The following is a 288,358-nucleotide window of genomic DNA, read 5'->3' as shown; positions in this document are numbered from 1 at the left end:
AATAGTTAGTTGAAGCTCTGGTAAGGGATTCATAACGTTATATGTAGGATTTGAGCCTAATGAACTCCAACTGTGAACGTAGATAGGTGACTGTGAAACTCTAGACCAGTGCTGTTCAACCTAGGTGACTGTGAAACTCTAGACCAGTGCTGTTCAACCTAGGTGACTGTGAAACTCTAGACCAGGGCTGTTCAACCTAAGTGACTGTGAAACTCTAGACCAGTGCTTTTCAACACTTTCCTTATAGTGATGTATTATTAGTACACACAATATTACACAGAAGAACCAACTGTTTTTTCTCTAAATATCAAACATTTGGATATAGTACAACCTTCATTGCTAAATCACATGAAACTCACTTTTAGGTATTCATCGTTATTCAGTCTCACCTGCTTATATCATACTTACGTGATTCTTACATTATTAAACACATACATATCTAATAATACGTACCAATGAAAGTTACTCGCGCAAAATTGTAATCATCAACGATCTGGATCACTCACTTAATGCGCTGATCGAAATGAAAGAAAATTTAAAATTACTTTTTCACATGTTGTTACGTTGATTTAATATTCTGAATTAGTAACAAAAATATCTCGTGACTCCCTTAAATCTACCACGTGGTACCCAAGTTAGGACAGCTCTGATCTGGACGAAGTGTGGAGCAGTGTTCATAGTTTGAGGGAAATTTCCCTAATCTAAGGAAATTTTGTAGGTAAATTTAGCAAAAAGGAAATAAAAAGGATGGTCAAAATCAAGGGAAATTGTAGCACTGAATGATTAACCAATATAAATGCTTTCTCTTTGTTCTTCAGAAATAAGTAATAGAATATCAATAGTGTGTGTGTGTGTTGTTTTTGCTAACTAACATAATTTGCACCCATTGTGAGTTGGATAATTTGTATTCTTTTGTGAAAAAAAGCGTTTTTTTAAATAGTAGCAAAGAAACAAAAACAAATGTGATTCACACTTCCTTTAATATAGCTAAATTAATCACGTAACATAATGTCCGCCATAGAAATTGGACACTCAACAAAGGGAAAACTGACAAGGAAAGGGAAAAAATTGTGTCAGTCGAGGGAAATTTTCTTAAGAAAACATACGAACACTCGTGTGGAGTTGCACACTAAACTGACAGCGGTACAGATTTGTTTTGTTAAGAAACAAAATTGTTTCGCAACTTTAAAATAGAGAGAGATTTGAATAATGATGATAGGATGTTGTTTATTGCTCATTTTTGGTAGAAAGACAATACTATTTTAGATGCATTTTGATTATTATTGAAACAAGTTACATAGAGAAAGGTTGCAAAATAATAAATATAGAAATTATAAATTTAACAATTTACGCCTGTCATGGAGGAAGACCTCCATGCACGAACTTCTTATGTGTTGCTTCTTAGCATAATTAATGAAGTATTTACTGGAAGGTTTGATGGTATAGGCTAAGGTCCACACTGCCAAGGTTCCAATACTAGTGGTTGAATATGTTGTTCTGACTGACGGACCGACTGTCAAAATGACTGATCAAATAACTGACCCTTTGTTTACCATTTGTTTAGTTTAAATAATTTGTTTTTTGCCTTTTTACCTGTATACGTTCCTTATTTTGTTTTTGTATTGTGACATTTTCACTTTCATTTTTAGATGACACTTCCTTGAAAGTGCGTTTACGAAATCTCAGCCTGTTTCTTTCTTTTATTTTTAATTTTTAAAAGTTTTCAATATATATCGATGTGTTGAAGTTACATTACAAAACTAACGGTGAATAAAAGTAAATCCTTAACTGGGTACCAAGTGACAGAACCAATCTTAGGAAGCGTTCTCTCACAAGGACGAAACCAAGAAATAGTAGACTAAAGTAAGCAACGTTGCTTATAATTGGATATGAAGAAGAATTGGTGAGATATTTATCCAGCAACCGAGGGAATAAATTGATGATAAAGCCATTTTTATTTTATGTTGTTACTTTTTTATTAGTTATTTTTAAGCCTCAATTTCTTTTGTTTACCTTTTCTTTCAAACAGTATAAAAATAGAAAACAATAAAACGTTGTTATCACAAAACGTTCTGGGTTGTTGAACCAACAACAACTAAGTTTAAACAAAAAAACACAAAGAGTTTCCTGTAACCAATATAAACAAAGTGCACACACAAATACACTCAATTTTTTTCTATTTATATTTCCTTATAGAGTATCAAGAATTTCATTTGCTTTTATTATTTTTTTTATTTCTACCTTTCCTTATTGACAATGCTGAGATTATTGTTTTCATTTGGCATTCAATGAAAGTGCTTTTCTTTTTCTTTTCATTTTTTTTTTGCAAAAACAAAGACAAAATAAACACCTCATCTTGCTTTGTCTTTATATATTTTTTATTTTCATTTTTTTTCGCGAGGTAGTTACCGTCTATTTTATTTTTCCATGGAGATATAAAGAGAAAGGGGGGAAGAAAAGACTTTTCCCTTTGTGTTGTTGCACCGTCGGTTTGATAATACAGTCTGTGTGAGGAAAATATGAAAACCATGCTAGGGAAGTTTAAATCTTTTCTCTCTCTTTTTTTTCTTTCTTTTTACCAGCTCTTTGGAAACATTGCAAGAAAGAAAGAAAACGGAAATGCTCTTTCCAATAAGAGGGAATGAAACTTCATGCAAGGCTTAAAACAAACGAAAATCGATGCCAAGTGAAAACTCGTGGAAGAAATGTTGTGAAAGAAATAAGCGAAGGAAAGAAAGAAAGAAAGAAAGATTCAGTACTGTTGAGAGAGAGCAGAATAAATATCGTTTCTGTTTTATTTTACTTTTTTTAAAAAAAAAAAAGAAAAAGAAAACAAATTTCTTTTGATTTTCTATTTTAGCAAAGAAATTGAACAGTTAAGAGAAATCTTAGTCCTCTGTGTGATACAAAACGCGAAATCCACATCAGAAGAAGTTATTTAAGTACAGGAATATATGTATAGTAATAGTAAAAGAAAAAATAGAGGTTCATCCTATCTTTGCTCTTAACAAGTAAGTTTACTTTATAATCAGGAGTTTCAGTGGATATAGCGAAAGCTCTGATGTGAGGGGTTTCTCATTTGATATTAGGCAATGCCAGTCTGTGATGAGACATCTACGTGTTCACCTTTTCCCCCCTCAATTTTCTCCCGTTTCCTCCCACATTTTGATTTTAGGCAGTTCCTTTATAACAGTGGCGTCCCATAATAATGAGCATGAGGGCCATAATCATCTTTACTAATAAGGTGGAGGGCCGCAGCTAATAATAATAATAATAATAATAATAATAATAATAATAATAATAATAATAATTATTATTATTATTATTATTATTATTATTACAATACAAAAGAAAAATATAAAAAATATATTTGAAATATTACATACCTATTCAATGTGACTAATGAGGGTAATTAGCAGCGTTTACAAGGGCTGGGGTATCTACATCCATTCCTCTTGTTGTAAAAGATGTAACCCGCAGAAGAATCTCCAAGGCAGCTTCTGGAGCGATACTTTACAATTTTCATGGTGGAAAATGCACTTTCACACAGATAAGTACTACCAAACATTGACACTATTTTGCGACACAACTCATAAAAGTTAGGGAAACGTTTGTTAGAAAGTAGTCTGAAAAAATCTACTCCTTTCTTTGTTCTTGTCTGAAAGAATGGGTCAGCCTGAAGGTCACAAAGTTTGAGCTGTAAGTTTGGAGGTTGTTCTTCGATGTCTATTGTCAATGGATTAGTAAATAATGCAATGTCGTTTTTTTTTTTTTTTTTTTTTTTTTTAGTTTGTTAAAATCTGAGAATCTCGCATTAAATCCATTCATGATACTCTCGATGTCTCTACATAACTCAGAAAAATTAAATGCTTCCTTTTCAAAATCTAATGTAAGACGATTGCAACTTGGAAAGTATGCTAAATTGTGTTTATCTCAAGAAGTGGTGTATTTCTTGCGCGCTATGGCTTCTAGGCAAAGTTCGAGGAAGAAAGGGTCTGATTTAAAAAGCTAGATCAAATATATATTCGTTCATTGAAGTAATCGTCCCTTTCAGCAACGATTACATTACCGACCCCAGTGTTGCCGTGGATGTCCGCGCCTTTTTATTGTATAGAAGCGCTAAATGGATGCCTTACTCCGAGAGAAGAGTGGAAACATTAAAAAAATGATTGATAATAAATTAAAGTATTATCAGTTATAACAATCGTAAATCATGAAACCTTTGTGGGCCGCAGAAAATGGTTTGGCGGGCTGCATGCGGCCCTCGAGCCGCCATTTGGACAGCCCTGCTTTGTAATCTTCTCTTCCACTTATCACCCGTCTTCCTTATTCTACAGATGGCAGGCGGGGGACGTACAAATACTACTAGTACGGTACCATTTTTACTATCGGGAAGTTTACTAGTACAAAGCAACGCATTGTTCACAGGGGCTTCATTTAGGGGGGAAGGAGGGGGAAATTGCCCCCCCCCCAAGAGTTTGAGGAAATACATATACTTTAATCGATTGTCTACTAATATACTACTACAAAACGTGAAAATCTTATGTCGGAAGTGCTCTTGCCCCCCTCCCTAAGCGGTCTGAAATGACGCCCCTGAATTTGCTCACAATATTGATGTGATTTTTTTAGACTTCTAAACTGTGTTATGCATAATTGTCGGAAGTAATATAGAACTGCTACGTCGAATATATATATATATATATATATATATATATATATATTTAGAAGCGGTTTTATGCAGTCGATTCACCGTCCGTCAGAGTAGACTTAATCTTCTCGATTAACTCTCTGTTTTAATCGGAAGTGGTTCGAATTACTCCTTTCCGGTTTCACCATTTATCGCCATATAACAAAAAACGATAATAGATTATGACAAACAGTTTCCTGAAACCGATTGAGTATCTCAAGAGAACATATTGTCACAATTTGAAGCACTTCCGAAACCAGAAGTGGTTGAACTTTACTAGTACCACCGGTTTCAATACTGATGATATCTATAAAGCAAAATATCGAGAAGTTCTTGCAATCGATTCTGCGTCTCAAGAATAGTCTCCATTCAATCAAGAAGTGATAGAAATTAACTATTTCCCGTTTCAAAGTTGATCGCCACAGAACAAGATAGTAATATAATAGGTAGCGACAATTGTGTTTTAACAATGGATTCGATGTTTCAAGATAACATAGCATCACCACCCGAAATATTCTGCCAAAACCGAAAATGGCTGAAATTTATTAGCATCTGCGGTTTCAATACTTATTTTTATAGGGAAAAACGGTAAGACATAGCGAAAAGAGATATTGTTATGCACATTCATTGTCCCAGGAATAAGTTTTGCCTCGATTTTTACATATTTGTGTGAAAATCTACGATTCTTTAGGTTACAACATTGATTGCATAATGGATAAAACGGAGATAAATGGCGATAAGTAGTTTCGTGATAAGGATTCAGTCTAAATTCTAATTCCAAGATTCTGATTTCATTTCTCTATTGCAAGAGGAAGTGATGGACATCAATTAGCACCTGATTTCAATACCAATCTTCACAGAACAAAAACTGTAAGGGAGTAGTAGCTTTTTGATATGGATTCAGTGTCCGAAGAACAGTCTTATTGTTCTCTGATCTTATTGTTCTATTTGACTAGTAGTTCTATATTTCCTACTTCAAATTTGAGTATTGCATTCGCGGAAGTTTTTCCTAGTTCCATATTGTGAAACGAAACTCATTTGCTTTAAATTTGAGAATATGTTCACATAGGTTCATATATATCTTTAACTACGGAGGACAACCGAGTCAAGCACGGTATTATACGAAATGTTCACAAATGTATAGTGTAAATGTGTAACGATATCTTTGTATTTTCAGCGTAATTCTAAATAGCTTTTATTATACTTCTGGGCAATGTGTAATTTTAAAATATGCACCAACTAGTTAGAAGAAGAAGATGCGAAAAAAGAAATAGAATCAAAATTGATTCTAATATGTTAGTTTGATGAGTTTTTGTTCTTAGGTTGTCATTACGACGAATAATCAATAAATTATTATTCCAGAGCCATCTTAAGGAAGGGATGTGCACACAATCTTTTGAGTTGTATTTATTTTGGTGATTATATGATATAATAGTTCACGAACCACCATATAAGGTGTGTATGCATAATTAAAAGGTGCATTTTATTTCAAGAAATGTGTGCCACAATAAAGTTAAGAAATCTAAACGCAACTTAAACTGTTTTGAGTGAATTTAGTGATATAATATAGATAAAAAATATGACTGAGGACCTGTATATAACAAGTTATACTGTTATATAAATTTGGTGGTCCTCGCCGCAGGATCATCATTGTTATAAATGACGGTCTATCGTTACTTAGGGACTCTATTGTAACCTGAGTGTCAAGTTGTCAATTTGGATGCTAGAGTTTACTCTGGGTTTTATTTCACTCGGGATCTCATGTCATTGGGGGATTTTGCTATTTCTGGTCTGATATCATCAACCTGAAGTTCTGTGTGATTTCCGTGGTCCTGTGACATTTAGGGGTCTATTATATTTTAGATGTTAAATCTTACTTGGAGTTTAGTATCAGTTGGGATATAGCGTCACTATCACTATAGACTCATCTGAGCCATAGTGGTAGTTGTAGTGTGTTGTAGCTTGTTTCGTTTGGAAATGTAGTGTCATTTGTGGGGAAGTGCAACTTTGCGATCTAGTGTAAATTTCCGTTGTTGAAATCAAGTAACAGTTTCCTGTTTGCAAGTGACATTGTCAAGTGTGATTTAGGACCTATAGTTACATCGGAAGGTTCAAATGCAATTGGGGGTCTACCTACTTGATGATCTGAATCCCAAACTTAAAGCTCTAAGTTACTTCGGGATTCTGGAGACAATTAGAGCTCTAATGTCGCTTAGATATCAGCAGAACTGGCTCTACCAAAAGTACAACACTTGCATTTGCACGGGGCGATAAGTGTCTATAGTTGGCAAAATCTGTCAAATTATATGATTTAAAATAAATATATCTTGTTGAAAAAACTTTACAATGATAGCAGTTAAATTTACTAAGCTGATCTATTTGAACACTACATTCATAAATCATGTTTAGGTCGCATTAGTTTAAGGTCACATTTACAGTGCTAAGGCAAATGAGCAAATAAATTCCAGCATGAATTGCTTGATTGTTACCAAATACAAGAACTTAATTCTCCAACAATAGCGAACACCTGTTCCATTTAGTTAGTTATTACGATTTTGCTACGGAATCAGTCTTGTAATGTGTTGGAACCAGTTTAGTATAGATATTGCATATGTACTCCTTATCTTCGTATGTATGTTCTGTAAAACTTTCCTAAGTGCTGTATTATACTCAATTATCTTCCCCGTGTGTTTATTTCTAGCCAGAAAGAAAATCTACATCGTACACAAGAATGGGATTGTGTAGTTTCTGTACTCAATCAGATAGTGTTTATGCAAGTTTATAACCATGATTTATTGTATTCTGCACGTACCGACGGAGGGCACACGTGATTTCAGTTTATTTGCTTCTATACACATTGGTCCTGGCCAGGGATGTATTCAGGGGGTAGCCCGGGGGGGAATCTCCCCCCCGAAGAAAATTCATTCCCCCCGGAGAAACTCAAAAAATTTCAGTCACAAAATGTAGAAATTACTTCACCCAATTATTTGCTTTTCTTTCCGTACAAGTGCAGACGAAATTCGATCTCTCAATATACATATAAATGACGCAGACCCATTCTGTATAAATATTAAACATGTAACATCTAAGATAGAATACCAAATAGTCAATAAAACTTGTATTTTTAACTCTATGACCGAGTTTGGCAGAACATGAAATTGTTAACTGTTGAAGAAAGGTTTGTATTTTAGTAAGTACTATACTTTCGCCCTATATTATATATTAGCACTAGCACAGATTGAGATAGGAAAGGAAAGATAGGGAAGATCTTTCGATCATTTCATATGATCTCTGATGTCAGCAGATTTCAGTTCTTGAATATGTATAACTCTTGCATTATTTGAAATAGAGCGCCTAAATCCCATTTCTCGCATCGTAAGTAACAGACGTAAATGTGTTTTACGATTGCCAAAGTAAACACACCTTTCTTTAATTAAAAATAAGTCAGTTAAAGGGTGATATTCAGAGCGCATTTAGAGGGATCAGGGAGGAACAGTTATCCCTGCTGGGTTAGAGATTTATATAGAATTTATCAATATAATAGTAGTATATAAGTGAAAGATTGCTATAAGGTGATGAAGATCCTGCTCAGTGCCGTGCCATGTGGGAGGGGCAAGCGGGGCAACGGCCCCGAACGCCGAAGTAAGGGGCGCAAAATTCGAGAGGGAAAAAGAAAAGAAAAGAAAAAAAGAGGAATGAAACACATGTGCACATATATAAAATGAAAGGAAAAAATTAATAAAAAGTGCTCAAAATCAAGGAAAAGCAGGGTTTACTTTTTAAAATTTTCTCGCCTTTCGCGGCTGGTCTGTCGACCTCAATCATATATACGGGGGTGCCCTCGTATACTCTCACGCCAAGCGTAGATTTTCCACGACACGGCACTAATCCTACTGAAGATTTCGTAAACTAAACTATTGTAGTGCAAAAACCAAGGCTAATATGCTTGATTTAGAATCAGAAGTGTGAGAAAGAATGATAACTTTTTGTTAAGACTTTCCTATGTATGTTTGTTTTAGGACAAAATATTTGAGTTAATTTAAATCTTTTTAAAAACTTCTACATTAGTAACAATCATAACTACTGAGTATAAGAAATAATAACAAAAATAGCTACTGTAAATAGCAGTTAAAGTTTAGTCTAAAATATTTTTTCCAGTCTTTATTTAATGTTTTAGATAAAATTATTGTTTTTTAAAATTATAATCTCACATTGAATATTTATCACCAATTAGTCTCAATATTAGGTAAGATGTGCATGTGAATGAAATTGTTAAATATGCTGCTTTCTTGCAAAAAATACAGAAAAACAACTCTCCCCCCCGAGAAGTTGACATTCCCCCCGGGTGAAAATGTCTGAATTCAACACTGGTCCTGGCTAACAAGTAACATACATGTACACTCATGTCCAAAATTATTGTCGCATGTCTATAAATATGTTGTAGGAATATAATTTGATAACGAATTCGCCCGGTATTTCTTATAATGTTAGTATGTGTATAATCGGCAAAGACATGTCTGTAGCAAATTTCATGTCAAAAGAGCAGTAAATAAGAACAATAAAACGAAAATAAAACTTTCTTGTCCATTTAGCAACATTTCGTTTTACTCATTCTAATTTTCGTATTTATAATCCTTTTTCTATGAAATTTACCAGAAATATACATTTTCCGATCAGTGTTAAAAGTGTTCTGCAAAACCATTATCAAATTATATTCTTACAAGAAGACAGTTATAGATATGCGGCAATCATTTTGGACATAAGTGTACTTACCCTCGTAGATAAAATATTGTAATTATGATATGTAAGTCATGTGTATCCGATGTTTTTAGACCCGATTTGAAGGCTTGCTTGAATTGGGATCCCAGAATGTTATGTTAACTCCTCATAATCTAAGATAGTACAAACCCGATACAAGCAAATATTTTTCAAATGAACCAAATAAGTCGCTCATACGATGTGGTGGTGGAAACTACGTAAAAATGATCGTCCACTTTGTTCTCTTTTTAATTTATCAGTCATGCATCAAAGACAGTTTCGTAAACTTAAAACTACGAGACAGTTTGAACTCTTTTTCCTTTAGGTCTACATATTCACATTTGTGTAATCATCTATGTTTCTATGAACCATGAAATAAGTTTAAATCACTTTTAAATAATTATTAAGTCTACATTTTACGTTAATGTTTTATTTATTTTAAACTTGTATGTATTGCTATTGTACACTGTAAATCATCTTATATTTTCTGCAATTAAGTTAAACAATATAAAATTTATCTTAAATTTTTTACAATACTTCATTGTTGAATCTTCGTATTGTGTGATCAAATCTTAAAACGCACACTGAGTAAATACAAAAACACATTATAAGGTTCATGTGGTTCGGATTCCACGTTAATCAGTAGGTTCACGTCTCATATATCCTGGCTGCTGAACGGGACGTTAAACTCAAAATCAACTCAACTCAACATTATAAGGTACATACCTGAACGGGGTACATACGCAGGCCCGAAACTGCGCAGAGCCGAAACGGCATACGACCTAAACGTTATGGTTGCTTTCTTAAGAAAGAAATTTTTGATTTAGTTGATCCTACGCAGTATTGGAGATCGTGCACCGTGTTAGTCGTACGCGAGGCGCTGTTTCGTTTCTATGCCATTTCGATCGTACGCAGTCTATGCATATAACCCTCACATACATAGTGTCGACAGGAGTTTATAGTTTATAGCAGCACAGATTGAACGGATAATAAAAATATTGTTTTTTTAGGCGCATGATTAAAAGTTAAATTATTTCAGGGCAGTGACGTAAGACCTACAGGGAACAGAATCGAAACGACATAGAACAGGAACGACGTATAGCCGAAACAAGTTTTGGCAGTATGACGTTTCGGTCTATGCCGCATTCCCACTTGAACTGAGTATCAATCGGGAAATATGAATTACAGTGGGTTTTTGTATAAAGAGCGTGGAGTTAATGGCGTAGATGGACCAGGAGGGAAGTAATTATAGAGCTCCTACCTATCCGGTTTTTTATTACCCAGCCTGTCTTTCTGCCACATTACGCCGGGTAGTCGTGAGTCTACTGTAACACAATTTGTTTAGATAAAAAAGATATAATTAACTTAACTTCAAGAAGAGGTCAGTAAAACCAAAACATAGTAAATTCCTGTTTATTATATTGAAAAGAGAACAATATGCCCTAATAAATTAATGTGCTATAAAACAAAATATGGGTCTGCTCAACACTTTTAACATAGTTCCTACCTGTTATCATATCCATCGGCTCAAATGTCTTCGTACGCGCCTGTGGCGTGGGAGATCCGGGTTCGATTCCCGGCGGGAGCTCATGTGGTTCGGATTCCACGTTAATCAGTAGGTCCACGTCTCATATAGCCTCGCTGCTGAACGGGACGTTAAACTCAAAATCAATCAATCAATCAATCAAATCTGTGTTCAACATTAGGGGGAGAGCGGGTGAGACCGTTCCCATATTTTTTTTAAACGCGATGTTCAAAAAATTTATAAAGTTACAAAAGAGTGCTGTGGAGGATCAGGGGAGCAGAGTTGTCTTCAACATTAGGAAGCGCGCAAACTTCCGAGGCTTATTCTGGGGAAGGGGGCAGGAGATGAGACTCATATTACGGTAGATGAATCTGATTTCTGAGGTGAACCCATTGTATATTATACAGCAAGGGACATCAATTTCATCTCACTTTCCTTTGTGTCAATTGGACACAATCATCACGCTTCTTCCCAAAAAAACATATTTCAAATCGGATTGTTGGGGGGACAGTAATCCCAGTTCCAAGATTTAGGGGACATGTCCCCCCTCAAATCCCCGAGATTTACGCCACTGATCATATCATAGACTTATAAGATCCTAAGGCTTTAAGTATTTACGTACAGTAATATTGATCACATCGGAAAATTGATGCTCCAATGAAACAAAAGAAACTAACCTACCTCTTTAAGAATATATGCACATCTTGCTTTAACCACATCCAATAATGTAAACTATATAGCCTATCCGTCTCCTCCTACATTCCTTCTATATTTATATATTGCATTGTTTTCTTCCTACTTTGACTTTTCTTTCGTTGTTAATTTATTTGTTTCCTGCTTTTCCGCGATTTTTCTTTCTTTACTTTTCTTTTACATTTCATAATTCACATGTTCTTCCTACGCTCTTGCACTCTTTCCCTCAGTTTCCTTATAGTTTTTTTTTTTAACTTTTCTTTATCAACACGTAAAAATGAAGCCAATTCAGTTTCGTCAAAAAGAACAGACTGAGTAAACCGTGTACCTTCATATTTATGAACATTTTTCGCTTTCCTGAGCGTCTAGTTTCCTCCTTATTTTCCTTCTTCTTTAATATTTCCCCTTGTTCTAGTTTTGTTTTCTTTATTATACTTCCACCATACTTGGTACCTTCTTTTATTTTCTTTCTTCAGTTTCAAGGCGCCCATCCTTTATTTCTAACTTGTTTGGCGAGGACAAGGAAAGGAAAGTCACGCATTTGCCAGACAAGCCGAGCAAACTTGGCTTCCAGAAAACAACCAGGGACAAAATAGGTCGTCAAGTTAACAAGCGAAACGTTGACTTTCTCATCCACGTTGTCACAACTACATAGAAAGGGGGAAGTATGGCTCTTTATTTCTTCTTTCTTTCTTCTGGAGGAAAACAATTCCAACTTTCTTGCAGTTAAGGTGGTTACGTTTAAATTCCTCGTATCATTGTTATATTCGCTAGATACACCTAACCAGGGCCTACTCTACCGTATGTGCAACACATGCATTGTCACAGGCCGGCAATTTTGGAAGGCCAACAAAATCTAGCATAACTATATTATTTAAATTAAGTATTTCTTGTTGGAAACAGACTTCATGATAGTGGTAGTTAAAATTACTAAGCTGACCTTCTATTTGAATACTACGTTAATAAATCATGCTTAGGTCGCATTAGTTTAAGGTTACAAGATACATGGACACTGATGAAACAAATGGTCAAATAAATCCCATCATGAATTGCTTGATTCTTGTCAAATACAAGAACTCAGTTCTCGAAGAGTAGTGAACACCTGTTCCATTTAGTTAGTTGTCACAGTTTTGATATGAAAGCTAGTCTTGTTTTTGTCACAAACAAGTTCTTTATCATTGAAGGTGGAAACAATTTTTTTTTAAAAAAGAAAAATCAAAAATTCAAGATAAAAGAAAAGAGCTAGTTGCACTGGAATTGCAAACTGATATATCGAGACAGAAGCTCTATGAAAATGACTATCATCTTTCCTCTGCAGGTGTGTTTGCTTTATCTTTCAATAACATAATAGATTATTGTTTTTCAAAATAAACACAACGAGATTGTATTTCTAGTGTTTTGGCCTTTCTGAGTGCGAGTGCTATTCCTCATCCCTTCGTTGTTCACAGTGGGGTAGCATACTTAACAGCGTGGCTTTTAAAATTTGTTATTTCCGGAGAAAGGGGGCGGCAAATGGATGCCACTGCACGGAGCGGCAAATTACCTAGGTCCTGCCCAGTGAATCAAGGGATCTCACTCAATCTGAGTTAATGGTGAGAAACATCGTATTCGTGGGGATTTTCTCGGGGATTTTCCGTTTTCATCCGCATTCTTACTCCATAAATTCTTCCATGACGTATGTATGAAATGTAAAACTAGAGATTTCATTTCATTTTTATTAGGTGTACAACTTTACTTCCGCCGTTTTCCAATAGTTGGCTCTAGCCGTAAGTTGTGGTGGAAATAAACACATGTAGAAGTCATACAATAACCTCGGTCATTTTTCAACATAACCCCATCGAAACATTAGTCGATTTGTTTCCACATCGTAAAGTTATTCTCGATTGAAAATGTCAGTTTATGAGCCAAATTCTCGTCATTTGCGGGATGTTCTAATGTTCTACTTCAATATGAAAAAAATCTGTGGCAGAGACTGCTATTCTTATCCGTGCAACAAGAACTGGCCTCTGACAGATCAATATTCCAAGTACTATTATTGTTGTTATTTGGAAACCATGAGCTCCTGTTATATTTTTACGATTATAAAATTATGACGTGTTAAATGTCCTAATTTGTAGCCACAACTGCTGTGTCTGTTGCAGAGATTTTGGCAACAGTACCACCAATACTCCGCGTACTCTACCCAACTGTCAGAAACCAGCTCTGGTTGCATGGATAATATTGAAAGAAAATGTCATTAGTGGTTTCAACGCTTCAAGATCGGTGATTTTGACATCAAAGACCGGTGGAGGAGAGATTTTTTTTTCAAAGATACAAAATTGGAGACATTACTTGTTGAAGATCTGTGTCAAACGAAGAAAAAAATAGCAGGATAATTGAGAGTGACTCAAGAAGTCATTTCGAAACGTCACAAATCCATGGAAATGATTTGGAAACAAGGAAATTGGGTGCTTTACGAGTTGAAGCCGAGAGATGTTGAACAGCGTTTGTTTGCTTGTGAATAGCTGCTTCAAAGGCAAAGAAGGCAGAGATTTCTGCATCGCATTGTAACTGGGGCGAAAAACGGGTTCATTACGATAATCCGAGGTTGGGGTCTTCTCGGCCAAACTTCCATGTCGATGGCTAAACCGAATATTAACAGCTCCAATGCCATGTTCTTCATTTCACAGGCGATCTGTATCGAAAGCTATTAATCCGTTTAAGTCAAGCATTGAAAGAAAAACAGCCGCACGAGAGACACAATAAAGTGATTGTGCATCATGGCAATGCTCGACCCAATGTAGTAAAATCGGTCAAAACATACTCGGAAAAGTTGAAATAGGGGCTCTGCACCAACCACCGTATTCTCCAAACTTGCTCCCTCTCACTTTCACTTGTAACGATCAATGACACACGGCTTGGCTGACCAGCGCTTATGTTCTTACGAAGAAGTCAAAAATTGGATCGATACGTGGCTCGTCTGAAAGGATGAGCAGTTTTTTCGACACGGAATTCGTATGCGACCCGAAAAATGGGAGAAAGTAGTGGCCAGCGATGGGCAATAATTTGAAACGTAAATGAATAGTCATTTTTTTCACAATAAAGCCTCGAATGTCGGGGAAAAAACGGTGGAAGCAAAGTTTTAGACCTTATTACCAAAGTAGAACGGTTACTTATTAAAAAGGTGTAAGATAAAAATAAGTCATTTGTGATTTTCGGGTTGTTAATAATGTATTTAAATTGTAGTAAGTTACTGACATGTTGAAGTAGCTCAAGAATTTTTTTGTGCTAATCTTAGCATTTTCTTCTATTACGCGGGGATTCTTGATTTGATTTCTGGTAGATTTAGAAACAGTTTTGGTCAGATGTACATCAATAATTTCCAGCAAAAATCTCTGTGATGTAATAGGTTGCTGCTCATATTCTCAGCAAAAACTGGTGTACTGCCAACACTTGTTTATTTCATTCCCTATTTTGTCCCCTTTCTTCCCTATGTTCTATTTATTTCTTCATATCGTTTTCCCGATCGTAAAAGTGTGCTCCGTGCACTTTACGTATCGCCAAGTTGGAAATGATTGACGTAAATAAATTATTAGCATTTCTGAAACATACTAATCAGGGGATCATGAATGCAAATATCGCAACCAGTCACTCTAACTTACTTCGTATTTACAGTTCTTCTTAGTTTCATGACGGAATGATATCCTTAATATATAGACTACGCCTATTCAGCCTTTTCCCAATGATTAATTCTTTTACACTAAAAACAATATTTACAGAGTAAAGTGGTAGTTCAGACCAGCGCCGTAACTTAGATTTTTTTCTTGGAAGGGGGGGGGGGCAAGCATAAATATGCGTATTTCGGCCCCTAGAAAAAGTTGTTTTCTAATTCTTGGTCCCTTTTCTTTCCATTTTTCTCTTATTCTTTTCGGGCCAAAGTCTATGGAGCCGTTAGTTACATACATGACAAATTAATTAAGGGGACAATCTTGACAAACCTTAAAGCCATACGAATAAATATTATTTCTAGGGCCCCTAATACTAGACATATTTTACTGAAATGGGGCGGCGACTCATTTTTGTTTTATTTACTTCTTGTGTGCTGTTTTGTTTATGTAATGTAGTGAACCTGTTTGATGCTTCATTTATAATTTCATGTTCGTATCGTATATGCAGTAAGAAAATTTTGTCTTAAAGTGGGCCCCTCTCGATCGGCGTGGAGCTTCCCTGGAGGGTGGAAACTCCTCCCCACAAGTTACGGCCCTGGTTCAGACCATATTTCAGTAAGACAATGTCCAGTCAGATGTTTCGCTATATCATGAAAGTTCTAAATGTCAGGTTATGTATACCCTTCCTTCAGACGAGCCTGGATACTATATTTCAATAAGACAAAATCCAGTCAGATGTTTCAGTACATCAGAAAGTTCTAAAGGCCAGGTTACATCCTTCCATCAGACAACCCTGGACCCTATATTTCAGTAAATCAATATCTGGGCAGATGCTTTGCTGCATCAGGAAAGTTCTAGAGATGGAGTTTATACCTTTCCTTTAGACAACCCTAGATGCCATACTCGTATTTCAATAAGATAACATCCGGTGAGATGTTTCATTACATCAGTAAAGTTCTAGAGGCGTTGCCATACTCTGAACCGATAATTCAGTAAGACAATACCCGGCCATGAGTTACCAGCCATGTTCTCCTTCTCCAATGAACGACGGGTACTGTTGTTTCCCTGTCTTACATATTCGCAGTCCGGGATTTCAGCAATCAATCAGGGATATAGTTTACCGGTACTTTATTCATCACAATCCTCCAGCAATGTCAATCTCTTGTGGGCCCATATATAAACAACGTGTCAGATGATTTCTTAAACTCACCCAACACCTGTTTGATTATATTCCAAAACGTATAGAGGTTGAAATACTTGGAGAATATTAATTTTAATTTTAGGGAAATTGTAGTCAGGTCTGTGAAACCGTGTAAGAAATACGTTCATTTCCAATATTACGAGTTACCGAAATATCCCCTGCTTTTAGTCGAAATTTAATTTATTCGTGAATACGGTTTTGGCCTGTTAATATGGATCCTAGATATTTAAAAGTATCCACTTTTCGAACGAATTATTTGATATTTAACGCAACCACCATCCCGACGAACTTGCATGTACTTAGTTTTCTCTAGATTTACTTCTAAACCCATGTTCATGCAAGCGTTCAAATTAAAATCAGTTTTGTCGCCCTTCTTGTGGAAAAGTATGTGTGTCACTGTTGGAAATATGTGAGTTACTTGAACTTACACACATGAGGTGACCACCGGCTCCGGCACCTCTTCCCCCAAATACTTTGTAACTTGACATACATTTGCACACTTTTTTAAAAAATAAAATTGCACTTGTTTAGCAAAGAAATCATTGATGTGCAATATTATAATCTTACACTTCATCACTACACAAAAATTTAAAATTTGGCAAAAATATGAGGTTTGTGAATCAAGTTAATGTAAAACTCTGAAAACCGAAAATTTTCCACTTGAAAACTACTGGGCAAATGCAAAATTTTGCACTTGCTTAAAAACTTTTAGGATATTTCCAATAGACATAGAAACTTGACATTTGGCCCACATGTACGATTTAGGGCCGCGGTGGCTCAGTGGTAGAGCCTTCACCTCTGGTGCATGGGATCTATGGTTCAAACCCTGCTCCCGCCAAGTGAACTTTGAGATGGACAAACAACGTGTGCGTGTTTCCTCGGTGCTTTCCGTTTCCTACCACTTTCTTCATTCCACTAATTCATTTACCTTTCATCATCACAGTCTCCTTTAGCCTAGCCGGCATAAGCGTGGGACGTAAAACTCAAAGATTTCATTTCAACAAATGTAGGATTTGGGATACAAGTAAGGGAAAAATTCGAAATATGGAAATTTTTCCCTCCAAGGAGAAAAATTACCAGGCAGGGGCAAAACGTCACTTGATTTAAAACCTATAGTGTATTTCCTGTAGATATGGACACTTTAAAAATGGCACAAATGTAGAATTTGTAAAACAAATTAAGGAAGAAAAATGTCCTTCAAGAAGGGAACTTACAGGAATAGGCAAATTATTTTGTTACGTTATTTGATTCAAAATCTATAAACTACTGCCAGTAAAAACGGAAACTTGAAATTTGGCGAAATCGTATGATACAAATAACGGAAAATCCAAAACTTAGAGTTTCCCTCTCTCAGGAAGAAAATTACAGGGTAAGGACAAAATTACTTATAGCTACTTGATTCAAAACCTACAGAGTCATTTCTATAGACGTTGAAGCTTGAAAATTGGCACAAACATAGGATTAGTGATTGACAGACTTTAAAGTTTCTGTGCTAAGTATTAAGTTGCAATTTTCATATTCCGATTTCCGAATTTCAGTAGAACTTGGTATCACTTTAGATGTCTATTCTTTTTATGGTCTAACTAAGTGATATATGTATGAGAATTTGGCTGTATTTTCCACATTTATAATTTTCTTAGGAATATTTTATGTTACTACAAGAGACTTAAACTGCTCATACAGATTGCAGATATATCTTAAACCAACAAAACAAATAGAAATAACACTGTAAATATTATTGTATTGGGGTGTTTAAATAATTTGAAGGACTAATCATCATCATAGTCATCATCGTAGATATTCTGTCATTATTGGCAGGTCTTTTGCCGCAGCTAAGAATCTTCCATGTTCTATGGTCTTCCGGTAACCTCTTCGTCTTCAGGTACGATTTTCCTGTTTTATATCGTTCATTATTTGTAGTCTCTTTCTCTCTCCCTCTCTTTCTTGACACCATACCCTCTAGCATATCCCTTATGATACAGTTCCTTCTTACCCAATGTTCCAACCAGCATTTATTTCTCTTGTTAATAACATATATAAAATTGTTATTTTCTTCCCTCTTATTCGTTTTCTAAAATTGTTATTTTCTTCCCTCTTATTCGTTTTCTAACTCCCTCTCATTCGTTTTCAGCTCGACCCAACTTATTCTCTCGATTCTTCTACACACCCACATTTCGAATGATTCCAACCGTTTTTCATCGTTTTTGCGTAATGTGCATGTTTCTAACCTATACAGCATAATACTGAACATGAAATATTTTATGAGTCTTTTTCTAAACTCTTTATTCAAGGTCCCACAAAATATTGAAGGTATTTTCTCCCTCCTAAATCTTCTTTCACCATACCTGTCCTTGTGATCAATACAACAATAATCTACCGTCGCCTTTATGTTGTTCAATCCTACATAATCCAAGTTATACGTAATTCCAAAGCTAAAATAAGCGGCATTCATATATAAAAGGTTGAAACTAAAAGTTTGTAATTTTTTTATTGTGAGAGTTGAAACAAATTAATGTACTATAATCGCATATTTACTAATATTCTGCGTTCTACTGAATGAATGAAAAGCTTATTCATTATTAAATATCGAACTGAATTTTTAAACAATTTTGTTCTTTGTTATGTTATTCAGTGATTTCACTCACCTATTTGCCCGTGAAAGGCACTGTATTGGATGAATTGGTTGTCGAGCACACAATCTCACAGTCTCTCTCTCTCTCTGTGTGTGTATATATAGGCTATATATATGGAAAGTGATTGCGCCCGTGTGTGTGTGTATGACAGAGTGTAGTAGCTGTACTCACTGGATACTTACTGGTGTGGTCAGTTTAATTAATAGGCAATTAGCCTAACACTGAAGCTGGCGCGGTTTCATCAACCACATATACATAACCAGATTTACGAGATAGTGAAGGGATCATGAATTTCTTGCATGGTCTCCAAATGCCAAGCAACGCTTTCTTCGTATGAACGGTGTTCAGATGTCAGTGCTAAGGTATTTATGCTTAACTTTGAGCTACATAATATAGACAATATATATTAATAATAGAGAAACGGAGTACAAATGAATCACTTAATTTTATCAGTTTTCAACACCTATAACAGTGTTGTCCACGAGACGAGAAAAAACGAGATATAACGTTTCCTCGTGTCGTCTCGTATCAATTCTCGGATAGTCTTTCTGGTCTCGTTTCGCTTTGTAAATTTACACAGAGAAAAAAATGTATGAGGCGTACGTAGAAACGTAGGTTACATGCGTAATTCCTGTAGTTGTTTTGGACTATATGTAACACCGTGCAGCAAATATATAACTGAAAACGTATGTTTTATATTATTATCGGTATAAATGTTCCATCTACACGTACTTTCCATATAAAAGAAAGAACTGGATATACGTGGTAAGGATTTCACATAAAGATGGACATATATAACATATAGCTGACGTATGTAAGATACGTATACATATGTAGCATGTGGAAGACTGTTAGATATCAGACATACTACAGCGGCATGATGTAACATCTAAGCGGGAAAAAAGGCAGTACGTATGTAGCATACGGATAATGTACGCTCCGTACAGATTTCCGTAGTAAATATAAGGAATCCGTATATTTCCGGATAACTGATTTCTTTCAGTGTATGTACATAATTTATGACCTCATGTTTTCTTCATTTCATCTAGAAGTTATCAGTTGCCTTCTGTGTCACGAGAGGTCTAAGAAAAGTGTGATATAACAATATTTAAACCAAAATTATTATTGAACTAAATTCTGTAATGATCTGCTTATCTTTAAACGTTGAGAAATGTTATTCATTCTGTTTGTATGCTTATCTTATCAATTACAGATCCATGATAATAAACCATGTTTAGAGATAACAACGTATAAATATTTCAAACATGGATGTCCTGTGTGTTTAATGTCTCTACATGTGTGCACTTAAGAAAAAAAAGTATACGTTTATTCGTCTTTATAAGAAGAAAGTATCAGTTTGTCCCATTATAACATAAATATGAATGTTTGTAATTAAACGTACGTAGCCCTTCTTACGTAGAAAGAAAGCAAATGGTCCCCGTGTATAGAGTACGTATCTGTACAGTCGTGTGAGGAAAGACATGTAATACCATATCAGGGAACCCAGTGCAAATTAAGGAGGAAAGTAGTCTATATAATATGCAGAAACTGGATGCTGGTTGCACCTACGCATGACAAGCTCTATCGAACATTACCTCGTTCCAAGCAATAACGGCGATCTCTCGACATAACCCCTATGGATTTCTTCCTATGAGGTTATGTCAAAGATAGAGTCTACGCCACACCTCTACGTGATATTCCTGCTCTTTGTCACAGAATTGAAGAAGTCATCAACTCGATCACATCGAACATGCTACATAACACGTGGCGGAAGATTGAATATCGGCTGGACATTCTGAGAGCTACTAACGGGGTCCATATAGAAGTGCATATATAGACAAAAGTTGGTTGAGTTGCTCATTAAGATGCCGCAAACCCTTATTCTCTGGCACTAATAGTTTGATTGCAATTAATACCTGTAATCTGGGAGGTTTCATGTGGACACCCTGTATTTCACTATAACTCCAAATTGCGTTGAAACCAGGAATAAAATAATAGTATCTGCATGTTTTATTTTTGCTCCGGCAGCTTCAGATGTGAAAATGACTTCTTGTACAGGCGTAACAATTCTGTATCTTTCATGTGTAATGAAATCGTATAGGAACGAACATGGGCTACAGGAATCTTTCCCAGATCCAGTATCTAAGATATAATGCGAGCAGCTCGGGGGAACATAACAGTATGTCACATTTTCTAACTTCCAAGTAAACTGAAAAAGAATGTTCAATATTCCCACGCAATTTAATGCAATGACACATATATCAAATATGCTTCTCCTGCCATCTGCAGGCAAATATCCGAAACTAAAATACCTACATAGTGTTCTGTGGTTCGAACCTATCCCATTCCCATTCCATCTAATAGCGGGTCTAATCTAATATATATATATATATATATATATATATATACTTATTTTAATGAAACAAATTATTCGTTTCGTAGAGCAAAACACTATTCTTTTCCATTTCCTTGTACGTCTTTTGCGTCAGTTTTCTTATATCTTTTCTTTCCAGACGTTCTAAAAGACCAGAAGGACGAGACATACAAAGCAACAAATTCTCACACGTACTAACACATACAGTTACATGGAGCCAGTAGAATAAGAGGGGTAAGAAAGACAGAGAACATATTAGGTGGAAAATGTGGTTTTCCTGTGTTTGTTTCTGTAGATTGAAATAACTCACCGTATAGTAGCAACAGAACCTCAAAGTTTGGCTGAGGTTTCAAGTGTTACCAACACGTACAATCTTGGCTGGCCTTCCAAGACCAACTCTCAGTGTGTATCCTTCTTTCTCCTTCTCGAACAGTTAAGACTAGAAGACGGTAAAATACACACACATAAACTTACATTTCACCTTCAAACGTTAGAGCAGCCGTCCGTGCCTTGCTCCGACTTTTCTGTAACTTTTGCGAAGAGAGGTGTAAAAGTTGACACAATCCGTTCCCACATTTCGGGCTCCGAACAACGGTAGCAACAACAAAAACAAAGATACATTCTCTTCTTTCTTAACACCATACCACATGCACACATACATACGTAAAAACACAAACACAGCTAAAACAGGAACAAAAATGATCTGAAGAAACACCACAAGAACACAAACATGGAAAGATTTCTTTCTTTATTTTGTTTCTTTTATTCTTGTTGTTGGCAGTTTCCTTTTGTTCATATAAACTGAAAGCAATGTGGAGTTGTGTGTACCACACTGGAACCGCATTAAACTCCTTAATCTTTGTGTTAAACAAAGCCACCACCGAAGTCAAAAGTTGCACCCAAAAGACAAAGTGGCAAACGGTTTACCAACTATTTCCAAGGCGTAAAGAATCTCCAACAACTCAAAATGTCGCAAACGCATAAATCTATTGTAAGTTTTGTGCTTTAGCGAAACATTACAACTTTGTTTGCAATGCAAAGAATTAGGCAAGTTTTCATACTTAATGTGTTTTATGTATTTGTTCATATACATATATTGGGCACCATTTTTACAACCCCCAATATACGTATATTATTGCATTAGTACCCTATCTTATTTTTGAGTTATGCTTCAGGAAGTAAAAGGAAGTACATTAACACAGAAAAAGATAACTCAAAATTTCATTATTTCTGTATTACAAAAATATGGCCAATACAGATCCTAAAGCCCATCTTTATATTATACTTCCATTATCTCATTGTCCTAACAAAAGGTACCTTTCCCACATTCTCCTAACCAAACTCTATACATTCACTGTACATTTCCCAACCAATGGACGTCTTGGAAAATATGACACATGTTTTGCAAATTTTGTACTGCGTAATTTGTGTCGAGTCTGTCTTCAAAATCTATGTTTCTCGACAGACCAAAGACCAAAACTATGCTTCAGAGGTGTGAAAAGCACGTTTTCGTACGTAGTGAGAGTCGAGCTCAAGTTAAACTGTAGGTTGAATTATCATATATCCTCGGTGATAAGCAAAAATAACAAAATAAAAACTACGTTTATAATATGATGTTTTTATGATGTTCTCGTAACGAATGCAAATTATCTAAAGGCGGTTCAATTTGTGCTTTGCGGTGGACTCTTACGTTCCTTTTTTTTATTACCCATCCAGTTAATTGTTCTGTGCCTTCCTATGAAAAACTTCTTTCGTCTCCCTTCAGTCTATACAGATTGTCAGGTTATCTAATTAGGCCCGTGTGATCCACAAACTGCCCATGGAAAAAGTTAATGAATAAACTGATTCTTAGTCTTGATTGTCTGAAATTGGGATCATGGACGTCATTTAGTGGCAAGCAGGCGGGCCAATGTTAATATATTGTATATGAGTCAATTGTATAGTAATATAGTAATATATTAATAAGCAGCGTGAATCCTAAGGCCTGTGACAAACATCTTGGCATTTCAGCTAAACGATTAAAACGCAAGCTCTGGCGCGACGTTGCCAAGTGGTAAAGGGGTGTGGCTATGGGTAAGCAGACAAACTACAGTGCGATCAGGTGACAGGGGATAGACGTGGTTGTGTGCAAAATAAACGTGGCACTACCGCTGGCCTCTCATTTGCTAGCAGCATTTAAAGGGAACTTGGAGCACCGCCTTCAAATGCCAAGGTGTTTGTCACGCCGTTTAGTTGTATCGGTGAAACATATTGCCTTCCTTCCCTTCTTCACCCATAAATATTCCTGAAATGACGCTCCTTTCCGGTTTCTTGATAATCACATTTTGACTGGGTTTCAGCAGTTTAATTGGAAAGACAAACTTCCAAGGTATTAATGATTTTCACGGGGCAATAAGTAAAATAAGAAGCACATATATTATAGGTAAATAAATAAACTAAAAAGAATGTGTAGAGTATAAAATCAATGACAATTAACACTAAGGAGAACAATATTTACTTCGTTGCAACAACGTAGGAATTGGGTATATGATCACTTCTCATTCCTATGGTAAAAATATGGTACCTTTGGTCATCTCACGATAAATCTTTAATTCAAGTGAAAAGATGCAAGCTTTCTACACTACAAGGTATGTGTCTTGGTCTAACGATTTACTTAAATGTAGTTTGACCGTTTCATCGTAATGAAGTAACACCCAGAACGATACTTTAATTTATTTATATAAATAATTTAAATAGTCTAATATATAAGTGGTTGAGGTTGAAAATTGCGGTAACGGATCGTTAAGCATTTATAAATATATAGTTCTGGAAATCAATCAAACAACTAACTCTATGACCTATGGAACCCGGAGGTTTAATACTGAGTTCACAAAAGCTCTGCATTGACTTCTATCCTTAGCTAACTGGATCCAATTTCTACTTTGTATTACTATTTCTAGGAGATCCATCTGAATATTGTCCTCCCATCTGCGCTTACGTCTTCCTAATGATCGTTTTCCAGTTAAAACTTCCTAAGTGTTCCTACTTTCTTCAATCAACAAATTGAAAATTATTTACAAATTCAGCTGATGGGTGCAGATCCAGAGGAGGACGAGGCATCCGGTAATGTAAAATTTGACTGATATCTTTATTTAGATTTTTTCTTGGATGTCTGCAAAGGAAATACATATACTTGGACTCCTCTCCCTTCTAAAGTTACACAAAAGTCGGTATTGATGAAGGAACTCAGCTTTCTCTCTCTCTCTCTCTCTTCTTAAAAAAAAACTATAAAATCCATACTGTATTATTCTTTAGGTTAATTTGCTAATCATAAAATTGTAAATGAAGACTATTATGTAGCAGGTAATATGATGCTTTTACCTAAAACACTAACAGAAACCACCATATTAAAATTGCCATCTTTTCAGAAGACACAAGCGAAAGAAAATCTCGTAAAGATTTCTCGGGGATGTTGTCTTGTAGCTATACGGATACGAATTTAAGAATTTATGAATACGTTGAGAAGAAAAAGAAAAGGTGGCTAAAAAAAATCCGTATTTCCATCCACATTAAAAACATAGCAGGCAGAACCGAGCACTCGAGGCTGTGTTGTGTAGTGTCGTATCTTTTAAACATTTTCCTCTTCTTGCAGCCGCCCAAGCGAACAGAGAAACAAATCTGCTTTAACACCCCAGTGGATCCTCTACCATCTCAGCCCCAGCGCTCGTACAACACCAATTCCAGGCTCTATGCCACATCTACTAGACTAGAGGTTTTCTGAGAGCAGCTGGAACCAGAAAAGGGGGGCTTATAGGGGAGGAGGCACCCACCACTACTGAAAACAAGAATCTTGTTTCAGCCACGCTCTAGTGTGCAACGTTTGCAAGTTACAAGATCTACTTCGTATTCTCATCACATGAGACAATTGTTTGCAGGCACCCTCATTAATCTGTGTCTCCTATATGTGCGTATGCAAATACAGTTAAGGGTGAGCGGTATATATATATATATATATATATATATATATATATATATATATATATATATATATATATATATATATGCATGTGTAAGGCATAAGGGTGATGAGAGAGGATTAAAAATAGAACAATAGAACAAAGACAAAGACAAAGGTTGAAGTGGAGTGAAGATTGATAGACGCTACGTGACAATATTAAATTACTGACACCCCTTTCTCGTTTTAGGTTTCAAAATTACAGTGTATAAAGCTACATATATATATATATATATATATATATATATATATATATATATATATATATATAATCTAAAATAATAATATAAAAAGGGTAAAAGGATTTTGGATTTAATAATGCAAGTCATGCCTCTTTAAACGATTATATTTTCGTGTCATGTTCACCAAACGCTTCTGCTTTATTACTTAATAGACTAATATAGCATATCTTGTAGAATATAAAATTTAAATGTATTTATATATATTTTTTTAATCTTTAAAAAGTCATATTAGAATTAAGAAAAGCTGAAAGAATTAATAGTCATCTAAATACTATAGTATGTTATTACTTTTTCCGTTTTTTTATGACCCAAGACAATGTTAGAGGATTTTCTGAGACAAAGTTTCAACCTACTACGTGCAAATTTTCTTTTTTCTTTCTTTTTTTCTTTCTTTTTTTTTTTTTAGAAAGTTATATTTTCCTTAGTTTGTAAATTGTAGTATTTCTATACATACTGACAATCAGTGATGATTGCCTGGGGAAAATTAACACCAGAATTACATTATGCCTACCACATCACTACTTTTGGAGAATTTGTATTTTTTAAGATCAGGATAAGTTCGAAAGGAATTGAATAGGATTGGGAGTTATTGAGTTTTCTTAATATAATGTAGGTAAACAGAACAAAACAGGGACATAAAATGTGTCCAAAATTTGGGACGCTCACAGGATATTTTCAAAGGGGGGAGCAAAAGATTAATCTCAATAATTTAATTTTTCGTAACTTTTGTGTTTGTATACCTCTCATGAAGATCTCATTAAATTTCAGTTGAGAAAGAGCTAAAGTTTTATATAAACACACACATACATAAAAAACCAGAAAAAAAAGAGAAAAAAGATTTCAAACAAACTATATATCATAATGAAAGCTCTTGTTAGAAATTAAAAAAAAAGTCCAAATACGAATTAAAATACAGGAAGATGGCATTTGCCAGAGAAGAAGGTCATGTATCAGATAGACCGTTAGCAACTTCAGTGACCGAATCATCGTTCCGTACAAAAGAGTGAGAGACAAGGAAGGAAGAAAAAGAGAGAGAAATAAATATAACTACCTATCTTTCCACGGTATCTCTGTCGCATACAGGTCCCTTTCCTTTCTTTTGCTTTCCTGCACAAGATTCCACCACCGTCTCGCACACTCGTCTCTTCCAAAGGGACCTACCAACTCACAATTTGTCGCAGGGATCCAAATGAAGGCTGTATTCAGGTCGCTCCTTTGAATCTATGTCACAGTTCACTGGTCTAGATCATCTAATAAGATCCCTGTAGGGTGACAGAGAGAGAGAGAGAGAGAGAATGTAAAGAAAAAAAGAAGTTCGTGTGTCTCGTTGTAGGTATGTCCCTCCGAAGCAGTCTCTGTTTCTCTGTGCTATTTGAGAACATTGACTGAGTGACCTGACGTTCGTTTAAATGATCATTCGTCTTTCCGACCTCACAGGAAAGAGAGTCGGAGGAGAACAGAGAGTTACAGAGGGGACATAGTAAGTTTCTCTCCCGTATCTTGTTGAAGACATAAAACAGAGTAAGTTTCTGCCATATCTTGAGGTTTTCAAAGCAGACTATACTGATAACTAGTATGCAAGTGAAATTTCTTCCCCAGTTCTTTTACTTTTCCACTTTTAAGTTCAATTCTCTTTTTCTTTTTCTCCCACATCTCATTTCTTCTCTGTCGGTAGTTTGGGCAGAAAGTAGGGAAAACGAAGTCTCGGTCCCTCTCTCTTAAAACCAGCTGTACTACAAAGCATCCCACAACTTCGCTTTAACGAGTTCCGGAAACTTCCCTTATTAAAAGAGAAACACACACACACACATAAAAGAAACCTCTCTACACATACATACACCAACACACACAAACACAATATTTGTGAATATTACCTACTAATAAATGTTTACGGAACTCCGGGAACTGATTCTTTCCCTCAAAGACCTTTTTTGTGTCTTTCATTTTAATTAATAATCATACGTAGAGAAGAACAAAATTTCAATCGGAAGCTATCATAAAAGAATGCGAAAGGTAATTTTTAGGTAGTATGGGTCGAAATCAATGGCTATCAAAATAGATTCAGAAACTATACACCAGAGTTGGGCACTCTAACTTATTTTTGCCCTCAAAGAGCCGCCCTCACCCTAGCTCACCATCATTTTAGTAGATGAAGTTGAGGGCGAGTGAGTGTGAGTGTGAGGGAGTCGATTGAGTCTGAGTGTCAGTGAGGGTGAGGACATCAGTAGTATTTGAGTGTGAATGAATTGATTGAGAGTGAGTGTCAGTTAGTGTGAGGATATCAATAATGTTTGAGTGAGAGGGCAAGTGAGTGTGAGTGCGAGTGTGAGCGAGTTGATTGAGTGTAAAGGCAAGTGAGTGCGAGTGTGAGCGAATTGATTGAAGGTGTCAGTGAATGTGAGGGTGGGTATAAGTAAAGTTTGAGTGTGAGGGCGAGTGAGGGTGAGTGTGAAGGAAATGATTGAGGATGAGTGTGAGTGAGGGTTAGGAAAAATGCCCATCCCTGCCACACGTTGTTAAAGATAGTAATAAGCATAGGTGAGAAATGCTAACTTGAAGTATTCCACCGAATAATGCTGTATGGTGCATTTTAATATGCTAAGTTACCTGTTAGTTTTAGTGGTCTACTATGCAGCTACAGGCTACAAACTAGCTACTTATAAGGGATATATTGATGAACCACTGATGATGTGCTTGCATACCGGTTTTTTTTGTTTTGTTTTGTTTGTAGTCCAGAGACATACTACAGATTTTTTCCCTTCCTCTAGAATTCATTAAAATATCCTGGGATGCTTTATTCGGCGGAATGTTTAAATTATTTAAACTAATCAAAAAGATGTGCTAGTGCATGTTGTGCTTTCAGAGTGTGAGATTTATAACTAACTAATTCTATGGCCTATGAAACCCTGTGTTTAATGCTACAGTGACAAAAGCTGTTCATTTACTTCTGTTCTTAGCCAACTGGACTCAGTTTCGACTTTATATTCCTATTTTTGCGCGATCCATCCTCCAATCGGTATCTAAGTATTCATAATGGTCCTTTGCCGATTGAGTTCTGAGTGTATAGTAACTGAAGGTAAGCCTATATGTGGTTTGAGAGAAAATTAAATTGCTCCTGCAATATGTTTTATTGAAATTTAGTACTGATGTGATGAGAGATTTCCTTCTATTCAAGTTCATATGTCTTATAAGGTACATTTGTGAAATGCCCCCTTCGGATTCGTGTACAATTGATTCAAATGCAAAGTTATCGGCGGCTCAATGTGTATTGTACTACTTTTAGCGGCCCATACCAGAAGTTTGCTTATTTATGAGGAATATATCCGGAATTTGATCATACATAACTATAACTCGGACACAAAATTGCTTATAGTTTCTTTAGATGGATCTGGATATGAATGTGGGTATATGAAAAACAAATTGGAACAAGTATTGCTTTTCTGACACATGTTACATATCCCGGCCGAGATCTTTTCTTCAACTTTCGGTTTTTCAAACGGTAATACGTGCAACCGATATATCAAGTTCATGTACGATTTCCACAGAAATGCACTGGTGTAGTGAGTTTCACCGTATGTTTTGCATTTAAAAACCCAATTGAAAGACAAGAAGTACGTGGAATATAAAAAAAAGTTTGGCATATTTCAAACGAGATTTTCAGTGTACGATTACAATATAAACAAAGTATAGCTAAATTTTGTTATTTCAGATTCAGCGAGATAGTGAGAAAGCATTAGGAGGAAGCATCACTTTTCCATAATGCAAATAGATAAATGTCTATTGCCATCTACTGAACTACTTGTAAAGCCTGAAACGTTGTTCAATATGCCATTTGTCACATTTTGTGACATATCACGTTGAATTTCAGGTCTTATCAGACGAAATTCAATGGTAGGCTTTATGCCGTTGTTTTCAACACAATTCAATTGTACATATAAAAACATTCATAACATTTCTGTTGCAATTTTCTCCCGCATATATCGTTAAATGTCTGTATTGATATGTGTTTACGTCAATTGTTAGCTTTGTATTGACACTATCTGAATTTATAGTGTTATTTGGACTTCGCCATATATGCAGTCTTGTTCAAAATAACTTGATTACTCATATATGTATCTTTGAAAAGTTCTCAATTCAAAATCATAATTTGCATTAAATGAATCAAATGTTGATTTCCTTTGGACAATTGAAACATTAATTTAGAACCAAATTATTTGATTTTTTTTTTACTTCAAAACATGACCTTTCAAATCGAGATGGGGTGGCCAGAATCTTGTGCACAAGTTTGTGTATATTGCAATGTTCTGTAGATATAGTCTAAATAATAAATACAGAATTTCAACCCTTTACGTTTTTATTATAAAAAGAATGTCTTATAATTTTTTTTACGAAGTTCTTGTAAATTTTGCTCTAAGTCTTTCAATGTTTCCATTGTACAATAAGTGCAAAGTCCCTCGGCACACAAAATGGCCTCGGAATAAAGGATATTTGTCTTAGTCCACAGCGGCCTCAAACGGGATCAGTTTTACTCCGTAGGTGATAGCAACCCCAGGATTATGTATTAAAGGAAGTCTCCTTTGCTCATAGCAACCTCGAGAAATGGTTTTAAAGGATTATACTCCGTCGCTTAGCTATAGCAGTCTCAGGAGTAAGTGTTAAAAGAAGTCACCATAGCCTATGGCGAAGGTTTTGGTAGGTTAGCAATGAACACTGGTCTGATAACCTTTTGGTTCTGTGCTCCTCTTTTATAGTCATCTTCTTGGAGGGAGGACCTATGGAGGGGCTGTCGTAGTTCTCCGAATCCTCTTCGTTTCTTGCTGGAGGTGTAGGCCACTGTTTGCTTATAATTGTAAAAACACGTGTTTGTAGTGAAAACGTGGCTTGCGGTACGTGTGGGTATATAGATCCTCATAATATACATAGAACCTATTGAGGTTTGGTTAAAATGTACACTAAATCGATCAAAGTATAGACTATGTTAGCTGTCACTAATAGTTAGGATGTTTTAATAAAACTAACCGATATCAAGAAATTCGACTTAGGCTTCATCATCATTAAATTATTCCTACACTTAAAATCCAGGATTTATACACACACCATGCCCGCCCATAAGGTGGGTAGGCAACTCTGACAAATATCAGATGCCCTTGAAAACTTATTTGTTTATTTTATTCATGTAATTATAATTGTTCTTCAAGTTTGAAATTTCCACAAAATAATCATAACTTTTTTTTAGAGATTCGATTAAATTAAATTAGATACAAAAATGTAGATGTAGCAACTTTACATGTAAACACCTTTTGGTAACAACAATAAAGTTTAGGCCATTGATAATACGGAAGTTTACGACTTGGGTTTTCTTAAGAAAAAGAAAAACCGGAATAGGCAAGATTGTTGATTGGCTTTGGGGATTAGGATTAGGAATTAGATTTTTGGATTTTGGGCACCTGTTGTCTTGTTAGCCAGTCACATATTAGGGATGACGTACCCAGGCCCGTTTCCAGAGGGTCTAGGGGGCCGCCCCCCTAAATTTTTGCTGCCCCCCTAAAATGTTCGCGGTAGGCTTGGAAATGGATTATAATATGGTGACGAGCTATAATATGGTTGGATCGCCCCCCTAACCCTTCAGCATCCCCTACATTTTTGGGCTGGCTACGGGACTGGACGTACCTCAGCGAGTTAATTGAAATTAGTAGGAGCCACGGTGGCTCAGTGGTAGAGAGTTCACCTCTCGTGCGTATTGTGCCTCTTTCGATCCCAGCTCGCGCTAAGAGGACTTTGTGGTTAGCAAACACCGTGAGTGGGGGTTTCTCGGAGTTCGGCCATTTTCTTCCTTTTTCTTCATTTCACGAATGCACTCATTTCTCATGATCACCGTCTTCTTTAACCTTGCCGGCATAACCGTCGGACGTAGATTTCATTTCATTAAATTTTCAGTTCATTTAATTTTTAATTTTCAATTGAAATTAGTGAGTATAACACTCATTTAGAATGATGAACCTGAGCCTGAAAAACTCAATTGAAAATTGCCATCTCTATGATACACAAGAATACTGTGCACAGTAAAACAAAGAGAACAAACTATTCTGTTCAACAAGTACTTAAAGACGTAAGTTAACTTTAAAATGATGGAAGACTATGACTTAAGAGGCCTCATCCCGGCGAAATTAAAATACCGCTAATTTTACAGTAATTAAGTGATATCTTCAAATAGATAAAATATAATCGAAATGTGGAACAAGAGCGCCCTAGACAATATCATTTTACATGGGATACCGTTATCACAACTCACTTATCTGCTTTCGATTTCGAGCCATTTTGAATATCGGCATTTATTTTCACGTTTCTAAACGGCTGAAAATGGAAAGCCACTAGGTGACTTGTGATAACGGTGCCTCACGAAAAATAATATTGTCTAGAGCGCTCTTGTTCTACATTTGAATTATCTTTTATCTATTTAAAGATATCACATAATTACTGTAAAATTAGCGGTATTTTAATTTCGCAAGGATGAAGCCTCTTAAGTGGGAGGATATGATCGATTACTCTTTCCAACAAGTTTGAAATAAGCCAAAATAACTACCCTGGATAACATTATTGGACTTACTTTATTGTTAGGAAAAAAATAAGTGTAAAATTTAGTAACTCCGTGGCTGGTATACGTGTGTAACCGATACAGAATTGAGGATTTAACTTGTCATAACATAAACATCCGTCTATCACAATTATTTAAGCTTCTATCCATCAATACGTTATGTGCAATAGTGAACGAACTAATCAATAAAAGAATCCGTATGATTAGGAAACTAATCTGTCGAAGATAGTGAGATTTAAAGCACTCATGACAACAAATAGCCCACAAACGGACGTATTTTAGATTACATGCCAGTCCTGTTTCGTTGTTTTCTTTTATTTCCTTTTTCGTCAAAAATTTATTACATGATGAGCGCCCAAGCAATAAATCAATTTTCTCGCATTGGCATGTTCGCCAAATCGGTGGAATTAGCAACGTAACGCTTGTCAAATTACTAGCAACCCAAATTGTCTGTGTACAAATGGGATAACGATGTATGTTTATTTAGGACTAATCATTGCGAAACAACCTAGAAATATTGTGATTAATGCTTTCTCTCTCGGAGAAATATTGAATATGTGTATTGAGACAGTTAAAAAGTTTAACAAATGTGACACCTTTTTTCCATTTTGTGTGAAATTTACGGTTTACTTGTGCACATGAAATTGCTATTATGATAATAGTGTATAGGACAAATATATTTATGAAAAAATAAATTTCTACAACAGTCAGTATTTGTCTAATTATATTGAATGTCACTTACATCCTTTAAACACATAATGGTAAAAAATAGTAGGTCTTTTCTTTGTATACAACCTTGTTATTTACAATGTTCGAAATCTTTGAGCTTTACGTCCCACGCGTTTGCCGGCTAGGCTAAAGGAGACAGTGATGATGAGAAATGAATGAAATGGTAGAATGAAGAAAGTGGGAAGAAACGGGAGAATCCCGAGGAAATCCACACACACTGTGTTTGTCCACCATAAAGTACACTATATCTTCCGTGCGCCAGCTGGCATTGAACCAGCTGGTGAACGTTTTAGCATTGAGCCACCGCGGCCCCTACAATATTCGAATTTGTATTATTTCATTCATTACTTGTATGTGTGTGTGATTAGATGTTTAGTATCAGTTACCGTATTATTATTGCATCTTCATGTAACACCGAGGTTAACATTAACGCCAGCTCCAAACTACGGCTGGGGTTTGAATACGATGAATACAAGCACAGATTATCACACAAGAGCAACCCTTAGGCCATTTCCCTCCAGAGTATCTCGACTTACAGAACTACACCCCCAAATCCAACTGTATATGTATGATCAGGGCTATGCACGAGAATAAAAGATTATACTGTATCGTCCAGAAAATACGAGGATATATCCAAAAGTTTCCAGATAGACTCTGAAATAATTGCGCTACTGGTAATAAGCTGTGAAAGGCTGTGGGTTCTAGAATATGCAGCACCCATCCTACAGCCCAAAATTAGCACTGCACCTTTGACAACAACGTCCGTGTAGATTGGAGTATAGTCGTTGAATACGGGAGCTTAAAGCACAATGAACTGAGTCAAATAACTGACGCAGATAGACAGTTGACAATGATACATTATATCTTCCGTAGATGCCATACATGGTTTATGACCATGGTGCGGTTTTTCAATGTCAAACCGGAAACTTTTTGAAAATGCCTTATTATGTAGTTAAACTGATGCCTCGTTTCCAGAAATATATTTCTATTGGAAGGGCTCTGGGTCCTCTCGAATTTCATCATGAAAACTCTTTTTAAGTCTCGTCACGTGCGCGCCGATATGTATCGTTATCTCGTAATTATGCACACACTGAGAAAAAAATCGTATGTTACATGTGTAAATCCTGTAGTTTTTTTTGGACCTAACGTACAGCAAACGTATAACTGAAAACACATGTTTTATAATACTTTCTTTATAAGTGTTCCATCTGTACGCACTTTCCGTATGAAACAATATAGCAGTCATATTTAACATTTAGGTATAGAACGAAGTCGTATATATATGACTTCGTTCTACACCTAAGTGGCTCCATCGACTAACCATTTCACAGATGGTTAACATGGTATTCAACTCATAATGATCTTGAGCTAACAATGCTTGTAACTGACGTCAAATTGTATTTCGGTTCCCTTCAAAGTAGACCAAATTATGATTTCTGATTTTTTGGTCAAAACCGATACGTATTTCAGTTCTTTTTGCGATGCACGGTAAATTACGATATATATATATATATATATATATATATATATATATATATATATATATATATATATATATATATATATATATAACTTATCCTTTTTACTTTAATTTCGCTTCCACTTTAATATCTGTTTTAATTCAGGGTGCACAAGTAACCTCAGGGAATTTATGTCGATACTAGGTCCGAAACCTTCCTATCATATTTTTTTGTTTGCTTTTTATTTATTTTTGTTCATTTGTTGGTTTGGTTCGTGTCGAAATCGTTTGTTGAGAAAAATGGGGTCCAGTTCCGGAACTGAAACCCAGTAGAACCCATTTATGACTATCGATTTCATCACCTTAATAACCCTGCATTGAATTCATATAAATAAAACACCTCATTAACTCCTATAATTTTGGCAATATGGAAGTAAATATGGAATCCGAAAGTTGCAGCGGGCTTCCATCATTTCTGATTTCAATAAATGATTAGTATCCACGGTGGAATCTACTCTCACAATTGTTAATCCCTATGAAATAAAGATTTTTTAAAATTTTCCTCTTGCTTCCGGTTTCCATAAAAATAGGGGGGGAAGAGATTGAAGCAACCCTTTGTCCTAATCCACATCAACAAGCTGCTTTTCGCGATATATTATCAATTTTGCTCTTTAATGACCGATGTTAAAAACAAAAATGATAGCTTTAAACTCATATGGTTTTAATAGAGGGTCACATGAGAAAATAGATTTTATTCTTGGGTCACTGAAACTAAAGAAAGAATCTATTTTTCCAATGAACAGATGGACGTACACTCATGTCCAAAATTATTGTCGCATGTCTATAAATAAGTTGTTGTAGGAATATAATTTAATAACGAATTCGCCCGGCATTTCTTATAATGTTAGTATGTGTATAATTAGCAAAGACATTATCAAATTATACTTTTACAAGAAGACAGTTATAGATATGCGACAATCATTTTGGACATGAGTGTACATAGTTGCTCTACAAGATCTCAGATAGTTAGCATAGTTGGGAAGTCTAAAGATATTGAAGCCGAAAAAGCTAAAGAAATTCATGGTTAGAGAATTATACAGCATAGAAGAGGAACGAACAGGCTCGTTCAATGACTTACAATACGTATGCAGGTTACTGTATAGTTTAAAATACGGTAAATACTAGTGGAATAAATTATTCGTTTGACGTGACAGCATTTTGTACCGAAACAATAATAAAAGACGTATTTCTGTCATTATTCATATACGTATTTCAAAAGCAGAATCTTTTGATTCGAAATGATGTAGTTGAAGGCGAGAAAACTACATTATAAAAGAAAATTTCCGTTTTATTCTCAACTCGGTGACCCTTTCTGACATCCGCTCTTTCAGAAGTTTTCTCACACAAGAAGGTTTTTCTTTATCTTTTATTTCTTATTTCCTTTTGCAGTATTTTCCGCTTTCCAAAATCTGACTGTTGCTTCTTTTTATCTTGCATTTCCTTTCCTAAGCCTTCCCCTTTTTCCTCTTTCTCCATTTTTTTTCAGTTCTATTTTGTTCTGCGCTAGTTTTTGGTAAACATCTGCTTTCTGAGTTTCTGTCTATCCTACTCTGTCTTATGCTACCCACATGAAAAATATTGATTATTTTTTTTTCTCTTTGATATAAGATTTCTCACAGAAATGTGCAGTTATCTTTACAGATTTTAGGAAAATTTTAGAGAAAGTTTAATTTTCTTTACTTAAAAATATCCCCAACTAATAATAATAATTAAATTTAATTTAATAACGTATTTAAAGCGCTAAAAACAGCGTTAGGCAAGTATATCATTGTACAAAGTAATTTGATATTTTTGTGTATAATACAATTTAAAGGCTTAAAATTCAATGTTATACCATATAAACGTACAATTGTAATATTTAATTGTTTAAAACTGAGCCATATCAAGTAAAATGCAACAAACTAAAACACTAAAATAGCCCCAATCTTAATGATTAGATTGTTTAATAATAAAATATAAATATAACTATTTATAAAAGAAATTTCATGTATGAATTTTTGTTATAAAAAGGATAATACATTATAAAAGTACTAAAAACCTAACACAACAATTATTTCAAAGAGTCCTGTCTTCTGTTATTAAACATAGTAAACAAGGTGCTTATTGTAGCGTTCTCTGTACCGTTTTTATACAATAAAATTGCTTTCCTTACTTTGACAGTTGGTACTCTATATGAGATATTATTTACAAGATACTGACTGTATAATTTATTTTCTAGAATGGGTTCTAAAAATCTTAACATTTGTTATAATAATAATAATAATAATAATAATAATAATAATAATAATAATAATAATAATAATAATAATAATAATTGTGGCCGTAGATCCATGTTAAGAGTCTGCCTTACTAAAAATAATACGAAATTTACCATTTTTCTTTTGCTTGTTTATTCATCAGTGAAAGGAGATAATGAAATGCAAGTCACCACAATCATAGATAATGCTATTCTACAACAGGAAATATGAACCTGGAAGAATGTTCAGTGTTACCATCCATAGAAATTACAGTGTTGCCAGAAAAACAATTTCCCTAAAATCTAAGTTAAGACAGCGAATAGAGGAACAAACACAACTGCATTTGGTTACGTATCATATTGTTTTGGTTTCCTGTGAACTACTTTTTAAATAATAGTTGTATTTAGTTTGTAACAAACAAAATAGTTTTAACATACAGTTATTAAAACTAAATAATAATGTTAATTAAAAAGTAGTTCTCAAGAAACCAAAACAACATGATACGTAATCAAATGCAATTGAGTTCATTCCTCTACTCGCTGTCTTAACTTAGATTTTAGGGAAATTGTTTTTCTGGCAACACTGTTATTTCTATGGATGGCAACACTAAACATTCTTCAGGTTCACATTTTCTGTTGTAGAATAGTATTATCTATGATTGTGGTGACTTGCATTTCATTATCTCCTTTCACTTATGAATAAACAAGCAAAAGAGAAATGGTAAATTTCGTATTATTTTTAGTAAGGCAGGCTCTTAAACACCCACAAAAATATTTTGCCCAAAAGACATATTAGGGTTTAGATAAACACAGATACAAATATGTATTATTTTGAAGTGTTGCCTGCGGGACGAGAAGTAAAGTTTTAAATTCGAATTGTGACGAAAATTTTCTCAAATATCGTGGGCAATATTAGTTTACTCAAGTCTTTGGTCTCAAACATCGTTTTACTCTTACATGATTCGTGGTATGAAACAACGAACTAATTAAAGTCATTATAGTACGAACACAATGAAAAGCATTTACCAACGTTTAAATGAAATATGAAATATTTCAGTTTAACGTCCCACGATTATGCTCTTTAAACCAAGAGAGATGATTAATAGGACAAATGAATGATGCTGTAAGAATTAGTGGAATGAAAAATTGGGAGGAAACCTGAGTTCTCCGAGAAAAACTCAAAGAACACGATGTTGCCCACAATAAGCTTATTTGACCGGGGATTGAACCAGTGACCCCACCCACCAGAGATAAGCGCTCTACCCTGGATTAGCATGCCTCCAACAACTTTTAAAGATACACAGTATATCCCAATAATAAATATGGTTTAAGAGGCCTCATCACTGCGAAATTAAAATACCGCTAATTTTACAGTAATTATGTAATATCTTCAAATAGATAAAAGGTAATCGTTAAGTGGAACAAGATCTCCCTAGACAGTATTATTTTGCGTGAGATACCGTTATCACGACTCATTTATCTGCTTTCGATTTCCAGCCATTTAGAAAATCGGCATTTATTTTCGCGTTTCTAAATAACAGCAAACGAAAAAGCTACTAGGTGACTCGTGGTAACGGTACCTCATGCAAAATCACATCGTCTAGGGAGGTCTTGATCCACTTTTCGATTATCTTTTATCTATTTGAAGATATCACATTATTACTGCAAAATTAGCGGTATTTTAATTTCGCAGTGATACAGACTCTCAAATGTTCTTATATCAAATCATTCGTGGAACTCTTGTTACGCAGAAGGCTTCTGACAACTTCTAAATGAAATTAAGAGGAAACGTTTAAACTAAAAGTACAAATCCGTGAGCAAAGCAACGTGTATGTACAAAATAATAATAATAAATATGTAAAAGTTCCATCAACTAACTGAATATACTGGCTTCATCAGACACTGTCATATGGTCAGTTCATATGAAGTTAATACGTTCAGTTAGTTGTTGAAACACATACTTTTATTAGTTTTACATAAACGTTGATTTGCTCAGCATTTTTAGTTTTTTTTAAGATAGTAAAACTAGTATGAACCAGTTAGGAAGAGAAAAAGCAATCAGAACATAGATTTGGTACATAAATTTACAAAAACGTGAGGAGAAAACCTTATTTTTCGTCTCGTCTTGTCTCGCAGACAATACTAATTTTGTATAAAGTCATGTCTTTCGAGTCCCATTATTAGCTCAGCATATTTTGGGAGTAGGGCTAATTCTTGGAGTAAGGCTTATATGATTAGCAATCTGAACAACTATGCTACAATATATTCTATTTTCAGGAAAGCATGTTATATGTTTATAAACTAACTAACTTTATTTAAAAGCCGTTGCTGATTAAGAAATTGATTGTTTGAGGATTAATTTGGCAACACTGATGTGTTGCCTACATTTCGTCTCGCTATTTGCGGTTAAGTGGGAGATGTTGGTTGGAAAATAGGGAAAGGGAAAAGCTCTTGAGGGAGTAATGTCTGTGTGATCTTGAGACCATGATTCCAAAGTAAATAGATACAACTTGATTACTGTTGATCTACAACTGTTAATGTGGTTGACGACTTGTACTTTAATTTCGTTTTCCCATGCGAATTTTTCAAAAAGCTGTAAATACAACCAGAAGTTGTACAATTGTTACAAATTCCATGGTATATTTCCATAACATTTTCAAAGTACATTGCACTATACGTTTGCTGTAACATATATAAGAATCTGAGGAACATATTTCATCCCTTTGTGTTTGTTTTCTTGCTAACCTTAATAACACCAGTGCGTCATTTAACATATACAAGGTAACTCTTTCTCCATATAATGTTCCAGCACACATACATATTTCTCTGAATATCCATCTTTCTAAATGAATTTCAGTCAGACGAACTCATTTCTCAACCTGTTCTACAAATTGGAAAGGTTAAACTGAGCGGTACGCTATGTGTTGTATACAGAACCATTACTCGTGGCAGTTTGATATACTTCATGGCTGTTTTCCGCAGATGATATGGACCCTTTTTTCTGTCGAAAACACGGAATATGCAGGATAACTGATGCGAAGAATAAAAAAGAACTTTAAATATTCTATTTACTACCAGTCAAAACAAGAAGTAAAGATTTCTTTTCAAGATATACAGACATATATACATATACGAGGACACATACACAAAAACGAATTTAGTTTTAGGTAGCATAGTAAAATTAGTTCACGTACAAAATCGTACATAATACATACGTTACGTGGCCGCGGTGGGTCATTGGTAGAGCGTTTACCTCTGGTGGATGGAGTCCTTGGTTCGATCCCAGCTTGAGCCAAGTGAGTTATGTGGTGGACAAACACTATGTGCTTGGGTTTTCTCAGGGTTCTCCCTTTTTCCCACTTTCTTCATTCCTCATTTCACTCATTTCTCATCATCACTGACTTATTTAGTCTAGCCGGCAAATGCATGGGACGTAAAATTTAAAGATTTCACTTAATTTCAATACGTACATTATATACATACATACATACATACATACATACATACACACAAACTAATAATAAGAAATATTTCTCAAACTAATTTCCGTAAGTGCAAGAACCCAAGTTGAAAACTTATCTTAACATCATTACTCAGATTAAGAAATCTTATAAAAAACCAAAATATTTGGAAATGATGAGAGAGTTTCTTTCGTAAAATGAAAGAAAAGGCAATGAGATTATATATTCTAGAAATGAGGTTGCACTGGAAATTTCCGAAATACATATATATAATAAATGTTATTTTCCTTTTGCTTAATATATATATCCTATGCCCTGAATTTATGTCAAAGGAAATTTACAGAGTGATTAAAAAATGTTGCAGGAATTAAATTTTTCCTGACTTGTAGTTAAAGAAGAACACTATTAAATCACTTTCTCTCCGAAAATATTTCGTAAGAGTTACGGAAAACACTGTTGCTATTTTTTAACACTTCAACACTTTATGACTCTACAGTATATGTCTAATTGACACCCTCACATGTGATGTTTTCTTCTTGAAATGTACCATAAATGCCACTTTTGTTTTCTTTTGCACATAATTCATCTAAAAAATCACAAAGATGTTGAGCTGTATAGTAGTATAGGGATGCAATATGATTTACTATCCTTTATGTTTGTATGTTTCTTTTGTCATTGGTGAGCGTAGTTTAAATGTGACATGTACATACCTCATACATTCTGTTTGGTCACAAACCGGACCTTCCGATGGTCCAATTTCTCTTGTCAGTCCTATCTTCGACCTAATTCCTACGCATTCATATAACTCTCTCTCTCTCTCTCTTCGGAAACTTGTAACCTCAAAAATGGACATATCAGTTACTTAATTTAATAAAAAAGAATATATATAATAATTGCCGAACTATGGACTAAAACCATTAGGGCAGTAATCATGAAATCTCAAAAATGAATCATTCAGCTAAAACACGACGTATTCCTTATATTCATACTACTGAAATTTATAAACAACAAAATGTGCAAATCAAATATCGACAATTACTCACTTTTGTTCTTCACAATAACACAAAATAACAGCACAACTGTCGTGCACATTTGTATCCAGCTTTTAACTGATGTACACAATGTTGTCAACTAAAAAAAATAGTTTTAGATTAATTCTGATATGAGTAATATCTAAAAACCTAGTTCCACCCATATTATTGAACTGCTCATATTACCCAAAACTACCCTAATTGTTATTTCATATTGTTCACAGATAACTACAATGGACACATAAGTAAACATCAGGAGCCGACAATGGTTGGTAATAGAACTGCTGTTCAAAACCGGTGACAAACCAGTCACTTTAGTTCATAGGAAGTTGCTTCCAATTTATAGGAATAACACATTGGATCACTGCAGCATCACACTGGTTCCAAAATACTAGATGTCCTAAATCAGGCCAGAAAATTATGGCCTCCTTTTCCTAGGATCAGTACAGTCTTAGCTTCATAGATTTCTTGAAATATGGTTCTACAATTAACAAAGAGCTTTATGTTTGTCACTGGATAAGGTACCACGTGCTATCCTGATCAAAAGGTAAGGTCATCAAACTCCATCATGCCAAAGGCAAGCCTCAGAGCCTTCATATAGTCCAGACTTGGCTCTTTTGTATTTATTTCTGTTTAGTCTTCTGAAGGCCCACCTGCGAGGCCCATTTGACAGTGAAAAGCTCTCATTTATTGTGTGAAACAAGGGTGTAAAAGTTAGTGACTTGTATTTTACCAAAGTGCAACCAAGGCATGGGAAGAACGGTGGACGAGATGCGTCATAACAGATAGAGGCTACATTGAGTGACGTGGTCTTATAGCTAAGGGATCAAAGTATGTTAACATAAGATTTCATCATCATATTACAACTAATGAAAATACCTATTTGTGCAAAACTTTGAAGGCCCTTTGTATTAATTCAAAAATTATGTGATCGTTGAAAGTATTGTGAAACTTTTAGAATCATCTCATAGGTGTAACATTTAAAATGTAATACTAGAGTATTATAAGTGCAAATCAGAATTACTGGGTTAACTTAAGGGAAGATTTTCTCCATCCCACAGGAGGATTTGAGATTTTGTCCACTGTAGCTGCTCTCTTCTTGACAAGGCACACAAGAGAAAGACACTGTGTTGCGAAGCCTCTTCATCGTACCCAGGGCAATATCATGGGAAAAGTTTTACATCTTCTACTTAAAGGACTTCCAACAGCTTTCGCTTTGCCTCTGAGATTTCTCAGCATCTATGTCTCTTCTTCCTCTGTACATGTATGTGTGTGTGTGTGTGTGTGTGTGTGTGTGTGACTGCTTGTCTCTCTGTCTTCTCCTTGCTATCTCTTTGCGTCGTTTGTACATCTCCCACTCATCCTTGGAGTTGCTATCGTTGTCTCTGCAAAGCCTTTTCCGTAGCCTTAAGGAAATTGCTTTAATTACAACAACGTTTTGTCTATAGCGAAGTCAGCTACGGAATTTTCGAATTTCTCCAACATTCCATCCCTCAAGGAATACAGACGAAATATGCCCGTCCTCTTTTCAAAGACGTACTACACGAAATATTCCTCTGACTATAGATATATATACACACACACAACCTGATATACTTGTATAAAGTATTTATACCATATGTGTGCATTTAATATGTACCTGATGCTTGGAAGACTATTGTTAAAGACAGTCGCATCTGTTTATGACAAGACAATAAGCTGTAATTTCGGAAACTGCTGCGTTGAACACAACTTTTTTTTTTTTTTTAACTTCAGCCCTTATTATTAACATAGTACTACTCTTATCCGTTCTGTGTTGTAAATGCCTTGAAGGATTTATAACGTAGGTATACCTGTAGTCGGATAATTCTGGAAATTCGTGTAAACCAATTCGTTTACTATATTTTTATTGAATTCTTTTGCACAGTACAGCTAAAGTAGGTACGAAACGCTTTGTGCAAAACTATATTACAGCAGAATTTTAGTTTATATTGTGAACTTTGTTAGGCAACAACTGGGTTTGAAACTTCAATACATACTACATTGCTCAAATCTCCATATCAAATAAAATTAAGAAAACTACAATCATAAGCTTTGAGAGTTTTAGAAGATCAATACATCCTTGACGAATGTAAAAATCCTGCAAATAATATTAATAGTATCTAATACTAAAACGAAAAAAATATATGGATATCTATGAGAAGAATATCTGCATAACATTAAATAGCAGCGTGTCAAATGTTCTGTATGACATAATGCTTAAACTTGAGATCAGTAGGTTTTTAGTTATTTATTCTGATAAAGCCTTTCAAATTTATTGACGGAGATTATTTAATTTCTTCGAAAATGTAATAATGAAACAGAAAATTATTTTTTTTTTTACGTCGCGGCATTTTTAGATCTACATATTAAATCTATTCCAACTGCGTGAGTCTCCTTATCAGATCTAAACAGTTTTGCATATACTGACATATATATATATATATATATATATATATATATATATATATATATATATATATATATATATATATATATATATATAGATAGATAGATAGATAGATAGATAGATAGATATAGATATAGATATAGATATAGATATATATGTTATCCCCGATTCAAGGTTCAAAAGAAATGAAATGAAATGAAATCTTTGAGTTTTACGTCCCACGGTTATGCCGGTTAGGCTAAAGGAGACGGTGATTATGAGAGATGAGTGAAATGATGGAATGAAGAAAGTGGGAGGAAACGGGAGAACCCCGAAAAAACCCACGAGCGCGGTGTTTGTCCACCACAAAGTTCACTTGGTGGGGGCTGGGATCGAACCCGGGACCCCAAGCACCAGAGGTGAACGCTCTACCACTGAGCCATCGTGCCCCCCCCCTAGTAAGAAAAGAATAGATATTCAAAAAGAAAAAACGCGTGTTAGTAGTATGGCATCATAACACTTTGACAAAAAAAAATAACATTAATAATAAACTAATTACTCGAAAATAAAACCATACGATAGTAATGAACTAACATTTGAAAAAGAACAACACATGAAGACAAACTTCCACTTTTGTTTCTTTATGTATTTGAGAGTTGAGTCGAAACATTCATTAATTATAAATACCCCAAATTCTAATCAAGATATGATTTTGTATTATGAAATAACCTAAACAAATTGGTAGTTGTTTATATTGAATATTTATTGTTTATATTCAATTGCCGTTGAACATTTATTAACTTAGATCACTAATCCACCTAAACTTTAATAACTGACTACAAGGGTTTGTTGATTTGAAACAGCCCTCAGCGCTCTTTATTCTTGTAAATTTCTTGTCTTTTACCTGACTATAACTAACATATTCAAGTGGTTGATCTTCAAAACTAAAAATGATATTTTATAAACAAAAAATGATAAACAGAAAATAGATCAGAGTCTTAAGAAATTACTGACTGACAGCAGTTATTGGTTGCGTTACTTTAAAAAAAGTTACTGGTTTATGGTTAAGTAACTTGTAACTTCATTCATCTTGACTCTGGAAATATTACTTAAATAATGTATATAATGGATAATGTATACGTATCAGAGTAAATACTTATTAAAAATAAAATAAATCGTAACAGTTTCAATTACGTAACATTATCTTCATCAGACGTTAACTGGCAGAAATGTTTTCATAATATTAAATTAATATTGTTGTATAATTTTAATTGTTTCATTTTATAATTTTTAATTTTTAATATGTAACAATCAGATATTGTTAAAATTTAATGTTTCATTTTGAGTTTTTAGCATAAATTATAATATAACTTTATATTATTTGTTAAGAGAAATAATAAAAATAATATTTAATTGAGAGGAAACCTCAAAATTAACTGATATTTGGGATAACTTATTAAAATAATAATGATAATTTAAGAGAAAAGTGAAAAAATAATGATTATAAAAAAAAAACAGTTACACTAATGATTTAAAATGAAAAACTAAATTATAACAATGCATGACTGTTATATAATAAAATTTTAGAATTATAAAATGAAAAAAATAAAATTATACAACAATATCAATTTAATGTTATTGATATATTTCTGCCAGTCAACGTCTGATGAAGATAACTGTTACGACTTATTTTAATTTTAATTAATAAGTACCGGTATATATCCTGCTCAGAAAAGTATTAATTATTTAAGAGTTACGTCGATGATTATTTTTGTGCAATAAATCAATTTAAAAGAACAAAATAATTTTGAAGGAAATTTTTATTTCTTAAGTTTTGTAATGTTTATATCTTCTTCAATCGATTCGCTCAATCAATAAATTGTATCGGTTCTGAGGAAGGTAATGGCAGAAATAAATAAGATATTACTTTATCTAACTTCGATCTACCAGTTAACGCAAAGTAAATAAAACTCAATTTCATGAAACTCCTTTTACTGGATTATTCAACTTCGTTGCCTCTTGACTAACAAACGATGTTTATTTCTTTTTTCCCCCTCCCCTTCCTTCAACCTAGAAAGTTGTTGAGCGTAGTTATTTTCCCGTCTTAACACTTTCCCCAAAACGTTTGCTTTGGAAAACCCTATTTTTCCAACCTATTTAACCTCAATAACTTCCAATTTCCAGTTTTCAAACACCAACAACAACTTCTCAAGAACTTAACTCAATTCGTTGACATTTGAGTTAAACTTTGACAAATAAAGTTTAACAGGATAAAAGTGGAGTTATCATTTTAATAATATAATAAACTAAATTGTCAGCCTGTCTGCTTTCAAGTCAAGAATGCTTATTGCCTTAATAGTATTGAAGGTCCAAATATAAATAAAATATGTATTGCTGTGTATTATATGAATATAAGTTATCGTAAATTCTACGAACACGTTACATTTGGTAAACATTTGGTAAAATTTCATTTCTACAAATATTGAACATGACGCGTTCATTGTATACGAAAATCAAGTTCACCTTTAGTCATTTTGGGCACATGTACACGGTGGTCCATAGTTATGTATGCGTTCCTTCGTTGCTACGCGGTTAGCGTACGCGCCTCTGGTGTGGGAGGCCCGGATTCGATTCCCGGCGGGAGCTCAAATTCCAATTTAATCAGTAGATCCATGTCTTATATAGCCTCGCTGCTGAAAGGAACGTTAAACTCAAAGTCAAATCAACTCAACTCATAATTATGTATATGATGTTTTACTGACTGTAGTATTTATAATTCTGGACAAAAAAGTCGATATGACAACACTGTGTAGCCTCAAAGTGGAGATAACCGTCACTGGATTTAGAACCGTTAGTGTATGCCAGACAGGGTGGCGAAACGATTGTCTCTTGGAACAACGTGTGAGTTGTACGATCGATCAGTCGACGTGTGTTTGTAGTGTGGCCAGCTCGATCTCCCGATTTGCCACCAGCTGACTTTTCCTTATGGGGTGTTTCAAGTTCAAAGTGTATCAACATTACGTACTTAATTTGGCAGGATACCAGTAACGATTTATCAAGCTGCTTATGACAACGTTGCTCTTCGTCTCCAGGAATGTATCGATTTAAGTTTAAAGTGTATCAACATTACATACTTAATTTGGCAGGATACCAGTAACGATTTATCAAGCTGCTTATGACAACGTTGCTCTTCGTCTCCAGGAATGTATCGATTTAAGTTTAAAGTGTATCAATATTACATACTTAATTTGGCAGGATACCAGTAACGATTTATCAAGCTGCTTATGACAACGTTGCTCTTCGTCTCCAGGAATGTATCGATTTAAGTTTAAAGTGTATCAACATTACATACTTAATTTGGCAGGATACCAGTAACGATTTATCAAGCTGCTTATGACAACGTTGCTCTTCGTCTTCAGGAATGTATCGATTTGGATGATGCATCGGTGGATCATGTCATGGACAACAGAGACTAAAATTCTTGTAACGAAAGATATGAGAATAATCTGTCTTTTATGTTCAAATTATGTTGCTAGTTTCTTTACCACAGTCTTTGAAACAAATGTACATAATTATGGGTCACCTTCTATCTGAAACTCCTTTCAGAGCTTAAACAATTCGTGTTACATGAAGTAAATAACTCTTATTATGTGAAAGAAGGAAGAGAAACAAAAACACTGTTAACTTTTCTGCGTAATTAAGTGTACAATACAAACTTTATGTTTCTTTGTCTCACAAATTTGATGATTGGACTTGACTCTCTTGTGTTCTGAACGCCCCATATAAAACCAATTATCTTGTTAAACATAAATATTATCATAATTGCAGTATTTCGTGATGGTATAGTAGTTTCGAAATATTCACAAAATCCGAATCAGATTGTATTAATAATCAAGTTACCAAAACAACGAATAAACAATAATACTTTCTTAAACTCAGTCACATTTATTTATATTATTTTTGCCTTCGTTTCACGTTATTCATTACTAAATTTCAGATATTAATTAAGGTATTTACACACAAACACATACACAAGTAGATATCAAACACAGAGACTCAATTGACTCCTGATCCATTAAATGATGCTCCTGGTGACATACAGTTATTATCTAAACGCATTTAATACCTCTAAGAAGGGTTGATGTATAGGACTAGGGTGGGTCGTTTTGCCACTTTTTCTTCGGAACGAAATGTAATACCTGGCAAAAGTGGCCCACCTACATGGACATTACAGGTATAGATTTTTTTTTTCAAATCAGATAATATCTTCTGTGAGAACTATTGCCTCAAAGTTTCAAAATTTCACTGAAAATTACAAAAAATACCCAAATTGTTCATTATTTTTATTTATGTTAAACTAAACATATTTTTGGATTTATATATGTCAGATGCTATGAAAACTGACATTCAAGTCTCAAAATACCAGTTATGTGCCCCTGAGGTGGAATGGGGGTGCCTCCTCTGGGGCCCGCAAAGGGGGCAAATTCAGTACAATTAAGCGTTTCTACAGCTATTTTCGTCCTTGCCTTTTCCTTCTACTGGTGGTTCATAGTGGTAGCAGAGCATTGTTATTTTTCACCATGACACTCACACCCCTCCACCTCACAATACTGCAACGCCCTTCTGTCCCGATCTGCGTAACTCAGCGTCACTATCAGCAACGAGCCGGATACGCTTCAAATTGGGCGCCATTTCTCAAGCGCTATATTTGGTTACTGTTGCCTTCAGCTTATATGAATTGGCCGTTACAGATAATAGTTTGCTAAACACTATTTTCACAGAAAATTCTGTATTTCTTTTTTAAAAAAGTCAATATTATTTATTATATCACAAAAATGACTTCAGTGACAATGAAGCAGATCTTGAAGAGAAAGCAGAGGAAAGCTCTTCTGAGGAAGAGACGAAACCCAGAGACAGAACATCTAAACCGAAGCTAGATTTGACTGAAACTGCTATGATTGCTCAGAGATACAATGTAAGCGAAAAGGCTGCGGCAGATATAACATCAACTGTGCTTCAGGCAGCTTTAAAGGCTGGAATTATAACCTCTCAACAATCTATTAACATAACTCTGCTTTTATTGTGGACAGGAGCAAAATAAGGTATGCGAAACTTAAAGTTGCTCGAAATTTAAAAGAAAGTTCTAGAAATGATGATCCCATTGAAAGCCTATACTTTGAGGTCAAAGGGAAGACACTAAAACACACGCAAGCATCGTTAGAGAAGAGCACTTATCACTTGTGGCTGAACCTAACTCTCAATACGTTGGTGACATGACACCATCCTCTGGCTCTGGCCATGACGAGACCACGGCTATTTTCGAGTACATCATGAACCAAATCGAAGGTGGCTTTGATAAAGTTGAGGTTCTTGGATGTGATGGAACAAACACTAACACTGGTTGGAAGGGAGGTATTCGTCAAAAATTAAAGGAACTAACAGGCTATTTGTCTCTTGTATTTTAATGAGCTGTCTTTTCGAGCTCTCTTCACGAATATTGGCGCTAATTCAAGCCCTATTCTTACACAGGTCCCATAGGTTCAAAACTATCTGACTGTGAAAAGCTTTCAATGGTGTCATTCAAACCAATAAATGTGACTTACCTCATCATAGTCAGAAGAGCTCAGAAAACTCAGTAAAGACGTTCGATACTTTTTTAAGTCTTCCATTGGTCCTTGTCACGTCTTTGAGAACATTCACAGGTCTAGATACTTACCAAATGAATACCAGGCTGTAATCCATTCAGACGAATGCATTTCTCGCACTCCCCGAGAATGTTCTTTTCGCCATGATGACTGATGGTCTACTTGCTGTCCGACAAGATGCATTACATAAGATTCTTAGTGCTTAAAAACACGAAGCAGAGAATCTTCATAACACTATCAGATATAAGATCATTCCCAGACTGAATTTTGAGGTGAAAGATTACACTGAAATGATCTTTTGGGAAAGCACTGATGTTTCAATAACTGTACCACCAGTTCTAAGGACGGTATCAAACAAATAGCTCATGGACAAACTTTCACTTTCTGACATCACTGTGCCAGAACAGTCTTCCATTGTCTATCCATGCGACACGATGTCAGTGAAATTAGTCACTGAAGCAGCCTCTCGAGTATGTGGCAGTGATGCTAGGGACGGGGTGGTCAGGTCAACCTTACTTTCTAGGCAAGCTGCGTCTAAATTGCAATCAAAGTCCCGATTTGTGACATTTTTTCCTGACAGTGACGAATTGGATTAGTTCATCCGGCCCTACCTATGGTTGGTTGCTTGGGTAGGGCTGGCGCAGGAGCCCTAGGTGCAGCCACTTCCATGGGGTAGACTCTGGAACACTTGGACAGGCTATATGACCAGGTGAGTGAGGACCTGCACAACCACTTAAATATACTGAATTTGCCCCCTTTGCGGGCCCCAGAGGAGGCACCCCTATTCCACCTCAGGGGCATATAACTGGCATTTTGAGACTTGAATGTCAGTTTTCATAGCATCTGGCATATATAAATCCAAAAATATGTTTAGTTTAACATAAATAAAAATAATGCACAATTTGGGTATTTTTTGTAATTTTCAGTGAAATTTTGAAACTTTGAGGCAATAGTTCTCACAGAAGATATTATCTGATTTGAAAAAAAAATCTATACCTGTAATGTCCATGTGGGTGGGCCACTTTTGCCAGGTATTACATTTCGTTCCGAAAAAAAAGTGGTAAAACGCTGCACCCTAGTATAGGACCTCAGATCTTTCCCCAACTTGCCATCACTTTGTCCTGCTTGCTAGCGTAAGCGCCTTTGATCTGTGGAATGTTCTCTCACTGAGGATCGAACCCAGGACCACATGAGTGGGAAGCCTTGCAATCTGAATACATTTCTTTGATTCGAACTACCCTTTAAACTGTAGGTCAATGTCTCATATAGCCTCAGTGCTGATTAGGGAATTAAAAACATCAGTCAATCAACCAACCTTGTCCACCAATCTGGACATCGTAATATCTCAAATAAACAGTATAAAAAGTCATATTATCATTAAGCACATAATAAACACTTACATCGTTAAAATAACATTCGCAGTAGTTCCGTGGTAGATTGTTCACTTGTGGTGCGTAGGGTCAGTGATAGGATCGCAGTTCGAGCCAGGTGGGTTTGGTGGTAGACAAATCCATGTGCGTGTGTTTTCTCGGGGTTCTCCAGTTCTACTTTACTTCCTTCATTCCACCATTTCATTCATTCTCTTCATCTTCAGCCTGCATGGCATAATCGTAGACCATAAAACTAATAGAGTTAATTTAGCTTCATATTATATTAACTCCTACTCTTTGGAGAAGAACAGAAAAGTGAACTTTCTTCATTGAGGATATCATCACAATTCATTGGAGTGTTGAATTAAGGCATGTTTAAGTGGGGCTCAGCCCCCTATAATATATATGCGCTCTCTACAATATCTATACATATGCGTTGAAATGTTTGCATTTTTCTGTTTATTTTTTTTTCGGAAATAATAGCCTTAAAAGCAAAGATTTTTTTTTAAAGAAAATTACTTTCTTCTCTTGCAAAATGTAATTGTTCTAATTAACAAACCGCGTTCTCGTGTAAAGTTGAAATTAAATTGAAGCTTGGAAATTAGATACAGATGCACACAAACGCTTTATAACGTTAATGGCAATATGTTGGTTATTGGAACCGACCAGACAATAACATGTCGTGATTTTTGTTGCGACAGATTCCTGCTGCTCTATACAAAAGTCTGTCCTCCTTATACAAAAGTTGAATTCAATACGGATTCAATGGAAACATATTCAAAGTGTTGCAAATGTATGTTTTATAAATTCAATAACGTAGCAATAGGATAGTTATTTTAGTAGTTTGATGTGATCACCATCAAAATGTTCTGTTATACAGTAGAAATAAGGCTTCGAGATACAGGTTGTTTCTATAATTATAGAAATATATACTTATATTATAAAAATACACAGGGTTTCTTCCTTTCACTTTAAGGTTTGTTTTCGAATCTATGGATAGTTACATAAAATAAGCATCATTCCTATTTGACAAATAGGAACGTTTATTTCAAGCATGTAAGAGTACGAAAACTTACTTGTACGTGTATGCGGTTGCGTGGATATGTTCTTTAATAATGAAGTGAGTATCTAATTTTTTTAAAACAACATTTTACCTTTATTCTATCAACAAAAATCGACACCCATCATCCTTACCTTTGAAGGATATTTTAGTGCATACACTTGCAAATATACTTCTTTGTTTGCTTAGGTATGGATAGACCAAGTTTCCAAAAATAAAGCGGATTTCCCAAAATTTGGAATAATCACTCATCCTACGGTCAGCATCAGGATTTGACCAGTAGGATGGAACGAAAATAACTCTCTTTATGGATCAACATCGAAATCTTAAGTTCCTGAGAATTATCACTTCTTCGCATAATTAAGTAATAAAATAGAAGATGAAACCTACACTTGGGACACTGGACTCATACTGATAAAATGTTTCTCGTTATCTCATAAGTCTCTGCTTTGATATCTGTCAAGAGATGGACAGACAAAGTGGTACTATAAAACTAATCATACATATACACAGCAACTTTTAGAAGTCTAAAGACGAAAAGAAAGTTGGTGAATATATGAAACAATGAATAGAATATAAGAGAAAATACGTATCGACATAGGGATAACACAGATTTCGACCGAAGCATCTTGTATGTAGCAATTTACATTGAAACCTCTCAATGATGTTCATACGTAAAATATGACCACTCGATTTGAATGCTAGTGAAAACTAGTATGAAACAATGCGGAACGTAATGTTATTAGAAGCAGTCAAAGATGTAAAAGTATATTATTAAATATATGTATTAACATAGCAATTATATTAGAGAGATGCAAATGCAACACTTAGATGTTAACTTGTCGAACTTGAAGAAAAAGGGTAGTTTTACGTATTCGCCGTTTGACTTTCTCATATTTTTATTAAAATATATGGCAAAGACTTCTCTTGCGTGCAATTTGGGCAGATTACATGAGGGCTAAGGCGTGGGAGGAAGTAATACAGCATAATTGCAAACGTAGTATATACACAGGAGGAGACGTAATCACTACCACGATCCAGCTGCCTTAAGCCCCAGGTTTTCCCAGGCATCCATTTGACAGAACTAGGTAAAATCCTAAGCCTCATTGGAATGACGGCAGAACAAAAAAGAATAATTTTCGCCTCTTTCTGGTATCGAACAAGAGCGGTTCACTTTGTAGGTGGACGTCTTACGAATAAATCACCAATGTTGTCACATTGTTCTTATTTCTTTCACGTTACGGACTCATCGCAGTCAATAAGTAGTGTACACAATAGAAATTTATAATTTGTACATATGGACGATATGGTGGGCGGTAATTTTATCATCGGAAATTTTGGACCGATAATTTCGTCATTGGTAATTTTGTCACCAAAACATTAGTATGTAGGTAATTTCACAAAGGAAATTTTGTAATGGTAATTTCGTCATCGGTAATCCGGATGACAAAATTACCTAAGTTCATGGTGGACATGGTGGCTTAATAGTAGAACACCACCTCAATGTTAGATGTTCCTGGTTCGATGCCAGATCAAATGATGTTTCTAGTGGACAACATCGTATTTATAAGTTATCTCGGGGTTTGCCATTTCCTTCCACATTTCATTCCATCAATTATTTCACTATCGCTCACGCGCATTACTTATCCGTCTCCTTTAGCCTAAGGGCATGGTCAACTAGAATTTCACGTCACTTCATTCCATACGGACCACATGGTGTTGTCGTAATTGAATCAAAGATTACAGTGAAGGAATGATCGTCATAGTACTAGAGATCATGAGCTTGAATTCGAATATATTTGCTTAAGGTTAGAATAAAGGATTAGACAAGCACTGAAAGGATTTCACTATGAATATAGAGGAAGGTTACCAAAGAGCACGCACTTAATATTCATTTTCAAATAGCTCCGAAAGTAATGAAGCAAAAATTATATAAATAGTACAAAATTTTAATTGAAGTTTAGGCTACATTGTAAGAAATAGAAAAGTTTACTACTACATGTAGAAATGAAGATATACGTTAAAAAGTTGAAAAACTCAAATGCGTACTCTTAAGGACCAGTGTCCCAAAGAGTGCGTTTTGCGGTCCCTAAGATTGCGCACTCAACACCTATCATACTTGAAACCTAAACCCCTTCGTAAATTTTAATTTACCTTAAGGTTTGCTTCCAATTGTTCGTATACAGGCGATTCTAAACTATTTTGCTTTTGCTTCCAACAATTTCTTCATTACACGTCCATGTGGTTTTAAAGAATTTATTATGAACGTACACGAAATTTAAAACATTAAAGAAAATCTTCGTTTAGTTTCACCCACAAATTATGATTTTATTTGAGTAAAATTAATGATGATTTTTTAAATTCTTAGTTCGTGGTTTCATTACAATCGTAATCGAAGCCATATTTCGCTCAGCATCTTCCTCCAGAATCTTTATTTTGATCATTTCCTCACTTCTTGGGACGACGACATCATACCATGAAAGGCAATGGCAAACTACCATGGACCAAAGGCCTACCTTCGGGCAGAACACCACATCATCATTGTAATTTAAGAAATTTTGTGAATTTAAAATACTTCTTATATATGATTTACAGTTGGTGCTTGAATCGAAGACAAACAATTACAAATAATTCTACAATCCATTCAAACAAATTATTACACTCCGAGAGTAACTGATGAGAATAACCACAGTCTGTAATATGAATGCCGCTACCCACACACACTATCAAAGAAATTCTCCCAAAGAGTACGTGCGCGTTCTTTGGTAACTCACTAACGCGCACTCTTTGGGAAACAGCAGTCAACTCGAGTAAAATTCATCCATGTGGCTGCACATGCAAGACCCCCGAAACAAAGCCATGGTAAACAATTCTATCTGTATTAATGTTTCCTACCATGCAACAAGGGTACTGTAGTTAGCTGCTATATCAGAATAATTTCTTAACTAAGAGTATTAAAATATTACATCAAGAATTCAAAAAAGTTATTTTTAGCTGTATTTTCTGTTTGCAGCGATCCGTTAACATACCGGTACCTTTTCTTCGTATCATCTCTCACACAAAGACGCATCAAACAGCGTAGCAATAACAATTCTGTGTGTTACCACTTCAGCGTAATTGGCACTGCGCGCTCTTAGGGCGTGCATACTCTTTGGTAACCCTCTTCTATATGTCTATCAGACACACGCAAAAACAGCTAAATTTCTCACATTCTTCTACCTCGTAGTAATTAATCCTTTTCATAAGATTGGAAAAATTAATACATCAAAAGTAGGTTCTTCTTTTGATTTAGTTTCTTTTTTTGTACTGTATGGGTTAGTTGAGATTTTCCTCGAATGACATTGTGAACCTTATGTAAGACCGCATTTGGTTACATTTGAGAACTTAGCATGGTTAATTATCTTGTATTATTGCTTGAAATGTGTGATATTTGAATGTTTTTTGTGCACAATGCAAAGCATCACACACAGCGACATTTAGAAGCATGTTTAAATTATGTTTAGTGTTTACGTCTGACAAATTCATTGGTTTCATGTCCTATATTTACTTGTGTCGGTACTTAACTAAAACTGCTCTTAGTGTACAACAATCACGCTAACCTCGATTTCAACTTGTCAACCTGTAATAAAGAAATTCCAGCATAGTACTGAAAATAGTAAATGACAAAAGAGTATACTCAACAAATAAAACAGAGGCGAAATTTTGAGACGAAATAGTAGATGATATATTATATGTGTTGTTTTTAATAAAACTAACCAAGAAAGTTCTGTTGCTTTTAGTGGAGGCCTGTGTTCAATTGGCCGTCACACCGTGAGTTGAATGCGAATGAAGATAAGGCGAAGGTCAGTTGTTGGTGTGGGTATATGCAACATATTACTTGGTTCTGGCAGTTCAGTTACACAATGAACTTGGATAAGGACAGCCTGAACATGAGACCTCCACATAGCGTCATAAGAGTGTGTATGCTGTACGAGTTCAAACTGGGGTCAAACGCCGATGCAGCGGAGCGGAAGATATGCCAGGCCTTTGGCGAGGATGTAGTGACTACGCGGACAGTGCAGCAGTGGTTTAACAAGTTTAAGAACGGTGACGAAATACTCCAAGACGCACCACGTTCCGAAAGACCAACACATGTACAAAATAAAGATCTTCAGGTAGCAATTGAGGCGAATAGTGGTCAGACGTGAGGAACTAGGATTACAATTCAGTGTAAGTGGAGAAATGATTCAGCAGCACCTCCATCAACTTCGGAAGCACTACAAGTTGGGTCGATGAGTCCCTAGCCAGAAGGGAACGCGAGCAGACACATGCGTTTCTTCGCTGTCTCGTCTGAGAAACTAGCCATTTCGGGACAGAGTGTTGTCAGATGATGAGAAGTGGATTCAGTACGAAGCTCTACAGTGGCGTCATCATTGATTAGAATCCCACGAACCGGCTCCAACACAGCCAAAACCAACACAGCACCAGAAGAAAGTCCTTCTGTGTGTTCGGTGGACTGTTTGCGGCGTCGTGCATCGAAAATTGCTACCAGTTGGTCAGAGCATCAACGCGGCTGTTAGCAGTTGAGCAGTATTCCAGAAAAACTCAAAACTCTGGAGCCAGCTCTTCTGAATCGCAAAGGGGTCCTCCTGTTACAGAACAACGCTAAGCCTCACCTACTAGGATGTTCTGGGACACCATTCTACGCTTTGGATGGGAATCACTATTGTAACCGCCATACTCCCTGGACATTGATCCATCAGAGTATTACCTGCTCCTTTCGTTGCACAATCACCTTACAACGCCAAGTAATCAGATAACGCCAGTTCAAATCCCTAGTAGAGGTGCAAAATGCACTTGATACCTTCTTCGCTTCACGGCCCACCAAATTCTACCGCGATGAAAGCTATGGCCTTCCAGATCGTAGGCAGAAGATCGTCGATGCCGATGGGGACTAGTTTTGATCTTCCAGGTAGCTCTTAGATGACATATCGATTTTCGAAGGCGGTGGTTGAAAAACGACAGGACTTTCTTGGTTATCTTTATAAGATCTGAGAGTTATTCTTATTACTGTAGTTGGGGTTGAATCTAGTGAAAACCTTAGTTCAACTTGTTTTTGTAATAAAAAAATATGGTAAGTTTTCTAAGACTTTCTAAATTAGGTTCGCTGGAGTTTAATATCTTTTTCCAGTGCCTAGGCTATATGAGACATGGAAATACAATATTTTGTTCAAATTTCAAGACATTCACCTGGAATCAAACAGAGAACTACGCGATAAAAACGCGCGCGCTCTAGTAATTAGACCAGCAAGGAGAGTTAAAAATTTCCAGTTTCAGAAACATGACATGTGCTTACCTAAAATAAAACATGTCTCCTTGGAGGTTTTCGAATCGGCTTTCATGGATAATTAAAAATACTATATACCAAATTGTAGAAGAAATATTGAATCAGGTTTACAGAAAAACAATTAATTAATCAATTAATTAATAAAATCACCATACATGATGCGCTTTTCCTTTGATTCTTAAAAATCAGCCCTGTACGAAAAGGCTGAAATCAGCAAAGATTAGATAGTTCTTTTCTACAACTTAAATTTTAAAAAAGAGAATTTTGAAATAACTATGAACCGACTAACAATTTGATAATCTTTAAATGCGTAGTTATTAGTGATCTACTCTCCATCTTGGGACACTTTATAGAAAAAGGAGTCTTTTCCCTGATTTTTCTCTGATTTTAGGATTCATTAGAAGAAAATACCGGTACACAACAAAAGATACAAACTTCTGTTTAATTGTGTATTTTACATATAAATTAAATAAATGAATAAATAAATAACAATCAATTCAAGCAGAATAACAAGTAGGTTTCGTTTCACAGAGTGAGACCCGAATTATGTGGATTCAGTATTTAAGTTGAAGTTGTACATCTATAACTTCTTGAATAGAGGAATAAGGTCAAACATAGAACCTGTTCCTCGGACTCTGAATACATATCAAAAAGCTACTGCTCGCCGTTTCTTACTGTTTTCCCTGTATGAACATCAGGGAAGGATCCAGGACGGACTTCTGGGGGGGGGGGGGTTGTGATATTGCTACTTAGAGCTACTTTTAAGTGCTCCAAACTCTGAGATGGGTTGTATTCATATATTCATTTTCTGGGGGGGAGCGATCACCCCCTGAATCCTCCTCTGATGAACATCAATATTGAAACCGGAAGTGTTAATTGATATCTATCAGTTTAGGCTTCAATAGAGGAATAAAATCAGAGGTAAAATATATTCTTGCGATACTGAATTCATATATAAAATGCTGCTTGTCCCTATTTCTTTCCGTTTTATCCATTATTCAATAAGTGTTGTAACTGAACAATCGTAGATTTTCACCATTTTTGGTTCGAACAGATAGAGAAAATAAGAGACAAAACTCGTTCATTGGGACACTGAATCAATTTTAAAAGACCAGTTTTCAATATATCTTACTATTTTTTCTCCACAAAAATAGAGGAAAGTGGGGCAAAGCGAACCAGTTAGCTTCAACAGCCTCAAGTGACAACTAAAATTAGGACAAGGAAACTAAAACTTGGAGGAAATATTTTATGATATTACGTAATAACTGAACTATTGAAATTTATTCGCTTTGCCCCAATGATCGGGCAAAGCGGATCATGATAGTGGGGTAAAGTGAATAATAATAATAGAAAAACTACCACCAAAACGAACTGCTTGACATACTAGAATATTGAAGTGCCTAACATTTTGTGTGTTAGTCTACGGATACAATTAAATACGGAATTGTATCTTTACTAGACTTGCATACACACTAGATCTAAACATATTTAAAGAGCTTAAGTCCATATAGGTTTACTTTCTTATCAAATAAGCACTGTTCTCTGTGTCTAGTTTCTTTTAATCTAAAGTAGCCTTGATGACAACAACCTGCGTAACAGCAAACAAACTGAAGGAAACAAATTAGGGCTTAGAACATCATATCACATGCTTGATTTGCACAGATCACAAACGTAAATGTCTTGACCCTCATTATCAGTGCAATTTTCGTGAAACCATGACAGACAAGTAGAGCATTGTATCCAGTCTTCAGTAGGTAGGTGTGCATAATGTTCATGGCAAAACTTGCACTGGTAACGACAGCCTTCTTATGGAGATTTTGGAAGTAATTTCAGATATACTTGGTATATCTATAGCAGCAGCAAAAATATTTCTTCTTGCGAAAATTTCTTGATCGATATATTTCCTTCTTTTTTTCTGGTAATTCCTTCAAGGAAAGTACACTAGTACTTGCTTCAGTAGACTTAGTGGACTTGCTTTACTTCTTCGCGCACTTGTGTTGTAGAGATTGCTTGACAGTGAATCGCTATTCTCTTTGCCCCACACTGCCACATGGAAAAGAATACCTACAGCATTTGGACTGCGTAATTACGATTATTTCCAAACATGATAATAAGGGTAAGACCCAACAATATTCATGCATGCTGTGTTCGCAAACATTCCACGGAATAGTAGGGAAAGATTTTGAAAACCTTACCCTGTGATTTTTTTAGTAAAATGCGTATTTTCTTTTCTTCTTCTCTCGTGGAAGGAACAACACGTAGACATTAGACATTAACGTTCTTTTCTTCTTCCAGTTGTGACGTCATAAGCTTGTTAAATTATTTCCTGCCACCTATACTCAATTGACCGCAAATTACGTTATTCGCTTTGCCTCATATATTCACTTTGCCTCCCCTTCCTCTAAGTATTGACATCGGAAGTAAGTATTAGTAAAATTTCAATCACTTCTGTTTTGGTAGACTGTTTTTCAGTAGTAGTAGTAGTTTCTCTTGATACGCTGAATCTGTTGCAAAAAAAAAAAAAAAATAAAAAATAAATAAATAAATAAAATAAGCTTTTCGACACGCCCCTCCGGAAGACTTCTGACTTCCACGCAATGCATTTACAAACTTTTAGGCATTACATGAATTTGTTTTCATCTATTTTCTAGAAGATTATACAAAGGAATTTAGCCTCAAACATCTGATTATGTTCAGCTGAATTAGATCTATCAGTTCTATGCTTGGATCTAGAAAGTATCGCAGAAAGTATCGGCTAGTAGGTAACATTCTGATTAAACAAAAATTAAAGTCTAAGTTACTTACAATTTTCGGCTATATCTCATTAACCGTATTACGCATTGTCATGTTGGTATTGTCATGGTATACAGAGTGAACCTGAAAGATATGTACAAACTCCGGGAGGTGATTCGTGACATCAAAGAAGACAAAAAGTTATCTTGCATGTTGTCGAATTACGCGTCGAATACGAGTGATAGGGGTGCCAACTTGGAATCAACAATCGAGTTTTGACTTTTACGTCCCACGTTTATGCCGGCTAGGCTAAAGGAGGAAATCAACAATCAAATCATGACAATTGGAACAGAACAGAAAGATATACAAAAACTATCTCTCTCTGCACAACTGCTTAATGTACCATTTTACTTATGTTCATAGCCACATGTGGCGAATCACTTCCCGCAGTTTGTGCACCCTTCCTGTTCCATTCCAATTGTCAGGATTGGATTGTCGATTCCAAGTTAGCATCTCTGTAACGCCGAAATCGACAATATGCAAGAGGACCTTTTGTCTTCTTTAGATGCCACGAATCATTTTCTGGAGTTTGTGTATATCTTTGAGGTTTACCTTGTATAGTTTTAAGGTTGGTTTAAAGGGACAAGTTTTGCCGATAGATGGCACTACAGTCTTCGTATCTTTCTCATGTATTTTTTACCTTTCACGAAAATTTACAATTTCTCTTACAAATTTTAACCTAGAGACTTCAAATTTTTAGAAAAGGAACTTCATAACCTATTAAAGGAAACAATCCGTGTCGATTTTTTATTTAGAATTTTCTTCATTGTTGAAATGGCTTGATTGTTGAAATGGATACACAAACCTTTAACAATGGAACTGTTTCAACTGTGAAGAAAATTCTAAATAAAAAATCCGCACGGATTGCTCCCTTTAATAGGTTATGAAGTTCCTTCTCTAGAAATTTGAAGTCTCTAGGTTGAAATTTGTAAGAGAAATTGTAAATTTTCGTGAAAGGTAAAAAATACATAGGAGAGATACGAAGACTGTAGTGACATCTATCGGCAAAATTTGTCCCTTTACACTAACCTTAAAAGAGGATACTAAAGTATCAGTTGAATATTAATTGACAATGGTTATCTTAGAGTATCAATTACGAAATGAAATAGGTTTCCTGAAAAATCGTTTTGTTTTCCCTTCTCTGAAACTACGCATGAACATTTTTATTGACCCAAATCACTATGTTTAACTTCATGAGACATATCGAATGATATAGGATACGTTAAATGCTGATAATATTATAGAATTAGGATTAGTATGAGTATTAAGATTAGATTTCTGGGCTTTCGGCATCTGTTTCCATGTTAGCCCGTCATGTATGAGGGATGACGTCCCCCAGCTATCACACTATCCGAGAAAAGAGGTGGCTGGCCTTAAAAGCTCTCATTCCTTTGCGACGGAGTGTCCTCACCGGGAATCGAACCGGAGACTGCTCCTACCAAATGCGAGAATGCTAGCGATTCCACTACACGGGACTAATACTATTGTAGAATTGCATAGTAGTATCTTACATAGTAGATTCTATAGTAGATTCTATAGTAGTATCTTACTAAACCTAATATTCAATGAGAAATTCATTAATTTTGACAAAGAATAGGAAACGGTTCATAGCTATATTGAGAAAATGAAATGATATTTTAGACAATTCGTCAAACTGTAATAAAAGATTTTATTTTTCAAAAAAGAAAAGTATAGACATTTTCTACCACTGCTTGTAAGAACTAACGCGTCTTTCAGTATTCTGTCTTTCTCGAAAGAAATAACATTTTTGAGCTCCTACAGTTCTAAACGACATCCATTTGTTTAAACCATTTTGAAAATTGTTAAGTCCATTTGTTAGTAATGGCCTAACATTTGTAATGGAGGTAACGTATGTCAATATAAGACCAACGTTCACCTAAATTTTCTTTTCTCGTTTGCAAATTTTCTTTTATTCTCTCTAGTCGCATGTGGGTAGAAACAAGGAGACAGAAAGAAGGCAAGAAAGAAAATGGAAAGAAATGAGTGAGACAAAGCACCTATGAACAAAGCTATTGACGACATTCGAAATGGCAAGAAAAAGTACCTAGGCTTTGCTCTGGAAGCTTATGTTCTTTCTGAAACAGGCCTCTGGAGGAGAATTTGGAGTAAATTGAGAACCATAGAAGGGAAAAAGGGTAAAAGAAATACATCCTCTTCCAATGTTCTACGTACTTTGTCGACAGCTTGCTACTGGTCAAAATGAACCATTCCAGCGTAGAAAAATTTGGAAACCTATGAATTTCTATACCTTTATCCATGTCTATTCACACGTGTTCCTATATTCTTCATGGACCGCTGTTATGCAAAATTAAGTTTTTGTCTATTATATTGATAATAGTAACATCTGCACTAATACTAAACATAAAAAAGAATGGTACAATTTTGATTCCAAAAATTTTTTCATTCTCATCAGAAGCATATAACTGAGAAGTTTGAGCAATATCGGTGGAACGTACGTTTAGAAAATATGATTTAACATTCTCCCCTTGATTCTTTTCCACATTGAAACAACAGTTTTTATATGGACAAAAAGAAAAAAATACTTATATATATATATATATATATATATATATATATATATATATATATATATATATATATATAGTAAAACTCTGTTCCATATAAGTTGTAGATAGAGCAAAGTAATAAAATGAGTGTCCGGAATCGACTTCCACTACCGCCTTTAATTATAAAATTCACTAAATAACAGTATTTACAGAAATACTACAAAGTTATTCTCCTCTAAATTTGTTAGGTTAGAAATAATTAGTCCTTGACCGTGAAGTAGCGAACAGGATCTCCACAGAGCCCCATGGTAAGCAGTGAGGAGGTTAGTAGTCACACAGCCCCGTAGCAGTCTAAGCAACTGGGGTAGGATTCCTAACATAACCCCCTAGCAGGCTAGGCCAGGATGAGAGGAATAGCAAGAGTCCCGTAGCAGACTAGAGACTTGGGGTTAGGTTACTCCTAATGTTCCGTGGCAAGGAGTAGGAGGAACAGCAGAGAACTGGTAATGGTCCGCTGGTTGTTGCCGAATTTATAGGCCTCCAGGCGGTGGTAGCACTGCTGCTCAGATGTCATCGTCTGCTTCGTAGGAGGAGCCAGAAATCCGTCGTCTGCTCTTTGTAGTGAATCCACGTGGTGTGTAGTATCCTGACGCAAAAGCATGTAATGGTGTTTGTAAACACAAGCGTAAAGTATTGTTTGCATACAGTACCACGTGGGATTATACAATATTATAGGTATCCCATTTTTAATTTTTCCTACAGTGTTAATTTTTAAATAATATTGTCATACTTTGTTCTAAATTTCATCTATTAATAATATTTATTTAATATTTTCAATGTTTCGTTTACATCAATTAGATAGTCATGTCTTGATTTGACTACCTTATATGTGGGCATACTTTTATTACCCATTCAAATACATATATTTAGGAAAATTCTTCTAAATTATGTGAATTTACATCATATTAGTATTATCGTATTCTAGATATTTGATTTCTTTAATTGGGATAAATCATTTCAAAATTATTCAATCAATGATTATTAAAAGTAGGCGGATTATATTCATAGTCTTGGATATGTTTACATTTCCATATGTTTTAGTGTAAATGTTGCCATTGAAATAGGCGTGTGAATCCCTGATTTGAGGAATGTCTTATTGAATGAGATCAGTTAGTTCCGATGGTTTGCAAATTGTTGTCCATTATGGAATAACAATTTTGCGAATTTAACAATTTTGCGAATCTCACCGAAAGTAAAGTACGTTTGACAACTGCAATGTAATTAATAAATGCTCAAAATGGAGTATAACATCTTAAGGAAGAAATGTTCCTTTTATTTCGTTAGTGATTTAACGTGTGTAATTTGCTTGCTGATTGTTAAATCTTGTAATTTGCATTATCGTAAGCTGAGCAAATTATTTCGGCTTAGAGAATTCTTTAATCTTACGTTAAAACTAAAAATAACGTTTTGGTAGTTTTAACATTACAGTTGAAATTATTTTACTGGCAGAAGAAGTTGAAATTTTCAAAGCGAAGCAAAGACAACTAACATAGTTTATGCTCCCTCCTTTCGCAAAGTAAATTGGCTGCATTTTCGAGCTCTGCACAATATTTTACTACTTATTTAAATTTATTAATATTTTGTTAGAGTGAAAGAATCTTGGGGGACAAAAATGCGATTCTGATTTCTTAATTCAATGACATTAAATTCATAGTAAAGACAAAATTCTTTAAACCAGTTTCGTTTTATGGAATACCTTTTATTATTCCATATATAATCACAGCAAATAATTATCAATGGAACAGGTAAAGTTCAATGGATACTTTTGTTTGAAACGATTCTTTACTGGTGCTCACAGAATTAATTCGCACGCCCTCCTATTTTGATCCTAGTACGTTTAAATGCACGCCTAGTGGCCAAGATTAAATTATGTCTTCATAATATTAATATTGATAATTATATCTGGAAATACTAAGTAATTTCCAGTTATGTAGGGGCAAGGGCGCCGATTTCTCTGTAAATTTGGGGGGGGGTCATTCAGATGCAGAAGGCATATAAGACAAATTGCATTCAAATTATGCCAAATATTGTATATTCACAAATACAATTAGGGATCCCACATGAGCTTTGGGGGGCTCCTGGCCCCCCAGGATCGGCGCCCTTGTATAGGGTAAGATAGTGATATAATTTATAAAAAGTGTACGAAGCATGAAAGGCTATTATCTTAAATTGGATTTCGTATGTTTCTTGAGATTCCATTTACAGAAAACACCAATTTCGTATTTTGTAACTCATGCATGTGAACACCTAAGCATACTCTTGTTAGAACATGTGAAATTTGTTTTATTAGAAATTTGATAACTATTGAAAATCGATTTCAGCGACACTTATTAAGAAAATTGTGAATTAATTCAGATCAGCTGTAACTAGATTATCATTGCAGGTTTTTCCTTTCTTGTTTAAAACGCTCATATATATAATTTGCTGTGAATAAAAATTAATCTAATCCATATACAATTTAATTTCAGTATTTAGCTAGAATTCTGATTATTTCCAATTATTAGAAATTATGTTTTAACGAACGTAGAATACAGCTTCTGAATTATAATTTTCACTTTTTGTGATAAGTCAGATTGCCATTGCCAAATAATGATAAATATTAAATTTTTAATTCAAGTAAAATTTCGTTTATAGCATTTGTAGGAATATGCCTAACAGCTGCTAAAACAGCGGCCCAATATAACAAAATGTTCAACTTTATTATTATTATTATTATTATTATTATTATTATTATTATTATTATTATTATTATTATTATTATTATTATTAACACACACGTACATTTTTAAGTAGCAAGTAAAACAAGGGTTTTATCATATTCTTCCAAGGGAATCCTTAAGTTAGAATATGCTATTTAAATATATGTCGTAAATTCTTGGTAATATGATTGCCTTGGAGAAGTGGAGATTGGAAATTTAGCTCTAAGGAAAATTATGCATGTCAATATGGTTTCTTATTGTTTACCCTATTATTAATACTAAGAACAGTTGTTTATGTTTTTATCATTGTTTTGTATGCTGCAAACTGTTGTTCATCTTTTATTTTTATACGGAGATTTTTTTTAACTCATGTCTTATATTAAGAACAATTTGTCATTATAGGTTTCCTGAAAAATGTTGTTCTTAGTTTTTCTTGTGTTTCTTATGCTCATAACATATATTGCTGGTTTATTCTCTTATTTATTGTATTTAAATAGTTTTTGATAGTTTCCATTTTATTTCATATACTACAAATAGTTTTTATTGGGGTTTTCCACATGTATCTTGAACTGAGAACAAGTATTTCTGATTTTCTCTTGTTTCGTGCACAATATTTTATACTGGGGATAGTTATAAATGGGTTTTACCTTGTTCTTCATGCTGGTAATAGCTGTTCATAGGTTTTCCCCTTGCTTTGTATATTAGGAAAAACTGTTCTCTGATTTCCATTGTTATTTATACTGAGAAAACTCCTTTGCGTGTTGTTCATCTCCGTTCATACACTAAAAACAATTTGCTTTCTCCTTGTTTCTAATGCCGTGAAAAGATATTACTTGTTTTCTTCGTTGTTTCTCGCACTGAGAAAAGACAGTTAACACCTTGTTTCATATACTACAAACATTTATCAGTGGGTTTTCCCTTCTTTCTTATACTGAGAACTGTTGATAGATTCGTCTTGTTTTGAGATTTCCTCTGCATTCTTACAATAAGTACAGCTGTGCATGACCATTCCCTTGTTTCTTGTATCGAGAATAATGGTTCACGGGATTTCCCTTATTTCTTATTCCGGGAAAATTTGTTATTGTTCATCCTGAGAACCGTTATTGATGGTTTTATTCTTATTTCTTACGATAATAACTTATGTCCTAGTTTTACCCTTTCCTATAGTTGTTGGCAGAACAGTTATTAGTAGGTTTCCCTTATTCTTCATATTTTTAAAACTTATCTTCCTTCCATTTTGTTAAGCAGAGAACAATCACTTCTAACTTTCTCATACTGAGAAAAACTGTTAATGATTCTTCCTACCATATGATAGTTTTCTATACTATTGATACCCAGAGTCCAGCATATCAAAATTCCCGATTTTATATTATACAACATAATCTATGATGGATTCAGAACTTTCCGACGCCGTTAATCATAAAGGATAAGCAAAATCATTTCCAAATTGTTACCTTAAACCAGGAAATGGTTAATTTATTCCACTGTATGGTGGTTATTAGACAATCTATAGAATTAAATGAAATCAAATAATATACATAAAAGAAACTTGCTGCATTATTATCAAGAGTTGTTCCAGTACACAGTATGTGTCGTTGTATTAAGGTTCTCTGCTTTCCTCTCACTTACTTCGTTTCACGAATTCGATGTTATTATAATCAATATCCCCTTTAGCATTTATGCATAGTTGTTGAAGGCAAAATTAAAAATAAATTAGTTGTTCCAACGGTTGCAATATCGGTAAGTTTCATACAATCTAAGTGTGCGATTGTTCTGAGATTTTCATTACAAGTGAACTATTAGTAAAGATTTTATTAAATTGGTTTATTGCTTTTTTAGTTAAGTATATACATATGTATATACATGCATCACTCTCTTTTATTTTAAGGTATACAGATTATTATGTAGTCAGCTATACCAATTGGCCAGTGCAACCCGAAACAGACAATAACGATGTTTGGGGTAACGCACTCACCTTTGGCGTAGGAATCTCAGGTTCGACTCCCGATGGAAGCTTACGTGATTTGGATCCAACGTTAAGCTCTAATTAGTTCCACGTCTTATATAGCCTCAGTTCTGAATGGAGCGCTAATCTACAAATCAAACATTCACATTCCTGTTTCGGGGACAAGATATGTTGTTGCTTCTTCCGTTTGATCTGCTACTAGTCAAGATATTTTACAAGAGTTATTGTATGGATACCGGGAATAGAACCTGGGAGCTGGTGTACTGAAAGCACACACTAGACACTAGATCAGCGAACAGAATTGCATATCTCTTCGAGAAAGGGAGTTTAAAGAGCAAGATGTGTTATATTGTAAAGACATGGATGTGTCTTTTCCTATGATCATTATTCCTTGGTATCCCTCATTTTGACGTATTTATGTTATTTTAGTTTATATTTTACTATAATTATATTATTTTTGAGACAGGAACAGGGACTATAACACCATATTGCTGTTCTGGATTCGAGTTGCATATGTCTCGTCTCTAATATTGATTTTACTTTTCTGTCCATTCTTATATAAAATCAGCTTCAGTTTGTACCGGTATTTATTTAGCTACGTTGTAGTGTAAAAGACCTCTTTTAGGTTAGTGAGTTAGGTAATAAATATAGGTAATCTTATTCCTCTTTAGCACCGAGACTACATGAAACGTAGATCCAACGTTTAAGATGGAATCTGAACCACCGTGTTGCGTTCAAAGTTTAGTATTCTTCTACGGGAAACATATGCACCAAAGGCATACATGCTAGCAACTAGACTAGTGACAAATGCTAATGTCTTATGTATCTCTAGTATAATATTTTTCTTTGCATTGTTCATTTTCAATATTTGGTTCCTTATTTGACGATATCCTAATTTATAGTTTTAATTCGAGTTTGGTCAGAAAATCACCATCCAATTCTTTGGCTGTAAGAAAGTACTTACTATTGTTCTTATTCATTAGTTACACCACCGGTGCAAGAATAAATTGCAAACATGCAACATGTATTTATGTCTTAGTTGCATTGTAATTAATTGTGTCAAATTGCATCAAATAGTCTCAACCGTTGCAGCTAACACGGCAAACAAAATGGCATGGACATGAATCCGAAATTGCTTGTTTTAAGTTGAAATGTTTAAACTATTGAACTGTTATAAATAAATCTCAATACTGGATGATTTATTTTAACTACAGTGTTATAAAATTACATCAAAATACAAAAGTGTTTAAAGTAAAAATTATATATATATATATATATATATATATATATATATATATATATATATATATATATATATATATATATATATATATATATATATATATATATCAAAAACTTAGAAGCTCAGGATTCGAAGGAGTGTCTACCGTCGCAAAAGAAAAGACGAATTACTAAATTTGAGCAGCCTATTGAGTAACCAGAATGTGGTGTCATCAGGAAACACAATAAATGTAATCAAGTTTTCATGTTTAACAAAAAAAAATCTCTTTTCATTGCAAACCCAGTAGGTATTCATCGTGAACGTAAGTTACATCTTAGTACAGTGATCAAAGGCTAGTTTGAAAAGAATGTGCATATTTCAAACTACTTTCAGTAGTACGGTAAACTGTAGACTGCAGCACATAAATAATTTCTTAAAGTATTACCTTCAAATGTCAGTATTTATTTACTCATCACTTTGTATTTATGGAATATTTAAGTACATGATTATGGTGTCTGTGTACGATCATGACCGAAACATCGACCCCAGCTAACTGGAATAAAGGCGAAGAAGAAGAAGAAGAAGAATGAGTTGATGTTAATATCCCTTTTCAGCAACGAGACTATATGAGACGTGGACCTACTGACTAACGTGAGTCCGAGCCACATGAGCTCCAGCCGGGAATCGAACGCGAGTCTCCCGCGCCAAAGGCGCGTACCCTAACCGCTTAGCCACGGAGGAGCTAAGAAGAAGAAGAAGAAGAAGACTATGATGTCTGTGTAAGTGAAAATATCCTCTTCTCGATCAGAGAAGCCCTACTATGATCTGTTCAATGGCTAACTGTATTCGAGTTTATTCATGTTTAAATTGGTGCCACAAAATAGTAAAAGATACTTTTTTTTTTATGTAGTCAGTCTTTAAGTTGAAAGATTCATAGTGTTGTACTGCATGGGGCGGAAACGTGGACATTACGGAAAAGTGATGAAAAACGACTGGAAGCCTTCGAAATATGGGTGTGGAGAAGAATGGAAAGAATTAGTTGGATCGATCGGAAATTAAATGAGAGGGTGTTAGAAATGGTGCTGGAGGAAAGAACACTTTTAGATATTATTAAGAAGAGGAAGAGAAACTGTTTGAGGCAATGCCTAAGAAAAAATTGTATCATGAGGGACGTCCTAGAGGGTATGGAGTTGAGAAAGAGAGGGAGGGATCGAAGGAGACTACAATTAATGGATTTTATACAAACAGAAAGTTCATACGTGAAGACGAAGAGGTTAGCGGAGGACCGTGGAGCATGGAAGCTTCTCAGCTGCTGCAAGTGACCTGCCAGTAAGGGCAGAATACTTAGGATGATGCTTTAAGTCCGTATCCAACGAGAATTCTTTAGTCTTTTCATTTTTCCGTAACTTTTGAAATTGCTTTGCATAATTTGAATTTGAATTAGTTACTTTTTTAAAATTTATAACAACTATATGATCCGTGTTAATAATTTCGCTTAGAGTTGTGACTAGGTTTACCATATTACCTCTTTTTAGGAGTTACCATTTGCTTTTGGGGCTCTCTTTTCTGCGTTTAAGTATTACTAAATCGGTTTTAAAAATCACAATTTTCTTTTGTCTGCAGGAAAAAGCTTGCTTTCCTTCAGCTCTAAGAAACAGAAGAAAAACAATAGGCAACTTTGTCACAATTTCGTTGTTATGTACAGTTCGTATGAAATGCTTTGAGTTTCTGTTTATTTTTCCTTTCAGACATTGCCAAGTGTATTTGTGAGATCAGTATATGGTTAAGAAATTCAGTTTATCAAACTCATTTATATATTTACACCGTATCCCATGTGTTCATCCAACCGGGGTCAAGAAAATCTCAACACCTACTTGATGGGTCACGTCGATGTAGAGCGTCGAAGTTACGATTCAAACCGAAAGTGGTGAAAATCAACAATTTTTTGTTTTAACGTAAATCATACAGGACAAGAACAGTAATAGATGGCGAGAAAGGTTTTCCACAATCGGTTAAGCGTCTCAAGAATATGTTTCACCTTCATCCTTAACTTTCTATTAAAATCCGAGTGATAGAAATTCACTAGAACTTCTGGTTTCAACATTAATCTGTCCAGAGCAAAAGAGGTAAGGAGTACTATCGAGAATCAATTCTCTTTAATCGTTCTTAGAATAGGGAGCATATTATAATATTTTTTAAATATGACAAAGGCCCACATGCTCAAGAGCAACAGTAACATTCAGCAAATTACATGTATTTTTTATATTAAAAACCGTTATCAGTACCCAAAATTTAAAAACTCATAAAGTATATAAGATGCCGCAACATCTTCAAAGGTATCAGTCTGCATCACTTTATCACTGGTTACGTTATCTACCTTCTCTAAGCTGGACTGGAGATTAAAAACTACCTTTCCTTCTCTTGGCCCTAAAATTTACTTACCACACTTTCTTGGCTGCGTCTGAGCCCTAAATACTCTTTACCACAAACTCTTGACTGTGTCTGGTCCGTAAGAGCTTCTTACTACCATATCTTGGCTGCGTCTGAGCCCTAAAAACTCTTTACCACAAAATATTGACTGCGTCTTGTCCGTAACAGCTTCTTACTACCATTTCTTGGCTGCGTCTGTGCCCTAAAATTACCTAGCACTGTCTTGGATGCATCTAGGCAATAAATATTAGCCTGTCCTTTTCTCTCAGCTACATCTGGCTTTTCAAATTCGTACCACTCTCTTAACTGTATCTGGCCCTAAAATATTCCTACCACTCTGTTAGCTGCATGTGGGTCCTGAAAACACCATACATCCAATTCTTGGCTGCAACTAGGCTCTAAAGTTTTCCCAAACTAGTCTCTTGGTTGTAAGTAAGCTCTGAAACATTCCAAATCACTAAATTTAAAAGAAACTCTAATAGTCTTGAAACCCCTTATTAAAATTGTACCAAAATAGTATATCATAGTAAAGTTTTTATATGATAATAAATAGTTGCAGGAAAAAGTCAAATTCCATATATTATAATTGTTTCAACCAATCTGCTGTCTGTAGACGTTTACAATATTCTTTTTCAAACCGCTATTCAAACCGTAAGTGGCAGAAGACAACCTTTTTTGGTTCTAAGAATAATCGCTGTGGAGTAGAGACAGTAATAGTGAGCGAGAATGAGTGTCCTGACTAGGGGTGTTCGATAAGGCTGAGGACCTATCGAACTTCGGGAGTGAAAATTTATCGAGTTGCCATCGGTTACTCGAAACCGTTCGAGTATTTGAAATTATCGAAGTTTCGGGTATTATCGAAATTTCGAGTATTATCGAAGTTTCGGGTACTATCGACATTTCGAGTATTATCGAAGTTTCGGGTATTATCAACATTTCAAGTATTATCGAAGTTTCGGGTATTATCGACATTTCGAGTATTATCGAAGTTTCGGGTATTATCAAAAGTAGTGATGGACAGTTCGGTTCCTTCACCTCTCCAATGATTCCTTCTTGCAGCCAAACTAGTCAAACAACTTTTTTCATCTGATAATTTATTGCAAAGTTGTATTTGTCGAAATCATATGTAAAATTATTTTTCTGCCTGCTCCGTTATTGGCGCAATCGACAAAGTGACTATTAGTAGCCTAATGGTGTCTTGAATTCCAATTCCATTCCGGTGATGCATGTTTTCTCTTCCTCTTTCTGTCTTCTGACAGACTGCTTAAACCTTGTACAGATCTGTGAGGGAAAAACTTTTCCTTCATTTCATTGCTAAGGAGAGAAGTTTTAAAATGAACACCCTGCATATATGTAATACATATTATATACAACTATGATAACCTCGAATACATTGTTTCTTCCGAACACTCCGATAATCCCGAGCTTTTCAAAATATTCAAGCGACTTGACAAATGCGATCATATTGATATATTTCTGTATTTGCTGCTTTCAAACAATTCGAGACTCTCGAACAGTTCGAGTGTCTCGAAGATGTCTAATGTTTCTTACATTTCGAGTGCGTCGAACATTTCGGGTGTCTCGATCATTTCGAGAGTCTCGAACATTTCGGGAATCTCGATCATTTTGAGAGTCTCGAACATTTCGAGAGTCTCAAACATTTCGGGAGTCTCGAAAGTTCGATAATTCGATAAAATTAAAATTCTTTATCGATGAAGCGGTTTTAAAATTTTATCGAATTGTTATCGATTACTCGATTATCGGAACAGCCCTAGTCCTGACAAGAATTTTCTAGATTCCATTCTAAGCGTTCTGTATTGTAATGGAAGTAATTTCCATATATGTTATAGTAGAAAGTCCAATAATTTCACAAAGAGACTAGAAAATTCAAGAAAACTCTCACTTTCAGAATTGTAAAAAAAAGGTTTGGTTGATAACAATGTAAAGAAAATCGGAAACAACGTTTGCTACTTGATTTTAGTCTGACGCGATTTTCCAGCATAAGACCTGGACTAACAACTTAATGCCCCGTCTAAACTTCAGACAAAATTCACCTACAGGGATAGAACACGAAACTATTTGGATCAAAGTAGAGAACACTATTTGGTCACGAGACATGAAAAATAAACTTTTCACTTTTGTACATATTCTATTAACTGCTGCAAGTGTTATGACACTACTTCACGTTGTGGAATTTTTATTTGCATGCGCGAAGAAACAATTAGCTGCGTAGTATTAACACCCATATTGAATATTTATATCTACCAGTGAAATGCTGTCAAGTAAAATCAATATATTGTGATCCACATAAATCAAATTAGTAAAGGGTTATTATTTCGGTCTCTCGAAATTACCTGGACGTTGTGTTAGAACATTGAAAATGTTTTTTCTTGCAGTGAGATTGATATACCTTGTAATGGGTTTGACTATGCTTATCATTAGGTGGATACCTCACGACATTCGTTGAATTTTGCACATAGAACATTGTTGCGTTTTCACTCAAAATCATTTCAAAGCTAAATATATACAGAAAACAGTGTTTTCTGATCGATAATCGGTTTGTTGGAAGTTAACATTTTAGAGTTAATTGTCCACACTTGTTTTTGTTTTGAACGCCCCTTTTCACCAGGACCCAGTTCTTAACGTAGAATTTGAATAACATGGACCTCTATACGGAATCGAACCCAGGTTTCCAGCGTCGAAGACATGTATGTTAACCTCTCTGCTATGAGAGATAGCTCTTTTTGATCAACTATCTTATTAGGAGTGCCGAGAAGAATATTTGCCAATAACTGAAGTATCAGTCGCTACTAATAAGTTTGGAAGCGTCCATCTTGACTATTTGGTTAGTGTACGCATCATGGATGCTACTGATTCGGAATCAATTCCTAGCGAAAGCTCATTTCGTTCGGATCCCACATTAAGCTAGAAGTCTACTTCTTACATAACCTCGTTGTTAAAAGAGTATTAAAACACAAATCCAATCCAAGTAGCTTTGGTACAGGAATACATTTTATACGTATTTGTCATATGTATAAAGTGAAATTGGTTCACAGACTAAAACGCAACAAAATCAATACGCAGCTCCATACCAACGAGCACCTGCGAAACGAACCAACAAGAAAAAGACCAAAAAAGACAAAATATGCGCAGGTGAAATCAGAGCTAAAACCTTTAAATATGATTCTTACGTATATAAACATTTACGATTCATTTATGTTTCAATTTTATATTTTCCTTTCACCTGAAAAAAATAATGTATAAAATTATAAAAGCAGAAACAAAAAAAAAAAAAAGAAAAAGGTTATGAAAATATCAGTGAGAAGTTAATTATCATAGATTTCTCTAGGATATTAAGCTGTATACTGTGAGTTTTGTGTAAACTGTGTTTTACCTGGTATCCTAAAGAAAATAAAACAAAAAAAAAACATGTAAAATAATCAGATACCGTCTAATGGTTAGCGCTTATTTTCTCTAATAACATATTTACTTTTCTATCGTAGGAAAAGAAAACATATATGATGGAGGAAGGTAATTATAGCAGAATATTGAAGCTAAAGAAAAAAATTAAAATACAGATACTCACTTTAATATTCGGCCACCACATTGTATTGGCGCTTTATCTTATTTTATGAACTATAGTAAAGTTGAGTAACAATATTATTTATGCTATGTGAAACCCCTATATTTTCTGCAATTTCTTTTTTTACAAAAACTAAACCATAAAATTTTTAACTCAAACGTACAAAAATCAGAACATTTCTTCTCAAACACAAAGATTATAATCACTTTAATATTCGGCCACCACATAATATGTAACTTCCTTCTTGTCTTCTTCAATGCGAGATAAACAATCTAATACTTAGTTGGTTACCTTTTATTGCGTATTATCTCCTTCAAACGACTTTGCATTTTTTTCAGTTATTTTTGCAGTATATTCAGGTGCAATATTGGTCCATACTTCTTTCAACCTTCTCTTCAATTCCTTCTTTGATGTTACCGACACCTTACCCTTATTTGCTCCACATGTTACCTAGGCCCCTTCCCTAATCGTATGTGTGTTTTCCTTCGTCATGCCTACTGCCAGTTGGAAATTACTGTTACAATTAAAAACTAGTGTTGAAACAAGACGAGAAGTACATTTTTAAATTTGAGACCAGAGAAGACACATAAGAATCCGTGTCTCGATTTTGAGAGGATAATCGAGGTCAAAAAATAAATTTCAAGGATTTCTTGGGTAAAACTAGTTTACCCATGTCTTGGATCTCACACACTGTTTCACTGTTACATAATCCATAGTATAAGAATTATAAATTGATAAAATGACTATAGAAACACCAAGAAGATGATTTGTCAATGTTTAAAGATACACAAATCATTATATAACACACTTTAATAAAACAAAGTATGATTAAAATGTTGTTATCTCCTATCCCTTGTGGACTTTTCGTGACACGAAAGCCTTCTGATAACTTCCAGATGAAGTTAAGAAAAATTCAGGGTATGTATATTGTACGTACATTTATAAAGGAAGATAAGGAACATTTCAAGACAAGATGAGGAGTAGTTCCTAAGGAATCGAAACGATACTACACTTCTACCAAATTTACGAGACGAGACGAGACTGACAAATCGTATTTCTCGTCTCATCTTGTCTCGTGGAAAACACTATTAAAGTCTAGCGGTTGTAACCGAAACTGACTCAGAACTGCCATTGATGAAGCCACAGGTAGGGTAGTACTCGCATCATTTGTTAAGTCTCTACAGCGCAGCACACGCCTGTTATCACTAGATTGCCACGTTAGCCAAACTTCCATTTGCTACTTGTTACAGACATAAGTGATATCATTGCAAGCTGCAGCTGCAGAAACATCTTTCTGAGAATAACGCAGCTTGACGCAGGATGACCAAGTGTGAGCGAACGATGGAGCAGTTACGGCAGAACCTAAATTTGCAATGCAAATGTTACACCCCGATGAAGCATATTTTTATGTTACAGGGAAGGTAAACAAACAAAATCTACGCTACTGGACTCCAGAAAACCTCTTGGAGAGGGATCTGGGAGATATGAATAATTGACCTATTTTTTATCCCTATAGCACTTTAACTTCAGAACGTTATATGGACATCTTAAAACAATTCAGTTTTCTCTCAGTGTAGGTCCCGGAAGGCAGCTTTCCCTTATTTTACCAACATGATGGAGCGCCACCTCATTATGGACTGCACTTTCGTTAATATTTGCATAAACCATTTTCCGTTCGATGGATTGGTCTATATATGCTAGTCGAATGGCCTGACAGATCGTCTGATTTATCTTCATTGGACTTTCACCTGTGGAATCATCTAAAGGCAACGGTATACGGCAAATAGATCAGGGAACTGGATCATTTGGAGCAATGGATACAAGGTTTGTGTACACAAATCACACCCGAGACATTATTTTGTGTTCATACAGCTTGAGAGACACGCCTACATAGAGACTAGCACAACACCTCCAGCACATTCAACACATTTTGTAAAAAATAGTATCAGTTGCATGACCTTATAACTTCAAAGTTAGTACAATTATGTTAAATCTGATTACGCCATTGAGTTTCTCTTAAAATTCTAGCCATGTATCATATATCACATGACCCCTTCCCATATAAACTTTTTGACTGAGATTCAAAATGGCTGCTGTTCACCTGACATGCGCCACGAGGATTTCTCCTCGCCCCAACGTGTCCCTACATATTATCAATTCCGGCTATTTACCCTAGCTTGCATTTTCTAAGACGTCGTAGGGGTCTTTTGACTCACCCTGTATATTAAGATTTTAAACAGCATTAGAATTAATTAGTGTGATTTTGAAAATATCAATAACCAGAACACATCAAATCGAAGAAGAAGAAAGAAAATTACATACCCTTGAATATTCGTACCATAAACATAAAATTATGCTAATGAATATCGTGACAAAACCACATCAAAAAACTCGATTCACTTACTTCTAATAATTGGCAATCTACTATGCCATATAATATAGTTCACTAGTTATTACATGATAGCATATGCGTTGTCCATACATAAGTTATGTTGCCTGTTTATTAAAATGAGCTTGAGATCTGAAAACGACCATTTAACTTTTATCGATTCGACAGAAACATGCTTCAAGAACATCTAAACCTTAGAATGAATTGCAATATCAATGTTGCTTTGTATTATTTGATTTTCTACAATCATACATTCCCTCGGGTACGGAGCATTAAACTCCATTCTCTTTCTTTCTTTTTTCTTTTCTTTCTTTCTTTATTTTTTTTTTCCGGTGAGCTGCATTCAACGATAACAAATATCAATGCTATTTACATTTTCAAAAGAAACGAATTTGAACGTGTCATCTGGACATCCGAATCAAACCTGAGAGGGAAAATTGGGAGAATGTCGGGAAAATTCCCTCCTGAAATTGAATTGAATTGAAAAAATCTTTATTCATGAGGCGAGGTTCAGACGTAGGCAGCTCTACTACCAACCTAACAAAAGTACAATTACAAATGTCACATGGGAATATATATAAAGATATTATACATATATAACGACAATAGACATATAGCATTTAGTTAACTACAAACTAATATTTTATATATATATATATATATATATATATATATATATATATATATATATATATATATATATATATATATATATATATATATATATATATATGAAGAAAACCAATATGAAGTAAGAATATAATATTTGTTCAGATACAGTAGGCCTAATACTTGTCCTCTATACTACAATATGCATACAAAATTGGTTTATTTGCTGCAATCTAAAGAGTAGGTACTCAAGCTAAGTTGCTGTTGATGTAAAAGATAATCCTTTACCCTGAAGGTCAAGAATCCTTTGCACTCGATTATATCGGAAGGTAATGAATTCTCTCCCATCAACTTTGGCCCCGTCTGTAGTGTTCCCGGGCAAAAACAAACAATCCAAATGTATCTCGGAAAATACTATAGGGGATAAGGAATGTGTGTACCAAGTTCTGTGCTGATAGATTGAACAGATATGAGGGAAAAGCTTGTATATCAATGCACGCTTTCCCCTCATACCTATTTTGTCTATCAATACAAAACTTGGTACACACGTTCATGTCCGTTTCTTGTCAATAGAAAAGTGTGCAATATTTAAGAAGCAACCGTAAAATTGCAAACATTGCCAATGATAACAGTAAGAAAAATTTACTGTATTCAAAATTTCTGCAGAGCTCCTCCATGGCTAAGCGGTTAGCGTACGTGCCTTTGGCGTGGGAGGCCCGGGTTCGATTCCCGGCGGAGCTCATGTGGTTCGGATTCCACGTTAATCAATAGGTCCACGTCTCATATAGCCTCGCTGCTGAACGGGACGTTAAACACAATATCAACTCAACTCAAAATTTCTGCAAAAGAGGCAAAATATGGTATTTTATCCCAACTACCGATCTTTGGTTATAATATTGCTGTATTATGTCAAAGAATAGGATATATCTCTTAAGATTGAAAATTAAAGATATGGGCTTATAGTAATAAATATCGAAAGTTTTTTTTTTCATATGTGTGTAATCCAAAAAACTACTACTACGCACTGGTTATTATCTGTATATAAAGTTTAGTAATGTCTTTAAGTTATTAGCCTTAATGTAGCTTTTTCTAAAAGAAAAAATAAAATATAACTAATTGGAATCATTATATCTAAGTCATGTTTATACGTGACACAATGTATGAGTAACTAGTTGTTGTAAAGATATATTTTTCATATAGGGGGAGTTAGGAAAATGTTTTTACGCCTAAGTCTATATTTTCTATAGTATGGTATTGGTTTCCGATTGTTTTATTGTAGTATTGATATTCGATAGTAACGCTAGGAGTATGTTGTTTTGTCAATTTATGTACGGTCTTGCTTTCAAGAAATCGTGACCACACAGCTTGCTTTAGATGACCATACCGTATGATTACAACTGAAAGTACGAAATTCTAATACTTCTAATACCAAATGAAGACCTCAGTTTTACAAAGAAAATGAGAATTTATTTCATTTAATTCTAACTACAAATAAAGGTGCAAGGCGTTTCAAGTAGAGGTGGCGGGCCATATTTTTGTAACAAGGCTGTACATTTAAAAATATATTTTGTTTACTTTTCATGCTTTCTTAAATTATGCTGTACGTCTTACAAAGTACATTCGCGAAGTGTCCCCTCGGGATTCGTCTAAATTTAATTTAAATGCAAAGTTCTCCGCGGCTCAAAGCATATTGCACTAATTTTAGTAGCCCATACGGGTAATTTGCATATTTATGGGCCTTCATATATCCGGAATTCATACACTCCTATAACGCTTGGTCACAAAATTGTTTTTAGTTTCTTTAGATGTAACTGAACATGAATGTGGGCATATGCAAAACAAATTGGATCAAGTACTGCTTCTCTGACACGTGTTATCCACACCGGCAGCCATCTTGGATCCGCCATATTGGGTTCAACTTTCGGTTTTTCAAATGGGAAAAGCTGCATGTGATACATAAAATTCATACAAAATTTCCTCGAAAATTCATTGGTGTAGTGAGTTTTACGGTAGCTTGTAAAACCGCCAATCGGCCCTTCTGGATCCGATAGTGTGTTCTATTATCCTAAATATCTGAAACGAAGACAAAGATAACTTGAACAGTTATCCACAAGTGGAAGTTATCAAGTTAGTATATTATTCATGGATAGAGCTATAGTTCTTTTAGGATTTATAGTAACTTTTGCTACCAGACGTAGTATCGTTTTTGATACAGTACAACCCCTCAAATCCGAACTAATTGGGGCTGAAGCCTGTTCGGATTTCGGGGTGTTCGGATTACTCGGGAAATAATATTACGTACTTATTTCGTCACTGAATTGGCGGTAAAACAACGACTGAGGTTAGACAGGGTGGCCCAGTGGTCGAAAGTGCAGTGACCTTGACTGGCGGGTGTACACTCATGTCCAAAATGATTGTCGCATATCTATAACTGTCTTCTTGTAAGAATATAATTAGATAATGATTTTGAATAAGCATTAAATCTAAAAATGTTAAAACCTTTAAATAAACTAAATTTGTGTGATTAAATCTATTTTTTTTTAATTTCCCAGCTGTAGTTATTTTTTTTTCTCCTGAGAACGTGTTCGGATTTGCCGGATTTTCGGATTTCCGGGGTTCGGATTTGAGGGGTTGTACTGTAGCTTAGTTAGGTCCTATAACAGATATTTAAGCAGGTTATTTTTATTTGTCAAGTCAAAGAGAGACCAAAGAACACCCCAGATGCATTTTGGAACCGGATTGTCACCTTTGTGGCGCCAAGTGAAGCGGAGGGGGGTGACGAAATTTCTTCTTAAGGCAAATTCAAAATTTTTACACGCCTTTAGCTTTTAAGATGATATATCGAAACTTTGCATACGGATTGTGTGGTATTTCAATTTTTTTGAGTGGGCGAGTGGTTATTTGCATCCCTGATATATATATATATATATATATATATATATATATATATATATATAGAGAGAGAGAGAGAGAGATACCGGTATATATATATGATAAAGTGGATCACCTTCAGACATTCAACGATTTCTCCGGCCCTAGTTTTCAAGATACAAGATGGAACTTTTGCATACGTATTATATACATAACAACGTTTTTTTAAAAAATTCAGATCCGTACGTGAAGCCAAATCCGGGACAGAGGGGCGCAAAAATTTTAAATTTTTTTCAAAAAATTTTCTGTCTTTTTTTGGGGGGGGTTCGATTTATCCGGTTCAGGTGTGTAATACGAGCATGCAAATGGTATTGTTGAAAAGTATTCTCTATCGTGAAAAAAACGAGGTAAGAACCATTATCCTACGCTAAATAGTAAGGAAGCAGTAGCTGTTTGAGTGAAAGTCTAAAATTTACTTCAAAAAGTGGTGTAAACATGACGGTACTAGTGACAATATGCTTAAGAGAGCAGCAATCCTCCATTCACCGAGTTCAGTTCGTAAAGTCTTAGTCCATTCGTATATTGCTTGTAATGACAGACATAAATAGCTATACTATGCCTTTTATTATTCTTTAAATACGGGTAGAGCATGGCGGCTTAGTGGTAGAATGCTTACCTCTGGTGCATGAAGTCCCTGCTTTGATCCCTGGTCAATTAAGTTTGTAGTGAGGAACATTGTGGCCATGGGTTTTCTCGGGGTACTTCCGTTTCTCCTCACACTCTCATTTCACCAATGCTTCCATCATCATTCATGTGTCTTGATCATCGCCTCCTTTAGCCTAAAGCTCATAATCGTGGACATTATATTGAAAGAAAAATTAGTTTATTAAATATGAATGGATTACATCTTTTCCTACTCAAGAAACGAATAACAGAATAATATTCCTTCCTGGTAGATGCCGTCCCTGATATAGTCATTTTTGCACTACCACATTGTCCTCGTGTAGCACCCATACTTTGCTTCTGCCTTATGTTGGTCTCACTTCAAGTTATATTTATGATTGTTGCAAACTTTTATGATAATCATAAATTGTTTCAGAATTTACATGAACCTTCCAAATTTCCATTTGAGTTTCCAATGATACAAAAGCATGAATTTCAATACACTCTTAATGGTTTCGTTTGACCCTACTTCGTACAGAAGTATACTGTCAGAGTTTTAATGTTTTTATTTGACTCTCTCTTGTGTAAAAGCATTTTTACCTTCAATGTTATCATTTCTCTCTTTTTCGTGTAAAAGCACAATTTTAAAGCTCTTCACATGTTTCTGACCCATCTCATATAAAAGCATAATTTTAGAACATTATATTATGGTTTCATTTGTCTCTCTCGTGTAAAAGCATATTTTTAGCGGTCTTTTAATGTTTTCATTTGACTTTGATTCACAGTATTCAATCACTGTGATATTCATATAAACCTGTGACATATGAATACTGGTTAGCCTTATCTGAAGGAAACTTAAGGAAAACACCATGAAGTAAACTGTTACAATCCATGTGATCTGATCACGTGATCTAACTAGCGTGATCCAGTGGGAAACAAATATTCTAGTACATTATGTATACAGTAGCTAAACACTGAAGTGTAAACTTTGGAGTGGCAATTCTTTTAGTTTTAAAAATGGAAAAAGGTTCATTCATATCCACCAACCGCCGAATTAGAAACTGTTACACAGTTTGAATTGAATTATTCCAGATAGTACTTATTCAGTTTAAGTTAGGTGTTTTCATATAGGATTTTTTTTAAATGTCAAAGAACGAGACGGAAGTGTGTTCTACCTAATCACCCTTACGTGTGTGTGAAATTAATTTACATTCAGAAACGTCTGCAGGATTTTTCAAGAACCGATAGATTAGCAAGTATTAACTACAACAAATATAGTACGTGAGTAAGCAAATCTAATATACTCTTACATATCGTCCCTCTCTAGACAAAAGGGCGTATCTCATTTCCTTAACTTTTCCAAGAAACAAATTTAAACCTTTTCTTATTATTTGATTCATTGTCTTCTTCGAAAATTTAGTTTGATATCCTTCGTGTCAGGTATGTAACTTAACATCCTTAAACTTGTCTCCTTGAAAAGTTGAAAAATGAGATAAACCTCTTTGTCTCGAGAGGGACAATATATTTCGAAGAGCCGAACCCCATTCAAAAATCCAGAAGAAGATAATTGCTTCCTCTTGGCCCTCCCCAACCCGGAGCGGGCACTCATGTTTATATTGCATGTAGAAATTATGGTTTATGAAGACGTACGGTATAAAACATAGATTTCTTTGTATACAATAAGTGTTGGTTGCACTATGTAATTTCTTTACAAAAATATACATCGTGTACTCTGGTATAGAGATATTAATCTAACGAAAAACATAAAAACAAGAATTCACTGCAAGTGCTAAGTGCAAAACGTGTAAAAAGTACTAATTATCTAATATTATAGACAGTGATTTGAAATTTGCTATTTACACTTTTGGTTCACCGTCCGCAGACACACATACATGTGAATGTAATTTACTTTTCCTATTACAGGGCGATTATCAGTGTGGTCAAACACTGGCCGAAGATTCACCTGACTGACTCCATTTTACTGTATGTAACATACATGCACACAAACACACACACACACACACACACACACACACACATACGTACGTACATACATATGAAACGCAAACATAACCGGCACTAAGGATGAGTATGACAACAGCGCCATAACACTGCGGTGAAGCTACTGTAGACGCACGTGACGCAACCATATAATAGGGATTTTCATCCTCCTCATATGTGAATACTAGACCTTTCTGCCGCAGATTGTACCTCTATGTGTATGTGCCTACATGAGTCGCTATTCGTGTTATAACGATATCCATGTGTGCTTGAGTGTGTAACTTTCGAAATGTGTTTGTACGGTACGAAGAGATGATAGGGAAATGAGCGAAGGGCACAACCAGAAAGATTTTTTCCCCCTACAAACAGAACCCAAAATGCGAACGGGAAATAAGGGATATGTTGGTGTTTGTGAACATATGGAAGGGCGGGAAATGGGGAGTACATGTGGACATTTTTCCTCTGTAATTACCAAAGGCCCAGAAGCTTTCAACGGTATTTAATGAACACGCTTTATTACTGTAACCCATTAATTTGCACCTGGTCTGCGAATATGTAATGTTTCTATGTAATTCATAGATTTTTAAACACAGACACAGAACAGTTGTTTACATTGTGCAAATTATATATATATATATATATATATATATATATATATATATATATATATATATATATATATATATATATATATATATATGCTATCTAACAAAGGTGAGAGAAAACATTCGTAAATATTTATAATCCATGTAACATTATTAATAAAACATATTAATATACTAATTGCAAAACAGAATATTATTTTATGTCCGAAGAGGATTTAAATGTAAAATATGTTTTTATTATTATTTTCAATTTGAGATATTAAATTGTTTTACTATTGCTACTACCAATAATCAAATTAATAACAAAAAATAAATTTAAAAATTAGAAATTAAAATTTAATGATGCAATATCTTTAAAAATATAAAATTTACTATTGATACAGTACATACACACATGGCTAGAAAAAGAAACATAAAAATAATGTTCATATTTTTAATGAAATTTTATTGTTGTTTTAGTTGATACAAAAGAAATCCTGGGTAATAAATACGTTTACTCGAAAACAGATGTTGTTCTGTTACCTTCTTTAGGAACAAATGAAACGTTTTATCCCATACATCATTTAAATAGTAAGCATACTTCTTCCACCTGAGTCAAAAAAGTTTCCGAAATGTTGTAGATTTTGGCATTTATAATGCAATCACAATGAATGCTGTGCAATACAATCCTTAGGTTGCTAATTATGAATTTGACAAGTGTGAATAGGTGATAATAGGCAGTGTACGAGAAGTGTAGCTGGACGGAGGAATATGTGGTAATCATATGGTGCAATGTCGCAGTTCAAACAACGCGCAAACATAAAATGCATGTGCAAATTGGGGAAATCCGCTTTGAAAGAGTTTGATAACCTTAAGGTGGATCATTAGGTGTTCTCGGTGCTATGATAAACACTGCTTGAATAGTGCGGCGTTGCCAGGTAGTGTCGAGTGTTTACTGGTGCCAGATAATAAAGGAAGTAATCATGGGATTCTGCTTGGATACTTACTGGAGAAATTAGTTTTTGACCCTTATCGCAACTCACAGCTAAGTTTCGCTTCTCGAACTACAATGCTAGAATCTAGGAATTAAACATACAAATTTGGCAACAACGGATTATGGCGTTCTGCGCAAGTTTCTTCTTAAAATCTATTTCCTTAAATGTAAATTAATATTTAAATAAAATGTGAAACATAACACGAAAAACGGTCAAACAATGTATCTATTTTGTAATAAGATCGTTACTTTAAAGTACTTTACACATTCAAATAAATATTTCATAAAATTGAGCACTTCTTGTAAGATCTAACATCAAGTGCCATCTTGCGTGCTCATTGTAAAACGTATCAAATATTTTTCTTTTATTTGTTATCTTTTTCGATGTCAGAAGACACAACCAAATGAATCAGTGTCTTGTGTTGTAGCTGAAATATAACTTTATCTTATAGCACAATATTTAAAATATGTAACGTTTCATTGCGCAGTAGTTAAGGGAACGAGCTGAAATATGTACTGACTTCCGGGTGGTGATCCACCTTAAAACAGTTTATGGATACGGTGATAATGCTTTAAGGGAAAAACTTGCCTTCAACGGTGCCCGTTTCGGCAATCAAAACCGTAGAAGACAATCATAACCAACGTGACAACTGAACTTCGGAATATCACAAAAAAGGACTTTTGTCTATATTTCCAGCAATGGCAGGAGCAGTGATGTATGTGTGTTCCGAAGATGCGTACATTGAAGGCAATTAAATAAATGTGTACTTATATTGTGGGAATAAAGAGCTGCAACAAAAATTCTGCTCTGGTAATTATGAAGGTAAAAGATGGTTAGTATTGCGTAAAAATTTATCACATGAAGAAAAACGGAATGTAATTTAATTAAAAAAAAAAACAAGTTCATTTTCACATTATGGAACTACCGTAGACTTCAAAAGTACGCAAATTCAATAATGAAATTGTAACTCGTAAATCTATGTCCTTATGTTATAATACAGAGGTAAAGTCATGGACGAAACTTCTTAAAATGTCGAAGCTATTTCTTCGTGTTTGTAACTGTTGTTGTCCTATCCAACAGCCAAATTAAAACTGAAACCGAAAGAGGTATATTTGTACTACTCCCGATTTTATTAGAGAGATTAGGATAAAGATATAATCTATTCGTGGAACTCTTAGTCGAATGCAGAAAACCAGTTAATTAATTATTAATTATTATTAATTTTTTATCTACACAAAAAATAGAAATGATCGATTTTTATCACTTCCGGTTAAGAGAAAATAAAAAAATATTCTGAGAATGCGAAATGGATTCCAAGAAACTACTATTATCGTTTTTGCTCTATGTACGAGATCCGTTCGGAAGGTAACCTCCGATTGGTTAAAAAAGAAACACCAAAGTAAACAAAAAGAATGTATTTTCTACATCTAAAAACTATTTCTTTGCTCTATTTTTAACATAGTTTCCATAAACATGCAAGGACTTATCATATTTTTGCACTAGCTTAGAAATTCTATCAACATAAACATCTCTCGCCTATGCTTTGTGCTAGCCTGTGACCGCATCTTTCAGATCCTCATTATCACCAAAGTGCTGAGATTCAAGCCAAGACTTCATATGCATGAAGAGATTATAATCGTCGATGTGAAACGTTGATTTTTACGAACTTTCTTATCAATTTGCTGGATGAATTCATCAGTGGCCTCTGGTGGTCTGCCACTCCTCTTTTTGTCATGAATGTTTGTTCCTCCACTTTTCAATGAACGAATCCATTCGTGAACAACACCATCACTCATAACACTTGGTCCATACACGGCACAAAGTTCCCAATGAATAGCTGTTGCCAAGTACTGTTTTGCCATAAAGGAACTTAAAGCAGCTCGCACTTCGCATTTGACGAGTTTTTCTATTGCAGCACACATTTTAAGACGCTACATAAGATGGTGGCTGTGGCGCTACCATTTCACGCTCAGTGACCAATCGGAGGTTACTTTCCGAACGTAGATAAATATTGAAGCTCTTATTTGTAGAAGGTTTTTGAACATTAAAGATGAATATGAAAGTTGTCGATCCCTTAATAGAGAAAGGAAGGGTTTGAGATATGTTTTTGAGATGCTTAATCGATCGCAGAATGCCACGTTCAGCCATTATTTCAATGTGTGATCTATAGTGATTTATGTTTAGACTAGAAGTGGTTCATTTCCAGCACTTTCGGTTGGAATAGATGCTTGAGGAAGCAGATAGAACCTATTCCTGGGACACTTGATTTACTCCAAGAAACCAATTCTCGCTTCTTTTCTTTAGAAGTTTTGGTCTAATGTAGATGAATATTGAAAGTGGAGGTTGTATTGAATTTCTGGATGTTAAGGATAGACATTCAGTTATTACAAGTCATCGATATCATAGTAGAGTTAACAGTTTAAATTTGTTAAGCATCGTTGTACTGTCCACTCACTTGTAATAATTCTATTGAATATCTAATTTGTTTGACTTCGTTTACCTCAGTACAGTTTACAGTACAACCCCTCAAATCCGAACTAATTGGGGCTGAAGCCTGTTCGGATTTCGGGGGGTTCGGATTACCCGGGAAATAATGTTACGTACTTATTTCGTCACTGAAGTGGCGGTAAAACAACGACTGAGGTTAGACAGGGTGGCCCAGTGGTCGAAAGGGCAGTGACCTTGACTGGCGGATGTACGTCCGGTGAGCTGTCATTGTTGCTAGGCGAGCGTGTGCTAAAAATAGCTTATTATCACTCTGCCCCTACCACTTCCTCTTACTGTATTTATTGATGTAATTATTGCGTCTATCTAGTGAGCGTTCACCTGCTGAATAGTGCGGATCGTGAGTATAAATAAGGCGTTAGTTAAGTGTTAAGTGCTTCAGCGTTTGTGCGGTTAATATTTGTTTACGTATTCTAATAAACAGCTTGAATTGACGTTTTAAAAGTACGTACTGTAATGGCTGAGTCGAGTAAGCTGAAACACAGTTCGTGTACCGTGGAACAAAAGTTAAAAGCCTTAAAACGTTTAGACGACGGCGAAAGTTTGACCAAGTTAGCGGCGGAGTACGGAGTTGGAAAAGCAACAATAAGTGACTGGAAAAAAATCGTGCTAAAATCGAACAGTGTGCTGCAACCACAAGTGAAAAGGCATTAAAACAACGCCATCACTGAATCGTAATCCAGTTAACCAAAAATGATTTCATTGTTTTGGATTTTTTGAAATACGTATGTAGACGTAAACTATTTCCTATTTTATTTAAACTTAATTGTATTTTAGAACGTTTTGAATACGCATTAAGTCTAAAAATGTTAAAACCTTAAAAAAACTAAATTTGTGTGATTAAATTTGTTTTTCATTTTCCAGCTGAAGTTAATTTTTTCCCCTGAGAACGTGTTCGGATTTGCCGGGTTTTTGGATTTCCGGGGTTCGGATTTGAGGGGTTGTACTGTATTAACAGTTTAAACTTGTAAAACATAAATGCTTGTATGAAGCTTGTTGCGGTTCCCACGTTTGATCTACTCTCATTGGCGTCCTTTTCGTATATCTTTTATAACAATCGTAACCAAAAGCAAAGAAGAGAAAATGTTCAGTACGTCATTACCAAATTCTGTTTTGGTTCACCTTGAAGAACAGCAGATGTAAAAAGCGCATGCAGTAACACCACACAAAGTCTGACAGAATAAATTTCAAGCTTCGTTAAAGAAGACTTACTGCTACACATGAAAGTTTTCATAGAACCACTACAAAAGCAACATTTTTGCAATGCTTCTAATGCCAAAGATTTGGGTACTCGCAAGCAACTTGCCAAGCTCTGCTTGGTGCGTTAAGTGTACTGGCTCTTATTGGACGCACCAATGTGAAAAGATCAGAGACACACCAGTGAAATGTGTTAACAGTAAAGGCTCTCATCCTGCTATCTATTCAGGATGTCCGCCAATAGAACAAATTCTACAAACAAAAGGAAAACAACACCAACAAACATAAGTTTACGTTTAGCTCCTCTTCAGGACACTACTGCTCCATCCGATTAAAGACCTGAGCCTGCAATGTCACGCACTACTAAAGCTTCAATATCGAAGTCGTCTCCTGATGATAACTCATCCTATGAAGACATCATCCAAAACATTAAAGAACTTCTTCAACTTCAGAAGAATTTGAACCTGACCAACATAGTACATACGCTGCACGCCTATATGCCAAAGCTCAAAGGCGCCCCAGGTCTGCTCAGTAAATTCACCATCTTCGTGGATTTCCTTTCTGAACCATTACTGTGTAGTCAAGAAGCCTTTTTGCACTACAGCACTTCAGATAAATAAATACAAATAAATAAATAAATACTCATGGTCCAAGAGAAGGCGTTACCTTCTCTGGCCCGCCCATCTTCAGATGGGAATGAAATTGTAGAATTATTACAATTAGTAGAATATACAGAAAAACACACACTGTAATTTAACATTGAAGAAGGCAAGCATTGAGGAACCTACATTTTTGTGCGATTAGGCTTTCATTCCAGTTGGAATGTCGCATTTGTTTCGCTTTAGTGTTTCCACAATCGTAAGTCGCTGTTGTAGCACATACTTAGCCAGATCGATACTAGCAAAGAAATTATCCATGGTAATATTTTGTGAAGTTCCAACAACGGTTTTGCAGAAATTATTGACCATATTCCTTTCAAGATTTCTTTTAACTGATCCATTTGGTTTTCTTCCTGTGTATACGAAACCATCAACGCCATGTGATGATTCAGCGTCGCATAATCAAAATATTTTTTTCCGTACTTTGAAGACCTTTTTTGGCATATATTGAACTAACCCATTCCTAGCTGTCCATATACAGTCGATTCTTCACTCGGAACAATCACTTTTCTGCTGTTTCCAGGAAATACATTCCACACAAAACGAATAGATGACAGTTTGTGATTTTCAAGACGGATTTGCCTTTTACGTTTATCGTCAAATTGTAAGGCTCTCTTTATGTCTTGAAACCTATTGACAGACATAATAGCTTTGAAATTGGGTTTCACTTCATAGAGAGAACTGTTCCCTGATTGGTACATCCCAACATCCCAACTCCTGGTAGTAACAAAATTCCAAGATCGTTCGTTTTGTCCAGAGTAACATTTTCCCACTTTTTTCGTTTCTGCGTGGCTAGCCTTCTTCCCTCGAAGTTTGTACAGTGTAAAATTTGGAAATGAAACAATCAAATGCATATTTTGGACGTGTTATTTTCACTTCCTTTGAAACACCTGGGTAACACTTCATTATATTATGTGCTGGAGTCCGTGATGGAGGACGGGATTCCTTGCTCCAAATTGTGCCGTTTGGACTAACATATGTATCGGAATCACTAATAGTTGAATCTTGATTAGCATCATTATCACTGTTGCTTTCAGAGCCTGACGACGTATCGAAATATTCATCAGTTATACTCCCTTCCTGAACTGTATGATTGGATTCTTCTTCCTCAGATCTCTCGCTACTACCGTTCGACAGTACACTATCATCAAGGCATTCATTTACAATACGGGCAAAATCTTCACATACTCTCTTCGTAGTTGATCTTCCAATAGACGTAGATGCCATTTTGCGCTGGAACTAAGAGCTAACAGAAATTGCACACCAAAATAACGGGCATTGAAGATTACACCTTGTCACAGTAAAGTATGAAAGCAAAGGTTGAACATATATTGCTTTACTATTCGAACAAAGGAAATAAGTTAGCAGAAAAATGCTAAATAAATGACTGGTAGATTATATAAAAACCGTACGGTATAATATAAACGATTGACGGAAGCTTGCACATGTATTGCAGAGCCATTTTGCATAAAATATGCAAATATAAATAAGACTAATTGCAAAAAAGCATAATAATAGCACTAATAAGTAGTGAAGCTATATAATATCTTCATTTAGAAACAATTTTATTTACAAAATTGTCAAATAATTGGCATATCATTAATTATTAGAGCCTCCCAGGCCCTGCATATGCATTTATGGCGTTACTACGTTAAATCAAATTTTACTGATTTATAAATAACGTAAAAGATATTCTAAAGCTATTAATGAATGCATAAAAGAATGTTGGAAGAATACTCAATTAACAAGACTTTTTGATTGAATAGATCTACAATAGCTTTGAAAATAAAATCCCCCAGGGCCTGCGAGCTCCTGCATATGCATACAAGGGTTAAAGGAATAAGCAGAGAACACACGAAACACGTAGTGAAAGCAAGTCCCAAAGTGGTCGAAACTTTCTGCTCCGTTTACCAAAGGGTGAACAAATTTTAAATGACAAATCCTTTTCCCTGCTTCTTCTATTACAAATTCACAATTGAATCATGTTGATTTGGACTATGTGTAAATTCACAATTGAAGTTTCTGGTATTTGATGTTTTAACAAAATCCTTTTCTTTAAAATGAGGCCAGGAAATTATATCCATAAGCAATCATAATGATCTCAAAGGAAGGCAGAGAAGAAACTATTTTAGAATTTTTAAGGCTATCTCGACTTTAATCCCGAAAAAATAATATAATGGATAAATAAGTACCCTATCTATGTATACCAAAACTAGGTTAAACGTGACTAGATTTTTTCTTCTTTCTTACCATATAACCATAGATATCTGGTTCCTGTAGTTCTGCCTCGGAGTTTTTCCTCCATATTATAAAATCAATTATACTAGGCTGCAAATATCACAAAATTAAATGTATAACAGAGAACGAAAACAAGATTACTCTTACGCACACGGCGGTTTAAGACGACAATAGCATAGTAGCAGAGTTGCCAACCTCAGAGAACAAAAATTATCGATTGTTGTCTCTAAAAGTGTCGTGTGTTAAAAAATAAATTATCGTATATTCGTTATGCACGTGATAATTGTGAAAACAAGTATATTACTACTACTAATAGCAGTAATATATAATAAACATAGCTAGTAATCTTCAAATTGGAACTGTTCTTACCATTTTAAACTCCTTATTAACAGTACTCTGAAGAACGACAATATTTTCTCTCCTCTTAAACATAATGGTATTCAAAGAATGGATTCAAGTTTGCCACTTGCCAATTCTCAAATCGTTAATTTTTTTTATTTTAGCGGGAATGACTGTTTAAAATCTCAGTATATATGTTTTACATCTATTTAATGCATATCTACCATTTAGTTGCGCATTCAAACTTGCAAAAAGTGTGCGTTCGGAAATTATCGTATATTCATCTATTATCGCAATGATATGATCGTGTATAGCATTAATGCTTAAATTATAGTATATCACGATATACGATCGTATGGTGGGGCAATCCTGCATCATAGCTATCTTTGAGGAAGGTCGCTTTTAGACACCATAAGTGCCATCTGGTGAAGGATTTCAAAAATCGGAAGATTTTTCACCAATATCTATTGGGAATCAAAAGATCGGTGCACACTAAAGTATATATATATATATATATATATATATATATATATATATATATATATATATATATATATATATATATATATATATATATATATATCCAGTAAAGTATATAAATCCATCTTTTCACTACGATATTAGCAATATGATAGTATATATAGTATGTTTAATAAGTTATAGCTTCAAATTATATAACTCTTAAACTTTAATATTTCTATAAGAAATATAACAATTCCAAGGATAGAACATAGTACATTCGATATATTACGTTGTGTAAGGAAAATGACGTGCTTGATTAAAGGTGAAGTTCCAAGTGAGTGTGTTATGAAAAGCCCGAAAATGTTTTTTTTTTTTCAATGGCGTCATAAAGTATGTCGTTCATCGCCAAACTGATAGAATTGATCATTTATGTTCTGCTACAGTAAATTGTTTCTTTACTTATTTATTTATTAATTTACAGCTTATGAATAAACTACACAGTTAAGCATCAAATTCTACCTATAGTTGTTTGATTTTTTCTAAGAGCGAAACATGCATTCCTATCAATAACTCCGATAATCCTAACAGTGACACAACATACTGCTACTAGTAATTTTACTGGAATATTTCTTATTGATCAAAAGAGATATATTCACAACAACATGGCAGATAAAGGAATGTGTGTTGCATAAGTATGCATTTTGTCTGTCAAATTCTAAATGAAGTACGAAATGAGTTTTGCCGAATAAAGGTTAATTATTATCATTATGCTATATATATATATATATATATATATATATATATATATATATATATATATATATATATATATATATATATATATATATATATATATAGATATATACAGTTTGCAAAGAAAAAACAACACACCTTTGAGCGATGTTAATGGTAGAACTGACACATTAATGTATTACGGAGAAACTTTCGGGAGATTATAAAAAAAGGTAAAGCTTATCAAATTCATGTTTTCCCCCTTGTATACATAAGAATTGACTCTTGTCCGCTTTTTGTAAAGGGAATCGGCTACATATTTCTCTGCCAGCAGAACCCATGAATAACTTCGAAATCAACGCACAAGATTGAACGAAGAAGAGCATGTAGAATCGAGAAAGTTAAGAGCGCAGGAAGGGGAAAGGGAGAAGAGAACGAATGAACAGGGAGATTGTGGGAGCAGTTGTGTTCCTCGAGGGAGATAGAGAAAGGGAAGCTAAAGACGAATAGTAGGGCGGAGTCTGCCAAGATAAGTTACGAAATTTCGGTAAGAAAACTTGCAATAAAGGAGATAGAGAGAAAGATGTAACATTGAGTAGATTTTGAAAGGCGACGTATAACATAATGTTCTCAGACACACCAACTAAAGAATGTTGCTTCCAGAGAGGAGCAACTCTGATGGATATGAAACTTTCAGAGGTTATTTCGGAAGCAAGCGGTATGGAGGGAGGCTAGATTCAAAAGTGGAAGGAGAAAGTTTTGATGCCTGTAAAATGAAGAAGTATCTATATATATAAATATGAAGAAAATCTTCGGAAAGCACAACTTCAAACTTCCACTACATTCTTTTTTTCTTACTACACACACACACACACCTATATATATTAGAGAGAGAGAGAGCATAAAATTATGTATATTATTTCATTACTCTTCAGGAAGAATGTAGTGAAGAGACCTAGTCTATTATGAATCATCCAGTCGTGATTCGAATGGATTTCAGAAATGCGTAAATAATACTTTTAGCAGAAGTGTTTTTTTTTTGGGTGGGGGTGGGGGGCAATTCAGACACAAAATATTCGACTAGTTACCAATATGCAAGAGCTTCAAATTTTAAAGAACAAAACAATCAGCTTTAAGTTATTTTTCTTTCGAGTTACATAACCTTCTGACCACAGAAGATCTAAATAGAAACTATATAGATCGTCTGCAGGCTGTTTAGACAAGATAGTGATTAATGCACGTGCATTAGACAAACAATTTTTACTGTTAAATTGTCTAAAATGTACAGAACTATTTCGTTTAGTATTTGGGGTTATTTATTATTTCTCCACTCCTTCTCCAAGAAAATGATTACTTAGATTATAACTTTTTCCTAACTAAGAACTGTGGCACCAACATGGGGTTAAAATTTTCACTTACAGTTAGTACTACCTGTTTGCCTCGCATAACGAACCTAGTTACATTATAGTCGGTCGTATTTACCAGGACAGCTCTAATGAAACTTATAACACCTGGGTTATATGCAATCCTGTAAAATACGGGTAGCAGATGGGTTGCCTACCAGTTAAGGCTTTATCCATTTTTCAAAAATTGTAGAATACAGATGTTAAAAAGAAGATTTTTGTACTCACGACTCACTGGTACTTTGATAGGTCCATTCTATCTGCATTGTTAAGATTACTCTTGATTAGGTTATGCATGATGATTCTATTTGAGTGGTACTCACCTGTAATAAAGACAAAAACACAATCACAATACCTATATTTAGATTCAGTTTAAATAAGTATAAAATATTAGTATATAATTCGATTGCGACATAAATTATTTCACATAATAATATTTCTAGTTTGAAATACATATATACATATCTATGTAATTACATTTTTAATCGAATTTACCAGTACTGCATGACTTCATTAGGACATCCGTTCCGTTGATGCTGTAAGAAGACAGACCGCTATGTTAGAATAATGCTACTTGATGTGTTCAAGTGAATGTGCTTAATGACACTATATATATAAGTTCTTGTATATATGATATCGTTAGTGTTAATTCTTGATATACTGCTTCAGTATTTTCGCTACCCTACTAACTGCATAACCAATTAGATCACAGATAAATTAAACTGGTCGCTCTACTCCTGTTCTATGACCATAATGGCTCTGTCAACTACGGTTAGATAAATAGATAGGAACCTGCCTTGGAACAGAATGTTTAAGTATTGATTAATATTTAATTATTGATATAATTACTACCATTCTCACTATAAAAAGGAATAAAATCAGTTAAATATTTAAATATCCTACAAGGATACATTCTCCTTTAAATATTCAATGTGTGGTCTCTAGAGGGGCCGCGGTGGCTCAGTAGTAGAGCATTCAATTCTGGTGCATGGGGTCCCTGGTTCGATCCCAGGTCGCGTCAAGTGAGCTTTGTGATGGACAAACATCGTGTGCGTGGTTTTCACGGGGTTCTCCCGTTTCCTCCCACTTTCTTCATTCCACCATTTCACTCATCTCTCACCATCACCGTCTACTTTAGCATAGCCGGCATAATCGTGGGACGTAAAACTTAAAAATTACATTTCATTTTCATATTTCAAAACGATTCCTTAATGCAATACTACTACCCTATGTAGGCTGTTATACATATCAAATACTGGAAATAAACTAATTGCACACTACAAAAGTCCACGTAAAGTAGGACATAACCTTATTCATTCCAAATTCATTCGACATAGACACTCAACCACCTCATTAGCAAAGGCCACATGCATAAAAATCGTATTCATAACTACGGGACATCACACACTCGCACGACAACACGCCTGTCATTCAAATATAACCTAATGTTCGTGATATGTAAAACGAACGAGATAGTTTTATTACCTATTACATTTAATATAAACAAATTATATTCTACACGAATAGAAAAGTGTGATTGTTCTCATACTGCTCCAATGCAAAAAATTAAAGTGAACAAATCACAAATTAAATTAAAATAGCCAAAACTTTAAAGAAGAGATAGTCATTAGTGTCACGTACCCGCCAGGAAGGACAAACAAAATCTTTTTCTTTGTTATCTCTAAGTATTAAAAACAGTTCAAGATATGGAAATGACTGAAAACAATGGAAACCAGTATGCAACCGAATAGAACCTGACCCCGCACGCTAACACCCAGCTTTCAGATAAATGACTGTTAAAGTGGTTTTTAGTAACTAAATAAAATGGAAAAACAAAGATAAAATTCCAAATAAAAAGGTGGGTGGGAGCAGCGGGGGAATCTCACACTCACTCTCACTCTCATCGCCGTTCTTCACAGTAAACCTTCTCGTCAAAGTGATTAAAGATCTAACCTTCCTGGAGTATGGGACTGAAACCTGCAGTGTAAGTCATTTTCTTTCCTCTCTCTGATTTATAAGCTGTAAATTTGGGTAACAAAGTCGGTATCCCGTAAGGGGATAACTTACTGTAACCCACTATACTATCTATAGTACAATAGCCAACAGTAGAACTCCTCTCGTCCGCCCTCGGCTGGTCCGCCACACCGATTGATCCGACCGTGCTCGAACCGAACTTGTTTCCGACTCGTCGATGACTCACAAGGCCCATTGTCGTTTACTGGCGTCGCGGCATTGTTGTTTACTTGCTGTTACCACTGTTTGCTTTAGTGCTCCGTCATTTCTTGTATTGTTTATTTCGTTGCGCGTGTTTTCTGTACTGTACTGTGCAGCAATTGAGTGCTTACTGTTCGTTTACATTTACTGTAGAAAACAATACAGTCATTGTTGAGTTCAGAGATTATTTATTTTACTGTAAATCGGTGTTTTTTCTTTATTTTATGATAATCCGATTTTTTTTTGCGTTCCGACTATATCCCCAGTCTCAAAAGTGACGGAGTAGAGGCGTTCTACTATATTGCAAGCTATGGGAAGTGGTATAAAGTTTATCTGTGAAGTCTAAAGGTGATATTATTTATGAGACATGGCTATCTATAATAAGACCTATTCATCGTTATTAAAGATAACGACATTTGTCTTTTTCACCTTTATCTGGAGATAAAGGAGCTCTTAAAGAACTAAAACTGTTATTGAACTGCACTGAAATCTATCACATATCTCTCGGAATGATAGATAACCTGTGAATACCGTAAATATGCAAAAAGTTACTCGTTAACTAACCTGAAGAATGAAAGCTCAATGACGCAAGAACAAACCGAAGTATAGATAAGTATTCAGATGCTTTCCAAAAGTTAGGGCCGCGGTGGCTCAGTGGTAGAGCGTTCACCTCTGGTGCTTGGGGTCCCGGGTTCGATCCCAGCCCCCGCCATGTGAACTTTGTGGTGGACAAACACCGTGTGCGTGGCTTCTCTCGGGGTTCTCCCGTTTCCTCCCACTTTCTTCATTCCACCATTTCATTCATTACTCATCATCACCGTCTTCTTTAGCCTAACCGGCATAACCGTGGGACGTAAAACTCAAAGATTTCATTTCATTTTTTTGCTTTCCGAAAATTGAGGTTTCAGAACTGAGAAAATTTCCTCAGATAAAGATGATAACTGTACCCCTGATTTTTTATTCCCGTAAAGATCGGCTGGATTTCTGGATTTACTCTGTTTACTCGAACAGCTACCGAGCAGTCAAATAGTAAACTCCTATATAACTTTCTATGTATGCTAGAATTTGGCGCCCAGAAGATACGTTGTGCAGACTTCGATTCAACGAATTTCTTCTCTGATTCGTAAGCTAATGTTTTGTATATTACTGGTCTAAAATTACTTAGTTATCAAAAAAGTGTTTATTCCTGTAATGGCTCTTAAACGGATCAATTTGTATTTGGATCAACATGCTGATTGAATACAAGCCTATACGATAATTCGGTGATACTTCTCATTTTCAACTGACTTCTCGAGATATTTCGCAGTCCGCCTAGTACGACTTATTACTTCTAAAAAAGGTCAGCAAAGGATGCTAACTTCATAATAAACATTGCGCGTTGCAAAACCTTTGAATAACATATAGAAGTACACTTTATAGACAAGGTGTAGGACGTTATATCTACCTATAACCAGGGAAGTAAAAGTGAGGGGAACGCGGCGGACGCCGTCCCCTCACCTCCAAAAATATGTACGTCGTTTCCCCAGTTCCTAAAAAATTACAATGGGCAAAAGTAGGCAGGGGGACAGCGTGACGCCATGCCGCTATCTACCGTCCCCCTATCTTTTCAGATTTATTTTTTCCCCTGCCTATAACTATGTCGAAACAAAAACTAAGACAACTTCATCCAAAATAAGATGACCTCATTAGTGGATCTCTTCTCAATTTACACAAATCGAAATATATTTATATTAGGTATTATAAGTTGTTTTACTATGAGAATAACTAATTTAGTGGAACGATCAATGATGGGTAATCTCGGCACTATTTGCCCCGATGAATATTGCACAAATTTGCCGACTTGCCTATACAGAGAAAAGAGATATTGAATCAAATACGGCCCAGTGAAGAAACTTATCACTACTGTTAAATTAGACTGTCAGTTGTCAAGTGATCTCAAGCGTTTGTTGACAATACGAGAAGATACATGTTATGTAGGTAAAGTATACTTTTTTCGTGTTATGAGGTAGAAATTACTTCTATATACTCAATGTTTTGGATGTGGTTTCAGCGTTTATCCACCGTAAAAGTAAACCACTTTTTCTCTTTCGTTTGTTTTACTGGAAATGAATTCTTAATTGACGCATTAATATGAACTTGTCCTAAAGAGCAAATGTTTATTAAAATCATGCTAGCCTTTGTTAGGCCTTATAAAATTGTAACGAACGTCTGTCCGTTATCCCACAAGATAATTCTTGAATGAAAGCATACATTTGAAGAGGCCCGTATCCAAGACGGTCTAGGGGGCCGGGCCCTCCCTAAAAGTTTCACAGTAAGTTTTGCAAATGAAGTATAATATGGTGAACTATAATATGGTTGGATCGCCCCTCCCTAACTTCTACCGGACACCCTTACATTTTTGGGCTGGCTACCGGCCTGTTTTTGAATAGCTTTCTTTTTTTTCCAATAGACAGCTACAGCCAATATTTCGGCAGGTCTCGCTTATGGACTCAATCCAGGGCCGGCCTTAGATGGCATGGGGAACGATTGAAAAAACATTGCCCGTTTACAACTAACTTGCACCGTCTGTAGAACTAATATATATATATATATATATATATATATATATATATATATATATATATATTGCGCTCATCCTGTTGAGCTAGTGGTTAGCGCTTGCGCCTCTGCTGTACATATGTCATAATAATTATAAATACCACACTTTCTTTGTCAATTTGGCCTTACACGAATTGACTTTCAAAAGTCATTTTGCAATTTTAAGTTAAAATAATAGGCCTACTTACACTGGGTGTTGTTATGACTGAATAAACATAACACATGTGTATAATTTCTTATGAAATGACACCCGTTACTAAAGACATACTTGAAAATGAATGAATGACTAAGAAAATGAATTCATCTTCGTTGTTTCAGTCACACTCAATAATACGAAAATCTTTTACCTAATGTTTAATTGACATTTTCTGCTACTCCTTATGATATTCGTTCTAAAATCAGTGTCTTTATATTTGAGATACATTGTTTATACACTGATCACTAAAACTTACCTCAATTATATTTCAATGATGTAACAATCGTGAATCCCAATCAACTGTGCTCACAGCTCAAGAACGAAGATGAGTCACACTCTTTTATTCTGTGAAACAAAAATGTAAATCTGTCGACGTATCGGGTGCATATCAGATTTCTCCCTCACATAGGTTACACTAGTGTCATCTTTCAATTATTTTTGTTGGTTACTAAGGTTAGTGAAAAAGCAAGAAATGAAAGGCGAAATCTACTGCACCTTAATGTAAAACTATCGATGACGTAAGTAATAGCAGTCACGTATTAAATTTATATACCGTATTTATTTCTACATATAGTTTCAGTAATAAGCTTTGTAGTGCTGATAACACATACTGTATCTCAAATTTCAACTTGTAAAAATATGCAGAGAGAAAACAATGCAATCCTTACACATTAAACGTCCTGAAAACGAAAATGCAGTCAGTTTTTTTTTTTTCGTATCACCCTCATGTCAAATCTTCTGCTATGACAATGATGATGATTAACTGATGACAGGAGTAAACGTAATTTGAAGTATAAAATAAAAGGTGTTTATGAAGATAAATTCTGAGTTTTAATGAAAGAAATGCATGTATGTGATGCTAAACATTGCAAACACATCATTTACAAACTTACGTGTGTATGGTTATTACGTACTCATATGCAGGGTGTTCCGGGAAAAGCCGACAAACTTAGCATATGTATTCAGAACCTCAATACAAGAAAAAAATCTGCAACTTTGATAAAAAACGCTTAATTACGAACAGAGCAGTCGCGTGGGTTCTAAACGCCCAGGGCGAAAATTCCAAGTGTGTTATGAGAAAATATCAGTTTATTCTGTACCCTAGATTTAAATATGGAATGTAAGATCATAATGTAAGATAAAAGAAGTTGGTATAATGTCAATTTTTTAAAGTACATGGCTTTAGTAATTAAAACAAACGTCAATGAAAAGATGGTTTTGAATTATTGAAATCGAGTGTTATTCTTCTTTATTTTTAACTTGATACACATCAACATAGTAATAGCATAAAATATAACAATACAAATATTAAAGCCCAATGTGTAAGTGATAAAACATTTTTTTGACTAATAAAAAAACAAGAAATAAAATTTTCTTTCCTTACGATTAACATATTTTTTCAGTAAATTTATCATAGCATTAGAATACTAAAGTAACTTTTTCAGGTGACATCTGTAATTATTTGTATTTGCTTCAATTCAATCCTACAATTGTAATTTATGTTCAAAATCAAAATGTACGGTTTGGTAATGTTTGTTCTGCAAGACGATGTTAACGATACGTTGTTCCAAAACATGTAGGGTAATGATCATATAATGATAACATACATAGGCGCCGACTTTGGGGAGGCAGGGCACTTTTGGCCTCCCAATATTTAAAGGTGGGGTCCTCGCCCCCCCAATATAATCCAGTTGAGGAAGAATTACCAAAGAGGAGCAAGTGCAAGAATTTCTGTCCTAAATTACGTCGTGCCTTTAATTCAATATCAGCAACAGCCTTCTTATTCGATAAAAAGCACCGTTTTCAAATCGGCGTTTAACCTTTTTAGGATTTCCACTTTTTGAGGTAAATTTTAGACTTTCACTCAAACAGCTACTGCTTCCTTACAATTTATCGCAGGATCGTGGTTCATACCTCGTTTTTCTCAGGATAGATCATACTTTCCAACGGTGCCACTCTCTTGCCCGTATTATACACCAGAAATAAGAAAATTAAAAAAAACATGAGATTTTTTGAAAAAAATCGGAATTTTTGTGCCCCTCTGGCCGGGAATGGGTTCACGTAGGGATCTGAATCTTTATAAAAATCTTGTTATATACATAATACGTGCGCAAAATTTCGTTCTTGTATCTTGAAAACTGAGGTCGACAGAAATTTTTGAAAGTCTGAAGGTGACCCATCTTTTCATATAGGCTATGTATATAAATAGAGGAAGTTCGGGTATTATGGAATAGTCGGATAATATGGAATACCTCATTAGCTCGCCTGTGATGTGTTGCTTCCAAGCGGAGAGGAAAGAAACTACTACCTTACGTCCCCATGATGCTCTACAGTCAGTCTTCATGTGATTGTGACATTCGTTGTGTTGGTAGACGTGAAAATCTGATTTCTTATTCAGGAATACTTTTACAGATAAGTGGTTTACAACCTGTATTTTCCTATTGAAATGTAATAGAACAACAATTCTTTATTTACTATGACGTTGGATATACAGAGTGGTAGTTTGATAAGCGCCATTATCCTATACTCCTTCGAATGCGTTTAACAGCTCTTTCATTTCCAAGCTGGCGTGGAGGGCAATATGGAATACCCACAAGAAAAACATGGTATTCCGTATTCCGTATGGTATTCCGATTACAAAAATATCTATCGGTATTGGGCAATTAAACATACATTTATGATGACAAAAATGCTAAGTGTATTTATTATTACAGCAAATTGTCTGATGATACAAGGGTCCAGCGTTCATCATGTTTAATGTGAGACACAATGACTGTGCCGATCCTAAAGCAGAGTATTATATTTATGACTTTTGCAAGTAATCACAATCAGTTATGGCCTGGCATTCAGAATTTTCATATATTGTCACTATATTCATTGTACGTTCAACAGAAAACTTTTTTCTTTTCTATATAACATTTGTATTCCATATTACCCGACTATTTCATATTACCCTCCAAAGTGGTTTCTTTACAAATTATAAATTTTACCCACCCCTGTAACGAAACTTCTTTATCAAGATATACATAAATAAAGCCAAATATGTAAGGCGTATACTTGTTTTCCTTTTTGTTTCAATGTGCAGTTATTAACTGAGTTAGAAGCGAAACAAAAATGGTATTCCATAATATCCGAACTTCCTCTATATATACCTAGGTATAAAATATGTTTTAAAAAATGTACTGCGTCATTCCTATTTAGCCTAGAGTCGTGGTTAAACGCCATTTTCTTCAGTATAATAAGCCCTTTCCGACGGTATCACTCACATGTCCGTATCATACACCTCAACCAGATAATTAGGGAAAAACTCGGAAGTATTTTTGCAAATTCAACCAAAATATTTTGCCCCTCTGGCCTAGGCCTGGGTTGACATAGGGATCTGATTTTTTTTTCTAAAAATACATTGTTATGTACATAATTCGTGTGCAAAATTCCAATCTTGTATCTTAAAAAGAAAGAGCAGAAAAATTGTTGAGTCTGAATTTAGGCTCTCTCTTTATACACACACATACGTATATACTTATTACAAAAATTTACTGCGTCGTTACTATTTAGGCTAGAGTCATGGCTTAAACGTTATTTTCTTTAGTATAACAAGCCCTTTCCAACGGTGCCACACACATGTACGTATCGTATTCCTGAACCGGAAAAATCGGGAAAACTAATTTCTAAAAAAAAAAAAACTCAGCCCCTAGGAACATTTGCGGCCCTCGTGCCCGGACTCGGCTTCACGTAAAGATCTCAGAAAAATTTGAGAAATATCCAAAAGTACATAAATTCCAATCTGATATCGTGAAAACTACAGGCGTGAAAAATTTTTGAAATTTGCCTTAAGAAAAAGTAAAAAGTCACGCCCTTCCGCACCCACTTGGCGCAGCCAAGTTGACCATCTGGTTCCAAAACGCATCTGGGGTGTTCTTTGGTCCATCCTTGACTTGACTATTAAAAAAAAACCATAGTACGTCATGGTAACAAAAGTTACCAAAAATCCTAAAAGAGTTAATAGAGCACTAAAGCTTCAATCAACACTATGGTAACACTGATATGAGAAGTGAAGATCAATGTGGTGCAGTGAAGTTCCCATAATTTGAACTTGAATTTATTTTAATGCGTTCACACAAATTTGACTTAGGTCATGAATTTAGCAACGAAGCGGATGCAGCAGACCGAGATCTGGACGGAAGGGGGCCTTTATCCAGCAGTTCGTAGGAAACGGCTGAATATGATTATATATTTATTCATTGTTTTGGCCCCCCCAATATTTTCTTCAAGTCGGCGCCTATGATAACATAGAAATACTAATAAATTAAAATAGATGTGAACAAAATTAACATACTTTATTCAAACACTAAATGACATTCTAATGTCTTTTCTTTGAGCAAATATGGACAATATCTCCTTGAAATATAACTTTCTGGCTTCATCATTTTCAAAAGCTACTATGGCCAATAAAGTCTTTCCTGGGCCATTGTTGAGCGTAAATACGTCTTTATCAGCTTTAACTTACTAAATTTTCAATGGGACAAGCATTCTTACATAAATATAAAATAAATAGAAAATTATTTTTAAAAAGTAAATGTTTGTTGGACACGAAAACGATTTCTGTTGTTGAAATTGTAATGGCTAGTAGGGACTCAGCCAGGATTTCGATTCGGGGACACCAGAAAAGAATGTCTGGGAATACCGTCCCCCCTAGTACACGAGGTGCGGCAGTACCCTTCAAAAAGTTTTGTAAAACTTAAGCCTTAAAATTGCACTGTAATGTCTTTTTAAAAAAACTGTTTTCAGTTTAAACCAGGGATGCAAATAACCACTCGCACACTCGTACGGGGCGAGTGGTTTATCCGTGCTGGCGAATATTTAATATCATACCGAAGGTAAGTAAATTATTTCTATTGTGGGATTTCGGCTAGCAGCTTTTTAATTGCATTAGTGAAATTTTGTTGCTTATTTGCATCTCTGGTTTAAACCAATATAAGATTGGTTTTGAATTTTGTTACGATTTCTACCTAAATTTCATTTTATTACGATTTCTTTTTCTATTTTAGTCGGGGAACCCTTGAGAACCATCCATGGCTACATCTTTGATGGTTAATAAACACAGTTGTATGAGGTTACAACAGAATTGAAGGACAATTGGAAAGATATTTATTCTGTTATTGATTGGAAAGTACTTGCGAAGTTGTATTTGTGATGCTAACCGGTTATCATCAAGTTGTGTCGAACTAAGAAGATAATTGTTAGTATTGCAATTACTGTAGTACTGCAGTTATTGTGGTATTATTTGACCATTTCTTGGACGAAATGGGAATAAAGAAACGTTATTGAAATCCGACCGAAGTTTCTTCAGTTTGTACCAAACTGTCATACGGTTGAGAAGTGAGTAATAGCATATCTCGGTCAGTTTTCCACGATAAAATCTCTTCTCACAGAGGGCTGGAGAGAGTTCCCATTGAATAATCCTAGACGATGTTTTACATTAGCGTTGGTTTTACTTAGCCGTGGCCTGGTCATTATTAAAAAATCTTAATTAACATTAATTTTAAAAAAGATTCATTTACCAACATAATCTGAATTCCTTCAATTTTGTTGATTTGTCGTCCTTGTGCCCCCTGGTCGCGACGCCCGGAGCGATCTTCCCGGTCACCCCACCCACGCGATGGCCCTGATTACGGAGATAGGTACAAGAGCGCCGATTTCTCTGCAAATTTGGGGGGGGGGGGCATTCAGATGCAGAAGGCATATATGAGGATTTTTAAGACAAATTGCATTCAAATTATGTCAAATAGTGTATTGTATATTCGTAAATACAATGCGGGGGCTCACATGAGCTTTGGGGGGCCCTGGCCCCCCTGGGATCGGCACCCTTGCATAGGATATAATAAAAGGGTAAGAGAAATGACCAATTCCAGTAATTACTTATAATTAGCTCTCTCTCCGTACTTAAGCATTTCAGACCAAAGTCGTAGAAAAACATTTTTCTTGTATTGAGATCCTGAACACATATGATAAGTTTGTCAGTTTATCATCGGAACACCCTGCATGTTTACTTATAAGCTTGATTAAGAAAAATGATTAACAGTAAAACAGTTATAAAAAAAACATCCCGTTTCTGTGTTTTCGAGTTCTCTTTCAGGAGGAACGAATAGTAATCCCTCATCATGGACGAACTCCATCTCCGTTTATAACGTTTTTCTATCTGCAAAATGATCTTGTGAAAACGCTCACCCTGTTCATTGCTTACAGCAGCTAATTTTTCAGAGAAATAACTCAAATGGAAATGCCGACAGTGAATGAATTTTAAAATACATATTTCGCCTCGCCCTGTGCCTCGCAATTTTTCAAGAAGGTTCTGTACCAGTATTGCATAGTTTTCTTCTCTTACAAGTAAACCTATCGATGTCGAAATCTAGTTTCTTGACAAAACTTGGCAGAGAAGTGTGGAATATCAAGAAACAAGCGTAAGCAAAATATAAAGTGCTCCGTTCATAAAGAAGCCCGCAGTGGCCATAAACCTGATTTATCCGAATAGATAAGCCATAACAATGTGTTTCAAGTTTGAAAAGAAGGGATAAAAAACAAAAACACATTAACTGGCATCGGGATGAAGTAGACATCTATTTAATGGTATGCTTATCATGGCCGCCATTTTGTATCTCGCTCGACTGTTTTAAACAAGGAAGGAGTCATGAAATATATCAAATTGGGCTAGAATGTTACAGAAAATACACTGGTGAAATCTACGTACACATAAGTTTATAGTTGTAAGACAATGAAATGCACATTAACATGTGAGCTCCTCCGTGGCTAAGCGGTTAGCGTACGCGCCTTTGGCGTGGAAGACCCGGGTTCGATTCCCGGCGGGAGCTCATGTGGTTCGGATTCCACTTAATCAGTAGGTCCACGTCTCATATAGCCTCGCTGCTGAACGGGACGCTAAACTAAAATCAACTCAACTCAACATTAACATGAATTCGTTGGTTCAAAGATTTCTTAAGAGTTCTATCTTTTTTTTTTAAATAATTCAAGTCAGTAAAACCTAAGTACGCTGGTGAGAACATCGTAGGGAGTTACTAATGAAATCATTATCGACCGCAGACAAAATGAAATGGTGATGATACGATCACTAACCTTAAGGAACTGATGCAAGATAGATGACATATTTTCCATTGGATTTTTTGAATTTGAACACAAATCTTCATAAGCAGCCACCTATTCAGTACTCACTAGTACTCATTCGGTTTTCCTGACTTGATTTGTTTAAAAAATTGTACATCCATAGGATTTTTTGCAGGAGAGGGCAAATTTTGTTCTCTGGTTTTGTATTTTTAATATAGCTACAATAAAAGAAAGGATATGCAAAGAAGCGCGCACTGAGGCCGATTTATTTGATGCCATTTCAGTATTCACGGAAGTATCACATGACATAATAAGTAAGAACGCTAGGAACTCTTAGTTAGTGGGTGTTCAAAATAATAGAGGTTGTGCACCCAGAAAAACGATATACATTTTTACACAAACTCAAAGAAAAATGAAATGAAATTGTTGAGTTTTACGTCCCACGGTTATGCCGGTTAGGCTAAAGGAGACGGTGATAATGAGTAATGAATGAAATGGTGGAATGAAGAAAGTGGGAGGAAACGGGAGAACCCCGAGAAAACCCACGCACACGGTGTTTGTCCACCACAAAGTTCACTTGACGGGGGCTGGGATCGAACCCGGGACCCCTAGCCCCAGAGGTGAACACAAACTCAAAGAAAACCATATATTTACGCCCAGGGGTATGTGTAAGGAAATTTGGGGGAGTGTTAGGGGTGTTGGGTTGTGCAGAATACTCTCTGGACATAATATATATTTTTACAACAGAAGTTGTAAACGTAAAAAAATATAAAGAAATTACTGCAGCATTAAAATCAGAAAATATTTGCTTCTGGCCGGAAACTTAATACAAACTATTCATTTAGTTATTAGGGAGAGGCCATATCCTCACTTGTGGAGTCCATGGATGTACCTCTATTGCAATATGTTATTGTGTATACTTGACAACCGAGAGTAGCAGATACATCTTAACGGTACCATACGATTGGAGAGTAAGTAGGCGACACTAGCGCGGGGCTTCCTTAGGCGGGGGGCCGATCCTTAACATCTTAACGGACGTTGAAATATGTAATAAGGTTAGGGGTTTTTGCGGTTAAAGGCCAAAATATTTTTTTAAGGTTAAGAGTGCTTCTAAGGTTAAAAGATTTTTTAGGTGAAACCTAAAAACATATAGTCGAACTTAAAAAATTCACATACTTCGAAAATGGAAGGTTTTATAAATTTTAGAATAATGTTGTTTAAATTGATGCTTACTAGATGTGCCTCTTAAAAGTTAATAGATGAGTGTTTTACTATACCTCAAAAACTATTGGCGAGATTAAAATCTCACATACTTGGTGAATGTAAGGATATATAAAGACTGGAGTGCTTTTGTTGCTACGCATCAGTTTAATCTCGAAAATAAGTGTAGTCTCCCACATATGTATCTGGGCCCCAAGTAATGAAATTATAACGGTCAGGAGTCCAGGTACTTATATGGCTGACTGTACACCTATTATTTGGAATTTACATAAATAATTAGTTTTTCTGGCCACAAATGTTACGCTTCTCACAAATTAGCGTAAGCGTTGTCTTCATCAGCAGCCAATGAAAAACACATCTGAGGAACACAAATATTATATACATACCCAAAAGTAAAGGGCTAACGCCCGCTTATTTGTTTGAAAAACACCTGTTCCTTTTCTGTTCCTGGTTAATACCTGCCAAAGCGGCCACTTGCCTGGATTCTGTTACCAGTCCACCTGTTGTTTATCTTTTTCAGATTTTTAGTGTATATAACCTTGAATGTTAAAAAATATACGTAGTATAACTAATTATAAATGTACTAACACGTTAAGGAAACAGGTCATAATCAAGGGCAGCGATTTCTCTGCAAATTTGGGGGGCACATTCGGATGCAGAAGGCATATATGATTTTAAAGACAAATTGCATTCGAATTATGCCAAATATTGTATATTCATAAACAGGCCCGTATCCAGTGGTGTCTAAGGGGGCCGGACCCCCCCAAATTTTTGCAGACCCCTAAAATTTTCACGTTAGCCTTGCAGATGAACTATAATATGGTTGGATCGGGCAACCCTAACTTCAGCCGGCCCCCCTACATTTTTGGGCTGGCTACCGGCCTGTTCATAAATACAATGCGGGGAAACAAAGCTAATATTCATGATTTGGGTGATTTCTTTCAGCGTAATACGCCTGTTTTCCTTTACAAACCGTTCCGTTAACCCAATAGTTTCGTCGGTTAATATGCGATGAGGCTGCCCCGTCGAGAAGCATCCTCTACAGATGTTATGCAACTTTTAAGCTTCCTACACCACTAGTATACTTGCTGCAGGGACAAACACGAATCACCATACTCTGCTGAAATCCTGCGATGAACTTCAATTGGTATCACAGTTTCACTGCTCAAAAACCGGATCACGGAATGTTGTTCTAACGCTGTACATGCGGACAATGGGGTGGCTATACTGACACTGCTACCTTGGTCGCTCTTCCAGCAACACTTTACCACCTGCCGATCATTAAGTGCAACTCAAAGCATATTACTGCCACGTATCCAAGCAATCGTCCAACTTTACAGCATTTGATTGCATTTTTAAGGTTTTCATTTTCTCTCGCATATTTTTATTCCTAAGGAATGTTTCTCTGATGAAGGCAACGCAATGTTGTTGAAACTGTAATATTTTATTTAAATTTTAATAAATAAGTGTATCAAGTTCCTGGTCAGAAAGGATAGTTATTTATTAACCTCAAATAGATGTTTTGGTTCAACTTCAAAAAATATTAGTGAAGTTGAAACCTCACATATACCTACTTAAAGTAAGAGCGGTTATATAATATTAATCTCCCTAACTACCGGCATAATTTCAAAAATATAATTACGTTTCACATGCAGTGACGGGTCTAGTCCGGGCCTAGAAGTCTTAGGCGCCCCAGTTTTTTGAGTAACAAAAATAATTTAAGATGTTATTTATCTATTTTTGAAAGTTTATAGTAAACTCATGATATACCTATCATAGTATGGGTTCTGGTTGCCCCCACTCTCTAGTTTTTACTTTCTAGATACGCCTCTGTTCGCGTGATCCTTTTTACTGTCTTTACGTGAGTCTTTTCACTCAAACACTACTTTAACACATCAAAAGAATTTTTGAACTCACTGGCTTTGCAACTATGCTATCTAAAACACCAGTTGTGCCTGCTATCTTTCCTGGAAAGTATTTTATAATTACCTATAAACAATAGAAAATAAATAAAAAGTACTCAGCTTCAAAGAATTGACTCCGGAAAAGATTTTGTTACTATCCTCGGGCAACTTACAGAAAAGCAGACAGAAGATTGATTAATTTTATAGCTTAACATAGACCCTTTATATTTATTATTATCGGGATGAATAGTTAATGACTTTGGGTTACCCGTTATATTGTTGAATGCGCAACTATCACAACTAGAATAACACGTATTTATGTCACAAACTCTGGTTGAAATTTATATATGTATATTGTAAAACACGTGTAGAAGATTATGCTTGTATCGAATCAAGTTGTGATATGCCGGAAAATGTTTTGGGGAAAAGAGTTACTATTTTTTTTTTCCTTTTTAAATTGTACACAAAAAGACCTAAAACATAAATCAAGCCCCGCCATTTCTCAGTTCCTGTCATATTATACATACATAGACTAAACAAATCTTCAGAGCAGGAGGTTTTTAAAGGTTTATCTCGAAATACTTTACGACTTGCAATATATATAGCAAAACGTACCAACCGTATATAGAAACTAATTTACTGAGCCATTATAGTCGAAGTTGAACTTCCAAGATCTTGCGTTTCTATTTTGTGGCAATGGGGCAGATAAAATTACTCGAGTTCTGGAACTATATCCTGCAACATTTGGGGTCCTCTCAAGATAATGAGTGGGGGGACATTTGTGGGTAACGAATCGCAATGTTGTTAAAGGGGAGCGAACACTCTGTTAAACATTATCGTTTTAAAGAACTACAAAGTAAAAGAGCCTATATTTTTAACACATACTCGACGCACACATTTAGAGAATACCGAGACATTTGTGCTGCAGAGAACATTTTAGAAGGAGAGAAGATAATGACGGAATTTTCATTTAAGCTGATAGCTTGCAAACTTTAGTATGCTTATATAAAATTAAAGAAAAATCGTACACGTTTTTGACTTGTCTTTAACAAATATCATTGCAGCTGTATTTTCTTTTTAAATAATAATAATAATAATAATAATAATAATAATCTCAACAACCAGAGCTTATAAAGGGTTTATACTACATGTTTATCATGGTGGTATTCCAATAGCATACGTCAATAATTCTGAAGGTTTAAAACATTCTTATCAACAAACAAACTTTTAAATGGTACAAATACGGTATGTTTTACTAGAATTTTATGTTTTAAGGTATAGGTTCCAATCATTTTTGTAATACATTCTAATACTGGAGAGTAAGTTATATTTTAAATTGGAACTGTTAGTGTATAGTAAAAGACTGATTGATCAAGATCAGTAGGTCTATATTGAACAACATTATTTTGGAACTTTGAAATATGCGTTCAGCAATTTTTAGTGGGAAGTATGCATTCAGCAAATTTTAATGAGAAGTTTATATGTCATAGATTCATAACAACAGGTATTCGTGGGATACAGTATTCTCGACAAACAAAATGGAACCCCCTTTCACCCCTTTACGATATGTATTTCAAACAATTCTTCCTCATTTTTTGCTTTCGTAAGGACATGAACTGTCCATCCAAATATTCCCATTCTACCTTTAGTAGTATGGCTTGGGAGATTATGTTTACATCACTTTCACATTTTATAAAATCGAGTAGAGTATATTTATTATTATTATTATTATTATTATTATTATTATTATTATTATTATTATTATTATTATTATTATTATTATTATTATTATTCATGTTATTGAAGAACATCGTTTGATTTTGCTTCGGATAACATTTTCGTATTGGAAGTTCCTGTCTGCTTTCAAGTTATTTATCTTCTGTGCAAGAGACCAAGATTCAACGATTGTCTGTGAACCATACATTAAACACACTACACCTTACGTCTCATCAGGACACTTAAACTTGAAAACAACCAATCATTTGCTGTATTATCACCCAATTTTTCACCCATATAATTTCCAGTAGTAAATTATCCTCTTCCGTAAGAATTTTGTTTATGTTTTGAATATTAATTATAACAAGGAATATTACTTCAGTAGCAGGAATTATATGGTAGTTATGGTAGTTTATATTGAATATTATATATGTTTCTTTAAAAAAGAAATATATATAATGTTCTAACATCCTAAAAAAAATATTACATAGGTTAATGAAAACTGAAATATTTCAGTCTAACGTCCCATGTTATGCCCTTTTGGGTATGGGAGACAATAACCATGGCACATGAATGATGATGGAAAAATTGGTGGAATGAGAATGTGGGCGAAAACTGGAGTACCCTGAGACAACCCACGGACCCATGTTTGCACCACAAATTTACTTGTCCGGGGATCGAACCATTGACCCCACACACCGGAGGTAAGCGTTCTACCACTTAACCACCATGTCCACCATTACATAGATTAATATTTATTCATTTTTGTAACAAGATGAAGTGTAATAATCTGGTCATTTTTGAATTTTGAAAAAAAGAAAGATATTTTCGTTCACTGATGCTGCGGGTCAATCACATGAGTTCTCGTCAACAAGGAAACACAAACATATAATTTCTTCGTATACAACACATTCCATGAAGAAGAAAGCAAGCCGCAATATCCAGATATTTTCAAATCAGTGCAACAAAGCTATCTTCCCACATAACTGGAAAATAGGAAATAGAGCTACGTATTTAGGCCCAAGAAGATAAATGGGTCATCAATATGGAATATTTTTGGACGAACTTTAGAGAGAGAGAGAGCAAGTGCAGCTGAATTGAGATTATGCATGAGACAACGTGAAAAGCATAGAGTAATAACACCTCTAAATGCCATGGTGACTGCAAGACTCCATTGATTTGATTATGATACATTAAAACTAGCAAACATACCTCATATCGCAGATCCGTTTTATGTAGACCCATGCCATATTGTTGTTTCTTACATTCAAATCTCTACTAACTAAAATACTATTACAGAGGAAGCGCAGCAACAGTTTTGGAATGGCTGCTAATCGAATATGATTTCTCATGTTTAATTCTGGGGGCGGCCGTGGTTTTCTCAGCAAGTGGATATTTTATAGTGCTATTCAAAAACCAGTAGAAAAGAAATTCATTTAAATTGTAAAGGTATTTCTGAAAACTACGAAGCTTGCTCTCTGACAAATAATATTGTTCTTACCTAGGTATACTTGCAATCATGGTTGTTACATTTGTAAATCTTCTGCGTTAAGTACATCAGGCTGAGCTCACAGTCTATGTGGTACGTGTAAAAACCAGAACTGTAAGTCTTATATAAACAAATGGGGAGTGTAGTCTGCAACTCTCATAAGTTAACGGATTAAGTACCAAGATATGGGCTACGCGTGACCACGCGGCAATACTAATAGTTGATTGTAATAATTATGTTCCTAAACCTTGTGTTTGTGGCCTTGAAGAAGCAAGGCTATGTATAAACGGTATTTAAGTAGAGTAAGTTTGTTTTTTCTTGGCACGCTTCTCGCCGAAAGAATGGCTCTGTCTGCAACGCGTTAACTTGCAAGTTACAATACGTTAGAAAACACCAAAACAATACACCACTCACAAATCACTGTATCACACTTGTTCGTGTGTGGCAACTAAGCACTTCAGATACCCGTCAAATAGCAATGACCTCATTTGATGGGCTGACTGACAACTAATGTCACCTACACGACAAAGCCAATAGTATGTCTATTGGATTAAAAAGTTCACGTGAGTGCTAGCAGAAAATACTTTAAAAGAAAAGCAAGTGCACTGGCAGGAAGTGTGCCAAGATAACACAAATATTTCCAGATAAAATGTCCTTTTTAATTAAAGGTACTCGTTGAGTTGAATTGAGTTTAATGTCCCGTTTAGCAGCGAGGCTATATGAGACGTGGACCTACTGGTTAACGTGGAATCCGAACCTCATGAGCTCCCGCCGGGAATCAAACCCGGGTCTCCCACGCAAAAGGCGCGTACGCTAACCACTTAGCCAACTCTAATGCCAGAATAATAAAATATTTCTGCTCTTTCATTCTTCATTTCTAATGTTATTAATCTAATATACAAGTATGTTTTGTCGTATATTAATAGAATTTTCACAAAATTTAGTTTAGGACATTGATACTAGCAGTGTAACGTTATTTCTTCTGCCACGTTACATTTCCTGATTTCAAATGTATATATTGAGTATTTATACAATTCACGAGATTATCATGAATCACACAACACAGTTATGCCCTTTTGAATATATATATATATATATATATATATATATATATATATATATATATTCGCTTTTAACATATATCGTGTTTGCCACATTAAGATGGGCCTTCGTTCTATCTATCTTTCTTGGTTAACGTAACAACGACATCAAACAGATAAACAAGTCGTCATAGCAACGAAATTAAGAAACATTTTGATATGATACAAATGTTTCAATTATTTCTTTATAATTTTCTTCTTCTTCTTCTTCTTCTTCTTAATTGCTTGTGCCTTTACAATAGCACTTTTGCCCGTAAATATAAACAATACTTAGAAAGTACATACAAAAAATATACATTATCGTTGTAGCAGTACTACTTCTATTACTGATATTATTATTATTATTATTATTATTATTATTATTATTATTATTATTATTAATAATAATAATAATAATAATAATAATAATAATAATAATAATAATAATAATAATACTTGTAATAATAAAATAATTGCATAATTGCATAATTGGATGACATAAGAGAGCAAGGATATTGGACAACTGTTTTTAAACGATTCTTCAAACACTTCGAACGTGTATGAATATTTGAAGAGGCACATTTTACATAATACAGAATTAAAAAAAACAAAAAAAAAAACAGATCTCTCACTATTAAAGTGCATGATTTTCTGATATGCAACACTATATATTTAATCAGGAACTACTTCTAGTGTGTATATTAGTTTCAAAATGTACGTACAGGATGTTATTGCTCTCTTGAGCTCCATAAATACGCATAGTTTATGAAGATTCGCAACAGTTGAAAGATGAGTTTTTCAACATATGCGACCTACATACGTAGACAACAGGTACGGAATGATTTATACAATATTTCTAAATTATCTTGAGGATTATATTAGTTTTAAAGGGGAAAATATTATGCTGGGGAAAGGGGAAAATGTTTCTGGTATTTTAAAGGGAAAAATGTTATGCTCTAACATTTCCTTAAGAGCCTATATCATAGAACAAAATATTATCAGGTGTGAAATCACGAGAGGTGTTGTAGAAGAATTTTTCATTTTCAAAAACTCTTGTAAATTTGGAGTAATTATAGTACTAAAAATGTGAAATGATGTACATTATATTAATCAAAATTTATGAAATTAAGAAATTTTCTTACGCAGATAAGGTGAGAAACGACCATACTACTATAGTCCTATTACCACATTGTTTCTATTGTTACTATGTCGGCATACACCATATTTATGTTACGGATTGCTATTACCGGCTAGTAGCCTCGCATGGCGTAATCGCAAACGCAATCGCCTTTGATGCGAGCTGTCCCGGATTCGATTCCCGGTGGAGACACTTGGTCGAAAATGTGTAACAGCTTTTTCAGACCAGCCATATTGAGTGAGGTTTTTCCTAAATTTCCCTCATTCACACCCAGGCAAATGCCATGATGGGGTAACTAACATAATGGTTCCAGCCAATTCCTTCCTTCCCTTTCATTGGATAATGTGCTCTCCAAGGGACGTCATCCCTTATGTAGATGACGAGATAAATGGCCTTAGATGCTGACAGACCAGAAATGTAATTCCTAATCCTAATGCTTTCGAAACTATGACTTTTGAAAGTATGTATAATCTGTTAGCACCAAATTATAACATGTTAGTTAATTTAAGTTCTATGTTGAATTGTTGGTTCTATCAATATTGTGCCATGTTTGCATATGAATACTATCGCTATTTCCTATTTCAGCATCTGGCTTAGTATTCTTTAATAATAATGTAAGTTTAGAGTAGTGGTAGCATAACCGATAAGATTGTAATACTATCTGAGAGGTCTAGATTTGATTCCCATTGGAACGAAAATTTTGTTCTAGTTCTGCTCTTGTTGTATATAATGTGGCTGAGGGATTTATTTAGTCTCCGTAAAATGGGTATCTGAGTGAACTATGAAGGTAAAGGCAAGTAAATCATGCTGGTGACAGTTACACTTTCTTCGTATGTCGAACTCTAACAAGTTTGGAACCTTACTTTCTTACTTACAGTCACTACTTTTGATCTTACATGTCTCAATATTTCGTTTGATATATTCCCTACCGGCTATCGAGTCAGGAAACCGGCTATCGAGCCAGGAAACCTGCTATCGAGTCAAGAAACCGGCTATCGAGTCAGGAAACCGGCTATCAAACTTACTTGGCCGGGGTCGAACTAGGGACCCCACGCACCAGGGATAAGTGCTGTACCACTGAGTTACCCTGCCCCCGCGGCTAAAAAAGAGTAGTGAGTATGACAAGTATCGTTATTATGTCTACGACACTTAAAGGAGTTCATGTTTGTATGGCGTGAAATTTAGTCAATAAATAGTGAAATCAGAATTAGTAGTAGATTTCTGCACTCCCCTTTTTACTACAAGCAGCAGATAGGTAAGAATAGCTGAAATATATATTCTTGGAATATATATATATATATATATATATATATATATATATATATATATATATATATATATATATATATATATATATATATATATGATTGCAGAAGGCTACTTCTCGTTATGCATTATCATTTTATATGCTACCGGTAAACACATTAAAATGGAAAGTGGTTCATTTTTGACACTTTTTATTTGAATAGAGTCCTATGATAGAAAACTGTATCTATCCTGCGAACGCTAAAACGAATCCTTTTTAAAGAAAATTCTTGTTTCTATCTCTTGTTATTACTGCATGCAAATTCATATTGAAATTGGTAGTTATTCGGTAGTGGATTTCTATTGTTTCCGATTATAGTTGGGAGTTAAGGGAAAGAAAGAATATACTCTTGAAACATTTAATTGATTGCAGGAAAACACTTTTCGCTATATATTACCGTTTTCGCTCAGAAACATTTAATTGATTGCAGGAAAACACTTTTCACTATCTATTACCGTTTTTGCTCACAAACATTTAATTGATTGCAGGAAAACACTTTTCGCTATCTATTACCGTTTTTGCTCAGAAACATTTAATTGATTGCAGGAAAACACTTTTCGCTATCTATTACCGTTTTTGCTCAGAAACATTTAATTGATTGCAGGAAAACACTTGTCGCTATATATTACCGTTTTTGCTCACAAACATTTAATTGATTGCAGGAAAACACTTTTCGCTATCTATTACCGTTTTTGCTCAGAAACATTTAATTGATTGCAGGAAAGCACTTTTCGCTATCTATTTCCGTTTTTGCTCAGTTATCACCAGAAAGTCATTGAATGTTAAAGACAGGAATAACTGATTTCTATCACTTCCGGTAAATCGATCATCATCATCATCAATGAACTAGATTTCTTACTTTTGACTCTCTACGTCCTGGTTACAATCAGGCCCGTATCCAGGGGGGATCTAGGGGAGACCGGCCCCTCCTAAAGTTTTACTGCCACACCCTAAAATTTACACTGTATGCTTGCAAATGAACTATAATATAGTGATAAACTATATAATATGGTTGAATCGGGCCCCTCCTAACCTCACCGGGCCCCCCTTAATTTTTAGGCTGGCTACCGGCCTGGTTACAATTGATGGTGATCCACCATCTAGTTTTTGATATCATTTTTTTTGTCTCCAGAACAAACAAACAAACACACACACACACACACACAACACACACACACACACGGGATGACAGGATAAATAAAGGAGTTTTGATAAACCAAACTCTTTTAAACCGTATAATATCAGCCATAGGCGCCGACTTGAAGAAAATATTGGGGGGGGGGGCAAAACAATGAATAAATATATTATAATATTCAGCCGTTTTCTATCAACTGCTTGATGACCCTTCCCTCCCCCCCCCCAGTTCTTGGTAAGCTGCATCCACTCCGCTGCATCCAAATTCACGACCTAATGCAAATTTGCCTAAAGGCTTTAAAACAAATTCAAGTTCAAAATTTGGGAACTTCACTGCAAGTTTGCGCTGACATTGATCTTCACTTGTCATATCAATGGCGTTTCCTATCGAATAAAAAGGTTCTTCCTATATTGAATTAAAAGCACGACGAAGTCTTCGACAAAAATTCTTGCTCCTCTTTGTTAATTCTTCCTCGACTGGATTATATTGGAGGGGCGAGGACCCCACCTATAAACATTGGGGGGGCCAAAAGTGTCTTGCCCCCCAAAAGTCGGCTCCTATGATATCAGCAACAATATCTCTAAAGCGCTTTTAAACGAACTTCTAGTTGTTTAAGCCTGTTCGTATAATGCTGATATTTGTGTCGGAAGAAGGAAATCTTTCAAATTTATCATCCCATGATTATGCCCGTTAGGCTGAGGGAAGCGATGATTAAAGCAAGAAAATGATGGTAGAAGAATGGGTGGAATGAGAAAGTGGGAGGAAACCCACGGACATGATGTTGTCCACCACAAACTTACTTGGTCGGGGATCGAACCAGAGATCCCACTCGCTAGAGGTAAGCGCTCTACCACTGAGTCACCGTGGCCCCTTGTGTCGGGAGAATAGGGATGCACGCGAGACGAGACGAGACGAGAAATGGAAAAGTCTCGTCTCGTCTCGCAGCCTCAAATGTTGGCCTCGTCTCGCGTCTCGTCTCGTCTCGCAAATGTAAAGTCTCGTCTCGCGTCTCGCATGAAATTTTGAGTCTCGTCTCGGGTCTCGCGCGAGACTTTCTCGCATGGTCTCGCAGTCTCGCATATATTCTGGGTCAAAATTTTGCAATGTGTTATTCTATGGCTGTTAATGAATGATGATATGATATTCTGTCCGAAGGCAGGTATTTGACCTAAAAGTCCCTTGCCAAGGTAAATCCACGGTGGTTTGCCATTGCTTTCCATTGGATGAATGTTCATAACATCCTAAGGAGACGGAACCTAGAGTTCAACATGTTATCCGAACTTGTGTCCTCTCCGCTCCAAATTAAAAGAAATGTTGTGCTGGAATTTGATTGCTGGACCATTAATTTTCGTCAAATTAATAGCATAATTTACAGCAAAACCAGCATAAATGGTTTCTGGATCCAACATTGTTTTCCAGCTTAGAGATCTCCAGCAATATTTTCCAGTATGCCATTCGGGCACATTTTTGCCCCGAAAGAAAGTCGCCAATGTAATTAGGATATAAAGAATATAACGTTTCCGTATATGTTTTTCTGAACTCATTGAACCAAACCCGGATCCTTTTACTATATCTATATGTAAATTTCTTCGTCTTTATTTAACCGGATTTCAACCATGTCTTTGCTTGCTTCTGGTCTGAGGAATGCTCTAACGTCACAATATCCAAAATTGACACGGATGTTCCCTTAGAATAGGTTTGAACTTTCTTTTCAGAAAGTTTAAACTCTCTAACATTAAATTTGTGGAAGCAGCAGAGAAAATATAAAAATACGTTACTTGTGTAGGAGAAGAGTACTGCCATCTATTGTCGACACCAACCACCAAGGAATAACATTACTTGTGTCAACGGACTTGTGGATAACGCAATATGTTAACAATTGCGAGAATCCAAATATCCAACAAATTATACTTGATACGAAAAAAGCTGGGGGCCGCGGTGGCTCAGTGGTAGAGCGTTCACCTCTGGTGCTTGGGGTCCTGGGTTCGATTCCAACCCCGCCATGTGAACTCTGTGGTGGACAAACACCGTGTGCGTGGGTTTCCTCGGGGTTCTCCCGTTTCCTCTCACTTTCTTCATTCCACCATTTCAATCATTACTCATCATCACCGTCTCCTCTAGCCTAACCGGCATAACCGCGGGACGTAAAACTCAAAGATTTCATTTCATTTCATTTACCAAAAAAGCTTTCTGGATCAATTTTCAGATCATACAGTTGAACTGACTGCAGTGTTGCCAGAATTCTCATTTTATCAACTTTCGCTTTCAACTTACATAGTGTTGCCAGATCTAGAAAATAAATTTACTGACAGATATAGGGCCATTCCTACCATCTCCCACCAAACCTATAGGGCCATCCTACCAAACCAGGGTTTGAATTAAACTTCCGAACTAGAGGGGGATGTTTTGATAAATATACGGAAAGAAAATACTTATTTCATGTAAAAATATCATGTTATTTCTGCGAGCCGGGTCGGGGATAAACTTTGACGAAAGGGGATTTCCCCGCCATCCCCCAACATTAATCGGTAGTAGTAATGGGAAAAAGACAGAAACAACAGAAATATCACATTTCGAAGCAATAGGGAGTCTTATTCGCTTTTCAGACCAAAAACAGAAGTTCATGTATTCGTGCGCGCCCGCGTGTATGTGTTTGTGTCGCAAAATAAAGTCCTAAATCGATGCTGTAATAAATTTCCAATTTACAAAGTTTTTCTTTCTTAACCTTCTTACGTGCCTCGGGTCCATTTTGACCCAAAGTGATTTTTCAACTTGATTATCTCGGACAGTATGTGAGCTGTGATCATTATACTTTGTGACTTTTAGTTGTTTTACCAAATATGTGTTTTGTAAAAATTTCGATTCAAAACTCCATCCTGTTACGTCACAGTAGAAAAAGTAACACATAAGTTCCTCGGGTCCATTTAGACCCATTAGTTCAAAGAATATTTAAGTGACTGAAAAATCATAATTGAATGGATTTTTGATGATAATACCTCCACAAAAAATGCAAAATTATTATTATTATTATTATTATTATTATTATTATTATTATTATTATTATTATTATTATTATTATTATTATTATTATTATTATTATTATTAGTTATTGCACTCTCCGAAAACAATTTAGTTTCTTCCAGTATACTGTACCAGATGCCTTGTACTGGCAACATTGCTCACGTTCATTTTGGATTAGTTTTTATTCGTAGCATTGCTTTGTCCTCGTTTTGCAGTAATTACAGTCTATTTTGGTGTCTAAAATGACTGCTTTGACACCAAACGAATTCAAATCTTTTTTTATTTTTTCTGACTACGAAGTGACATCTGAAACGGAGGATCAATTATCAGTGCAGGATTCTTTGTCTTCCCTGTCTGATGAAGATTCTTGGGAAAGCTCTGATTGAAAACTACATCAAGATCTCCCTCTTGGCTAAGTGATGAGCGTATGCGCCTTTGGCGTGGGAGACCCGGGTTCGATTCCTGGCGGGAGCTCATGTGGCTCGGATTCCACGTTAATCAGTAGGTCCACGTATCATATAGCCTCGCTGCTGAAAGGGACGATAAACTAAAATCAACTCAACTGAAAATTACTCAAACACAAAAAGATGCTAAGAACAAGTGCAGTCCAAGAAATTGTACGATCGCTCCGTGGAGAGACACCGGAGGAGTGTGTTCATCAAACGACGAGTAACCCTGATGTTCCGAGGAAAATTGGTATATGCCACATATGAAAGGGAACAGACAACTGAAGTACGATCAAATACAGTTTGTGAAACCAATTTATCTGTAAAAGACATTCCAATCACTTTTGTGAGCAATGTCAAAAGCAGTAAAATGAATGTTCACATGTTTCAAGTAGCATAAAAGAAAACAATCACTTACGCGAATTTTGTTCTCAGAGGTTTTCAATAAAAGTTAACAAGAATGTATGACCTAACCTAACCAAAAGTAACTTAAATAAAAACTGCTTGCAGCAGAACATTGTAAGTCAAAATGTATTATATATATATATATATATATATATATATATATATATATATATATATATATATATATATATATATATATATATATATATATGTGTGTGTGTGATGTTTCAGTGTTCTAGATGCAAGGGCGTCTCTGGCATGCTAAATTTCGGTGAATAATAAAACAATTGTACAATTATTTCTAAATATTTGAGAACGACAGGAAAATGCATCATGTATTTTAAAAATATTGGGAGCCGAGGACATCCGCCACCAGTTACTCTTGTCTAGATTTGACCCATCTTTTGTTATATTTGACACAAACCAGTCACAACACTATTGCAACATTAAACTACACATTGAAACATAAAAAAATGGATGGGTCCATTTTGACCCAGAGGAACTAATGTGTATGCAAAAATCGAGGGACGTACAAAGACATGTTTAGAAATTAAAGAAGGCTTTAATTCTGAAAATCAACCTTGAATAATAATAAATCTCATAAAATGTCTATTGCCCCAATCAATTTTTTGTTTCTGGAGGCATTAACGCTCAACCTAGAAAAGTCAATAAATATAAAATCACTAAATATGCAATTAAATGTAATTCATAAATGTTGCGAGACTGCGAGAAGTCTCGCGAGACTTCTCGTGCGAGACTTAACCGAATCTCGTCTCGCGTCTCGTCTCGCATGGTTTAGTCTCGTCTCGCGTCTCGCATAAAATTTTCGGTCTCGTCTCGTGTCTCGTCTCGCAAATGCGAGACGAGACGCGAGACGAGACGAGACTTCTCGCGTCTCGCGTGCATCCCTACGGGAGATGGAACCCAATAATTATGAAATCTTACCATGATTTCTGGTCTATAAGAATAGTTCGGTAAGTACTTATTATTATTTTATCTTAACAGTATTTATTAGATAGTATCTGGTTCACTTCTTTAACACATCATATTCTTGATAGTTTTTTTTTCGATTGTTCCCGAAATTTTTAAAAGTACGAGAAGTTTAGTGAAGACTCTTAAGACAAAACAAAGAACTCGTTCATCGTCGCTAGTGTAATAACGGACATATAGGTACTTTTAATATTTCCATTCCATTTCCTTTTAATGTACAGACAGGGACAAAATTTCTTTCCGTTTGGTAAAATTTATTTTGGGAATAAAGATGGGTATATTTTGGGTATGGTTGGAAAATACAACCGTGGTATGCCTATAACGTATACAAAATTACATTTCTTTATAATTTACTGAAAACTGTACTCAAATTGTCCTTCCACTTTAAAGTTATTTACGAAACTAATTCCATCAAACAGGAAAATTTTTTGTCGCTGACTATACATACTTTTTTTTAAATAAGGAGCAATGTCAACTACGTTCATTTTTAACACAAAGATTAAGAATAAGATAATGCTAATACAATAATAGTAACGGTGTGCATAAGCACTGGCGCAAATATCGGGGTGGATGAGCGGGATTGGACCCCCAATAATCCGATTTGAAGTGTGTTTTTGAAAAAGAAATGTGATGATTTGTGTCCGATTGTCATAAAGGAAAGTGAGATGAAATTGATGTCCCCCTAGAATAAGTCTCAAATTTGCCCGCCTCCCAAAGTTGAAGACACTCTGCTCCTTGATCCTCCAGGATGTGTTTGAATTTCACAAATATTTTGAGCATCGCTTAACCAAAAAAAAAAAAAAAAAAAAAAAAGACTCGTCCCCCACAATTTTAAAGACAAATTTGCGCCGATATGCATAAGTATGGCAATAAGAAATGAAAATTACAAACATATATGCTTGAAAATTTATCATATTTCACCTTTAGAATGTCGTATTCCCAACGACAAAATTAGATTTGATATATGAGGATGTATAGATTCGTAGCACTACTACTTTACGTTACAGTATTTATAATTGTTAATTGAACTTCTCGTTCCAAAAGCATCCTTGAGAGTTCCGCTGCTCACATCTATCTGAAATATTGATTTTACTCTCGAATATTTAACAGTTCCAACTGTCTCTCTCTGTCTGCTCCATAAACACTGTATATATATATATATATATATATATATATATATATATATATATATATATATATATATATATATATAGGTACATTTGTTTATTTGTTTGTTTGTTCGGATCAATGTTTAAAATGAAAAAAAAAAAAGCTTTTGGCTACGCTAGAGGTACTGCTTCCAGTTCTGTAAACAAATACATTTATATTCTGAATATTCAACATAGAAACAATGCTTTTACTATTCAATAACATCTATCTTTCATTCAAAACCAAAAGCGGTGGACTTCAAAGAGATTTGTATAATATTTCATTTTTTTTTTACTTAGTATTTTAAAAACAGCGCTTGCTTGCTATATGTGCATATTTTTCCCCCTCTGATTTTAATATGTCTTTTCACGTTATTTGGAAACATTACTTAAATATTCTGGTTATCTAATATCGTTTAAAAATCTCTTTCTAACGTATTCTGTACATGTTTATTTTTGGAAACATGGATGCTTAAGTTATTCCCTTATACATTTAATTATTAGATTTACTAGTGTTACAAAATAGGAGTTGTGTACAAGCTTCAAATTTTGCACAAAAGTTCTCCTTGCAACCCAGGCTGTAGATTACACGGAATTTTGTGAAATAGGAAGAAAAGGGAATTTTTTCACCGTTCTCTAGAGCTATTAGAGCCTTGAGTTTTATACAATGTATAATCACATGATCGCCTAGGTTGTGTGTAAGATGGAATGTTGAAATAATAACACTAACTGGGAAAGGAATCTTGATTTTTTTTATCTGGTCTTCAGATCTCCGAAACTGTTAAGTGCAGAAAAGGACGCCGATTTCTCTGTAACTTTATGGTGGTCACATTCAGATGTGGGTTTGTATATTCATAAAAAGAAAATACATATAAAAATTCACATTCATAAAAATATGTGGGCCCAAATGAGCTTTCGGAGGGCCGGCCTCTCTCCTCCCTTGAGTGCAGAACTCTGAAATGTTGTTAAAACGTACATATACCCAAAGTTAGCTGGATCGAACAGGAACGGAATAAGGCGTTAGAAATATTGAAGAAGAAAGAATCAATTTTAGATGTTACCAGAAAGAGGAACAGAAACAGTTTAGAGCATTAGCTGTGAGGGAACTGGATCATTAGGTAGATGCTAGAAGGTGCAGTGGAAGGGAAAACAAGGAGAGAAGAAAAAGTTTAAATATGGACGGTATGAAACCATAATTTCTACATGAAGACGAATAGGTTAGCTGAAGACCGTGGTGAACGTGGAAGCTTCTCAATTTGACGAAATGTTCTGACAATAATGGCAAAATGATGAAGATAATGATGATGTACCTTAGCCTATAGATGAAACTTGTTTTGGCAGATGGGACCCTAAACAGAGAATAAGGTACTTCTTCATTTAATGCTGTTTTCTTCAAAACTACCAGGCATTGTCTTGGACATTTTCTATAAATATTCCTCACATTTTCTGGTGTGACGGTAAAATGGAGTTGTATATGAATCCTAAAGAGGACAGTTAAAGATAGGAAAATGCTACTGCAACGACAAGGCACGAATGAATGAATGAATATACACTTATAGAAGGATGCGTTAACGTGTATCCAGTATCACATAGCAAGTTATTAGTATGATCAAAGTGTAGACGGGAAATACACAAAATTACTAAACCAAAACTGCAATAACTTATTTCTTTCATTATCCTAGCAATTGAACTCAAAGAACGTAATACTTTTCCTTCATTAGAAAGCCATGAAAGTGTTGTGTAGATTCTTTCTATCCTTTCTTTTTTCACTCTCTTTACCACTCTCCAACATCATAATATGTTTCTATTCGGAAAGTGTTAAATTTCATTTTGTAAAGAAACCCAAGTCACGATCCTGTTGACTTTTGCTCTAACATTTTCGTTTACAGAATTCAGAGATGGGTTTGTCCCCCCATCCCTAAACTATTAATTTTGAATCTCCAAACTATTAATTTTCTCTTTGTTTTAACGAGCTACAAGGTCTGGAAAGACAATGCTGCACAACACTGGTAGTGCCGGTAGTACGTGTGGAGAGCATAATGCAGGCTCCTAGTTATCTGCAGGTCATTGCATATCACGTACACCCATTTCAGGTCGGCTATATTTCCAACTAGAAATGGCTCCTTTCAGCAGGAGAACGCCCCTTGTCACAAGGCCAACGATGTACTGCAGTGTTTCGAGAAATACATTTGTGAATTTCAGTTTCCTCAGTGGCCCCCAATACTCATCTGACCTTAACCCAATTGAAGAGACTTCACATGTCGTTGAACGTCAGATTCGAGGTCATATAACCCCTCCGCGGAATTTATATGAATTGATTTGTGTATGCATATATGGTGAGTAATGCGTCCAACACCCTACCAAGATGTTATTGCTTCCATGCCAAACCACGTTGCTGCTGTCCTGCTAGTCAAAGGTCGATTTATTAAGTAGGTGGTCATTATGTTCTTGTTGGTCAGTGTAAAATTGTTTAAAAAAATAGTATAATACATTATCTACTAGAAGAGAAATCCAAGAGCAAATTGTACTGTATACACTATCAATGTGAACAAAATTATTTTGCAGCGTTTCTAATTTCACCTCTCACTGTGACACGCTATAGTCTTTCGCTATGGAGTCATAGTATGTCTATCACTTTCTGAGAAGTGGAAAAATCTGCTTTCATTGGAGAATACATTGCTTCTAAAGTGTTACGACTTGAGGAATTATAAATGAAATAATTCGTGAAATGATGGTAAATCCCATTATTACAGGAGGGAATCGAATTGATTCCATCCATATGATTACCTACCGAACGCTGTTACTTAGCATCATTTCTTACTTCATATCTAAATATGAGATTAACAATTCAAAGTTTACTGTTCAAAGAATGATTACAATGGTTAAAATACTGTAGGTATAGCACTTGATAGGGAAGGAAATTAAACTGCACTTACGCTGTTTTCTGATAAAAGTATTTCTCTCAATAAATTTTTAGTTATTTCAAGATTGAAAATATCAGGTTCGAGGTAAATAGAAAGAATAACCCGCACATAAAACACTAATTCTGTATGGCACATTTCCCAGCACATGAAAGAATTTGTCAAAATGTTCAGACGTGAGTAGTTCAACCTACCTAAAACTCTTGATACAGTAGAGTTTCGAAAACTCGACCTAATGTGCATCGAAGGGTGGCTAAGTTTGTGAAAATCCTGATGATCGGAGTTAAAAAAGAAACAATACCAGAGCTTCCTCAGAAAATACAGTACTGTACTTGTATATATTAGTTGCTTGAGAATAGAACAGAGAATAAACTGCCCAATTCCCCTTAAACAAATGAAAAGAATGCAATTTATGAAGTCATAGAGCCTTTACTATATATGAAAATGAAAATTAATTAATACACATTGTACAGTAATTTACCTGATAAGACAGACCTCAGAAAAATACTTTATGAAGGCATAAAGCTGTCTATAATAAAAAATTTACAACCCGACTTTGCAAAAATAGGTACTTTTTTTTTGCTTCCAGGCGGGCAATGACCTTGAACGGGTCTGTGCGGTTTTTTTTTCGCCCTGCAAGGGTGTAGCCGAGTAATCCTGAATGCCGGGTTATCGAATTTCGAGTTTTAGAAACTCTATTGTATTATGAAAGAAAATATCTTCTACCTCAGTTGAAATCCAAGAAAGTACGCTTCATCCACTCTTGACTTCACTCTAAATATGAACTGGCGTCAACGACCGCTCCTGTGATCTCATGCCAAAAATTTCCGAATGTTAAATAGTTGTTCGGGCTTCATATGAGGTCGTTTTATGCAGGAGAGCTACATAAAATAAGTATATTCAAAACAACAGTTAAAGTTTGTGTATTATTTTTTTGTTAAGATAGTCATTTCCATCTTACTACTAAGCGATAGTTCGTGAATTCTAAAATACTAGTAACAGTGTGCAAATATCTCATCTCACTTTAGGAAATTATATTATAGAGATCTGTGAAATCTTCGTAGCTCCAATGACGCAATAGACAATGTTATTGCTGTTGGTAATGAATTCCAATTTTCAGCCGGAATGGAAACAGAGATAAAATGTTTAATAGCTGCAATAAGAGAAAATCCCGTCCATTAGCATTTTTGTTTTGTTTCGTTTCTATCATATATGCGTGCTTCATTGCTTACATGCATATTTCATTAATTCTGTGTTTTGCGCAGACGTTAACACACATACACATACACACACACACACACATATATATATATATATATATATATATATATATATATATATATATATATAATCTAATCAGACACATCCAGATGCGCAGTGAAGATATAGCTAAATGTTTGTGATATTAAAATTGTAAATTGGGAAGACATAATATAGAAGCAAGTACATTATGGAAACGTATCGCTATCTATTGATCATTTTTGCTAAAAACTGAGGGAGAAAGTCAGTAATACAATTTTAAAATTAAAGATTGTTGGCTTAAAATACAAATATCAAAACCTTAGGTATCGGTATATGGTTATTATGGGGTTCTAACTTGTGAAGTGCATAAAGAAAATAAGTGCAAACAACTTGAATGTATCCTAGACTTTGATGTGAGTATTAATGATTTGTAAATACAAGGATGATGCTGTATTTTTTTTTAAATATTAGGATTGATTTGTTGTGAAGCTTATTTTCAGCATTTCTTTATTTTACATTGGTCAAAGTATTGCTTGTCAAATTGATACGCTACCAATAGTTAATATATATATAAAGGCTAAAGTGCGCACTTTCGAAACGCGAAAAATTGATTTATAGAAAAACTAACAATATTATTAACATATAATAAACAAAATTCGACTAAAGATGAAAGATCGTATATTGTTCGATGGATTTTATCGAGATGAACAAAGAAACGTGTTTCACTGTACAGGGCTATTATAAAGTCCTTGCTATAAAACAAATACTTATAACCTTTCTAAAACTAATGATGTTGCAGTGAAATACATTTTAAATTTTTGCAATGAATTGTAAATTTTTGGTTAGCAACACTATCACTGACAGAAGACTGACATTAACTGACAGAAGAAGATCTGTGAACTGATGTTGAAATGACTGGACAATGACAGGGAACTTCTGCAGTTACTCATATTCTCAGATGAGGTAACTTTCTATGTTTCATGGAGGGTAAGCAGGCACAACTATCTTGTTTGGGGAACTGAAAACTCTCATGAATATGATACGAAGGAAAGAAATAGTCCGAAAGTGAATATGTTGTGTGCTGTAACAATGGGTCACCTCATAGTCCCGTTTTTCGTCGACGTAAACATTGTGACAGGGGAGACACATCTTCAAATGATTGCAAATTTCCTTATGCTCAAAGTGGTTAGGTTAGGAACCAAGGATCGCATTCACTACCAGCAAGCTGGAGCCTCCCTACGCTTTCCACAAGTCGTCAGAGGCTACCTTGACCGTGAGCTACCTGGCAGATGGATTGGATGCAGAGTGCCCACCCCTTGGTCCCCAGGTCCCCAGGTCCCCCGATTTGTCACCCTGTGATTTTTAGTTATGATGTCACGTGAAGGCACGGTGTATGCGAGAAAACCAAAGAACTTGCGGGACCTGAAAGCTAAGATTAGCGAGATGATCCATGACATTTCTGACTACGCCAGACGGAATAGCATTCACGGATTTCGCCGGAGGTTGCAGGAATGTATGGATTTCAACGGAGCCCAGTTGGATGTGTAGCGATGATGGCGACGGTATATCTATGGATAATGATACAAAATGTAAGTTTTAATGAACACCTTAACATTTATTTCACTGCAATATCATTATTTTTAAAAAAAAGAAAGTTATAAGCATTTGTTTTATAGCATGGAATTTATAAAAGTCCTGTATATTCGCATGCGTATCTTTCGAGAAAATTGACAAAATTTAATATTTTATTGTGTTAAAATGTACGTCATTCATGGCCAACCAAATCAGGTTCAAGGAGATCAGCTCATGTGGTCCGAGTTCAAAGTTAACCTGTAAACTGTCTCATATAGCCTGGGTGCTTAAAGTGACGCAAAACTTCAATTCAACCAACTTTCCAAATCAGACTCGAAAACACGCCACCTTTTAAAATGAAACTAATACTTCCATCAACACTTTTAAGATGGCATTTTACATTATGCTTAATGAAATTTAATAACGTAAAGCTCTTAAATTTTAATTTTAAATATCATTCAATTAATGATTTTTAGAGTTGTAGATGCATCATGTAAAACTAAAATTCAAGAGAATTATTGTAATTCGTTAAACAAACACGAAATATACAGTATTAGATCACATGGAATAAAAAGAAAGTGTATGCATATAGTACAGTGTTTACATTTTTTTGAATATGCATTCTCTACTTCAAAATTTAATGATTCATATATTATTTGCTAGTAGCTTAATAATATACAGTAATTTAAGATTGGACATTTGATGCTGAAACATTGTTCCCAAATGAGCACATGACTCTTGGGGTTCCAAACACGAAAAATATGTTCAAAAAATTCCACCGAAAGATGCCTTCTCCACCCAATCGAGAAAATCTCACCAAATAAGCATCAAATGTTAACTTTTGATTCGTTATCTGTACATAGGGACTATTGTACAGATGTAGATCGTAATTTTTCTCTTTTCTCACTAGTATTTAACATTGAGTTATTGTATTCTTACATTATCTACAACTCTCTATGGCATGGCATTATCTACAACTCTCTATTAGGAACCAGGACAATCAATGTCACATCGGCAAGAGCTTTCCATTAACTTCTATGCTTAGCCAACTAGATCCACTTCCTACTTGTATTCCTATTTCTTCGAAATCCATCTTACTATTGTCTTCCCATTTGCTCCTAGGACTTCCTAATGGTACTTTTCCGATTGGGTTTCCAGAAAAAATTTTAAGAGTGCTTGTATTTGCTTTCATTCTGACTACATGACCTGCCCACCTGAGACTCCTAGACTTAATAACCTTAACAATGTAAGGTGAACGGTATAAGTTATGCAGTTCCTTGCTATGCAGTTAATGCAGGTTACCACCATACCCGTCCGTCTTGGGTCCGAATATTCGCCTTAGGAAGATTTTAATTTCAAATAATTTCAGTCTGCGTTCCTCTTTTAAAGTATGCGACCATGATTCGCAGCCATACATTACAACAGACGTAATTATCGTTTTATATATTTTAAGCTTCACATCCTTCGACAAGTTTCACGAAGACAAAAGATTTTGGGATGAATAATAACACGAGTTGCCTACTTTGAGCCGAAATTTAATGTCTTTGTGGATATGGTTTTGGTCTCTTAATGTTGATTATATATATTTGAAAGTATCTGTTTTGTCGAGAGTGTTATTTGATATTTTAAAGTTTCCATAATTTATAGCATTATGCTCTGCATTTACTTCTAACAAGGGAACATCTTATATTGATAGTAGCATTTCCCAATCAAACAATGCGCAATCGATAGAGAAGTGAAGAAATACGAGAAATCCAAAGTTTTATCTGCCGACACCCAGAAACACAGGAGATGCAGAGGAAAGAAGGATCTAGAATCATTTGAAGATAGCAATACAAAAGATACATTGACACAGAAAGAACTTCAATATGATTAAAGTAATCAAAATGATATTTACACAACAGTATAGTAAGCAAACATTGTACTCACACACATGCTCAATAACATCATGTGTAATGCAGTGTTGCAAACTGATTGTGAGCATAAAATGAAGTTTCGTTAATTGGCACGGAACACAAATTATAACATCCAGCAAATCTAATTATGAGTAGAATCATACCTGTGAAGTCGTGATGTACAGTGTTGCCCACGTTTGAAGTTAGGCCTATATGAATTAATACATGAATCTCGGATGTAGAAGAGTACATGCAGTACACGATTCGAACTAGTTGAAACAAAAATATGAGACCACAAACAATAATATAATCGCCGAAGTACAAAAATAACGGACGAAGTACAGTGTCGAAGCAGTTTTCGCCAAGCGTGAAATCAGAATAGTATCAAACACAACACACAAAATTGAAATGATGCATGCGCTTGGATTGACAATTGATCAGCAGGCTTACTTTTATGGTGTATGTAATATTGTATCACCTCACACATTATTGGTAGTCAGTTTTGAAGTGTTGCAAAGACGTATATCTGCCCCTCTTACTCACAATTTTGCATAGATGAACAGCTGCTCCCATGAGCAAATGCCTCAAATTGATTCCCACTAGATTTGACCCTGCATCTAGCTTAATGTAGCATTCCAACTACTACTATATTGCAGAACTCTAGAATCGGAAATCGAACATGTGCACCAGCAGCGAGCCTTCGGACCACTTGGTCACCCAAAACCGTGGATTATTTCAGCTTGTTGTGCTGTGTTTTGGTACTACTGATATTTTCCTTTCGCAAAAATGCTTCGACACAGTGCTTCATCCGTTATGTTTGTATTTCAGCGATTATATTCTTGTTCGTGGTCTCATATTTCGGTTTCAACTAGTTCGAATCGTGTATTATATGTATTCTTCTACATCCGAGATTCATGTAGGAATTCATATAGGCCTAACTTCAAACGTGGGCCACACTGTACATCACAACTTTACAGGTATGGTTCTACTCATAATTAGATTTGCTAGATGTTATAATTTGTGTTCCGTGCCATTTAACAAAACTTCATTTTGTTATTAGTTGGCAACATTGCATTACATATTATGTTATTGAGCGTGTCTGTGGGTACACTGTTTGCTTACTATACTGTTGTGTAAATGTCATTTTGATTAGTTTAATCATTTTGAAGTTCTTTTTGTTCAGTGTATATTTTGCATGTTATCTTTTATTGATTCTAGATCCTTCTTTCCTCTGTATCTGATGTGTTTTTGTGATTCGGCCTGTAAAACTTTGGATCTCTTAGTTTTCTTCACTCCTCTGTCCAATGCGCATAGCTTTATCAGCAATGCTACTATTAATATAAGATGTCCTCTTGTGAGCCCATCTTCCTGCAAAAGTTCAATAAGATCTCTGCATTTCCCCTTTTGTAATAATATCATCCACTATCAGAGTTACATCATCAGCATACACCATAACCTTCTGAGTGCCATTCAGTTCAAGGCCCTGGTTACTATTTTTCATTTTCCTTATAGTGTATTCTAGAACAGAATTGAATAATAATGAAGAGAGTGTGTCTCCTTTTTCAGACCATTCTGACGTGAAATTTCGTGGACAAGGTTTTTTCAACTTGGACTTTACTTTGGGATTCATTTAAACACATCATAATTATTCTATCTAGCTTTCCAAGTTTAGTAAGAATGTTACAATGTTTATTTTCTAACAAAGTCGTAGATCCTTCTGAAAATAATAAATAAATTGATGTACCACAGTATCGTATTCCAATTTCTTTTCGGGTATTTGGCTAATAGTAAATATCCAGCCGATAATTGATCAATTTCGCCTATATCTGCACTGATAATCTCCAATAATTTTATCTGCATATGGGATCAATCTTGCTAATATTTTCGAATGGATTTTTACAGAATTTAACAAAAGAGAGATGCCACGATAATTATTACAACTAGTTTTGTTACATTTCTTATGAATTGGGAGAGTGATTGATTCTTTCGACTCTTGTGGTAATTCCTCCTTGTTCCAGATACGGAGAATTAGTTCGTATAACCTTTCCATAACTTTTCCCTTGCAGTTAAAGTCAGCTCTGAGGAAATTTCGTCTACACTTGGAGAATTGTTTCTTTAATTATTTAAACTAATTTCAATTTTTCACCGGATAGGGTCTGGAATATATGGTTCTCATGTATATATATATTTTACTTTCTCCTCGTCCTTTATTTTTTGTTTGGCATATGTTGAGCAAACTGTCAGATAATTTTTCCACATATTCAAAATACTATTCGCATCACTGGAAAATAAAAAAAAATCATTTATGTGCGCAAATTTAATACTATATCTTATATTCATTGATGGCTTTACCATGTTCAGAGTATTTTCGTTTATACTTATCTTTAAGTAAACAATTTTAGATTTTAAAATAAATTACATTTCATTATTGTAAATATTTTTGAAGTTTTCCACCACAAATCAATGAAATGTCGTGCATTTCTATCGTTCTGATTTGTTGCTAACGCAGTTTTACTAGTTTTCTTTTCTCTAGTAGTTTAGTGAATTTCTAGTCGAACCATGTTGTTGTTTTTTTTTTTTCGTATGTATTTCCGCGCCTTAAGGTTTCTTTTGCAGAAAGTTGAATGATATCCTTAATTTTAACCCACGAAACTTGAGCACAAGTGCATTCCAAATTTTCTAAAACTAACAATACATTCGACACTTTAATCTGGTATTCTTTTCTTGCCTGACCCCTCCTCTAATTTCTTTAAATTGAACCTCTCCGTTTTGAAGTACTGAAAATTTCCGTTCTTCAACGGTGATCTTCCTGTTCTAATCCCTTTCTCTCAATTACAGTACTACCTGCATTACAAAGACACGATGGCTCCTTGTTCAGAGTATTCATACTTCTGGTGCCAAGAATTCCTGGTTCGACCACCTGCCACGATAGTTTGTGATGAACAATATATTTCTCCATGGGTTTTCTCCAGATTCTCCGATTTTCTCCCAAATTCTCATTTTAACAATTACGTATGTCATGATCATTCACTTTCATTAATCATGCTTTCTCTTTAGCTTACAGGTCTTAATTTTAATATCTTAAATTCGAAATATAATGCGTTTTTTTTTCATTTACTGTGTGATAGTGAAGAATGTATCGTGTGCTGAGAATTCTGCACGTTCTAAGAGAAAATTTAGGATTAGCTAATAGTCAGGTCTTAGGCAATAACCTACTATTCGTGACCGTATTTTCGCTTTTGTTTGAGAAATTTATATAGTTAATCTTAACTAAAGCTTTGTTTTATCCCTGAAATTCTTTTAGACTCCTTTCATGTTATATGGGTTATGTTTTATTAATTATTTTAGAGCTTTCGCAAGGAGCATTTTGGTACTTTTTTAAGTAGATTTTATGGAATTTTGTTATTTGAACGAGCTTGATGAGTTTATACGTTACGGATGTCAGGATGTTTACATTTTGGTATCGGTTTTTACAAGGCGTGTTAAAAAACCGAATTTTTGCTGTTCTTCGTTCATTGCTCATAATACAAGTTTCAATTCCTATGTTTCCCTATCCCTATGTCTCCTATCCCTATCTCTATGCAAAGTACTCCTCTCTATTGTTAATACACCATTGCCGTTGTTTCCTCCAATTTTAGAAGGCCGGCTAAAAAAAATCACTGTTTTGATAGCATGCAGTGCTGTCGTCGCATTTTCCTGAATTTCTTCTTTGAACTGACTACTACGTTAAAAATAGTTCTAAGTTTGGAACATTGTAAACAAAAGCCTGCTGGAGCGAAGTCCGGAGAATGCTGACGAGAGTGCAATATTTTATAAAATAATTTGCAAGTTTTTCAATCAGCGTTTGATGCCAAGGTTCTATACATATACCAACGTCTTCAACAACCTGATAAACAGTTACACTACAATTTTCACTAATTACAGTGCATACATTGTTGGTCGTTTATTCATTTGTCTTTGGACCTTCGGCAACTTAACTTCAGCCTTCGTAAAATTCTTAAACCAAGCAATGATAGCACCGTGCTCTTTTTACTATGCAGTCATTCGTCTATGCTTGGTTAAGGATTTCGAATGATTCCGTGAAAGTTTTCCCAAACTTTACGCAAAAATTCAACATACACACTGTTTCTCCAACTCCTTTGTTGTTGCTTTCTCACTATTTCGAAAACCAGCTTATTCACGGCGTCATTGAATCGGTAATTAGTTGACAACAAAAACGTGAGTCGGAACTAAGTAAAAGGTTATATTTTACTACGATATGCCACTATGTGCGTATGGTAGCCGGAGAACGCCAACTACAGCCATTGTCCCGTTTTTTAAATAATCTAGTATTGTTTGAACGCACTTCGTATTTTAAGTATGGTTTTATGAGAAAGATGTGTTGCCAATCGTTTTTTTTCATGAAGAGAAATAGCATCGGAGCTGCTAATATCCCCATTAAGACATCAATTAATGAATTGAATTCCATTATTCGTAATTTGTAACTTCTTCCTATTCTTCCGTTCTCGTTTTATTCCGTTAAAGGAGTTGACAGGGTTAAATTAACACAACCTAGAAAAGTTTTCTTAAGGTTGTTGTCGAAAGATAATTTCAGCAGTTCTTTGAATACGCTTTACGTCTCTTTTGGATAGTGTCCAAGTTTCGTTCTTAGTTTCTAAAACTCTAATGGTTCTTTTCTCTCGCACCATCAAGTCCAAGATAAGTACATTGTGTGTGTGTATATATATACATACTGCAGCTTATCGCTTGATAAAATCTCTTTAGATGTTACTAAGTGACTGCCATAGTGCTGTTTGCTTTTATCACTTTTATTCTGTTTCGTTTTCAACAGTCTTTAAGAAATTATGTATATCCTCTTCTTTTTCTTTTCTTATCGCTAAACGTTTCTGCGTGATAAGAAAACATGGAAGTTATCCCTATATCTTTAATTCTTTGAGCAATACTTTTAGATAACATAAACGAAATTAGTGTTTTGTGCTTCCGTTTAATCTTTTGAGGCCAAACCTCGCAGGACTGCAAAGTATAATTATAATGCTCTGATATGTTATGACAATTTATAGTTACTTACCTGATATACAAGGCAAATGACTCGTATTCCTCTTTAGTGCCCTACAAAATCCTTGAATTAGCATTAGATCCATGGTAAACTTGTTGTTATTTTCTTGGTTCTTTAATGTACCAAATTAAATTATGTGAGAGTTTTAACATATAAATATCTTTAACTCGTTGAGGCATATTGACCGATATATGATCTCTCATTTTAAGGTAAATTTATATAATACTAGCAGAATACCCGTTCTTCGCATGGGGAGAATACGTTTCATTTCCAATATAAAGATGTGAATTTGAATTTAAACGGCACCGGAAGTGTCATTGTTCGTCTTAATGATCCAGAAAACTACGGATTCAACACTAATATCGGTCATTTGCGATCATTGTTAATCAATGGTGCTACTCTAATTTTTTTAACAACCGGTTCCCTCCCTTCCCCCTCTCTCTCTCTCTCTTTATATATATATTAAGAATGAGAATTGGAATCACATTAGTGTAGTGGTGGGAGTTATTCATATTTGAAACGCATACCTACCATTATCAACAATAGTCGAACCATTGCTGGATTAAGGTTTTTCCAATACTTTTTGACAACCATCTATCTTGGATAATCTGTTTCGAAGATATATATAAAATGTTCACATCTATTAAGTATACTTCAATAAACCTCGGCAAATACATAGCTTAATGACATGCAGTTTTGGAGTTACCTTTCTACATACTGTGCTGGTACCAACACCTGGGGTTCCAGGACTATAAGGAAGGCAAAACAAAGTAATCCATGATTGTCATCGGTCTGTCGTATGTTGATTCATACCTATCTGATTATTATTAAGATCATATTATAATAAATAATTTCGAAAAAACGACTGAAGCCTATGTTAAGTTTAACTTAAAATATTATGTTCTATGCAAACTTTATAAGTTTTGCAGAGCAATTGTCACTGTGATGCTAATTTATTTTTGTCACACACTCGCTGGGTAAGTAAATTTGTTTACGTTAAATCAATTTTCCATTTTTATCTGGATTGATAAGTCTTTTTTCCTATCTTACTTCAATCGTTTTTTTCCTATATCAGGCGTTGGTTCTCATGAATTTTGTAGAACGTCTGGCGCATTCTAGTGGGAATATTATAATATCACTGTCTCACGACTTTTAATTTTACAGGTACAATAGCTCAAATTTCCGTTTTTCGCGTGATAAAAATATAACATTTATGAAAATGATTTGTTCTGTGTTTAGCAGAAGGGGTCCGAATTAGTTAAAAAAAATACAGGATTTATCAGGAGTCTGTATACTATAAAGGCAACCAAAAAAGTTCTGTCGCTTTTTTACTCACTACCTTCGAACATCGATATGTCACCTAAGACGTGCCTGGAAGATTAAAAATAGTCCCCATAATCATCGACAACCTTCTGCCAAGTTCTGGAAGGCCATGGATTCTAACGCGGTAGTACTTGGTGGGCCGTGAAGCGAAGAAGGTATCAAATATATTTTGTACCTCTATTAGGAATTTGAACTGGCGTTCCCTAAAATGATTGTCCGAGAAATGGAACAGGTAATAATCGGACAGTCCAATGGCCGGGGAGTATGACCAATGCAATAGTGTTCCCCTTCAAGGCATAGAATGGTGTCCCGGGTCATTCTAGCCTCGAGAGGGTTAGCATTGTACCGTAACAGTAGGACCAAATTGCGATTCAAAAGTGCAGGCTCCAGAGTTTTGAGTTTTTCTTGAACACGGCTCAACTGCTAACAGTACACAATTGCATTGATGCTCTGACCAGCTAGTAGCGATTCATGATGCATGATGCCGCGAGCAGTCCACCAAACACACAGGATGATCTTCTTCTAATGCAGTGCTGGTTTCGGCTGTTCTGGAAGCGGTTCATATGATGCTAACCAATGATGACGGCTCCGTGAAGCTTTGTACAGGACCCACTTCTCATCACATGTCAACATCCTGTCCAGGAATGACTCTTTCCTCAGACAAGTCAGCAAAGAAACACAAATGCCTGCTAGCGTTGCTTCTGGCCCGAAGTCAAATTATGGGGGACCCCATTGTATTTAAACTTGTTAAACCACCGTTGCACTGTCCGCGTAGTCACGACACCCTCACCGAAGACCTGGCATATCTCTCGCTCCGCTGCAGCAACGTTTGACCCCAGTTTGAACTCATACAGCTCCTATGAAGCTCTGTGAAGGTTCCATGTTCACTTTGACCTTACGGTGTAACTGAACTGCCACAACGAAGCAGTATGTTGGATATACCCACACCAACAACTGACCTTCGCCTTATCTCCATTGGCATTCAAATCACAGTGTCAGGGGCAATTGAACATAGACCTCCTTAATAAGAAACAGAACGTTCTTACTTACCTTTATAATTACAGTTGAACTAAAATTTACTGCACCTAGAATTGAGGAGATTCCGGCTAAGAGTCGAAGTAAGGCAAACATAATTGAAATATGTCTCTTAAGGAATGTAATAAAAGTAGATTTTATATGTACTTACAGGTAGAAGACAAAGAAATATGAATACAACGATTCAAGTAGTTGTTCTGAGATATGATGGGCTCGTGTGCCGGATGTGACATTTGCATTTTCAATTTTGTACGTACATGTTGGTAATAAAGATGAAATATTAAGGTCTGTACAAAGACACGGGTTATTGAAGTTGAGGACTGAGTATGGAAAATGCAAAAGAGATTTGACAATAAAGAAATAAGGGAATACTTACACATTTCTCTGTGAACATTGTGTAAACGGATTGAAGTGTCACTGGAAGAAATCTGCTATGAAGGGTACGTTCTTGAAAGAAATTGTGGAAACTTTTTATAAAAAACTGTGAAGGTAAGTGTTAATTAAAAATATCTAAACGAACGTAAACTGCTGTAGAAACTATCTCTATTTACCGGAAGCGCACATAAGGGATTATAAATATAATGATATAATCTAACGTAACCTAACCAAGCCCAACCTAACCTAACTTAACCGAAACTAACCTAATATGAAAAGAAATCAAGGAAATTTTAACATTTTCAAAACTGATGTAATCTAACCTAACCTATACTGTAATTGATACTACTTGTCCCTTCTGACAGCTCGTTGCGCGCACGTGGTGCTCAATGCTGTGTTGCCAGCTTTTGCGTCTGATGTTGAAACACGAAATTTTTCATTGTAAGTAAATCTGTTTTATAAAATTAAATGACACAAAAGATAACTAAAAAGAATTACCTTAATAACCAGCAGGTCCGCTAGTCAAGTTGACATTCGACTGAAACAATGTGCATTTGTTTATATTTAAATTGGCAACGTGCGGAAAGGGTAGAATGTTTACCATTGCAGAGTGAGAGAAATAAACCACCACAATTGGCTGAACGTGCTGTTGCCATAGAAACAGTTATTCTTGTCTTATTGTTGTGACCACGTGCAGGAAGGAAAAAAGAGAGGAAAGCAACTGTCACAAGGGACAAGTTGTATCAAATGGACTGTAATGTAAACAGAAATTACGAAATTGTGACTTTTTAAAAAAAAAAATGGCTAGACCCCTTCTGATAAACATAGGCCAGCTTTTTCCCCTCATAGGATACAGATCCAGATCAAAATGACACGGTAAACAGACAACTCAACCAAAGTTCTAATTATGTTCACAAAATCATTTCAAATAGGTCATTGACTTCTTTGGGCATTTTATGAACACAAATATAAAAATTAAAATATCATAGAAGTTACTCTCTCTCGCTCCTTTAGAACTGGCATTTTTGAAAACGCTGAAACAAAAGTTCACTTATTTCTAATCAGGGTTTCACATATCAAATTTAATCTCCCTAACTCGAGGAATACTCGATTTCTTGGATATCACTTGGACCCTCATTATCCCTCTTAGAGTGCATATCCCAATTCAATTCCCGGAAGGAGCTCTGTGGTTCGGATCTCACGTTCATGTGTTGGTCCATATCTCTCATAATTTCGATTATCGTTACCCATAACACGAGAGAGACGAGAAATAGGGTGGTCTCCTCTCATTCTCTAATTGTTTTAGAAGTCTTGTATCGTTTCGATTCTCGGAAAGCTTATCTCGCTCTGTTTTGTAACTTCATGCGTAAAATTTATCTTGATTTTTTTGGCTTAATTTCATCTAAATGTTACCAAAATTATCACGCGTTACGAAGGATTCACGAAAATTGTAATATAACAACACTTAAACCATATTTATTATTTATATACGTATATTGTTTAATGACTTGCATATCTTTAAGGTGATAATGAATGCTTCGTTGTGTAAACACAATCATTATCAATTTATAGTTTTTATACTATGAACCAAATACCACTAAAACGTTGTTTAAGATCTAAGTTTGGGCTGACAAATTTTGTTCACGTGCACTGAGAAAAAATTGTAGGTGGCATACTTAAAAAGGTAGATTACATTCGTAATTCCTGTAGTTTTTGGACTTAACGTATAGCAGACGTATAACTGAAAACGCATGTTTTATAATATTTTCCGTATAAGTGTTCCATCTATACGTACTTGCCGTATTAAACAATATAGGCGGTGAGGATCTCACATACAAATGGACGTATATAACATATAACTGAGAAATGTAACATAAGTATATGCACGTGATCTACCTACGGAAAACTTAGATGTCGGACATTCTGCCACGGCATGATAAAACATCTAAGGGCAATGCGTATGTAGCATATGGATAACGTATGATATATATACTGATTTCTGTAGTGAGCAAGAGGATTCCGTATATTTGTATAATATACCGCTGTCCGAAGAACGGATTTTTCTCAGTGTGAGTTGAGAAATGTTTAGTCTCGTCTCGAACTTCAAAAGTGTGTGTTTACTTCTTGTGTTGTTTTTGAGACGATACGAAAAATATCTCGTCTTGTGAGTGCTGAAGTGGAAGCTAGACTACAAATAAATCAACCAAATATGTCAATCAAGGTGAAATAATAAAATTCCAGCTTGAGAATATTCTGTTCATTATGTTGGAATCATTCATTCAAACTGTTCAGTCATTTTCTCGCGAAAGTTACATGCACAACGTTCATTGCGTTTTTATTGATTGAATTTCTCAATGGGTTTAAGAATACTCTACAAGAGCTGGCCTCTGACATCAATATTCCAAGTTCTATTACTGTTACCGTATTTGGAGACCATACGCTCCTGTTAGTTTTTACGATGGATAAAGTAATGACTTGTTAAATGTTCTAATTTGTCGCCAGAATTGCTGTGTCTGATGCAGAGCCACCAATACTCCGCGTACTCTACCCAACTGTCAGAAACCAGTTCTTGTTGCACCGATAATAGGCTCTCGCTAATCCGGCCATTTCTTGCAAGGACGAGTGCTGGAATAGCGAAAGTACCGAATTTTTGAAAGTGTATGAAATTGAATTTAACACATTCAACACTATACTTTACTAAATATAAGGTTGGATACATTATAAGAGAAAAAATAGGGAAACTTAAAGCTTGAGATTGTACTAGATTATCAGTCACTATGAAACATGTTCCCACTTTTCAGTTCAACATGAATTAGCACGCATCCACTTTACAAGTTACAATAAAAGGAAGCCCCAATAGTACCTAGGTAATGCATATATTTTTTCGCTACTACCGTATAAACAAATACAATCGTTGATAGATTGTTGCAACGTTATGCGGCAGATCCCAGATGTTGGGACCAGATAATGGAGATAACGCACTACTGAGGTTCGGATTAGCAAGAGTCTACTGTATTAACTCACTGAAGTCTCAGTTTTATACAACAAATCAGGTATGCGTTTATTAAGCAACCTTCTTATATTTTGGTTTAGTACTGTAAACATACATATTTTTAAAATTATTTATTTTCTCTCTTTCTTATTATATAAATGTATTCAAATGTCCAGTATGAAATTATGCCATTTTTTTTACATATAATATACGGAAAATTTTCATGGATTTGGAAACTATGGTAGTCATATCGTTGAGTCACAAATGTTCTGCTTTAACTAAACGTAACTCATAACAGCAGTTTTTCGAAAACATATCTTATCTTGATTTTAAACAAAATTTATTTCATATATTGATAGGCTGATATCAGTCCATATAACCAATAAACATTCTTTCTTCGTGACATTTATAACAGTGAGCTCGTGTTCTCTTATTTTTTTCTCTTTTCTTTTGTGCATCATACAATGATTTTTTTCTTTAACGTCAAATATCATGCACGTACTTAACGAAGAAGCTTTCATTGGGTATAAATTTAGATAATGGCTACATTTCTCGGAGCATTATGTCACATATATTGAAAAAGAGCCTACAATTCCCTTCTTCTAGTTGCCTTTATCTTTGTACGATTATCTCTTCCGTCGTAACCAGTAAGTTTCGGTTCTCTATTTTTCTAAGAAACCAAGAGTTTTTTTTTCTTTCTTACAAAAGTAGTTCCAAGTGGAGAGGAAAGTCTCCTTCCAATTAGGCTGGAAGCAGAACTCTTAAGACGGGAAGTGGAAGATATTATGTTTCGGAGGTCTAATTAAAGTTCACACAATAATCTTGACTACTTATGGTTTGAACATATTACAAATATCTAGACCAGTAATCGCCAAACTATCGATCGCGAGCTACTAGTTAGATCGCGTTAACGCTCCGGTTGGCTAACCTTGATTCCTCCACTGAGCTGACGCTAACGACAGGGAGTGATGACGTCAATTGCTTGTTTCTCATGCGCAACTGCCATTGTCAGCCTTATCTCACAGTTGATTGTATACGCGTGGGGTTGTGCACGTTATGTTTCTCGTGTGCATATTAGACATTTGCTATGTTTCTCGTGTGCATATTAGACATTTGCTATGTTTCTCGTGTGCATATTAGACATTTGCTAGGTTTTTCGTGTGCATAATAGACATTTGCTATGTTTTCCGTGTGTATATTAGACATTTGCTAACTTGGATAGTTTGATTACATATTTACTGGAAATGTAAGTTTATAGGTAATTAACAAATGTATTTTTTTTAAAAAAAAGTTGGTAGTGCTTTTGGTTGTTAGCTCACAGTAGAATTTAAAAACGGCAGAACTCATAAGCTTTATAAGTTCGGCGACCACTGATCTAGACAAATAACTAAAAAGTTTCAGGGAATAGTGAAACTGGTCGTAGAGGGAGGATAGTCTATGAGTAAGGCATTACATCACATCTCAACATGACGTTGGTTTTGTTCTTACAGTTTCTAAAAGTAATTTAATGCTAAAGCATCAGGTACAATCAATGGCGTGTGGGCTAGGCAAATGACACGACAGTGTAACGCGACGTTGCTGTGTGACTAAGCAGATGAACTACTGCGCAAACATACACAGAGAAAAATCCGTCTCCGGACAGCGGTATATTGTACAAATATACGGTATCCTCTAGCTTACTATAGAAATCAGTACGGAGCATACGTTATCCGTATGCTACATAGGCACTGCCCTTAGATGTTACATCATGCCGTTGTAGGATGCCTGACATCTAACAGTTTTCCGTATATCACATGCATATACTTATGTTACCTTCGTCCGCTATAAGTAATATACGTCCATTTGTGTGTGAGATCCTGACTGCCTATATTGTTTTATACGGAAAGAACGTATAGATGGAACATTTATACGGAAAGTATTATAAAATACGAGTTTTCAGTTATACGTCTGCTGTACATTAAGTCCAAAAACTACAGGAATTACGCATGTAACCTGTCTTTTTAAGTACGCCATCTACATTTTTTTCTCAGTGTACGAGCATGGGACAGATGAATCGGCACACGTGAATCGGTACAAAGACGTAACAATATAGCAGCCCTCTCATTTGGTAACAACATTTATACCAAACTTTTAATGCTGGCTGGCTTCAAATGTAATAAAAAAACGGTTCCTAAATAGATGCTCAATAGAGATTGAATTAAATAATTGAGTGTATACCTACAAGTGGATAGCTGCCCAGAGTCCTAATCTGAAGAAGCGCGAGCTCTAATGTCGTTTATTAGCGCAAAAACGACCAACTGAGAGGTCCAGAATTATGATTAATGAGTCCGATTTCTTTACTGAGCGAGAGTCCAGTTAAGTTAGTGAGCCGAAAACCAAACAAACGCAAGCCTCGATGAGAATTGTGATCCAGAGGATCGAGCGAATGAAAGACTGAGATATCCGTAGCTTCAGTAATATTACTGAGCACAAGCCCTCACTGAGAATTGTGATCCTAAGCCAACGTAAGTGTAAGTGAGCCCTATTTGCAAAATAGCGATCTTGAATAATGAAAACATGGAACTGTTCCTCTACCATGGAAGTGTTTTTGCAATTGTTCGACTCACCTTGGCCACTGTTCACCGGAGGCAGTAAATCTTAAACGTAGATGTATAAAGCTCAAACAGAATTTGAACACAGTTCACAAAAAAAAGGAGAAAGAAAAAGAAATTTACATTTTTCTGTAACAAATTTAAAAACCTTTTTATACTAAGCACTATTCCATGTTTAATTGTGTGCAATTGCACGGGGGTCAATCCATCTGAAGTGGTCCAATGATTATGAAAATGGTTGCTCGACCCTCTCCGAAATCTATAAAAAATTGAATGTGACGAACCTTGTGTATGAGAAGGTCAGTAACATCATTCACGTTTTCATATGTGCAAGTGTTCCTAAATGGCGGCTATCTTTGTTGTCGGTGCAGTGCTATTTTTTTCATTTGCAAGCGTTTATGAAAACTACAGTTGCTAAAGACGTACTAATCAGACGAACACCAAACAAAAGGGAATGTTTAGAGGAGAGACTGAGGTATACGGAGAATATAAACTTTTGCTTTTAAATAAATATGCAGGATTTCAAACCAATACATGAAATCACTAGAAAAAGTACAAAAGTTACACTTTTAAAGTTACACTGTATTTTGGCATGAGGGATTCATAAGTGCGGAGTTCAATAGTTTTATACTGAATACTATTGCATGTAAAGAGTCTACATAAAGATCTACACCTAGGATACTACTGGCTACGTAGATTTATGGGAGTCCGAAAGTTGAAGTTTGTAATTTTGATATCATTTTTGGGCGCAATATCTCAGGAGGGCAAAGTGCTAAATATTGCTGCTTAGGCCACAAAGTAATTCTGTATGTGAATAAACTATTGCAAAACAATCATGACTGATACTACATGGAGAAAAAAAGTGAGGACATGGTAAAAATGCGAAGAAAGCACGTGCATGACGATGGTCGTAGCCCGGAAAAATTTAAATGTTTGGATATGTTTCATGGTAGATCTCAAGAACTACCCATTGTGCAGCAATTAGGCACACTTTTGTTTGTGTGTAGTTGTGCAAAAGCTTGCGAATGGCGTTTGTTCCATCTATCTAGCGTATGGATTGACCCATGGATGGATCGTGATCAACATACAGGACGGTTACCTAAACAGTCTCTCCACTCATAGAATATGTTGTTGCTGGGAAGGTGGTATATTGCGGGACTGAATAATGACATTTTCCTTAGGTGACATGAACCGTCAATGTAGATCATTACAGTATTGAACTCTATTACCTGTACGGCCATCTTATCCTGCAATATCCAGCAATGGTCAACAGATATGATATGCTCATGTTTGCAGACAATGGTCGCACGCAAGATATGGTAAAGGCTCTAAATGACTTGTAGTCTTTATCCCTTCCTCATCTATCGTATTCCCTCTATATCACTCTCTCTAACTTCTTCCTTTTTCAGCAGATCTATAATTTCTTGGAAGAAAACACCTTTTTTTATGATCGGGTGAGTTAATAGACAGTTGAGTAATCCTAAGCATAGCAGAGCCCAGACATCCTTCTCTACGAAATGCGATGCTTGGGTGAGCAATGGCAAACGTGTGGGGTTGGAAACAGAGAACATATTGATTAGTTAATTATTGTTGTTTTGATCTTTTTAAGGCGTTTAGTTTTCCAATACTCCTTTATACAAGTGTATATACCATGTCCAAATACCCTGTCCATCCATAAGATGAAAACATCTCAACAACTACTTGAAGGATCACCTTCAAATTTGGTCAGAATGTAAAGTGTTGAAAGTTAAAAACCGGGTTCGTTTTCGAAGGGGGTATTCCAACTGAAAATGGTACAAATCTATCATTTCCGTTTCGTAGTTTGATCACTATAGAAGAAAAACGGTAGTAGATAGATGAAAACTGTTTTCTTCAATCCATTAAGCATACGAAGAATATACACTACACTATCTTTAAGTTAATTTCTCTTACCAATCCGAAAGCAACAGAAATGAATTTCTTCCAACTTAAACGTTGATAAAATATCAGCAATGGATAGAATTAATGGTTTCCTAAAAACGATTAAGCATCTCAAAAATATATTCCTCTCTAATCTAATATTTCTATCAAAACCGGAAGTGGCAGAAAATCAACAATCCCCGGTTTTAATGGTGTTTGCTATACGTAGAGTAAGACAGTAATAGAGAGAAATTGATATCTGCAATTGATTAAGTTCCCCAAAATACATTTCATTCTCCTCCTTAACGTTGTACTAAACTAGAAGTGGTAGAAATGCGCTGGAACTTCCGGTTTAAATGTGAATCTACATAGAGAAAAAAGGTTAAGAGATGGTGAAAAGCGGTTTTTCTCTCTCCCAGAATTGGAAGAAATCAACCACTTCAGATTTCATCGCTATAGAGCAAAAACGGTAACAGGTAGGGAGAGATTTTTTCAGCAATGAATCAAGCATTCCAAGAATATATTCCGTCTCCACTCTAATATCCCCAATGTAAGACGAAATTGGTATTAATCTCTACCACTCGTGGTTTCAATATTAAATAAGAAAATATCACACCATACAAACGTAAATCCTTCACATAGTAACACGTGACGATGCTACTTGTTTTAACCTTTTTTGACGCATCTGAGGTAGACATGTCAATCGCACCAACTTAATAGACAAATAACAACATCATAGAGTAATCTATAATATCTTTTCAGGACTGAATTAATTAGTGACAGTATCCTATTGCCAATGTTGAGACTTTCCTAGAAGCATTATACGGCAATATACACATAGGAATAATGGCTATGAAGATTTTTACATATCTTCAAAATCATTAATATTATGGAACGAAATTAAATGTATCTCTAGTTCGTCTCCAGTTATGACCTTTAGACTAAGTAAAATGGGTCTTTAATGAATGTGAATAATTACAGAAGCATTGCTTAAGTAGAATGTAGGACAAAACGGGGGAACATCAATAAAACCCATGAACACTGTGATGTCCACAAACTCATTATGGCCAAGGATCGACACATGAGATCCCCTTACACTAGAGTTGACAACTCTACCATAGATCCACCATGCCCTCTATCTATATTATATCTGCTTAGCCATGTATTAAACAGAGTAAAATCCATACGCTTCTATGTATTAAGACTTTGTAAACAAATTATAATGATTTAATCACTTCTTTAACATTTAACCATCCTTTTGTCAAATCTTTCTCCTCAAAACGAAAAGCAGCGACATATGAAACTAAAACACCGGTGTTTCAATATTTTAGTGTGCACATGTATGGCAAGCATTAATTCATAATAGTTTTGAACCCGTTACAAATTTTGAGTCTCTTTCAGCAGCCAGGCTATATGGGAGGTGACCTACTATTTACCGTGGAATCTGACCCACATGAGCTCCCGTCAGGAATCGAACCCGGGTCTTCCACGCCAAACGCGCGTGTGCTAACCACTTAGCCACGAAGGAGCTCAATATACAAATTTTGACTAGTATACTAAACAATCCTACAGTACATCAAGACAGTTACCATAAAGCTGCTGTTTATGATCATAGCCTTAACCCATGACAAATTGGTTTAAAAGTACAATTATTACTGATACTACCCAAATGAATTAATTTTCTAATAAGGTTATATATGCATATCTAAATCCAGTGGCGTATTTAAGGGGCTGGCTATCGGGCTCAATCCCCCCTCCCGAAATAAATTTGTTATATGCAAAACTTCATTTTTATTTTTTATCACCCAAAAGGAAAAATATAAGTGCTTATTCACATGTTGTGCATAAGCTCCCCCCCCAGAAACACAATCCTAAATACGCCACTGTCTAAATCTAATGCCACTTTCGCTACTTTATACCAAAATAGAATAACTCGGATCAGAAGAAGCGTTCTTTAATTTCAACTTCTTGGATAATAGAGAGAAAATAAAAATTTTATAAAAGTGGGCTAGAGAAAGAAAGATACAGAGAAAATTCGATGTCTCCTTCCTGAAAATGACACTTGTCATTGAGATTAAACATGAAGTTCTATCCATTGGGGTCGATGCAGGATGACATTAAGCCCTTTTTCTGCCACACGCACACCCTGACACACACACACGAATTTCAGATACCGGGATAAAAGGTTCAGTCAGGCATCGTTCCTCTTTCTTCCTCTCTCTCTCTCTCTCTCTCTTTTCTCTCCCTCTCTCTTTGGGAGAAATAATACCAAAGCCTCCTCATTAATGGAGAGGAATCACTCGACCTTAGTTCACGACAAAAGACAGGCAGGAAGATAATTGAAAAGAATAAGAAAATGAGAGAAAAAGAAACCACAGATGATGAGAGGAATTTCAGAACAAGACAATTGGCTGTCATTTACTTCATAGAAGTGTAAAACCGCGAAGTAGAAACCTTGTTTAACTCTATTATTATTATTATTATTATTATTATTATTATTATTATTATTATTATTATTATTATTATTATTATTATTATTATTATTATTATTATTATTATTAGAGTAAATTATTTCCGATTAACAGTTCGCAGAGTTAACTAATTTTGTTTAAGCATAAGAAAAATATTTTAAATATTCTTTGTTTTCTTGTAATTATTTTGCATGTTCAAAATAATCTACTTTGAACGGACGAAAGATTGAAAACCGAAGCTTTTCTTTAGAGTCCCAAATTTATCTTCTGTAGATGAAAGGAAAAGTAAAATTAATGAAACGGAAACAAGTTGGCCATTACAGACTTACATGACCTAGGATCAAAAATGGGACTTCTCACTCTAGAGGTAAGCTCCTTCGTGGCTAAGCGGTTAATATACGCGCCTTTGGCGTGGGACACCCGGGTTCGATTCCCGGCGGGAGCTCATGTGGTTCGGATTCCACGTTAATCAGTAGGTCCACGTCTCATATAGCCTCGCTGCTGAACGGGACGCTAAACCCAAAATCAATCAACCAATCAATCACTCTAGAGGTAGGTACCGGTACTCTGACACTAACCGATTAATCCTCTATTGAACATTATTTAATGCACACATTCGTTTCTAACATATTGTAACTCATTCGTGGCGAAATCATTAGAGTTTCACTGATGAAGGATGCTTGGATTCAATTCCTGGCTGGTTCAGATTCCACTGTATTATTCATCTTTGATGCTGAACTGAGATTTCTATTTTAGAAGAATTGTGCAATTATTCTTATTATGTATATATAGAAAATAAGAGTACTATTAAGATTGTTTCTGTTTGTAAACCATATTCTCTTGAGCACAGAGCTCAATTGATACTCAAGGGGCCGCAGTGGGTTAGTGGTAGAGCGTTCACCTCTGGTGCTTGGGGACTCGGGTTCGATCCCAGCTCCCCGCCAAGTGAACTTTGTGGTGTACAAACACCGTGTGCGTGGGTTTTCTCTGGGTTCTCCCGTCTCCTCCCACTTTCTTCATTCCACCATTTCATTCATTTCACATCATCACCGTCTCCTTTAGCCTAACCGGCATAACCGTTGGACGTAAAACTCAAAGATTTCACTTCATTTTTTTTTTCATTTCAATTGATACTCAAGATACTTTACAACTCATTTTTGAATTATTGTATACAATATTGTTCCATATTGCATGAAATACAAGGTGCGACCCAAAGTCTTCGGGCGGCAAAGTAATAAACAAACTACTTGGAGTAACAGCTCAGTTTGTGGATCTAAGCATACTCCAGCGCCATCTGCTAGCGACCGGCTAAACTACTTCGAGCTTAGTGGCAAGCATATGGTCACCAGGCTGCGACGCCCTGTCCCTAACAGGTGCAGCAGGAGCTTTCTAGACCTAGGGGCCGTCATGTCTTGTTTTCACGTGATTCCCCAGTTTGCCTCACTACGCTGAATGGACGCCGAGAAATTGGGGAAACCGGCCGGGAATCAAAGCCGGGATCACCAGTGGCGGATCTAGAAGGGAAAAACTGGAGGGCCTGCGAGACCGTAGACTATGAGAAGTATATCATGAGTTAACTATAAAGTTTCAATAATATCCGCCAGATCCGCCACTGGAATCACTCGGACTTTAGTCCAACGCTCTAACCACTACACTAAGGTGTCCCCTGAGGCAGTTCTCTGATATTGACCTAATTTATTTATATTCTCCAAAAATACATTCCTTCTTGATCGATGTACTTGTTTACGCGTTTCTTCAAGTTCTTTATGGCCTGCTTGAAAACCTTTTTTTGGGATGTTACGAAGGTTCTCTGTGTTGAAGGCAGAAACTGCTATGGTTCCAGGGCCGGATTTAGCATTTTGGCGCCCCTAGGCCCAATAATTTTTTCCGCCCCCTAGTCTGGTTAGTTACTTTCCTAAAAACCTTTATTAAAAAAAATTATATCAAGCCTATATGTTAATTGCTTAAACACCACTCCACGATGCAATTTTATCCAGTTCTCCCGTGTTTCAGATCAATGTTGTAACGAAGTTGATGCATAATGTTGAAAAATAGTTTAAACTTTACCAACAATTATTTGTTCCAATGAACTTCAAAATTAGAATGCTTTATTAGCCTGATTTTTTAAAATCAATTCAAAAAATATGTTAAGTTATGGCTATTTATTTTTATTTCTAGATATTTTTTTAATTTTTTTTCTCTCGGCCGTGCGCCCCCTGGGAGCTTGCGCTAATAGGCCCGGGCCTACCGGGCCTATTGGGAAATCCGGCCCTGTATGGTTCAATACACATGCCTTCGAGAAAAAGAAGAAAGAGAAGTCATGTTGTTTCGGGATGTTTCTGGATATATATCTTGCTTTGGGTAGATTATAATTGAAAAGGATTTTTGTTAGTAAGTTGTAAATATGCAAGGAAAAAGTTAAATACATAGATATTATTCTACGGTAAGCTGATTTTATATTTTAATAACAAAAATGTGGTAAATAGAATAAATAGAAAGATAAATATTAACACTCTGCAACGCCGATCTGGAAGTGTTGAGATGGCTTTTTTTCTCTTTTTAGCAAAACAGAGATAAACGTGGCACGTACGTAGTGGTTGACGTTAAAACTATTTAGCTCAATACTTCGTGTTACATGTGACATGATTTCAACCGTTTTCGTTCATTATGAACACAAACGCATTGTGCAAGTGAAGAATTTCAGATTGTCATCATTGTGCATGGATGACCAAAGAATGTCAATTTAAATTTGTGTTAAATCGGGGAAAAGTATAGTGAAAACTTGGAAGTGGACTACTGAAACAAATTCCGCGAGTGAGAAATACTGTAACCGTTTTAATTCGAGGTCTCTATTTGGGTGAACATTTATTTGTAATCACTCCGTGTAATCTGGTCGCTGTTCGTGGTTCGTGGTCCTACCAATAAGTATCTTCTTGATACTGGAACTTACCTGGACAGGACGATGAGGGACCTCTCCAAGAAGAGTTACAAACTGTTCCAAAATCGCTCGTCGGTCTCAATGATGAGATGAGCATTAGGCGCCGAGAGGGTCGGGTGTCTCGTCTCGAAAACCTCACGGACGATCAGACGGTCATCCAGACCATAACGCACACAAACATCATTCATACAAACAACGAAAACACACTGGATTAAATAACATCATACTTATTTATTAGAACACTACTATATGAAAAAAAAAGTGAAGAGGAATGAACACAACACTGAACACTGAATATGTATAATAATATTCGCCGCTGAAATCACACTTTGCCCTTTTCAGGCAATATAGCCTTTTATATATATATAAGATTATAATTCGGATTTCGCTGTAAATGCTTCTCTCACACCATTGACACACTTGGGGTATTAACACTGGGGAAAAGTTGTCTGGATCGTCCCATGATGAATCCAATTGCTGCGCCGACAATTCTGCAGCGTAAAGATGAATCTTCAGCAAATTAAACAAGAAATTCTCCAAAGTAGAATGCTGACGTTGGAGGGCGCGTATATAACTTTTTAGCGCATTAGGTTTGTTAACCTGGGACTTCACTAGTTGGGGCTAGCCGTAAGGAAACGTCCTTCACCGGCTAATAGCTTGTGCCCCTTATCAAAAAGTCAGACTTGAAGCTCGACGCGAGATGCGTGGTTACGGCTTCCAGACCTGGAGTCAAACTCCCCGAGCATCCAAACTCAAGGTACGGGTTGCAATGATCAACTAAAAGTGTTGGCAGTTCATTTCAAAAATCACTCAGTTAACTCACCTGTATGCACATACAAACAGAATACGGAAAACAATTTATGTTAATTTTAGTCAACTGCCCATAATGCACTAGACACGGCGATAACTTTGGCGTGAGAAAGTACAGATAACGAGTACGAAACAACGCAGTTGGTGCCACTTTGGTTGCTGAACATCTAGCCAGCCCGTATTTCTCTAATCTATTATAATGTTTCCATAAGCGATTAAAGAAAGCACTTAATTCAGTTCCCAATAACTATAGAATATACACTGTGTATATAATGAGTCAGGGAGAAACACTGAAATGGTTAATCACTAACTAAAATGTTCTCACCAAAAGCAATGTTTTAAATATATATATGAGAAAACGATGAAAGACTTCTTTGTCCAATTGTGTGGGAAAGAAGCAATTCCCACCAAAGAAAGAACTTACCCACCCACCGACCAAAGTATAAATCGAAAATAATGATCACTGTCTTTACGAAATATACAGAGTGTCCACAAAAAAATCCTTCTATAACCTGGTAGCGGTTATAATACCAAATTTCAAGCGGGTGAGTGGTACCATCTATCTAACTAACACTCAACATACTGAATAGATATTGCTTATTCTGGTTGCCTTTCTTCCCGAAATTGAAATTTGTCGTTTCCAATAATACGTAAAGATATTCAGAGCATCTTGACAAAGGAGCTTGCCAACATCTCATAAACTTCTTTTCTACAGGTCATGAAGAAATTGGATTAACGTATAAAGAAGTGAATCAATCAAGTTGGATTCCGCTTTGGAAAATAAAAATAAATTGTATCCATATCAGAATTTACCTATGTTTTGTTACATTTGTTTCAATATTTTGAATCGTGCCTTTTTGTCCGGGTTATTAGATGTTATTCCAAAAAAAAAAAAAATGTATAACGAAGTTGAGATGAACCTTTTGCCTACAAGATGATAATGCATTATACTGTCTCATACAGTGGCGTATTTAAGGGGGGCTTTCAGACTTAAGTCCACCCCCGAAATTTTATTTTCTCTTCTAAATTAAATGAAATATCTTGCAGAATATTCACATTTCCACGAATCAAGTTAGCAAAGCCCCTCCTGAAACAAAATCGTAAATATGCCACTGGTCTCATAGAAGATATCATAGTATATGACAGAAGTTTTAACTCATATTCGCATAGTATTCACTAAGATATAGGCCTACATATATTTGGTGCTCACCTGATTAACGTCAAATGACAGGATATCTATACATCATTATGAGTAATCTTACGCTTTCAGAAAAAAGTGTACGCTCTCGGGAATTCACTTAACAACAGCCCGTATACATAATCTTATTCAAACGACGCAAAAGTTTCTGGTCTGGGCACTGGATATACGTCATTCATGGCGTATAGTGCCACCTATGGAAGAAATCGTATATTAATTTCAACTACCTAGTCCAGGGCGCAAAATTTCAAAGTCAGACGCACTCGTTAATCTACAAATGATGGTCGTCAATATCTCTCACGTACAAATTATGAGATTCTCCCCCCCCCCCTCCGCAACGGCATTTGGTTTGACAAAGAAAGAGATTACATCAATGTATAACATTTTAAAACCAGACAATTAGATTAAAGATAATCAATTTTCAATTAGACAATTCATATACATGTGAAAAAATAGCTTACCTCAAGACTTTATGTTTGAGTAACGCTCTCTCTTTCTGCATTGATGTACCACTTGTTCATTGCAATGATAAAGGTATCTTATACAAACATTTATTTTATAAAATATTTTATATATTTACTTATTTTGATAGTTATTTATGTATCACTGATATCATGACGTCATTGGTTGATCTATTCTAGGCATTGAACAATCCCCTCTAGCTTTTCTAGCTTTAAACAATGGGGAAAACGATCTCTCGCTTTGACCCGTCCGGAGGCAAACAAATTCGATTGAGGGTGGGAAAGGAGGTGCGAATCACAACTTGTGAAGACTTTGCTTCCCATGTCCGTTGTGAAGACTTCACACTCCGTGTTTTCTCCCACTTAGTGACAATTATTTTTGTGCGAAACATAAACTGCGCAGCCAAATGAGTTTAGGCAGAAATCATTCCTACCGAACACTAGTCGCCAGCACTAAATTTCTAGTCGTCAATGGAGACAGTTATTTGAATTAATCGGTTGCGGCGTTGTTCTCGCATAACTTACTACATATCAATGCTGTAATCCATATTGCCAAGGCCACAGCGAAAGACTCTGACGTCAGAGGAAATTAAACATTCACCTTACAGCCTAGACTTACTACTGACACGAACATTGCCAATCAGTATGCAAGCTCAGCAGACACTAATTTAAACGAGTGATTCCAACAAATTGACGCAGTTGCATAATTGAAACCGATCCAATACATTATTTCTTGCATTCTTGCATTGGATATTCCAGGAACATTTTACTACCAGTAGCGCTACATTCCAGTATCGGGCCAAAAACTTTTCGAAATATTCTCGTGTATTTGGTGTTTAACTCATTAACGTCATGTGACATGATAATTAGACATTATTACAAATAATCTTATGCTTTCAGAGATCATTTATACTCTCGGAAACGCATTAACAACACCCTGTATATATACACACCTACTCAAACGGCATATGGTATAGGTTCCTAATACTGGTATGAAATTCGTTTCATATATTTTAAAACTTATGAAATGGAATGTTAAATCTGCCAGACACCAATTAGTTGAAATTGCCGATTTACCTAAGAGAAGAAGCAAGTTTTGGAAATATGATTTGTGAAACGTATAAATGCCCTTCCCCGAATAGGATGCACAGTTCAGTCAAATCAAAGTGATGGAGCCTTATGTCAAAGTGATGGGGCCTTCAAGGGTTATATTAAAAATTCATTTTAAACAGTTAAATCGTTTCCTAATTTTGACTGCATAAATCGGCCATTTTATGACTGCAAAATGGGAGATTGGGATATTGTAGCAACTACACCCTTTCACCCACAGAGACAGAATTTTCGAAGGCGGTGTAGCATGTGCGACACGTTTTTGATAATGAGTTTGTATGGTGATGTTCATAATCACCTTCTGCATATCTGTTGCGCATAATTTCATTCTTGCACTCTCTTGTTCTCACTAACAGAGCTTCCATTGTCTCAATCTGCCCTGAGTAGTTCCAGAGCAGATAATTCTTGGTACCTTCTCCTAATGCTATTTTACTACACATACATTAATGTCATTACCCTAAGAGAATGCGTTACCTTCTGAGACCCGCCCATCTATTGATGGGAATGACACTGCACTTTAAAAAAACTGCAGATCTCAGAATGCAGGACACCATTGAAAATGTGCTGATTGTGATAGCTGAGTAGGGAATGCTAATTGTAGTTTGTAGATCGTGTGTAGTTGTGCTCGTTTATCTGTTGTATATGGATTACAGCCCATGTCCATACTGCTAGAACAATCCCAGTGGTAGCATAGTGTGTAATTAAATGATTTTGGGCGACCTCCTAGGCTAGCCACATATTGACCAGAGAGCAGTACTCCGAAGTCCAGGGGCAATAAAGGCTGGAAAATTTGAACAATGGAACAAAGGCACGTACTGCATGCTCATCAAGCACAAAAAGGCCTCTCCAACTTTGTGATTGAGACACACCGTCAATGCTCTCTCTCAAGTCTCTCCCCATCCTGTCCTGCCTCCCTTTGATTCAGCTTGCCTGACTTGTTCTCTGGTCAACATGTGGCTAACCTTATAGTGGAACTTCATTAGGTCGTTCCAAAGAAATTTTGTTCTCGTAGGTGGTGACATGTCAATAATACATTGGAGTTGTACACGATAGGAAGCACTGAGTTTTCCCATAGCAGAGGTTTCCTCGCGAAACGCACTGACAGAAGGATTGTTCGGGTTATGTCAACTGACAAGATGACGATCCGACCGCTAATGCTGTCAGATCCATCGTAATACACGAACACTATTGTTGTAAGCAGGTCATTTTCCTCGAGTTCTTTTCCTGTGATTACATCAAATATGTGCTCAACACGAGAAATAGCTTTGGTGGTGTCTGGAAAGACATAATCTGCTTATGTTAATTGTAAGTCGTCACATAATGGCTGGAACGTGATCAACGTCCAAGACCGTTTCCAAAACCTCAGAACATTTTGGCTCTGATACGGTGGTCTATAATAAGAGTGATTCTTAACGTCTTTCTCTATCGACACGATAACATCACTACAGAATGTTATAGTGCTGAACTTCATGACGCGCATCAAAAAATCCAGAAATGATCAAGACACATTGTATCCGGACTTGATCAAGAGACATGGTAACCGGACTTGATCAAGAGACATGGTATCCGGACTTGATCAAGAGACATTGTATCCGGACTTGATCAAGAGACATTGTATCCAATCTTGATCAAGAGACATTGTATCCAATCTTGATAAAGAGACATGGTATCCGGACTTAATCAAGAGAAATTGAATCCGGACTTGATCAAGAGACATGGTATACGGACTTGTCGCGCAAACAACCGTGCAAACTCTGTATGAGTTGAGTTACAGTATGAAACACCGTTACCCTCCGTATTTCCCCAATATCCATCCAACAGATTACCACTTCTTCCAAGTTCTTGACCACTTCTTTGGAGGGAGATCTCTGATTATTGAGCGGTGCAACGTGCGGTTGAGAATTTCTTCGTATCGCACAAAAGACTTCTTTCGTCACGGAAGTCAGTCGTCATCTGAGTATTAGCGAAAGTATATGGTTGCAGACTACGACTATTTTGACTATTCGGGTTTTCTTTTCCTTTCCTTTAACCTTTTGGAATTGACTCCACTAGGGCGGACAATTCATTCGCACTAACCTCCTGATAATACGTAGGTAATGTATCAGATAACAAACCGAAGAAGAAAATCTCGTAATTACTATCGTATATACATATATGAATAGACTTTTTGGTAGGTGTGTCCTCGACCGTTTTCAAAACTAAAGAGCATATCCACACCAGTATACTGCTTCTCGTTGTTTATTACAATTTTAATTCTGTAGTGATCAACGTTAAAGCTGGAAGTGATTGATTTCTGCCACTTCCGGTTTCGGTATAGATATTAAAGTAAAATGGAATATATTACCGGGACACTTAATTGATTAAAGGAAATCGCTTCTCGCTATCTGTTAGTCTTTCTCTTCTACACTGTAAAAAAATTCAAAAAAAAAAAATTACAAAAAACGGCGGCAATGTGTTTGCCAAGCCTCTATTTAAATCAACTTACACCTATATAGTAAAATTACTAATATGAAATGGTGTAAAATTACATTAATCATATTTTCTTATAAATGTACTGTAAATTTGTAAAAAAACAGCAAATTTTGTAATTTAATCTAAGGGCAATGTATATCAACTTACAAAATGAAGGCTAAATAATTTTACATTGATATTTGGTAATTTAAATACAGACTTTTTCCAGTTTACGACGATCAACACTAAATCTGGAAGTGATTGATTTCTGTTTTCTTTGGTTTGAATTGAGGGATAGGAGACAAGATGGTATCTATTCTTAGAACACTAAGCCGATTCTGAAAAACAATATCTTCTTACCTGATATTATTTTTGCTCTATGTACAACAATATTGAAACTGGAAGTTAAAAACGCGTTTCTGTTACTTGCAGTCTTAGTGGAGTATTAAGGTGGGGCAGATAGTGTATTGCTGTATCGATGTATTAATCGATTTCAGGAAAACTACATCCTTTCTCTATGCTGTATTACGATTATTGCTCTATGACGATCAAAGTTAAACCCTGAAATGGCTAATTTCTACCACTTGTGGTTTGATTATCGGTCCTAATATGAATCCGATTTCTAGCTGTTGATACTCTACAGTTTCAATCAATTTCATGATGATTCACCAGTAGTTCTTGAGATCTTTGTCTCTGTATATACGAGGTGCTATCCAAAATATCCTAGAACCAGTAGCAGTACGATATTCTGCTGCTAGATGTCTCGAGATAAATGTATTGCCTACTTCACCACAAAGTTGTGTCATCTTTGGCACATTCGGTTGCGAATTGTAGTTGTACGTGCTAGGACGTGTTTCAGTGCTTCTGCGATTTGTCAAATGGCTGACGTTACGGAGCAACGGATTTGCATCAAGTTCTGTGTAAAGTTGAAGAAAACTGCCACCGAAGAAAACTGCATGCTGAAAGAGGCACTTGATGAGAGCGTACTGAGTCAAGCAAGAACATTTGAGAGGTTCAAGCGTTTTAAAGAAGGCCGCGAATCTGTGTAAGATGACAAACATTCTGGTCGACCGTCAACATGCATATCACCAGAAATAATCATGAAAATGTGTGATGTGATTCGCGAAGACAGAAAATTTACGATGTTCGTATCAGACTTCGACTGTTGTACGGTACATGTCGACGAATTCTATCCGATGAACTCAATATGAGACGAATTGCAACGAAGTTTGTCCCTTTCTTTTTCAGTATCGACCCAAAAAAGAAAAAAAAAGAAAACTGAGAATTCAGACGTGCACTGAGCTGCAACAAAGAGTTTGAGAGTGTCCAAACTTCTTATCCAGAGTCATTACAAGTAATGAATCTTGGTTTAGGGTTATGACCCGGAAACGAAGCAGCAATCATCACAATGGAAGAGCCATCTTCTCCAAGGCTGAAAAAAGCTCTATAAGTTTGCAGCTACATAAAGTCGATGCTAATATATATTTAGACATTTGAGGAATTGTGCGTAAAGAGTTTGTTCCACCTCGCCAGAATGTCAACGGAAAGTTTTACTGCGAAACTTCGAAGAGATTGAGGGGAAGATGATCGCCGCAAACGCCCAGAGCTGTGGTAAACAAAAGACTGGTTGTTGCACCATGACAACACACCCCCGCATACACATCGCTCGTTGTGAGAGAATTCCTGGCCAAAAGCAACATGTCAACGGTCTCCAGCCTCTCTACTCCCACACTTTTCCTACTCACAGGAATGTCAAAACATTTAAAAAAAAATATTTGGCATTTAAACGTAGTTCAACGGAATATACTATTATATTTACGTCAAATGTGCATCATATCCTTTGTAATTGAAATACATATCAGTTCATAATCAAATCATGACTTTTTTCAATTGTTTTCTTTAACCCTTTTAAGATATATCGTATGCTTTACTACGAAATAATAGTGTCTTCAAAATTCGATTAAAAGAGAACTAAGAAAGCTATTTAGTTCCTTTTTTTGTATTTTACAAAAGAGGAGGCATTGAAGAAAGCCTTGGAAGGGTCTATACGCTTCCGAGCATCGGGACATAGAGGGGTATAACGTCATCACTTTACAAATTTCATTTTTTTAAAGTGAGGTCTAACTTCAACATTTTTTTTTTGGTGAGCTTCTCTTTAGCCCTAGATTTCTGAAGTTTTACACAATCAGTGAGACCTTTAGCTTTTATCTGATTTTTTTCGGATCTTTTCGTCAACAGAGAAGGGGGATTCAGAGGGACTAAAGGGTAAAAAAGGGATATTTCTTGACCAAAAATCCCACTTTCGCGATTATTGCTCTGCTCGGGTACATGATAGGGACATCTAAGTGATACTTTCTGAAAGCCTACTTAATTCTGAACAAAACGAAGTATGAATCCTTATTCTACAATAATTAGCGACGTGTCAGAAATTTTTTTACATAATATCCTTTTTGTTACTACTGTAATTTGAAGCGCTTTGCGCGCTTTCCCACATGGGAAATATTTTTCTCGCCCTTAGTATACAATATAGGAGATTGGTATTTACCTCAAGTAATTAGTACCACAAGTGCTTTTTTGCAAGTGATTTCCAGATCTGTATGTTTACGCCGGGTAGCCCCAGAGGGCCCCAAAATTGGAAAAAGGGATTCACAAAAATCTCTATTTTCCTCAATTTTTCCCTCCTTAAGGATGTCCAACGGACATGTGAGTGGTGCTGTCTTAAAGCCTACTGTATGCTGAAGAGAACGGCGTATGAATAGTGATTCTATGATAATTAAGGACGTGTCAGGAAATTTTTAAATTTTGTAGGGTGCATTTTAGGGAAATTTTGGTAGTTTCTTGATTCTCTCCCAACATGGGTAAAAAATTTTCCCGCCTTTACTATTGAAGACAGGAAATTCTAATTTGTCACAAGTAATAGGTACACTACGTAGTATTTTTCAAGATTTTTTCAGGATTGTGCGCAGACCCGGGGGAGCTCTGGGGGCCCCAAACTTTGAAAAAGTTTTTTTTTGTAAAAAAAATTCCCTTAAAATACCCTCAGGTACATGATAGGGACATGGGAGTAATTCTGTTTGAAAGCCCACTTGATTCTGAACAAAATGACGTATGAATCATAATCCTACGATAATTAGAGATGATGCTGTACCTTCTTGACTGAAAGTTAACCAAACACTTAAAAAAATCCATATCATAAAAGGGTTAAATGTAGTTAATTAAATATAATTAATAATGTCCCGTAAGTGGGCCGCGGTGGCTCAGTGGTAGAGCGTTCACCTCTGGTGCTTGGGGTCCCGGGTTCAATCCCAGCCCCCACCAAGTAAACTTTGTGGTGGACAAACACCGTGTGCGTGGGTTTCCTCGGGGTTCTCCCGTTTCCTACCACTTTCTTCATTCCACCATTTCATTCATTACTCATCATCACCGTCTCCTTTAGCCTAACCGGCATAATCGTGGGACGTAAAACTCAAAGATTTTAATGTCCCGTAAAATGTGTTTGATATTCTCTGAAATTAACTGTATATTAAATTATATTCACAACACCATAATTTGTTTCCACAGCACTTTCAATTAGCTAACAAACGCTTACATACAATCACAAAATCTAAATTAGTATGTTTCGTGTTACATCATTTACATATTTTCCTTAGTTACTATATTATAATGTCAAAGGTATTGTCAATATCAACAATAATTATGTACATTTCCCAAAACGCGACAGTTGCGTCAACATTCCCAAATTAGCTTCACATAATTAGTTTGTGATAATTAGTTAACGCTTCTATATATATACACATACACTGTGAATTATTGCAGTACTACCAGCATGACAATTACGCATTATTGACTATATAGGATCATTTTTGCCTATAATTAAATTAATCACCTCATGTGAAAATAAAAATTTTAACATTAAATATTTTATAACATGAAATTACCATAGTTTGGTATCAAGAGATATGTTTAATTAACATAATTTTTAAAAATATATAATTAATTTATTTAAAATAATACACGGTGTACATAACCCTATCATATTTTTGGCTAAAAAGATGCAATATGTTTCAATCAAAATTTTTCTTGCACACCTCATATCGGGAGAACTCCATATATTGTAGCCAAACCCAAACTATGTAACTCAGTATGATGTGCTTATTCTGTTAAAAAACAAAATCGATTTACAGACCGTTTTTAAAAATTTTGTGCCTTTGATCCAAGATGGCAATCTTTTGATCCATATTTTTGGATCATTCCTAAAGTTCTTGGCCAATATAGCAATATTTTGATCCATTTTTTGAATTATTCCTAAGATTCTTGTAAAACTAATATATTTACAATGCATATAGGTTATTCGACTTTTAACGATATAAGATCTTTTCTAAAAGTCTACATTTTCATTAACATCTAACAAAAAAAGCTCCTAATATAAGGCATATTCCATTTAATAGACATGTTGAGATAAAGAAAATCTCAGTTTCGTTTCCCGACCAGAAAAAATGTAAAAGATTTTCCAAAGACAATCGTTTCCCTCATCCACACCAACCAAATGCCAGGTTGGTATCACAGATTTGATATATGGTTTAAAATAGCGTATTTGTGGGAACTTTTTAATATTTGTTATCATTTACACTGCTTCTACAACAAAATTACAACAATACGTTTTGGTAGGTTTAATCCAAGTAGGATCTAGGAATTACATAATTTTAAGCAGTATAGCGAATATTTCCTGTGTTTACCATGTGTACACAACGGAGTTAGATATCAAATTGCTGTAAACGGCATTGTGATTTTCGCATCTAGTGAAAACCATCTACTCAGTTGGATGAGATACTCATCGATTTTTTTTCTCAATAAAGGTTGTTGAATAAAAGTCAAATTTTCAATTCATTGTAACTTGTTCGTATTCATTCGAAATCAGTTACATCATGATCGTAGTATTAGATACTAAAGCGCTTTGGATGTGCATTGCCATATCTGTCTCACTTGCGTTATTACTGCTGTAGAAACCTCTAAAAAAATTGGATATTTGTGATACTGACGTGCCCTCAGTTGTAACACTGAACAACAAATGTGGTACTGTAAATTTCCCTTTAATATGTATATTTGAAATGTGTACTTATTTGATGTTGCGTTATTTGAAACAATGCAAGTTTAGTGGGTTGGTAACATTCCTCTCTTAGATTGCTAGACCGATTACCTGACTTGACCTATGCGAACATGGATTTCTAACATATTACTTTGATTAAAATGCCTATCCTAAGTGAAGACCATGGATGTCAAAATTTCTGCGAACAATTTAGTATCTGAACCCTCTCTAAATTTAGGAATATAAAACTTATAAAAAAAAGCCTTCATTTAAAACAAACGGACCTGTAACTCAGAGCTCATTACAATGTCCGTTTGAATTGGGGGAGGTTAGGGGGCATGTTGAATGTATATAAAATGAATTTAACTATGTGTTTGCCCGTGGATTGCATCTAGAGTGCTGCAATGAATTTGATGGTTCAATACATGACTGGAACGTAGGCCTTAGTTTTTTTTAAACTTTTACTTTCATGTTACTTTGATTATGTGTATCCCAAGACCGGACCGGATTTCAAAATTTATACGAAAAATTGATGATAGTACGTGCCAAGTCTCATGATCCTGTCGAATTAGAAAGATGAAACTTGACTTATAAACTATTAATTTGAAAAGAGTGTAACCTGGTTTAACTTAAACTTTATAGCACACTTTCGTAAGCGATATAACACTTAAAAATATGTTTGATGGCTGACTGGCCCTAGACCAGTGCTCCGATTTTGATGGTTTTTCACTATATTAGTAGATTATGGCTTACTTTAATATTTTATCACATCCGGCAACATTGCTATTCATCACGAACTGAATTGTCAGTTCTACGGCAGATTCTGGAAGTGCCCCCGTTTTGATTCAATGAATAGCAGTGTTGCTGGGTGCATGTAAGTAAAAGTTTTAGCACGATAATTTCAAAGTTTCTTTTTCATTGTTTTCAGGAATCGCATAGTGTAGACAGATCCTTAATACACCTTTTGATGCACTGAAACATCAGCACTGTTGCCAATTCAGAACGTTAATTTATGAAAACCACGTTTTCCCCAGTAACCCTTTTACAGAGGCCTCATCCGATTAGTTATAGGTGGAAATGAAAAATTCTTTTTTCTGCTCCATAGTTTCCAAGCTACCCCAACTGAACCACTGATTGGAAAAAGGGAATAAGTACATTTTTTGCGATTTTAACCTGAGATAGCAGAAGTGTTCCCTTAAGATAGTTGCATCGTTGAGTAGAAAATAGGAATGTTTGGGCAACTCTATATGACCAATGTAGAAGACAAAATCTCTCGCTGATTGGAAAAAGGGAATAACTACGTTTCTTATTTCCTTCTTCCAGTCACTACAGGACACCACCACAACTGTGAGACTGTGTGTAAGTAGACAACCACCAGAGCCCTCTGCTGTCGTTACGATACTTCGCCTTCTTTTCGCATTGCACAATCTATAGAGAACTTTTTGCCCCAATCAGTTACACATTTATATGTTTTCAGTGATATAAATGGTGGTCAAAACTGCAATCATTCAATGACATGAATGCTTTTCAGACTGACCGTGTCATAACAGTTCACCACTATACACCACCCAGACAGCACAATGCACGTACAGTATCCGTATAGTACATGTACAATGGCACGGATGCAACATGTGCATCATCTGTATAAATGCACGCCTGTACATGTGATGCACATATACATGCCAGGTCCTATTCAACATCTTCACGTGCACAGAACATGTGCAACGTACACGTCCTGCACAAGTGATTTACACCTACCGCGCAGGTGATTTACAAATAGCACGTATTCGATTTATATGTAGTTCACAGGCGATTTACATGTAGGACAGCGGTGATTTACACGTAGCACACAGGTGATTTACACGCAGTAACCAGGTGATTTACATGTAGGACAGAGATGATTTACACGTAACACACAGGTGATTTACATGTAGGACAGAGGTGATTTACACGCAGTACCCAGATGATTTACATGTAGGACAGAGATGATTTACACGTAACACACAGGGGATTTACATGTAGGACAGAGGTGATTTACAAGCAGTACCCAGATGATTTACATGTACGATAGAGGTGATTTGAAACAGTACCCAGATGACTTACATGTAGTGCACAGGTGATTTCCTCGTAGTACAGAGGTGATGTAAAAACAAATTCCGAGATGCAACGAAGAAAAACGAAGAAAGTTTATATATTTAGTGTCTTACGCAGTAACACAATCTATAACTGCGATTTTTTTTTTGTCCGTCATCCCGGTTAAAGGGTTGCGCCCTTTCTTCGGGTAAGTGCTTCAATTTGATGTATTGATTTGAAGGAAATATAGGTGGTCTAAGAGGTTTCATATTTATTATTTCTTTATTCATTCATTCATCATATTAAACATGGATTAAGTGGTTATTCAGTAAATGAAACACACATACATGAACAGCAATATTTTAAGTGCTACAAATGAACATGTTAACATTGCCAGGCATTACATTAACACAAAGCATGGAATAAAAGGTAAATTGGACTCAATAATAATAATAATAATAATAATAATAATAATAATAATAATAATAATAATAATAATAAAGGTGCAAATGGAGTTGATGAAATAGATTAAATGAAGTGCTCTAGACGTCACATCACTAGGTTATGTTAGTTTAGACGAATGAAGTTATCTTCTGTTCCTGGGGCGATTCAGGAACTGATGATTGACAGAGGAGGCCCTTGTTAATAGGTTCTTACGGTGTGTATGATGGATAGATATGAGATGAAAATTCATGCGGGCGATAAATTGCAAAGATTTCGGGGTCCAGCATAGCGTTATCTAACTGTAAATGATATAGTGTCATGAAATGCTGAAGAGGAGTATCAACGTAATTGGGCGGTGCATCGTTATCACGGTCGTAGCGAAGGATTTCAAGCGTCAGGGGATGGTGCTGAGCAAATCGTTTGCAGATATAACGTATACGAAGTTGTTCAAGATGATTTAGTAATGGCGGAAAGTCGATCATCTCATAAAGTAATCTCGTTGGATGCGGCAGTCTTATACGATATGCTAGGCGTATAGCATGACGCTCGAGGATAGCAAGTTTTTGGTAGAATTTTAACGGTGCAGATATCCAAGCTGTATGTCCATATGTTAACGTACTCCGCATGAATGTTTTATATGTATTGATTACGGTACGTGCTCGAAGCCCCCAGGTTGTGCCAACTAGTCGTTTCAGGAGATTAAGTCGGTTTTGTGCTTGGCCTACGAGTTTGGTAAGATGTGGAATCCATGTAAGATGAGTGTCAAAAATGACACCGAGATACGTAATAGTGGTTGATACGGGGACAGGCGTAAGATCAACCTGAAGACGAAGTAGATTCGGATTTCGATGTATTCGAGAGCGGCGTCTACGTGGCAAGAAAACTATGGCTTGTGTTTTTGAAGAGTTAATGTTCAACCTCCATATATGACACCAACGCACGAATGCGTCAATAGCTACTTGCATGGTTTTATTAAGAGATCGTACAGTACGGGCAGTTGTGAAAAATGCAGTGTCGTCCGCAAACTGAAATATTGTGGTAGAATTAGGAACGACTAGGTCCGCGACGTACAATAAGTATAATAAAGGAGACAAAGATGAGCCTTGCGGTACCCCAGATTGTAAGAAGATGGGATGAGATAACGTTCCATTGATCGAGATATAAGCTATTCGCCCTATTAAGAAGGAATGTACGAATCGGATGTAGGAGGTTGGTAGAAGGTAGTTACGAAGTTTGTATAGTAAACCAGGGTGCCATACCTTGTCGAAAGCTTTTTCTAAATCAAAGGTTACAAGGCAGGAAGGATATCCTGTATTAAACTGATTATAAATTGCTGTGGGAGACGGAATAATTGATCGAGAGTGCTAAAATGTGGCCTAAATCCAGCTTGATGAATTGGAATAAGGTTATGTGAATTGAGATGGTCGTGCATGCGACGTACAAGAATTCGTTCCAAGATCTTGCAGAGACAACTTGTGAGGTGAATAGGACGGTACGATGTGACTTCTGATGGAGGTTTCTTTGGTTTAGGGAAAAGAAGAACTTTGGAGTACTTCCAGTCGATCGGAAAAAATCCAGTTCGTATTATAAAGTTATAAATGCTGCTAAGAAAGAGGAGGAAAGAATGAGACGCCTGTCTGACGAGAACATATGTAACAGAGTCAAAGCCTGGTGCAGTATTCCGTTTGCCTGTAAGTGCATTACTAATAGTTTCGGGTTGAATTTCCATGGTCAGAGGATTATTTGGTTCTAAAGTATGATCAGCAGATGGTCGAAAGGAAGCAGATGTTGCATCAGTACGTCGGTTGATAGCTGACTGTAGGCGGTCGGGTGTATACCAACCAGGTAGTGGTGTAAAAATGCCTTGAAAATAAGAAGCAAATATATTGGCCTTGTCCGTATCCGTAAGGACTGCTTGATGGTTATGAACAATGGAGTATGGCGTACGAGAAACTCTACCAGTTAGTTGATGAAATTTGCGCCAGTATTTCGTAGGATGGGCTTCGTTAGCAAGTGTGTTGCAAGTTTCGATCCAATGACGTTTCTTAAACGCAACAATATAGTTATGAGTGATCCGTAAATATTGGCGATGAAGTCGCAGCGCTTCAAGGTTGCCCGTAGTTATGTATTCACGGAAAGCTCTGCGTGAGGCTGTGATAAATGGTAAATATTGTGGAGGTAGCTTGGGTTTATGTAACTGAACTTCGATTGTTGGAATGGAACGTTGTGCTGCGTCCTGTATGGCTGTAGTTAGAGCAGTTATTGTTCTATCAAGTTCGTATTGTGAACTAGGCATAGTGAGCGAAGTTACGGCAGCGTCTAAGTCAGAACGATATTGGCCCCAATTTGCCCTTTGGTAGCAGTAGACCTTCTGAGGAGAAGGCCTAAGCTGAGTGCTAGAAGAACAGTGAAGTTCGACTTTGATGGGAACATGGTCGCTACCTATGGAGTCTAGTACAGATATATGGATGGACTGGGAGAGAGAAGATGAGGTTATGACTACATCAGGAGTAGTGCCACTGATAGGACGTGTAGGTTTCGGTAAATTATGGAATTCAGCTCCTGTTTCATTCTGAACAAAATCTAAAAAATTGTCCTTGTCGCGTTGTGAGCGACTATGAAAATTTAGGTCGGCCATGATAATATAATGCCGGAAATTAGAATCAATATGGCGGAAGAAATCATAGTTGATAGCTCGTCCTGGACGATAGTAAATTGTGACAAGGGTAACTGTGCGGCCTCGAAAATAGATCGTCGTGATGTTATGTTCGGGAAGGTGAAGTGTAGGTGGAACCGTAACTGCACGATAAGGAAGATTGTGCCGGATACCAATAGCTGTGCCTCCGTAGAGACGTGGACCTGTTGGAGCATCGTGACGAAGTAGATGATACTTTGGTATATAACACGTTAAATATGGTGCAAGGTAAGTTTCATTCAGTGCAAATGCGGCAATTTGTTCTTCCTGGAGAAGCTGTGTGAAGAGCACTTGGTGCGTCAACAGAGATCGTATGTTAAGAAACAGTATGTTGTAACTCATAATGTATAACTGCGAAGACATCACCTTCAAAGTATATAACAAGTAACTAATAATTGTTAGTGAGAATTTTAGTTTTGGAGTTTATTATTTGCAACGAACAAAGCTTTAGGTAGTATCTTTGACATGTTTGCCAAGTAACAAATAACGCAACATATTCTACTGTAATCAGTCACGAAAATAATTTTGTAAACCTATGAACTGTCTGAGAGTAGTTACATCAGTACAATGCTGCCACCTGTTGATATTGTATCCTAGCTCAGTGGACGTTATGGAGTTTTTACAATCATTCAGCTGTTATTCGTCGAAAAGTCTCCATAACACCGCCTGCAGGAAAAACGACACCTACCAAAAATGGAGGTTACTTTCTGTTGATGAGAATGAGAGTAAAAGAATGAAAGTAAAAGTATACACTTGCACGGTATTATGGACATCTCATACACACGAGCAGTAGCCGTGCAAATACCCATGTGCACACAACGGCTTAAGCACCTGTAATTTAAATGTGCTTCATCCACGCAAATGCACATGTGCCCATCCACTGCTCAAGCATGGGTTATGCACATGTGCTGCATCCACGCAAAAGCACATGTGTACATAACGGCTACAGCACGGGTTATATAAATGTGTGCTTCATCCGTGCAAATGCACATGTGCACATAACGGCTTAAGCACGGGTTACGTACGTGCGTTGCATCCATGCAAATGCACATGCGTACATAACGGATTAGACACGGGTTATATAAATATGTGCTTCATCCATGCAAATGCACATGTGCACATAACGGCTTAAATACGGGTTCCGTACGTGCGCTGCATCCACGCAAATGCACATGTGTACATAACGGCTACAGCACGGGTTATATAAATGTGTGCTTCATCCATGCAAATGCACATGTGCACACAACGGCTTAAGTACGGGTTACGTACGTGCGTTGCATCCATGCAAATGCACATGCGTACATAACGGCTTAGGCACGGGTTATATAAATATGTGCTTCATCCATGCAAATGCACATGTGCACATAACGGCTTAAGTACTGGTTCCGTACGTGCGCTGCATCCACGCAAATGCACATGTGTACATAACGGCTTAAGCACGAGTTACGTGCGTGCGCTGCATCCACACAAATGCACATGTGTATATAACGGCTACAGCACGGGTTATATAAATGTGTACTTCATCCATGCAAATGCACATGTGCACATAGCGGCTTTAAGCACGGGTTCTGTACTTGTGCTTCATCCACGCAAATGCACATGTGTATGTAACGGCTTAGGCACGGGTTATGTAAATGTGTACTTTATCCATGCAAATGCACATGTGCACATGCACGACTTAATCACTGGTTATGTACGTGTGCATAACCCACGTAAATGCACATGTGCACATACACGGGTTATGTATGTGTGCTTCATCCACGCAAATTCACGTGTACGGCTTATGCACGGGTTATGTATGTGTTCATCATCCACACAAATGCACATGTGCAAATGTACGGCTTATGCATGGATAGTGCACATGTGTCGCACACGTACGTGTTGTCTGGGCTAATATTTGCCTGTCAGAGGTCACAGTTTTTACCATGTGAACGAAATTTTGCTGTAATAAAACGAGAACTGAAACGACACAATCGCATTTATTTACCAGCACAGTATAACCACATGATTGCAAATGCAAGAAATACTGATACTCCATTTCAGGTTTACGAAGTTGTCAATGAAGAAATCTTAGATTTTAAACATTGGTGGCCATCGTTTTACAAGAAATCTTCAGGTAGCATTGTGGACAAAACAGTGAAATTCCAAGTAAGTAAATAGAGACACTGTTTAAAAAGCAGAATCTCCAGGTTATGTGCAAGCTCATAAGTTTATCAATGGACTAAGAACTGATATTTTTCGATTACTCAAAAGTAATGTCACAAACGTTCCACTGCCAACGTCAAAGGCATACGATTGGCAAGTCTCGATCAATCAGAAAAAGATCAACGATTCTTCACAAATCATCAAATACATACCTGACCAATACAGACAGTTTTATAGGATGATTTGTTCATGGAAAACCACTGACCAAGAAACTGTAGAAGACGAAGATGCAGACGGATAGGACCCCATGTAAACCCATTCTACTGTGACAACGTATTTTGCTACGTATTTTGTTCAGTTGTCTATTGCATTACTTTTCTTACTCTACGAATAACATGTGCTGTACAGAAAAACGAACGGTGACAATAAAAGTGTTAGAAACCTAATATGCGTGATAGTTCGAATACATATATCCAAGATTAACATACAACATTGCATTCAACATGTACATTTTCATAGCTTTCTATCATAAACTGCACATTACATACCCTACACACAATTAGAATTGCGTCCAACTTTAATTGATTGGAAAAATGGAATATTTTTTCCATTTTTAAACTTTCCTAACCAATTGCAGTGCTGCAATACAAGATTCTTCTTGTTGTCTTAGTGTTTGTTACTTGTCTTGCTACAAGTAATCAATTATACACTTTTTGCAACAAATACAAACAACGCCTCGAGAAGGTTTTTTAGCGTTATTGAAAATTTAGGTCTAATGCACTTATTCCCTTTTTCCAATCAGTGATTCAACTATAAAAACTGAAAATTAACGACAGAACATCTATACGTATGAGTTATGAGTCAATTTACGTATCTTGTAAAAAAAAACATTGATTTACACCTTCGGTTACATCTGGCAAAAAAAAAATATTTATGAACATGATAGGTGACTCGTGTAAAATCAACAAAATATACTCAGACACCGAGTGTCTTTCTGACCATCTACGGACCCGCATAATTTGCATTAAATTCAACGATAAATATAACTATTGCCAAATGGTCATCTCCAGAAATCATAACATCTTACAGGAAATTATAGAATGAACTTGACCATAGGGAAGAAACATCTCAATAAAAGAAACTAGATTCTATCCTGTAGAACTTAGGGTGGTAATCAACTCCAACAAACCATTAACAAAATTTCTAATTTTCTAAACTTCGTCCTATATAGGATAATAAATAATCAACCGCGATAATCATAGAGAAAAATACATTTCCCAGAGCATAAAACTAGAAAATTCATTACACGGAACTATAGGAATAATGCCGTTGCGTAATATTGTACGATGTGAATTGTGTATGAAACCATCTTCATTTGAACTTTATCTTGACTTTCAATGCTGCATCATATAGTGTAATAATTTTACTACTGGACAAAGGAAAGGGAGACAGGGAGAGAGACATATCTCTAGAACCCACCCTGCCCAAATGCATACATACATCTCTTTTCCCAGTTGTCGTAAACTGAATACAGAGGCAATCTCTCATCCCCCGTTACCCCACTTGTCCATGGCATGAGCAGTGTTATCAACGCGAACCGAGTGGAGTTTGGACAAACAAACACCGCAATGGCTAAGTACGGGCAAAACAAGGGACGATGTATGTTCTGCGCGCGAATTTAGGCGTTGTGATACATTTAGTGGTGGCATATACTCAGTACGAAATTTTCGTTTCCATGGTCTCTGTATGGTATATATATATATACTACATGCGGAAAGGGTTGGAAAGGGAGAGAGAGAGAGAGAGATGTGGACAGACTAGATTAGCTACCAATTGTTTCGGCTTTATCAACCCATCAAAGTAATTGACCACGGACTCGCCTATTGCGGAGGTGGTAAACTGGAACATATACTAAAACCCTCCTGGGACAACCCGTTGCAAGCAGATAAGCGCGATGGGATATATCACCATTGCTACTTCATCACATAACATCTCTTTCTCCTCTCCCTTCTGTACTCCAAAAACTTAAAACAAAGACCGAAAGAGCCTATTTTTTGAGAGGATGGGATGAGGTAATGCGGGGGAGAAGCCGTGGACCACACGATTACCGATCATGTATCTAACTTTTATTTCTTTTGTTTCTGTCTAGATCGCCCACGGAAAGAAGAGTATATTGTTCATACTAACATGATCTACTTTTCCCCACCTAGCTTCATCAAATATCAGGATAACAATCAACATCAATCTAAGTATTGTGGAAATGATGTTCATGTGCCACCACATTGTAAATATCTACCTTTTCTTCTTAAAAATCGCAATATTTGTATAATACAGATTTTATTTTTGCAATGTACGTAATAAATTTCCCAAGTCAAAACATTGATTTCTTGTGTACGTTCCACAAAACACAAATTTCACTCTATTTGCAATTTCCACAGTTATATCTGGATGATACATGCCTACATCAAATAATATGAAAGAACATTCTAAACAGGAATAAGCCATACATACCTTCAGGACCCCTCGTTTAACTTGAAATGAATATCACATTCAGCAGCATAGGTTTATTTATTCGTGAAAAGCTTTTAACACGAAATACTATCTAAATAGAGAATTGGCTCGTTCGAACGGAAATCGTATCAAAAGTGATAGAAATAGTTGAGAAGAAATGATGAACTTTAGGCGTAATTGAAAAGGGAATTAATAACTGTTTGTCACATTGAATGAGATGAAACTGTATCACTTTGCACTAAATGGTATGGATGTAGAAAGTGGTAAAAGTGGATCTGAAAAGGTAGGCGGATGGATGACGTCACAGCATCACTCGTGCCTATCTTTCCCATTGTAATATTATTAGAAAGTGTCGGGACTCTATCGATATTTTTTTCGGAAGCGGGGGGACGTCGTTCCCCTCGTTGCTCCTCACTTTTGACTCTGGTTATAGGGAAAAGAGAGATGATGCGAATAGGGCTACAACTGATAGAGAATATCGAAACTGAATATTTCTACGTGGAGACCAAAATATTCTCACTTTGTGGTAAGTGTCCCATGAGCAATGGCAGAATACTTGTAGTGATAATAATGGCTACAATAAAACAAAGAAATATAAGCATGTCTTGATCCGAAGATATTTTTTTTTTTATCACTAAGACCATTTCTACTTCCCATTTACAAATATTTCATAAATTATACTGTAAAATTGAAATAATTGAGTAAACATTGAAACTTTGTTAGCAAATACTTAATCAATTTTATTAAAAATCGATACACTTTCAGAAATGCATGTTCGTAAACTTCTCATCTTTTATTTACTATAACACACAAATTTGATACCTTTGCTATGAAAGTATTTAGTTCATTAAGTTTTGCCAAAAATTAATTCTCGCAAAACGATTAACGTTTTCTAGAGACCTCAAAGAATCAAGTAGCCTAGTTTTAATAAATATTGTAGGAAAAACTGCTAGAAATTTAGAGAAGTATGAAATCTATTAAAATACAATGTTATTGTATCACTAACTAGAAACTGGAATTTATCAACGAGTAAACAATTTCTAGATTTTTGTTTGAGTTTAATTCCAATTTTTTTCTCCTTTAGTACCGGTAAATTGGTTCATGTAGTCTTAGTGCAAAAATAGATCGTTGAATTTCCCACTCAAGATAATTTGAAGTACATATTAGTACTGTCATTTTAACTCCTATTGTCTGTTTACCTAAATCAGATTTATTCATTTCTACTTATGCTACATAAATATGTTTTGAAACTTGTGTATTGAGACGTATGTCTGGGGTTAGAGGAGCAAACTCTCTATCACAGCAATTTCAGACCAAAAAGACAGGTTTGTTTATTGTGTGCTATTTGAAATTTATTTTGAATTTCCATTTTATCAATGTGATGCTAATAATGAGATTGTTTCTATCATTAGATGTATTGATTAAATCCTAAGATATCACGATTTATCTATTACCCTAGGAAGTAATGCTTTCGCTAAAGCCTTGAAAAGATTGATGTTTCTTTGATGCTCAGTGGCTCAAGATACATTCTTTTATTGTATGCTACTTGAAACTTATTTTAGATTTCTATCTTCAGAGCGGCGATAATAATGAAACTGTTTCTATTATCTAGATGGAGATATAGTGATTAAATCCTAGAAGGTAGTGGTTTCTATGACCTAGAAAGCGGTACATTTATCTATTACCCTAGGAAGTGATGCTTTCTCTAAACCCTTGAAAAGATTCATGTTTTCTTTGATGCACACTGGCTCAAGATACATTCTTTTATTGTATGCTACTTGAAACTTATTTTAGATTTCCATCTTCAGAGCGATGATAATAATGAAACTATTTCTATTATCTAGATAGAAATATATTGATTAAATCCTAGGATGTGGTGGTTTGTCTATTACCTAGAAAGCGGTACATTTGTCTATTACCCTAGGAAGTGATGCTTTCTCTAAACCCTTGAAAAGATTGATGTTTTCTTTGATGCTCAGTGGCTCAAGATACATTTTTTATTGTATGGTACTTGAAACTTATTTTAGTTTTCCATCCTCAGAGCGATGATAATAATGAAACTGTTTATATTATCTAGATAGAAATATATATTGAGTAAATCCCAGCATGTTGTGGTTTGTCTATTACCTAGAAAGAGCTACATTTAACTATTATTCTAGGAAGTGATGTTTTCTCTAAACTCTTGAAAAGATTGATTTCTTTGATGTTCAGTAGGTCACGATATAAAAAGTGAAAAATTTCAGTTTCACTCCCCCCAGGTATTCCGGCTAGACTAAAGGAGACGGTGATGATAAGAAATAAATGGAAGCGTGGAATGAAGAAAGTGGGAGGAAACGGAAGAACCTCGAGGAAACTCACACACATGTAGTTTGTTTACTATAAAGTTCACTTGGCGCGAGTTGGGATCGAATCACGGACCCTACGCACCAGCAGTAAACGCTCTATTACTGAGTCCTTACGGCTCCCGCTCAAGATTTAGCGTACACCTCTGATACTTGGGTGTCCATGCTTCAATCCAAGTCATATAGATGGACAATGTCGTTTCCGTGAGCCGTCTCGGGATTTTTCCGTTTCCTTTCCTATGCTCAGCCCACAAATTACTTTATAATTATTCACTTTAATTAATCGGTTTTCTTGTTAAGCCTAAATAATAAAAGAGTCAGACATTTTATTAAAGCATTTTGCTTTTTTTCTCTTTCTTATCATGCAAAAGATATTCGGTGACAAATGGATTAATAGTATATAAGTAATAACCAATAAGATGTCTCTCTTTATGACATCGCCTTTAGGAACAATTAAAATCCGCATAAGTCACTTTGATGTAAGTGAGTTAAAAAGAGAAAAAAAGAGGCTTCTGCCGGCTCATTGTACTGGCAACTATTGTTGAAGCCAACTCCAACCTTTGAACGCAAAGTTAATGAGGTGTCATTATACCCATTGTACGCGGGATAATTTTCGAATTCCGATAGCAGAAAAATAACGTAGAAAAGGAGGGTTCTAGTTTGCAAAAATAATAAAAAAAAGAGTTCTTTTTCTAGTCCCTTACACTAATTAGTTTAATCAAGTTCAAAAAATGGTATACTCCCCTTTTACCTAATGACGTAGTAGCCCAGATTTTTGTTATATAACCGCCTAATTATTCCAAGTTACCTTTTTTATATATGAAAAGGTCATGGAAGGTATTAGATTTCAAGATTAAAGGATGGTAGTTGGAATAACGGAGAATTTCCACACATAAACCTGAAGATTTTTCATACCAGTTTTGAACTTTGCTAATAATCTTCAGATTTATAACGTAATAATAATAATAATAATAATAATAATAATAATAATAATAATAATAATAATAATAATAATAATAATAATAATAATAATAATAATAGTAGTAGTAGTAGTAGTAGTAGTAGTAGTAGTAGTTCCACAATATTAATTATTTAATGCTTATTTTTTTATTTCGTCTTAAATTAATAGGGACGTTAAGTCTAACCGTGAAATATCTACTACTTAAGCTTGCTAATGTATGGTGTAAACTTTACAGTTACAAAGATAATAATTGAAATAACACACAATTACAGCTACACAATTAGAATTATATACAGTATGATCAAATACCACATAGAATAGTAATAATGGATACGAATAACATGTATCACACTCACAATCACTTACGCACACACACACACACACTACATATATAACAATAAATATGTATATACTGTAATCAAAACAAAAGATGAAGGAAATATAAAAGCAAATCACAAGAAAGGAAAGCATAAATCACCATTTTTGTCATAAGGTTCCAATAAAACAAGACTAAATCACGAAGATTTTGCTCAACTGACTTTTTAGATACATGACTTGATTGTAATTGTCGTGTGTTAAGTGCAAGGTCATTCCATGAGCGGATAGTTGTTGCAAAGAAATATTTAGGATAATGGTTCAACTAATGGAGAGGAAAAGAAATAAGTTTATTTACACCTGATCTTTTATTGTAAGCATGGTGAGCTTTTAGTGATTGTAATTGTTAAAGGAAATACGAAGGTTATTTAAGGCAGAAAGCATTGAAAAGATATGTGAATCTGTGTCAATACCTTCTATCAGAACGATATATGTAGCAAAAGTTACTTTTAGTAGAACAAGCTTTCTGTAGTGTGGAGTTAAATGATCTGACCATTTCAAATGGTAAACAAATCGAATACAATCATTATGTGTATGTTACAAACTTTGCTCTAATTCTTCTTTCAAGTTTGATATATTTACATCACAATATTAGAGGTAAGAAAGTGTTAGAGATTTTACAAATCCCAACTTTGTTTCTGCAGGTAGAATTTGCTTTAGTCTCGTGAAGAAATGCAAAGAACCGAAACCTTTCTTACATACAGTGTTAATGTTAGGTTACTAATAATGAAATTGATATAATAGTATCCAAAGATTTGTAACTGTTTCATGAAATAAAATAATTGTTCCATTAACCTATACTGCGGTTAAATTTTTTAAAGAATACTTTTTATTTGTCGTTTAAAGGAGACAAGAATGCACTTATATCTCTGCGGATTTATGGCTAACTCTTTTCTTCTAGCCACAAGTAAATGCGATGTAAATTATTATACATTTGTTGGATTGAATTTTTCAAGTTTTGAGGTTAATTTAACATATAGATTTAAAAAAACATATGCATATAGGTGATAGTTTCAACATTGTAAGACAAAAGAATATACAGACAGAAAAATATATTACCATGAACGCTTCCTTGAGTGACACTGTAACGGTATTGTGTAATTTTATTGTAATTTTATATAATAACTTGTATTTACGGGCAAAATGTGTTTTTAAAATATGCACAAGCTGTTCAAAAGGAAGAAGAAGAAAATATAAAGAGAAATAGATGTATTTTTTTCTGTTATTATGATTGATGTTCTGTTGTGATAGTGATATGACATGTTTTGTAAGTAGTCATACCAACGGAAAACATATAATATATAGAGAATCCATCTTGTGATATATACATGTACAATAGTTAATAGTGTGTAAATGTTTAATTTATTACGTACTACAAAAAAAGGTAATACCTAAATGAAGTGTTTAGATACGTTTTGATAAAAACAGTAACCTAGATTATATAAGTATACTGACTGAGGGCTATAACGACATATGGAATATGCAAAACAAGCATTAAGCTAATTACAAATTGGTGTTTATTCATAGTAATATACATTTAGTGGTTGTTATAACCCCAAGGGTGAAATAGCGTAGTAAAATGGAGGCGGTCACAAAATGCTGTCCATTTAAATAATTTCTTTATCCATTTCTCAACATCAGCAGACAAGTTAAATTTTGCAGTTAGTTTATGGAAGATGATTTTATGTTATACAATGGTGAAAAGCTTTAGAGAAATCTAATAGAGCAAGAATAGTTACTTGGTTCTTGTTTTCTATCCATTCCTAGTCTGACCCCGTCAGTAACATGAGTAAAAGCTGTGGCAGTACTTCGGTTTAAGGGAAGCCTGATTAAACTAGACCAACATATTTGTGTTTCACCAGATAAGTTTGAACTTGATCACTAACAATATATTCTAATCCGTTTGAAAGAGTAAGTAAAATACTAGTAGGCCGAAAATCATTAACACTTACGACATTATGTTCTTTTGGAAACGTCAGAACTCTCTCTGTTGTCCAAACAAATGGAAAAGTACCTCCACCCGGACAGGCACGTAGCCAAGGGGGGATCCGGGGAGTCCGGACCTCCCTTCGAGACAAGAAATGAAAAACATTAAGGAAGAATGAAACAAAATGAAATGAGAAAAAGAAGGATCAGCGTTAAAAAAAACTACAGGAAGCTTTTGATTACTCTTTCTTATGAGGATATTGTATTACTTGCAATACATGGTGGCGAGGTGAGCGAGATATACTGGAAGAGTCAGGGAGTTTGAATTTTCTAGACAAGTTACGGAATTCTCAGAATTTCTGCCACTAGTCAGGGAGATTTCAAGCTTCCGAAAATAGTGCCGTTGTTTAACAGCGTGGACATTTTTTATCATATTTTTTTTGTCATCGCGCCCTTGCAGCAACAAACATGTTATTTCAAAAACAATTTTCTACTGCTCCTTTAACCAGTGATTTGGAACAAACAGTCATTGAAGGAATAATAATAAAAAAGAAATGTGTGGAAAGAAAGTTCTGTTGACATTAGATTCAATAGAGAAAGGTACGCAGATATTGTAAAATATTTTACAAGACATTATTGAGAATGTACTTTTTATGATAGTGGATATATTTTTTATAATAGTTGAGGTAATAATGAAAGGAAAATTGTTATATTTGAATGAACAGAGAAAGGACGTAAATATTATAAAATCTTTTTCAATACTTGCTCTAACAAACCGATATATGTTGATAGTAAAGTAGTTTAGATTGATCGAGCTCCTGGGCTTTCAGAATTTCTTGTTACCCCCCACCCCCCGTTACGAAATCCTGGCTAAACGAACCAATATATGTTTCAGTAAAATAGTTTAGAATGATCGAGTCCCTGGTGTGATGAGCACAGTATTTCACGTCACGGACCCTCCCCTCCCTTCACGAAGTGACCCAGAGGACTTTCTTTTTCGAAATTTCAAAAACAAAAGAAAAAGTTATTTCCTAAGCTAGTATGATCTACTAATCCTCATACATATAATTTAGATTATTTTAAACCGATAGATTTCATAAAAAGTGGCCCTGCACAATTGACCTTTCCTTGACCACCTGTGACCTTTCGGCCAACATTGTGAATATTGGTGGTTCTATCCAACCAGCACAAATGATGTAGATCTGGGCTGAAAGGGATAAAAGAAAGAGTGAATGTATTAGTTATAGGACTTTATATATATACAGGAAGTGGATTTATAAGTGAATTATAAGTGGATTTATAAGTGAATTATAAGTGAATTATAAGTGGATTTATAAGTGAATTATAAGTGGATTTATAAGTGAATTATACGTGGATTTATAAGTGGATATAAAGTGAATTATAAGTGGATTTATAAGTGGATATAAAGTGAATTATAAGTGGATTTATAAGTGGATAGAAAGTGAATTATAAGTGGATTTCTAAGTGACTTATAAGTGGATTTGTAAGTGAATTATACGTTGATTTATAAGTGAATTATAAGTGGATTTATAAGTCGATATAAAGTGAATTATAAGTGGATTTATAAGTGACTTATAAGTGGATTTGTAAGTGAATTTATAATTGGATTATAAGTGGATTTATAAGTGGATATATAAGTGAATTATAAGTGGATTTGTAAGTGAATTTACAACTGGATTATAAGTAGATTTATAAGTGAATTATAAGTGGATTTATAAGTGAATTATAAGTGGATTTATAAGTGAATTATAAGTGGATTTATAAGTGAATTATAAGTGGATTTATAAGTGAATTATAAGTGGATTTTTAAGTGGATTTATAAGTGGATATAAAGTGAATTATAAGTGGATTTATAAGTAACTTATAAGTGGATTTGCAAGTGAATTATAAGTGGATTTGTAAGTGAATTTATAATTGGATTATAAGTGGATTTATAAGTGAATTATAAGTGGATTTATAAGTGGACTTTCAAGTGGATTATAACTGGATTATAAGTGAATTTATAAGTTATTAATCATATATTATTACACTTCAACTTATTATCAAAGTACGTAAACTATAAATGTCTTACTAGTTCACTGTGCCACTATTCAATATTATATAGAAAAATACATTTTTGTATTATATGTAATCCTCCTATGCGAGTGGTGTTAATATATTTATCCAAATAACCTCACTCACTATTCGAATAACCCCGCTCTATTTCAATTATTGTCATTCGAGAGTATAAATTGAATAACTGCATAACATAAATAATTTTTAACCTAACACATCCATCTTCCAAAGAAAGAGAGAGTTTAACAATTATAATGTTACTGCATACCTGAAAGTATAATACGGTTAATGTTCTTCAGACAATTTTGCATAAAAAATTCAATAGCCTTGTTTTACACTAAATGTATAAAGAAGTTTCGGTAATGAAAATTTCAGAAATGAATCCTAAATAAGAACATACAGTAGAGAGAAAGTTTTAAGAAATTGAGATAAGTAAAAGGACTAAGAAATGAGGAAAAAAAGATTAAGAAAATCGATATAAAGAAATGAAGTCTATCATAGTGTATGAATACTTTTTCAACTGCAGCGTCACTGGTACCACACTTAAGAACCTCATTATCTGAATGACGGTAAAGATACTTTATCATGAAGTGCGGAGGAAGTCTTCCTTAGTTCTCAACAGGGACAGAGAAAGGAAGAACAGTAAATGACTGGTTAAGTTGAAAAGAGATTAAAGAGAAAAAGGAAAGAAGAAGAAAACGAAAGAGAAGGAGGTGAGGGGGAGTATCAGAAACAGGAAACGTTTTTAATTTTATCTGTAGGATGAGTAATTAGTGGAAGTTCCTTCTTACTTCTAACGTTATTTGATTCATTTCAGACACACGCACACACACATACAGGTCTATATATGTATAGTCCTTCACACAGTAATAGATATTCGTACTAGATAGCTAACATAAAATGGACATTTCAAACATCTAGCAAGAATTTGTCAATTTGACTTAATTGAAATTGAGCAAAATTAAATTTTGTCTTAATGACTGCGCTCTGCAAACTTACCAAGGAAACACGACTGGTTAACTATTTATGACGTTAGATAGAATTGATAGAGTAAAGAAACTGAAGGGAAAGAAATATCCACTCTACCTACCCTTAAATAAAAATAATCCTGGATATGATATTGTTTATCTTAAACTCATATATCCTTTAGGGTGGAATTCATTGCTTTTATTTAATTATTTATAAGTAACATCTGCGTAAAGAGTAATATGTAAGTCATAGTTAAGAAATAATAAACAACAATCTGCTAGTTAACAGTACATTAAAATTAAACCTCTAAGTAACAAATTATCTAAGCACTTGCCATGATAGCTGTTTTGCTTCTGAGTCACTCCAACGCCATCTGTTAGGGACTGGCTGAAGCACGTCTACCCTAGCGCTGCACATGTGGTCAGCTCACTTCGTCGCCCTGTATCAACAAGCGTAGACCTAGTGGTTGTCACGTCTTTTATGCACGTGACTCCCCAGTTCGGCTCATGACACTGTGTGGACCCCGAAACCTGGGAGAAACACCGGTCGGGAATCGAACCTGGGATCAAACCACTTAAGTACGGTGTTCGTGCGTAGCCACAAGGGAGCTCTTTCAAAAGCTTGAGTAGTGTATACTTACTTACACCATCTGTTTCATCTTAAAACGGTTGAAACAGAACGTAAAGTATCAATCTTTTTGATTTATAATATAATATCAATTTTCTTTCTCGATTTTCAAAATAAATGTATGCTTGAATATCTATACTCACCCATTACCGCTTTATTTTGCTCAGCTCAAAGAGTTATTTTGATTGGCATGTGTACTATTTTTGGACATTTTTTTTCTTTTTTGAACAGAAAAAGTCATTGCTATTGAGTTCCAGATGAACCTACCACAGGTACGAAACGCATGGCTATGAAACATATTCAGTTAAATGTCTATTGTGAAATGTGCAGTAAGCAGTGTACCAGAAGTTATATTGTGTGTAACTGGACGCATATTGTCCAACAGTATGGCAGGTAGATGCTTACCAATCAATCTGGCTCAGACACTGGACAAATTTAACTAAATACATTTAAATAAATATGTTCAGTTGACATCGCCATACGTTTGGCAGGTTCATCTGGAACTCAATAGCAGTTATATTTTTCTCGGTGTAAACCGCTAGTAATATAATAGATTTTTTTGGTAAAAGAAATGAGAATCCTTAAATAAACCATCGTAGTTTACAATCCTAGAAAGGTATATAGCGATTTTTTTTATTATTAAGACGAAATTATTTTGTTTTAAAAAAAGTAGGAAAAAGAAAAGAAATTCATTAGAAGTGATACTAAAGAAAGTGCCTTTTTACTTTTTCTAACTGGACAGAAGTGAAATCTTTCTCTTCTACGTCCAGGCTAAAGGATACGGTGATGAGAGAAATGGATGAAATGTTGGAATGAGGAAAGTGTGAGAAAACTGGAGAATCTCGAGAAAAACCACACACACGACGTTTGTCCACAACAAAGTTCATTTGGCGCGAGCTGAGATCCAACTAAAGATCCCACGCACCAGAGGTAAACGCTTACACGAGTAAATAGCGTATAATTCCAGTGCCATGCAAGTGTTCCAAAGTCTTCCATTGGAAAATCACAAAGAGAAGGAAAAATGAAAGAATATTTCATTAAAATCTGGTAACTTTAGGAAACTTATCACTAAACTATTCTTTCGGTTTGCTTTGTTTGAAAGTTCTTCATGGAATCAGTTCCACTTACGTAGGTGGCGCCACAAATCTAATAGAGTAGGGGAAAAGTGGTTAGTTGCTTTGGTCTCTAAACGATTAGAAATCCATGTCTGGGTGAACCTTTGAGATGAAAAATAAATTCCATCTCTAAATCGGTTAGTAGGTGGAGTACTAACTAACCAACTACGCCACCACGAATCTTTTACAGAGCTATTAGTACGCTATACAAACAAATGCATGTGTTACGTAGGTGGACTATGTAGGCTGTTAGTGGTAAAAAGTCAACGAAGAGCGAGTTAACGTAGGTGGTAGAATACGTTACTTTACCTTGTATAACTTTACAGTCCATCTACAATAAATTTATGTAAATAATTTCTTATGTTACAATGAATTTCCTCCTTTCTCGTTTTACTTTACGAGAGTTGCAAAGAGGTCCTAATATAATACAAACTGAAATGAAATTTTTAAATTTTGCATCCCACTGTTATACCGGATAGTAGGGCTGTTCCGATAATCGAGTAATCGATAACAATTCGATAAAATTTCAAAACCGTTTCATCGGTAAAGAATTTTAATTTTATCGAATTATCGAACTTTCGAGACTCCCGAAATGTTTGAGACTCTCGACATGATCGAGACTTACGAAATGTTCGGGACTCTCGAAATGTTCGAGGCACTCGAAATGTAAGAAACATTAGACAACTTCGAGACACTCGAACTGTTCGAGATTCTCGAATTGTCTGAAAGCAGCAAATACAGAAATATATCAATATGATCGCATTTGTCAAGTCGCTTGAATATTTAGAGAAGTTCAGGATTATCGGAGTGTTCGAAAGAAACAATGCATTCGAGGTTATCATAGTTGTATATAATATGTGTTACATATATGCAGAGTGTTCATTTTAAAACTTCTCTCCTTAGCAATGAAGTGAAGGAAAAGTTTTTTCCCCACAAATCAGTAGAAGGTTTAAGCAGTCTGTCAAAAGAGAGAAAGAGGAAGAGAAAACATGCATCACACGAATGGAACTGGAATCCAAGACAACATTAGTCTACTAATAGTCACTTTGCCGATTGCGCCAATACGCCAATAACGGGACAGGCAGAAAAATAATTTTACATATGATTTCGACAAATACAACTTTGCAATAACTTATCAGATGAAAAAAGTTGTTAGGCTAGTTTGGCTGCAAGAAGAAATCATTGGAGAGGTGAAGGAACCGAACTGCTCATCACTACTTTTGATAATACCCGAAACTTCGATAATACTCGAAATGTCGATAATACCCGAAACTTCGATAATACTCGAAATGTCGATAATACCCAAAACTTCGATAATACCCGAAACTTCGATAATTTCAAATACTCGAACGGTTTCGAGTAACCGATGACAACTCGATAAATTTTCACTCCCGAAGTTCGATAGGTCTTCAGCCTTATCGAACACCCCTACCGGATAGTCTAAAGGAGAAGGTGATGATGAGAAATAAATAAAATAGTGAAGTGAACAAAGTGGAAGGAAACGGGAGAACCCCAATAAAAAAAACCTACGTACACGATGTTTGTCCACCACGAAGCTTACTTGGTGCGAGCTGGGATGGAGCCAAGGACCCCAGAGGTGAACACTCTACCACTGAGCCACCGCGGCCCTTAATATAATAAAATTACAATCGTTGTTGCATATCTTAATTTTTTTGAGCAATATGATTTTGTTGTTCGTGGGGTAGAGAACATTTCCGAATCGTTTATTAAAGCGATGTTTGGATGTGATTATTTATTCCAGTTCCGGATCAAAGGTTATCCAACAGCATACTCTAGTTGATATAAATATATGTATCGTTCGGTTTAATATTTCGGTGATATATGGAAATGTAGTTTTGTGGATGTCTGAAAATCTTCCGGTAAAGCTATTGCTGTCAAGTGTCAAGTAATACAGGTGACGAACTGTTATATGACTGTTTTGATGGTTTTTGATAAGCAGTAGAATTTGTTGAAGATTTACTTCTACTTTCAGATGTTCTAGTTCTGTGGATGGATCTACTATCCCTTTTCTTGTGAGCTGCTTTGGTATGGCTTCTTGTACGAGATGTAAATAAAATAGCTTCACCGTTCTTAGTTTCTACATCTATATGAACAGTTTCTGAATCTTTGCTCTTTAAAGGCCCAATTTCGTTTTGAGCATTTGTGACAAATTTATGAATCTGTTAATAATCTCGAGGTCGTGCAAGTTAGCTATGGAACAGGTGTTGTAGGCATAGGATTTCTCCAATGCGATGTGCATCTTATTCACAGTTCTAACAGAAAATCTTATTGAGTGGCTTTCAGCAAAAGGAAATCATGAATTTCTCTGCATCTGTATCACTTTGGTTTCTTGTCAAATCAGTATGATGTAGGTCTAGCAGCCCTCTGCACTAGATAAGTACATTAGAAGTGAGATTTCGTATTTGTTTTGGATCTAGCTTTCATTAGTCCCACAGTGTTTACATCATATGTGCTTCATTTTGTTGTGTTCTGCTTTCTTCTTAGTTGTAGGGTAATTATTCTTTTGTTTCGTTTTCTTCTTTCTTCTTTACCTTGGCTTTCTTAGGTGTTACAATCTTATTTTCCATTTTCTTCCCTCAACGTTTTGAACTGGCTGAATAAATGTGTTTGTAATTGGTTATAGAAAATAATTTAGATTTGGTTCTTCAAATTTGGTGATTGGAACAAAGTTTCGTTACCAAAATTAGAAGTAAAAGAGAAGAAAATAAAGAGGTGACTAGTTTTCGATACCTTGGTAGTATTATTAGTGAGGATATGAAGTGTGAACCTGAAGTAAATACAAGGATAGGAATGGCCTTTAGGAGGAAGAAAAGATTATTTTGTGGGACCTTGAATAAAGAGTTGAGAAAAAGACTCATAAAATGCTTAGGCGGGAGTATTATTCAATATGAGTCAGAAACAAGGAAATTACGTGAAAATGATGAAAAACGACTGGAAGGTTTTGAAACGTGGGTGTGAAGAAGAATGGAACGAATTAGTTGGGTCGAGGGAAAACGGATGAGAGGGTGTTAGAAATGGTGGGGGAGAAATGAACAATTTTAGATATTATTAAGAAGAAGAAGAGAAACTGGTTAGGATATTGACTAAGAAGGAACTGTATCATGAGGGACGTTTTAGAGAATATGCTGTCAGGAAATAGGGGGAGGGGCGAAGAATACTACAATTAATGGACGATATCAAAATAGAGAAATTGTACGCGTGAAAGTGAAGAGGTGAGCGGAAAATAGTAGAGAACGGAAGTTTGTCAGTTACAGTAAGTGACCTGCCAGTAATGGCAGAATGCCTATGATAATAGTTCTTTCTATATCAGTACTATTAACAAGTAATTTTTTTATCGATGTAGAAATAATTTTAATTATGTGTTAATTTACTGTAAACAATCTAAAAGGTAACTTTTTAATTAATATAAATGTAATTAAAATCTACCACGTGTTTCTTAGGAATCATCCACCACATTTTTGTTAACCAACTCATCGTTTTCAGTAACAGTAATCTCTCTTGAGTAATAGAATCAATATTAACTAACCATCAAAAGAGAGCGAGCGAGCGAGGGAGAGAGAGAGAGAGAGAGAGAGAGAGAGAGAGAGAAATACAAAGAGTGAGATAGAGACTAGCGCTGTGGGAGTGGAGGAGGAAAAAGTAGTTCGAATACTGGTAGTGGAGAAATGGAAATAGAGAGAACAAAAAAGAAAAAAAAAGAAAAGAAAAAAGAAAGAAAAAAGAATTTGAATGATTGTATTAATTAGTGGAATCAAATTAATCTGACCGGTTCTCAAAAGGAATCAAAGGAAAGACCTTTAATTGAGCACTCATAATGCTTGGGTAAGTAAGCTGCTTGAAGCTTTAACTAACTTAGTTCTAGTGGTTTAGCTTGATTGTGGAACGGAATTTAGTCTCGCAAAGATAGTGTGGTATTCCTTTAACCACTAACTCTTTACGTTTATCTAATTACATTTGTCTATAATTGGTTTTAATATTTGCTAATTAGTTACGGTTGAGTTACTTTCTCATCAGTTTCCATAAGTATTGATACGAAAAGTCCAACAAATGAAAACATGATTGTGGAATTTCTTGAAGTAATATAGATGGTTGTCGAAGGCTGACTGTAAGCAACGATATGGCATAATTCTGATTACGTATCTTAGTTTTCAGGCATTAAGATTCCGGTATACCGTCGCGGATAATTTTATTTGTATAACTTGATTATCTAAATAGTTCAAATGAATGACAAACACAGGTTGTCGGAAAAGTAACGGAACTTTTTTTTTCTCAACAGGTAACCACTAGCTCCATCTATTGAAGCAACAAAACATCGGAAAGCTGGATATCTGCTGAAAAAACGAGACCACAATCATGAGAACCGATTATGGAGTGGCAAGTTATAGCAAGAAAACTGTGTGTATCTGGTGTAACCTCATCACAAAATCACAATGGAGGAAAAAGCCCATATTAAATTTTGCTTCACGCTAGGTAAAACATTTACATAAACGTCGGAAATGATAAAACGTCGTAAAGTGTATGGTGGTGAATGCTTATCTTGTACATGTGTTCGATAGGCGATTCCAGGACAGTAGTGGGTCCTTGGAAGACGACCCAAAGCCAGGAAGAACTAAAAAAAATATCCCGATGATTTGGTGGAACAACGGAGTGAAATGATCGCCCATGATGCGAATTCAACTGTAAGATGGATGATGGAGGAATTAAATACGACTAAAGACATGATTCACGAAATTTGCACAAAGAATTTAAAGAAACGGAAAGTTTGTGCTTGATTTGTTCCACACACCTTAACTGACGAGAAAAATTTGCTCGCGTTGAATATTGCAAGAACCTGATTAAAAAAGCCAGACGCGACAGAACATTCCTGGAATCGATTGTAACTGGTGATGAGAGTTAGTGCTTTAAGTACGACCTGCAAAAAAGCAAATGCCAAAGTGGTATTTGGAACTCCCAAGGTTTTTCGAAAAAGAAAAATATTTCATTTTCAAAAGTCACGTGAGAAGACAATACTGATTTGTATTTACGATTCCAGAGGCATTATACTTCGGGAATTAGTTTCACAGGGTCAAACTGTTAATGGTGAATATTATCTGGGTGTTAGAGCGTTTGTGGAAGCGAATCGTTCATGTAAGGCCCGAGTATCGAGCGCCAGGTAGTTGGTCTTTATTGCCCGACAATGCACCATGTCACAGAACTGTCGCAGTTCGTGACTTTTTGGCTAGAAAACAAATCTGTGTGTTTCCACATCTCCGTATTCGCCTGATTTATCACCGTGTGACTATTTTTTATTCTCAAAATTATAATTGACCATGAAAGGAACATTTTACGACGATGTTACACACATCCAGTCTGGCGTGACGAGGGTCATTGAGGCGATTTCGAAAAAAGGACATTAAAAACTCTATGATAACATTGGTTGAACATACCCAGTGGTGTATTGACTCGGAAAGGATGTATTTTGAATAGAAAGAACAACAGTTCGTTATCTAATTCGTTTTGTTTAATTTTAAAAAGTTCTGTTATTTTTCCGACATACTGTGTATTAAAATGATAATGCCTTCCTGAATTGATGATCTATTGAATGTAAGTTTTGTTTGAGTAGTTAACAAAACTTTATAATTATCGCCATCTTTAAAAATCTTTTGCACTTTTTTGTGGAAGTGCATGAAATATTTGGATTCCTAGTATAGAAATCTTCAACATATAGGTAATAGAAACTTTTTTGGATGTAGCACAGGACTTTTTTTCTGAGATTTGTAGCGTGGAGTGGAGTATTATTCGCTGCAGTGATAGCAAAGTTTGTTTCGGCATTGTTTTGGTATTGTTTCGGTGGAGCAGGCATGGCATGTTCCGCGGTACTTCTTCTTAGATGTTTGTAGCTGATGATGACTCCATTTTGAGTCAATTTGGATAACTTCTTGAGAAACGCGAAGGAAGATTCGTACGAATCGATCAAACTACGATTGTTCATCTGAGATGGTCCAAGTAAACTATTAAGGTGTTATGCGAGTGCCATGAAAATGTTTTCTTTTAGGCTTGAAAATTCTGATATGCATTAGAATGGGAAGTCTTATATACATTGATCATATCTGTCAGTGGCGGATCTTGCCCCGGGACCGGGAGGGCCTAGGGCACCTAGTTTTTTTGAGTGACAAAAATAATTTAAGCTATTATTTATATATATTTTTGAAAGTTTATAGTAACCGCATGATATACCTATCATAGTCTGGGTTCTGCCCCCCCCTCCAGTTTTCACCTTCAAGATCCGCCTCTGATGTTGATCCTTCCGTTTGTCCGTCTGTCAAAAGGATTCAGAGCAAAGACTATAAGAGATAACGAGGAATGGTTTTCTGATTTGGATTTAGTATCTCAAGAAAATGCCATATTTCTCTCCTTAACCTTTATTCAAACTAAAAGTGGCTCAATGATGATTACAGAAACGGTCATAAACAGGGCCGGATTTCCCAATAGGCCCGGGCCTATGGGCGCAAGCTCCCAGGGAGCGCACGGCCGAGAGAAAAAATAAAAAAATATCTAGAAATAAAAATAAATAGCCATAACTTAACATATTTTTTGAATTGATTAAAAAAAACAGGTTAATAAAGCATTCTGATTTTGAAGTTCATTGGAACAAATAATTGTTGGTAAAGTTAAAGATAAAATTGCATCGTGGAGTGGTGTTTAAGCAATTAACATATAGGCCTAGGCCTAGGCCTGATATAATTTTTTAATGAAGGTTTTTAAGAAAGTAACTTTAACCAGACTAGGGGGTGGAAAAAATTAGGCCTATTGGGCCTAGGGGCGCCAAAATGCTAAATCCGGCCCTGGTCATAAACAGCGATAAATGCTTTCCCGGGATAGATTAACCGCTTTGCGAATAGATTTTAAGTTTACTCTTATTCATGAACTAAAACCGGAAGTGGTAGACACCCACTTTATTTCCGGTTTCAATATTAGTCTCCATAGATCATAAACGGTAAGCGATATAATGATACGGGTTTTTGATGTGATTTTCAGCTTTCCAAGAATAAATTTAATCCTCAACATATCGGTCTGATTAAGGTGGATCACCACCCGGAAGTCAGTACATATTTCAGCTCGTTCCCTTAACTACTGTGCAATGAAACGTTACATATTTTAAATATTGTGCTATAAGATAAAGTTATGTTTAAGCTACAACACAAGACACTGATTCATTTGGTTGTGTCTTCTGATATCGAAAAGGATAACAAATAAAAGAAAAATATTTGATCCGTTTTACAATGAGCACACAAGATGGCACTTGGTGGTAAGATCTTACAAGAAGTGCTCAATTTTATGAAATATTTATTTGAATGAGTAAAGTACTTTAAAGTAACGATGTTATTACAAAATAGATATATTGTTTGACTGTTTTTCATGTTATGTTTCACATTTTATTTAAATATTAATTTACATTTAAGGAAATAGATTTTGAGAAGAAACTTGCGCAGAACGCCATAATGCATTGTTGCCAAATTTGTACGTTTAATTCCTGGATTCTTGCGTTGCAGTTCGAGAAGCGGAACTTAGCTGTGAATTGCGGTAAGGATCAAAAACTAATTTCTCCAGTAAGTACCCAAACAGAATCCCATGATTACTTCCTTTATTATCTGACACCAGTAAACACTTGACACTACCTGGCAACGCCGCACTATTCAAGCAGTTTTTATCATAGCACCGGGAACACCTAGTGATCCACCTTAAACTGGAAGTGGTAAAAACCGTGAATTTCCGATTTTAACACTGGTCGCACACACGCACACATACATCCATACACAAAAAAGCGGTAAGAGAAAGCGAGAACTGATTTATTTATTTATTTATTTATTTATTGAACAAATTCTCACAAGGGAACATCTTGTATTCATAGTAGCATTGCCCAACCAAACGATGTGCAGTCGATAGAGGAGTGAAGAAAATTGAGAAATCCAAAGTTTTACGGGCTGACACCCAAAAAGACAGGAGATACAGAGGAAAGAAGAATCTAGAATCATGTGAAGATAGCAATGCAAAAAATGCGCTGACACAGAAAGAACTTCAAAATGATTAAAGTAATCAAAATTACATTTACACAACAATATAGTAAGCAAACGTTGTACTCACAAACATGCTCAACAATATCATATGTAATGCAGTGTTGCCAAATGAGCATAAAATGAGGTTTTGTTAAATGGCACGGAACACAAATTATAACATCTAGAAAATCTAATTAGGAGTAGAATCATACCTGTGATGTACAGTGTTGCCAACATTTAAGGATAGGGCTATATGAATTCCTGTATGAATCTTGGATGTAGAAGAGTACATACAGTACACGATTCGAATTAGTTAAAACTAAAATATAAGACCTCAAACAAGAATATAATCACTGAAATACGAAAATAAGGGACGAAGCACAGTGTCGAAGCAGTTTTGCCCTGCATCTAGCTTTATGTATGATTCCAACTACTACTATGTTGCAGAACTCTCCAATCGGATCGAACATGTGCACTGGCAGCGAACCTGCGGACCACTTGGTCATCCAAGGGAATGGATCATTTCAGCTTATGTGCTGTATTTTGGTACTATTCTGACATTTTCCTTTGGCAACAATGCTTCGACACTGTGCTTCGTCCCTTTTTTTCTGTACTTCAGTGATTATATTGTTGTTTGTGGTCTCATATTTTGGTTTCAACTAGTTCCAATCGTGTACTGTATGTACTCTTCTACATCCAAGATTCATATAGACCTGTCCTCAAACGTTGGCAACAATGTACAACAAGACTTCACAGGCATGATTATACTCCTAATTAGATTTTCTAGATATTATAATTTGTATTATTTAACATTTAACAAAACCTTCATTTGTGCTCAGTTAGCAACACTACATTACATATGATGTTATTGAGGATGTCTGTGGGTACAATGTTTGCTTACTATACTGTTGTGTAAATGTCATTTTGATTACTTTAATCATTTTGAAGTTCTTTCTGTGTCAGTGTATCTTTTCCATTGAAAATAAAGGACATTTGTGTAATTGCCAACCTTAGGTGAGCAACACGTAAGGATAGTTCTTGAAATAGGGTTTCCGATTTTAAGTTCCCATTAATTATCTTATGAAGAAATTTCAGGTCAGAGAGATTTCTGCGTACTTCCAGAGACTGGATATTAAGATACAGCAGGAGTTTGTAATATTCGAGAACACCTTGGGTAATATTCGAGAACACGTAAGCGTACTTTAGCAATAAAGAAATTGAGAATAGAATCAAGTCTAGAGAGATGTGTAGGTGCGGCCATGGGCCATTTTGGTTATGAACTCAACGTCCCAAGAATTTTATTCTGTCTCTGGCCTTATCTTTCTAAAGAAACCGTGAAGTATAGATATTTGCTATAACTTCCGGTTTCAATTCTGACCTTCTTAGGACAACAATAATAATAGGTAGAGACCCAACCTTTGCCTTCTATTGTAATCATTAGTCAAGATGTAATACTTAAGGTTTCAACATTAAATCCTCATAGTTTTTTTTTTTTTAATTTACTGTAGTTCTACAATCTGAAACAAATCTCACTTGTTAAACATTATTACTTCCCAAACCTTTAAAGCTGACACTAATAACTAAATATTCTTATTTAAGCATAAAAGGATAGTTTAGTTACATCTTCTCTTTGGGACTTCCCGTATGAATCTGTATTTGTGTCTGTGAAATCGAGAGAGAGAGAAAGAGAGAAAGAGAGAAATGAATCATAGTACGAAAGAGAGAGAGAGAGATGTAGCTGGAGAATTTTACTGAGGAGATAAACGTCACGGAGATGACAAGATAGAAGATTATCTGGAAGTCAACATTTTCTCTTGGCTTAGCGTGTGATCTATTACATTTACTTTTGCCACAACTCTGCGTCACACACACACACACAATGACAAATCTAGTCATTTGTCACGCTGCATTTAGATCGTTTCTAATCAACAGAATACAATGTGTCACGCTTCTCTTTAAATAACTCACACTATGCGTATATATATATATATATATATATATATATATATATATATATATATATATATATATATATATATATGTGTGTGTGTGTGTGTGTGTGTGTATGTGTGTTCAACGCTTAACCCTCTACAAAATTTTTCTTTTTCAAATAAATAAATAAATAAATAAATAAATAAATAAATTGTAGTAATCTTTTAAATTCAACTTAATATGAACTCTCTCGTCGCTATAGGCTAACGCACACGTCTTCGGCGAGGAAGACCCGGGTGCGATTCCTGGCGGGATGCACATGTGGTTCGGTCTTAACTTCAGCTGTAGGTCCACGTTCCATATAGCCTTACGGTTTAACGCAACATTGAACCCAAAACTCAGCTCATCTTAAGGCAAATAAACTTAATATGGGTATAATTCTTGCGAAATGTCTTCATATTTATTTATTGAAGTGACAAATTTCCTCACTATTTTAATATTTTATTTTCATAATTATAAGAGCATCCGTAGTTACCAGTTGCTAATATAGCTTAAAAACGAATTCCCGATTAATTAAAAGTAAAAAGTTAAGTACTTGTGACTGTTGTAATCCAAACATTATAATATCCGATTTCAATACTAATTTACATATCATTAAGAATATCAGTCTATAAAAAAAAATGTGTGAATGGTTGTGTGCTTGATCATTTGTATTTCAAAGGCTCTGAATTCGAAATCCAGTCATTTTTTTAAAATATAATTTTGTAACATCTAGCGATTAAATGTCTAAATAGTACTACCTAGTCTCTGGCCAATTGTCTGTTCATATATTGTATTTTCTCCATTTTCTTTTGTCATTAATAAAATTTTACTTATTAAAATAATGAATCTAGTATTAAATAAATGAAATTTTCTGTTACTTACGTGTTATGAAAAAAACTGAGGATGAGATTGAGGGAATTCCCCTAGTTAGTATCTTTTAGAAGAAATTCCTCCACTAACATTTAGTGGGAGTGTATGAATGATGTGACATTATTGTCAAAAGTTTGCTAATCAATTATGCTAAATCATATCTAAATCACACCTATTTCATACGTAATTAATAGGTGAACTAGAGGCTAGTAATATATCTGATGTTACATATTTTAACAATTGTGGATGTTCAAATATGTGAATCGTGTAAGACTGATTCTAGTGGGAAGAGTTTCGTTTTCAGTCCGGTCTTCCCTACTCAATTATCGACTTTGCCACCACATATATACACAAAATAAAAAATAAAAACTTAGAATTGTCTTGACTAATGTCTTATACCGTACCGGCAATTACTTTGATTGAAAAAGTGATAATATATTTTTTTCCGTACAAATGTTTGTGTATAATAAAAAAAGTCCAAATTGAATAAATTCAGATGCTTGAATGCGCTACTGTCCTCCACCTAGTGGTCTGCAGGGGCCGGAATTTTTAGCCCGAGCCCGGCCAGGCTCGTGAATTTACAATATGAGGCCCGACTCGAGTCCGAAATATGTTTTAGCATTTAGGACCGAGCCCGTCCCGAGCACGCGTGATAATCAAATGAGACCGAAATAAGCCCGAATTACAGAAACTTAATAATTAACGCAAAATTGTATTTTTATTGACAGCAATTAGAGGTTTAATTTTACAGTTGTGCTTTAAAAGTTCTCCAGAAAGAACGGTGCAATATATATTGTTGTACAGTATATTTACAAAGTGAGGCCCAAAAAGGCCCGAGAAATATGGTTGTATATTTAAAAGTCTAGTACCCTCCGAGGGACCGTGGGGTAACTTCGTTTCCCTCAGTTCGTGGTACTTTTGAAATGATGAAATACGTGTTTTCTCGTTTTGACATATATTTAATCGTTTCCGAGTTTTAGGGGTGGTAAAGGACTTTATGGACACCCTGTATATATATAAACAATCTTTCTTGCATGAACAAAATCTAGAGAAGGAGAGAATCCCGAGAAACTTTACGTAAATGGTGTTTGTCCACCATAAAATCCACTTACCACGAGCTGGGATTTAGCCAGGTGCCAAAGTTACATGAAGTGTGCCATCACTGGCAGAAATGATGATGAAATCGATGAAATGTAAAGTGATAAATTTTCTCCATCTAAATAAGATGCATCCGTGATAGAGTCCTCATTTCATGTATGTGGGGTACCTAGTTAATTCCAGCTTGTACCAAGTGCACTTGGTAGTGGAGAAACACAATTCTTCGGCTTCCCTCCTTCCACCACAATTTCTTCGCTCCAATCTTCATCATCTTCTTTAGCATCTTTGCATAAGGTTGGGACGTTAAATTTGAAATTTCATATCACTTCTTCAGCATCTTACAAGAATAATTCTTAAGCCCCGAAAAACAAACCTTCATGCAAATGGTTTCATTGCTAAGCCTCAAAGAAAATGAGAGAACGAAACAATACTTTATTAAATTCGTGCTAGTTTTCGAAAAGTTATCATTAAACATTTCATTTCCAGAAAGGTACTATGAATACACCTTCTAGAGTCTGACAAATTTCAAACCTAAAAAAAGATTAACGTGGAATCCGAACTGAAGGGAATATAACCCGGGTCTCCCACACCCAAAGACACGTACGCTAACCGCTTAGCCACGAGGGAGCTCAAAGAAACATTAACTTATTAACTCTTGCTTATTTTTGATTTTAGTGAGTTAGTTAAAGAGAGTAAAGATTATAAATTATTTAGAAAAATAAGCAATACATTATCTATAAAATAGTATTTAATGAACCAATAATTGATTTCAAGATTTTTCTTGTAATTTGAGTCCTCATTAATTACGATACCATAGCTGCATACAAAGATGACTGGCCTATAAGGAAGGTCTCTTAACAGCTATTCGTTAACGTAAGAGCACTTTGTGGTTATTATCTACTTGGCTACGTTTATCTAAGTAATTCACTGATATTCGAATCAAGTAGTCATGTCAAAGAGTACACTATGTGGAGTTTGGTTTCGGTTTTGGTAACTCAAACTCCTTAAGAAGTTAAATTCCACCAAATCCTAAGCTTAATTTGAGCATTTTACCTCTGACTCAATGAAGTATTTTTTATAAAATGAGTGAATAGTTGAAAAAACAACTTTTTTAAAAAAGAAAAGCAATATTAACCGACTTTAACACAGGCATTAAAAAACAGAAAATGGCTAAATAGGGAAAATGGAAAAATAGGGAGGCTAAAAGCTGAAAATAATTCATTCCTATTGTTTATAATAGAATTTGTAGTCTATGCTAACAAATTAGTGCGTCATAAAAGACAATAAAAATAATTTTATAATAAGCATTGATTTGTTTCGTTTGTCAAGTACTCCATAAAAAATATAAATTTGTTTCGTCTATAAAACAAAGTTTTTGTACATAATAGAAATTCATTATTTTCTGCTTTTGAGCGCTTTAGTATTAATATTTTCAGCTTTGAAACGTTTTTATTATTTTCTGTTTTCAAATGCTTTATTATTAATATTTTACGCTTTTAAGCCCTTTTCTTATTTTCAGCTTTTTTAACGCTTTTGTTCAAATCTGTTGTGCTTTAGAAGGCTGTTATTTTCCCTTTTTCAGATTTTTTTCCCAATTTTTCTTTGCCTCATTAGTTTAGTTAGATACCTTAGAGGTGGTACACTATCTTAGTATAAAATGGATCGGCCTATGAAATGCCATGCCTGAATTAATATACAGTAGAGCGTCGATTATCCGAACGTCGGTCAACCGAACGACCGCTTAACCGAACTGTGTACTCGCTCGCTTAAAGGATTTTTTTAAACGTTAATTTTGTGTACTGTGTGTATTGTTCATGCAAAATGCGTATGTAATATGTACATATTTTTGTTTAATAAACTGTACCACATACTATATATTCCTACTAAAGTTGCCTTTGTACGTTACTTTGTAATACTTAAAGAGATGCCTGTTTTTATGAATAAATTTACTGCACAGTACTTCTTTTTGGCAAATAAATATGTACAGTTCGATTATCCGAACAAACCAGTTTTCCGAACACCCATGTCCCCCAATTACTTCGGATAATGGACGCTCTACTGTACTTTTAAATTGTTGTAAGAATTACAAAATTGTACGTGAGCACACATACAGTACTATAGCACGGCCAACAAGAGATGGTCTCTGACGTTTCTTACCACATACGGTGGAACATTGCAGCCCATACTTTGATACAGTGTTACCAACCACGATCACTCTGTCTTATACCATTAACTAAATTGCCACTACAGTTGCACCGAAAAAAACCTTGACACGCGAGTAGTGGCAATGTCACTGCGAGCTGTCAGAGACGTTCTCTTATTGGACGCACTATAACTATCAACTGTTGAGACATTTCATGCCCTAGCTCTAAAGGCAGTGATCATATCCTGACAAACTTTATAGTAACTCTGTGAGAAAATGTATTTCTTGAAACTAAAGAAGATTAATCAAACTCGGTACATTTATGTTCAAGTTATGTGTGAATACGAACACAATCCAGTCAGTACGTTACGTCATTATCACTGTCACCCGTTGAGTAGTTTCATGTTCTAGCTCTCAAGACTATCATCAGATCCTGGTGAAGTTTATAAGGGACCACCGGAAAAGTACGCTCTTTAAAACAAAAAAGCAGCCTAAAACATAAAAATTGGAGCACATATGTTGAACATACGCGTGATCATACACACAATTATGGTATTAACACTGTTAGTCATTGGGAATCTTCATGGTCTAGCTCCGAAAACTATTGCTAAATTGTTATGAAATTCATGTGGAACGACCGGGACAGTAAATTCTTTCGAAGTTATATATACAGGGTGTCCCAGGAGGCAATATTTTGAGAAATGTTAGTATGGGTGATTCTAAGCAAAAATCTTCATATGAACATGGGTCCTAATCTCAACGGTTTGAGAGCTGCAGGTTGTCAACCATTTTGGACTTCATGTTGCTTATTGCTTACCGTGTATTTATTCAACAGTGGTGAGACATAACGGATTTGAAAGGTGATGGAATGGCCTTTCCAACGGTATGTAAGATATAGCAGTGGAGTCTTTGGAAAAGAAATTATTGAGGAAAATTTCGGAATCAGTGTTGCCATCCAATATCCTTAAACGACCTTAACTTTCCCAAATTTCCCTCAATAGCTTCCCTTCCAAAGACATCACTGCTGCATGCTGCATACCGTTTGGAGCTAGACCATGGAATATCTCAACGAGCACTTTGTGAAAACAGGAGTTCAATATCTGTATGTTTCTGTATAACCTTGGTTGAAATGAATTCGATTTTTTTTTAATTCCTTGAAAGGCTATAGTTTTCCGACAACCCCATATAAATTCCATGATGATACATATAAATAGGTCGAATTTAGAACCTTTTTATGAAGCTAGTTAAAAGAAGAAGATAGTATTTTGCATCCTGAGCATTATACTAAGCCGCTAACCTCAACAGCACGACGGATAGTCTAACATGTAAGGATAATATCAACAATTATTCCCATACGAATACATGGGTAACATAGTTTTGAATGTGCATATCTTGGGATCAACTAGGTGTATCATGTTAATCGATAAACTAAATTCCTAATGTTTAGCTCTCTATACCCTAGCCAAACTTGATGGTAATCAATGAAGTGGCTCTTGCGATGTTGTCTCCCAAACAGACAGACCATTATAACGGTAAAGACAGACAGATAAATCCGAATGCATACTGAGTAGAATTGGAAGATCTCTCTTACGCTTGCTTCAACAATAGTAGTTTTGTTTCTGTTTAAAACTCATTCATGCGAATAGAACACAGAATTATATCCAGCAAACTGATGGAACAGAACTTGGTGTTTATTCAGTATAAGACTTAGATGTGTGTGTGTGAGAGAGAGAGATCCTTTTGTCATTCGTTTGCACTGTAGGTAGGAGCTGGTAACGTAGGTGTTGAAATGGGATTGCGCTTGACACAAAGCATTCCCATTGTTACCGACAGACATAAGCATTAATGGGTAATGAAATTCTCACCTCCTAATTTGATTCTGACTCTCCGGGGGTAAATACGAACTGGAAAATGCATCAAATAATAATTTAGACTCAACACGGTGGTAACATAGGTTTCAATATGGTTAATTATTGTAGTACAAAAAAGGTATGTCTTCGTGGGAAATAGTTGTTAAGTATCTAGTAGTATTTTCATATTATAGTAGGCAAATATATAAAATATTGCTATACAATAATTAGTCTTGTTCAAAAAACTTTCCCACCCATCTTCTTTTGAAACGCCATATTGTGGCAACCGTACTTAGAAGATTACAATATTGTAACACTATAAAAATATATTATTTTAATCGGCAAAATAAAATTCATACTTGTTTGATTTATTTTCCACTGTGGGTTACAGTACAGAGTTTTTAAAAGAGAAACAGGTGACCCATAACTTCAATGCAGGTCCGTGCCCAGTTTTACTTAATCATTCGAATAATTGGCAAATTGATACAATATTAACCAGATTTAGTTTCCAACATTAGATAGATTGATAAAAATAATAATACAAAATCCTATTGTTATTTTTTATACTATGTATATATTTAGAATTGGAATCTGCTAAATGTATTTCAAAACTCAGGCGTGTGAGATCCTTTTGCACAGCAACCCACAAATTTTCGAAACCATTTCGACGGGAAAAAATAATATATTAACTACTATTGCATTCCTATAAAGAAAACCACAGGACATGTATTTATTAATTTCTTTGTCAAAAATAGCTAATGTATGTGACGAATCAATATTATGGATACATAATATTATATTATTCTTTTTCTCGCTGTTATATATCGAAATTTTCGAAAATTTACTTTGAATTCAAGGGAAAATGGCAAATATTTTTCTTGGGGGTCAGAAAAGGAGAAGTACAAACTTTTCTTAGGTCGAGTGGCATGAAATACCTAAATACGGGCCTGGTCAGAAGTAATAGCCGACATTGACTCAAAACATATCGTATATTCTGAAAACTCCTTCGGCTCCTGGTGCTAAGAAAATTTAGGGCCTCTTCTCATTTGTTCGTATTCAGCCAAGAGCCACAGATTATATGACCGCGTCCAAGTACATTAAAATTCCCATAGCGGTACTGAGTGTACAGTCATATGCACGAATTACGCTAGCAGCCCATAAGCAATAGCGTCGTAACTAGAACATTCGGTCGTGTTGTTTTGACATTATTTCCAGTATAGATCCATTTTCCACATACCATTATTCAATCCCGATTTCTTTTGTATCATGCTTCTGGAAATTTTGCCCTCCTTCAGTCTGATGATTAACAGGGCTTATGTATGAGTCTCAGTTCTGCGGAAATTTCCGGGTTTTCACCTAAAAGAACACATTATTTATTTCGCATCTAGAGACGAAATTGTAAAAATTTTGTTTTCTTCGTGTTGTTGTCAGATTTGTTAATGAACCAAGGCAATTTTTTCTGCTAAAAAGCGTTTTTACATTTTTTCTTGTAGTAATACATGAAGGAATATAAACAAATGAAGAGCAAATAGCAATAGCCTGTGTAATAGCCTGAAAAAGCAAGTGATCTTACACCTTTCCAATCGAATGTCCCCACCGGGAATCGAACCAGGGACTGCTCGTAGCGAAAGCGAGAATATTAACGACTACGTAACGCGGGGCTATTTACATTAGGATTTTGTTGTTTCTCCCTGCAAGTGTAAGATCACTTGTTTGAACTAACATTGTAGCAATTACACCTAACAATACCAATAAATATTGTGTTCATCTTTAAACAGAATGTTTTAAATATTTATTTGTCATGTATTACCCATGCCGACCACATTTGCTGCTACTACTCGATATATATCTTCCAAATATGCACTAAACTGCCACGAAACTGAATTTGCATAGCTATAATATGCCTGGAAGAGAAAGTAATAATAGTATATCTATCAGGCAATGCCTGTATTCTACAAAACTTCCAAACAATTGTGTTAAAACACTATAAGATTTTATTTAAAGTATTAAGATCTTTTTCGGAGGAAATTCAATACACAGGAAATTAAAACAATAGAACAAAAATAGTGGTAAGCGTTTCCGAATACAATAGAAAATGATGCATTTGCACACTACCCTGCCGAATACTACTGAAACTATCACTATTAGCAGATTTTGAGAAACTTAATATAAAGAATATTTAATAGATAAATTGTGATGCTTTAAGAGCTAATAATGATAGAAATATAAATAGATTACTTTCCTGCAATGTTTTTGTAAAAGATGCATTAAGTTTTTACGTTTTTATTACCACAAATTACCATGGCGTGTGACATACTAGAAAAGATCAAATTCTTAGTAATTACTTGGAGACACTATTCCATGGCCATCTATTCTGCACATTGGAAACCACAACTATCACAAATAAGTGAAAAATATTTAATTCTCCCAACAGGCGATTCAAGTCACACTTATATGGTTCGGAATTTTACGGAATAATTAGTAATCAAAAGAATGTTAGGTAGGAGCACTCCCCTAAGCAAGGTGGGCTACAAAAGTTTGCCTCCCCCCTAAATGTCTTGTGCTTCTGAGATATAATAATACATCATTATGTGCTATATTGGTACAAAATACAAATTAGATACCTGTAGGAAATGATTTATTTCAAATTCAAGTTGGTTCCGTTAAGAAAATACAAGATTAAGAAATGTTGAAAAATTTTACTATTAACCTACTTCCCGTTTCAATAACGGTTTATCGTCATACAACGAAAATAGTAACAGATAGCTGGAAACGGTCTTTTGTAAACGATTCAGCATCTCACAACGTATCATGACTGTCTACAACAGTACCGAAACCAGAAGTGATTCAAATTTACTATTACTTATGGTTTCAATATTGATTTCCGTAGAGCATAAACGGTAAATACTATTAATAAATATAATTCTTTTGCGACCGATTCAGTGTCTCAAGAGCAGGTTCCATCTGCTCTTTTAACCCCCTATCCAAACCGGAAATTTGTAAAATTAGTCATTTCCGGTTTCAATATTTATCGTCATTGAATAAAAACGATAACAGTCAGCGAGGTTTCTTTTGTGTGTGTGTGTGTGTGTGTGTGTGTATGATTCAACGTAGGACTAGCTTGGGAGAGTAATACTTCTGGAAGTAGGAACTAAGTGCACGGTTCTGATTTGTTACCGTTGTCTGTGTCTTTGCCACGAAGCATACATACAGCAGAAATCAAACGCTTGTTGCTGCCGAGCGTGCTAGCACAATATGCTAGCAATGGAAATTGCTTTCGGCGTGGATTCAAACCCGATCCAAGGAAAGTTTTCTTTTTAATTTTCATAATTTTTCATTAAAATAAGATGAAAATAATACTCAAAAAGTGATTTATTTACTTTTGTGCAGATTAGTAGTACTAATAATAATAATAATAGTAGTAGTAGTAGTAGTAGTAGTAATAGTAGTAGTACTAATAGTAGTAGTAGTAGTAGCAGTACTAGTAATACTAGTATTAGTAGTAATAGTAGTAGTAGGAGGAGGAGGATGAGGAGGAGTACTAGTAGGAGTAGGAGTAGGATTAGGAGTAGTAGTAGTAGTAGTACGAACTGGTTAGAAGCCCCGCAAAACTCGTTTTGTTCTACCTTGACTCCCATGATATAAATTTTGTAACAAACTTAAAACATCTAGCTAGGGTAGCGCGTAAAACAGCTGGCTAGGATAGCGCACGAAAAAACCGTACTTCCGGGAGTATTACTCTTCCAAGCGGGTCGTTTCAGCGTCTCAAGAGAACATATCTAGACTTTCATAATACTCTACCGAAACCAGAGGAGGTTCAAATTTAATATTACTTCCGATCTTAATACTGATTTCCGTAGAGCAAAAACGTTACTTGTTATTACGATATGGATATTAGCAATCGATTCAGCGGTCCAAGAAAGTGTCATATCCTCTCTTAGCCATCTATTCAAAGAGGAAGTGGTGGAAATAAACGATTTTTGATTTCAACCTTTATCAGCATGTGAGAAAAACAGTAAGGCATGTTGAGTAATGTTTTCTTTTTTTTATATGGATACTGCTTCCGACGAACAGATTATCTTTATGATCTTAATACTCTATTTAAACAAGTACTGTGGGAGCATGGTTCAGTGATAGAACGCTTGCGTGAGGTCCATGGTTCGATCGCCGGCCAATTAAATTTATGCTGGGCAACACCATGTCCGTGAGTTTTCTCGGGATACTTCCGTGTCCTCCCACATTCTCATTCCACCAATGCTTCCACCATCATTCACTTGCTTTAATCATCGTCTCCCTTAGCTTAAGGACATAAATATTGAACGCTAAAAAAATATTTATTTCATTTTCATTTTTAAACCAGTACTTCACTACTTCAAATATGAACATAGAATTAGCATAGTTTGGAAGTCTTAGTTTCATACTATGAAACGATATTATTATTATTATTATTATTATTATTATTATTATTATTATTATTATTATTATTATTATTATTATTATTATTATTATTATTATATGTGGGGAGCTAGAATGAAGGAATATAAGAATAATTATCTTTGCCTCGCATTCACGCTGAGTATTTTTTAATAGATGTACAGTAGTTTAGCATGTTCTACTTATGACCTACCTAACATGTTTTGTCCCCCCACCCAAGTAGCTGCGGCCCTGGGTAAGAAGATGGACCTAATTACCTGAGGATCAGGCCGACTGTAATAGCTAGAACGTAAAGACAGTGGAGCTTATAACGACCCACAGTTCGTATATTTATATATAACTAAGGCTACTGATTTTCATTTTAAAAAAATACCCACAGTATCATGATATTACCTTTCATTGTAAGATGTGACACATTAAACTTTTTACACACCTTAAAAATGGTACATATAGTGTTCACAAGATGGACCTGCAATTATGCGTTATTTATTTATTTATTTGTTTATTTTTTGTTGCTATGACAACCAATTTCACATCGTCGAATTACAATATGAACAAAATAGCAACGCATAACAACTGAAAGAGAAATTACATCCTTTTTCTCATATTCTTCTTCTTCCTTTCTTAAACAGCTTGTGCATAATTTAAAAGTGAATTCTGCCCACAAATACAAGTAAGGAAGGATTGAAATACAAGTATAAATACCGGTACAAATCATTGTAAGCTGAGATAGTTTTTGGGGACTAATTTGAGTTAATCTTATATTCATAGATAGATACCAGCAGATGTGTGGGAATTCCAACCAGAATTGATGATGATCGCACCGGATTCAGTCTCCTAGCCACTCATAAGCTACGGGCTTAATAGTGATACGAATCTGACTATAGGGTTAACATTACTGAGCTCCGAGACGCAACTAAATTTACAGTTTGCAACCTACATCGATTCTGTTACATTTGTTAAGTTTTGTTAATAAATTTATTGGTAATACTAGTTGATATGCCCGTTCTTCGCGCGGGGAGAATAGATATATCAGAAAAATTTGAACCTTCTTTCCTCCTCGATACCTATTTGACTGAAAAATTAAGTATTAAAAAATATAAGATTCTCTACTCCTAGAGTACATTTTGAACTCCCATATCCCCTTAGGATATGTCCATCGATTAACGAGACATAATAAAAACCTTGAGACAGGAACCACGTTTCAAGTTTCATTTAAAACCAGTAAGCAGTTTCCTGTGATGCGATCACAACCAACAAGCAACATCAATTCCAATGTGATGAAAAATATAGAAATTACAACGTTACTCACTCCTTTAAACTGGAAGTTTTGAAAATGTTGGGACACGTGCCCGATTATTTGTAATGAGGAGTTTATATTATAAAGTTCTGCTAATGTAGGTATACTTAGAGCATAGGTAGAGGCAATTTATAAACGTAACATTTCTCCCACTGCCTTTTTTTTATTATAAGGTTATTATAAATGATGCAATACAAAAGTAAATCTAAACAGTTCACTGATACTTCGTAAAGAAAGGTATCCCAAGACACAAGCAGCTTAGGGAAGGATCTCCATAGAACTCCGAGCAAGCTAGGTGGATTAGATTTAAGATCCCCAATGGTCCACACAAGCAGAGGTGGAATAGAAAGCGTGGATTACAAATCTCCACGCAAGCTTGTAGGCTGATTTCCGAGCAAACTAAGTGGGCAGGAAAAGGGGGCCTGGAACGCCGAGCAAGCTAAAGACTTTGGGTTAGGTAGGTCTTAGAGCTCCAAGCAAGCTAAAGTAGTGTAGACGACCAGCCGTAGACTGATAGTAGTTGCTGGGATCCTATTGGTTTTATAGCTGCTCCAGTGTAGCGGTGACGCTGGTAGTCCTTTGTCACGTGACCAGTGGTGTCCCTGTCGCCTGTTACTGTAATAAATCATAGTAGAAAGCACATGGTTGATGTTTATAAATATGATCACGTGTCGGTTATTATTAAACAGAGCCATCTGCAGAATATTACAATATACATATTTTTGTCTTCCTAACTTGAGGGATTCATGAGATACTCTATTTTTCGAATTAATTTTGAATCCCATATTCCTTTAAGATATGCCCTTTAGTCAAAGTGGTGATTGAAATAGAACTCGAGGTAGGTACTAAGAAAGTTCCAGGATTAATTTTGAAAATTATCCCAGTGAGGAAGAAAATAATGGAAAAATCCCCCTTTTCTCTTTACGCGGGATTTGCTTAAATTGCTGGGACACTTGTTCACATATTAGGCGTCTACGTGCCAAATATCATCTCCATAACTTCAGGGATTTATATGGTACTCTATTCTGGGCAAGCCATTTGAAACCCCTTTATCCCCTTAGTATACACATTTTTAATGAATCCTTTCACACTCATTGCTCTCGTAGCGAAAGGAGTTTTCAGTCCAAATCTCATATTTTCAGATGTTACCTAGGCATATTTATGACCTAAATTTTCTGTAACTTACTTTCACTCTTCCATATAACCACATATATTTCTCCTCTTTCCCATTCCAGGAGCGAAATATTCAGAAACGCTTAGATACATGTTTTCTTCCTTTTTAAAATTAAGAGTTTATGTACCGAATATTTATTCCTAATTTTAGTAAATATAAAACGATTATGAAACGATAATCATGTTAGTTATTCTATATTGTTGCGAAACATAGTCGCTTACTTTGAGGGAAGAACGGAGACTGAAAGTACTCGAAAACAAGAACCTAAGACGAATATTCCGACCCAAGAGGAACAGGAATGGGGAATGGCGGAAACTTCATAACGAATAACTACATAATTTATACCATTTACCAAACATTGTTAGGGTCATCAAATCTAGGAGGCTCAGATCGGCAGGTAATGTAGCCAGAATGGAAGAAAGTAGGAATGCTTTCAAAGTTTTAACTGGGTGTCCAATCGGAAAACGGTCATTAGGAAGACCTAGTCGCAGAAATAAGAATACAAAAATAGAAACTGGATCCAGTTGGCTAAGAACAGAAGTCAGTGGAAAGCTCTTGTGAATGCGGCATTGAACCTCCAGGTTCTATAAGCCATAGAGTTAGTAAGTTAGTTAACTTAAACCAACCTGCACATATGGTATTTTGTGAATAAATAAAGGGAAATTTTAATATTATAAAAATATCCCCTTTTTGCCCTTAGGAGAGGAATTTTCAAAACTTCTTAAATATGTATTATCTTACTTTTAGATAAGAGTTTACTTATAAATCAAATTTCATATCTTCTACTTAACCGAGTCCTTATTTGTTAAGGCGACAGACTGCTAAATATTTTTGAAAAACTAATATTTTTTCTTTTGCCCGTTTTTCGTGAGTAGAAAGAGGTAATAAAATGTAACTTACCACAATAATAGATAATGTTATTCTACACCCAAAAATATGAATCTTAAGAATTTCCAGTGTTGCCATCCATAGAAATTACAGTGTGACCAGAATTTGAATTACTCAAAAATCTAGGTTAAGGCAGCGACTAGAAAAATGAACTCAACGGTAATAGATGACTTATCACGCTGTCTACTTTTTAAATAATGTTTCTATTTATTTTATAAAACTTACATAAATTATTACAATCATTTTATTATAAAAGTTACGTTTCATTTTAAAATATATCCCTCTCTACTGGAATTGTGTTTTAAGCGTATCCTTATTTTTAATTTTATAAAGTTGAAGCAAAGGATATTATTATTTTTTTTCTTTCTAAGTCGCGAAATAATTCTTTTCGTTAAATTGATAATAATAATTAGACAACACTAAATTAATCAATACACGTAGATGTCGTCAAATTTCAATATAAAAAATGTTTGTGTTTGAAGTTAGATGGAGATATCAAATCCCAATAGTGTTACCAACTGCGCCTGTGTCTACATTGAATTTCTATACATGATTTTATTTTATTTGTGTCCACTGAGAGTAGGTTGGAAAATATTTTATTTATAGATGGTTTGTTTATCATGTTATATATATATTGAATGTGAATTTGCTTGTTTGTCGTTTAAAAAAAGTTTTAATACTGCATAACTACATTGCGTCCCACTTTATAAGTAGAAATACAACTAAATTTTAAAACAAAGATATGCACGGAGGGGTCAAAAAGTTCCCGAAATTTTGTTATAGCTCTTTATTACCACAATAACAGTACATATGTACTTGATCGCCTTCACAGTTAGCATCTTCGGTAAACACACACACACATTTGTTCCATCGCTCCTGTGATTGGTGGAAGCACCAACGAAAGTCTTCTTTTGGTGTCTCCCGAAATTGAGGCGTCGCGTTGGTTTTGATCTCTTCTGCGTTGGCGAAAAGAAAAAAGCCCATTTTTAGCTTTGGGAAGAGCTAAACTTCCGATAGTGCTAAACTGTTTTTAAGACTATCAAAATCTCTGAAGCAGTTTTTTTTCTAATTCGCAGATGAACTTGATGTTTACGCGTTGCTCAATCTGTGAAATTACATCAGCTGGTTACCACACACTCCTTCGTTCAGCTACATTACTCGTACAATGTCTGTTATGATGTGTTAATGCTTGTCAAATTCATAATTAGGCACCATAAAGACTATAATGTACAAGATTCATTGTGATTGCATCAGAAATGCGAAAATAGAACAATATTCCGGGAAATTTTTTGACTGTCCCGCGTACTTCCAATATTCAGTGTCCTAAATCCATAACTTCCGTAAATTCGCTATACTTTCTTCAGAAACATTTTTCTAGTGTAATAGTGCTATCTAAAATGAATGGGTGGTTGATAATTTAGGAAGCACGTAGTATTCTATATTGGGAAGCACCCATTATCGAGAACAAACGTCAAGTACCTAGCACTACAATAGAATAATAAGTAATTATTTTATTTGTTCATTCGGTAGTATTTTCCCCTCCCTGCAAATTAACATATTATTCTAAAATAAACTTCAATTGGAACCCACACGACCACAAATGAAATAAACGAAAATAACTTTTCCAGTATTAACAAAACATATTCGCATGCACAACATTATTAATCAAAACCATTGTGTTGTTATATTTTTTAAACACGCACACACACAAATTAGAATTTTCGCTATTCATACGAAGACCGACTATGGAGAATATTCAATTTCAATGTTATTTGAATGGATTGGCAATCAACCTTACTTTATGAAATATTTGGAGAATCATTTGATGTGGTGTTTGGAGTAGTATGTTATTGGATGTGATCTGCTATTCTGAGGTATGTATATTCTGTTACCAGTCAGTCATTTTCTGGTTTTTCCGTTCTGCAATCTAATTGCCTAATTATGATATATTATTAAATCTCCCGTTGACTGCTTTCCCTGTATTATATGCGTTTGCACAATGAGATAATAATGGAAATGAAACCCTAGTTCACCGCATGGTTAATGATTTTGTTTATTATTCTCTCTATAATCAACATGTTTTTGGGTTTTGCTATCACAAACAAGTGATGTTTATTTGTTATTCGATAACTGATTAGTAAGGTTTTAAGACCTGTGCGATCTCTACAGGCTATTTTGCAGCTGCACGTTTTATATATATACTTTTTTAATTCGTGGCAAATGACCCACGGGATAATGCAATATTGGAAACATACATACTTAATTTCCTGATTACTTTCAAACTATCAGGTAGTTTCACGACTTTTTTTTTAACCTCACCGGGAAGAGATTGAGATGGTACCTTTATATAAATAACCCCCTCTCTCTTCCAACTACTTCCGTATTGTATTTCTAAGTTAATTCTAACGTAAAATGAGTTCACAAATATGTCTCGAAATAGAAAGATAAATAACAATGTTGCAATAATAAGCAGTTTGGAAGTAGGGCGTTATTTGGAGAGGGAATGAGGAGACAGTCCCCCACCCTGAGTTTGAGTTATGCATATGCTTTAATCAACTATATACTAATAAACATCGTGAAACTCTTTTATAAGCGGAGAACTTTGGACCCTTCTAGAGAATTCTAAACTAACATTGCTGCTGATTTGGAAAGCAGTGCCGTAGATATTTACGAATTTATTTATAATACTGTTTAACAATAAACTCAGAAGAATAGTGTGGGCAAATTAGACACAAATAATGAAGATGGGGGGAAAAACTCATAAAGAGATAAAATTTGGCAGGGATGTGTGGAATACTTATGCAATCATCATACTAAAAGTCCCGGGAAATCCGAGTAGAGCTTCAGCCGCCATATCGGTAAATGGCCGCCGCCGATGCCGTAAAACTACTTTTTTCGTTATTCCGTACACAAAACGTTCGTTATTCCATCACAGAGAAATAAAAGTCGGTACAGGTGTGTGGAATAGTAGTGCAGTCAACACATTAAAATTTCTGGGTAATCCGAGTGGAGCTTCGGCCATTATCTTGGAAAATGGATGCCCACTTATGCTGTAAAATGACATTTTTCGTTATTCCTCACACAAAATGCCAGAAAATAGTCAGAGAGAGAGAGAGATAGAAGTCGGTACAGACGTGTGGAATAGGGTCCAATCAATATACTAAAAGTCCTAAGAAATCCGAGTGGATCTTCGGCCACCATCTTGGAAAATGGCTGCCGCCAGTAACGTGAAACTTTTTTCGAAACGAGTATGGCAGATTTTGTTCTAGTCAGGTAATTAAGATCTAGTCAATTAACCTTAACAGATGTATGCGTTGTATCCTCAGTTAACATTTTACACTACAAAGTTTTGAACCAGCAGCAATGTGCGGAAAGGAACAACAATTTTATAACATATAATTATTTATTGGTTTTAAAAATGTTAATACAAATATTTGAAAATGGGTAGTGATTTCGTCTGTCTAAAAAGATAAATGGACCTTTCTCACTGATATATTCAAATTACAACTTTCGTCTTTTTGCTATCCATATATAGATACATTCATGTTCGAAATCATGAGGTTCAGCCACATGCCCGAATTCTTCAGTACCAAACAATAGTACCAACATTCTTCAGTACCAAACAACTTACACAATCCTTGTCTTTATATAAACTTTTAAAAATGTTAATACAAATTACTGCAGTAGTACCGCACCGCACCAGTATCCACGTAGGGCAGAACACGAGCTGCCCAAATTTCTGCAGTTGCAGCCTTTCTCGCAAACAGATTTGCAGGTGCAGAAAATGAGCTCCAGCTGGCGGTTAGGAGCTGGAGGCTTTTCGATCATTACTAGCACTACATTATTTCCAAGTATCTGTCATCCTCATTCTATTGTCAGGAGGTCATTGCCCAGACGTTGTCGTACTTGGTCGTATACTCACAAAGAATGATGGGTGGCAGCCGCACTTGTTGGTGGTAAAAATTCCAGCTTTATTCTTACATGGATAGAAGTCTTCGCAATAGCTTCCATGAAGTTGTGATATCGCAGAGCATCCAGAGTGGAAACAGAATTCGGCGCCTCATACAAAGAAAGCAGATACTTTTCTCCAGCTGCAGCAACCGAAGATTTAGATTCATTATGGCTTGCAAATTATGGGCTCTCATTTAACCTAGGCTGGCTGTAGTCTTTTAGTTCTGTCTACTTTGTTCTCAATTTTTACAGAAGCTTGTTTCAGGAATGGAATATCCACATGTTAACCAGCAAATCTCAGAAAAAGGACAAGTAAGTCAACATCGTGTTCGACAACAAATACGTACTCAGATCTGGAAACGGACAATTCAACAGCAGTCTTCACTATAAAGCGTGTCTGCGTTAGCGAGTGTTTTCAGTACAGAGAATCCAGTTGTGGAAAGATGACGTGAAAACTGGACAATGAAGTGACTCTTCTTGCAATTGTTAGCAAGGAACTTTTCTTGAGGCGTTACCACTGGCGTTGAAGCTGTGGATATGACATTTGCTGACGGAATGGATCGCGATCGTCGTTTTTATTCAATTTCTTTGGTGCTTAGTTGACTATAGCCGTCAAATACGATAGTTGCTTGGCGCTCATAATGTCGATTGAGGTAAGCACTGTAATAATCAAAAACATCACCAAACGTTCCTTGTTGAGGGCATAGAACTTGATGCAAAAGATATCCACCATCTATGACAGTGACACTGCGTTCGGGATGATTATCATTTTCTGGATTTGCCTCGCCGATGAAATCAAAAACTTCTAACAATACCGACCTCTTCGTTTTTCTTTAAAAGAAATATAATCAGAGACAATGGTCTTGGTGCTAGTTCGTAGGAGAAGAAGCACTCTTTCAAATCTTCGTCACATTTAACGTCTCCAACCATTCGATAAAATAGTAGTGTAGTGTTTACAGGTACAGGCACATCATGTGTCCGCACACCACTTGTCAAAGAACATACCTTATCGCGTCGCTTTAGTTTTACATCCTTGAAATTGCTTCCAATATTACTTCGTACTGCTACAATCTCAATCTCAAAAGCACATCACAGTTGATTGTATCATCACCTGTGTTGCCGGTAATGATCAACACAGGTTCGTTGTGTTCAGAAAAAGGATTGTAGTAACGAAGCCAGCCGACCAACTTCTTGACATGGACATTGTCACGAGCTTTCTTTGAATGTTTAAGTTCTACGTGTGACTCACCTGATTTGTATGTAACATTACAAAAGTTTTTGAGGCTGCCGATAATTCCAGTTGTGGCTGGGATACTGAAAATCCATTTAATTACAACACTGTCTGACATTCCGCGATCGTGAGATAGAGCTCCAATACTCTTAACTGGCAGAATGAGACATTGTTCTATAGTCAAATCGGCCCACAAACCACTCCAGAACTTATCAGTTCTTCTAATGATAAAATACTCACTATCACAGTATTTTCCGTACTCTTCTGTTGATATTTTGCTTTGGAGAGTACACATTTCCTGAAGATACAAGTCGGAAAACTTCGAATAATTTAAATTTCCTGCAGCGTAGAAGTATGGAAGCATGCCATTAACACACTGAAGATGAAATTAGGTGTTGCTAGACCTCCGGCTTTTAGCCGGACCGTATGAATTTTGGACATAAAAATTGATGTCCGGCTTTGTACCCAAGCCGGACGCGCTTTTGTCCTCCTTTCCGAGTTTGGAGACTAATTAATAAAACAAGTCAACAACGTTTCAAGGTTGCCAGAATGAAGGTTGAATAAGTTATTATTATCATGACTTAACAAACAAAATTCCTTCGTTTGACTCTTTGCTGTCTGCTGTTAGAAAGCTAAAAATTGATGATGTTAACATGGATGAATTGTATGATGAATATTGTTTACTGAAGGAAATAATTTCGTCTGGAAATCTTCAGAAACTTGTATCTGATGAAGAAAAGTATGCACGAATTTTTAAGGAGTGTTCGTCGTAGCATCTTACATTTTCTCTATATCGAATTGTAATGCAGAATGTGAAAGAATGGTCTCAAGAATGCAATTACTTTGGACGGATGTTAGAAATAGAGTTAGTGTTGATACTGTAAAGGCTGAACTTCAAATCTATGTTAATTATAGTAGTGATGATGATTCTGAAACATGTTTGTGTGCCACAATGTATAATAGGTTCTAAAGTGACAAATCATTGATAGAAGCAGCTCAAACGGACAAAAAGAATCATTAGTATTGCTGCCTGTTAGTGAGTCATCATTTTGTAGTTGTACTATTTGTATTAGTTTACTTTAATCATGTATTAGTTTCGATATTATGTTTTTCTTTTTCTTTAAAATGTGCTGTTCGATATACGTAATCTGGAAGGATACTTAAGTTTCGATAAAAGCATTTTTTTAGTGATTTTTTAAAGTCAAAATGTCCTCCTTTCTGATTTTACAAATCTGGCAACCCTAGGTGAAATGCCCAGTTTCCACTTCTTTCAGCAGGTATGAATACTCGCAGGAGTTGACAAAAATACTGAACAGTAAGTATTGCCGTTCGCTAGTTTTTCTGTACTGAATCTAGGAACTGAATGAATCGTACAGCGTCATCCGGTGATGGTTCATATTCAATATCCTTGCTTGTTGTGCCGACTGTGAGTAGTTCGTCTTGGTGATAGCTGAATCCGAGTCTGAGTCCAACAGTGTGAACTGGTTTTGCTCTTGAAAGATGTAATTGGATAATGCTAGTTGTGTCAGCAATAAGCCCGCACTGCTCGTGAATATGAACAATAAAAAGACGAAGGTTGTAATTTGAATATATCAGTGAGTGTTTTTATCTTTTTAGACTTTTCCCATTTTTCAAATTTTTATATGAACATTTTCAAAATCAATAAGTATGTTATAAAAATGTTGTTCCTTTCCATACAATGCTGCTGGTTCACAATTTTGTAGTGTAAAACTGAACATGTTGTAGTAATTGAGGGTACATCGCACACGTCTGTTAAAGTTTAATTGACTAGGTCTTTATTACCTGAGTTGGAATAAATTATATCATAGTCGTTTCGAAAAAGGTCGTTTCACGATACTGGCGGTGTCCATTTTCCAAGATGGTGGCCAAAGATCCACTCGGATTTCTCACGACTTTTACTATGTTGGCTGGACCACTATTTCACACACCTGTACCGACTTCTATCTCTCTCTGACGATTTTTTGGAGTTTTGTGTGCGGAATAACGAAAACGTCGTTTTACGACATCGGCGGCGGCCATTTTCCAATATGGTGGCTGAAGCTCCACTCAGATTTCCCGGGACTTTTAGTATGTAGATTGGAATACTATCCCACACATCTCTGCCAATTTTTATGTCTTTATGAATTCTTTCCATCTTTCTGTCTAATTTGCCTACACTAGAAGCAAATGTTAAAAATATATATATATCCATCTGAAGATTTCATTTCACTGAAGAAAAACATTTATTGGTGCTGATGGAAACGAAGTTTCAGCTTGTTCTGCATGCATGCAAGTGACTCATGCTACCAATTTACATAAAAGTACGTATGATTTCGAAAATAATTTCAGCTTTACAAAAATGGTGCTGGCTGCTAAGTTCTCATTAAAAATATCCAATGCATGAGTGAACTCCAAAGCGCTATTATTATTATTATTATAATAATAATAATAATAATAATAATAATAATAATAATAATAATAATAATAATAATAATAATAATAATAATAATAATAACAAAAATTCCCTTTTTTTTTCGATTTTCCCGCTCAGATTCTCGATTCCTGCTCAGAGACATGCGAATTGTACCGCTTCAAAGGTTGTTTTATTCTGAAGAGAATCAGGCACGAACCATAATCCTAGTATAAATAAGGATGTCTCAGGAAATTTTTACCTGATATCTTGTTTTAAACGGAAATTTATGGTACTGTGGGTATATTATTTTTTGGCGGGCTTACTTTTGCACCTAGAAGATTGATAATTTGCACATACATTCAGTGTACTCCTTAGTATTTTGCAGATATATTCGAGATCTCTGCTTTTCCACAAGTTGTGTAAAAAGGTTTTTAAAAAGGGATATTTTAATAAATCTCTTTTTCGAGATTTTCCCGCTTCAGATACATGATGAAGACATGTGAATGGTAATGTTAGAAAATACTTTCCATTCTGAAGAGAATAAGGTACGAACCATGATCCTAGAGTAAATAGGGATGTCTTAGAAAATTTCCCGTTTTATGCGGGAATTTGGGGTATTGTGGGGATATTCTTAGCACATATGTTAATATTTTTTTTACCTTACTTTTCTAAATAGAAGCTTAAAATTTTGTAGACATATTCACTATGGCCTTAACATTTTTCAGTTGATTTTGAGATCTGAGATAAGAATAAAAGAGATTTTTTAACAAAAAAATCCCATTTTTTGCGATTTTTCCAGCCTCAGATACATGACGGAAACATATGAATGGTACCGTTTGAAAGACTGTTCTTTTCTGAAGAGAATAAAGTATAAAACATGACCATAGAATGTCTCATAAAATTTTTATATTAAATCCGAATCTTTTTGAGTCATCTGAGCCACTGTGGGGATGTTCTTAGATGATTGGTAATTTCTTTTCTCCCATCCTTACTATTCAAGATAGAAGCTTGAAATTTTGTACACACGTTTCGTACACCATTTAGTATTTTTCAGTTGATTTTGAGATCTGTGTGTTAACACAGGGTGTTCCGGAGGGTCCCAAAATAATAAAAAGGGATTTTTTCTACCAAAAACCTTATTTTTCCTCAAACTTTCCGTTTCAGGGACACGATAGGGAAATGTGAATAGTACCGTTTGAACACATCGTATAATAAGAAAAGGAAATTTCAAATATAATTTCTGGCAACACTATCAGGTTAACTTTTCTCAGATTAACATGATTTTCCAACCAGTGTTCTTCCAATGTTCTTCCAATGAATTAAATTTGATTATGAGATTTAAACTGACTGTTACTTCTTTTTAATTAAAATTCAGAGTTTCATGAATAGGGAATGAAAGAAACATGACTTAGCATGTCAGAAGACTACTGATGATGTGTAAGTAGAGACAAGAAACACACCCACTACAAAACATGCTACAGGCTAAACCAGTAACGTCTTAGTACTGTTCCATTCTGTTTTTTTTTTTTTTTTTTTTTCAGAACATGCGTCGTGTACTTACTTAACATCCTATATTACTGAGAAAGTAACCCTGACAGCGAAATTCTGATTTCAGATTTCCCAGAAATATAACTTTTTTTTTTCAACATTGTAATTATACATCACAAAAACAGTTTTCATATTTTTGTACCTAATTCGAAACGTCCATGTATTTTTCCGTTTGCAAAATATATCTTTAATAATTAAACACAGGAAAATGTAAGTGAACAATTCTTTCAGATGATTTTAAAGTGAAACTTTGGGTGTCTTCCCGTTTGGCCTTTTCTAGTTTCACCTTGTGCCTGTTTTCATTACTTCAGGCTATGATGGTAAGATAGTATATGCTACTTTGATTGTAAGGCGAAACAGGAATTCCCGTTTGCCCTATCCATTTCGCCTTACACCAGCGAAAGGAATTTTCAAATTATTATAGGGAATTTAGTGTCATTTTGGAAAACATTTGTAATGCTAGTAGTATTTACGTTTGAACGGAGAGAACAGCGTATAATCAAAGCAAGTATTCATAATACGGTGTTATTTGCGTAACTGTTTAAAAAATTGCTCATGTAGCCTTTATTTGTACCTCACACATTAAGACGAGAGCGGCGGAAGAACGAATATCAACAATTACTAAGACATATAGGTATGTATATATAATAGTTGTAATAAAGTATAAGTAATTTTGACATTGAAGCTTCTCTGCATGTTTCTAATATTTATTCTTGCAACTTCTCCAAAAGTTATTTTAGAACCTTAGATGTGGAACTTTTCTTAAATGGCATTCTAGCTAGTACACAAATACATAGTCCATTTTTTTTAATTTATAGTGTAACACAATTAACCGGTCGTAGTTAAGCAATATTCCGTCTGTCTTTGCTTTCTCGAGGGAAAGTATGACATTTTTTTTCTGTTGATGTTTAAAATTAATTTATTTTCTTCTCTCCAGGAAGAAGATTGCTAAGGGACATTACTGTAGTGAAACTGCATCTGTTGTCCCTATTTGTGGTGCCGTCAAACATTCTCTATATAACGAACGAGCATGAACCGGGCACCACTATCGCAAAGATTGAGTAAATTGAAGGTGGCAGATCGTGGAGTGAAACGCACGATGGCAAAAACTTTTATTGGTGGATGAAGGCGTTGACACCAGTAGAATTATTGTGAGTTATATTTTAGTAATCAAGAAAATAGTTTATCTTTTCCTACTTTCTTCTTGCGTTTTTTTTTTTTTTTTTTTTGAAATCGTGAAAAAATGATATGACAATACTAATAGAAGTAAGAATATTAATATTAAAGCATTTTCTTTAGAATTTCTGTGTTATTTCTATCTTCAATAGGGTTTCGGCACTGTTGGAACTTTGGAGAGTCTTTGTCAGTGCGACAGGATTGTAATGGATGGGACATTTAAGACTGTACCTTGCCTTTTCTCCCAAATGTACACCCTGCATGGAAAATATTTCGGCCAGGTATTTGTTCTCCTCTTCTGCATATTTCCCAGTAAAAAGCAAGACACATGTAAGATTACAGGAGGTAATCAGTGAAGAAGCTGAGAAATTTGGACTGCGTTTCAAATTGAAAGAAGTTTCTATTGATCCTGAGAAGGTAGCAATCAATGCTGTAAATAAAGTATTTCCTGGTTAAAATCAGAGGATGTTCCTTTCACTTCTCTCAGTCTGTTGGAGGAAGGTTCAGCCGTTAGGACTTTCTCAATTGTACAAAGAAAGCACTGAAGTGGAAAGATGGATTCGACATGCAGCAGCACTACCTCTGGTACCAACTTCCCATTTAGATGTAGTGTTTTTACGTTTGCAAGAACATGCGCCTGACGTTCTATGTAAGAAGGAGTTCCATGATTATCTGGTAGACAATTGGCTGGATGATGGTGATTTTCTCTGTAAGTATGTTTTCTTTCCTACATAAATAGATGGTGTTTAGTGCAAGTTTTTTTTCTTTTTTTTAAGTATTAAATCATTAATTAAGCTATTCCGAGCACTCTACAGTATAGCATTTTCCCCATTAACACCTCATGTAAAGTGTAATATAGGTTTTCTTGCGACGTGCATGTATTGAAGATTCTGCATACACTGATTTGTAAATTATCAAAAGAACACTTTCTTTTGATTTACAAAAGAAATAAATTAGGTTCACCCAAAATTTTGCTTCGACTTTCTAACGTAGATTCTCCTGCAATCCTTTGAATTTTTAATGTGCTAATGATGTATTTTTACCTATTTGTAGTGACTTGTGGAATCACTTGGAAAACGATCAAGAACGAACGACTAACAATGCAGGACAGTGGCACGTCAAATTACGAAGAAAGGCATCAGGGGATCGCTTAGATACACATTCTTTCATTGAATTAATGAAAGACAAGCAACGTGAAAATGAAAGATTGCGAGTACTTTTTTTAAGTGGATTATCAGGAAACACTTAGAAAGCTAAAGTAGAGACGGTTTGACGACAGGATTCACCGCCTAAAAGATAGACTTAAGAACAGTGAAATTGATGTAATTTCAAATACTGATGCTGTTTCATATTATATCGACATAGAAACTTGATATGCTATTTCGGGTGTGATAATAAAATTTATGTTCTTCTAAGATATTTGAGTTTAATTTGTCTGGAATAGAAGAGACGTTGCAGTTGAGAATAAGATAAATTCCTCTTTGTTACAGAAACAGAGTGAAAATTCCCTTCTATGTTATAAGGTCAAGCAGGAAAAGGCCAAACGTGAATTCCCTTTCCACCTTAAGATAACATCCTTATCGGTTGTATGGCAAAATGTTTTGAGGGCATAAGGCGAAACGGAAAAAGCCTAAACGGGCATAAATTAGTATACTAAAATATATTATAAAAAGCGATAGAAAGATTCAGAGAACATAGACATACAAAGTTTGATTTATAATCTGAGTTGGTAGTTTCCACTTTTTTTTTTTTTAATTCTGTAAAGTTTTGTCTTTCCCATCGCTATATTTGCTATCGGTACGATTTTTCTAACATTGACCCATGTTCTTTTATTTTACCAAAGATAATTTGGGGTTTTAGCTTTAGTGAAAATGGCAAAACTGCTCTTGTAGAGCAACCTGTAAAAAAAAAAAAAAAAAGCTATGTACCTAGGTATAATAAATTGAGTTCTTTTCCTTTTTTGACTTGTAAGATATACTATTTGAAGGCCTTATGTTTGTAACTATTTTCTCATAATGGTTGTGACATAGTTTAGATGGGTCTCATAAATTGAGTGGCCTAAATTGTATATTGCACATCTGATATACAGGGTTGTCAAGGGTGTGAAAACGGTGGAATAAATTTAGAACACTACCAAAAATATGAAATCGAGGTTTATTGGTGTGATGCATGACAGAGTGAAAATATTCCACTTTGCATGAGAGCCTCTGCGACCATTTTGGAAGGTATCATACTGGATTTTAATTAATTCAGTGAAATGGGTACTTTACGTTCCGATACTATTGTTGAAATAAGGTGTGATTTCGTAACGATAGTATAGTAATTTCCTCTCTGCTTGTTTGCATCCTGAACAAAATTATGATCATAAATTTACAATGACAAGTTTTTGTATATGTTCTAGACCTATGTGATCAAAATTTCATTAACAAAGAATATAGAAAACAATCTTGTTAATGTCTTTAAAAATCACACTTTATTTCAAAAATAGTAGTGTATAGTAAAGTCTATATTTCACTTAATTAACTCAAATCCAGTATGTCAACTTCCGAAATGGCCGTAAAGGCTCTCATGTAATATGGAATATTTGCATTCTGTTTTGCATCACCCAAAAAGCCTCGATTACATATTTTTAGTAGTGTTCTAAATTTCTTTAATCGTTTCCACACCCTTGGAAATCCTGTATATGTAGGGAATATACAACCAGCGACACAAACCACTGTTTCAATTAATGCATGTAAATGCTTCAGTAGGAGACAAAAAAATGCATAACATTTTGTGATTTCAGCAAAACGTTTACCTGCATAATGAATTTTATGCACACAAGTGCATCAATTAACATAGTTTTCATTATGCATTTAGTTGCATCCTTAAAAATTATGCATCTAAACGTTTTGCTGGAGTCACAAAAGTTATGCATTTTTTTGTGTCAACTAACGCGTCTGTGGTTCTGTGTGTATTCGAATTAAGAGTTGGCAAAACCTTGTGTAGAGAACCTCTAGAAAAAGAAGGGTTAAACGCTGATATGCTAACCAATTTTAACAGAGCAAAAATAAATTTGATCATTAATAGATTAGTTTCAATACTACTAATAATAAATTGAAGACAACTATCCAGTAAATAGAGGTATTTTATAAATTGCTGTCGTGGTTTAGTGGTACTACGGTGATTTTTTTATGTGTAACATTCTTCTTTCGATTCCGACATCTAAAAGCAAATGGACTTTGTGGTGATGCGCGAGGATTTTTTGGCGGTTCTTTGTTTCCTTTTATTTCCTTCACTCAATTTTTTGTACATTATAATCATCACAGTCTTTCTTAAGTTTAGAGAATAGACATGTGTCAGATTGGTTTCCAAACTATGCCAACTTCACAGTTCGTCGAAATTGAAACGACAATTTGAAATGCCATTGGCTTTGCTCTTGTTTCGTACATGTATGAAAAAAGAGTGCTGCATTCTAATGAATGGTAGATTTAGAGAGTACATACGATGATTTTTTTTCTTTTCAAAAAGCAATCATTTTACCATTTGTGTTTGCATTGCTTTCTCGTCTTTTTTTTTCTGTGATGATGTCAAGATTCTTTCAGAAATGAATACCGCGTGTGTGTCAACGTCACTGAGGATACTGAAGAAAAAGAGACAAGGAATTGAGAAAGAAAAGACAATGAAAGAGAAAGGATAGATAGAAAAGAGAAAGCAGTATGAGGTTTCACTTCACGGCTAATCCTGACGTGCATCCTCCGAGGAATTTTCTCTGTTGGTGAAGACGCTGAATGAATTTCCAATGACATCTTCACAAAGGAAAAGACAATGGTGACTCCATATATAAGAGTGACTTCTTTCTTTCTCTTTCTATCTAGAACCTCTATCACTTTCTTTTTATTTTCTTTTGCCTGTATCTTCTTCCTCTTCAGCTATACGTCTCTTTTTGTTTTTTTATTTCTTTTCTTTTCGTCTTTCGATCCTGAGTTTCTGCAGAACTGCATTTCGGTTGATGCAGAAGGAAGCCCTGCAGTTGAATACAATTGTATTCTTTTAAGTTGTGTGCAGTATCCATTGATTATGCAGAATGGTGTATGCTATTAAGAAGAACGTCTCTGCTCTGAAATTCTAGATGCTTTGGCATTCATTTAACTAAGGTTATAAGCAGTGGCGTATTTAGGGGAAAGCTATTGGGCTCAATCCCACCCCCCGAAATAAATTTGTTATGTGCAGAACTTCATTAAAATTTGTCAGCACCTAAAAGGAAAAACGCGTTGTGCATAGCCACCTCTGAAACAAAATTCTAAGTACGCCACTGGTTATAAGTGAAGGAATCTACCCTAGGAAACTTTCTTCAACATTTTATTTAGGGAAAATAGTGATGAAGAGGTTAATTATGAAAACAATTATTTGGTGGGCTGTGAAGGATGGAGTATATTCGCGTTTAGATCAGTCGCAGTTCCAAAAGAAAGTCATATAAATAAATAAAGAAAGAAAATAAGTAAACACATTTTATAAGAGAAGAAAATCCATGTAACATTTTCATTCTTGTATACAGTTCTTTGAAGAGTACAAAGGGTGTTCAATACGTTTTGCACAAAGCAATATAATATTTTTGATAGTTGCAATATGATAATGAAATGTTATATGAAGATACTTTGAACCTCTGGTTTGAAAATGATAATAACTGTAGTTTCCTATTGTTCACATGTAAACCACAACGGACACAGAAGTAGACATCAAGACTCGACAAGAATCGGTATGGAAATTCCTGTTCAAAACCTGTGATGAAAAAAAAACTTCAATTCAGAATAAAGTTGCTTCCGGTTTATAGGGATTACACATTAGACCCCACTAGTATCCAACGATGGTTGCAGCGGTCTGAAAAACTTAGACTTTACAGATCAGGCCCGAAAATGATGGCTGCTTTTTCTGAGATCAGTACGGTGTCAATTTCATAGAATTCCTGGAACATGCTCCAAAATTGACAAGAAACGCCACTGGATAAGGTATGACATGCTCTCCAGACCAAGACACCGAAGCTGCAAGGTAAGATCAGCAAACTCCAAGTCTCACACAACCATGATCACATAGTAGATAAATATGAAAATAGGATAGCAAGCCGTTGGTCATTCTCCGTACAGTCTGAACTTGGCTTCTTCGGGTTCATTACTGTTTGGTCGTATGAAGGCTTACCTGCGAAAAAAACAAACATTCGACAGAGACAAGAGTTTCATTACTTGCGTGAAACAATATGTAAATGTCAGCCACCTGAATTTTACTAAAATGCACTCAAAGCATGAAAAGAACGTTGGACGAGATGCGTCGCAGCAGATGAAGGCTTCAATGCGTGGCATAGTCTTGTAGCCAAACGATCAAAACATATTCATCTAAACTTTCATCATCATATTGCAACTAATAACAGCATTATAACCATCTGTGCAACATTTCTTGTAGAAAGCTTTCTTCTCTTATTATTTAGCGATAAAAGGTTATTTTTCTTTTACAATTGTGTCCTTCACCAAAACAAGCTACTGTCCCAAATTATATGGTTCTTATAGTGCGATCTAGATCTAAAATGAACTTCATAAGAAGAAATCTTGTTGAAAAAACATGTGATAATACAAAGATAAATGTGAATGAACAATGCTAATTACAACAAGTGGTACTCAGAAAACAAGGAATGTCACAATATTATATTATACTACAAGCCATCACAGAAACGAGTCGTTATACTCCGAAAGCTGCCCACAAGGCAAGGCTTGCCTGAATTTTGGTCTTCTATCACAGGATTACCATATTCAACTCTGTAATTTGACACTACCCCATTAATGGTGTTTCAGTGATATAGCTAATTAAAATGTCTTTTAGATGCCTTCTTTCCGCAATTGTGTATGCCTTTGATGTTTCCTATGCCTTTGATGTGTACCTATACATACAAAATACACCACCAATACAATTTCACTATCAGCTGGCCTTGTAGTCAGGGGCGGATCTGGGGGGGGGGCGATCGGAGCAATCGCCTCCCAGAAGATGAAACTTTTTATTTTACATATATAAATAAAACCCATCCCAAAGTTTAGAGCCCTTAAAAGTAGCAGTATGATAACCCACCCGCCATCGGTCCTGGATCTGCCCCTGCTTGTAGTATATATCATCCGTCTATAACTGTAGAGAGAACATGTGTCGCTCATGTGACTATAATTTACGTCATTTTGTGTATAATTTACGGCATCAGGGGGTATTTCTCATATCAACAAAATAACAAAATCAAATCTTGCCTCTTTCATATCTGTAGTCGTAACTACCATATTCATACGCCTTATGTTTAGAATCGTAGCTAAGTAACACTAAAACACATCGTCAAGAGGATGTGTCGCTGCAGAGGTAATAAAATTGATGTAGGAATTCGACGCAAGCAATCTGTTTATTGCATCGCAATTCCAGAAAGTGAAGTACGCGTAATATAATAATAATATTGTTTAACGATCATTTTCAAAAATGACGCCCACAGACTACACAGAACTATTCTGCAAGTCAAAATAAAGCGGAAAAAATTATGTAATTGTATACCGTTCTGATTCTCGTCTAGATTGGTAAATTAAACTATGCAACAACATAGCAAATAAATAACCATAGAGTCTATCAAATGGTTACTTCCATTCTTTCCAGATGGCAGTTAATGTCGATAGACGTTGGCACTAGCACCCTTTAAAGTATTAACGTAACAAATGAATTAGCTGCTTGATAGATTGATTCTTAGAGCAGCGCTAATGGTAATTACGACGTTGCCACATAGTGAACATTTTGATTTCCCAAAATTTTAAGGCATAGACCTATATTTAATTCACGTTCGTCCCTAGCCATAGGAGCTAAATACACGGATGTGGTTGGTTGCAGTTATCCGTTTGTTGCCACGTAGCATGCATATAGCACATCTCAAACGCTAGTTGCTGTCGTAGCCGAACGTGCCAGCGAGCGAGCTAGTAATGAAAATTGCTTTTGACATGGGTTCAAATCCGGCCCAAGGGAACTTTCTATTTTTTTTTAATTTTCATAACATATTTAACCATGTATGTAATATATAATACATAATGAAATGAAATGAAATCTTAAAGTTTTACGTCCCACGATTATGCCGGTTAGGCTAAAGGAGACAATGATGATGATGAGAGATGAATGAAATGGTGGAATGAAGAAAGTGGGAGGAAACAAAAGAACCCCGAGAAAACCCACGAGCACGGTGTTTGCCCACCACAAAGTCCACGCGGAGCGAGCTGGGATCGAACCAGGAATTCCAAGAACCGGAGGTGAACGCTCTACCACTGAGCCACCGCGCCCCCTATAATACATACATAAATTGCTTCCCTCTTGGGATGTAGTTAAATTTACATTGAAGTTACACCATCGATAATGTCACGTGGTAATTAGTCTACTTTGAACACACAACTTTATTGATTAAAAAAAAAATGATTTACTCACATTACGAAACATAGATGAGCGACCGTCAGTGAGCGGGGCTCGTTTTGTTCCACTTTTGCCCCCATGATAATACCACGTGACATTATGTCACATTCGGCTCCTATAACTTGGGTGTAAATCTAACCTCACCCGCTTCCTTATGACCAACTGGAAAACAGTGGCTAGGGCTAGCGCGTGAAAAAATATATCCGCAGCGGAGGGTATACCATTATAAAACATTTTCACTTTATTTTCAGATGAAGAATAACGCTCTGTTATCCATTGGAGCTATTTCTAGAACACCTTATACATAAACACACACACACAGAGAGAGAGATATATAAAGTGACTACATACCGTAAAATGTGTAAAGGAAGTCGCTAAGGAGCTTATATCTTTTCGTCAAAGATACATAACACATTTAGAAAAAAAAACAGCTTTCTTTCTTCATTTCTCTTTTTCTCTCTTTTATCATATTATGTTATTCCCTGAAGTTTCCACTAGGTAGTTTTGCTATTAGGTACTATTGAGCACAACATCAATACAAAGTAAAACCGACTCCAGAGGAAAATGACACATACACAAAATACGTAACAGGAGAAAGGAAAAAAGGATACGTATGAAAAAAAAAAGTTCCAAGAGAAGACGAAGAGTTAACAAAAAAATAGCACAAAAGTGAAGAAGAAGGAGAAGAAGAATAAGAGAAATAATGCGGAAGGAAAGAATACGAGAAAAAAATATATATATAAGATGTCAACGAAAAGTTTCGATATTGGGAAAATGAAACGAAGAAAAAGTCCAAAATAGTCCATTTTCAGGCAGGTCACATAGCAAGGTAGGAGGTGAATTGGGGAGGGGGTTTAAGGGAAGGAGGAGGCAACAGAGTCTCAAACCATTTCATTTTTTTTTCTATTTTTTTCTTTTTACGATTATCTCTTCTCTTTCTTTCGTTACCAAAATCTTGATTCCACCTCTTGCTTTTTTTGTTCCTATACATTTTTTCTTTTAGGGACTGGAATTCCTATTAAATATCCTGATTATTCAGAAGGGAAAGGGCGCTTGGACCAATTCTTCCGTTTTCTGACAACTTTTATTGAATCTTGTGCCTTTAAGCCAGCCCGGAAGAAGACCAAAATGTGAGTGCAGATAAGGGATGGGGTTAGTGAAAGTATAGGTTAGAACGGATACGCTACACTTCCCCAAAAGGAAGTAGGTAAAAAGAAATGATATTTTTTTTTCAGTTTCCTTACTAGGCTTGTACTTAAACTTGGATGTAACAAAAATAAAAATAAATAAATCCATAAATAAAAAAATAAGACATCCAAACGATAAAATTCCGGAACGAAAGAAAATAGATTGAAAATGAAGAAAAAAGAAAATAATTTGACAGAATAACGTATAGACTCTATATGTTACAAGAATCCAACTGAGAACTAAACAAAAATATAAGAATACAAAAAGCAAACACGCAGGAGTTTTATTGTTCACGGTTGCTTCTGATCAACATTTTACCTTGGTTCTGAATATGAAGCATTATCTACTTTGTATTTACGAAACATTCAGTGGTTGTCGGCAGAATAGTCAGTTGTTTTAAGATATGATGGGTGAATCTACATCCCTTTCATTTTAAACAGGACCGCAAGCAACGTGGAACTAAGAAGGTCATTCATAAATTTTCTGTGTACCAAGATCACAATGCGTCAATTTGGTTCTATATTAATACAAAAATACGCTTTAGGTATTTGTAAGATATGTTTTATTTTAAATTTAATTTCTTTAATAGAATACACTCTACGATAAATAGAATCTTTGTGAAAATACTTTTACGTCGGGTGGAGAGGATTACGTACTACAGTGAAATTTAGAGCAATGTCGGTGGTAGTACACTCCCAGACTCCTACCGAATTGGTCTAAATGGAATAGCCAAATGGAGTGTTCCGGGAGAAGCCAGCAGTTCTCCAGTAGCCAAATTGGGAGAAATCATACTGATTGGTACGGCAATTTTAACATTGGTAACAGGCTTGATCAGAGTGACTTTAACGGCTGGGATACTGCGGAATTGAAGTCAACGGTAAATCATCACTATTTTCTTCCCTAGTTTACTGACATCACACCAAAAAGAGAACATATGTACAACGGTCTTTCACAGGTCAAAATATAGTTCCGGAGATGAAATATTACCCCATTTAGATCCCCGGGAGGAAAATGTCTTGGAAAAGCACTATTGGAAGAGAAAGTAACGATGTGGGAGAAAATAGGCAGAGAATGAAAGACTAGCAAGAACAAATGGTTTGGGATAGAGACAGGGAACGTACATATCATGTTACAAGGAGGGAAATAAGAAAATCTTAAAGAGGAAGTGAGACAAAATAATCTAGATTTGAAAGGAGTTTGTGTAGTTAGATTGGAAGATAATGGGAAATTGAACAGCGAAAATCATAGATTGTTTTACTCAGGTACTAAGAAGAGCGTCAAAATGGTATAGGAAAAATTCTTGGTAAGCGCTTAAAAGGGAAGGCAGTGAAAGTAGAATATTTTGATGATAGAGTTAAGATGTTAAGACTTAAAGAAAAAAAAGATCTGGTAGTAATAGAGACATATGCACTGAAGACTTCGCATATTACAATTGAAGAAATAGAGGAAAATTATATGAAAATAGAAGCAATTATAGACACGAAGAAGTGGAATGCATGCATAATTGTAACGGGAGATTTCAATGCAATTTTGGGATAAGATCAGGAAGGTAGTGTCGTACACAAATATAGTTAGGCGAAAGAAATGACTGAGAGAGGGACTGAAAAATTTCTGTAGACATAATCCACTAGTAATTCGGAATACTTGGTTCAATCAGCACAAGAGAAGAAGATATGCATGGAAATGATCAATAGATGGCCGAAGATATTAGATAGACTATGTTATAGTTTAGGACAGGTATAGCTTGAAAAATGCCAAGGCCCCTCTCTGGAGCCGACATTATCTCTGATAATAACATTGTGGATGTTAAGCGGATACTCAATTGAAAAATGATGGCAGAAGCAAAGTAGGGAACAAGATGTGGAATGCTGAAAAATTGGAAAACGATGAAGTAATAAATATTTTCGTTGAAAAATTCAAAGAAAAACACTCAAACCAAAAAAGGGTAGGTGCAGGTTGTAACAAGCGATGGGAGCATGTTGAACTTCTTATACAACAGGCTGTAGTAGGAGTAGAAGGTTGCCGCGAACCAAAACTCCTATGGAACTGTGGGTTACAGAATAGATCTCACAGAAAATGAGGGAAAGGAGGACGTGGAAACAAGTTGGTACAGAAGAGAGCAGAAAAATGTACAGAAAGTTAAACAACTAGTTACGAAAAGAAACAGATAGAGCAAGACAAGAGTTTTATAAAAGAATAGTGCAAGGATATAGAAGATTTAGAAAGGGTTCACAAATATGAGGAAATGTACAAAGAAGTAAAATCTATGAACCTAGATGGAAATAAGAACCTATTACTACTGCAGTAGAAAATAAAAATGGAAAAGTAATTAGCGAGAGAAGTGAAGTCTTAGGAGAATGGAAAGAATATGTTGAGGACCTATATGAGAGTAAAAATAGATCGTGCAGCCTAGATGTTGAAGCAGAAAAGGAAATACGCGAGGATGATAAAGGGTTAAGTATTATTCGAGATGAGTTTACAAAACAATATCTGAAATTAGGAACGGAAAGGCAAATGGGATAGATAATATACCAATCGAATTCATTAAGAATGTGGAAAAGGAAGACAAGAGCAAGAAAGAATTGTTGCGACTATGCAATGAAATATATAAAACAGGAGAGTGGCCAAACGACTTTCTGAAGACGATCATGATTGGCTAAGAAATCAAACTCAGAGAAATGTGAGAATTATAGAACTATTAGTTTCATATTGCATGCAGCAAAACATTTGGTTCGAATACTGAGCAGTAGATTGTATGGGAGAACAAATGAAAAAGATAACAAAAAACAGTTCGTATTCAGGAGAGGTAAGGGCACAAGAGATGCAATTGGAGTTTAATAGCGATTGATAAAAGATTTACAGAAAAAGGAAATGAGGTGTATGAGGTACTTATTAATGAAGGAAAGGCTTTTGACCTAGTGAATTGCAGAAGTTGCTAGGGGTTGTGAAGAACGTTGGGTTGGAATGGAAAGATGGCAAACTCATAAGAAAGTTACAAATGAACCAAAAAGTAAGTGTTAGAATACGGGAGAAAATGACAGAGAATGTGCAATTGCTCGGAATTTTCGAATAAACGAGTACTCACCCGCCTGCGCGTTACCGGGTACATCCAGATCGAATGTGAGTTCAGGACCGTTTGACCCCTTTAAACCGCATATCCTATTTGGTTCGTTCAAGCCGATAGACCCTTTGGACGAGTTAGATTCGAGACCTGTTAAATCTGTTAAACTCACTAGACTCATTAAATTCAACATATACAAAATACATCAATTTGTGTTATAATAATCACAGACAATAGCAATTTTTTTTCTTATTGGCAATATTTCTTCGTACAAATATTTGCTTTTTCTGCCTAAAAAAGAAAAACAATTAAAAAAAACATACATAAAAAGAAATCTTACTCCTCGTCAAATATCAGTCACACATTCTCCTGACATACTGCTGACATATACTACTTGCAAAATTAATCAATTTTCCACAACTGACCTGCCAGTGACAACATAAAAATAACTTTTTCTTTATGATGATAGTAGCAAATAATAATGTTATAACTAGACAATATTATACATATGTACACAAATTCATATATATAACCACATGCGTTTATGAGTAAGGTATATACTGGTAGCGACCCTTACAATAATCAACATTGCCCTATTTTATTATTTATTGTCTGATATAGTATGCATTCAACAACATTCACAGGTACAAAATATATAGCGCTATGAAATATATACGGGCAATGGGCAACCTCAGAGAAATGGTCGTGATACGTATATATATGCATATGTATACAAAGAGAGAGAGAGCGAGAGAGAGAATGAAAAAATTGACAAAAAAGAGGGATCAGCTGTTCGTCCATAGAATGTCATGTCGAATTCCATCAACCTGTCACATTCCAACCTTAAACGACATCACGTTTTAGTTGGTTGTTTACAGGTAACGATGCAACATCATGTTCAGAATGTGTAATGGTGATTGCATTGGGTAATTAGTATTCGGGCTTTGTTATGCTTTCTTTTTTTGAATCCCGCCTCTTCATTACACATACACACACACATTTGCACACAGAATATATATATATATATATATATATATATATATATATATATATATATATATATATATATATATATGGTTCACCCTTTATATTTCACTAGAATATATATGTATCATGTAGGATAGAGCGTGTGATGGTGATCAAGAGGGTTGAAAACTACAAACGAATGTAACAGAAAAAAAGACGGTAACGAGATATGAACCTCACGTATGACTAATTTTAAGCAGGAGAGTGAAAAACAAAAGTTTTTGCATAAACAGTGAGATTAATAATCAATCATAAATGTAAACAAAGCTAAAACATTTATGTAAACAATCTACAGTTACGAGAGGGAAGGAGTCAAACTGTTGAATCTACAATGAGATTTATGTATGTGTGTTTTATGTATATTTCAACAATTTTTTTTTTTAAAAAGTGCAAATTCTAGAATGGAAGAGTGAGTTTTTGTTTACAATGTTTTCCCAAATTATATTTGCTTTATTAATTAATTTTCTTTTTTAAATTAATACAAATTACAATTACGTAGCCAATATCTCTATTTTTAATAACCACTTGTTTCATCCCAAATCATATCCAGGAATAAATTAAATGTCTACTAAAAGCAGGGAACTCGTGTTATTATTCAGTTCAATATCTTCTGTCGTCGCGAATTCTGTCGAGAAATGTGAAGCTTAAAATACGTAAAATGATAATCACGCCTATTATGTTGTATGGTTGTGAAACATGGTCGCTTATTCTGAGGGAAGAACGCAGACTGAAAGTTTTTGAAAGTAAAATCCTGAGACGAATGTTCGTGCCCAAGAGGAACGGTAATGGGAAATGGGGGTAACTTCATAACTAAGAACTGAACAATTTATACAATTTACCAAACATTGTTAGGGTCATCAAGTCTAGGAGGCTCAGGTGGACAGATCATGTAAAGCGAGTGGAAGAAAGTACACTAGTTCCATAATTCTGAAAACTTTTCAAAAATCATACATTGTTTCTTTCAAATGCATTATTTTAAATAATATTCTAGCATGTTCTATGAGTACATTTACTTTTTTACCTTGTTGTTTTGTATTTCTACTTTACTTTAGATGTGTTTCTAAAATAAATACTTGATATATATATATATATATATATATATATATATATATATATATATATATATATATATATATATATATATTCATTTTATTTAAGTATATTGAATATCTAACTTTAAAAAACGATTATGCGCTCTAAAAGCCACATTTAAAAATGCATGTACAATTTGACATTCTACTACAAGGATGGCGCGATTCGTTCCTGTTGGTCAGCAAGTAGATCGTATGATATGTTTAGACCAATCAGCAGCAGTTTTTCTAAACCTTTTGTGTATCTGATTAAAAGTTTGAGTGCATTTTTTTTTCAATGGTAAAGACGTAATTAGTGCTTTTAACTTTTACGACCGTGTAAGAATGCCTTCAAAAAAAACCAAAAAGTATGGACTGGTCTCCAGCAAAACGAGCTAAAGCTGTTATCCTTCGTGAAGAAAGTTATACCTATCAAGAAATAGCCAATAGGTTAGGTGATGGTAATACAAAATCAGGAATGATGAAAGTGTGTAAGCGTTATCATGACACAGGATCAACAAATTCGGCTAACAGAATTAGCAGATATCGAAAAATTTCTTAATATAATGTACGCAGGGTTTGTCACGTGTAGTTGCAAGATCGTCGGTGGACAGCAAAAGATATTTAAAACATTATTAAATCATCAGGTTTGAAAATATCTGACTAATCCGTTCGAAGAAAGTTGTGTCGAAGAAAAAAAGTCATATCTCAACAAATAACAGATACAAACGTATTGAATATTCTTTAGCACACAGAGAATGGGCTGATAAACAGTGGAATAATGTTATTTGGAGTGACGAACTAAGAATCAACATCCTTGGAAGTGATTGTGTAAAGTTTGTTTGTAGGTGTCCTGGCGAAGACCTTTTACCCCAATGTACTACAGTCACAATGAAGTACCTTGTGAGTTTAATGGTGTGGTCTTGCATGACTACATATGGGGTCGGGCGCCTGGCTATAATAGAAAGCAGAATTAACGCAGCAAAGCATCAAAATAATGTGCTGGAAGACAACCTTCTGCCAACTATAGGAGATTTGTTTGGTGGTGATCCTCGGAAATTCATTTTTCAGCAGGATGAGGCACTCTCTCATACTGCCAAAAATGCATGAAATGGTTCCGTGACGATCAAATTAGCGTTTTGTCATATCCTGAAAACGTTTTGGATTGTTTGAAGGCATTATTACACGGTCATAAAAGTTAAAAGTACTAATCATGTCCTTATCATTGAAAAAAAAACAAAAAAACAAATGTGCACTGAAACTTGTAATCGAAAAAACTGCTGCTGATTGGTCTAAAAATAACACACGATCTACTTACTGACCAACAAGAATGAATCACGCCACCCCCTGGTACAATGCCACATTGTACTTGAATTTTTAAATGGAGCGCATAATCGTTTCTTTAGGTTATAAGCACTTATTTTAAAAAACACATCTGAAGTAAAGTAGAAATACTAAACAATAAGGTTAAAAAAGTAAATGTAGTCATAGACCATGCTAGAATAATGCATTTGAAAGAGAAAATGTATGAATTTTGAAGTTTTCAGAATTATGGCTACTAGTGTAGGAACGATTCCGAAGTTGTTACTGGAAATCCAATCGGTAAACGTCCATTAGGAAGACCCGGGCACAGATGGGAGGACAATATTAAGATGAATCTCGCAGAAATAAGAGTACAAGGTAGAAAGTTAGAAGTCAGTGGAGAACTTTTGTGAACGCGGCATTGAACCTCCTGATTTCTTAGATCATATAGTTATTTAGTTAGTTAATTTGTTCCACCCAATCCTTTGGCCCTTTTGCAACTACATCGCCACAATAGTTTAAATTGGAAAACTTATTCACAATTTAATAGTTGAATAAAATGTAAAATCGTAGATTTACCTACTTTTCAAAGAAATTTTACAAAATTATAATAAATCAAAATCATAAGTATGAAGGTAAATGGTTTATCAAACACACAATAACATACAGTCGTGTCAAGCAGGCAAGTGATAGCGCAAGCAATGACATTCATTAACGACATCGAAGCAGATACGCAATAGTGTAGGTATCGCGCTAGTAGATGTCGCCACTGATTATTATATTGGTGTGACGCACTGAAAGAACTGTGACGATTATGGTTTATTATAAAGATAAATTTAGAAGAAAAAAATTATACTTACAACAAGTGATCAACAACAAAAATATGGATGACAGTGACAATATGTAACATTCTTAGACCACATTAAACATATCACTAGGACAACAACGCAATTTTGGCATATGGAATTTTAACATTTCATATGTTTGAAACTTTATAAACTTATTCATTCATTATTTGTTTGTTATTTATAAAACATAATCTCTTAACAGTAATACACGTTGATGACGTAGTATTGTATTTCTGTTGTGGTGTAGTGACATGCAAACTCGTGTCATTTCTGTGATAGTAATTATGGAACATTTCCTATTTTTTGCAGAAATAAGGTTTGAATCATAACATTCACCATCCCAAATACGCTCAAGTCAGATCAGCAAGCACTCATTTAGTTTCTGGGTGCAGAGGGATTTCAATCAGCTGAGGTGTTTCGTGGGATGAAGGAGGTTTATGAAGATGCATGTGTACCGAAAACGACTGTTATGGGTTGGACACGATTGTTTCGCACAGGTCGAGTAATAACAAGCGATCTTCCCTGTTCCGGCATAGTGCATGTTTCTATCATTGATCACAATCGTATTACGGTGGATATTTGTTCGCAGCTGTAGACGTGTGAGTATTTGAAAGCTAGCCATAGAACTGAATACGAACTATGGAACAGTACAAACAATAGTTAAGAGTATAGAGTGTGTGTACAGTGAGTGCTACGGATGCACACAGAGGCACAAGAGCACGAGTACGTGGATGTGTCTTACCTAATTTGATGTATTACCACACAGAGAGGTTTGATTTCGTTTTGCGGATTATGGCAGTGTTTAAATCATGGTATCCCCACTGAAATAAATTCTAAATCCGATTGTATGCAATGGAAATAAACATCGTCGTCTTGCCCCAAGGAGTTCAATTCCCAGGTATCAGGTGGTTAAGTTATGATGTTCATGATTTATTTATTTATTTTCACAGCAGACGACAACTACTCCTCGATTTCAAGCCACAAACAGAGTCTATCAATACCACCCGCTACTATGCTACCTTGCCGTCTTCGGGAGTCCATCAAACATCTTGCCGGACAAGTGTAAGTTTTGTTTCAACTGTTCAAATCAGAGATACTGCGTCACCCATTGTACAGCCTGGACTTGTCACTCTGCAATTTCCACGTATTCGGTCAACTGAAGAAAGGGTCGTCGATTCCACAATTATCCTGCAGTTCAGGATGTAGTCAGTGAGTTGTTTGTCCAATAAAAGACTGATTTCAACTTGGATAGACTTCATCTGCTAGTGGCACAATGGGACAAGTCCCTCAATGCCTATGGAGACTTCTTGTGAACTGTAACCACATAACACAGTCATCATGTATACATGTTTCTTCTCTATGAGTTTTTTTTTACATCTATTGACAGTAGATATAAGAGCTACTGAAGAATTAATTTTATGCCCACTTTTAGTAATATAACGAACTCTTGCACAACTTGTACATAGTCATTTAAAGAGTTAATGTGTACTGTGAACAGGAAAAAAAGTATTTGAACACCTCCCAAATAATGTTTTACTTATTTACGCGTTTCTGACATTCGCACTTGTAAAACACATAAACAACTGGAATTACATACTCTGCTCTTTGTATTTTATAAGAAAAACAGTTGCTTGAAAGTAAATAATTTTATGGAGGACATGAAGCAAAAACCTGATATATTTTCCTTGATTATCTTTTATAGTTTGTGACTCATTTTTAATTCATATAAAAATACAATTCATGAAATCAAAAATACAAATTATGAATTAGCTCTGTAGTCAATACCGTATATTTCTCAGTAAAACCTGACAATCTGTGAAGACCTCCGAGCAAAGTAATTGTTCTTCGTATCTGCAGAAGGAATAAAATTTAAGAAGCGTACAATGTTCCGTTGTCGATTGAATTTGCGATGATAGATTAATAACTAAAAAAGTAAAATTTTCTATCTATAATTCCGAGTAAAAAGTTCTTTAAAAAAAGATGTGATGTTCAAGTTAGGAACACGACTTTAAACTACCTTATAAAAAGAAACTAGTATTATAAGGTAAGCTTTCTAACGATACTAAATTTCAACTGAATATGCATAGACGAAATATTTATAATTAACTAGCAGCAACTATATTTCTAAAGGAGACTGCACTGGCTGTTGATCCTGGAATTCGGCTCTATTGGAGATGAGATAGTGTGGTAAGGAACGGCACTATGAGGGTTAGTATTGTGTTATTGTGTGTACACTCTCCAACTGCCCAGGATTCAATTTACGATTTTGAACTAATTAGAGTCCTAGTTAATCGTAGGTCACATTATCCATAATAATTGTCTTGCATTATAAAGATGCAAATAATAATAGAAAAAACTGAACTTAACTATGTTTAAATAGTAAAAATGATTCATGTAACTTAGAAAAGTTTCAGATTCCCAAAAACTAAACCGCAAAAACGTACTCCGTACAGAAAAATACTATTTTATAGATAAACGCCCTTGGAGAAGGGGACAGGGGTTTGATACCCGACAGGAGCTCCTGTGGTTTTGATCCTACGTTAAGCTCTCAGCCATGTGTAATACTCGACCCACTGAAGCCTTTCGTCTTGCCCACTTGACGCGGTATTTAAAATGGATTTCTTACGTGACCTCTTCAACTAAATTCAAAATTTTTCCAATTCTCGACGGCATAATATGAGATATTTCTTGCGATTATGCAACTATGAGAAAACAGCACAACAATCAACGTTTCCCTGCATCTCTCCCTTTCCCCTGATCTTTGGGCTTTGAACCTCGTCCAAAGTGAGAATTAGATTTTTCGTTTTTTCTCTAGTCAAATATCGTGTTACTGTTCTTGTTTTCCTGTGATGTTAGTGCATGATGAACGAGATTATTCATTGCATATGGCTATTCAATTCTTGTAAAATTATTATACATTGTCTCATTGGCCCTCGATGCCAGTAAGTCTTCTATGATTGGCCCAAATTCTGTACCAACTTGCACATGCCTTCTCTATATTCACATCTCCTTTAGCTCCACTGCTGAAAGGCATACTAAACTCAAAAATCTATAGGGTGGTAAGGAAGTGGGCGTACCTCTCCCCCTTTATTTTAAACAGTAGAGTGCTATTTATGGTAGAATGTCTGTACACAGTTATCTTGAAGTCTTAAGAGTCTTAAGAGTCATAAACATCGGTATGATCACCATCCATGTCATAACACAGCTGAATTTTGCGCCAAGTTCTCGCAGATGTTTTGTGAATATACTCCGGAGTCACGAGGATGAAGGCGTGTTCCACAGCTGCTCGTAATTCCTGCGTTGTGTGATATCGAGTGTTTCTTACTTGTTGCTTTATGAGCATTGTCTGGTGTCGGCAGATCGGGACTTTTGGAGGCCAGGAAAAGGAGCTGCTGAAGATGCACAACCTTTTCCAATCCAGCGGCCAGGAAACGTCTGATTCCGGTAATTGCAGAAAACAGTAGAAAACAAATGAACATGGATAGCAATATTGCCAGACAATGCCGAGCAATGTAACCAGATAATGCTAAGTAATGTTATCAAACAAATGTGGGTAAAATAAACCGCCAGAAAACAATTAGTGATGCGCCCACTTCCGGACCACGCTGTAAGTCTAAAGCTTTGTACTTTTCATACCCGTTTGATTTTTTGAAAGGAAAGTCAATCAGACGCACATATATCGAACGAGTTCAACCGAACTCGCTCGATTTAGATTAAACTTGGCATGGCAGTAGATCCAGAAAAAATGTAATGGAAGTATGGAATAATATGGTATGCAGACATTTTGTTTCCGAGCTATGGGACAGCAAGGTTGGGTTTTTGACTTAGTCAAATTCTCACTGACACACAATCCTAGTCATGCGTCTTGCGAATAAAATCAGAAAAGTAAACACACTGCTGAACAAGACTGTACTTATTTAATATAAAAACACATTTACACGTGACGTTTCGATCTTCTAGCCAAGATCATCATCAGACGTACATTAGAGTGTACGTCTGATGAGGATCTTGGCTAGAAGATCGAAACGTCACGTGTAAATGTGTTTTTATATTAAATAAGTACAGTCTTGTTCAGCAGTGTATCAAATTCTCACAACTAAATTTTCTAATTGCTTTATAGAACAAATTTATATGAAACAAAATGTCTTATTAAATATTAATTTGAGCCAAAAAATAGTAAATAATTAGATGGTTGTTAGGCTTGTTGTAAGTGGAGTCTATGGTGATAAGTTTTAGTTAGTAGCTAAAATACGGACGATTGATTTGTTTTTATGTTGATTCCAGGTTTAGTGTCCCTTTTAAGAGCGATGCAATGGGAGACGTGGACCTACAGCTAGAATATGAGCTTCTGCAAAAAACTAGAACTAGGGTCTTCCACACCGAAGTCGTTTACACTTAGCATACAGCCACAAAGAAGTTTTAGGACAGGTTTTAGGAACGTAATAGTTCAATTACCCTATCACATTAACACCTGAAAATAAACTGAAAAACAATCGAAATTTAAATATGTAATGGAAAACTAATTTGTTACATTTAACTGAGTTGTTCAATGTTAATCAAAAATGTACTTACTGTTAAGGTGGATTAAATAAGAGAAGTGTTGTCTCTTACCTGAAAAAAAAGTAAAGTAGCTAATGTAATTTATGTACAACAATATATTAAATATATATCTAATTGCATTATAAAACGAACACAGAACACACTTCATTAAATCATATATATATATATATATATATATATATATATACTCGTATATATATATATATATGCCTATTTAGATAGAGAAATAGATATTGATATACAGTGAACACTGTACAATAGACTTTGTAAGATCTAATGGTACTAAATTTTAAGCGGATATCTACTCTGGAATTAGGGTTCCTAACGTGAGTAAGATTGAATCTTTTTTTCAGCCCGAAAAAGTGTCTTAACTATGAAACTTCGTCTCTGACATTGTAACCATTTCTTAAAAGAGCTTTCTAACATACACTTAATTAAGAAAAAAATCACATACTCACACTCATATCATAGACATTGCAAATATCTAAGAGGATTAAGTTAAAAATATGAAAATATGTATAACATTATAAACATTTTCTTATAAAAACAAGTCTTCCATTCCAAACTTTAAAATATTTTAGGAAAATAAACATTGCTATTGTAATACAGTATACTACAGTTTTTCCTCTTGAAATTGAATTCAAGAGTAGTTTAAAGAAACATGAAAGATTTTTTTTCTTTTTTCTTAACATCAAGTATTCTTAACAATATATTACTACTTTGCCTTTCTGCTGCCGGCGATAAAGAAAAGTGTTTCGCAACACCTAGAGTCGAATTTCTTTTCCTTTACATTTCGAGCACCACTTCAGCTTCAGTGTCGAGAGCACACACGAATAAAGCAAGTTCGATACCACAGCTCAAAGGAACAGAGAACACGAAACGTTGTTCAAAACTTGGTATTTAAGTGAATTTAAAGACCATGAATAGAAATGAAATTGCAACACATTTTGTACTTTTTTCCTAATTTTTAATTTGCACATCAAATTTAAATTTCAATCTGAATATCAAAATATAATGTCAAAGTGTAACATACACAACACAGAGGATATTAACTATTAATATGATGGAAATTTCTATAAGTGATTCTATATCGTTTATCTGTTGATAAGTATCCGAGCGAAAATGGTAAGAGATAACAAGGAAAGTTTGTTTCATGATATGTATTTAGAATCCCAAGGGTAGGTTCGTTCTCTTCTCCTATTAAAACCAGACAATATAAAAGCTCACCACTACCCTGGTTTTAACCCTAGAAAGACCAAGGGGAGTCAATTTTGTCCGCGAGTTCTTTTTTATTTAGTATATATGGATTAATATATATTGAGTATTCTCTGTTTTTTTGTTATTGTTCCTTTTGATCATGGGCTCGTTTTTGTTTTTCTTCAGCTGGTATATACTGCATTATTCTTTTTTTTCTTTTTGTAAAAACAAATATGTTGTGCGGGCCAATTTGACCCTCACTTTGTCATAGATGTTGTCCATCTTTGTATTCCCTAAAATTACTTTCATTTGTTTTTATTTCTAAAACTTGTATTACTTTTTCAAAAAGTTACTCTTGTCCTTTATATAAACACTTAGCCTTTCATAGAACTTGTCTAGTGTTAGTTATAATGCTGCTATTCTGCATAGTAAGATATTTGGTATAATATATAACAGTGGCGTATTTAGGGGGGTGGCTTCTGGGCTTAAGCCCCCCCCCCCGAAATCTTACTTAGTATAGTAAAGCAAATGAAATATCTTGCAGAATGTTCACATTTCCAGGCAAAGCCCCTCCCGAAACAAAATCGTAAATACGCCACTGATATATAAGCAGTTTTACGCGCTGTATTTAGTCCTTTTTTATTTGCAAATAAAAAGAACAATTCTTTGAAAAGTTTCTGTTTTTGAAATTTAGTTCAACACGTGAACTCAAATTGAACAAATATACTCTGAAAGCTACTTAAAACCTGTGCCGTCAAATTTGACCTCCCCTTGGTCCTTCACGTAGCAGTTGCGAGTACGGACTTTCTTGGGTTAATACAATAATGATAATATCTACAAAGCTAAAACGAGAAAAGATTTTGATAATTTTTATATTTATTCAGCGTCCAAAACTACATTTCGCTTACATCCTTTTTCTGTACAGACAGTCAGAAGTGGTATATTTAACACTTTCGGTTACAATATTGGATACTGATAGATCAATACTAATAAATGATAGGGATGAATAATGGGATTGCAACGAATAACATTGTATTGCCCATTTTTGAATGTGCTGAATTACTAGTGAAATCATGCTGTATGGAATATTACTGACATATACTGTACCAAATTTCACAAAATTAAATCCCCACGTTAAGCGGGTTTGCATATCCAGGCTCCTAACTATGAAAACATTTACGCTCAGTCCAACCTCAATCATTTCACGAATTCAACCTGTTTTACGAATGTTATTAGGACATAATATCGATTGTGATTTATTCTAAAAACACTTTTATACATTGCAACAGCTGTAACGTCCAAATATTTACTGAGAACTCATAGTCGTATCGGAATAAACAAAAGCGAGTATGGAACAGTAAACTGCTTTCACAAAAGGAAAAAGAATATGTGCAAAAGGCCTGCAAAACGGTCGAGTGGTTTGGGTCGATATACTATTAATCACATGTTTGTGAGTTCCAACCCTGTAGCAAGTTGTTTCTTTTTTAAGTGTCTTCCTATTTTCACCCGGAGGCTGAAAATATTTCTTTGAGTAACTCATTGAAAACTTCTTTTGTTTCAAATTCGATTAAAACGGAACATTATATGAATTGCGAATCTTAAATCCATAGCTAAAAAAAAAAAAAAAAAAAAAAATGAAGTATACTCACTACTCCATTATCCTCTGATTTGTAACGAGTTGAGTTGATTTTGAGTTTAACGTTGATTTGTAACGAAAAACTATTTATAAACAGTGGTGACTTCAGAAAATTATCCTCGGGGGGAATTTCAATATGCGGGTGGAGTGCAAACATTGGTAGTCCACATTGAGCGCGATCGAATATATGGTCCTGAAGGCGGAAATTTCTTAGCTCGAGAGGGGTCTCAAATTCTCCCTCAGATCACGTCCTGAAAACATCATTGCTTAAAAGCTTTTCGTAACAAATATAATATTACACTTGTTTCTCGTTCTACATTTAGAATTGGTAAAATCATAACTTATAGAGGATTATAATAAAAGCATAAAAATTACAATACCGATCATGTATAAATTATCCTGTAAGTTACCAACTTTGGGTCAGATTAAAACTCAAATATTTGTTTTCGGATTGCACTTAGAAGTAAGTCCTCTCTGTATAATCCTGATTGGAAAGCCATGTTTAACACTAATTAATTAATCAATATTTATAGTAATATTTTTTTTATTTTACTCGTTTTACTATTCAGTATTATATACACTTCATTTCCAAAATCAAAATCTCGAAAATGTATATTGTACGAGTGCAGACTCGCAAATAAATGATTATTTATCATATATATTGGTCTCTATTCGAAATTCTATTTAATCGAATCCGACAAGAACACAGACAGAAACATCGAGAACAGGTGAAAAAAGAGATAGAAAAAGACGTTGTACTCGGCGGGGACTCGAAGTTAGTTCGAATGGTTCGAAGCCTTTACAAGCCGAACGCCTTAGACCACTCGGCTATGGTAACAACTAGTGATTATAGCAAAGGCTTCGAGTAGTAGTTTTTATTACAGAATAACATTTTTCTAGTGCCTAAAATTTAAACCTAATTTACTTTGATATAATATATCTATTAATTTGTTACATGAACACGTTTTCGTTACTTTGATGAATGATGTATGTTGTTGATATAAATTCTATTACACATTCTTTCGTAAATATTATAGAAAGTATCAGGGTTATTTGTGATCTTTCATGGAAATTGACTGGCGCACGCGCAGTACACAGACAGTTCAATTGGAAGGCGAGGAAGGAAACGCTAACACACTGTTAGAATGTTTCATCGATATGAAGTATAAAGAATAGCTAAAATGTATTTTACGCTTGTCATTGCGTAAAGAATCACCAGGTTAGTGTTTGTCCAAGTTCTCACTAATCAACTGGACTCATGAAAAATAATTAATATTGTCATTACTGCACAATATGAAGAATAAAGAACGTATATTACACCAAATTGTTCTCGAATTCGAACTTAGCTAAGGAAGGCACAATAAACAAAATGTGATTTATTCATTAGAATTGAGATAATTCAATGAAACTAGAAATTACACAATCAAAAGGAAAAATATCGTTAAAAAGACAATAATACTTTTATCCGAGATGTGAAATAAAGTTATTAATTAACTGAAATGAAAGTAATATTGGGCATGATATAGAGTAAGGAAAAAAAGTAAATGTATTCTTAGAAACGTTCAAAGTAAATTCACAAATACTTTTTGAAGATATACTACTCTTCCTTACGTTTTAACGAACTAATAAGTAAACAAGCAAAGGAAAAGAATGAAGAACGAAAGTATTGCTCTTGAAAAAAATATAATAAATAAATGAAACTTAAATAAATGTTTACACAAAAAATAACACACTAGTACTTCGTGTAGTCACCTCCAGAGTCAGTAACTTCTTGAAGTCTGGAGGGGATACTAGATACAAGTCTCGAGCAATACGACGGTGTGTCACGAAAATGTTGCCACAGTTCCATAACATGATTTTGAAGAAACGTTTGGTCTCTGTCTTTACGTCTCTCTTCCCATTCTTGCACCATGTAGGCCCACAGATGTTCATTTGGGTTCAAATCTGGGGATAGAGGGGGCCACTCAATACAAATTAACTATGGATGTTCATTTAGCCACTCTCGTGTTTGCCGGGAAGTGTGAACAGCACTGTTGTCATGCATAAATATATATTCTTCCTGTTCGGGGAAGTTTCTTTCTAAGGACGATAACAAGTATTTTCGAGGATATTAATGTAAACACTGCTGTTCATTCTCTCAGGCACCGCAACTAAATCTCCAGGACCAGCAGCCGTCATGTATCCCCAAAAGTGTGCTGATATTCGTCCTGAACAAGAAGTTCTGATAATATTTTGTTCAGCATACCTGGTTCCGCGCGGTCTATACAATATAACTCTGCCTTGTTGGTTAGATTTGAAAACCTTCTCGTCGGTCCAGATGACTAAGTCCCAATATGACTGAGGTTGGGTTATGTTATTCTGTGCCCATTCCATTTGTCTGGCCTTGTGAGTTTCAGTCAGGAGAGTCTTCCTAGCGGGTCTTGAACAGTGTAGACCAGCCCCAATAATCTTCTTATTATTGTTTCGTGAGAACAATTATATTCTCTGGCTTTGTCCAAGAGGATTGACGTGTGGCATAGAGGTCTGTTGATTACTTCTGTAACTAAAGCTTGATCTTGAGCTGAAGTTGTCACTTTTGGCCTTCCACTTCTTGACCGAGACCTGAACCATTCACCACCTTCTTCATGTCGCTGAACCCATTTCTTGACCGTTTTCTTGTCACATCCCAGATCTCTAGCAATCTGAGGCACAGTTTGTCCCATTTTTGCTCGGCCTATGATTTCTCCTCTCAGAGCAACAGACAGTTCTCCACAGCCTTTAGAGCGAGGCATTTTGAGAACCTGTTAGAAATTTGCGTTCTGGCGTGTATGACAAATGTCGGTAAAGTGCATCTTTCTGTTTCTACTGCGCATGCACCAGTCAATTTTCATGAAAGATCATAAATAATCCTGACAATTGCTGTAATATTTATGAACGAATACGTAATAGAACCTATATTAACATCATTCGTCAAAGTAAAGAATACCGTAAACATAAAACAATTTCAACAGACTATTAATCAGGGCAAAATAGGCTTAAACTTCAGAGAATACAAAATAAATTTCATACTGTAACAAAAGATTGAACATGAAACACGCTTACTATATTTTCAACTTGTCACATTAGCCGAGTGGACTAAGGCATTTGGTTAGAGATTCTGAAGCATCATTCAAGCAGGGTGCGAATTACCGGGGGGGATGAGGGGGATTTTCCCCCTCAATCACATTTTGTTCCCCCCCCCCCCAAAGAAGTCAGCTGAAGTATCCCCACCGGGGATGCTCGCTTTCCCCCTCAAACTATGCTTAGTATAACGCCAAATTTCACTGATTTTTGTTATTTCTTGTAAATTTAATCTTCTAGCTGTATTTCGAAATGATCGATGTAAACTTCAGTTTTGGTCATTTCTACTTACCACCTAATTACCCACTATTTTCAACGTTGTTCAGTAGAACTATATTATTATGACTACGGTTGTTACTTGCAACTGTACCTTCGTACCCTTCAGTTCGTCATCGTTTGTGAATTTGAATGTACTAATTGCGTATAACAAAGCCACATATAGATTTATAAATGTTCTTAGCGGTTGGCCAAGAAGAAGTAAACAAATAGCTTCTTCTACCATTCTTGGCGAAGTTCGGATATGTCATATTCATCCTCTATATCTGTATCGATTATCATCTTATTTTAATTTTTGTTATAACATGTTATTTCATTTTCAAGTGTACTCTTTGTTAGCACATGGTCTTCACTCCCTAGTAGGTTGTGTGTTTGCAACTCAAAAGTTGCATTTAATTTGTGATAATTAGCATAGTAATCACTGCTTTTACAGTTTACGGAAATGAACTTTTGAAACTGTACTCAAAATCTGAGATATAGGTATTCTCTCGTAAGTATACACGGTGTATGTTAACGTACACGCTGGGGGATACGCTCCTAGTGAGCAGACATGTTAATGAATTTGATTTTTAGGTGAATAAGCGAATAATTCAAGATTTGTTTCAGCATTTGTTAATACGACTGGTTCTCCGTGTCATTGTCCGTGTCTGTATACTCATTTCAACTGGAGCGGGTTTTTTAAAAGTTAACCCTTCATTTTTCCATCTTTTCGCTGTACAGTTTGCTGTCCACGCAATTAATGTTGTCTGAAAAACTTCAGTGTAATGTTTTACTTTATTTGAATAACGTAGCCCATAGTGAATCAACTCATCTTCAACCTAACAGTAAAGTAATTTGTAAGTGTTGATTTTCTGTGCCCATCACGGAATCGATATTTGGAGAAAAAAAAGTCGTGATGAGCACAGCTTTAGCGGGAAGTAGAAGCACAAGCTCGAAATTTGAATTGAGATATTTTTAAATATTTGGCCTTCGATTTGACCTTGATGTGAGAAATCGGGACCAGCAACAATCCATTTCTTATTTGATAATCTAATATCTAGATTTTCTTAATAAATAAATAAATAAATAAAAGTCCGGTTTAACTGATAATTTTAGTGGTTTTCACAACACTGAAGTAGGTTTCTTTTCGCAACCTGTATGTATTAATGCAAAGTGGAAGCTTTCAATATGAGTGGAAAAATTAACATATGCTTGTGATCATGGCTATCGCTCGAGCCGAATTATTAACTAAATAAACTGTGTGTGTATGTCAGACAATATATATGTGCATAGTTATTGTCGGTAGATTTATTAAATTAATAAATCTCTTATTTATTACAGATGTCACACACACACACACACACACACATATATATATATATATATATATATATATATATATATATATATATATATATATATATATATATATACATATATATATATATATATATATATATATATATATATATATATGGGGGGTAAGGCATTTATTGTCTCATTTTGAAATTTGAACCTTCAGACTATGTCCTTTGGCCTAATTTTATCCCCCCCAAAATAGATTATCTAATTCGCACACTGCATTCAAGAGTAGTTCGAATCCCACCACAGTACAATTTGATTTTACCTCTTCTTGACGTTTCTGTTTGTGATCCTACCGGATTCTATTAAATATAATTTCGTAATACACTAAAATATACGTAATATTTGAAGTTCTTAACCTCCCATTTTTACATTTTTCAAGCTCAGTTGAGAAGAAAGAGGGAAAATGAAAGTACAAAGATTTACAATAATTACTTAGCATTTACTGTCATTGTAATTGTGGATATTTTATTTATGAAAATGTATAATTAACTAAAAATATATTTAGTAGGTCACATGTCTCCATTTTTCGATTCTAACTTGAAAGTTACAGTTTAGGCGGTGACATATCGAAGACCCAGGGGGTTGAGGGGGTTGTAACCCCTCCCATTGAAACTTTTATATTCTATTGAAATAAAAAGTGTTTCAGTTTATAATCTTGGAAAAGCAACAATCACTGTATGTAGAGGACGGTTTATTTATACTACGATTTATCACTTCCAAGTGTGTAGAAGATGTGACTGGATATTGTGTATAATTATTCAAGAAATATAAGACAACGAAGGGACTTCGTAAATCCTTCACGCCACCCCAGGAGGACGAAGTGCGTCTCGCCGTCCCTCGGTTGGGAACTACTGCTTGCGAGAGAAACATTGTAACAGTGTGTAAGCGTTTCATTCCTCGCCTTCCAATTGAACTGTCTGTGTACTGCGCATGCGCCAGTCAATTTCCATAAAAGATCATAAATAACCCTGATACTTTCTATAATATTTAAGAAAGAATGTGTAATAGAATCTATATCAACAACATACATCATTCATCAAAGTAACGAAAACGTTCATGAAACAAATTAATAGATATATTATATCAAAGTAAATTAGGTTTAAATTTTAGGCAATAGAAAATGTTATTCTGTAATAAAAACTACTACTCGAAGCCTTTGCTACAATTACTAGTTGTTACCATAGCCGAGTGGTTAAAAGTTGCTCGGCAGACGCCGTGCTGTTCACACCGCTGTCTCTGTAGGTGTGCGAGTGGCAGTGTTGAGCGTTTTTTTTTTCAACACACGCCGCATTGTCAAGTGGAGTATTTTCTACTATCAAGTACTTAGTGTTTGCTATTTGCTAATTTCATCATATAGTCTAGTGCGAAGTACTGTTTTCCAGTGAACCATGTCAGTTATTCGAGTGAATACTTTACGTTTATCATTTCAAGATGTAGTGAACAAGCCTAATACATTAGTGTTACATGAATGGATTCGTAATACTTTTCATTTGCTTCCAGATCAAGTTGTCAGTATTGAGTTCGATTACAGTCGCAAACAGTTATATCTAAAGTTAATATCGCAAGTGATTTGTGAACAAATTCTCTTTCGAGTGAATGGAAAGGTCACTTATTCAGATGAGCTTGGTACATACAATATTTTAATAGATTCCGCAAGTTCCAATGTAGTGACAGTTCGTTTACATTTGGTACCCACCGAATTAGAAGATCAACATATTTCCCGTGTCCTATCTCAGTATGGTGATATCAAATCCATTACAGATGAAATGTATTCTACTGGCCATATCTACGAAGTCCGAACTGGTAGAAAGATAATACGTATGTGTATCAAGCGCCCTATACCTTCTTATGTGACTATATGTGGTTTACGATTGTGGTTAACATATGGAGGCCAAGTTAAAACCTGCGCTATCTGTGACTCCCCGAATCATTTTTTGATGGAATGTGCGAAGCGCCGTCTCCCTCCAGCCGTATCGGCTTCCCTCACCAGTGCTCCAACATCCAGGTCACCGCCCATGCCCGGTTCTTTGAACAAAGTGGATACTTTACCGGATGTTCATTCATTTACCAGCTTTCCCGTATTAAGTGAGAAACGTCCTCCGACTTTACAGGAAAACCTTCCATCGCCAACTATGACTTGTGATCCTACTCTTCCAAGTGCACTCACTATAAATGAACCTACTTGTCAACTCGATGTCCCCAAGAGTTTTACCATTGCACCTATCAGTAGTACTCCCGCTACTGTCTCCCAGAGAAACCTTGCATCCAATACAACATCTCAGAGTGACTCATCAACCTCCAGTACCATTGTGACGACTTCTCCGGATCTTCCACAACGAAGTCCTCCTGCTCCAGCATTTCCAAAATCGGAAGAGGATCAGTTACCTGAAACCGCCGTAAATACTCCGTTGTCAGCGATCCCGGATGACTCCCGCCAGGAAATGAGTGTTTCATCTGAGATGGATTCTCCAACTATAGAAGCATCCCAGTTTCCCGCTCTACCCGAAAAGAGGCGTAGAAAAGGCCGATCTCAGTCCTCACCTCGTGATAAACCCAATCGAGCCAATAAACATCAGAAAACTAAAAGTGTTCTCCCTGAGAACCATAATTGTGTGTCTGGTTTCACAAGGTCACGAGCAGATCCCCATCAAAGTGAACCGAGTACTAAGGTAAACGATGTTGCTGCCCCTCCAGACAAGTGATCATTTCACCTCCCAATTTAGGTTGGGAATATGTGCGAGAGATATTACCCGTCTTTGTTGTGACAAGTGCATTATGCCATTTCTTGGTGCAGTGTTTATTTGGTGTATTTTTCTTCTTTTGTGGCCATTACCTATGTTTGCAACGCATATAGCCACAATTAATATCAACGGTATTTCAAGTCTTACTAAGCAAAAAGCATTAGCCGATTACATCAACAAATCAGATCTGGACATAATTTTCCTTCAAGAGTGCAATATTGATCATTTCTCCTATCTCTTTAATCACATGTGGGAAATCAATCCTTCCGAAACTGGTTCTGGCACTGCTATTTTATATCGTAAGGATATTTCTTTAACCGACTTTTCTAAATTTCCGTCAGGTCGCATTATTACAGCCAATTATGAAAATATACATTTTTGTAACTTATATTCACCTTCAGGCAATAATAATCGTTCCGAGCGCAACTCTTTCTATCTCACCGACGTTCCCACGGAGTTACATTCTGGTACACGAGATTTGATCTGTGTAGGAGACTACAACGCAGTGTTAGATCCTATAGACTCAAGTTTTGGTTACAATACTTCTCTTACACTGCGTAAATTGGTTCAAGACTTTAAGTTAGTTGACGTATGGCGTCATTATAAAGGTAACACCCCAGGGCACACTTTCTTTAGACAAAATGGATCCTCACGTTTGGATAGGATCTATATCAGTACCACCTTAATTAATTTTGTGCGCTCCATAAACGTTCAACCAGTATGCTTTTCTGATCACTGTGCTGTGGTTTGCACCATTGATTTACCCATCCGTAAGTACTTAAAGTCATCCTTTGTTTGGTCGCTCAATAACAGCATTTTAACTGACGAGGATCTTCAGTTGCTCATTACCAATAGATGGAATTATTTAATGCATTTTAAACCTCACAAGAAAAGTTTGTTTTCATGGTGGTTATATCAACTTAAGCCTTCTTTTCAGTCTATCTGTAAACAACACAGTAAAGACAGATCCTCTCTTCTTAAAGAGCAATATAATTACTACTATAACTTATTATGTGAATACTATAAAGAACTAGCTCAAGGAGTAGACGTACTTCCTCGTATTAAGGAAATTAAGGCACTCTTACTCACTTTACATCGTAAAAAAAATCAAGGTTTTTTCACGAGAGGCAAAACGACGATGCTTCAACATGAAGTTGCCTCTTTACATACAGTTAGCCGTGAAAGGCGAAGAGGTAAACAAAACCTTATTTCCAAGGTCACCTTTCCTAACGGTGACGTTCACGAGCATGATCGCGTACTCTCAGCTCTGTATGATGCATACCAGAACCTATATTCCCCCGCTCCAACCCAATCCTCTGAATCCTGCTTCGAACATCCGATCGGTTCTATCACCCCGGAGGCTCGTAACACCCTCAATGAGCCCTTTACAGAATGCGAAGTTCGCCAAGCTATTTTTGCGGGGAAGTTAAACAAATCTCCGGGACCTGATGGTCTTACACTAGAATTTTACCGCCAATTTCACGGCATTCTCACGCCTTTTCTCACAGAAATGTATAACGAACTCCGAGTCACACCCACGTGGAGCTCTTCTTTTACTGCTGGCATCATGGTCCTTGTACCTAAAAATGCAGGTGTGCATGATTTTGATAATTTTAGACCGATTACCCTCCTTAACGTTGATCAGAAAATTTTGTCACGTTGTCTTGCCTCTCGTTTAGAACCGTTTTTAAATCAGGTCTTACATAATGATCAGTATGGCTTAAAGCATACCAAACCTATGTATTTAGCATTACGTAATATACGAGAAGGTATTCATTGGTGTCAGAAAACTAGTTCTCCGCAGGCAGCTATATTAGCTCTTGATTTCCATAAGGCATTTGATAGGTTGTCACATGATTATATGTTTACAGTACTTGCAAAATATGGTTTCGGAGACAGTTTTCTTAATTTGATTAAATTTCTTTATACTCAACGATACGTAAAATTAAAAATTAATGGTGCACTTACAAAACCCATCAATGTACGTCGAGGTATTGCACAAGGCTGCCCCCTGTCTTCCATCCTGTATAGCTTGGTTCTCGTGCCCTTTCTTTTAAAACTGGAACAACACATTCAAGGTATACAGATTGGTGCAACAACCTTAAAATTACAAGCATTCGTCGATGATATACATTGTTTTCTTAACAGTCCACACGAACTGTCACGTGTTGAAAACCTCATATCGCACTATGAGCGCATTTCAGGTGCTGTTCTGAATAAACAAAAGTCACGCCTGATGTGTATAAATCCGGCTGACCAACACGTGTATTTTTCTACGATTTCTTGTACTGATCGCATCAAAATCTTAGGTGTAACTTGGCAACGTCGCATAGCAGACACTATAGACTACAATTTTCATACCACAACATGTACTTTGGTTGCACTCATTCACCAAAGTAAAGCCCGGCATATAAGTCTTGCAGGCCGAGTTTACCTTTTAAATGTTTTTATTTTTAGTCGTCTTTGGTTTTTGACGCAATTATTTTCCTTGCCGAAGAAATACCTCAGTGTGATACGAAAACACACAGGGCAACTGCTGTGGCAAAATCACTGCCTAAGAGTAAGTCAGGAGACCTTGTGTTTATCAAAAGGTGCTGGCGGTCTCGGTCTTAAAAATATACAACTTCAGAGCTACTCGCTGTTACTGCATCGCGCATGTCAAACATTATGTTCATATTCCGACTCCCTTTCCAGCAAGGCTTTGTGTGTAACATTACGTCATATTGAGCTACAAGCTCCCCTGCATACACAGCCATGGGCTAGCATTGTGCCATATCTCAAGGACGTATTTATTGATATTAGTTACTCGCTTATTGCACGGAGTCACCTTGAAGACCTTTCCGTAAAGCAATTATATAATCAATTTCACTCTATCACAGTTTCTGTTCCCCGTATAGCAGAACATTACCCACTGAAAAACTGGACGCAAATCTGGGCGAACATTCATGCACCGATATTGTCCCCTGCCCTGCAATCTCTGTGGTACAGTGTTGTTCATAACATATACCCTACAAACGGGAGACTCTATGAATTGGGTATCCGCAGCCTCTCTTTCTGCGGTACCTGTCATGCTCTCGATACTTTACAACACCGGCTCGATAGTTGTTCAAAGAACGTTACAATTTGGTCTTACTATCAAAAAATTATTGCCCGTATATCCCGAACAACTCCTTCTACTATCACTTGTCCGTCACTAATGTTATTTCCTGATTATAAATTTTATCCCTGTACTAAACATAATGCAATTCTGTGGATCACGTCCCATACTATAGATATTCTTTTATGTAATGATTTTAATGGTAATGTGACTTTGTACATCCACCAACTTTTGTTACGCATGCACACTATTGCATTTCCAATTCGTAAACAAAAGTTTGCTAATTTTCTTGCAGCAATTTATTGATGTGTCCATTGTATGTTTGTTTGTTTATGCTTTCTGATGTAATTGGCTGCTAAGAGTACAACTTTTGTTTGTTTATTGATTCTGATGTAATCGACCGATAACAGTACAATAAAGTATTTAAAAAAAAAAAAAAAAAAAGTGGTCTAAGGCGTTCGGCTTGTAAAGACTTCAAACCATTCGAACTAACTTCGAGTCCCCGCCGAATACAACGTCTTTTTCTCTCTCTTTTTTCACCTGTTCTCGATGTTTCTGTCTGTGTTCTTGTCGGATTCGATTAAATAGAATTTCGAATAGAGACCAATATATATGATAAATAATCATTTATTTATGAGTCTGCACTCGTACAATATACATTTTCGAGATTTTGATTTTGGAAATGAAGTGTATATAATATTGAATAGTAAAAATACTAAAATAAAAAAATATTACTATAAATATTGATTAATTAATTAGTGTTAAACATGGCTTTCCAATCAGGAATATATAGAGAGGACTTACTTCTAAGTGCAATCCGAAAACAAATATTTGAGTTTTAATCTGACCCAAAGTTGGTAACTTACAGGATAATTTATACATGATCGGTATTGTAATTTTTATGCTTTTATTATAATCCTCTATAAGTTATGATTTTACCAATTCTAAATGTAGAACGAGAAACAAGTGTAATATTATATTTGTTACGAAAAGCTTTTAAGCAATGATGTTTTCAGGACGTGATCTGAGGGAGAATTTGAGACCCCTCTCGAGCTAAGAAATTTCCGCCTTCAGGACCATATATTCGATCGCGCTCAATGTGGACTACCAATGTTTGCACTCCACCCGCATATTGAAATTCCCCCCGAGGATAATTTTCTGAAGTCACCACTGTTTATAAATAGTTTTTCGTTACAAATCAACGTTAAACTCAAAATCAACTCAACTCGTTACAAATCAGAGGATAATGGAGTAGTGAGTATACTTCATTTTTTTTTTTTTTTTTTTTAGCTATGGATTTAAGATTCGCAATTCATATAATGTTCCGTTTTAATCGAATTTGAAACAAAAGAAGTTTTCAATGAGTTACTCAAAGAAATATTTTCAGCCTCCGGGTGAAAATAGGAAGACACTTAAAAAAGAAACAACTTGCTACAGGGTTGGAACTCACAAACATGTGATTGATAGTGTATCGACCCAAACCACTCGACCGTTTTGCAGGCCTTTTGCACATATTCTTTTTCCTTTTGTGAAAGCAGTCTACTGTTCCATACTCGCTTTTGTTTATTCCGATACGACTATGAGTTCTCAGTAAATATTTGGACGTTACAGCTGTTGCAATGTATAAAAGTGTTTTTAGAATAAATCACAATCGATATTATGTCCTAATAACATTCGTAAAACAGGTTGAATTCGTGAAATGATTGAGGTTGGACTGAGCGTAAATGTTTTCATAGTTAGGAGCCTGGATATGCAAACCCGCTTAACGTGGGGATTTAATTTTGTGAAATTTGGTACAAACTAGCCACTCATCAGAAAAGAAATTGATCAACCTTTGATAATGTGCTTTCATAATATTTCGTTTGCTTTTCTCATGTAGTCCAGAAGCATTTCTCCCTTTCTCCCGGATTCACTGAAATGCTCATACAGCGTTATTCGCTGGGATGTTTCAATTTTTACCTATAAATTCTATTCCTCAAGTATAAGTTTCATTCCCGTTCCGATCTTGCGATTGGAAGCTGAATTTGTATGACTATGACTTATGGTTCCGACATTGAGTCTCAGTAGTTCACAGATCTACTGTGGTTTCGCTATATGAAACAAAATTTATTTGTTTAGGTTGAAGTATGGCACTTTAAGGGGTGTTTATGTTTTAATAATGAACGTATGTATTAGTAAAGATCTGAAATGTTAACAGATCAATAAAATTTATAGTAATGCTAAACGAAGCTTTCACGAGGAAGAAAAGAACAGTCTTAAGGTTGCTGAATAAAGACTGGCTGTTACGAGGCATCAAAAGTATCGGTTTTAGTAGCATAGGTCACTCACTATTAAGGACAGTCATGAACAGTGATAGAAAAATCAATCAGAAGCTCTCGAATTTTCGGTATAGATATAATGTCATTAGAATAAAAAAAGAAGAAACATGAAGAAAATCCTTATTGAAAACCTACCAATGAACTGATCTGTCCCTACAAGATTGCTTATTTTCGTGTTTTGTTAGATACCATGAATTTCAGAACCTTCCAAAGGACAAGATTAATCTAATTTATTTAATCTGGCTTGATTTTCAGTATCTTCCAACGAACAAAATTAATGTGATTTATGGAATCAGGCTTGATTTTTAGAACCTTTCAAAGGACGATTAATCTGATTTATGAAATCAGGCTTGATTTTCAGAACCTTCCAAAGGACAAGATTAATCTAATTTATTTAATCAGGCTTGATTTTCAGAACCTTCCAACGGACAAGATTAATCTGATTTAAGGAATCAGGCGTGATTTTAAGAATCTTACAAAGGACAAGATTAATCTGATTTATGGAATCAGGCTTGATTTTCAGAACCTTTCAAAGGACAAGATTAATCTGCTTTATGGAATCAGGGTTGATTTTCAGAACCTTTCAAAAGACAAGATTAATCTGATTAATGGAATCAGGCTTGATTTTTAGAACCTTCCAAAGGACAAGATTAATCTGGTTTATGGAATCAGGCTTGATTTTTAGAACCTTCCAAAGGACAAGATTAATCTGCTTTATGGAATCAGGCTTGATTTTCAGAACTTTCCAAAGGACAAGATTAATCTGGTTTTTGGAATCAGGCTTGATTTTTAGAACCTTCCAAAGGACAAGATTAATCTGGTTTATGGAATCAGGCTTGATTTTTAGAACCTTCCAAAGGACAAGATTAATCTGGTTTATGGAATCAGGCTTGATTTTTAGAACCTTCCAAAGGACAAGATTAATCTGGTTTATGGAATCAGGCTTGATTTTCAGAACTTTCCAAAGGACAAGATTAATCTGGTTTATGGAATCAGGCTTGATTTTTAGAACCTTCCAAAGGACAAGATTAATCTGGTTTATGGAATCAGGCTTGATTTTCAGAACTTTCCAAAGGACAAGATTAATCTGGTTTATGGAATCAGGCTTGATTTTTAGAACCTTCCAAAGGACAAGATTAATCTGGTTTATGGAATCAGGCTTGATTTTCAGAACTTTCCAAAGGACAAGATTAATCTGGTTTTTGGAATCAGGCTTGATTTTCAGAACCTTCCAAAGGACAAGCTTAATCTGATTTATGGAATCAGGCTTGATTTTTAGAACCTTCCAAAGGACAAGATTAATCAGATTTAAGGAATCAGGCGTTATTTTAAGAATCTTACAAAGGACAAGATTCATCTGATTTACGGAATCAGAGTCACGTTTGTAATGATGCGAAGTAGAAATTTGTCTACTGTATTTCTCCAGAAAATATTTTGTTTTAAAGATGAATCTATATTAATTTTCCAATAACAACTTTCTTCTAATCGGAATGTTTTCAAATATTATTTCATACTTAATAAAGGAAAGTGTATATATTGTTTCTGTGAGCGTAAAGTGGAGCAAAAATAAAAGTTCTCAAAGTGCATTTATTTAATTTAAAAAATATTGCATAACAGTTTGTAATAAAGAATATATATATATATGTAACACTAAAGAAGACTTACTGCGCTGGGTTCATTGTGACAATTAACAGAATCAAGTGTGTAACGAAGAACTTAGAAGAAACACATACACAAGAAAAGTATGTTATGTTAATAATCTTGTGTAGGCAAATTTTAATTTTTTAGTTATGGAAACGAAACAAACTGAAATCTTACCTCCTATGAATATGCCGGATAGGGTAAAGGAGAATATAAGAATGAATGAAATGGTGGAATGAAGAAAGTGGTAGGAAACTGAAGAACCCCGAGGAAACTCACGCACAAGGTGTTTGTCCACCACAAAGCTCACTTGACAGGAGCAGTGATTGAACCAGGGATCAGATGCACCAGAGGTGAACGCTCTACCACTGAGCAACCGTAGCCCCAAATCTTTTCAGTTATGTTTACACTTGCTGCAATGTAGTTGTGCAAGAATTTTATAGATTCTATTTATTCCATGATGTTTGAAACATTTCATATTGTAGTAAGAAGTTTTGTTTATTATAAAAATTCTAGTTCTAAATAATATAGTAAAAAAAACTCGGAATTCAAAAAATATAATTATCGTTTATAAAAACGTAGTATAAAAGAATAAAAAGCAGTATGTAACAATTATATGATAGAAAAATGATTGCATAACCGAAAACAAGAAATATATTTTTATTTTATAAATTAAAATCAAGTTATTTATTGCGATTTGCAATTTTGTACTTCTCTTTTATCTATTACTTTTTTAAATTTTAATTTATTATTTCTTTTTTTGAAGAAATGGAATTACAACTGCACTAGTCAAATTGTATATTAATTACTTTCTTTTTGAATGCATATATATAATAAACGTTTATTTCCTGAAAATATTCGATATTTGTTTTAATACCATACTTCAGTTAAACTTTACAATTTTGGGTAATGAAACTACTTATACAGTGGACACTTTATATTAGCCCTAGTGATTTATATAAGATGGAACCATGGAAATGTAGTTAGAACAGTTATGAGACAACATTGTATTACAGTATGTGTCCGAAACTGATAAAACGTTGATATTATAATTTTCTGTGATCAGAAATGAATTATATGAAAAAGCAAAAGTGAGTGTTTTCTAACATACGTATTTTCCATAACTGAGGACTTGTTAGATTTTTTACTTAATTTTGTTTGATACCACGTCTATCACAAATAAAATTTAGGGTACAACAACGATCTAGGATCAACGAAGAAATGAAACAAGTTTTCATGAATCGGAAAATTCCCCCTCCCCCAAAAAAAAATCATCTTTACATCATTTGTTTTATACTATCAATCCAATAATGTTTTTCAAGTGCTTGGAGCCTTCGTGAGACAGATGAGCAAAGCCATTACTTTAAATGATTATTGTAAACAAACAAATTTCAGTCAACTCCTATCTCCTTTATCAGTTACGTTTCTTTCCGTGAGATCGTTGTTAAGTCAATAACAGACAGAAACTTCCACAATAACAAAGTGATCAAGTAAAAAAAATGGTAGAAATCTCTGTCGCCTTTTCTTTGAGAAACGATACCCAAATATGCTGTAGGAATTTACTGGCTGTCGATATTTTGAACATGTCTATAAAAAGAACAGGAAGTTTCAAGAGTGTCAAAGGTGTATGCCTTGTTACACCCTAGCTATGGGTCATGTACTGTATTAAACAAATAACTAACTAACTAACTCTATGGCCTATGGAACCCGGAGATTCAATGCCGCGTTCACAAAAGCTCTCCACTGATCTCTATCCTTAGCTAACTGCATCCAGTTTCTACTTTGTATTCCAATCTCTGCGAGATCCATCTTAATATTGTTCTCCCATCTGCGCCTAGGTTTTCCTAATGGTCGTTTTACGATTGGTCTTCCAGTCAAGACTTTGAAAGCGTTTCTACTTTCTTCCATTCTAGCTACATGACCTGCTCATCTACGCCTCCTAGACTTGACGACCCTACAATGTTGGGTAAACCATATAAATTATGTAGTTCCTCGTTATGAAGTTTCCACCATTCCCCACTCCCGTTCCTCTTAGGTCCGAATATTCGTCTCAGGATCTTGTTCTCAAATACTTTCAGTCTACGTTTTTCCCTCAGAGTAAGTGACCATGTTTCGCAACCATACAGAACAACAGGCATGATTATCGTTTTATATATTTTAAGCTTCAAACTCCTCGACAGAATTCGCGACGACAAGAGATTTTGAACCGAAGAGTAACACGAATTCCCTGCTTTTAGTCGACATTTAATTTCTCCGTAAATATGATTTTCGTCTGTTAATATTGATCTTAGATATTTGAAACTATCCACTTTATCAAAAGTATTATTTAATATTTTAACGCATCCATAATTTGTCGTGTTACAGTCCCGACGCACTTCCATGTATTTAGTTTTCTCTGCATTTACTTCTAAATCCATGTCCCTGCAAGCGTTTAATAAGATCTCTGCATTTCTTTCTATTGTTCTCCTATCATCCCCTATTAAATTTACATCATCAACAAATGCCATAACCTGGTGAATTTCCGTTCAACTCTAGGCCCTGGTTGCCTAGGAATTAAATAACTACTAGTAGTATCTGAAACTTTAAAGTTCCCAAAACACCGTGTGTTTGGTATGTACTTTTCATGTTGCAAATATAATATATACAACTTTACCATTCAAAACGGCAGTACGTTAATAGTTTATGCAAATTATTTGCATTCCTAGGTATTGCAAAATAGATTAATCACACATACCTGATGTTTCCCGGCAAAACAACATTGTATCTTGAAACAAGTTATGTGGCATAACTTTCTAGCTAACATAATCTTCCCTATAGATTTACCACAGACCAGTATAAAAGAGTTTGGAACTACAGGTCTGAAACCATGTAAACATACACATAGAATGATATTACCAAAACCACGCATTAGTGTAGAAGAAAGCATAGAAATAGGCCGAAAGGGGGTAAAGGGTAAGAGCTCTCTGTAGAATTTTTGTCATGTAAAAGACGGTCGAGGGAAAAATGGTAGGGAAAGAAAGAAAGGATGAAAGACAAGATGAAGAACAGATGAAGAGGAAAAGGGAGGAAGAAAGAAGAAGAAGCAGAAGATGGAAAAATCCACTGCTCTTTGCATCTCAAGGCATTTTCTCCAAAACCTCTCCCTCCGCGTTCTCTTTTTGCTCCTGAAAAAGTCATAATTGAAATTCCATCTGTCTGAGGAACAGAGGAAGATAAATTTCCAGGCGGCTGACGTTTTCACAGAGGAAGACCCCCTTAAGACAGAATGAAGACACGAGTGGAAAATGAAAGATAGCCCCTCAGGTGAGACTAGACTAAAGCTATAGAGAACACGATATGATAGTTATGAAATATGATATCATTCTCACTGCCTGCCAGCGATGTGTTTTTCTTCCCACAGGACCACAATCTTTGTAATGTGTTGAAGTGTAATGTATTTCTACGTTGGAAACTACGACAAAATTTATCAAGAATACATTACACTTGCAGTATAAATGAACACAGTTTTCTGTTTTTTAGTAAATTTCCATTTATGAAATGAAGAGTTCATGTGGATGCTACATATTGGTATCTTGAATTCTAAAGAGACGAATCAAAAATGAAAGTGAATAATGAAATACATTTATTGGAATCAGGACTAAATTAAAATTAACTCTCTCATATTAAAGTTCATTAATGACTATTGCCAACCAAATTGCCGGATGTCACTAAAATATTAAGGCGGTGGTTTAGTGGTAGAGACCCTAGTTCGAACCCAAACTCAAGGGAATATAGGGAATTTCAGCAGAAAGAACGTTTTCCTACTATTTACTTACTGATTTGACCGATTGTGGGCGTAGGTTCACTACCATACAGACACCACCGATAACACCCATTCGAATAATTAGATGCACCTATTACTTGTTGCATTGAAGCCATTTCCCAGCTAGATGGCATTCGGATCAACAACATGACAAGGCTTAAATGGAACAAATCTTAAGGGGATAGTTTTCGAGAAATCGAAATCAAAATAATATTTCTAATGTCTAGAAACCTTACCACTTGTTGCCAATAATAACTGATAAAAATTACTTAGTTCCAACAGATAGTCTACTTAATCATGTACTGAATATGTAAAACGAATACGTTCTTAAGATCGGTCTGTTTCTATTGAGTTTTATTCCTAACGGTGATACAGATACACCTAATAGTGTCACACTTAAAGTACAGGGAGGATGGCCCAAAAGTAGGTATACAATCCCGTACTGACCGGCTCATGACATTTTATATAATTTAAATTATTGTTATCCATTCAGGTAGTGACTTAGTTTCTTTATTATTTCTTTTTAATCTCTCTTCACTTAATCTTAACCTTGGAACAGAGAGAAACAAATAAGCTAAAACAAAAATGTCATGCTTTGTAGGACCGTATTCCTATTTTTGGGCCATCCTATATTACTCGTAGTGTGAGTGGTCCCGAGTTCGATTCCTGGTGAGGGCACTCGGTCGAAAAAGTGTGAAAAGCTTTTTCAGACCAGCCATCCTGAATGAGGTTTTCCTCACTCACACCAGGCAAATGCAGGGGTGGTACCTAACATATAGGTCCCAGGTCGCTCCCTTTCTTCCCTTTTCCCAGATAGTGTGCTTGCTGAGGGACGTCATCTCTCAGATGATACGGGCTAACATGGCCATAGGTGCCGAAAGCCCAGAAATCTAAAATCTCTTTTAAAAATCCCTTAAAGTATTACTCGTAAAGAAGTGAAAGTGGTTTCTGAGACAGGTCAATTCTAATAGCAAACTGTTATCGTGCACATGATAAAGAAAGTTCTTATCGGTAGCCTGTAGACCACATATACGACCAAAACATAAAATATAACCTTAAGATCAACTATTGGCTATAAAAAAGGCATAAACTTTTAAACGTCTGTCATTTTTAAAGTAAATTTATATATACTGTGTCGTTTCCATGTCGTGCCATGGTTCACGAAGTTTCTTCTTAGTTTGAAAATTTATTGGGCTGTCTTCTTCATTAGGTTCGCACATAACGGGACGTTCCCATGCCGTGCTCCGAGAGGGCGCCTTGAAGAGCTCCTTCGTGGCTTGTCAGCGTGATCCTTCGGCCTTCTTCGGAGCATACGAAGAGCGGAAGAGGCACGAAGTTGACCAGAAATTGGAGAATGGTGTAGGAAGCAGCAGCAACACGGCACGGTACGGCATGGTATATATGAACTGTCGCAACCACAGCACAGACGTACCATGATAGAGAAAGCGAGGCTATATGATCCACGTCCCATATAGCCTCGCTTCTGAAAGGGACGTTAAACTCAAAACCAACTCAACTACATATGAACAGCACCCTATGTGTATATCAGGCTTTAAAGGAAATGAAATTCCTTAGATAAAAGAAAAAAAAGTATTTTGTCTGTAAAATAATTTTAAAATCATCTTCAGTCTGCATGATTAGTGTTTTTGTGTCTTGCAAGCTCACAATATTTTAAATGTAAAACACTGTGAAAAATAAGAATTACTTCATGTCCTAACCTTAGTGGTAGAGCGGAGGTCCATAATTTGATCTTATCTCACGCCATAGTGGGATTTGTAGTAAACGAACGCCGTGTGCTTAGGTTTTCTCGTGGATTTCTTATTTCCCCTTACTTTGTCATTCCACTATTGTCATGCATCTCATTATCATCGTCTCCCGCAGCCTCGGGGCATAATCATATGGCCTTAAGAGATTTCAGAAGAATAAAAAAATATATGAACAGTTTCAATTAAGAAGTAGAAATTATAGCTTTAGGACCACGCAGCACCTAATTAAAAGTCATCCGGCCACTTATACACCGTTTCCGGGCTCTCAATTAAGAGAGTTTAGTTTATCTCAATTTTAATTATAAAAACAACATTTTTGAATATAAATTCTGAAAAGAAAAAAAACTTGATCATAAACTGGATGTCGTTTTTCAATGCATTTTACTTCACGCCTAATCTTTGCTATGTTTATCGGCTTATAGATTTATCGTTCCTCCTCCATAATCCCCAACAATTTTCAGGGATTCTATGACATAGAGAGAGAGAGAGAGAGTATGAAAGAAAGCAAGACAAAGAAAGACAAAGAGAAAGGATAACTGGCGAAAAAAAGTAAAACGACGTAGAAAAAGAAGAAGAAGAAGAAGGATAATCGCTGACAATCTCTTCCGTCGCAAAGTTCCTCAGTTTGTTGAGTTTTGTTGAAACAAGATGGTGCGATAAGCCCTGACATTCAAAGGAGATGAAGTGGAAGATATTGGAAACGTGCCAGAGGCTGTGCACCAAAATTTCTTTACGACATGGTCTCTTTTTATTGCACTTACTATCTCGCATTCTCAAAAATTACTATTTGTGTGATTTCTTTTTTATAAAAAAAATTGAATTACGGTATTTTCTATCATGAAACTGTTATGTGAAATTAATGTATGCAATTATTACAGTACATTTTATGAGATGAAATAAAACTTTTAAAAATACAACGGTTCTCAAGAAAGCTATGAAGTAGGAAACTGATGGTAAATTTTCGTAAGTGATTGTGGAATTTGTGTAATGAGAATGTGGAAGGAGATACGAGACTGCAAAACGAAAAGAAAGAAAATGTTATATTAAGTTTCAACTGTAGCCGAATGAAAGAACTTATGCAAAATTTGGGGCGAACCTACGCATACAGGTGGTCCACCCAGATCCGGAATTCCTTCTCAAAATACCGGTAGATGGGATTAGAGCTAATGTCTTGATAGTTGATCCAATATGGTGACACCACTAAGCAGTTGAACCAAGGAAGAACAGCGTGAAATTACTCGATTTTTTATGGAGCGAAGATATGAAACAGGTTGATATTCATCGGAAAATGAAGCTGAAATATAGATATGATTCTATGTCATAATCGGAAGCCTGCTGGTGGTGCAAAAGAAAATCACGAAAGGTACGACTTCGTTGGCTGGTATTCCCCATCTGGGTCGGACTCATCGAGTTGTGACAGACGAGTTGGCCTCGCTACAAAAACTTACAATGTGATTGGCCTAATGACACGGCCTCATGTGGAAACGTTAATGCTATCTGACGTCTATTCCAGCCTCTACAACTCTAATAATTTACATATTTACACAATTTAATGTAGATACACGAAATTACGTCGAAACCAGACCTTTCCGTCCAGATATTTAAATTATTTCTGTCAGTCAGTTTATATTATTATTATTATTATTATTATTATTATTATTATTATTATTATTATTATTATTATTATTATTATTATTATTATTATTATTATTAATAATAATAATAATAAAGATTTGAATAGCCAATGCTGCATCTAAAATTGCAGAAAGGTTCAGACAAAAGAACACGAACTATAACCAACGAGCTGGAAAGATGGGGTATGAAGTCTATTAATTATAGATAATGAACTATTTGAAGCTCCCCGTGTAGAAACATTTCAGTACAAAGAGGATTTACTTACACTCCTGCCCCCCCCCACCTCACTTTAACTTCTATGATTTCGCAACGTGATCAGGAAAAAAGTGAGCAATCATAATTCTAAATAATTTATAAATCCGTAGCATGGCAGAACTGGAAGACACAAACTAAAGTATTGTATATTCCTTTTTCTATTCGTTCGCAGAGAGAACAAGATCAGAAATACGTTTTACAGGACAGCAAACGGTATTATCTTGCCTCATGTTGCGATCCGACACTGAATACGACAGCTTGTGTCGACATCTGTTGGTAGATGAAACGAAAGAAAAAAAGAGAGAATCATGTTCTGTCAGCATTTGTGATGTCAAACTACTCGCAATGTGAACTGAGGAGCAGTAGCAACAGTGTTCCTTCTACATACGCTTTTTCCTTTTTCTCTCTCTCTCTCTCTCTTTCTCTCTCTCTCTCTCTCTCTCTCTTTGAATTCACTCCCTCTCCTTCTTCTCCGTTTCATCCGCCAGCCACTACGGGATGTGAGAAAAAGAATGGAGTTGCTGCGAACGGTGTCCGTTATTTGATATAGTCATTTTACACCCGGCCACTCTACTCGACTCTATCTATCATGGAGGTGCATAAAATTTTTGTTGCAGTGTTGAAAAGTCCGTCAGAGATAACGTTTGCGCGAGCTTACGTAGGCGAAATGAGGTCCAGAAATAGCGAGAAAGACAAAAAGACAAGTTGTCTGAATTGAGAAAGACATATCTACTACTACGTGTAGCAAATGCGATCCAGCTATTTTTACCCTGGAAATAACACAAAAATTGTTAAAGAAACTTAAAATAACGCAGAAGTTATTTGGTGACTTTTGTTTCATAGTGTGAATATCAGAGATATAGTTCCAAGCGATGAGGTTTCAAATCATAAAATCTGACGTTGTATATATACAACTTCCGGTTTTAAAAAAAAGGACTCTTCTCTACATCGATTACTGTTTTTCTTCTATGGTAATGAATGTTGAAACCGGAAATGATTGTAGATTTCTATCACTTCTGGTTTGAATGGAGGAATAATCTTGAAGATGAAATATCTTCCTGGAACGCTGAATCCATGCCAGAAAACCATTTTTGTTGCCATTTCTTAAGGGTTTTACCTATATAAAAATCAATGTTGAAACCCGCATTGATAGTAGATATCTACCACTTACAGTTTTAGTAAAGGATGTCCCATAAAGAGCGCTACTTTCGAAATGCCCGCCAGTTTTGTTCTAGTAAGTTGATAGCACTAAACGTTATGCGTTTTTCATCTTTTACCTTTGTGATTAGTAGTCACGCAGCGTCGAATAGCGTATGATCGTCATCTGTTTTCGATACGGATACGAATGACGGAGCTTTTCACAGTGGAACAGCGTGTTGTTACAGTGGAAATTTATTATAAATGACGTAAATGTTGTGATTTACTACCTGTACAGAAAACAGGTGACGATCATGCGCTACTTGACAACTAACACAAAGATAACAGATGAAAATCGTGTAACAATCAGTGCTGCCAACTTATTACAAAACAGAAATGGCAGGTATTTCAAAAGTCGCATGCTTTATGGGACAATCTTAAGAAAATATTTTTCGAACTTTGAATTAGAAAAAAGCTTTCTGTTATTTATTACCCTTTTGCTTCACCTATGCGGATCAATGTTGAAAACAGAAATCGAAGACTTCTACAACTTCTGTCTTGAATGGAAGATTTAGGGAAGAGATGGAAATAAGCATAGAATCACTGAATCCACACCAAAAACCCATTTCTCCTCGCTTCTGATCTGATAGACTTTCACAATTAGAACGATGGAAGGAGATAGCTATTGCATATTAGGACTTCCGATACTTAATAAATCATGTTTTTGCAAGTCTATTAGAAGCTGGTGATGTATAACGTTCACTCACCAAATTATTACAGATTAACTAAGATGTTAGTTAAAAAAGGAAAATACAGCACTTATGGAGAGTATAAAGGTCACATTTAGGATTGGGTAATGGAATTCAGGAAGAGATTCCAAATATGTGTTTTTGGAAACGTGTAACCTATTGTGAAAAAAGTGATAGATAAATCCAGGCAGAGCAATCATATTCTAGTACTGGTCGAGAGTAAACTTGGCAAGAATTTAATGATTATATATGGTAAATTACAGGTGAGATCTATTTAGGCTAAAAGTTTAGAAAGATTAACTCAACTATATGGTTTTGTTTTGACAGTGTTACTCTATTTTTTTCTATCTTAAACATTGAATAAGTAAGATTTCTAAATAAAGACTATTATGATTCAACATATTGAGTTGTAGTGAACTCTTAAGTTAAAAGTGAGAGGTTTATGTAACTTTGGAGCGTCTATGTGGATATATGTATATAGACATAGATTACGTTTAAGTTGTTGCTGGTGAGGTTCGACTGTTATTACGAGTTGGTGAAACGAATGACTGGTTTACAGTTTTTAAAAAGTCGTCTTTATAGATTTACTAAGAGCGAAACAAACTGTGCTGTCAGCTTATTGGAACAGACAAGCTATTGAATAGTAGATCAAAGAAAACATTAATTACTTGTGATTGAAAAGGAATGGCATTATTATACAAGAATTATATTCAAAATTAGTCGGTTGACATCAAGTTTAGTAAAGTTTTCAGTAAATAGAGAAACATTATATTATACCGATTGTTGGTCAGTAATTGTAGAAATGAATTAGAAAATATCCGTTAGTGCTTGTGATTACGAAGTACCAAACAGAAACACACTGTGCAGAAACTTATTCAAGAATGTGTGGTTTGTCACAGAGTGAAGTTTGTTGCACATAAAATGTCTTAGAAAGCAAATAAATTCTGGTGATGATTTATCGAAGGTATTTCCAACATAGGGACCAATTATAGTGCTTTCAAAAAATGTTCTTCAAGGGTTTCTCGTGTCTAAAAAGGTTATCGCTAATGTGTCAAACGTAGTAAGAACCATAGCATATACCTCTTGAGCAAGCAAGGTGAATTTTCCTGTGGACTCGTAATGATTGTAAGTGTCTGCTACAGAAACAAGTGTCCACTACCGTATTGCGTCAAGTTAGTGCAGTTTATTTCTTCAGGCCATTGTCCAGTTGATACAATCATTCTTTCTTTGTAATATAGTGCCAAAGGCGTACATTTAGCAAGACAAAGAGTCCAGCATACACAACTGCTACATATATGGCCTGCACGGCAGACAAAACTGATATTCGGTCTATACCATACTCGGACAACTCTGCAAAATATCCGGATGTTTCACGCGTTTGGGAATAAACTAGTCTTGAAACGTCATCAATATTATAGCTGGTTTGTGAAAAACATAACATTAAAAGTGCAACAAACGTGGTCATATTATTTCGACAAAATTCTTCTCCATTTGAAATTTAGAAGACACTATGATAGAGAACTCAACTCAAGTGTGTAGGATCTCTGGTCATGAAAAGTACTGTGTCCGTGAGTTTCCTCAGAGCACTCTCATTTCTAATCAACTCATTTCGTTAAACATTCCTCTCCTTTAGTTTAAAGGGCATAAAGACTGAACAATATACTAGTAATTTCATTTCACTTTTTCCAATAGAAACATCAATGTCTTGTTGTCTACAGCTAGAACACAAGTATCAATAGAAACACGGCTTCACATCCTAGTGCAAGGCTTCGTATTATAATTTGGAGTGACTTTATGTACGTACATAACTCATTCATAATAACGAACGGACGAATCAAATTAATGTTGCCAATGTTCGTAATTACAGGTGAAAAAATAAAATGCTAGAAAAGTTTATATATTTGTAGCCAATCCTTTTGACAATGAGATCTCGAAAACCACAAGCGCTAAAAACGTGCTGTTTTCACTACTCGATTCCAAATTTTGCGTAGATTTGCCAGTTCGTATTCAAATTTTCAAAAAAGAAAACTTGTCTTTATTTTTTTATTCCATATTTTAAGCGTAGTTTTGGCCCTATTAGTTCAATATTGCAACTAGGTTGATACCCTTGTGAAAGGCAACCAGTAGAGAAGCTACGTACAGCGGGTTGATGGACATTTCAGGCGCTTTGCTTTAATCTCAATGACAAAACTATTGCAAGCTGGAAACTTTGAAGGCTTGTGGACCCACAATGAAGCGTACTTGGATATGGAATTTTAAGAAGAAAATATTTGCATTTGGAATCATCTATTACTTATCCAAGTTTGCCACAATCCTTCCCCTTCCAACATTCTATATATTAAAATACTAAATTTATATATTAAAATACTAAATTTATATTCACTTTCTTTGAGAGTCTCCCTGTTCTTTACTTGTGTTTGTAAAGAGACTTGCACAGATGTAGTGAGAAGTGGGAAGGAGATTCACGCTCATTATTAAAACTGTGCGCTCTGTAAATAGCTCAAGTTCAGCTACTTATACACTGAGAAAAAATGTAGGTGGCGTACTTAAAAAGATAGGTTACATGCGTAATTCCTGTAGTTTTTGGTCTTCGTACAGCAGACATATAACTGAAAACGCATGTTTTATAATACTTTCTGTATAAATGTTCCATCTATACGTACTTTCCGTATGAAGCAATGTAGACGGTCAGGATCTCACATACAAATGGACGTATATAACATATAGCTGACGAAGGTAACATAAGTATATGCATGTGATATACGGAAAACTGTTAGATGTCAGACATCCTGCAACGGCATGATGTAACATATAAGTGCAGTACCTTTGTAGCATACGGATAACGTACGCTCCGTATTGATTTTTATAGTAAGCAAGAGGATACCGTATACTTGCACAATATACCGCTGTCAGGAGAACGGATTTTTCTCTGTGTAAGTGAAAACAATAATTTGTTTCTCAAAATACACAATATTTCACTGTTTCTTTCCACATCACTAAAAATTATTTCTCGTGTTCAAATTTGGAGCATCAAAAAGGTACTGTTAATAGTGAAATACAAAAGAAAAAAAAAAAGAATTTCAGAAAGAATATGTAAGTAAACTTACGTAATCCAACTGTCTTATACAGCAAAGAAAAATAAAAATGTCTTACTCAACGGATTAATGTAAAAGAACAATAAGAACATTCCTCTTTGTAAATTGTGTTAACTTGTTAACTGGAAAGCGGGATTCACTGAGAAATGTTTCATTTTTATTAACTACTATCGCACTTTAAGAGTGAATTCTAAAAGCCCCACTGAGTCTGCCACTCAATATAGTATTTGTGTCATTATGAAAGTAAGTGTGTGTGTGTGTGTATGAATTATTTCCCCCCTTTTTTCAGCGTGATATAGCAGACGTTTTATATTGCAAACTGTACATGTCTTTTTCTGACATATTTGTCTGTTTTCCATTTTAATAACAATACTTCATTTATCTGTGATACAGTATATGTAAAAATTGGTCACAGTATCCTTAATGATGTATGTCATAAAAGCCGGAATTTCTTTATAAAATTTTAAACTACAGTGGTTTTAGAAATGAGGATATATTTTCTCATTAAAAAAGGTATACTTTATGCGTATCTACAGAGAATACATTTTGTTACGAATATTAAATTTAATGTTCAACATCTGCTATAATTGAAGTTTTCTTGCTTGTTAGATGGGTTCTACTGTTTTTTTTTTTTTTTCATTCTGGAAATTAACTATTTAATCGACACTTATGCATGTAGAGAACAGTAAATTTTTTTTTGTCTGTGTTGTGATAACATCAGTGCGTGCATGGATCAATAGTACGTTTCTCTCTAGACAACGGACCAAACATCATCACTGCAACATGAAGGAAGGAATCAGCAGTTTCACGTCGTTTAAATAGTGGCTGGGTGAAAGGGATAGGTAGTTTACGGGAGATAATGGAGAAAAAGTCTTGTGCAACTATGAAAATAAATATATACATGCATATAACCATATTTATTCCTTATATTTTAATCATATTACATTGATTAAAATGTGCATCCTAAGAAGGGAATGGTTGTTCAACATTTATGCTAAAAATTTTGAATCTCAGGATTCTCTCAACATAGAAGAGTGAAACCTGGTATATCAATTTTTCATTTAAAATAAGCAAAATCGTGTCCGAACATTTTTAAAAATTCTCGTTTTAATGGGGACAAGGGGGCATCTTCTATCTTATATATATGAGATAGAGGATGCCCCCTTGTCACCCTTAAAACGAAAATAAATTTTGGGTGACAGAATTTTGAATGACAAACGTGAATATACGTACAAAAATGAATGCAGCTATGTTCATCCACGAAGTCCTACTAGATCGATGGAAAGATTTTGATGATTGTTGATGCATGACAGATGATATATCGTAGAATCCTATCATGTTGCTTTTATTATAATATGTATTTTAAGGGAGGAGCGAGTATCCAAAATTTATGCGAAACATTTAGAATCTCAAAGCTCTCTCAACTTAGAAAGACGAAGCTTGGTATATCATTTTTTTTTCATTTAAAATAAGCGAAATCGTGTCCCATTATTTAAAATTCTTGTTTTAAGGGGACAAGGGGCATCCTCTATCTTATGTGTAGGCCTACATAATATACAGGGTCGGATCCAGGGTTTTCTGAAGGGGTGCACCATAACTACCAAAATAACCAGTCTCATTGAAACTCTTCAAAGTGACACCTGACAATATTCTTTACACCTGATACATAGAACGTGGGGTTATTTTAAAGAGGGTCGCAAGTCATATGTAGCAAAAATTGTTCTCTTCCTGGCTTCTGTTTTCTTTCCTACTTGACAATTGTTATATTGCTTTGCTTGGTGAATCTTTTTTCTTCAACAAAACCCCTCTTCCTTTTAAGCCCCAAACGGAAACATGACAGCAGAAAGTTTCGGAAAGTGTTGCTATTTTTAGTACTAGCTTCTCATTTTAGGTAGCGTATATTTACAATGAAGGGGGAGTGCACGTGCACCGGTGTACCCCTCTAAATCCGGCCTTATATATATAAGATTGAACTATATTTATCTATGAATTGCTCCTAGACTGCTGCACCGATTTTGATGATTTTGGTAAATGACTAGTCTAACGTGTGTTTTATCATGTTGCTTTCTTAAAGTGCGTATGCTAAGGGAGGAGCAGGGGTTCAGATTTACACGTGAAGTTGAATATCTCATGTCTCTTGAGCTTAGGGACATCAAACTTGGTGCACAAGTTCTTCATTTAAAATAATAGGCCTTCTCGGTATTCAGAAGTTTTTTTAAAAAATCCTGTTTGAAGGAACGCAAGGGGTCATCTTATATATATAACAATATTTGTCCGCAAACTCGCTGGACTACTGGACCACTGGAACACTAAACCACTATACCGCAGGACAATTTTTGATGGGTTTTCGTACATGGCTGGACTATAGACTATCTCATCTATTTTAATGATCAAGAATGAACATTAGAAAAGAGTCAATCCATGGCAAGTGATCGAGAAAAAAGAAAAATTGCCGCTCGACCTTTCAAAAAAAAAAAATCTAATCTTTTCATGAATATTTATACTATACCAGGGTACTTCAAAACCACAATTAATTATTTTTAAAACATCTCGTAGCGGCCCAGCTTCTGCCGCCATTTAGCGTTTTCTCGATTTCAGTCGTTTACGTTGTTCTGAATATCTCAGCATGTATTTGTCCTACCAAATTGAAAATTTCTGGGCGTATCCAACTTGTGGAGAGCTAAAACTTTGTCCTCTTAACATTTTTGCTTAAAACCACTTGAAAGGGGTGAAACCAGGGCGTACAGTAGCAACATTTTTGGACATTAAAGACATGTTTGGGAAGTGAAGCAACTGACGTAGAGGTCTGAATTTTTGTGTGGATGCAGTCCGGGAATATAAGTTTATACTCAAAAATTTGCAGACCTGTAGATGCTCCCAAAAGCCTGAAAAATATCATAAAATTAGGGAATTATGCAAATTTGGCATATTTCACTGTCCAATATCTCCAATAGGCCTACATAAAAAATCTGAAATTTTGGGAATAGTTATACCTTTAGGATACCATAACACGTAACAAAGCGCGTTTTGTGTTTTTCAGCAGAATGGGGTCAAAGTATTAAGGAATGATGTCATACTCTAGGAAGGGTTTTGTTCACAAATTCAACCGGAAATTCGTTGTTGTGAAGTAAAATAAAGTAGGATGAATGGCTAGTCCAGTTAAGGCTCTCAAGCTCTATTCCCAAAATTTCAGAGTTTTTTTTTATCCAGGGCCATTGGAGATATTGGACAGTGAAATATGCCAAATTTGCATAATTCCCCAATTTTACGATTTATTTCAGGCCTTTGGGAGCACCTACAGGTCTGCAAATTTTTTAATATAAACTTATAACCCAGAAGTACATGCACACAAAAATTCAGACCTCTACGTCAGTTGCTTCCTCTTTCCAAACATGTCTTCAATGTTCAAAAATGTTGTCAAGATGGAAACAATTGAGTTGTTCAGTTCCAAAACGACTCCTATCGATTTACAGAAAATCCCAGAAATTTTAAAAATGTAGGATCTGAATGTTCTGTAGAACTGGGAATATTTCAGTGTGTTCATGTGAAAAACGTGAACATTCTCTGATATTTCCGTTTCTACCAAACGCATCGATCCCACAGTTCATTGCCGTTTACTAGGATTCTCTGTAAACAAACAAGAGCCATTTTAAAACAACGACTCTTTTTTTTTCAGCAATATATTACGTCAATAACTTTGTGTAGATAGCGAACATTAACGAATAGCTTATCTTAAGACGACGTCTCTTTAATAAAAATTGTAAAACAGTTATTTCTGAATGGAACCATACAATGCAAACTATCTTTCATTGCTGCAAACTTTTTCTTAATATCCGATACACTTACTTTCTTGAACTTCCATCTTATTTCAGCCTGCAAATTGTAAGTAGTCTGAGAAATGTGTTAGAATAATGTGACAAACGATCTGAGAAATTTGAGTAGTAACAAATCATGAGCAAATTGATTAAATACCTATCGCAGGCTCTTTCTTTTAAGTATTTGAATGTCTTACTTTCAAAATATTTAATAGTTTTTTTTGCACCTTAACCAGGCTTAAGAAGAGACTATATGTGTTATTGTTCGCATATAATGACTCTTCTTTCTTAACAACACTTTCCCTGATTGCTCCTTGTTCTCTTCATGTAGAACGGATGTTCGTGAAAGAATTGGTAGAATGAAAATTTGTGAGGAAACGGCAAAATCTCTGGCCTAGGAACGAACCAGAGACTCTTGGCACCATTGGTGAGCGCTATAAAAATTAAACCATCGTGCCTACAACACAAAGTGTTATTGCTGGCCAATGGGTAATGTGTGATATGATCGCCACTATTTAATGTATTATTTCTATAATTATTAATGGTTACCAGTGGCGTATTTAGGGGGGGCTTCCGGGCTTAAGCCCCCCAAAATCACTTACTATAGTAAAGTATATGAAATATCTTGCAGAATTTTCACATTTTCAGGCAAAGCACCCCCCCCCCGAAAGTTAGCAAAGCCCTCCCCGAAACAAAATCGTAAATACGCCACTGATGGCTACAATGGAACATGAAATTTATAGTTTATCGGAATACAAATTTCAGTTCAAATAACTTTGAAGTGTTGTTAGCGTTTACAGAATTGACTTTGCTTTATATGTTTATACTGTCTGCCCTTGTATCCATTAGTCCGAAAAAAAAAATCATATCTCAAAAACTACTTGATGGACCACCATCAACTTCGGCCATAATGTAGAGGAGTTAAGAATCAAGTTTGTTAATGGACGTCATATCCAAATCAAATGTGGTAGAAATCAACTACAACTTCCGGTTTTAATATTGATCTAAATAAATCAAGAACCTTAAGATATAGTAAGAAGTTTCTTCTAAACAATCATTTAGGCTCTAAAAGTAGGTACCATCTTCTCTCGTAACTCTCTATTCAAGACAGAAATGATAAAAATTAACCACTACCCGTTTTAAAGTTGGTCGCAATAGAGCAAAATGGGAATCAATAGTTATAAGAGGGTTTTCTGTAAGCAATTAATAGTCCCGTGAATGTATGAGGTATATTCAAAAAGAAACCGAACTTTTGAAATAGCGCGCCAACCGGGCAAGGGAATGCGATGCGGCTACTGAGAGCACCTAGAAGCAGGTTGAAACAACAATTGTTGTTTGCTTCGTTTCGCTATGACCGCTAGTCGCGCGCTGAATTGAGCACGTGCACAAGCTGGTTCTTTGGTTAAATGATCTAGTGACAATGAAAGAGATTGAGAAACAACATATATGTGTGTGAAATTTTGCTAGAAACTCGGCAAGATATTTCCAGAGACATTTCAATTGCTTTTCAATTCATTTAGGGTCTCTTCGTCCAGGAAAGCACGCATGAGTTGGTCAAAGATCAAAGAGATATTGGTTGTGTCTTCTGATTGGAAAAGCATTGTGCATCATAAATTTGTGTCACGTGGTCAGATGGTAAACAAACAGTTGTACCAGGACATTTTAGAAGGAAGAGGGCTGAATTGTGGCATAACTAGTCTTGGATAGTGCACCGTGCCAATGCACCTACACTGTAACCTATAACCGTGAAAATAAGTGCCTCCTACCATAAAAAATATACGGCTTACCGTTTTTCTAAAATAATGGTAGGATACCGTTTTCCTGTCAGATGCTTGTGTCGAGCATGCGCATTGGAGAGAAAAAGCACATGGTCGAAGCGAGGATTGATGGCGCGTAGGTTCGGATGTGTTGTGCTTTGTTTTGTGTGTGTTTTTTTTTTTTTGTTTGTTTAGTGTGTGGTTTTCTGGTATGATATATAAATACTAGTGTTGAAGATATCCTGGAAATTCAACATTAAGCAAGGTAATGTATGGGAAAGCACCATGTTAATATTTGAGCTTTGTTCGGTGACAAAACTTTAGTTGGCTATAGTGGCAAGCAGATCGCTCCAAAGTGCAACGATTCGAAAGCAAGAAGCTGCTGGATGTATAAAGTCTTATGATAATGTAGCCAACTACGAGTGGTGGTGAAGCTAGAATTAGAATCACAATGTTGAATTACTTTTTTTTTTTTTTTAATCAGAAAAAGTGCTTCGTAGTTTACCATACTTAGTATACAGCATTACGTAAATTGTGTTGCATCAACTGGAATTTTTCATGTTACAGAAATAAAAGAATACTGTCACTCATGTGTGCCCGAAGGAGGGGCAGGGGGTCGCTCCCCTAGCTAATGAAAACGTATTAAATTTCTTAATACAAATAAAAAAATATCAAATGTAATAGAGTATATAGTAACCAGGGAGATGAGTCCCCTAGAAAGTTTGCATCGGGCGCCCATGCTGTCATTAGTTTTTCTGAATAAATGAATTGTTAGATTTGAAAAATATTTCTGTAAATATTTTTATCTTTAATTTTGTTTTGAGTACCTATAATCTGTTCTGGTGTCTTGTTAATACATTTGAGCGTTTAATAAATATGAAAAAGTCCGATACTCTGGAAATTTGACAAATAAAACACAGTTCTGACCAGAGCAGAATGAAATATATTAAAAACTATACTTACAATGTGTTACAGTTTCAAGGACCTAACGTCCTCTTCATCAGACACCAACATTCTGCTCTGGTCAGAACTGTGTTTTATTTGTTAAGCTACTTATCCAGAGCCATGGAGTTTGTTCATTCTGGAAATTTGGTGACTTTTTTTTTAATAGCATTGATGCCACTGTTACATAATTATGCAAACACGTATTTATTAATTTGGGATAGCGGATACTGGATACTGTAGGCAATGTTGTGAGAAGTCATATGGTTTTACACTTGTTTAGTCGTAGTTCTGGTCATTCTAAGCTATGTTGTCGGGTGCCTGCTTGGTTATCTGAAACTGTAATAATGCGACTAATCGAATGAATCGCTGATTAGAATGTTTGAGGTCTATTAGTCTACTGGTACTCATAGCGAAAATACATGCGATAAAGCTAGTCTTAACACTGCAACAGGATATCGATTTATGAATATCTTAAAAGGACATAGATGTTTGTTCCAACTACATTTTCAAAGCGTGCGAAAACTCAGCTATAAAATTCAAGAAATAGTTTTTTTTTTTTTTTTGTATGTAATATCGAATCCTCTTCTGGTGTTTTGTTCAATACATGACAAAATTGGTAATTTTAAAAAGAAAAAGCAATGGATGTTCAAGTTGATATCAGAACAAGGGTTCGATATTAGAAACTAAGAATTCTTTCAACTTTTATTCTTATGGATATTATGCACGTCGTAGGTGCAACGCTTCTTTCGTTCATTTTTGTGTTTTCTTTAGTTAAGTAGTCTTTCAGTGGACCAGCGTGCACTCTAGTTGCATCCATCGAGGAAAAATTATTGCTAGCTAGTGTGTGTACTGATACAGTTCCAGCAATTCGATGAAACTTAGGTCAATATATATTGCCCAGCAAGAATTCTTACTGGATCTAACAAGAGGGCACGCTGCACTGGCAAGAATCTCTAGATACGGAATCGGTGTGATAATTACCGTAAATCTTGTACGGTAATTACACACCTGTGATTTTTTTTTAAAAAAAACGTTCCCTAAATTTTACGGTAAATTACCGTAAAATATACGGTACCAAATTTGTTTCTAAATACGGTCAATATTATTTTGCTTCTAAATATACGGTCTGCCGTTTTTATGAAAAAACGGTGGTCCGTAAAATTTAGGGTAATCGGATGGCAGCGAGAGTTGACGGTAATCGATAAGTAAATTTAAGGCGAAATTTTTTACAGTGTACTTACGCTTTCCTCCTCATCCCCACTTATATGGCAAAACATCAGACGCCCTTTATGCCCCATCCGACCTGGACCTAGACGCAACAGAAATTTTCTTGTTTCCCAAATTTAACGGCCGTGTGCACCAACGAAGTTCAACTGTTGAACGAGGATCATAGCCAAGTTCAGTGAAAATGTCTATTACACGAACAACGTTCAAACTTAAGTCTCGGTCAAATGGTGGATGAACTTGGTTTTAGCTTGAACGGCCGAATTTGGGGGTTTAAACTTCGTTGATCCAAGTCAGTCTGATTACATTCAATAATGTCTTTGTATTTTTCCACTAATGAAATTACAATTCTCGTGATCGGAGAAATTTTCTGCTCGTGGTTTCATTATTTTTTCTTGGATATAATGTATATCAATAAAATGAAATAAATGTTCTGAAGTTTTAGGAATACAGTTCTTTTTTTAATTTTCAGGTAAAGACTGTTAACTAGCAAAAAAGAAATAAGGAGGATATGTAGCTAGAAAACCTGCGAGGCTGATTTACTTAAACGAGGTTTACTGAACTTCGATTTTTAATGGTGCAACGAAAGTCCGGGAACCACGTTTAAACTTGAAAGTTTAATGTTGAACGCGTTTAAGTGAACGCTTGTTTAAACTTCGTTGGTGCACACGGCTAAAAGTCACTTTGAAAGAACGTCGTTCTCAAACCATAGAGAGTTTCAGGACAATGCGACAAGAGACCTGAGCAACATCCTAGGGAATGTGTTTTAAGATGCTTTCCAAAAATGGCAGAAATGTTGACGGTGTATTGTCTCTAGAGGGATCTACTTTGAGGAGAACTGTGCTTAAAATGTTATGAAATGAGTAATACAGATTTTGTAGCCGAAGTTCAGTCTTCTTTTGAACATACCTCGTATATTGTCTCTGTTGCAGAAATATATTACCACTTTCGGTTTCAATAATTATTCAGAAAATAAGATGATATACAAACCTAGATCCTTTACGTGTTGTACACGTGGCACTGTTGCTTGTTTTTATAATGTGTAAAAAAAATTAAAAGCAAAAAACTGTCTTCTTTCCACTCCCTTCCGTCCAGGAAACAGCTAAACGCCTATCGTGTGCTACTCGTTAGCATGTTATTCTCCCTGACGCATTGTAGATACATGCGTGTGAACTCTAGTGTGTAGCTATATCTCTATCGTCATTATCTGTTTCGCTTTTACTACGTGCTAAATATTCGTTGTGGCATTATCAAAGGTTTTCGTCAGTAGATATACTGAGCTGGTGGTGCTGGTAGTAGTAGCGATGGAAGTTTGAAAAAAAAACACGGACAAAGGATTTTATGTTGCTAAATGGATTAATTGGGGGCTATAAACTGTCCAGAAAACTCAGCACACGAACTGAATGAGGAATGTTCGTATATCTTACGTTAGCAGATAACGTTAATAGTGTCCACTTTCTCTCTCTCTCTCTCTCGTTTTATTCCATTCTCTCTCTATCTCTTTCTCCCTCTCTCTCTCTGTCTCTTTCTTTTACTGTTTTTCTCTATTCGTACTATAAAGAAAGAAAAAAGAACACGAGTGTATTGTCTAAATAACCAGACAAAAGTTGATTGTGATACTTATTTTGTGATATTTTTAAAGCTTAAGCAAAGTGTAAGTGATATTTTATGATATTTTTAATGATTTATAACTGTTTGCTTCGTTAAAGCAAAACTTCTAGGAAACAGGAAGGTAACTTGTTGCCAAAGAAAATACTCTTTTTTTCATCTTTTGGAAGAAAAAAAAAAGTCCTTTTCTTATCTCTTAAGCTAATAATCTTCCAAGTATGAATATCAATTGCGTATAGTTAGCGATATCAACTAACAACTTTCTAATTATTCATAACTTTCAATCTACGTCCTTACAAAGTACTTGCTCGTAATGTCTAGGGTATATGGTTCATATCAAAGAATATTAAATGAAATTTCGAGAAATTAACTAGGTGATTATTCGTTTATTTACAAATAGAATACTCTAATTTAAAGGTAGGGTACTAACTTTATCTCAGGACGCCACTCCGCCCTATATGCACTCTATCTTCCTTCTTACCCTTCCCCAATAACTAATGGAGAAAGGAAGTATTTTAATCTAAACTCTAGAAATCCTAATTTCCTTATTAATCAAATTACTCTCTATTATAGCAGGGACCTGTGGAAATACGGTTTACAGAATTCAGTTACTCCTGGACCGTACTCCTTGCTTTTAAAGACGGGACCTTGACTCAAAGGTCACTGTCTGGCCTAAACCTGACTCTGGGACTCCAAGTTAAGTCCACGAAAGGATTCTATCTAGCTTAAGCAAATAATCATATAGGATAGGTTGGTTTTAGGGATAGGATTGTCAGCCTTTACTCACGGCTCTAAATTTCCTTACGCTCAAGGAAATAAAGGAATTTGGTTAAATACTCACTCTAACACTCTCTTAAATGAAAGTTGCAGTGAGAAATCTCTAATCTCTTACAGCACCTAAATATGCTATAATTACATAAGCAGGGATCGAACCCAAACGCATTTGGATTTCAAAATTAATGTTCCTCCACCACTAGGACGGAACCAAAACCTCGAGTCTATACGTGCGTCACTCACCTCCGCCATAGACCCTTAGGAAGCTTATATACTCCCATTCTAAACAAGCAATAGTAATCCAAGCAATAGCCTCTGTTATAGGCGTAGGATTAAGCATCTAAAAATAACTTATTTCCTAAATCCCTATCATTTGAATATCCTATCTAACGGCCAAAGCTCAATTGCTTAAGCGGGCATCTGTAATGTAGTAGAATCACTATTCTCTCTACATACAGTCTCTAACTAGAGGGGACTCTCTCCAAACTGCACTATTCTCTTACAGTGCAGCGGACTGGCTGGCCAAGATCCTACATTCAGGAATCCTCAAAACGCACAGCCACGAAGATAGGGGAGGCAGCCTTTTTATACGGTTTGGCCTGCTAAAAAAAATAGCAACAAAAAATCTTTAGAAAGTTTTTTAGCGCCAACTACTCGAAATGGAAAATTCCCAGTAAGGGAGACTGAAATACAATGGATTTAGCAGCTAGCCTCCTCGACATGCTTCAAGAGAAAAAGTTAGCATGGAAAAAAGCAACGATTAGCACTAGCTAAACTGTAAGTTAGCATGGAAAAAAGCAACGATTAGCACTAGCTAAACTGTAAGTAATAATATGAATAATTCTTAAATAATAGGGGATGATGCTCTAATATATATATACATAAATATACAACATAAATTGATTAAATATTTCCTTACACTAATAATAATAAAATAAATGAATAAATATATACCAATAATTAATATACTCCAGGCCTGGATTTCTAACTTATAAATAAACACAATTATTAAATAGAGCAATATTTAAATTATATCAGTTATGTTTGAATATAATATCAGCAAGGTCGCAAGACGTACCTTGCACTCTTAATGAAGTTTAATTCAAAATATATTGTCATCTTTAATGCATTTCGTTTAATATCATATATTTATGTAAAGTGGTGTAGTGGAATCTCACTTAACTGACTTATTTTCCAAGAAATAAGTAATTTTCTTTATCAGTTACTTCGGTGCTAAAGAATAGTGTACAACTCCACAAGTTACATACTTTCTTTTTTTAAATTTTTATATTAAGACCAAATGTGTTTTTCCCTTTAATAAAGTATTATGTAGTATAACATTGTACTTCATTCCACATTGTAGCTAAAAATGACTTTTTTAAAAAAAACTTTTCTGTTTTTCTTTCGTCAATACACCTACAATACACTGTACATAAATAAGTGGATGTTTTGTGGCATAGTCTACCGTGCTTTATCTATATATATAAAAGAGAACGCACAAATCCTTTGTTCCCTCATCACGCTAATACGGCTGAACCAATTTCTTTCATTTTTGGGGGGTTATTAGGATTTGGACCCTAGATGGTTTTTATCATATCACTTTAATTTTTAATTACCAGTGTCTTGAGATAATTGACCATTCAAGTGTCCATAACGTACAAATCCTTTGTTAGTTCATCATAGGTAAAAATAAACGTATTTATATGCAACCCGCATGACCGTGTCACTCGGCGGGTTAACATACATGACAGGCGATATAATGTTAACATTTACTGCAATCTACTATGGTTTTTATCATATCACTTGAAAGCGAAAAAGTAAAAATTATCTAAGTAACAAAGTTTATTGCGTTCCGGGGTGACCCCAGCGAAGCGGGGTGAACGCTGCTAGTTCAATATACAATATTTCATTCAACTGAGTGTCACTGGAACAGCTTGTCACTGGAACACTGGAACAACTTCTGATTTTGGTAACTTACAAGTTAGATTTATTAAACTATAATAATAATTATTAAGTATTTTGCCTTTCTACAGGTCTCGGGTCTGTTTCTTTTTGGTGGAGTTGGTCCTGGAAATATTTCTTTCAAGTTTCTCGATCTTCAGCTTCAACTTTCAACTCCTAATATTTTCTTCTATTCTTCAAATCATCGATCAGTTGTGTTCTTCTTCTTCCTCTTCCTCGCTTTCCTTCCATCTTTTCTTTTATGGCGGTATGAAGAAGACACTTTCTTCGCAAGATGTGTTCAATCCAATTGGCCTTCCTTTGAAGGATTTTCAATAAAAGCATCCTCTTCTCTCCTATCTGTTTTAAACATCTTCGTTTGTTACTCTCTCCGTCCATTTTATCTTCTCCATCTTCCTCCAACACCACATTTCGAAGCTCTCTAAATATACGTATCTTCTCTAATTTCTGTAATATTAAAGTCTCTGAACCATGCAGTCTTATACTCTATATATAGCACCTGATTAACTACTTCCTTAGTTCAATATTAAGCGAGCTAGTTAATAGTGATCCTATAATAGTGTAAGAATTCTTAAGGTTTATGAAATAGTGATCTTCATTTTAACCAACTTGGTTAGTTATCCGACCAGAGTCCAGTCCTGTGATAGTCTGTTAACATGGAATTCTCATTATTTGTCTATGCATTCGTAGGAAATCCCCATTTGCAATAATTGGTATGTATTGGTGGAGTAAAGTTTTTTAAAAAATGAAATGAAACCTATGAGTGTAACATTTATCTGTCAGTCAGTTTTTATTATTATTATTATTATTATTATTATTATTATTATTATTATTATTATTAGTAGTAGTAGTAGTAGTAGTAGTAGTAGTAGTAGTAGTAGTAGTAGTAGTAGCAGTAGTAGTAGTATTACTATTATTGAGTGCAATGAATAATTACGCTATCTCTCAGATTTCGTTAACAGTCCTATTCGGGCAGGGGATAATGAACCTGCATAGGTTCGTGGAATTTTTCAGACTGGCGGCAAAATACGAACAACGTTAGTTTTGACAAACAACTAATTCAAATATGTATAACATATTTTTTTTTATTATTTGACACCAAAACTTTCCAATAAATTTATACTTAACGGTTGGGAGAATATACGAACTTACTTTGCACCATTCACACAAAACGTGGGACACATCCTTCAGCGAATATCTTGCACTGATATATGAATTTAACCGATGACTCTATGTGCAAAGTTACCAATTTTTCATTTGTTACAACTCAACATTTGCTCCTCTTTTTTCCTCTGCTCCCACGTGATTTATCCTAATTAAGTCATGATACTACAGTACAATATTCGGATTACTTCTATTCTTAGTGAAGGTGGATTGACATCTCCCAACATTGCGAATAGGTGACTACCCTAGGATCCATGACCACAAGAAGACTTGATTACGGTTAGCGATGAAATATTATATATCCAGCTAGGTAGCCAGACAAGTAATTTACTATATGTAGCAAAGCATTTTTACTATTCTTCCTTTCACGTACTCACTACTCAACTTTTCCTTAAATCTTGCTACAATCAGTAAACTTTCATTGCTTACTTCTGAAAATTGAGCCAATGAGTGAAACTTCGGTGTAAACAGAGGCAACATGACGGAATACTATTAAAAGCCTAGCCCAAGAGATAGACTCAGATTCCTATGTATGGAAGCCTAATAGATGGTTCATCCATGACCCACACCAGAGAAGAAAACACGCTCTTAGCAGGATTTTGTTTTAGAAAAAGTGGCCAAGTGGGACATTCAATAACGTGGTTTGAAGCGTTCAGATTCAACGCCCTTCTCTTGGGTAATCCAGGCATTGTTATTGGTGGGTACGTTACGTGTTCGTGATCTACTTTCATCTATTAGCATGCCACCCCGGGTGCCAGTATAAGCTTGGCTAGCTAAGGATCATGATCTCTCTCTTAGTTCCCAGTCACTAGTGCACCATCTTGTTTTGAACTTTCTACAAACATTGAACACAACTTTCTTTCTAAAGCTTTTCCTCCATTTTGAAACTAAAAGCTCGGCAGAGTCCAATCCAATATAGGGACTCCCACAAGGAGAGAGGCTCGAGTCCCATACCAGTCTAGTTCTGATACAACATTGTTAGAATGAACGATTCCAGTCTTAATTAGATTTGTCTGTTTGCCATTGAGTATTCACCTCCGGATACCCATTCCATTTCTCTTTTCTCCTTGCAGACGCGATATCTTCCCTTCTCTGTTGTTCCAACTTATGTGCATGTAATGCTCATGCACCAGTGGCAGTGATTATTCTAAAGATTACATGTAATAGTTCATTTTGCTGCACATCAGGGGCCAGTGTGAACTGCAGTAAGACTGCCACACCGTCACATGTCAAAATCACATGTCATATTTAGTGTGGTTCTGTTATGAAGCTAGTAATGTCGTAGTTGGTTGTCGTAATTAATCTTCTCTCAACAAATCCGGTCTCGGTTAGCTAGTTTGTCAATCTGAGAGCACAGACTCTATACCCGTAGAATTTCATAGGTTGACCTGTGTATTTACCTAGCTCTCACTGGAATTCTAGTTACCTAGTGAGGAGAAAGTCTCATACGAGTTGGTCACCTGTGTTCTTCTCTTCCCGACATTCACAAATCAGGGATTACTTCAATTCCAATCTTTCCAGCGTTGCGTTGTACATGTCATGCTTCATTATGTAATGTTCCAGGCCTCTTGTTGGAAGCAGATGCTTGTGTCGGGTTCTTTCCATGACATGTAGAAGCAGTGTATATGTTCTTTCCTTGTCAATTTTGTTCCATTGCATATGTCACTGATTCAGGGTGTTTTGTTCTATATCTTTCTTCGTGGTACATTTAGTTCCCAAACTTGTCATACTTTGTCTGATTCCCTTTCCTCAGTTATATACTACTCTCCTCTGTTCATTCTTTTGTATTGGAAAGACTCCCAGCGTAATATACACCTCCGCAGACTTCGTATTAGTCAGGCCAGACCGCAAATGTATATTTTACATAACGAAGGGTGAAGACAGCACGAATGCAGCAGTAGTTTATGCCATTGTTTGGTGTTTTAGGATTTTCTCTCTTTTTTTCTGTTCCACCTTCTACCTTCCTTGTATGTAATTTTGCTTTGTAGTCCCGGGTTTAATTTCGTAAATAGAACTCCGTTTCCATACCTGTGAATCTCCTTTAGGACTTCTAGGAATGCTACACAATGCCTTCCTGTTCATCTACGAGTTCGCAACCTTGAGTGCATCTCATCGTATTTTGACATTCCACTAACAAATCCGAAACATTGCCAAAGTAGCCTCAAAATATCTTCAAACTCTGGATTGTCTTCTCAGTAGTTCTTTCTTAGCTCCCAACTGCTCATCTATTACATACCGATAGTGTAATTATGAATCTCGCATGAAAGCATGCAACCTCCGCACGTCTCTTATATGCTCCAATGCACAGAATACCTGGCACCCCGTCTAATCAGGTGTACAGGAATTGTCTAACTACATGAAAACATGTTATTGCTATAATTTCTGGAACTAATGAAGCTCTTTTTACGTCAGTTCTGCAGTACATTGGAGTGATAAGTACACATCGTTCTCCAAAACATTTTCATTTTCACTCTACTCGCCACATCTACGCGATGTCATCCATTTTAGAGTAAATAATTCATTTGCAAATTGCAATAGCCACGTCCTGTATAAATAGGAATTTCTTAAAACATCTCATACCTCATCCTATTCCAGATGTGAGGTTCAGTTATCATTACCTGAAACTCACACATTTAAAATCATTATCATAATACTGTGTGGTGTGGGGGTTTGTGGTGTGTCGACTCGCAAGTTTAAACACCAGTAACGAGTCAAATTTTAGAGCTTATAGTCAAGAAGAACTAATTTTGACCCTAAACTTCATAGTTAGAAAAATATGAATTAAGACCACTACTCCCTGAAGTGCTATTACAACCATCTTATTAAGAAAGACACTGGCATATTGTATGAACAAAATACGCACCGCTGCACCGAACAAAAAAGAGCCTATGTTATTTTGTAATATTACATTTGGTTTCTGAATGTACACATTGCTAGTAATTCTAGAGTCCCTCTGTGCATTAAAGAACGTACATATAGAAAAAATGTAGTTGAGTAGACAATAGTGTAAAAAGAACGTAGAAATATATGCAATGTTGCACTACTGAGGCAACCAACAAACGTTAATTAAACCAAGGTTAATTAAGACATGTAGGAAGAGGATGTAATTCAGGAACCCACATTGTTCGTTCGAGTACAAGCGACATGTAGATTAAACAAACATCCGCTGCAATGAAACTTGTTCTACAACCTAAACTTCACTCTGCACGACCTCTTTGGCACAAGAACTTCATCAACACACATAACACACAAGGACTATATACGTATTCCATGTGTCACCTTAGCTCCTCGCTTTTTGTAACTTTTTTAATACTTGTGTTACTTTATGTCTCTCAGTTGTGTACATACATTTGGCCTCATAAGCTCTGCCAATTTACATTATACGCCATTATATTTACTTCCCTCTTTTTTCTACTTTCAACACCTGTCTTGGCTAAGTCACCAGGGCTCCAACTAACAAACGTTTTTACATCAATTTCTGTGTACTTAAATATGTTACATTATGCATATTCTTGGCTTCATTATGGGATAAATAATACATGCTTAGAAATTGTGTTGTGTAAACTACAAAAGAAAAGTCCTGAAATCTAATTGCTTTTCAAGGTTGAGTGAATAATTAGATATCTTGTTTTGTAATCGTGAACAGTCTCTGGTTCAAGCCACGTGGTCATCAAATTTCATGTTCGGTGAACCAAGGAATTCAAATACATTTTTTGGCCATTTCGGATATATCTTTAAAAGATCTATTTAAAGCTCCTTTTAGAGGATAACAGTTTAATGTTCTTATATTATAAATAATCCTTACAACGTTAAAGAAAAAACTGATAAGTTTCCCATGAACTCGAGCATGCCGTACGAACTTTACCAGCTTTTCCTCACAATATTGATAGGTGGACTTGATTCTGTTATGCTCTGAAACCTTCAGGTCTAATTTAAATGTTTCTTCAGTTTTACTAGGTACCTCAAATGTATAGGATCTGTCTGAGATATTTTCTCAACTCGTTGTCATGTTTTAATTGTTAATGTTTGTATTAGGTACAATCAGCGGCGCAAATCTGTCTTCAACATTGGGGTGACAACTAAGACTGTTTCCTTTTTTTCTTTTTTGTTAAGCGATGCTCAACAACAGGGAGCAGAGTTGTCTTCAACATTAGGAGGCGGGCAGATTTGAGGCTTATTCTGGGGGGGGGGGGACATCAATTTCATCTCTTTCCTTTGTGGCAATCGGACAAAAATCATCACATTTTTCCCAAAAACACATTTCAATTCGAATCATTGGGGGGGACAGTCCCCCCAGTTCCAAGATTGGAGGGAACATGTCCCCCTCACCCCCCGGGATTTGCGGCAGTGGGTACAATGTCTTTCAGTACATTGTCTTTCTACAAAATTATATGCCTAACTGGAAATAAAGGGGCGTTTTATTATATTAAATTACTGTAAGGTAAATCTATGCAAGAAATAGGAACCCGATTGTTAACATAGTGTTTGATCCATCATTAATATTAATGATAGTAAATCTTTGTCTATTTCAACATCAATGAGAAGTTTATTTATATAATCGCACAAAGTTTATAATCGCGTTTCAAGTAGTGTTCGCTTCTGGCAAGACTTTGAACTACCTGGTAGATTTTATGACATGCATTCCAATCTTTATCATTCTAATTTGAGATACGGTCAAAACTGTTTCGAAACAGTGCACTGATATACAGTGTAATTTCACTGATTGAGCTATGTCTTTGTATTTATTTTTATTTATTTATTTTTTTTTGTTGTTGTTAGAAGATGGAAAAGGGTCAATCCATCTGAAGTGGTCCAAAGATGGGGAAAATGATTGCTCGACCATCTCCGAAAATTATAAAACTTTGCGTGTAACGAACCTTGTGTATGAGAAGGACAATAACACTATTCACGTTGTCGTATGTACAAGTGTTCCTGAATGGCGACCATCTTTGTTGTCGGTGTAGTGCCTTTTTTTTTTTTTTTTTTTTTTTTTTTGCATTTGCAAGAGTTTACGAAAACTACAGGTGACCACCCTTTTCGTCCAAAGATGTTTCGTCCAAAGGACATTTCGTCCAGAGATATTTAGTCCAAAAACATTTGGTCCAGGGACATTTGGTCCAAGGACATTTGGTCCAAAGGACATTTCGTCCAAAAGACAATTGGTTCAAAGGACATTTCGTCCAAAGACAATTGGTCCAAGGGACACTTCGTCCAAAAGACATTTGGTCCAATGGATATTTCGTCCAAAAGACAATTGGTCCAAAGGACATTTCGTCCAAAGACATTTGGTCCAAATGACATTTCGTCCAAAAGACAATTTATCCAAATGACATTTCGTCCAAAAGACAATTGGTCCAACGGACATTTCGTCCAGGGATGTTTAGCTCAAAGCACATTTCGTCCAAAGGACATTTGGTCCGATAATTCTTGGGAGTCCAGGGTTTGTTTTTATTAGAAGAATAAATAAGTGATGCCTATAACATTATGACTCAGAAGCTTCTTATTTCTAAAAGTATAGAACAAATATATGCTGAGATATTCAGAAAAGAGTAAACACCTGAAAACAAAATGGCCGAACAACGGGAATAAGGGAAAGGTTGGAGTGTGAAGTATGTTGCTGCAATAACTGTTAACATGACATCTAAAATTTTAATGTTGTGAATGAAATAGTTTTAATATAAATACCGGTAACTCAAATTAATGGAGTTTAAATTTGAGGGTATTAGGTATTCAAACCCTTGTGTTAGAAAAGTGAAAAGTGATGTGTGTCAAGTTTCTTTGAAGAAATTCTGAGAATAGAAAAATACACATGTGTGGAATATATTCTTTTTACCGTTAATAATACTCTTAAACAGTCAGATTCTTGGCTGCAACATTGTGATAAGTGATTGACAAATATAAGATGAAAGTTGGAATATTTCGTGTAGAATATAGGTACCGTTTCAAGTTAACCACAAGTCTAGTTTCTATTGGTAGATTATTGATAGTGTGTAACTTCGGCAGACGATTCTACATAATTAGTGAGTTGTATGACAAACCAGAATTGTTCACTTTTCTTGTATTTTTATTTCAGTGTTACTCCTCATGCAAATACAGTATATACTTTGGCTTTCATATTAGTTTTATCGGTACAGTACAGTACATTTAAGATATCCTTTGCAAAGTCTCAAACCAAATAGAATATTCACATGACCATGCGGAGCAATGTTGTCCTCAAATGAAGAGGGAGTTTGCTCTTCAAAGGGTTGTTTATCATTTCGGAAGGAGGTGAATTCCTTAACCAACGAAGCTACAACGGTATTTATGAAAAGCTAAAACTGCATTTTTGTAAAATTATTAATGAAAGCAAAGAAAAGTGGCCATTTTGTCTTCAGGCATTTGCGTTTTTCTTAATATCTCAGCATATATTTGTTCTATCGAAATGAAAATTGTGGAATAAATCTCTATTTCAAATTTCCTTTAGAAATAAGAAGCTACTGAGTCATAATGTTATAGGCATCACTTTTATTCTTTTAATAGAAACAAACCCCGGATCTCCAAGCGTTACCGGACCAAATGTTATTTGGACGAAACGTGCTTTGAACTAAACATCTCTGGACGAAATGTTTCTTGAACCAATTTTCTTTTGGACGAAATGTCCTTTGGACCAAATGTCTTTTGGACGAAATGTCCCTTGGACCAAATGTCTTTTGGACGAAATGTCATTTGGACCAAATGTCTTTTGGATAAAATGTCCTTTGGACCAATTGTCTTTTGGACGAAATGCCCTTTGGACGAATTGTCCTTTGGACCAAATGTCCCTGGACCAAATGTGTTTGGACTAAATGTCTCTGAACGAAATGTCCTTTGGACGAAATATCTTTGGACGAAACGACCCCCAACCAAACTGCAGTTGCTCAGGACGTACGTATCATACGAACTCAAAATGAAAACAGATGTTTAGAAGGGAGACGGAGGTACACGGGGAGCATATACTCTTGCTTCTAAATATATACGTAGAGTTGCAAACCAATACATAAAAATCACTAGAAAAAGTACAGAAAATCACACTTTTAAAGGGGCTGTATTTTGGAATACATAAAGTGGGGATTTGAAATGTGTAATAATCTGACGTAGTGCCATTTGAAAAAAATAAAACTTTATATTGGGTTGGCAACACTGTTCGTTAAGTCTTTCTGTTTAATAGATACAAAGATGTCTCCCTTCTTATAGTTGTTTCGTGCAAAGTTTCGTTTTTCTCTCTCTTTTGGTTTGTCCGTTATAGAGAATGATCAAGATAAATTGTCTACTCTGTAGAAGTGGCAATGATCATAGAGCTAAAAAGATGGAACAAACGCCACTCGCAAGCTTTTGCACAACTCAACACAAACAAAATCAGGTCTAATTGCTGAACCATACGTAGTTTTTGAGATCTAGCATGAAACATATAAAAAACATTTACATTTTCCCGGGCTACGATCATCATCACACGAGTGCTTTCTTCGTGTTTGTACCATGTTCTCACTTTTTTCTCCATGTAATATCAGTCATGATTTTTTTGGAATACTTTATTCACATACAGAATTAGTTTGTGCCCTAAGCAGCAATTTTTAGCACTTTGCCCTCCTGAGATATTAAGCCCCAAACATGACATCAAAATAAAAAACTTCAACATCCGGATCCCCATAAATCTATGGTGTCAGTAGTATCATAGGTGTGGATATTTCTACTGACTCTTTACATGCAATAGCATTCACCACAAAACTTGTGAACCCCTCACTTTATGCCATTCCAAAATACAGCACCTTTAAAAGTGTAATTTTCTGTAGTTTTTCTAGTGATTTCATGTATTTGTTTGCAACC

General features: G+C 35.4%; 1 protein-coding gene and 1 long non-coding RNA gene across 2 annotated transcripts; both read left to right on the top strand.

The window, feature by feature from the left end:
* The first annotated feature begins 95,956 nt into the window (after positions 1–95,956).
* Positions 95,957–237,563, top strand: LOC145661985 (uncharacterized). The gene is made up of 3 exons (XR_014126926.1): positions 95,957–96,045; positions 233,229–233,817; positions 237,204–237,563. It is a non-coding gene; the product is annotated as an uncharacterized LOC145661985 (long non-coding RNA).
* LOC145661984 (uncharacterized) lies at positions 217,057–218,359 on the top strand. The gene is made up of 2 exons (XM_081727329.1): positions 217,057–217,687; positions 218,032–218,359. The coding sequence occupies exons 1-2, from the start codon at positions 217,444–217,446 to the stop codon at positions 218,130–218,132; spliced, it is 345 nt and encodes a 114-aa protein (XP_081583455.1). The 5' UTR covers positions 217,057–217,443; the 3' UTR covers positions 218,133–218,359.
* Positions 237,564–288,358: the final 50,795 nt, after the last annotated feature.

The sequence above is a fragment of the Thermobia domestica genome, chromosome 10 (assembly GCF_964235325.1).
Source record: "Thermobia domestica chromosome 10, izTheDome1.hap1.1, whole genome shotgun sequence".
In the NCBI taxonomy this organism is placed as follows: Eukaryota; Metazoa; Arthropoda; class Insecta; order Zygentoma; family Lepismatidae; genus Thermobia; species Thermobia domestica.
The sequence above is the reverse complement of the archived record's forward strand: the minus strand, read 5'-3'. Positions and strand labels throughout refer to the sequence as shown.

Bases quoted from the DNA above. Each gene is read 5' to 3' on its own strand.
- LOC145661984 (XM_081727329.1), top strand. From the start codon at position 217,444: ATGTTCCTTTCACTTCTCTCAGTCTGTTGGAGGAAGGTTCAGCCGTTA. The intron at 217,688-218,031 runs GTAAGTATGTTT...ACCTATTTGTAG, and splicing joins GGATGATGGTGATTTTCTCT to TGACTTGTGGAATCACTTGG.